A 288,358-nucleotide genomic window follows, 5' to 3' on the forward strand; every position below is an offset into this window, starting at 1 on the left:
ACACAAAAATAGCCACTAAAACACACTGTCTGTTATTTGAATTATTTTTCTGCCTCCTCTTGTTAAATAGTCTTCCAGATGTGCACACATTGAATTAATACTTGGCTCCTAGAACACAATGAGAAAATATTTTAGAGTATGATCTAGTTGGAATTACATATATTCAAAGCTTTTAATCTTGTGCTATGAATTTATCTCAGGTTTATGGACTGCATTTTTAAATGCTTAATCTTCTGTGAGGATACATATATTTCCAGGGTTTTTTTAAAAGTGGTTCTGATGTTCGAATTTCCTTGATCTTTCATTAAACATTTTAGTTTGGTCTGACATATATTTAAATAATTTACAGTAATCACAGGAACAAGTGCACAGTTATGACATAAGAATAGTTGCATAAATATCCAATATATTCCAATAGCCTGAATATTTCATACTCTTATTATTAGTATAATATTTCCTTCATAGCAATGACCATGTGCAACTTTTATTATATAATGTATTTAAAGACATTTTAATATACACTGGTTTCCTTTGTGTTAGACCTTGGACTCAGACTTACAATAAGATAGCTTTAATAATTACTGATTTGAATATTTAATACTGGAATGGACTCTCGAGCTCAACAGAGATAATTTCAATTCATTCCTTAGAGTAAATATTTAAGTTTTATTTATTTATGGTACCATTAATGCCAGAGTATTGCCTTGCTGTGCAAAGGTCAAGGTATAATGAGGAGCACATCAGTCTCACTGCCCCAGAGATCTCCAGAGCCAAAAGGACCGGGGGGCAGCTGCCTTCCCCGTGGGCCAAGGCCAGGAAGAGCTGAGCCCAAAGCAGATTTGAGCTCAGTCTAAGGTTGGAGCTTGTTTAATAGTTCCTGCTGCCCCTCAATAATTTCTATTTTCATTTCTGCGCCGTCACTGAACTAAAAATGAGAGCACAGAAGCCACAGCGCTGCTTTCCTTCCCCCCTGCCCAGCTGCAACCAAAAGCACCAGGAATGTCCCAAGGAAACCCAGTTTCCCTGGGATTGCTGGCCTGGGGTGTGAGCAGAGCAGGTCTGACAGCTCCAGTGGGCTCCAAAACACAGCCCCACGTTCTGTAACTCGTGTGAACGGGGCAGCAGCTCCAACCCTGCAGAGATTCTCACACTGTGCCTGCAAAGGGAGGAACAGGAGCCAGGTAGCAAATGAAATGATCACCACGTTGAGTCTAAAAAGCATCTTTAATACTGTGGTTTAGCTGCTCTTCATTGGGGTTTGGGATCTGTTTTAATGTCACAAGAGAACTGTGCAGATTTCTGGGGTAAACAGGAAGGTGAGATGTGATTGTACAGCATTTATGTTACACTGAGTTGGGCACTTCAGAGTGGATACATTCCCATACTGGATTGAAGTTCCTTTTCAGTTTGGCACATTTCATTGAAGAAACCAATCAATCAGTAGTCATTTTTTCACTGGAAAAAGGCTGAAAGGACAATTCTCATACATGTACAACTAACTGTATATATAACAGTGGTCAATCTTTCTACAACAGAGAATATAGAAGAGTCAGAGATCATTTATCACTTTAATAAATATTTTCAAATTCCCAGTCCTGGAAGTGATTACAAATAAAACACTGGGTATCACTTTGTATAATTAAGTGGGAGTTTGTATCTCTAGGCTAAATATAAATATTCTAAAATAGCGTCCAGGATATAGAAACACCAGGATTTACCAGATTTGCTCTTAAACCTCACAGCTCAGTATTATCAGGATTCACTGCTCACACCATGACCTGGCAGTGAGGGATAGACCAAATACTTGGGGGTGTTTTAAAACAGTCGTACCCAAGCACTGACTATCAGCTTTCCTACATTTCCACAAAAATTGTTCTTTCATTCTTTTCAGCCATAAAAGCCCTCAGATTCCCGAGCAGGCTGACACTCCATCAGATGCAATCCATTCTGCTGGAGCTGTTTGCTTGTCAGATTTATTTGTGGCAGTTTCTCACAGCAGACACCTCGTGCAACTGCAGTTCCTGACAGGGACATTTCAGGAGAGGATGATGAGTCTTCATGGCCATTTCTATGGATCCAGACGCTGAGGATTTGCACAGTATGAGAGGCAAAATAGTTTTTCACGGGAACACCTTTTAAGAGTATAACCTGTGTATTGTTTCACTGGAGGATTTGAGGTGGTTTCTATTTTTCTTTTGTATTGTGGTTTCTTATCATAAAGTTAGGGAATCCTGAACTTGTTCTCAATCAAACTGGAATTCAGGTTTCTGGATTTGAAACATAATTTATTACTGGAGATTTTGGATGCTAAAATTGATAAAAATGTAAATTTTAGCAAAGCATACTTTGTATCACTGGATTTTTAAGGTGATGAGCACTGCTGGAAATCTGAGGCAAAGTATTTTCTCCTGAAGCACTTGCAGGCTGCATTTGAAAAACAGCCCATTTATAAATTACTTCTAGTGTAACATCCAACATTTCATCCTTTGCCTGAACTAATCAAGGATACTTCATACACCTCTATCCACGTGGAGAATTTTATCTTTATCACCAGTTTTTAGACATGAAGAGATTTGAGTACATAAAGTACATGGATTTTTATTTGTATTCCACAGTTAGTTACCTCAAAAACTACAGCCTTTGCCTTTCCTAATCTCCCCTGTCTGTGCATTCCCTGAGAGCTGGGCATGACTGCAGGGATGTTGTGTCTCAGGAATGTTTGTCTGTGCACTACTGAGACTGCTGAACTAATTCATGACAGTGGTTAACACAAAAACTGAAGCACAAACCTGTGTTCCCTGCATTGCCCACTCTAAGATTATGTGGAACTGTGTAGGATTTGACAATCCTGTGCAAAGCATTTCTGTCTTGCAGTTCTCCAAATTAACTCAAATACCAGACACGTGGTACTTGATGGAGGCTTTGATAAGACAAATTAGCTGGCTCCTGACACCCTGCTGCCTTCACCCACTGCTTCTGGAGCTACACCAGAGCGTTCTGCAGGGCACAGGCGTGTTCATAGCCCAATAAAATCAGCTGTGCCAGGGTCTTGCACGAGATGGTGGCTCTGGGTGCACAAGGCAGGTTATAACAAACCATCATTAGCTCAGCAATGAACCTCCTTTCAGTTCAAACGGGCAGCACCTGCCCTGACCTCTGGCTCCGTGTTCCAGGATCGCTGGGACTGAGTGATACCAGCAGTGCCCAGATCACTGAGGGTCAGTCAGTTCTGCTGAGTGCTGCCCAGCCAGTTTATCAACACTTCTTTGCCAGGTTGGGACACCGCAGACACTTTTCTCCTATTTTTTCCCTAACAAAAACCATTTTAACTTGAATCCTGAATACAAAAAATGCTGAAAATTATTCACATCCATTACATACAATACCTTCCAAAATAGTCCCTAGACAGACCCTTGTAATGTGATTTCAACTCTGCCCAGCAATTCTACTAAGATATGGTGCAAGAAGGAAACCAGATTAATTAAAACTATTTCTAAGTAAGATAGGAGTGGGAAGTAGATAAGGCATATTATGAATAATAGAATTGCTGTTTCCTACCCTACAAGGAGCACCAATACACATCATTAACATGGACTGGCAGGGCCTGTGTGTTGCATTTTATAACTTTGCTTTTTTTTTTCCTGCATACACAGGCTACCCCATGGCATATTAATGACAGTTCTGATCTTACCTCTTTTGGGAATCTCTGAGATATTGAGAGAAAAAAATAACGTGGTCATTACATTCCATCAGATTGTACTCTAACTTCAGTCTTTCTAAGACTGTCAACAATTTTCTTCTTCAAGGAGCAGCCAGTGGGTGGTTTAAAAAAATGCAGTTGGAACACTTGAGAGGATTGCTGAAGTGCCCAAAGGTGTTGGATCCAACGTTGAGAACCCAGGAGCAATTCTGACCTTTCTACCTGGAAATGGGTATTTCTTCAGTAATGGATTTTCCCCCTACTGTTCTGCTTGGGTTTTTATAATAAAGGGAATTCTTTGGTCACACTGGCAAACATTAGTTGCTATAGAAATGTGTAACTGTTTACAGGTGTGAGATTGAATTGTGCTCCCTTCCTGGGACTGCTGGGTGAGCTGTGTGTGTGTGTTATGGACAAAGTAGCCCAAAGCAGAGAGGGGAGCAGGGGCACAGGAGTTAGAGGGGGCAGGATGCCTTGAAGCCATTCCTGTGCCTTTGGCTTTGAAGAGCAGACCTTTCCAGCTGCAGAGCCTCATAAAATTCCTTGTGAAACCTTGGCTGTGAGCTCTCCTGCAATGCAAGCAATGCACTCATTGATCTGTAGGTGTGAAGGAAGGAGCACAAAGCTTTCTAATACAGGTGTTTGAATGTGTTCCCCAAGAGTAAACAGTTCATGGCACCTGAGATGTGTTCATACAGAACCATGTTCTTCCATGTGAGCACACACTGTTCAGACAGATCTTGCCAACATATTAATCCAAACTTTGTTATAACAGTGCTCAAAACATATTTAATAGCATGGTAGAGCTACATTTTAGTACCCAACAATCTGTTCCTGAGGTTTCAGGGATCCACATTTGATGCTGAAATGCGGTTGTTTTCCAACAAGGACACAAGATAAGAGGCACAGAAGAATCACCTGTTACTTGTGTCTGCCAGAAGACACACATTTCTTTCCTATACCTGCCTACTCCATGATTCATTTCAGCTCTAGTGACAGTAGCTTACAGTCAAATAAAAAATTACCTTTTTATACAATCATTCTTCCAAGTTCTTTGGGCAACAAACATCATTGACTGACAAAGCCATCACTTTTAAAACACCATATCTGTTTAATGTCTTAGCTATATGTTACAAATTATGCAAACCAATCGTGTATCATTCTAGTATAGTGATTTTATAGCCAAATTTGTAATAATTTTATTATAACCAAATTTGTATTAACTTTAGTTTCATAAAACTTTGAATTAATCTCTCTACTGCACAGGAGCTATTTCTTTAAAATAGTATGAGCTGAGGTTCTGGTCCTGCAGAGCAGTTAATCAGGTATTTAATTTTTGTACACTGAGTTGTAACAAAGAGCTGTTCTCAGTCTGTAAATGCTCCTTTAAATCATATTTAGGAAAAAATAAGAGTATGTGAGCAGGAAAAAGTGTGTCTTCCAAGGATTTCAGTACTCCAGTGGATTTCTATGCTTGACTTGGCTGTACAAGGTCACCTCATCCCTGAATTCCTTTTTAAATATAAGCCTACAATGGTACATTTCATTTAAAGAAAGCTGTTGAAATAACTGTACCTGCTCAGGCAGCTTGGCTGAGTTGAGACAGTTGCACTGATCAATTCATGCCCACAATTCATCTCTTTGACTTGGCAAATGAACTCAGCTCTCCCAAGGTAACCACCAGACAAGCCTCAAGGTCAGATGTTGCCTTCCCACCAAACAGAGAAAAGCAAAGATTTCTCCTGACCCGCTCGGGGTGTTTGCTCTGTCACTTTTATTCATGCAAGCCACGAGGCAGAGGGGTGAGCCTTGGGTGAGCCTTCCTCTTTCTGAGGGAGCACTTTGGGTTTGGGAACACCCCCCACCATTGTTACCATCTCCTGGTTTCTGCCTCTGGCACTTTTCCTTGTCACAGTCCTGTGAGGGACATCAGGGAATGAGGAGGGAACACTCTGGGAACACCTCCACCCACCTGTCTTAGGGAGAGGCCTCTGCTTTGTAAACAGCAGAGTTTCCCACTTTGGAAAACTGGGCGGCTCCCACAGCAAGAATCTGAACTGTTAAGTTTGGGATCCAGGGATTTTAAGAGCGGAGATGTGAAGTTTTGATTCCTCATGGCTTTACATTTGTCAGTCAGACACTAAATGACACCCCCAAGGTGGGAAACTGCAGCTCCTGGTGTTCCTCGGTGGCTCACACTTAGGGTGCTCAGTTGGTGTTGCTCCCAGAATGTAACACTTACATGTCCACTCCCACACAGGCATAAAAATAAAATGGAATGTCTAAAGCAGTAGAACAAATGTAACGGGAGTCTTGGTATTTAAATTCGTCTTTCTAAGTTAGTTTTTTTCATATAAAAACTAAGGTAGTTATTTGAAGAAGTTCAGTTTTCAAAGACCAAAATGCCATAATTTATTACACAGACAAATAGAATCTTTTCCCTTTTTCTTGATTTAAGGAGACTAACAGAGTTATCTGAGTTTGACAGAAAAAAAAGGTGAGGGAATTTTGATCTTTGGGAACAACTTAACATTAAAAATACTGTAACATGACAGTTCATGCATAGATTGATTTGCTTTTTCCCCCAGTCAGGACTTTTCCATTGCCAAACTGCCAGTAATGACAGAAATGCAACAGTGCCATCTCTAGGACAGACAATCTGTTCCTTGTGGGATATGTCAGGGAAGTTCAGGAACATGATACAGGATACAAGTGAATTCACCCACAGACTCGTACAGAAACCCAAGATGATTGCAAAACAAAAAGGCTCATGTGATTCTTTTTTCTCCCCTTGTTCTGAAGTCTGACGAAAGTGTTCAGAGTCTCCTCGGGGTTTCTCTTCCCAGCCCCTCAGTCCGTGCGAGCCCCTCGCGTTCCCGGGGGCTTTCCAGTCAGTCAGAACAGACCTGCAGCTCTCAGAGCAAACCCTTCCAAGTGTTTCAGGGTGCAGCCATGGATGACAGGGAAAGGAAAGCCCAGGCTTATTTTTCACATTCAGACACAGCTGAACCACCACAAGTATTGTTGGACTGACATGATTATACAGCCTCGGGTTTCATTAAGTTTTCCACACCATCATTTCTGATTGTTCGATAAGAAAAGCAAAATATCTGCCTTACAACACCAAAGTATTTGCTCAGTTCTGGAAGAAATTTTTCAGTTCACTTTCTTCTAATATTTTTTTAACTTTCCTTGCTATTGGTAAACCGTGTCATAAAAAAAAATATGTTTTCTAAAAAAAAAAGAAACAGTGAACTGCAAATGTTCTATGGGATATCTTAATGTATAGAAAAAGATGCTTCTGGATCACTACCACTTTCCTTTCAAATACTGCCAAAGCAACATTTGCTGCCTGTCCTGTTTACACAAAACTCTGCTAATTTGTTTGAGGAGTAAATATTTTTAAAAATTAAATACGTTTTTTTATATAAGACTTGAAAATTTGAGGGCCTAGAGCCTTCCTATTTAAAAGAAAATGCTACCATAATCTATCTGCCTTCATTTTAAACACTTTTTATTTTTAAAGAGAAAAGATCTTGATCATTTCAGCTCATCAGTTCATAATAGTAATTCCCCAGTTAAACAGGGCACTCTGCAAGAACTATAGAATATTCTTGTAGCCTTTCTTCCCTTGAAAATAAGAAAAGAAGGATTTATTTGTGCATCACCCAACTTTTTCCAGCCTTTTCCTGCCCTTTTCTCCTACATTTTCCTTTAGAAACTACAGCATATCATTTTCTCCTCAAAAGTTTCTGTTTCTCTTTTCTTCTTTTATTAACACTCTTTTCAGACTTTTTATTTTCTCCCATCAGGTGGGTCAAGGACTACTTTCCTCTTCATTTAATATCTTTCACACTGAGCCTTGGGGTCACAGTCTCTTCTCTTTTCTTTCTATCTTTTTTTTCCCCATACAATCCTAAGGGGATACAATTTGTTCCTGATCATTTCCAACAACAGGTTGTTGGATCAGAGAGTTAATTCTTCTCTGACACCACATGTGTTCTGTCTAGTTCTGCCCTCATCTCACCACCAAGAGTTGCCCCTCGTTGACTCATCTCTTATTTAAAAACCTCTCAAGTGAAAGAAGAGGCAGAAAAGAAATACAGTCTTTAATCTTGTATCTTCTGCCTGATCTTGAGGAGGTAGGGAAAGATAATTCAGTATTATTTTGTTGTATGGAGTCCTGGTTTCTGGTGTGTTGACTTCTGACCACAGCTACGTGGGACAGCTTGAGACACATCCAGTGTTGTGCCTTTAGCCAAACCTCGATACAGGTGCCACAGTTTATTGTGGAAATACAGAACTTGGAGGACTTCAACCATTAGAAAAGGACAATGCTGATATCCCCTGTCTGAAGGATTACATTAATATCCTCTGCCAGCAGCAGATTAAAGTGTTGGGGATACAGATGTGCTGTAACGAGCTCAATAAAACAGAGCTATTCTGTGCTGCGTTAATATATTAGAACACTCCTAACTACCACCCTAATGGTGCTCAGGCTGTGTGCTGACAAGGCTTCTCCCCAGAATGGATGAGTTAATTGTTCCTTCTAATTGTTTTATTTCTGAACTGGAGTTCCTCTCAGACTTGTTCATTCTTTCACGACTTTCTCCGTTTCCCCAGCCTTTCCTGCTGACCGCCGGGTGTCCGTGGCAGTCTCGTGGCTGATCTCTGTCTATAATCTCACATCTTTCCGAGCTGACAGTTCTGTTTCCACTGTGACACTTTGTCCATTTATTTAAACTGTTTTTGCACAACATCCGTCCCCGTTTTCTCCTTCATCTTTTACTCCAGACTGTCTAAGAGCTCATTTGTCACTTGGTTACGTGCCATGTTTTCATATGCACCGCAGTGATTAGTGGTGCAGACAGAGGCAGGAGCAGTCAAGCTGTAGCTGAGGAAAACATTTGTACTTGCTATTGACAGTAAAATGTTATTTGGACAGGTCTCCAAACACATGTGAGCTTAATTGCCACGTGAATTGTGGTTTTGGTGTCAATTGACACCAGAGGAGCTGGTCAGGGTGATGAAGTCACCCCAGGTTAGGAGCTGCTGAAATAAGGGGGTCCATGGCCATGCACAGGGGTTCAGGTTGTGAACTTGGCACATTCCACCCCTTCTCCTTGCCTGGAGCCCCACTGGAACGTGAGGTTTGCCCACATGGAAATCTGTAGTGCAGGTGCAGTGTGGAGCAGGCTCTTCCTGGAGCAGCTGCAGTGACTGGACCAACAAACAAGGACTTTTAAATGCTTTTGGCATCCATAAAATCTTGAAGCCTCGGGGAAAGAGATGGTGACTGTGACATGTCTCTATAGCCTCTGTGGGGTGATCTTTTTCAAATATATATTTTCATTACCTCTCTCCTCTCTGAGGCTTCCAGGAATTAGTTTGAAGGACAGTACACCAATTTAAGCATCTAAATAGTGCTGTGTGACAGTTAACTAAAAGTTAGCTGTAAATGTTAAGCAGAACACGAAGGGAATTTGGTGAACCGTGTTCACCTCTCATCGAGGCACCTGTGTAATATTTTCAGTACAATATTTGCAAAGTCCATGTAGTGCTTATCACTCTGCTATGTCCCTTCAGTCTCCTCTAGACATGAATTTCTAGCTTTTTTTAGTGCTTTAAAACGTTTCTTCAGTATCAGGCTGTTCTGCTGACGTACTGTTGATACTTTGAGATGAAATACTCATGTTCTGTTAGTAATCTGAAAGTATAAAAGAAATTGAATTGGTTTGGTTTTATCTTCATTTGATTGTGGTTTTGTTTGTTACAATAATAGAGGGGTATTCAACCATCTGTGGACCCAAACTTCCTACACTGAAGATTTTAAATGATAGTTTTGGATGTCATTCTACAGATGAGGAATGTAAAGAACACTTGATTGACAGGTGGATTGGAGTCAGAAATAGATCCCAGGTCTCATGCACCTTTATCCAGGACATCACCCACCAGACCACACTTTCAGACCTTAAAACTGAACTTGATCCTTACAGGTATTAAGAATTTTACGTAATGTAGAAAATGTTCCAGCTTTGTTGTTGCTGGTAGAAGTTGCCTTTGCTGAGTAGTGGATGGAGCTGATCTTTAACTGGACATAACAGAGAAAGAAATGTTAAAATTTTTTAAAAAAATGTGAATATGCAAAAAAGTGATTTATGAAGGCCATGAATTTCATAATCAGTCTCAGCAAGGATCTGCAGGTTTACAAGACTTCTGCTGTTCCACAGAACACCCTCAGTCCCAAGCTGTTGTGCAGCTTGGAGAATCAGGCCCTTCAATGTGTATCCACAAGGCAGGAGCAGTTTCCCAGTACCAAACAATTTAATCTCCACTGCATGGTGACACCTCCTTCAGGGCTGATACCCATGCTGGTGGAAGAAAATTCATCCTCTTCTGGTTTATCCAGCACCTTAATTACACAGGGTGGGTGTAAACCTCTCGTGCACCTCAATAGCCCTGATTTGCATCTGATTTGTAATAATGAACAAACACAAGGGAGCAGCGAAGGGAGCAGCCCTCAGCTTTGAAATCATCAATTTGACATCCTGCACAGTGTCCACACTTTTGCCCTCCTTGTCAACCAACCTGTTGTTGAATGATGAGTCACCAAATTCCCAGAAAAGGCAACAAGCATCTCTAACCCATCCCTTTATTCTCAGTCCCCCTAAGCCTGTGTAGCAGACATAATTCACAGCATTTCGTACAATCTGTGCAGATTAAGAAGAGGAATCTCCATAATTATATAGGCTTGCTGTTATTTAAATATTTACCAACATTAAACACCAAAGGGGCTGTGCAAATGATCCAGGGGATTCAGATTGTTCTAAGCTAATATCTGTTGTACGATATTATGCAAATTGCATAAACTTTATTTTGTTGCTTCTGCTCTGAGCTGTGTATCCCAAGGCAGCCATTCACTAACTTGAAACAGATAAAGTTTTAATAATAAATAGTGATGATGAATAAGTTAGAAAGTTTGTGCAATGCTAATGCACTTGTTGGCCCCAGGGTAGTTTATTAGATAAACAAGTAGCATTTTATAAGTTGCATGCACAGAAGTGGCTTTTGTTTTCCAGGAAATGTGTATGTGATGAATTATTTTGAAACATTATGTGTTAATGAACAAATTGTGCTCACTTCCAATCTGCCACCACTTTCCTGAGATTTAAGATTCAAGCACCAAAGTTCTACATTTGTTTCGCTTCATGCAAATGACACTAACATGAGAAATTCAACTTCACTGTGGGATGAGGGACATGCAGTTTTCCTAAGCCAAGGGATAGAGCTGTAGATCTTTCCACGAGTAATCAGGGCGTTTTCAGGACTTGGGATCTTAGAAACAGGAAAAATTGGATAAACCAGTTCAAAGAACACGGGAATCCCAGTATGCCCGTGTTATACTTCTGGCTGCTTGACAGTACTGAGCTGGGATAGATCAGCTGAAAGTATTTGTATAAGTGGGAAAGAATTCCTGCTAAACCAAAAGGGAATGAAGCATAAACAGGCTTGTTTAACCAGCACACTGCAATGAAAAACCAGCCAAATCTCTTAATGATTCTTCCCTCTCCAGGCAGTGCATTCCTGACCCATATAGTGCTCTCTTTTCCTAAAGTACATTTTGAGCATCTGCACTGGAGTTATGCTCAAAATCCCCCTGATGATACATCAGCTCTTAATAAACTCAAATCACCATAATTTAGATCTTTGCTGGTTTTTTTAAATGTAAATAACAAAACAGTTTCCTATCCTTTGCAGGGAAAGAACAGATGGTGCACTGGTGAGAAGGGTCTCTCTTTCCATTTCCTTGGATTTTGCAGCCCTGGGCTCTGCTCTGTGCAGTTATTGCTGGACTGGTGTGAATCAGCCATGGAAACATTTCTGACGTGGCACATGGCTGCAAGATTTTTGGGAAAAGCCTGTTTCTCTGTGTGTGTGCTACCTTGGTTGACAGCATCCATCACAAATCCCTTTGTTTCTCCCTCTGAATCTGAATCCCTGCACAACTGTCAGGACTTTAAAGTCTACGAAATGAATCAGAAAAACAAACAGGTTTAATGGGTAGAATTTTGCACTACAGGAGAGAAGTTTCTCATTTCTGCCTCTGGTAGTTTCTTAACACTAGTAAAGTCACTTGAGTGCTGGTGGATTCAAATAATTGGGGGTATTTTTAGAGAAATTTGTGGCAGAAATCACATTTTAATTTTAAAGGAAATAGTTTTAGACTCATAGATGAGAAGTAACACAAAAAAATCCTTCTTTTGTCTGTACATCAGCACATCTATGCTCAAATTTATTGCAGAATGAAACATAAAGATATGCAAAAAAAAACAAAGAAAAAACACAGATCAAGGTTTTAACACACAGGAACTTTCAGCTTCATAGAGTTTGGGCATAGTTTTGAGAACAGTGGAAAGGACAGAGGAGATTTTTACTCACTATCTTCTCTCTATTCCCCCAAATCAATTTGATCATCGAGCTATTTGGCTCGTGGATGATGGATGGAGCCAACATGCAGCCTGCTCTCCAACTATGGGAAACCTCTTTTCTCACACCCTTGTTCTGCACTGAAGTCAAATTCCTGGTGTTCAGATTCTTGCTGTTCATAGAGTGATGTTTGCCTTAAAACTTAGCCACGAGATCTCTGCAAAAGGAGGAGCAGAAATTGGGTTTTGAACTGGGTTTTTTTAGAAAAGAACTTAAAACAGTTGAGGAACTTCCTATAAGGACTTCTCGAATATCACTCCAGTGCTTGTCAAGTGTCTTTCTGCTGTTTGAATTTTCCACATTAATGGTTGTTGCTATGATACATCAAACCCACTGGTAGCAGCACAAACACGATTCATTTCATGGGCAGGAGATCCGGTGGCAAAGACTTATCGGAGCGGGAAATGAGAAAGATGCTGCTCCTGCAAGCCATTAACATGAGAATGCACTTAAACACAATTTGAAATAATTTACCCTTTGAAGAAAATAGAAACATTTCTGTGAGAGAAAAGCAGAAACCGTCTTTCACCATATTTGAGCATTAAAAAATTTCTTTTGAAAAGGTCACACCCCCAAATTGTTTTAGTTCAGACCTTCTGGAAGCTCAGGATCTGCTCTGATGAAAACCAACACTAACTATGCACTTCCCCCTCCATTCTTTCTTTAGTCTTTGTTGGTAACAGACATATCACTTTCATTCATTCATCTTCCCCACCCTCCCAAACACATTGAAATACTCAATTAAAGTCCTTTATTCCTAGAGGGAAAGGTCCATTCGTTTGCAAATTTCTGCAGAACAGCTGAGCACACTAACTTTTGTTTTGACAGCTGAGAAAAAGATGTTCTTCAGGAGATACTGAAGCAGATCCTCAACAGATATGTGTCAAAATAACAGTTTGGCATGAGAGCAAAAGAGATGGAGGGGATGGCTGTTAAAGTGGGGGAAACAGCATTTGTAATGAAATTAAAATGCAATTTAAAAGGTTAAACAGAAACCGAATAATGAGCTTGTAGTGGAACTAGGGAAAGATTACTCAAGAGGTGGCCACCCCTGGCATCTGAATGGGTGCTGTCTGAGCTAAATCTTCACCTCAGAACTGCTACATTTTACAGAAGTTCTGGCAGATTTGGTCCCAATGGTTAATTTGTGGTTTACAACCTCTATCCTCTTGTTAGGTCACCAGTAACCCTGTGTGGATTGAGTTCATCCAACATTGCAGTTCTAGAAAACACTTTATTTGGTAACATCTAGCAAGGAGTTGAGTCATTCCTGAGTTAAACCGTAATTCTTATGGTTTAGGAAGGTTATAATTTACCAAAAATAACATTATTATATAAAGTAAACATGTGTTCATGTTTATATAGACTTACACAGCCATGACCAGTGTGCTGAGAGACACAGGAGGAGGATGACAAAAAAACTGCAGTTCTTTTTGATAACATCCCTATTAATTCCACCTCCTTCCTGCAAACAATAAAGCCTTTTTTTTTTTTTTTAATGTAAAATATGCCAGTCTCTCCATGGCCTCAGTGATAGGAGGTTATTTAGATACATTATCTGAGTGCTGGTTTGTACAAGCCTGCTGAACTCCACCAGGAGAAAAGGGACTTTACAACCCTCTTCAGAGGATTCACTCAGAACTCCAGATTTGGGATTAGAACTCACATTGTTCCCACCAGTGAGATGCACTCTCAGAATAGCTGACAACATGTGAGTTAATGCTGTGCGAGCTGTGGTGTATAAATTGAATAAATCCCTTACATAATTGCTCCTTTCTTTCAAACCAAAGGAAACATGTACAACCCCCCACACCCTGATGGGAGCCTTAAGGCTCTGCTTTAACAGCTTGCCTGCAATTTGCATTTAGCAGGAATCAGCTATGGCAGTTTTTGCATTTGGAAATACCACAAGACAAGTGCACTGGATAAAAGATCCGAGAGAAGTTAGCACGTCTCGCCAGTGAGGCTGCAATCAAAGCTGCAGTGTGGCACTGCCCTAGTGCAGCACCAGAATTTAAAGCCATTTTGTCAGGTATTCTCAAGAGAGATGCTTGACTTACAGGCCAAATCCTCGTTTCCTAGAGTTTGTACATGTAAAGCAAAGGAACAGGTCAGACTGAGGAACTGCTCACCACATTTCAAAATGGTGAGTGGGGAATGAAAGTGGTGTTGATCTGCTTTACAATCTCCATAAATTTAATTATCACAGCTCCTTTCATAGAGCCCCTGCTGCAGAAAAAGGTGTTCTGCAATTTTTCACTGGAATATCTCATAAAATACACTGGCCTCTCCAAACATGCCTGTGCACTCCTGGAAGGGGAAATTCAGAAGGCAATCTTTTGAAAGAGAACATGCTGAACTTGTGCATGGAAAGATTGAAGAGGAAGAAATAATTTATATTTGGTAACAGTACATTGGTCTCAGCATATACTGGATAAAATATTGGTCATGTATCTTTTACGAGTGTTTCATTACAGTGCCTTATCTTCAAATTATTCTGTTTCTTTAAAAGACTCCTTTTTTTCCCCATTGGAAGGTATATGTGAATTATTCCTCTTCCAGTATTCATCCCTCTGCCAGCGTGGTTTGCATGAAAACAACGTTCTGGGCCTTCTGAGTGCTCTTGTGATGGCTCAGAAAAGCCCAGAAGGGCCTGACAGTTGGATTTGCCACCAACAGACCATCCATGAGCAGGTTAAGATGAAAATCAGTTCATTACAAAATTCATGGTGAAGACAACATCCCTTCCTGCTCAATAAGGGTGAGCATATGTCTGCTGTGGAAACTGCGGCCCACGGCCCAGCCCTGCCGAAATCTGGGCTGCATTTTAACCACCCCCCTGCCTCCTCCTGGGCTGCCTGTAAATAAATCATCACAGAATTAGCCTTCAAAAAATCCGACTTGAGAGAAGGGAAAATAAAGGCAGCGTAATGCTGACACACAAACATTACAAAAGGCTTTTGGCTCAACTCAGATGCAGCTTTTTTGCTATTAAACCAAAATAACTCAGAAAAAGATCGTTAGTGGAGCACTGGTCCCTGGTGGCCACACAAGGCTCTTAGGGTTCACTGAATAATTGATTTTTTTTTTTTGGTTCAGCTACCAAACTGAGGGAAAAATAAATTCTGCTTGAACTGAGCCTAAATAAAACTTTTCTTGTGGCTGTTAACATGGAATACTGAAAAGAAAAAAAAGGTTTTTATTTCCACCTGTGAATGTTTGTTCATAACTGCTTGGGTCCAGATTTTGAGGACTTCAGTCTCTGCTCTGCCTCCAGAGCTGAGCATGGGGCAGGACACCAACAAGGGGACAAAAAGGGGGATAAATACCATGTGAAGAGGATGTTGGAATGGTGAGATATGTGAGTCTGAGGTGAATGGGAGCAGGTGACCTGTGAGACTGCACACAGGGTCAGACTGAGCTGCACAGAGGAGCAGCACTGCAGTTAATATTTTGTACTTTGTTATCTTCTGGAGAGTGTGAGTTACCTCCAAAAGAGGCTGTTTTGTATTTAGATGGGGTAGCAGTCTGTTATCTATATTAACTTACTAAAGCTGCTGGATTGATCCTGGGCCTGAGCTGATCCCAGGCCTGACACACCAGCCCCTGCGCTCTTGTGGTGGCCAAAAGTGATGTGGGTTTGTGTACTCAGAGCTATAGGCACTTATTGCAACCTGAAAACATCAATGCAACACTGGTGTGGAAAAGAGGACAGCAATCAAGTCATTGAATAATTTTCAATACAATTTTGAAGCCAATTCTGAATAGACTTTACTCAGTTCATTATCTCAGGTAGAAACTATGACAGGAATATCGAATGGGTTTAGATGTGATTGATTTCTGAAAGCTCCTCTATCAACACACCAGGTGACCCATCACAATGGCAAATTGATTTGCCATTGTGTCTAAGGAGCAGCAATGATGGCATTAGCAGGATATCTCCATCTACTGCAACTGCTTCATGATATAAAATTTGCTCCCAGACAGATTCTTTTAAGCAGGTGATCAGAAATCTGTGGCCTTTGGTGTAGATTGTGAGAATGGCAATAGCCATAATCAGCTCTATCAGAGCACTGCAGGGCCACGAGGCCACATTGTCATTTTGATGGTACTGGAACAAAGCAGAAGTCAAGACAGAAAGGTCAGCAGAGGGAAGTTAAAGGAGCACTGGTTTGGGGCCAGCACAGGGAGGCTCTGATTGATCAGAACCACGTTGCAGCTTCTACCTGCAAGGCTCTTCTTCCCCAGAAGAGAGAAAACCTCTTTATCCTTCAAAGTGTCGCTCTTCTGAAAAAGTGACTCTGTAGGGGAAACTCTACCTTCTTGTTGGAGGAGTTCTGAACTTAGCTGAAAGGCAAAACATTGATGTCCTTCCTTTTTAATACCAGGTTTAAGAGAATATTAGATGGAAAAATGCACATTTTTGAGCCAGAAAACAGAGCAAGCCAGATTATCAAGCTGGCCTGGTTTGATCTGAGTCATAAAAATGACAGTTGAGAATGACTTGCTGTTCACTGCCTGGCAGTGTTTACCTAATAATATTTGCATGGTTAGGGATTTATGAATTAATATCAAGCCTATTATGGGATTTTACAGTACAGTCCTCCCTTCCTCTCCCCCTCCCTACCTCCCACTATTGCTCTTGCAGTCCTGATAACTTCCAAGACACTCCTCCTCCCTCCAGATAAACGAAGGTCCCCGGTATTGTTCCCAAACTTCAGGAACATCCCTTTGTGTGCCTGGATGATTCATGTCTGTTTCCCAACATCATGTTCTTCCTTCCCTCCCCACTTTTACCTCCCTCTTTTGTATAGAGGAACAAGTAAATAAGGAAAAACACAGCACTTAGTTTTGCTTAAGACAAATCTTTGTACTTTGTTGGCTTGTTCCAGACCTCTTACAAAAAAAAAAGGTCTTTTTAGAAGTTATAAACCCACCCCTTTTTCTTCTCTTACAGGATTTCACATGAGCAAGTGAACTAGAACTAAGTGTAACATTTAGTTACAGAAAAGCAAAAGAAAATGGAGGGAAAGATGTATCTGAAAATGAAAATAGAAGCTGAAAATTTAGACCAGTTTAAGTTTGTAAACTGTTGTCCTTTTTTTCCCTACTGGCTCAAAGTAAATGTTTCAGTATTCATGTGGCTGCCAAAGAAAAGCAAATTTCAGGAGAGAGTGGAGGGGAGAGAGAGGCAAACCCAGGCTATTTAGATTACAAACTCCTTGCACTCACACAACAGGCAGTGTGACAATTTTGGAGCTCACTGAAATGTCCCAGCACAGCACAGATTGTTCAGCAATATTTGCATCAAAATTTTTACCCCATGTAGGAATCTCTTTCCACTTCCTTGAAACCCAAATTTTCCTTTGCACTTCTCAGGCTGCAACATCCACAGCAGGAACTGAGCATCAGTCCTAATTTCTGAATTTACTCTTCAGTCAGCTGATACAAAGTTTTGCATGGTGGCCTTTCCATGTCATAAATATTAAATGTTAATGTGTAAACTCCATCTGGAAGGCTCTTCATTCTTAAATTCTCAGTTCTGTTTCCTCACATAACAACCAATACCAGAGATCATTAAATTAGAAGATTTTTACTTAGGAACACTGTGAATGCAACGTAGAGCAGGAGCAATATGCAAAAAATTAAGGACTAATGTTTTATTGACCAATTTTTCTTTATTGCTGCTTATCTATGAAGAAATGAGAAGGTGAAATCATAGTAAAACAATTACCATACCAAGTTTGTTGCTGCAACAGAATACTTTTGAAGAAAATGGAACTAAACACAGGCACATGTTGTTGTGGTAACTGTTCTGTTGTGGCATCTAATCCTATCATCAATTGCCTTTTTAATCCATGTATTTTTCATTTTTATTGCATTTAAAAGCAGAAACAACTTCCCCCCCCCCCCCCCCATTGTTTTAAGTCCTTCTCCTCGCATGCACAGAAATAAAAGCAAACAGGAAGCACGTCCTGCTGGTTTTCCAGAGGACAGACGAGGAATTTTTCCTGCTGATTTTCCCTGTAATTCCCTGGCCCAGCTGTTGCCTTTACCACACCTCCCAATTCCATTAAACATGACACAGAACTGTTGCAGAGCACAGTGCACCCCTCAGGCTGATGTTTACCTGAAGGCCTGGGAATAGATTTTGTCAAGATCAAAAGTAATTACTTTGTAAAGTTCATCTCCCACCCTGCTGAATAAATATTGCAGGAGGATGAAATATGGACGGGCTGTTTGTATCCATCACTTTTAAATATTAGCACTGAGCTCGTACAGCTCTTTGTTGTGTAAAAATCATTTGGATACATTATTCCAAGTTGAATAACAGAGCATTTCAGATTAAGAACTAAAGGAAGACTCTTTTTGTCATCTTGTATTGAATAAAGCAAAGGGAAGGGACTATTAATTTTAGGGCTAATATATCTTCCCTCTAAATGGCTACACCTTGTAAACATTTTTTGCTAACAAATATTATTAAAGTGCATATCTGATTCAAGCACTATTATGCTTTATTAAAGTAAATATACTAAATTACCTACAAGATAAATAATAACCCATCATTTTATTCAAGTAATAGACATTTTTAAATTACATTCATCTTACATTTAAAGGCTACTTGGCACAGCAGTTTTCCTCCAAATTTTTGGGGGTGATTTCATTCTCGAAGGTGCACAAAGGCATCACTGAGCAGTCTCTGGTGGAGTTTTCTTTGTGCCATGCCATGGAAAAGTAGAGAGGGAGGATTGGGGAAGTTTAACTCCAGCCAGTTTTTAACCATCTTTTTGAAATTTAAGTCAAGTGGAAAAGTGTCTCAAGAGGAGTCACAACATGATCAGCAACTACATGGTAGAAAAATTTTCTCCCAAAACACTGAAAGGTGCTTCAACTTCATTGTGCTGTTGTTTTCTCTCCTCTAACTACTCTTGTTCTAATAAGTTTGGAGTTGTTTTACTCTCTTCATGGAGTAGTATTTCTATGTATTTGTAAAAGAAAGGTGACGTATCTGCTTTATTTTTTTCCATGCAGAATTCCAGCCTGATTTTCCATTTTTTTTTCACCTTAACTAAGATCTAGATGAACCTACCACGGCAAAACTAATCCTACAGAGTTTGTAAGGGCTTGTCCTTTTTTCCTTCCCTCCAAGTTAGACATTGGTGTCGAAGGTACAAACAAAAATGCCACTGAGTGAGGGCCAGGAGGACATTTTATGTGTGAACTTGCTTCATAAACAGTTTCAGAGAGACTTTCAAAAAACCCAAATCAGGAAGGATTTTGCACGTGTTCTGTCTTGTAACAAAAGGTTCATCCAGAACATTTGTTAACCTGGGTTGGTGTGACAAATTGAAAGTGTTAGAAAATCTCTCAGGACAGTTCTTTAAAGTGTGTTTTGCTCTCGTTTTCATTAAAGAACAAGGCTGTGTTTGAAGATGAATCCTCAGCTGGAAAGTTGATTTTAGTTTTAAATGGAGAATTGACAGATTTTCTTCAATTAGGTTTTGGCTGCAATCCATCCTTGTCTATCAACCTTTCCAGAACTCCAGTTGCCTCATCTCTGATCCCTTTCTTTTTGAAGACCAGGGTTTTAAATTAAATAAATAACTTGTGACATTCAGGGAAAGGCAGACTAATGTAAATTCTGCAGCAAAGAGGGGGTGGAATTTTTTAATTGGAGAGTGAAGAGTGCTGAGGAATGGTCTGTCAGAGCACTTTGTGATTCCAGGATCTAAATATCCTTAGGGAAATTTGAAACCTTGCCATGTTAGATATCCATATCCAGAAATACAATTTTGTTTGCACAAGCATTAATCAGCAATTTGGAGAATGCTTTCAACAAGGCCAAGGATAGACTGGAACACTGAATTTATCCCTTCCCATCAAGTGCTCTGTCTGGGGAAAGAAAACACAATATATACACTCTTTACTGAGTAGGACAGGAGCCCAAAAAAATTATAGTCTTCATTGAACCTCCAATTGGATCTGGTAGGTTGTGGTGGAACTTTCCAAGAAAATAGATTGTGGGCAACAAACTTCCAAGCTCCTAGGAATTCAGTTCTAAATTCCTTAGCCCTTTCTTGCAGCTGAAGGTGTGGACACAACAGTTGTTAAATCGCCGGGAAAATCTGAGTCTTTGTTCAGCAAATTCTTTGTCCTTCATTGTCTTTGTCTCTCAGGTGCAGTGAGCTCAAACTGCCAGCTCCCTGCAATTCCCTCCTTTGTCCTTAAACAATCCTGGAGCTTCTTGGATCTGCAGTTCTGACTGAACCTCATCCAGAGAGTTCCTTGTCTCAGCTGCCCCCTCACTGTACATTCATCCCTCCCCTGCTTTGTTTTCTGCTGACACATTCATCTGTCCAGCCTGAAGTGGAATGGTTTCTCTTTAGTCATTGCATGAATTCTTATGGCAATAACATTCAGAGGAGGCTTTTACTGGGAAATAAAATGCAGGCTAAAATGTCACAGAACTTTATTAGACAATCTAAACTTAATTGCAGATGAGTTGATGCACTCATAAAAGATGATGCAATGTTTCTATTAACTCCAACATATGGTAACTATTCATGGGAGGACAGCAATAGAGATATCACTAAATGTTACTCTAAAATGATCAAATTAGGAACATGGCTATTTTTTTTTTTAAATAGCAACTTCTAATGTGTTAATTACTTGTGAGAGTTTACCTAACATCAGAAGTATTCAGAGGACACTGCTTATATAAAACTATGATAGGAATTTGATTATTCCTGTGAAGGCATCCAGTTATTTAGAATATTTTCCCATGCTCTGGGATGGAAATAGGCAAAGAGCTCTATTTCCCTGAAGAGCTGCAGGTCTTGAACACCTTTCTCTCCTTTCACTGAGGTTCATGTGAGGTTTATTTAGTTAATTAATTCTGCAGTAAATGACACTTGCTGGTAGAAGATATTGCGGATAGCGTAGTTTAATTATTTGTGCCATTATCTTTAGAAATTCTAGTGATAAGCTCTAACAATGAAATGAACTGTATTAATTACAGTGCAAACTTTATTCCACCTCTTTCTCATGCTGACAAGTTCTGTACCATCCCTCTTTGCCTTGATGAACAGTTTAAATGTGCCCTGGTGATGGGTTCACTTAAAAGCAGCTCTGAGTTAGTCCCATGTTGCTGAGCCCACTGCACACAGACAAGTCCTGTGCTGGCAGTTCTAACCAAGCACACACAATTTGTGTTTGCCTCAGCTTTATTGACTGAATAAAGGGGGAGAGCTAAAGCCAGCTCCAAAGGCTGCAATCACTAGATGGTTAAGTAATTTCAGGTTTTTTCCTCTCGTTGCCAAAAATCAGATGGCTTCTGAAGACATTTGAAGTCTATAAAGACTTGGCTAAATTACAGTTGTTCTGCAGCAAATGTACTGTATAAGGGAGGGCTGGAAGGGAGCCAGGGAGTTTGTCTTCACACCAAAGCTCCTCTAGAGGAGATGAAATCATCCTGGAAGGGCAGTGTGCCCTGGAGGATCAGACACCCTGGTGTGAGTTCATCCCTGACTCTGGGATCAGTTTGATGCTGTAGAATATTTACATGGCCACCTCTTAGGAGTTCTGATTAAAGCTCCCAAATTATATCATGGATTTATTCAGCACAGCTGAATATCCCCAGCCTGAACAGATTGTGACCATGACACACTTGCAGTTCTCTCTTTGCTTACCCAAGTAGCCAAAGGACACCTTTAAAAGGTTTAATAGAGCACACCAATAATGTCACTATGGAAACATAATGTTTTAGAAACTGCTGCTTTAGCAAAGCACCACCTTCCCTCACACAGAGTCAGAGTTTACAAGTCTTGGGTGGAAATTCCCTGTAGTGTCAGTGAAAAGTGGAGACTTGGAGCTGTCACAACCTTACAGAGAAGGACAAGCTCCAGAAACAAGATATCAATGAAAAATAGTGCTTAAGAGTGTTGTTTCTACTGAATTACCAAGTTGGTTATAATTTTAAAGAAGAAAAAAAAAAAAAGGTAGTTTGCTAATCATATGGGGGGATGATACAAACCAACCAGTTAAAAAGGGAAAAAAAATATGAGTTAATGGATGGTGCAGGAGGAATATCTTGAGTACTTATGCTGAGAAAGAGGATTGGAATCCCTCAGGCAGATGGTCAGCACAGAGGACAAAGGGCCTGCAGCAGTTGCTCCCTGAAAGATTTATGCCTCTTGCTCCACAGGTTGTCACACTGTCTGCCAGGGGCCAAAAATCCAATATGCACTTCCAAAGCATGTTTGTGTTGTCCCATTTTGTTCTATTTATACTATTTATCATGTTAGGTAGATCCATGTTTCTGCCATACTTCAACATTGTATTTGGAAAGGTTTTGTAGCTCTTGAGAAGCACTTCCTGGACTAATTTTTTTTTTTTAATTAGTACAAATAAAACCCCTTGATAATCTATGTCTCTATGAAAGAGATTAGAATTTTGAAGCCACTTTTTAAAAGTATTATCTTTGGATATAAACCAATGTCTTCCGTGTAATGCGTGATCAAATCTTAAGTGACCTGGAATATAAAGTTTGGAGATTCTACTTCTATTCACACATTCTGCTTGTATCCAATCAGTGTAAGTCAAAAACACCCAGGCTTAGGCACGTTGTGTTAGTTGGGAACCAAATAAGGAGCTTTAGGTGTTATAATTCCAGTTAACTTAGCACTGGAGACAAACTCCAGGCAGGACCCCTCTATATAAAGCTCAGGAATAGCAAGAAAAGCCACTTGAGACTGACTTATATGAATAACAAGCAATTTTCCTTGTGGTGCAGCTGCATCTCTTCCAAGCAGTTGTTGTTTCTTATCTCATGTGCTCCTGGGAGATGAAACTGTGCATCACTCTCCCTCAGAGCACATCAGGTTATGCTGTTGCCCCAAATTCTCAAACAAGTACCTGCAAAAATCTGGCTTGAAACAGGGAGTTCAGCTGTTCAGAAAGAAAACAGCGACACAAATACAACTTGGTGACAAGTGATTAAAATCAGTGAAGCAGAGGAAAGGAAAAAAAAAATCAAGCTGTTACTTATTAATTTAAAGTGGCTTCAAAAAGCAGTTGCTAAACCTCTAGTGATTTTTCTGATACCTGTCCAGGCTACAGGTGGTTGGTAAATGCTTAATAAAGCATCTGCACAGCAATGCAGTTTCTCAGGATTTCAGCTAAAAAAAAAAATTATGGCGATAATTTAAAAAGAGCAACTTATTTTTTAAAATGTTGTCCTGGTTTCTGCTGGGATAGAGTTAATTTTCTCCCCAGTAGCTCTTACAGTGCTGTATTTTGGATTTGGGATGAGAATAATGTTGATAATGATGGTTTAGTTATTGCTGAGCAGTGGCCAAGGACTTTTCAGCCTCTCGTGCTGCCCTGCCAGTGAGGAGGGTGGGGGACACAAGAAACTGGGAGGGGACACAAGAGGTTGGGAAGGGACACAACCAGGGCAGCTGATCCCAACAGACCAAAGGGATATTCCAGACCAAAGGGCATCATGCTCAGCATATAAATAGATATAAATCTGGCCCGGGGGTGCTGGGAACTGGTCAGTGTGTGGTGAGCAATTGCATTGTGCATCACTTGGTTTTGTATTATTATTATTATTATTATTATTATTATTATTATTATTATTATTATTATTATTATTATTATTATTATCCTTTTCTGTCCTGTTCAACTGTTTCCATCTCAGCCCATCAATTTTACCTTTTTTCCCCCAGTTCTCTCCCCCTCTCACTGGGACAGGAGGACAGTAAGTGTCTGTGTAAAGCTGCCTGTCAGGTTAAACCACTGTAAGTGACCTACCAGATATTTCTGTACCGTGATGCCCAACAGCACAGAAACTATAATGGGTAAATTTCCATAGTTTTCAACTGTATTAATAATTGATCCATCATTATAGACATGGGTACTGTGAGTAAACAAATAAAATAATGGATCTGGATCTTCCACTGAGAGACACAGGTCCCACGTTGTCTCTGCTTAATATGCAAAATAATGCCAGCAGGATGAACACCTAGAGAAGTGGCTCATTAATATTAAAAAAATATATAATTAGAGTTGGTTCATTTATTTCAGGGGAAAAAATGTTGCTTGTAACAAAAACATACATTGCAGAAACATTTTTTGTCAGATGTTGCAATTAGCAAAGCTCCTCAGGCACTTCCCATGTTTGCTTCCTTTCCACTGAGAAAATGGGTAAACAAGCTTTTGGAATCAACAGTTTTCATATCATTTTTTAAAACAATGTAAAGTTTCAAATGAAACAAAATTGTGATTGTTTGAAAGAAAATTGCAGAGGAAAGAAATTCCAGAATTTTTTCTCATTATTAGTGCAAGTCTGCCTCTGAAATAAACCTTTTCTGGTCCTGCTTTATATCCAAAGGGTAGAACACTCCAGGAGTCTCTGCTAGCTGGAGAACTGAGAGTTTCCTTTTTCCCCAGGAGAAAAGAAAGTGGAACAAATGATGACACATCCACTGTATTCTCCTTTTTTTCTCAGTACAGCCATCTACTTACTCCCCTATACTTTAGACTTGTTTGTATTTGTGCTGCAGGAGCTTGGAATTCCTTCCTAGGGGAGGGGTCCCATCCTCAGCTCAAGTTTAAATGTCGTTCATAAGTGGGAAGGGGATTTCACTGAAATGGTAGTAGGATGTGAGGAGGAGGGAAGTGCTGGTGAAAACAAGAGGAAACAGAGGTTAGGGAGTACCAACCATTACAGCTTTAATCCTATGCCAAGATAGGAAATTTTTGTCTGCATCACTATTTAAAAACTCAGCAAGTAGAGACAAATTAAGATGCCAGAGCTAAAGGCAGCAGTGAGAGCCACAATTATTACTATTATTGTCCTACTTGTCAGTCATGCCTGAGCCAAACTCACACTCAGTAGAGCAGCAGGAGGCATAACCTGGTGTGGATAAATAAATAAACTTGGAATGAGCAGAGGTGCACCTGGGGAGAATCCTCCAGAACTGTTTGTAAATGTTGCTAAGCAGTTGTGTGTAGTTGCCAAGTGTGCCCACTTTTGTTTAATCCTGTGTGTTCTTAAGACACTTTTATATCATTAAATCGATATTTCTTTTCTTTGAATTACAGGTAGAACATACCTTGTATGATTACATACAGCTGGGCAGATACTTTGTCACAGTTTCTGCCTAAACATGTCTTTCCCCCCCTTCTTCCAGAGTAAGCACCAAGGGGGGATCATTTCCCCACATTACTGATGTTGTTTAGGGAGTCAGTCCTAACGAAAGGCACCTAATGCACCTACATGGGGGGGGGTGTAAAATCAATTCATGACCCCCAGTAACTCTGAAGTCCATTGTCCCATTTCAGCAGAGAGTGACAGAGGAAAATGGTTGAGAATATCACCTGTTAGAAGTTCAGGTGAAGCACTGGGGAAGCATCTCTGTCCTGTTTTCTTACCCTCATCCTCAGTGTCCTCTTACTGCTCCCTGTGAGCACCCAGAGCCAGCTGAGTTTTGGGCTGGACTGGAGAGTTTGTATTGGAGAATCATTTGCAAATGCACTTGTCAGAGTGTGAGCAGAGGTTCGGAGTTTCAGCATTACCCATTTTTGCTGGTGTCTGATTGTGAATTGGGTATTTTCTAACTAGAGTTAAAATGCAGCCTCACATCCCAGTTGAACACACAGCACAATGATCAAAAGGCAACAAAGTGTATTTGAAGGTTTCAGGTAAGTGAACATTTAGGAGGAGAAGATGAGTTAGAGCCTTGAGGTCCTGGTGGTTTGTTATGTAGCTCCACCAACATCTTGTACCTTGGTTCCTTCTCCTGTAAAATGAAGTGTCTGTCTTGTCATCTTTTATTAAGGCTTTAGAGATCTATGCCATTTTTATTTGCTATTGCTCTTCTGCCCTTCACTTCTGTTATCTTTTCTTGTAGTTTAAAAGCAGGAACATTAGACCTGTGCTGCTCAAATAACTGCAGCTCCTGAAGCGTCCTTTACTCACTATTGATAACAAGTGAAGCAGGGGATATTTTGATTCTGTTCTGTCTTGATAAGGTGGCTGTGATGGGTGAGTTAATAGAAAATAAGTAGAGCAGATGTAGTAATAAATTACTATCTTGACAGATCTGACATATCTCCACCCATGTACTGAAGCTGAGTTGAGAGATGTGTGTATGATTAACGTTGCTTAGATGGGTGGTGTCTGAATTAGCATATTGTGCTGTAGGCACTGGAAGCTTCTATATTTTGTGGCAATACCGAGCAATTAAATTGCACTTTACATCCTCAAAGTACTTGAACATGAGAGATTATGTTCCATTAAAGACTGGGATAGATCTTCCCTACCTGGGAGACAGAGGAATGCACATTGCTGACCGTGAGCATGGGAGTGTTCGTGGCATTTGCCATAAAGACACTGCAGTTCAATACTTTATAGCAAGATATTTTTGATAACAAATGCTGTTACACAAGAGTTGCCTGGTTGAGAACTTGAATGTGCTGTAGGAAGAGCTGCTGCTTCTCTCCAGTTTGAGAACTCGTTCCTGCAAACTTTGAGGTGTGTACTTGGCTCAGCTTTGAGCAGAGGACTGCTTCCATCTGATTCCCACAAATATGAGCATGGATCAGGGAGAGAGAGAAACATGGGCTTTCTTTTTCCTTGATATGTGCACCAAATGTGACAGGTGCCAGTAGCCAGCGTGCCCTAACAGAGACAGAGAGTTTGGTAATACTTTTCCCCTTCATATCAGGTTTTTTTTAAGAGGTTGTTTGAATCTTTTGGGAGTTTTGGTTGTTGGTTGGTTTTTGTGATAAATGAACCAGTGGACAAACCTGGAGTGATTCTAAGTATTTCCTCAGCATCAGCAGCTCTCAGTGCACAGCAGCACTGCAGGAGCCCAGCTCTTCATTAGGTTTGAGATCAGCTGCCTTTAATCCAGGCCTATTTCTGACACAGTTTTAACAGCAGCAGTTACTCTAATAGATGAATGTGTTGCATTCTTTTTTCTTAACCATTGTTTCCTATTTTTTTCTTCAAAGAAACCTTTTTTTTTTTACATTTACAAGAGAGAAACTGAAGTCCTTTGATCTCTACAATGTATGTACTATTTATACCAGAGATGGGGAAACTGCTTTTGTCTAATTATTTTTGACATCTTGCAAATATTTGCAAAATTCTTCGTGGGGATTAAAAAGATCCACAGAGTTCAATCTCTCTGTGACAAAGAAATGGTGTTTTCAAAAGGCAAAACAATTGTTTGTTTGTTTTCTCTTAGAGAGATCCCAGACAATTATCTTCCAACATGGCACATTTTATCTGAGATAGCTCATGAGCACATCACATTCTTAGAATATCAGTAAGTTTCCATAAATAGAACTGTACCTTACAAGATCAAATAAAATAGAGATAAAATGGAGTTCATTTGGAAAGCATCAATTCCAGCTTTTTGAAATGTTTGACTCTTGCTTTGTAGGAACTGTTCTCTGCAAAAGCTCCCCTTTTAATGTCCAGTATCTTTGAGCTTCTAAGTTACTTGTTAGAACAAAGTTTGTGAGGTTGTCAGTGCTGTGTTCCCTTCCACTGCCTTACAGAACATTTATTCATTTACATGGATTTACTTATTATGCAAAATAAGTACAGTGTGAGTAATTACTTCCATTTAAAAGAATAGCCAGGGTTAGCAACTCTCACTAAGACTGAGACTCCTCATTTTGTTTCTGGGGGTTTTATAGTCTCGAGTGAGTCAAGTGAATATGAGTCAAGTTCTGTGTGAGTCAAGTGAATTTGGAGTTTATCAGTTTCCACCGAAAAAATTAAATCTATTCTAGTCTTCACGGTTCCAGAATCTTGAGAATATTGTTCATATGGTCACAAAATGAGAAGCTGAAGTTTGTTATTTAAAGCTCATTGTTTTTTGCCTCCTCATGGAATATGTAACACTTGGGATAGGCAAACTGGGCAGGAGGTTTGGGGAGCAGAGGGAAGGAATCAAATGTGTGCTCCCAGTCAGGAAACACCACCAAAGCCAGGCAGAATTACCTTGGTTAACAGTAATTCAATATTTTGAACACTTCTGGACACTTTCTTTAGTGAAAATGGATAATTTCCATTTTCAACTTTGCTTTTTGCTGAATTTTCTGAGTTTTTATCCACTTATACAAGTGTGCACTGACAGATCAGAATAAAATAATAATATGCAGCTTCCCATGGGTTACCAAAACTGTCCTTTTTAAACTAATGTACAAAATGGGGAAAAATTGAGTCATAAGTGGTTTCATACTGCAGAGTAGATATTTTTCTACCTTCTTTAAAATGTTTGCATTTTGTCCATGGAATTGAGAGCAGCACTATAAAATTGAGATACGTAATGTCTTTAAGAATACACATATAGACATTATTTCCTTAGTAAATCTTTCTGGTCTCTTAGAGAAGTTGTATTTCTTAGACCTGACATGAGTCAGACAGCACGAGCTGCAGCAAATCCCAGGCAATCCATTAAGAATGTCACAGCGTGTTCCTCATTCCATGTCCTTCCCAAGGTGAACAGAAGTGTCATCAGCAAGTGGTTTGTGAAGGTGTCTGTGAGTGCTGGCAGGTAAATAATTTTTTTAAACCAAAGTTAACAGTCCATGTAATCATGTGCATCAATCTGATTTCTGGAGAGGCAGCTGTGCTGCTCAGTCTGCTCTGGTGAGGAGCCCAAAATGTGCAAGACAAATGGGAGCATGAGGCTGGCAAAGGAGCACGGGGAGAGCGGCCTGTGGAGCAGCAAGGAGGGGTTATAAACCCCAAAACTGGGAGAGACAGGGGCTAGGCCAGAGCTGTGCAGAAGGAATGGATGTTAGCAGAGGCCTCACAGGTTTGTAGGTGGCTGTTCAGGTACTTCTGAGAATGCCAGAAGAGTGATAATGCTCCTTTCAGAGAGGGGAAAATAACAAAATATCCAAGAGGCCAAGGCTGTGTACAAGAAATCCATGTGCTGCAAATGCCTTTCACCCTTCTGGTATCAGCTGGTTCACTGGAGCCTGGAGAGGTTTTTACTGATGTTGTTGGGCAACTAGAGCCTGATCCTGCAGAACAACCTCAGCTCTTGTCTGTTTGGAGGGGTTCCTTTAGGCCTGACTGACTTTTATAAGTGCCAGTCATTAAAGGAGAATCTTCCTTGATGTTTGCAAAGGGCAGCACAACCCACCCAGCAGACCCTGGCATTTCTGTCACAGTGACATCTTGGGTCACATCTTTCTAACAAAGACCAGCTTGAAAACACTTCCAACACCACGACAAGAGGTTCCTTCAGCACCAGGCAGTGCTCAATGCTGTTTGCCATGATCAGATAGGTCCTAATGGCAGCCCATGGCTATGGATAAGTTCATTAGGTCTTCCAGTGCGTCTTTACAATAAATACTATTAAAAAAATACTATTTCCTATCTCCTACTGAATCATATAATACATTGCATTAAGGATCTCTGTACTTGAGTTGACTTTTGGCTGCTTTTTCCCCAGCTGAACTGCAGTGCTTCCATCTCCTCTCAGCCCCTCAGAGCTGCAGCTTGTGTGGCTTTTGCAAGCGAGTGATGGCCCAGTGCTGTCACTCTGAGGATGTATTACTCACTCAGGGTATTTACATCTTGAGCTGGACTGACAAGAAGATGAAAAGGAGGCTTGGTTGCTTGGCCAGCTTTTGTTTTATAATTTAAAACAGTTTTTGTATTCATGCATTGCATCCCTGTCGCAGAGTGTCTCTATTTCATCCAGGAGCTGAAAAAAGTTATAGTTCCCAGATCTCACATTTCCTTGAAAATATTGTGTAATAATCACAAACAGGGCACTGATAAAGAAGAATTAAAAATCTATTTCTTATTAACCATTTGTGGTTTAAAACTCTGTATTTCAATAGCAGGATAAAGCAGGCACGTAGAAAATATAAGATAAATTAACTTTGCCACTTTGACTGCAAGCCTTCTTGGTCAAATATTTCACAGGATGTCAGAAGTTAGTAGTAATTTTCACAAATGTTTCCATTTCCTACTTGGAAGAGAGGTACCTAAAACCAGTCTGGATTCATGCTTTGTGGAAACCCAGTGACTCCAGACAGTGTTTGTCATACCTCCCACTTGTGAACCATCAAGAGCCTGGAGATCATCGAGGCTGTTTTGCAAGGCATTGGTTTAGTTTTCAAGAATCAGTGAAGAAAACCCCACTGTCAGTCATTCCTTGTCCTGCAGGAGCACTCCAAGTGCCTTTGATCTTTTCCCCAACCAAAAGCATGTTGTGGTTTGGTTTTGTTTTATTTTTTTCCTTCTCTTGCCATCCTATCCTCAGCCACAAATGAATTCTGCAGAATTTCTGCCCTGCATGGTTTTCAGCAGCCATGAGCCATTTGAAATCTGGCAAGGCTGAACATCTTCCTTCGTTTATACACCAACTATTTACAGGAATTTTTCATTCTTCAAGTCGTGTCTCATGGCTCTGAATATTAACACAAGACCTCAAACACCTCATCAACCTCCTGTAACTGAGTAGCAGAGCTAATTTTAATTTAATCCTTTAAAAATTAGGCAGATATTTGGAATGTAGAAATTTTGTTCTCATGAATTAATATGGATGCTGTGCCAGATCATCAGCTGACCAACGTTCATATATAGGTCTTGCTAACACAAATATACTTTGCTGTGTACTGAAAACCTTCAAGTACTTACACAAAAACATATGTCTCGTGGTATGCTTTGGGTGTGCCATCTGTCCTGCTACCTTGTTAGCAAATACAAAGATGCAATATCTGCTGCAAAACATTCACCATCTGAAGTGAATAAAGAAATTATGGTGGTAATGTGGAAGGAAAGCTTGTCCACACAGAAGGGAAATCGTGTTGGGAGCACAGGGAATGACAATGTTTCTCCTGCATCCCTCTCTTCCCACAGTGAGGGCGACCTGTCTGCCCGTGTCTCTGTAATGAACTCAGAGACAATAACAGGGATTAAGCCCAGCATTGATGTTTGTGTTTAAAATGAGCTGGGGCAGAGGTTTTTAAAGCCTGGTGGTATTATTTTACTTTGTTTCTGTGCATTCGTGTTTGTCATGGCAATGAAGAGACAATTCTTCAACTGAAACAACTGGATTTAAGAGGTACCTTTTTGGCTGCTTTTAAGCATCTGCTGTAATTGCCAGAGAGATCTGAATAGTGTCTTCCCAAGAGGAAGGCAAAATGGAGTCCATGCTGGGATAAAGAAAGAAATAAGTGGTCCATCAGAAGGTTTCTAGTAAGAACTGAGGCATAGGATGAAAAATGTGACAGCACCCAGGATGGAAAGGAAGATGACGTTCCAGATGACAGGGCACGCAAATAAGTCTCTCATGCTTGTAGACACCACAGTAATTCTCATTTTTTAATCCAAAAAGAATAGTCACTCACATCATTTCCTTCCACAGCAAAGAGCTGCCTTGATACCACGACCTTGTGCTACCGCTCAGGGTCACAGATTCACGCAGGCATGTCCTTGCGCTCTCGTTGAGCCCTCGTGCCTTGCCCTTTCCCCACAGCAGGGAGGCCAGGTCGCTTTACAAGTCCCTGCCCTTTCCTAGAGCTGCCCAGGAGCCGTGGTCTGCTGCTCCTGTTCCACCCAATTAGTGCCTCTCCGTGCAGCATCTCCTGTCACTCACTGCCGTGCCAGTGGTGACGCTCCCAGCAATGCCAGTTCAACAAAGGGGAGACAAACACTTTAATGGTTGCCAGCAGCTGAAGTGAGGCTGAGGCAGAAAAACCCTTTCAAGTATTTTAGGCACTGCTGAAATATTCACATATACAAGAACAAATGTACATGTACATGTGCATGAACGGCAAAGTGACATCTGAGCTCCCTCGTTGGTACCAGCTGTAGTTCCTCCCTGTTGCCAGAGGCAGGGATGTTCTCTGATTGAATGGGAAGCTTCAGGACTTGGCTGTCCATCCTCTGCTACTGGGAAACCAGGCAGCCAAGCACATTCCCATTGCTCTGCCTTCCACATCTCCTCAGGTCAGCAGGAGGGTGTTCCGGACCAGGAGCAAACGCTGCCAGTGCGGCCCACAGACACTGCAGTCCCTGACCTCTGCCACCGTGTCACTACAACACAGGAGCAGCAGCTTTTTACATTGAAGAGGCAGAAATTAATCATTCTTGTGAGGGAAGAAAAATAAAAGTGTCTCTGAACGAGCCCACCTGCAGACATTAGTAAGTGCTTCACACCGGTTCTCACTCCAGCAGCCTCCCATCCTCTCTCTCCATCCCCACGTGCTGCAGCTCCACGGTGCTCTTTAACTTGTCAACTCACAGCTGCAGCAGAACTTTGGATTTCATTTTCTCACAAGTTTCAACTGAAAAAAAAAAAGTGTCTCCTACCTTACCAAGACTGACTTTGACTCCCTAACCTGATATTTAAGGGCTGACACGTTCGCTTCTTCCTACGCTGTTTAGAGTTTCCTGCTCACAGACTCCTCTAACTAGAACATAAATTCTGGAGCTGGGGTGGTGGTGTCGTACATCACACACTGTTTAACACTGACATGAAATCCTTCATCTCCAGCCATGCAAATTTCCTGCAGATATATGATCCAGTTTATGTGTGTGCATACTAAAACCACAGGAAAGAGTTGAGTCATTGCTTCAAAAAACCATTCAAAAAAGTTTAAAAAATTAATCCCCATTGCCAGTTTCTCATCCTAATAAAAAAATTCTGATTCCTAACATTCATTTAACCTGTGTTATAGTACACTGCAATATATGTTAAACTGCATTCCAGTATATAATGTTATAGCAGTATCAAGTCCTCTAACCATGAAAAAAATCTTTGCATTAAAGGACATCAAAAGCCCTCTTTGCTCTGGGATTCCACATTCCTTTAAGCCACCTGTGGTGGCCTTGCAGGTTACAGGTGTGTGACTGTTATCTAGTCCATTCTCCTCTCCTGATGTTCAGGTGTGTTTTGACCATTCTTACAGGCAATTTGTTTCCATACTAACATTAGAAAACTGACCCTTTTCATTTTCCCTTAATGAAGGTGAAATGATGCACTTGTCTCTCCATAGACAGGGACAACAATTCAGTGCAACATATTGGAAAAATCTGGTTGTCCTCGTCTCTCCCTCAGTTTTCTCTTTACTTCAGCAAAGCAGTGCAGGTTTTTTGGTCCCCTCTGCTGTCATTTTAGTCCCTCTCCTATGACTTCTCTTCATTTTATCAACAGCTTTCCCAAAGCATGAATTTCAGATCCAGAGACAATTTACTTCAGCTGAAGCAAATACTTACTACCTGTATTTTAACAAGATTGCATTTGTTTTTTATTTTTCTGTAATAACATGGCCTTATTGACTGCTACAGAATTTATGGTCCACTATAACTCCCACAAACCTTCTGCATTATGATATGTTATATACTTTTCTGACTACAGTACTTAGCAATTATTTGATTGGATTTCATCCTGTGTTTGTCTTGTACCTGGCTTGCCAATTATTCATGGAAAACCTGAGCCTCATGATGAAAAGATGTAGGATGTCTAATACTTCACATGATCAAGTTTGCTAAGGAGAGGAAATGGTTCTGTAATGCTGCACCTGACATCAAAGGCTTTGGATTTGCTTTCCAGACCTATTAATAATTTCCTATTAATACAAAACTTTAAACAAAGAAAATAAGTGCTAAATGCCAGTCGAAAGTGCTGCAAATTATTTGGTGTAATGTGGCTCATAGACCAGGTTAGATTTATAGCAATGTCAATATAGGAGGGATTTTTAAGCATCATTATATACTGTGTTCCTGTTGACGCTTCTCCACTTATTGCTGTGGTAATACATTTGGCACAAGGGACATATATAATGCTAACATTTCTATGATATACATATCCAATAAAAGCTTTTTCAATTTCATTATTTCGACAGGCAGATTCCATTAATACATCCACAGCAATAATGTTCCTTTTCTTCAGGATCTAAGAGAAGAGGATTATTAAAAATTACAGACAAGACCCCCATACACTTAATCTCTCCAAATTCACTTTACGGTTGCTGTCAACATCAATAATATCAGACAGTATAATCAGGTTTGTATAAAACATCAGAACCATATATTTTCCAAATGGGATTTGTTTCCCCACCTAACAGTGCAATTGTTTGGGTTTTTGCCTTTTTTTTGTGTGTCAGAAACTGGTGATCCCACGTGCCTGTGGAGAACAGATGTGCTATGTGACAGCCAGGCTGCAGCTCCTTCATCTCACCCCATTCTCCACATTGTAACCTTGGTCCAGCTTTCCTCTGAATCTTTGGAAATCCCCATTTTCATTAAGACATTCTAAAAAAAACCCTCATATTATTTTCATATGCATTACTTCTAAATCAAACCATGCCTGGTGATTTAATCTTTCTTTTTATTGATATTATCTTTTCAATATCACTATCCACTCTCATTCTGACCAGCCTTGTATGGAACATTTATAAAATCAGTTTCTGTCATGCCATTGAAAAAATAACTGTGTGCACCCCCTTTCATACCAGATTTACCAGGTAATCTATCAAACAAAATACAATTTATTTCTTCCATGATGTTCCTGAAAAGTCAAGCTAGGTGTGAGAAACTGGAGTTTGGTACTGGACTCTGATATGCTTTTCCAACAGTTCTATGAGTTGTCAGGCAAAGATTACAAAGATACAGGGACATTTGTGTCTTAAATCTAGAGTGGTTAAAACTGGGAAGTGACTTAGACACTGCTAAATGTTGTCTGTACAACTGGTTTGCAACAGTGTGTTGGTGAGTAGGGGTTGCTCATTGACACTTTGAATTGAAGAAAGGGCTTTTATTCTTTTATATTCTGGGGTTGCCTACCTTTATTGCAAATATCTCTGACAGAGGAGACAACAGAGAATGGCTCTGGTGTTTGAGCAATAACACGTCAATAGCCCATGTGTTCAATAAGTGTCACAGGAATTCTGGTCCCTGATCCCAGCACAGCCAGGGCTGCAGTCACACATCCTGAACCCTCTTTTCCTGATGCCCAGTTTGTAAACCCTGAGATAGATCTGTCAGATATGTGCCTATGGACACAGCTCAGAGGGGGGAGTGCACAGGCTGACAGGGCACTAATTGAACTGATCCACAGTCAGTGAGCCCCTCCTCTGAGGGGGGAATTCTGCACGTGGGGAGAGGGGCTGCCTTCTTTTCTCTGGTTAAACAGGCACCAAGCCTGTCTCTGCTCCAGACAGTGAGTGCCACCTGCTGTGCCTCCACTGCCTGGGAGCTGCCAGGAATTCACAACTCAACCTGGGTACACCTGAACAAAGAGAATCCTCTGCAGCTGCACAAAAAAGTGCCGCTGCACCAGAACCAGTGTCTTAGTTCTGACCTAAAATCTGTAAAACTTCCATAGGATAGATGGAAAATAGACTGAAATTTCTATACAAATGTATGGAAATATGGTTAAGTAGTGGTTCTTCCATGGTCATGCAAGTCTTTTAAGAATTAGAGGTTCAGGGAATCTAAAAGGCCCTGGGTTTTTTTGCTGAAAGCTCCATAGATAGGCTGTGGTCAAACCTTGATTAAGAACAGAAAATATAAATAGTGAAGAAGTTGACAGTACTGATATTTACCAAATAAAACCTGTTTACATTTCTGATAGTCATCTCAGCAATGCAAAGCAAGAAAAAGGGGTTATTAAGGCACCTCTCGAAATTTTCTTACCAAGAGAAACTTCATGAGTAATTCTCAGAAAACGTGCTTTGTGTGGGTGCAACAAACCCTTAAGTGACTGTGAGAAGACAAATACTAGGAGAACACAGGAGAAGCTGGATTTATTAATGCATTTAATATTCTGTAATATGCCAGACAGAGCTATCATTTTGCATCCTTGGAAACAGCACTGTGCTCTCAGGGAGACAGAGAACAATACAGAAATAACAGTGAGAGGGTTCCTTGACAAACTCTTACCAAAGAGGTTATGCAAATGCACAGTGTTCTGCATGGAGTTCCTTTTTCCCAGCAAAAAGGCATTTCCGTGCCAAAAGAAGACAGGCATGACCTCTCTGATGGGTGGGACAGGACAAAGGGATTCCAATCAGAAGCCAGAAATGCTGGAGCTTGACTAAAATCAAAACCAGTTGAAGAAAGGAATTCTAGTCAGTCCATTGTCCTTTGAATTTCACTCCAGCGGGAGATTAGAGCCTGGAAATGCACTTCAAGTGACTGCACAGGAAACTTTGCAGCTGTTCTACAAGAAGGATTTGCCTGTAAGCAAAAAGATCCAGGTTTGCCTGCCTTGCTTAGAGTCTGAGCCAGTGACCATAGAATTAATAATATGATTTTTCTTACTTCAGAGAGCTTCCATCCAGACAGTCCCTAACGAAAAATGAAACACGTGAAATTAAAAGGAAAAACAGTTCAAGGTCAAAAGATTTTACAAGTGATGAGCTAACACACTGGGACTATGTATACTTAATACATATTGATCAGCACCTCATGAACGAAGGATTTAGGATGAATCCATACTTTATTGCAAACCTTTCTTCCAAACTATTAGATTTTTGTGTTTATAGACCAGATTTGTAATTTAAGGGAAGGATTTAGGAGCCTAAAGGATGTAAGCACTCAGCTGTTTATGAAGTTCAATGGCATTTGAGTGTCTGGGTCCCTCAGGCTCCAGTCTGAATTCCAACTGTAACTTATTGACAATAGTCTTTCAGTTCAGAAAGCACAAAATGGTTGCCCTTTACAGTAACAGAATATTTGCTTCATAGGCATAACAATAATCTAGTCTGTCTTCCAGGGACTATTTTGTGGTCACAATCAGGACAACTAACACAATTTAACTCAATGGAAAATGCAGCTCTGTGCATGTGGGAGTGCTGACTCTACTGTAGGTTTAGAGTCACAAGTTCCTGCCTAAAAGACAATATAACCTGCTCCTTCTTCTCATACCCCAAAAACCTTTTCACTCTTGCCTGCTCCCTGACCACATCTATTCAGCAGACCTTCAACCCAGGCCAGAAATGCTTCCTCAGCATCTCTAACCTGAGCCTGATCCAAGGCTTTATTCCCAGCTCCTTTTCCCCAGGAACTGATCTGATTCCAGAAAACACCCCAGTCCATCATCTCAGTGCTGCTGTCCAGCTGTCAGAGTCTAAATTACATCTTAGGACATAAACCCCCGAGTGAGGTGTGATGGAGATGGATCTGCAGTGGTGGGTAAACATCCAGTTTGTCCTGTGGTCTTTACAGGTAGATTTTGCAGGAGTAAATTCTGATAAATACCTACATATGCACAACAATATCTGCATGTAGCTCCCCCTGCAAGGGAGCTACACTTGGTGTGGGGTCTGGAGAACGGAGCAAACAGGGCTTAGAGACACATCCTGGTGTCCTGAGAGCTGGGCTGCCCATGGGGAGGGACCAAATGCCTGCTTTGTGATTCTTCATGTCAGAGAGAGGATATTAAAGTTCATAGCTGTCATTGCATAACATTCCTTGACTACCAAAATGTCTCTTAAAAAGTGCAAAGAGACAGCAGGGAAATAGGATGCCTTTGCAATGGGGCCAAAATAAGGCTGGAGGTAGCTCTGATAGGAATATTTAATGTCTCTGAGTTGCTCTGGCAGCTCAGCACATCCCTTTGACACAATGCTACAAACAGTGATTACTGCTTGTCTGAGGGTGTAGGGAGGGAAATTCTGAGGCAAAGTTAATTTATATCTTAAAATAGTTTCCTTTTTAAAAGCACACCATGGTAACAAAATTTCAGGATTGTAATGATTAATGTCACCACACTGCACTGACTCCACTGCCTTGTAATTAAATAGAAGATAGTCAGTTGTATAGTGCTTGAATATGATAATGGTTTATGTATTAACTCATTCACCTTGCAATTTCTTGACCTATTTTTCATTTTTAGAGGCCATAATGATGGAATGTGTACAGTAGCAGAGACTCTAAGAGCAGTCCCTGAGTCATCCTGGGGGAAGGAGAGGCACTGTTGCTACTGGCTTTGTTTCAGCCTTTCTGATAAACTGAAATTACAATCTAGAAGTACATTTTCTGAGGGCTTTCTAAGCACTCCAATCTAAGTAAGGGACTGGATACTTCATTCCCAAACTGTGGTTGTAACAATTTGCCATGAACCAAACAGCAGCTGAAAAGTGGGAGCTCTGCTATTCCTTTTGTTGTGAGTTACCACTTGGTGATTATAGAGTTTGAAACAGAGAAAACACTTAAACTCCTGTTCAAACACACATTCCACCCCTTCCCTGCTAATCCAGAAAGGATAGAGAATATAGTCTGCATTTTGAGCATTAAAACAGAATACCCAATAATGGGTACATTGAAAGGTCTTGGGATTTTGAATCAGCAGACGTGTGTGTTTGGGTTTTCCACCTGTTCCTGTGAACGTCTCACTCTGATGTTTGCCAAGTATCTTGCACAAACTATTTGTTAACCATGGAAGTTCAAGATGCTGAAATAAATCTCGGTCTTTCAGAGGTGTTGAACTCCCCATTCAAGTCAAGCACAGGATTGTTTCACCCTCATTATGGCCTTGTTAGCAAATATCCAGCAACCTCATGGCAGGGTGTCCCTTTTCCTCCTCATTTCTCATGTAACTGGCTTCTCTACATGAAAGCACAGACTATAAATAATATTGGATCTTTAGCTTAAAAAATGCATATCCTGATGAATACCCTGATGAATATTTATTCAGCACATTAGAAACATCACCCACGCCTGGCTTTCATTTGGCTAATAAACCTGAATACTGAAAAAAACTTAAAGACAATATTTATTCAGCTCATCAGCAAAGCATCAGCTGAGGAAACTTCATATTTCTGTTTGGGATAAGTACACACATCCTATTGCTGTCCTCTGGAAACACTTCATAATCTTTGGAGGTATTTCTTTGGCACAGATAGGACTGCTCCCACTTCACAGCTGGAGAGGTGTAGTAGACAGATTTATGGCATTTAATTTCCACTAACTCCAATGGAGGTAGATGCTGAATAGTTTAGTAAAATCTGACTGCAAGTACCTTGCCCAGGGTCACAGAGGAATCCCCTGAAGTGGGATTTTCAGAGTTATGGATCAGCATTCCTGATTTTCCCCTCCTGCTGAGGATACTTTATTTTGAGTACCATGACTGGGTGTACACAGCAGTATTACCCTGGGTTTTCAGTTCAGTCTTGAGCCAAACCTTCCCCATTATCCATCACACTGTGGTGGTATTTGCCCTCTGGCTCTGCTTTGGAGTCACCTGGATCTTCAAGCAAGAAAACTGAAATAATTTCTTAATTATTGACCTTGGCAGTGCTTCCCAGCTGCCATGATGGATGTGTGCTCCCCTTAGCTTTTCCTGTTCGCTTGGACCAAGATGTAAACACGAACTGTCTCCTCCATCTGAGGTCCTGAGTTTCTTGGGAAGAGACACTGCTGTGTCTGGAGAGGGATTTTGCAGTTTGAGCCTCTTCCATGCACGGAGTTCCTCTGGAGACACAGCCCCTCCCTGGTGCAGGGATGTCCATGTTTGCTCACTCTCTGCCCAGGACAGTTCTCTGCTAACAAACAACATTAGGCCTTTTTAGCTTTAGTGTTTAGTCCCTCCAGAATCCTTGATTTTGTTTATTCCCATTTGGATTTGAAGAGATAATCCTTTATACTGTGATTTCTAAGCATATCTGAATAAGTTGCTCATATTCTACAGTCCAGACTCTCTCATCTTTTGACATCTTTGGAAAAGTTGAGCTTGTTTTTTCCCAAACTCCATGTGTTTGTCTCCTATAAATAAATACTTCTCAAAACATGCTCTCCTCAACAAGACCTGGTTCCTACTGTGTCCTGCTGGCATCTGTAACTAGAATGTCCTGGTCACAGTCATGGATGCTCTGAGCAAGAAATGTGTAAAGCCCCATCCCCTCCATTTGCTCCATTTGATCACACCAGTTTCGCCAGAATCATCCCTGATTTTCTCTAAAACAGCAAAAAGAAAAATCAGCCATTGGAGTGGGAAATTCTTTCCACTGTAGATGGAAATAGGAATTCACTTGTCACTACTGCTTTCAAATGAATTTCTAAATGAAAAACCCTTTTATACTGTCAGTACTCTGACATGGAGATGACAGGTTCTGTTGGTTTTCCATCAGTTACAGCCTGTGTCAGCAGCTTTTCAGGATCCAGGATACACTCCAGTTTCTACACTAAAAGCCATTTCTTTTTGTTGTCTCTTTGCTAGGAGCAACTGTGAGTGTTGGTGCTTTGTAATATGTTTATAATATTTTACATATAAAATTCTGCATCATGTTCTTCAGAAGATTTGTTGGTGCAGCTTTCACAATCATCTTGTATTCTTTCCCACACCTCTTCTAAATGTAATTCAATTAAATAGGTTGATGGTGTTTGTATTAATCTAAGTAGCATTTTTGGCAATATGACAAGCTGAACTGGACTGAGTTTTTGTGGTTTTATGATAGTGCTGGCTATAGCTGATGTTTCTTAAACAAAATGTTTGAAAGCAAAAAACATGGATGTTTTTAAATGTGAGATTCCCATCTCTGGCTATGTGGAAGCTATTCCAGGCAGGAGGCAAATATTACAGGATAAAAATACCCTTCCACAGATATCCTGAAAAATAAGATGAAAAAAAATTCCAAAGCACAAGTAGCAGTTCTGTGTCTAACTATTAATGCTTTTCTTGTGGAAGCACCTTGAAGCCCTAATTAAGGACTAAAATTTCTTCTTTCAGGCTCTATCAAGGACTGAAAGATGCCCATACAATACATAGATAAGATTCACTGATGCTTGATGGACATCAGGAAGGATGGTGAAGTGATCATCTCCAGTTCTGAAATAGGTAAGTTTAATTTTTCTACTTTTATATTAACATGTTTATGTCCCCTAATCTTGGAGATTTTTCCTTTATCACTTCCTTGGAATTAATTCAGAACTTAGAAATGTGGTGCTTGTCTTGCCAGCTATTTACAAATCTCCCTCCACAACTGAACTCCTGCATCCCAGAGCAGATTTGCAATAACTCTCCTAACTCAGCTCTTGGCCTTTCTGAAGGGGAGGCTTCAACTCTGACATTCTGTGGCACCTTGCAAATGCCTAGGAAAAAAAAACGGGAATGCAGAGTCTTTCAGCATCTGCATAATCAGGATTTGACCCAAGAGCCAAAGAAGTGTTTCTTGTTTAATTGCATTTCTCCATGGTTTCATTTCTGGACAATAACCTGAGTGTGACAGGCAGCAGATTTCAAGTTAGGAAATTTATACTAATCCCAAGTACTTCTATAGTATCAAAAACTACAACATTATCAAATGTCTCCCTAAGCCTTGATTTGGGCATTTTGAGACACTGAATGAAGAGAGGGAAACAGATCTCCCCAAATTTTTGTTTCTTCTTTGAAGTATCCATTCTGCTTATGGGATTTACAGGTTTGAATAGAGAATTCTGTCGATGGGATTTGTAAGTTTGAAGAGTGAAAATATATCTCAGAATATGTAAAATGCTCAAATAGAAACTTCCCTATTGAAATGCTCATATTGAAGGCCAGTTGCAAACATAAATTCCTTTTCTGTGCTCAGAGGAGTTCACCTTGCTGGTGTAAATGGATTCTACCATATGCCCTATACTTTAAGAAATTCTTGGAATAAAACCCTTTGGAAAAGCAAACAGGCTGAAATGAGCTGACAAAGTCCAATACAGATACAGACATAGAGATATATTTCTTATCAGTCATTGTTGCTATCTCTTCATTGGAAAAAAACAGTGGACAAAAAGAAAGATTTCTATATAGTGGACACAGGTAAGTGGAAAAAATCAGAATATCTGCTTAAGATTTTTATCTTGGCCTTGTCACATTCCTTTTCCTCAGCAAGTGGTACTTTCCTTGCATGATGCTAATGAGGCAAGGCCTTTGTCTTGAGAAAGAAAACCCCTCTCCACTGACTATATCAAAATACACATTTTTGTAAGTAGCTTTGTTTTCAAGTAGGGTATTTGTAATCCTTCCTTAGTTTTACTTCTTGGTACCGGCTGGTCAATAACTGGTCTACTTATGCCATCTCCTGGGTAATTACAGAATTGTCTTCACACAGGAAAAGCCTCTATCAAGAAGCATTAACAATTATCAGTGCCTTGGAATAATTTGCTAATTGAATCTCTGAAGTAATTTTCTTTCTTATTTTATAGAATTTAGAACAATTCAAAAACTACTGAATTATTAATAATGTACCATATTCAGCTATTATGAATAATCAGGAGATTGTAGGAAAAGGATCTTTGTAATTGTGTTCCCAACAACATTGATATATTTTGTGAAGTTGTGTTTTACAAAAAAAAATACTTTTTTATACTGCTATTTTGCTAATGAGAGCCCTGTTTTCTCAAAAGAGTGGGTTTTAATCTCTCGGGGATGATCAGAAAGAAGGAACAGATGTTGGCTGTGTTGCATAATGTTACTGGAGATACCTGTGCTGTGTGACACTTCATTTCTGATGTAAATGGTAGAAGAACCTACAAAGAGCAGATGATGTTATTTGATCTTCTGGTCATTTTAGCTTTGCTTTCCATTCATTCAATCACTCTTACCAAATCTCACACTGGGTAATTACACCTGTCTAGGATACATGGGAAAGGCTGAAGGGCCTCCACTGGCTCCTGTAGCCTCATTTTGCTTCATTTTCCATGGTATAGAACGGTTTTCTTGCAAACTGGGGTTGGCTGCAGGATCCTCAGTGGGACAGGTGGCACAGACAAAGCAGAGGAAATCTAGAGGTTTTTCCTCAGAGCAAAAAATGTTTGGTGAACCTGAGTTTCAGTTCACACCTCATAGGGGTAACTGGAAATTGTAGATTCCTACCCCAAGTGTTAAGCGAAACAAAGTGGGCATCTGAAATACTAAATATTCATGTCTTTCAAGTCCCTTCTATTTACTGGTCCCTAAGAAATGTGCATTCAGGATAGAATTAAGTGATTACAGTAGACATTGTGAATCACGTTCTTCTGGGCATCCAGAAAGTACCTGCTCAGCCCCAAGTCAAGGTGTTGTGTTTCACTAACAGGGTTAACACAAGATGTTTCCATTGTGAAGGCTTCTCATCACTTTTGAAAAGTAGGAAATAATGAGAGCGTGAAGAGCAGGAACAGCACAAGGAAGATGCACAGCATCTTCTCACCTCTGCTTTGAGTGTGCCTTCCCTCCATTTTCCCTAATCACCAGTTTTCCATCCAAGTGCTATTACAGGCTAAAATAGAAAGCCACACTGGAATGGTATAAATCTCTGATTTTTCTCAGTCTTCAGCATCAGCACATGTTAAGAAAGGAAAAGCCTATTTCAGGTTTTTTGAAGGTGACTGTGGCCTTTGAACTCAGTTGGGAAAGTTTGCCACCACCACACGTGCTACAATGTCTGTTCCCTGCTTGCTCTCAGAAAACCTTCAGAAAAGCCTCCAGCTTGGCCCATGAGTTTTTTAAAACACGAATCCAACACTGCTACTAAGTGTTTAATTATTAGGATTGTGAAATACAACACCACCTAAGGTATTAAGAGAAGGAACTAATTATAACCCTCTCAGTATGTGGTTTCCCCTTCACTGATAGAATCTCTTGTCATTTATTTGTCCTTTAAACGACTTCTTCTGATACCTTAATCAGGATAAATGGATCCTTCAGAGTGGAGAAAATGACCCCAAACTGGCACAGAAAGATTTGATTAAAACTTATACTCCTCCTGTGGCAGCCCAAATATCCCAGGGGATCCCATTGCTCAGCAGAGTAGAGGAAATAGCAGAGAGGGAAAAGCTTTCTGTCTGAGAAAAAAAAGACTTTATCACTGATGTGCTGCCATCCCCTCTCCATAGGACCAGCCTGTGATCAGTGCCTCTTGTTTCCTTTAAAACTCAGTGTCAGAAGTTTGGTTCCAGCGTGATTAATTTCCCCTTCCCTGATTGTGTGTCATTTGCTTTTAAGTAAGATCTTTATAAATGAGGCAAAACAAAGACAGAGATGAAGACTGTGCGGAGATAAACATTTGTGCTGCTGGGACTCCCACTGCCTCGGGCCCAGCAGGGGTCACAGGTAATGGGGATTCACAGGCCTCTGATTAGACCTCTCACTGTGAACAGGTAATTGAAACACTAGAGCCCATCACCAGCAGTTAGGGAACAGCAAGCCATGGAGGTACTTAGTTTAGATCCTGAACAAACCAGAGGCTTCACACACTCCCTGTGCCTCTGACTGAACAAAGCCCGAGCCGAGGCCGTGGATAATCCAGGTTGTGTTTGCACAGAGAGCACCAGCCAGCCCTCAGCAGGGGCTGCTGCTCAGCCATTCTGGGGCACCAGCCACAGGCAGTGGAGCCTTGGGAACATTTGTGGCCAATTGCCTGGACTGAAGGTCATTCCCTCAGCCCAGGTTTGCTGCGAGGCACCGGTGGAAAAGGGTGTGTGTCCAGCAGGGACATCGCATCAAGCTCCGTGTGAACCTTTGGAAGCTCCCTCAGTGACTGGGAGTCTGATGGTTCCCTCTCTGCCCCAGTGGAGACAGGGCAAGAGCAGCTTTGAGCCCCAAACCTGCTTAGGGTATCACGTCATGACGGTCCACAACATCTTCCTGAGGGGAAGAAGAGGGGCAGGCCCTGATCTCTGCTCTCTGTGACCAGGGACAGGACCCAGGGAATGGCCTGAAGTTGTGTCAGGGCATGTTGAGGTTGGATATTAGAAAAAGGTTCTTCCCCCAGAGGCTGGTCGGGCACTGCCCAGGCTCCCCAGGGCCGTGGGCACAGCACCAAGGCTGCCAGAGCTCAAGGAGCATTTGGATGATCCTCTGGGGCACAGGGTGTGGCTCTTGGGGATGGGCCTGTGCAGGGCCAGGGGTCGGACTCGATGATCTTCGTGGGTCCCTTCCAACTCAGCATGTTCTGTGATTCTGGGATAATATTCAGCGTGATCTGTGGCACAAGTCAACCTGCTGCCTCTAACACTCACCTCTTGGTCTGTCTCCTAATGGAAACCTCAGCCTCCCACAGTTATGAGCCATTCACTGGCCAGGTCCCCTGAATAATGTCTTTAAAGGTGTGATTGACACAAATGTGTGATGCAGGGAAGAAATGTGCTGATTTATACCTCATTTTCACTTCTTAGTAATCATTGTATCTCTTGAAAGCCTCTGGCATTAGCAACTGTGGGTCTGATCACACGTAACCTTTGGTGACTGCACACATGGTGTGCTTCAAACCCAACACAAGTTTACATGAACAACAAACACACAGAATATTTTCATTATTATTTTTAATCTTGCATAATTTTCAGAATAAATAGCAAAACACAGCATAATTCTAATTTTAGCAATATGGTTATCATTTCCAATAAAAACATCACCGCAGTTATAAGCAGTGCTGCCAAATCATTGACCTGACTTGAAGTGTTCCACTTGGAATTATAGGTTAAGGCCAGTATATCACAGGAGTGATTTATTGTGCAAACAAATCTTGCTGCTGGCATTTAGGAAAACGTAGCTGCCTGCCAGTCAGCCAGATTCTTTTATCACACTTGACTGAAGTTTCCAGCCCTGAATTATTAGTTAATAATATCTGAGCAAAAGCATAATGCATTGTTTAAGTAAACTTTGAAACAGAAAACCAGTGTCTTAGCTACCAGACTTAGTGCTTGCCTTAGGCAAAGCATTTTTCTTTCAGCATAGAATTATAGTAGAACAGAAGTAAGATTTGTGACTGATCCACCACTTACTGCATGTATAACTCACCTAAAGGCAGAATACTCTGTCCTGAGCTATTCCCCCTCATCCCTGTAGTGTAACACAACAGCCCTGGTGCCATAACCAAGCATTGGTCAATCACAGTCAGACATGTCCAAACCTCAAAATTTAAAAGTAACACACCTGTGGTTTCCTAATAGGGAAGTTTGATACTGTCCCTTATTTATCATTTCCCCTGTTTAATTAGTGATGCTTGAGGAAACCCATGGATTTCCTCCTCACAGTCACCTGTGGCTCATTTGGAGCAGGTAGTTATTTCACCGAGAGGAATAATCAGATCTTGTCTGCCAACATTTTCTTAGCGAGTGTTTACAGCACTGCCATAATCCCAACCACCAGCAGATGCCAGCACAACACACGAGGACCAAAAGTGCCTTTTCCTGCTCGACGGAAGGATGTGCAGACCTCTCCTGTCCGTGTGTGGGTACAGCCACACAAGAGCAGAAGTTCCTTCTCCTCCATGTTTCAGTGTCATATAGATAGAAAAGTCAAGTCAGATCCGCATGGCACTGTGCAAAAGTTAATCTTGGATTTGAAAGAGAACACTTACTGGAGAAAGGACTATATTACTGCCCCAACAGGTAATTGCCTTCTCTGTTCAAAACTGGCTTATTTCCATATGGGACTTTGGCTGGAATTTCAAACCTAGTAGATCTGTTTTTTTTTTCCTTTGCATACTAAATTGAGGATCCTTAATATCAGTTCTTCTATTTGTGCAAGTCTGCACAAATATGCCAAAATCCTTCCATCATCTCTGCAGAGTAGAGTGAACCCTCCAGACACGTCATGTTCTTGGCTGCCCTTGTGCAGACAGTGCAGGCAGGAGGAATAAAAGGCCAGGTCCTCGTGGTGCAAACACACTGCAAAGCTTTTCAAGGACAGATGGTTCTTTTTTCTGAAATTGTCAGTGCTCCTGCCAGAAGCCTTTGCAACACCATAAAGTAGTCACATTATTCTGAAATTAATTGAATTATGTAGATCTCTCCTGGCAGATTTCTTCCAGAGTAGAAAACCCTGGTCCCAGAGTGTTCAAAAAATCAACAGGCAAGTCTTCACTGCCAATGGAGAGAGAGCAGGGGGAGTCACTTTGCTCTAGTTCTCCTTCCTCAGAGTATCTGCAAGGTTCATCAATGTCCCTGGAATCTTCTAGTGTGGTTTGGTAATACAGTTTCTAAAGAAGGGAACAAACAAAGCAAGTCATCACAGAAGATCCTACTGCCCTTTTAAAAATTAAAGGAATTCATGGCATGCAAATCAGACAGGTGAGCCAGGAAGTTACAGGGAAGAGTATGACCCTTCCTCTGACAAGGAAAAGCTTTACAAAACTCTCAGCTGAATAAGCTCCAGAGCCTGAACTTCCCCCAGGGTACAAACGAGGCAGAAAAGGGCATTGGATCTGCCCTGCACCAGAGAGCTGCCGAGGGAACCTGACTGCTGTGGCATGGAGGCAGGAAGGGCAGGTCTGTGAGCATGCAGGGCTCACACAGGGCATGGCAAGAGGAATTAGAATTTCCCTGATGGCACAGAAGTGCAAGAGCAGGCAACCAAACTTTAACCCTGCCAGAGAAAGCATTTTAGCCCCACTTCTCCATCCTAAAGAGCTTTTAAAGGTGATGGATCCCAGCCTTGCAGTAACTGCTGGTGACCAGCCAGAAGGAGCCAGAAGTCTGAGACACAAGATATTTTCAACAAGGAAGAGCCTTGAATGTTTTCCCATCAAATACATCCCTTGCTTTCGATGCTTCTGAGGTGTGGGCTGAGAGCAGCTGAAGCCAGGGCAGCTGTCCAGGTTAGAAAGCCTTTTCTCCTGTGCTTAAAAGCCAACCTGACACAGGAGGAGTTCAACATTCATTTCTTACCCAACCCAGTGTTTTTTCCACTCTCTGTATGAGGTAACCCAGGTGTCTTGCTTGGAATATCTCGTAATCAGTGAAAAGGCAGTTCTGGAAGACAGACACAGGATCTGAGGTTTGATCTGCATAAAATCACCTCCTAATATTTTTTTCAGATGCAAATAAGTTCAATTATCTTTCTCTCTGCTGCACCTCTTGTGCTGCCTTCTTCAGTTAAATTGCAGCTTATTCTGTTCAGGAACTGTTTCTCCTTGTGAATACATTCTCCATGCATACATGGAGTCACCAACTGTCAGCATTCTTCATCATCTGCAGTAATTAAACCTCTTTCTCCCTCTAAATTTATAATTTCCTTTTCCTTAATGGCACCAAACATCACCTCAAATCACATGGGGAATCCTAGCTCCTAACTATGATCTGAAGGATTGAGGAATTGGGTTCTCACATATATAAAAAAGACTATTTTACATTTTCTTTGCCTGCTGTAAGACACAGATTGTTCTTAGAGTCTCTTTGTGATCCCTATGTACTTACAAACAAAACACATGGCAATCACCTACTGATGTAGACCATAATTTTCTTTCTGGTATTCTTTACAATAAAAAGATAATATAATACAAAAATCCACAGTAAAAAACTCAGAAGTCTTCAAACCCCAGAAGTACATCTTACAGTCACAAAAATACTCATAAATCCTGCCCACACTTTTACAGTATGTTAGGTAGAAGTTGTTGACCAGCATGTTTTTGACAGAATAAAATTTTGTGCATATCAATTCAGGTACTGTGACAAAAATTTTGGAAGAAATTACACTTCTTTATTTTCTAATTGAATGACATTGTATTACTCTTCCTACTGTTAATAATACCAGACCTCTTTCTTGGGATACCAATGTCTGTGGTATAAAAAAGGGCATTTACATCAGGAACCAGGCAGTTACCTCAGCAATCCCTTCTTTTCCAGCCTCCACAGACACAGGTGTTGGAGCAGCATGTTGTGCAATATCCAGCTTAGCCTGCACACAGGGAGAGGGCTGGTGTTAATAAGGAACTGAACTGGGCTGGCAAGGATCACACTTTTGCAGACTATTCCATTTTTCACTCCCATTTAGTCCCTCGTTGAACACACTGCTCTGTGTGTGTTAGTGTGACAAGAGATACTGTGCTTCCCATCTACTGGATTCACCAGCAGGATGAGGCACCTGGGAAGGTCCTGCTGATACTGAAAAAAGGCAGGAGTGGTAATAAGTCTGTCCCCAGAGTGGCATTATCCAGTCCATGTAGAACACCACTCCCCAGATATGCTTAGTGGCAAAACCCCTTTATTTTGCTCAATTCCAAAACCAGAGGAAACATAATTTCAGAGATGATTAGTTGCAGGTTCAGCCACACAGCACTGGTGGGGTAATGTGAATATATGCTTTTTCACTTACCTCAGAAAAAGAACTTCTTCTCTCTTCATTATAGCTGATTAAAGTCTGTTCACCTTCCTGAGGTGGAACAACAGCTTTGCTTTTAGCCCCTGACCCGAGACACCAGCAAAGCAGAATGTTGGAAACTGTGTAAACAAGGAAGGGAAAGGAAATGGGCATTGTGGGCAGATGGGTATGGCTCAACACATGGATTGGTGAGGGACACAGCCCAGTGCCAAAGGAGCTCCCTCAGGAATCTCCAGCAGAGCAGCTGTGCAGAGGGAATGCTTGGCTGGAGCAGGGAGCCTCTACAAACAGGCAAGCTGCTGTTTGCACAGAGCACTGCCCTGAGCAGCAGAGAGAATAGGTCACCCAGGTAACCAGAGCAATAGTGCTCAGATAATCCATTCATTTGCCTTCATAAAGAATCCATAGTTCATCTCTCCAGCATTAACCAATATGAGCTGCTACAGCTCTAGAACAAGTGTAACCCCATGAGAGGAATTCATTAATTCCAGTTTGGCAGTACACAGTTAATGTCAAAAAAGTCAAGTATTGAATTTTATTCAATGCAAACAAGACTATTTACTTTGTTGCACTATAGAGTTCAGCTTAATGACAATTTGCATTTTCCAGTCACCATCTAGACAATCTATAATCATAATTGTAGTAGATTTTAGTTCATGAGCTGCAATTGCATGAGACCCAATGGGCAGATGACAGATAATCTGCACACATAAGTTACTTACCCACTATTAATAAGAAAGCCATCATTATTATTGCAATGGCACTGCCTCCAAGCCCCACCACTGCTTGTGGATCTGGTGAATCTTTACATGTATGTCCATCTGGACAAAAGCAGAGCCTAATGTGCTGCTTCTGCCTTGTAGAAAACCCTTGCCTGTCCTGAATAATGATGGGCACCAAGTAGCTGCCTTGTGGGAGGCTTCTTAACATCAAAAGTTCAACTGACTGCCCTAAAAAGAAGACAAGCAAATTATTTCAAGACTCATAGAAAGAAGTCTGATATTCTACAGTCCCTTCTGTCGATAATCAAAGGGAAACTCATTCACACCCCAACTTAAGATACTTTATCACCTCACTGACCCTTCTGGGCAGAGAACTGTCCCAGCCTTGCTGCATTCTGGCACAGCTGCCCTGATAACCTCAGAATTCATTAGGTAATTAATCAAATGCAGTAGTTCCTCAGCTTCCTACCCCCCTTTCTGCTCATTGCTTCTGGTCCTGTCCTCAGCAGAGAGAAAGACTAATGTAATTTTTTTCAAATTGTTGCAACTTCATATTTTGAAAGCTGCTCTTCCACATCCTTTCAGTCTCATTGAAACTCATCAGTGACAAACTATAAAAGTAAGAGGCAGTGAAGTAATAGAGGGTACACAACTGGCAACAGACTTCTCATGAGGGACATGAAAGGAAGAACTTACCAAAGTTCCTTCCTAAAGTCCAGTTACGCTTCACATCTTCCAAGTCCTCATCCAGCTCAAATGTAAATGGCCCCCAATGTGCATGGACCAGAGCAGGTTTAGCCTGTACAATGAGAGGTGTCCCTTTTTCTTTGTCACACACATCCAAAGAGGGAGCCAGTAACGATGGCATACGGTCGTTAATGTCAGACAAGTAAAGCAGGATTGTGCCAGTGCCAGTCTGTGGTGGAAAGCCTGGACAGGAGCAAAGGAAACAGAAAACCCCTCACAACTGGGCACTGACAAACACCATTCATTGGCAGGGTCTCTCTGGTTTATCCAGCTAGTCACACATAACACAAGTTTTAAACATCAGGGTGTTCTATTATCCAAATGCTGCTGGGCTGTTTTCTGACCGGCTGCTTACCCTGAGCAGTAGCTTGAACAATAATGGTGTACAGGCTGTTGTTCACAAAAGGGGATCCTTCATCAAAGTCTTTTGCCACAGTAAGAACTCCAGAATTCTCATCCACACTCAGCCAACTATCTGGGTCATGGATTAGTTCATATCTGAACAGGAAAGGGGAAAATTACAAGTTTTGATTTTCAATGGATTTTGGGTACTAAACTTGAAAACCTCTTTAAATTCCTAAACTTTTTCTTATTCTGAGAATTAGAACATCTCCACTTACTTTATCTTAGTTGGCACATCATCTGGATATGTGGCAGAATACTTTCTAAATACCCTCCCAGGCTTCATTGAATCTTCTTTTTGGACAATAAGTAGAGGAGGATGGAACTTAGGAGCACGTTGTGACTGTATGACCTTGATGTTCACCGTTGTGTTGGTGGATTCCAGGTTTGAGGTCATCACAATGCCATTTTTACACATGAAGAAAGGTTCTTCATTTGCTACAGAAATGACAAGTCTCATCTCAGAGTCGCTTTCATAGTTGAGAGGCTGAAAACCACAGACAAAAGTGTGATTAGCATTTCTCACCTTTGGCTCAGCACTCACTGCAGGTTACCTGGAACTCAGAGGTGAGGCTCAGCTAAAACACTGAGTTACTGCTCTCATAATCAGACTGGCCACACAACATGTTGCCATGTCACTGCTCCTTACCTTGATAATACTCAAAATGCCCTCATTTGTGTCTGGATCTGTCTCAATGGCAAACTGTTCCTTCTCATTGCCCTTTGCTACTCTATATTTTGCTCTCCAAGCTGGAGTGTTGGGAGAGTCTTTGTCTTGCACTTGGAGCCGTAATACAGCTGGATGTTCTTGTCCTGCTGAAACCTGTAGCTGATACTGGGAGGAAAACAAGAAAATATGGATATTTATTTACTTATTTTGGGTAATCTCTTCACAATGGCTTAAGCTTTTGATGGTGCAATGTTGCCACCAGCTTGCCTAACTAGGACTCCAAAGACAGGCTGAGAAATGCCAATGAAATCACCTAAGGAGTTATGAGATCGTAACAAAATGTGATTTGTTCATCTTTATTTCTTAATATAAATTGGTCACTGGTTGAGAGCTGAAAGTTCAGACTGTGAGAAGGCCCAGAATTTTACTAGACTGGAGTTAATGCTGATGAAGCACAGACTTCTTGGTTTTGCAGATTATTTAATTTTGTTCCCTCAGCTCTTCCAAACAGCACTCTGAGGGTAGGAGACCTACTATGGTAACAAGCCGATGAACACATTTTTGCTTTTGTAGGTGACTCTGTACACACTGTTGTAACCTGGTATCCATTCTTACCATCTACAACTCCAAATATTTACACATTCCAGGGCTTGCCATGACTCAGCACTCTGCATGCAAGGGCTGGTTTTGGCTGGGATAGTTAATTTAGTGGATTGTAAAATAGAGTAGATTGTAATTATAGAATGGTTTGAGTTGAAAGGGACCTTAAATGCCATCTAGTTCCCATCCCTGGCCATGGGCAGGGACACCTTCCACTAGACCAGGTTGTTCAAAGCCCCAGCCTGGTCTTGAGCACTTCCAGAGATGGGGAATCCACCACTTCTCTGGACAACCAGCACCTTACCTTCCCAGATGTTAGACTAAGCTAGTCTGTCACCTTCCTTCTGCTACCAGTGAGACAAAACCTTCTGGTGCCACACACAGAAAACTGGAAGTTTGTACTGCCCACATTTTAAGCGATATTTCTTCTGACACATAAATCTTATTTGCACATGTTTTGGCCTAATGCTGCAAGTGTCTGAGAGTTCCCATTTCCACTGCTGAGTGCATTTAGCAGTTTGAAGGACTGAAATGTATTTAGAAAGGCTCAGTGAAGGAGTGATGTTTTTCCTTACCCTGTCACTAGTAAACACGGGGAGGTGGTTGTTTGCATCTTCAACAGCTACATTCACTGTTGCACTAGATGAGAGCTGGGGACTTCCCTGGTCACTGGCTTTAACCAAAAGTTTGAAAGAGCTGGCAGTCTGAAAAACAGAAACAAGGAGATTCCAAAATCAGTGCAGAAGCAGTTCCCACATTTTGCCAGTCACAGCTACAAAGCTGGATGTGACTTCTCCTTATACCTGGTACCCGTGTAATGAACACATATCATGCATTAAATTATGAGAAACTGCCAAATATACATCACCTGATAATCCAGGCATCCTGACAGAAGTATTGATCCTGTGCTAGGATCAATACTAAATGTGAATCCATCTGGAGTGGGCATTTGCATACTTATAGAATAGGACACCTGGGAATTTGCAGTGCCGACTTCATCTTTGTCCAAGGCTGTGACTTGGAAAACTGGCTCATCTAGGAAGAAAAATCCAGATATTAAAAAAGTCTTTAATCTCAGCATGGAGTTTTTCAGGCCTGTGTGCAGGCTCTTAAACACACAAGTCCTAGGACAACCTGTAACTTCTCCTGTGGCTGTGGTTATCCCTGAAAAGACTCTGGCCCCTACTATTTCATTTGGGTGGCAAATCCACCTCAAACACTTAGTGCCACACTCCTGATTTTATTTTATAAAAAAAATAATTAGTTTTATTATGCCAACTTCTGAGGATTTGACACCATGCCCACTACACACCCAAAGTCTTTGTATTTCTTAACAGTGTCTGACCACCTTCTGTGAGGCAAAGGGCATGTGCAGGTTCCAGATCCACAGTTCAGATCAACCTGCCAACATCTTGGCTTGTAGATAAGAAGAAATACCTTGGGAGTTTTTCCAGAATGTCTCCAACATTATGCTAATGTACACTGAGGTTAATCAGACACGAGGGTAAAACATAGAGGTAGTCCCTAAATCCAGGAGTGTTTAAATAAAAATAGGGAGAAGAACAGATTTAGTAAGAAAGGGATAAAAACGATGAAGGAATTAAGAAGGGAGCAGTACCCCTTGTTTGGAAAGCACTTACCTTTCCTGTGGTCCTCTCCTATTGTAATGCTATATTCCTCCTTGGAAAACTCAGGTGCATTGTCATTAATATCTTCGATGTTTATCTTGAAAAATAAAGGGCGGTCCAATGGCTCCCCAGTCTCTCTGTCCTCAATATCGAAACGTATCTACAGGTGCAGCAACCCAGATATCAGAATGGGCTGAACAGCACCGTTCAGATATCAAACAGAACAAAAGACTTGCAATTTTGAAGCTGCTTCAGTCAAATTTTGGGCTTTCAGGCACATGCTTAAGTCATTATTTCACCTTACAAAGATAGCAGATTCATAATGATCATCCTGGGCATCAAAGAATACTTTTTAAAGTAAAAGAAGAGGAGCAGAATCTGGATTATTGAAAATGCCTGCCTAATATAAAATACATAAATATCCTCGGGGCCAGACAGAAGAAGGTTTTCACCTTTGCTTCCCAGTTCTGCAGTATTTATTTAAGGAGTGCATTCGGTTTTCTTCTGCTGCATTTCTAGGATATTTTGGCTCCATATCCATGGATGTGCAGGGGATTCAACTCTGAAGACTGAATCCTCCTTTGCTAAACTTAGTTCTGCTTTAAAACCCAGCCCTGGAACAGTCTTGTGCAGTGAGGGGGATTACAAAGCTCTCCAGAATTTATCTTTTCATTATGAAAGGTAAGACCTTGCACTGAAAACTACATGAAAAGCTATGATTTGGGTACAGTTAATGCACAGAGACACCAATAGGGATCACCACAGAATAAACATAAGGAGATCACAACTGAAAAATTTCTTTGCAAGAGGAAAACAAACCCACACTCACATATTTCATTCATCACACTACCACATTTCTTTCATTACAGTTACTGCTTATGAACACTTTTCTGCTTTTCAAGGAGAAACATATGCTTCCTCTTATGTAAAGTTACAGCAATACATCTTTGCAGCTCCTCCAGGATTATTTAGATTTTTTTTGTTTGCATCCTCCTGACCAGGAGGTTCTGTGTTTAAAACTCAGTGTTCTGGCCATATAGCTGTAACATACTTTGAATTTCAGGACAGCCTCTAAAGTTTTAGGTTATGATCAAGGGTCATACCAAAAAGAAAACAGAAAAGAAGTGTATGGATATTCATGTATGTTCAAAAAAAGAGATTTAGAATCATGAGTGATGAGGAGGTTACTGGTCTCTGCTGAGCCAATCAATTTAGCACTTATTTATAGGTTCAAGATAAGAAAAGGAGGTTATAAAAACACACAATATTAACACAGGTGTGTCTTATACTTGTGAAGGATTTAATCATGAAAAATCAATTAACCTTTGCAAACAGTTTAAAGTGCATTACCAGAAAAGTTGGGGTCTTCTCCCTGTCGATGGTGCGATGCACATACACGTGTCCATTCACATCATCTTCTATGGAAAACAATCCAACCTCTGGGGGTTCATCTACCCCAGGTCCACTGATTAAATATTTTAGTGATGTATTAAATGATTTTTTATTGAACAGCTTTTGAAAAGAGAAGTAGAACAACACAATGTGAGCAGGGAAGATGGAACAGAAATATAAAATACTTAGGCCCGGTCCTCTTTGTGCCCACCTTCTCTTTGCAGATGGGCCTTGCTTGCAGGCTTGGTCTCACCCAGCCCAACAGCTTTCTGGGCTGCAGCACCACCACTCTGCACAGCTCTGGGCCATGATCCTCTCACCCCTCCCTTTCCATAATGTTCTTTCCCCTGAGTGTCCCTGCAGCTTCCCATGGGAAGGAGCAGTACACCCCTGCCACCTCCCAGTTCTACCCAACTCGGTGCAAATAAGACAACTTTGAACAAGGCAGCTTTTGAAAAAGTTGCCATTTAATGCACAATTCTTGCCCTCTGCTCCCTGTGGTATTTTATTATACAACCTGTGCTGAGTAAGTAATGACTATTCAAGAAGAATTTTTCCTAAGAGGTTGTACCTGTCCAGCATATTTGGGGAATGGTCCTTTGTCCTCCTCTTGAACATCAATGGTGGTGATAACCCAGGTCCTTTTTGTGCGCTGGAGAGGACGCAGACTGTCCAGCTCATAAGAAACCACCCACTGTTGGATAAAGAAATGTGTTCAGTGCCCCTGTTCACCCATCAGCCATTGTGTGGCTGTTATTATATAATATTGACCACAAACCTGAATGCTCTTCCCTTGGGTGGCCTGTCCTAAACTGGAATTTTCAATTTCATGAGAAAAACTGTTGGCAGCAGTAACCTTGTGAGAAAAGTGATTGTGAGAAACACTGATACGTTGTGTAGGAGGAGTTTGCCTTCACAGAAACATATTGATCCAGTTTTGACAGTACTGTATTGAATTGTATCTAACCCTGGAAACTCCACAAATGTCATCTATCCCATTCCAAATGAATCACATGAGAGCTGGGATGTAATTCCTCTGGTCAGGTGAGGCCAGTGCCAGAAACATAAAATCACTTCATCCATGCAGACACCAGTCCATGGCATCATCTCTATGGCTTTTCTCAAACCAAGTATCTCTACTCTTTAATAACCCTGTCTCTGTGTCTTGGGCTCCTTTAGAAGTTATCTGGTATTGACAGGACTTAAACCTACTTCTGGAAAAAAGAGTTAAGTCTGGGGAGTATTTCAGGGTCTCAGATGTGACTCAAGGTGTTCCAACCAGCTGATTTACCAGAAGGTGAACACTGCACAGAAGTCTCTGATCCAGATGAGTAAAATAAATTAGTGAGAATGGCGATTACACCCACATCAGCAGGATTTGCCCTTTCATAAGCACAAGCTTCCTGCACCAGCTTCAAACACTTTATCCTGGCAGTCTTTCACCTCAAAGGACCATGACCATGCTCAAATTACACTAATGCCCTTAGCTCACAGGTAACTCAGACACTTCTCTTTTTCTTCAGAACTCTTGGGGTTTATGACTTATCCCATCAATTGTTTCCAAAAATGGAACAGGTCTCTGCCTGCCCAGACTTGGGTGAAGATCAGGCCTTTACCCCATGACTTATTTCTGAAGAAACAAAATACTTCTAAACTTGCCATGGTTATACACCTGCCAAGAAGCAGGGATCACCAGTAATGCCTTGGAGTTACTCAGAAGCTGTTGTATATCCAGGGAAAAGCTCTGTGATGTAAAAACAGCAGGCAAGGCTTCAACTCAGCACTTGCAAGTCATCTTTATTAGCTTTGCTCCCGGTTCAGCTCTGCTGGAACCCCTGAAGAAGCTGTTTTACCCTTTGGGTACATGCAGCACTTTTAAATATTTTGGAAGTTTTAAGTGTGTATTTTATGGCCTCTCCCCCTCCTCTGTGTGCTCCTGCACAGCAACGGCTCAGGGCAGTGCTTTATCCACTCCAGCCACAGGCACTGCTAGAAAGGAACAACCCAGGACAGGACCACAAAACCCACAGAAAGACTCATGGAAATGCCACTGAATTACTGGAGGGATGATTAACACAGCAGGGTCACCACTGGGCACCAGTGTGCTCAGCCAGCTGTGAGTGCTCTGGTAGCCAAAGCAGGAGGAGCAGAGGGTCCCCACCCCTGGAAACCCCCTCCCTGGAGACCCGAACCCAGTTCCTGGGACAGAGCAGCCGCCTGTCTTGGAGGCACCACATGAGGACAAACAGAATCCCAATCACACAGAGTGGTTAAGGTTGGAAGGAACCACTGGAGGTCATCTAGTTCAGCCTCCTTGCTCAAGCAGGTCCCCTCAAGCACATTCAAGGAATCACAGAATATGCTGAGTTGGAAGGGACCCACAAGGACCATCGAGTCCAACTCTTATCCCTGCAAAGGACCATCCTCAAGAATCACACCACGTGCCTGAGAGTATTGTCCAAATGCTTCTGGAACTCTGTCAGGCTTGCTGCTTACTCAGGATTGTGTCCAGAGTATCTCCAGGAAAGGAGACTCCATCACCTCTCTGGGCAGCCTGTTCCAATGCTCAGTCACCCACACAGTAAAGTCCTGCCTCATTATTATGTGGAATGTTCAGTGTCCATTTTCTGCCCTGACAAGATCCTGGCTCCATCCTCGCTCCATACCCGCCATGCAACCAGATCCCTCCCCACACTCCCACCCCCACCCACCTGCAGGAGCAGCAGGATGAGGAGCAGCTCCATGGGGAGCAGTGGGACCACGGGGAGCCTGGGAAGGTCGTGCTGTGGGAGGTGGGAGCACCCAGGTCCAGCAGAGCCGGGTCTGTGGAACGTTGTGTGACGGCTCCCACAGCCCAAAGCTTTTAAACCAGCCCTGGGAGCTGCCCCAGAGGCCTGGGAGCGTTTCCGCCTCGTCCCACAAGGTGAAAGAAGATGAATTGTTGTTTCTGTAAGACTGGACCAAAAGAAAAGCTCAACCCTCCCGTGGTGTTGGTTCCCTTCAGTCAGTTTGCAGCTGCCACTTCCACACCCAGTAAATGGGCCACGGCTGCAGTAAAGGTAAACATGTGTCTTGTTTTGCCATTTCCTAAGAACTTCTCAGTTATCTGCAGAGAGTAAACAGGAGCTTTACATTCAATGGAAGCTGGTTTTATCTGCCACGCCCAGGAGTTTCTGTGACCTCAGATTTTGAAACAAGAGCAGCTTATTTGAAAGCTGAGATAACCACCACCAGTGTCCTGTTGTGCTGAAAAGCCATCACACCAGGGTGAAGCTGTGTACCTGAGGCTGAACTTCCCACCCAGGGGGTGAAAAATACCTTCCACATAAAACTACATAAAGAAGCAGGAAATTAAAAATTAAGTCTTGTAAAATCACGTAGAAAGAAGACAGAGAGTGGCAGAGAGTATGGGGAAGGTCCTGGCTTTGGAAATAGCTCTTACAGCATTTTCTATTCTCCTGTGTTGCTTTTACTGGGCATATTGTGTATTCTCTTTTAGAACTGGAAAAATATAATATTCTGGAAGGCGTGAAAGGAAGACTTAAAAAAGAACTGATCTGCTGTTCAGGCAAGAAAAAATACGTGTCAAATAAGCCCCAGTGTTTTGAGCAGCAGTGAGTGTGGGGAGGAAGGCAGGCAGGGATCTTCTGAGACTCACAGATACCTGTAACAGGCTTAACCAGCAGTGCAGGACTGGATGGGTCAGACATCAGGAAAATCTCAAATAGCAAGACTGTTGTGCTTGTACAATTCTTGTGTGGTATGTCACAGTGGGGTTTTGTAAAGCTTAATATAAAGATGACAGGAACAGCAATGCAAAGGGATTTTTGAGCAACAGGTAATGCCATTTTCCCCCCTTTCAGTCTCTCTCCCTTCATTTTCCTCTTGATGAATCTCAACTGAACACATGAACAGTGTGTGAAATTAAGTTATACATATCCATGGATATTAGAAATATCAGAATGTGATTCTCTGCATGAATCCACCCACGGCTTTGCTGCTCTTTGGATCATGTTCTGTGTCCTGCAGATTGTAACAGAAAATGTTAAACTTACTCATTAGTGCATTTAAAAAAAGGTATGGATGTGATGAAGTAAGTTTTTCCTATTATTTGCACCTTAACACAGCCAAGACAGAAGTGACTGCCAGGTGGAGTAGAAATACTTGTATTTTTATGACCTCACTTGGTCATCAGAGCGAGAGCTGAGATGTGCTGAGCTCCAGCTCCATCCTGCAGGACAGGAATTCTCTCAAAGAATGATCCTGAGATGCCACCTCGAGGATGATGGAAAAAATACAACTCAGTACCAAACAGGCAGTATCTCACTTTTAATGTAGCAAATATACAGGAACTTTGAATTACAAGATCACCTCCCAATGAAATTGCTAGCAAAAATATTCACAAAAAGTTCAAATAAATAACAATACATGATTATCAACATCAAAAGCTGGGCTGCAAACACTCAGTTAATCGAGTTCAGTCCTTCCAGAGTGGTCTGTTTATTTTTCAGATGAAAAACAACCAATGCAATGGGAGCAACAAAGGCTCAATACCTTTAAAATAAGGCAAAAAATAGTACATTCTAGGCAATTCCATTCTGCAGAAATTTCAACTATAATATCAGCTCCAAGAAAGGGTGTCACAGACTGACTGAAAAAACTGCCAAAATTCTCTCAAACTTCTACCAAGATCCTTTAAATAGCAAATTCAAGATAAAATTACCTCAAACAATAAATGAAACACAGAAAGGATATGAGCAGTAATGGGATTATTGTGCAGAGGAGGTAAAACTTTTAACTGACCACAGTATGAGATGCAAGTAATGCAGAAGAAAGAAATGTGTCAAGAGAAACACAGTATTGCTTTACATTTCTTTGTGTGATACATTAAAAATACAGTTTAGCATTACTAAGGAAAGCAGTTTATACATATTGGAGTAAAACTCTGTTCACACCTTTGTAACAGGGTAATTTCATTGAAAACATCTGAGCTGTTCAGAGTTTACAGTTGTGCAACTGAAGGACAATCTGGCTGTTTAACTAAAATGCAACCTGAGCATATTTATTCTGTAGGTAACACTGCAGAACATTAAACCCTGGCATCCTCTAGCAAAAAAAATAAATCTCTCTGTTTAAATATCTCACATCACAGCAACTTGTTCTTCAAGAAGCATCACCAATGCCAGGCTTAGACACACAGATAGCAAAAAAAATATAATAGCCACACACTATGCTATGGATGTATCTTAATTAAATAATTTTAAACTGAAGGTATTTGATGGAATAAAATCTTCTGCTATATTCAGAAGTACTTCTAAAGACAATATACATCAATACAAAATGAAGGAAGCATAAATCATATTCCTCTTCACAAAAAGAGCTCTGTTTATTTGTAGACCCAGAAAGAACACAGTCAAGTTAAAATGGAAACAGGATAAAGCCTAACCCTTACAGGTCTGCTCAGGCCAAGAGCTGTTTGTTGAGGCAAACACAGAATTTCTATTTCTGTGTGTGAACAAAGACAACTATAGAAGTATCAAATCAGTGAACAGAAATTAGATTGATGTGATTGTCATGTGAGACAAACTGACTTGGCCAGATCACACCCAGCTGGATGATGAGCAAGTATTCAGACTTATTTGAAGTGGCCTCACCATCTCCACCTGCTTCACTTTTTATCTCCAACAACAGCCTGATGTCCACCAGATCACAAGCACTACATTAAAACAAAACTTTCCTACCTCTGTGATAACAAGCTTTTCTCAGTGCCAATCACCTTTCATCTGGTTTCTGATTGAAATGTTGCTTATTTATTCTTTAAACAGTGATCATGCAAAATGTGCCTGTATCTACATGCCCTCCTTAGAACCCAGGAAAGCATCAATACACAGTAAGGTTTCATAGGAAAATTTAGCATACACTAATATTCAGTGCTGTAACAACATGCTAAATTAATGACCGCACCTAACAGAATTTGTTTAAAAACCTGCTATTCTGATTATTGCCTGGATCCTGCTCGGGTTTTGTGCTTAGAACAGTGGCCTAGAACAGTGCACTGAACTTGCTCACTGGCAAGAGCAGCTCGACCTTTCACTGCTGTGAATGTGAACCAGGAAAACTTGACTAAGGCAGGCTTGCAAAACTTGGCCAGAGCTTGAAATAGAAGCACTGGATGCAGGAACTTTTCATCTAAAAAAGCTGAAATAAGTGATGAGGCTGGGCCAAAACAAAGGGGTGAAACAGTGACAATGGGATGTGCTGGTCCTCCGTAGCTGCTGGTGTTCAGTTCTGCCCTCTGAGTCCACCCCACCTCTGAGACAGCCAATTTATTTGATCTTTGAGCATGTCGGATTAAGTGTCACTTGAATTGCATAGAGCTCAATGTACATGCAACTACAATTCATTTTAACTGTAATTTCACAAATACTGAATCTGGAAACGTGATACCATTACATTTGTTTCCTTTATCAATTTAAAATTTCACATTTGGTCTCCAGCAGACTAAGAAAAAAACCACTAAAAATATTTCTTAAGACTATTCCTGAGCAATGTTTTTATGTACTGTAAAATACTTTAGTTTATTACTACATTTATTAAGATTCTCACATTTTAAACTACCTATATATAAATCCATGCTTTGAAATTTTACAAAGCTGAAGATCTGGTAGGCACAATGAAGAATAGAAACAGCTAAGCATCTTAAAACCAAGATGAGCTCACCAAGAGAAGTGCAATTTAGCTATATACATGATGTACTCTTTAGTATTTGCTACTTTTTCCATTTTCTATCACAATGTGAAGGATCCACCTGTAGGATCTGGTCCATCAGACCTCAGCTCACTGCTCATGAACACTGTAACTGGGTGGCTGAGGGTGAATTTAATGCTGACCAGGACTGCATTTTTAAATGAAAATACAAAACATCCTCTAGAATTTAATTTAAATAAGATCATGTCCCCAGCTGCTGTGACTGAGTTGGAACTGTAACAGATGAATGGACACATGAATATTGTCTGAACTGTCCTTTGTATTCTCTTGTATCTCACAGACACAAGAGAAGACAGAGGGTCCAAGGACAGGACCCAATCCTGGTTGTACAACTTTCTTCTGTAGGATATTTCCCCATGTCACCTCACTAAACCTTGAAACAAGAATCCAAGCTAGACTGGACCATGGGATAAATAACAGTCATATTGGGTGACTGAAAATAGGTATCTTCTGTATCAAAATGTATCTTTACTTGAACTTACAATACCCTTTAAATTCTTCCCCTAAGAGTTTATTTTTTAGATTTTGAGAGGTCACCAGTTCTGCAAATTAGGCCACACAGTCTCTGGTAATATCCTCACTTTGCATGACTCAAATATATCCATGTGCAATTTGAAATCTGGTCATTTCCTCTAAAGACAAAAAGCATCAAGACTTAAAAATGAACTTCCAGGACAGCCTCTGTAAACACAGTGAAGATTCCAGGTACAAAAATACACATTCCATTTTCTTAATCTGTAACTATTGAAGCTGTCTGCTCCCTAATATTTTGTCTTAAAAAGATCCTTTCTGCATTAAAATATTTCAAAACATTATCTCCATTCTTCTTCTTCTCAAAAAAATAACATCTATTTCATCAAAAAAATCCAATTCATCATCTTCTGTGAAGAATTAGAGTTGGCTTTGCATAGATAGCAGGCTCCATTATTTAACATAAAATAGCTGAGCCCTTTCCATCAGAAAACACCACCATCAAACCTGCCCCATAAAACAGCAAGAAAAAAAGAGCATGGACCCTATTCCCTCAAAAACACCATGGTAAGCACAAGGAACTCCACAGCCTTCAATAGACTGGTGCAAATATGTATCTCTCTAAACTTCACCCTGTGCCATTGTTATTTTCATTGAGCAACTGTAAATATTTTGGAGGAAAGACCAATGGAAGACACTTGCCTTCAGGGAAAAAATTTCCTGCTGGCCTTGCTGGCTTAAGATCAAATGTACAGAAATGAAGAGTGCTGACTCGGAATTGAGAACGTATTTTCTCAGGATCTTCCTAGGAAGAAAACCCTCCCACATCGGCCAAAAGCAGCAACGTTTCCTAATGAATTTCCCTTCACTTGAATTTGTGTGACGTTTGCTGGGTGCCATTTGTTTTGATTTTCCTGTCCCCCGCTGGTTTTTTAGGAGGGACACAACCGTTGGCGCTGCCGTTTTTCTTTGGGTTTGTGCACGTGTATGTTTTGAAGCCTTTGATGGGAGCAGCTGCCCCGTGGAACGCCGGGCTTTGCTTGGGGGGTCTGATATTACCAACACTTTGGATTTTAGAGCCGTTCTCGGAGGGCTGCGGGTTGAGCAGCTGTTGCTTTGCAGCTGGTTTCTTTTTCAGTTCGCTCCTTGCGTCACCAGCCTGTCTCTGAGAAGGTGCTGCACATCCCGCTCTCTCCGCCGGCCTCAAGTGACCTGGGTGAGAATGTAACTGGCGACTTCCCTCCCAGTGGGGATCCCCCCTGTGACCCAAACAGCTCCTGGGCAGCTTGGCAACACTATCCTGGGGCACCACTTGCCTGTTGGGCACAGGGCTGAGCAATGCCTTGCCTTTGCCAGGGCTCTTCAGGGCACGGGTGGAGCTGGGAGCAGTCTGGGGCCGGCCCTTGGCTGCCTTTCCCCTCTCGTTCTGCACCGTCTGCATCTGCAGCCACTCCAGCTGCACCAGGCGCTCCAGGTATTTCTCCAGAAATCCCGTCGGCTTCGGCCGGAAATCGGTTTTCCCTTCCACGTGGACAAAGATGGCCAGCTGCTTCAAGTCCCAGGAGTTGAAAGGGGGTGGGAGGAAGTCTGGGTAGTAATATTCTGATTCTTTAAAACCCATTTCAGGGACGTGTTCCAAACAATCCGGATCGATTTCTTCAGCTCGGAGAATGAGTTCCGGTGGAGTGCAGGGAGAGGGGGGAATGGGAATCCTTTCTGAATCAGAGAGGTCACTGGCACTATCATCTTCAGCATCTTCTTTAATAATTTGTACTGATTCAAAATCAAGAAACATTTCACTTACAGATGCTTCTTGCCATTTAGAAGGGCCTGGACTGGCTCCAGCAACATGTTCTTCGTGATTCTTTTCCAACTGTTCTTTTTTACTGCAGTAAAAATGTTGCACTGGGACATCTTTAACCCTACAGAAGTTTCCTTGTGTGCTGCCCTTTGTGCTTGGAGGGATCCTGTGCAGCAAAGATTCATTCTGCCTTCTTTCTGGGAGACTCCTCTTTGGTCCTTGCACACTGTGCAGTGATGGGCAAACACTCGGGATCCTGAATGAGAAGAATGATCATGTCCTGTCAGAATGGTTAATTCTTTGAACATCAGTTTGCAAAGGTCTTGCTACCCCCTTCAAGGACAGGGATTTACACGACTGAAGCTAAAACTGGCACAGAAACTCAAGGCAAAATTAATATTTGCTGGTAGAGATAACACTGCCTACTACTGATTTATTTTATTTTATTCACTAAGGCAGGACAGTAAGTTTCCATATTGATAACTTAGATTTATTGTCCTCATAAATGCTGAACTCTGGGGCCAGTGAAGTCAAAAACACAACACAGCAGCCATGATTTAATCACAAGCATTTAATAACCCAGTCTGAAATGACCACAAATTAAAGAGACAATCTGAACATAAAACTACCTTTTGGACTGAGTGTTGCTGTCCAGCTGGTTTCTTCCCTTCTTAAGAACATTTGGTTGGTTACCATCTTGAGTGTCAGGGGAAATCTGAAGAGATATGAGAGTATGTGATGTTATTAAGAAGCTGACTTAATCTAGGTACTCTTCTTATGTTAAAAAAAGGGATTCTTTACCTTTTCAATGGCACTTGATGCATTTTTGCCCAATCTTCCAGGAGAAGATTTCACATAAGAAATTGGTTTATTTAGTCCTTTGGTGCTCAGATGGCTTTTTCCATTGCTGTAACTAGGAAGGATTAAACAGAATATCACTTACAAATAGCAACATATATGACCATCAGAAAGGAAATACAATAAAAGCTTAGAATGCAATTGAGTTTAGAAAAGAGAATTGATTGCAACTATTCTTAAAGTTCACCAGAACTCTGCCATGGTCACTTTTTACTTTTATACTATTAATGCTGTACTGTATTTTTAATACTATTAATGCAATAGTGAATAATTCTGTCAGATGATATAACAATAGAATGTAGCCCTTATATAGAATCCTCTGCCAGAGTATCTCAAAATTACTTTTGGGATAATAAAGAATAGATATTAGAGATCAGATATTTAACTACTGATTTCTATAATACCTGAAACTGCAATTTAACCAAAGTTATTATAAAGTACAATATAAAGGTAACTGCAAGTCAAATTTTGCTTGTCTTCCTCCTTTGCATACTGGAAACAAAACTTAAAGGATTATTCCTTTGAAGTTAAGGAGTGGAAGTAAGCAGGGAGCACAATGTCTATTCTCCTACCAATACAAACTGTTTTACAAAAGGCACAAACAAAACTCCCTATTTCATGTTATAATGGGGTCGTGACAATATTAGCAGGAGAAAAAACTCACATGTGAGCAAAGGGAATGGCATTACTGATCTGGGTAGCTTAAAACTAAAACATGTAGTTCCTCAATTAAACCAGATACATTCCTGTGTAAGCACACAGAATAAATAAATCAATGTATTCTGTAAGAATCAGAAAACAGTGTCTGTTCTACAAACAAGAAATATTGCTGATTTTAAAAAGAGAAGCTTTAAAATACCATTTCAAAACGGGAATAAACAAAGTGTGCCCTCCCAGTCTAATCTAGCATGGCTGCAGTTCAGTTAATTTGCCAGGATGTACATCTTGTTTTCACAGTTTTTATGCCAGTATAGTTAAATTTTGTTTTTTAAAAGATCTGATTTCATAAATTCAAGAGTTTATAAAAGAATTAAACTACGTCCCGTGCCTCCAGCATTGTTGCAGTCACCTCTGTGACTTTGTGACCTGCGTGATCATCCTGCACAATCATTCCTGCTGCTGTGGATCAGGGCAGAGGATGACAATCTCAACAGTACAGCCAGGCACTTATTAACTCATCTACAGTATTTTGACAGTTCTGTAACTAGAAAGAGAGAAATTAATTTCCTTACTTTACCATTCCTTTGTGGTTTTCATTGGTGTGGCTGTGGCTTCCCTTCTGCTGTGTCTCTCTGTGCAGCAATAAGGGATATTCTTGAATGCCTGGTCCCATTATTCCTCTCTTTCAAGGGTGTCTGCACCTTTATTTTTACATAATCTTCAAACGGCTCCAGTCTTTTGGGTTTGCAAGACACAGCGGATCAAACACAGACATCGCCACGTCCTGGAGCTGCTGGAAACAAACCAAACCTTCCCAATGTGATTCTATTTTTAAAGCAGGAACATAAACATAACCAGCTCCTGGTAAACACTGTCCCCTCCTCCAGCACGCGCTTAACGGGAACCAGTATCATTCATTACTATTCCCAGTCCAGGGAATCACCTGGGAGTCGGCAGCGTGACCAGAGCTCCCGTGCGGTGTCATGTGCTCACCATCCTCACCATTCCCAACATCGCTCCGCCTGCGCACTTGGATTGACTTGGATCGCCTGGAGCCGGGCGTCACAGCCCACCCGGGCGGGTGTTCCTGCTCCCAATTTACCGGGAGCAGATGCTCATCCCCCTGCGTTCTGTGCGTGCCGAGCTGTCCTTCTCGTGTCACAAAAAACGCGCTCTTGCAATATTCATGTATGCAAATTCTGAACCAGATACTTAATTATTTTTTCCTTTTTCCAAAACAAATGCCTCATCAATTCCTACCGAAAACACTCAGAGCGGGATCTGTGGCATTCTTTTATTTCCCATTCTTTTATTACCCCGTTCCAGGGTACCGCATTGGGGTGCACAGACACGGCGTGCAAATGTGACAGGCGACCAACAGCTCTGCTGACCCACCTTTACAGTCACTGCACTGCTGTTTATGCATTGCTTATGCACGCTAATGCAAAATAAATGGAAAATAATTTACATTTGACCTCGTCCTCTGCCACACGCCTTCCCCCATCCTGTCCCCGGCCAAGGAGGAGCGCGGGGAGAAAAAGGGGGCCCCGGAGCGCCGGGACGAGGCAGATCAGTGGCCGCGAAGAGGCAGCACCGGGACGGCAGTACCTGGGATGGAAGGCAGTGCCCAGGATGGATGGCAGCAGTGCCCGGGATGGATGGCAGTACCTAGGATGGAAGGCAGTGCCCAGGATGGATGGCAGCAGTGCCCGGGATGGATGGCAGTACCTGGGATGGAAGGCAGTGCCCAGGATGGATGGCAGCAGTGCCCGGGATGGATGGCAGTACCTGGGATGGAAGGCAGTGCCCAGGATGGATGGCGGCAGTGCCCGGGACAGATGGCAGTGCCCGGCATGGATGGCAGTGCCCGGCATGGATGGCAGTGCCCAGGACAGATGGCAGTGCCCGGCATGGCTGACAGGCTGTGCCCGCAGCAGCCGCCGATGCGGGCCCCGCTCCGCTCCCTCCCGGGCTGCCCCAGCGGTGCCCGCCGCGGTGCCCGCGCTCCGCAAGGACAGCGCCCGCGGAGGTCCCGAACCCGCCGCCCCCTCCACCTCCCGCCGGTCTCGCCCCCATCCCCGCGCCACGGCCGGGCCTCTCCCGGTCCCTGCCTTGCCTTTGCCTTCGGCCCCGCGTCCTTCGCCGCCGAGGGCGGTCCCGGGCAGCGCAGAGCGAGGGGCGGGCCGGGGCGGGGACAGGGCCCGGCGCCTGCGCTGCGGGAGCGGAGCGGGGCCCGCCCGGGCCGGGCCGGGCTCCGCGGGGCTGTACCGTCCATGGGCGCTGTGGCGGCCCCGGGCGCGGATCGTCCCCCCGGGCCCAGCGCCGCGGCCCCGCCCGACAGCCCCCGCCGGGACAGCCCCCGCGCCCCCTCCAGCCTCTGCAGCAGCCCCGGGCTCGGCTCCGGCTCGCTGGCGCCCGACAGCCTGCAAGCCTTCCCCGGGCTCGACTCGCCCAGCATCCAGTGTGACAGCCTGGAGTGTCCGCCCTGCTCGTCCTGCTGCTGCTGCCGCGGCAGTGCAGGCTCGGTGGGGGTTAGTGAGGACAGTCTGCAGGCCCCTCTCGCCCGGTGCTCCGGCCGAGGGTGCCTCGGGGCGCACCCGGCATCCAGCGACCTCTCCGACAGCCTGGAGTCGCTTATCCAGCACGACAGCCTCCAGTCGCTCTCCAGCCTGTGCGTGAGCTCCTCCAGTATCAGCGGTGATAGCCTTGAATCCCTCTCCAGCCTGAGCCTCGGGGGCACCAGCCAGCACAGCGATCTCGAGTTTGTCGGCCCCTGAGACTGCTTTCATCTCGCCTTCATCTCTACACAGACCGCCCTCGCCGCTGGATCCTTCCAGCTGCTCTGAGAGCTTCCACGTTTGTGCCCTTCATTCACAAGGTGACATTCAAGTTGATCCTTCTTCCCGCACCCAGTGCAATAACCTCAGACCTTATTGTCCGTGGCTGCCATTCCCAAATTAAGTGCTTCAGAAGGGCAGTGTTCACTATTGCCTGGTTCTTTGCCATCAGTTAAGAATGGAAGTGCGTGTTCCTCGGAGGAATCCCAGCTATCTCTCTGATCTCTATGAGAACATGTTAAGGGCTGAAGGAGCAGCACGACGAGGACAACAGCAGCCCCCAGCAGTCCATACAAGTAGCAGCCTGACTTCTCAGAGCAGCACTCCAGCCAAGAAGAGCCCCCAGCCAAACCACCCTCAGAGCAGCACATCCTCCAGCTGTGACCCAGCACTGCGGCCCATCATACGCCGCCGAGCCAGGTCTTTGCCCACATCACCCGAAAGGAGAAGAGCAGTGCACTGTCAGCTTCCTGAGTGCCAGAGTCGTATGAACCGGGTGAGGTTTGCTGATGCTTTGGGTTTGGAGCTCACCGAGGTGAAAGTCTTCCAGACTGGCGAGGATCCATCCATCCCCTTGCATGTCCTTTCCAGGCTCTCCATAAACTCAGACCTCTGGTACAGCAACTCAGACTTGGAGTTTACTATGCAATGCTTGGTCCCAGACTTCCAGCAGCCTGCAGACTGTGTGGATTTCTCCTCCCGACTTCAGGAGCAGCAGGTGTGTCTCGAGCGGGTGACCAGCTCCGATTTGGGGCTCAGTGGCACCATCCAGGTTCGCAATGTGGCGTTTGAGAAGCGGGTGTCTGTGCGCTACACCTTCGACCAGTGGCAGAGCCTCCACGAAGTGTGTGCTCGCTGGCACCACAGCATCCCCGAGAAAAACGGGCAGGATCAGGCCGATGTTTTCACTTTCTTTCTTCCTGTGCCTCCTTTCCTCCTCCAGCTGTGCTCTCTCGTCCAGTTTGCAGCAAGGTACCAAGTCAATGGCCAGGAGTACTGGGATAACAACAGAGGCCAAAACTACACCCTCACCTGTCGGACCCACCCCCTTAAGATGCCGAGGGAGTGTCAGGAGAGCTGGATCCACTTCATCTGAACAAAGGAAGTGGGGGCAGAGCAGCTTGTCAGTAGTCTTGGTGGCACTCTGTTCCTTGGCATGGCTCTCTGCTCCTATGGCAACAGTCTTCTTGGTAAAACCTGCCAAATCTGGCGAAGTGTCCCAGGGCTGGGGAGCAGCCAGTGACCCTGACAAACTGTTCCAAACTTCTCAGAAAGCTAAAAGGGCCAAAATCTTTACTGAGATACACTTGTGGAAAGCCCGTGTCATTTATTGTAATGTGTGAGCAGAATGGTTTCAAGGAATGCTGTCAGACTACCAGAGGGTAAAGCAGCACATTTCTGTTTCCTAGTAATACTCTGGGTTGCACAGAATGTTTTTAACTGATCTCATTTTGTACTATTTGTTTACTAAACCGCTTTACTAGTTTTGTTTCTAATTTTGTTTGTATTATCTCACCAAGTCTGGGCACTATTCCATTTATGCATAATTTGGATGGCAGGCACTGTAGGGAGTACTTGTATTTATATATATCGTATTAAGGCTGTAACCACGTTAAATATTCCCATTAATATTTGGGTTGGGAATTAAATGTTACTACAAGCAGAACATACATGGAAATATGCCATCAGCCCCTCTCTTTCCCTTAAAAAATACCCAAAAAGGTGCCTTTTCTTATCTCCAGTGTTTGCAGCAGGAGTGATTGTTATTAAAATGTGTGTAAGGCAGACCTTCCTGGGGAAATTCTCATCTTTTTCAGGTGGTGCCCAAATAGGTTTTTCTCTTGTCCTTTCCTGGTGCACCTGTATTTACTAAGGGAAACTAGAGCAATTTTGGACTTGTGTTGCAGTTGAAGATCTCAAAACATTCTATGAATGCTCATGATTTTACCAGTGTCTCTGGTAAAATTATAAATCAAGAAATGGATATGAGATAGATATATAGATATGTATAAGGAAAAAAATAGCACAGGGAGCAGGTTACAGAGCCTTGGATCCTGAATCCTGGCTCCCTGTTCCCAAGTGTCCCAGTACTACTGCAGCAGGACCTTTGAATTCTTTATTTAACTACTTCTCATTATAAAACTCCAAGACTGCAGCCTTTGCAGCACAAGCAGGAACTTCAAAGCAAAATTATGATTTTACTAGTAAACTAATACACAAAACCATAAACAGAATCCCTTCTGCTGCAGGGAGAGCACAGGAACACTGTTACACACCGTCTTCCCATGATTCTTGCACTACTACTTTCATTCTGTGGTTTTAGTGTGGTTTAGGATTGACAACAGGCTTGGATCTATTGAGCAAAATATTGTCCATAATTGTTTTCATACATATGGACATTGTTTTCATAACTGCATGGAAAGCTTAACTTTATATGGTAGCATGAATTTACAGAGCTGGCTGGCTGGAGGTATTAGAAAAGCTGCTTTTTAGGATTGTACTGTGACAATCAGGCCACTTATTTGGGCATCTTATTTTGGATTGGTGCTTATTTATTGAAATCACAAGTAGGTTTTAAAATCACAATTTTAAGGAACCCATGACCAATTCTATATTAGCCCAAAACGTCTCCTGAGTAATTCTGGAAGTGCAGAAACCCCAAGAAAATTAATTTGTCTGGCAACTTAATGTTGCTCCTTTTTGTGGTACCCATTTAGCAAAGCTGGGATTTCAAGTGAGGAAGCTGCCTCATTCCAATTAGGCTTTGGCTTTCAGAGGAGCCAAAGTCATGAATGAAGATTCATGAGCTGCTGAGCACCTCCTGCAGAGTATTCAGAAAATTCAGTCCTATTTGGAACTATTGAGTATTGACTGTGTTGGTTGCTTTGCTGGAGCACTGTGAGGCTGAACATTTAGGTGGAAATTGTTTTGAAGGAGGAGGTGAGGCTGAGGTGGGATTGTCAGAGGGGAAAGTGCTGCCTGCACCCAGTGTCCCTGGGTTAGAGCAGTGACCATTACCAATCTGGCAGCACCTTCTTGCCTGGAACTGTAAGTCCTGTCTTCCTCATATGGCACAAAAGATGAGAACTCTGTAAGAAGGGGCATTGTCTAATTGTAAAGAATTTTGCCTCCTATGCTGGCCCTCCTGTGACTAAGTGACAAGACAGTATAGGACATACAATATCTGCACTAGTCAATCTATATTCTCCCTAGAAATGGAGATGTTCTCCCTGTAGTTGATTGCCTGTGGTGTGACAAACTGTATCACCTCTGCTGAGGGTGAAGAGAACACTGTGGGACTAGTGCTGCCACTCTGCAGCTCAGCATTAGTGCAGGTTGTGCCAAATCATGCCAGAGTGAGTAGGTGTCGAGTGAGGTGAGCTGGAACACACCTTCCCTGACTGCAGAAGAATCTTTAGTGGCAGGAATTGAACTTGTGTACACTTACTTAGATGAAACTTGCTGACTTAGGGAATTCCATTAAAGTTTATCCACTATTGGTAAGTCCCTGGAGGCAAAGTTATGTACTTGTCAGTAAAGTAAGAAGGAAGTGGACATGCACACACACAGGAGCAGCTGTGCTGCATAAAAGGCACTATTTTAAAGTATTGTTCCCCTGTCCTTTTCCCTCCCAGATTACTGTATTTCTTCCCTCAGCAAACCCAGCAGATCCTGAAAGTCCCTCTGGTATTTGACAGGAGCTCAGAGCAATCCTTGGCTTCCTGGCAGAAAGATGCTGTTGCCATCTTCTGGGAGAGACTGTCATGTGCCAGCAACTGTCAAATCTGAGTATTATCTCAGACAAGGACAGATTATATAAAGCTGAGGCTCTCAGTATAAAGGGTAATGCCAGATGTACCACAGTGCAGAGGGGTAGGAAATGAATGTCTCAGCAGTCTGAGTTGGGCTTGTATTGTCTTCCTTCCACCACCTCTCCGGGTATTGGCATGTGCAAAATCTTGAATACTAAATACTAAAGCATTATTCCAAGATTCCCTTTGCTCTCCTTGCTTGCCTTGCACTGCTGGAGAAGCACTGGCAGTAGCAGTTCCTGGCAGTGCAGCTCTCTGGCACTGCTGGCTGTCAGTGGAGCAGCTGAGCTGAGAGTGATCTCCGGGTTAAGCTGTTAAACGTTCACACCAGTGCTGGCACCTGTCACATCAAAGAGGAAACAGGCACTTAGGTTTTCTTGTCACATTCAGCAGTGAGCATCAAAAGGCTTCTGGTTAACAAAAATGAGATTAAGCCATTAAGTAGTGGTAATATGCACTTCATGAAGGTAAACTTATGACCACCTCTGTATCTTCTCAGGACAACTTGACTGCTTGCACTGTGTTTAAACCAAGCACTTCCCTTATCATGAAGATTTTGTACAAGTGAATTCTTCACAAGGGTTATTGCCATATAATGCACTTTTTAAAAACATATTTATTATTGTCATACAATAAACGAATGTCTGGTAGCCCACAGTTTCAAGGTTCTTCCGAGCACGTTTTTTAAAGAAACATATGAAATCCTTGTAAATGAAAAGGGGGTTGTCTTCTGTGATTAAATGTCTTGTCCAGAATAAAGTACATTACACAGGATATCAATAAAGCACATATGCTGGACAAAGAGTCTAGCAGTTGTAAAATTGCAAAGTTTTTAGTTCATTTTAAAAAGCAATAATAAAACTATGGCTATTGTAATACAAGAGATTGAAATAAAAGCTTTTCACAATTTTATGTTGTTTCTGTCAGTGGTACTCCTTTTAAGAAAACTCCTGAGTTGTCACTTACAGAGCATCATACTCAGGGAGGTCAGGGGGCTTTGAGTTCCTAAACAGTGAACAGCACCTGAGGCACATGGTGATAGTCTGTGCAGCTGCAAAGATGGTCAGGCTGCCACTTTGAACATGGAATTTGTTGTCCTTTCACCTCAGAGTTCTATGCATGCAGCACCTGCAGAATAAAGATCTAATGTGGAAAAAGGCACGCTGACTGTTGATTCTGATAGACCTTCATGGAAGAGAAAGGGATTTTCCTCTCATTGCACTTTCCAAAGCTGTGCTAGACTCACCATGTGCATTTCTGAGCCTCACAGTTGTTAGTTATTATTCTGTTCTTTCAGTTCTCAGTGCTGCAGTCTGTCCTCTCAAATCAGGTCCTTCTCACTCACAGTTTCTTGAAAATATATCTACGTGTGGTATATTAAGAGCATGTCCAGTTCTGCAGGAACTGATTTATCCTTGATAGGAAATGCATCTCCATCGGGGTCAAGCATTTACTTGATACAGTTCCAGGTTTGAATAATCTGTTGCCAGGTTTCTCCTAAAGCAAAATGGAGACATTTAACTAGAAGACATAATTAATAAGGACAGATATTGCCCATTACTTTTTAATTGGTGTTAATAACTTCAACACTTCAGAGTTGCTTGGGGGAAAGATTATTATTGCAAATCACTGTTAAAATACATAGGAATGCCTATATTAAGTTGTTTAAGAATGTTAATATCTCTTTTTATTACAAAGTATACAGATTGTTATAAATATATGTGTGTAGATGCATAAAGGAGCGTGATTTCAGGAGACATGATATTATAATATCTTGTCTTTATGACTCTTGTTTTCCATTATCCTATACTACTGATCTGAATCAGAGCTAGCAATACCACCTTATTTTTAATAATCTTACCCACTAAAATAGAGTATTAAGCATCACCTGGAAATAAATATGATGGCCAGAGCGCAGACTAGCCAGGAGACCACCAAAGGATAAAGGTTTTATTGTTTGATTTTAATAAAACACTTGAAAACAATGTGAATTTGTGTTAGGTTCAAGGGTGGGGATTTGTGCAAGATTATTTAAGAGGACTGTTTTTTTTCTGAAAACATCTGACCATCAGGTTTATCCTACAGGTTGTTAGTGCTATTTTTAATATAGGTGTTATTTTTAAATTTCATTTCAAATTCATAGTTTCTTATATTTGTTTTACAAAGAAAAAAATTAAATTCTAACCTGTAAAGATAGCTATATGCATACAGAGTCAGTTGTAACTACAGCACTTAATGTAGTGTATTATCAGTGCTCACTACAATGTTCTATGTACCTTGCAGCTGATAAAGACTCAGAACAGCAAGTCTAAGTGATTACATGAGTGTAATGTTAGTACTGCCTTCTCTCCTGACTTGGCCTTCTCCTTGTGATCTCAGATGTGCAAGAATCTCAGCTGACACTTGATATTAAAGCTGTTGGCATCAACACTCCTGACCCTTGAGCTCTACGTGAACTGGCAGCTGTGCTAAAGATTGAATACCTTGGCCAGAACAATGTTTTCTGCTAACTGTAATAAGGATAAACATTTCTGGTGCTGTAGTAAAGAAAGGTCCCTGTACACAGTGCTACCCTCCCCTAAACAGTTTTGCTTCCATTTTCTCAGGAGTTTTTAAGTGCAGTTTCCATGCCTGTGGCCCAAATAATTTCACTGTTCTGGTCTGTTTGATGGATAACTTACTGAAACTTCTGCTCTCTGCTGACTTCCCTTCTGCTAAAGCAAACAAAATAGACTGATATTACAGAACAAGAAATGAACTGAAGTAGTCTCAGTGTACCTATTGCAGGAGGGAAAGTGTAGGATCCACTTCTGAACTCTGCCTCACTTCTCTTTTGCTATAGAACAAGTAAGGCTGGACAGTCTCATCCTCTGTGTTTGCTCATGGGACTGGTAAAGGGAAAGCATCGAATGTAACTTGGCTTTTATTACTTTTGCTTCATATGATGGAAGCAAACTTCAGGATTCAGCTTTTACAGAAAACTAGTGATGCTCCAAGTTCCTCATGTAAAATTTTGTCCCTAGTGGGTTTCTCAGTAAAGCTGTATTACCGATCTGCTTCAGATCACCCACCACCAACAGTAAATATGAGGGCAGTTAATGCTGCAGTGAATTGCTGTAGCAGGACATTCCTCCTGCAAAATGCCCAGCGCTGCTCACTCCCAACTCCTCAGCGCAGATACTCCAATTCTCACACCACTTGTCATTTTCTTGAATTACAGTGACATCTGGTGGTATTTTAAATACCTCGTGTACAGGGTTTTTTTGCCTTTTATAGTATTGAGATTTTATTTTCCTTATTTTAGGAAGTCAGCAGTGCTATTTTATTTACAGTTGCTGCAGGTTTTCCTGCTGTGAAAGGTGTTTTTTCTCCTGGATGCTCCACTACTGCTGCTTATTCTAGGTATGAGTGGAGACGATTCTTGCTATTCCACTGGAGTATGTGAGATTCGTGATAAATATTATCAGCCGCGTTTGGGCGATATATAGATACACCAGTATCACACCAGTACAGGTAAAGCCCCACCTTGGCACTGTTGGATTCCATTTAAGCACATTATGAAGTGCCCTGCTGGATTCCATTTAAGCACATTATGCAGTGCACTGCTGGATTCCATTAAAGCATATTATCCAGTTCCTTCTGGATAATAAAGACCACAAGCGTCAGTCGACGCCCTTTACCCACAGCAGGTAAACGCGCACCTGAGGGTGTGTTTATACCTACTCGGGCACTTTATGGCAGTGAAAACGTTTTGAATTAAGCACATGAATGACTTATACTGGTTTAGCAAACTGACGCCCACTAACTCCCGTCTGGGCGCTGAAATCAGTGCTCTAAAAGCCAATTTGTAACGCAGAGGGAGCGGTCGCGGCTCTGAGGGCGCTCCCGTCACCCGCGCTGAGGGCGCGCAGAGCCCGCCCCCCGCTCCGCGCCATTGGCCCGCGCGCCGCGCTGCCGGGCGCTGATTGGCTGGCGGCCGGCGGCGCCGGCAGCGATTGGCCGGCGGGAGGGGCGCTCGTGGCGCGCGGGCTGTGAGGGGGGCCCGGGATGAGGGGAGCGGGGCCCAGGGTGAGGGTGCTCGGGCTGTGCGCTCGCAGTGCCAGAACTCCTGAGGGACATTCCAGACTCCTGAGGGATATTCCAGCGGATACGCGTGTTTTGGGGGTCGAGGTCTTCTCTGTGGAGAAGAGGGTTCTGTTTCATCCTCTGCCCTGTCTGACCCGCCCGAAGACTCGAGAGCTGTGAGGTGCCAGCACAGGCCTCAGCGGAGGCTCTTGTTTTATCTTTTGTTGGAAAAAGGAATTTAAAATCTCCCTGTATGTGTTGTTTCTGTGTTGCTTAGCAGTACATAAAAGGTTAGCCCGTGCTCGCAGCTGCTGCTCTGCAGAAGTCATTCCCTGTCTTTAGTAACTGTTTCCCTTTGCTTTGTCTGTGCAATTTCTGGGATGGGGAGACTAAAACTGCCCATTGTTGACTATCCACGGATTGGTTGGTGTAGATTAATTCGTACAAAGCATGAACAAGTTTGTTGGTTTTTTTAGATGTTACAGAAAACACTTTGCCTGCTGTTGAATACTTAGACACTTGTTTTCATAAAACTTACTGAGACCTTTTGCTGGTGACGGTCACCTTGGAGCCCATCACTGTGTGTATAATTCAGAAGGCTTTTTTGCTGTGTCATTTACCATATTTTTGTTAAATTATTTAATCTGGCATTTTATAGCAGGGCCCTTATGGAGTTCTGCTGTTTCTTATATCCCCAGTTAGTTTAAATTCTTAAATAGCATTTATATAGCATTTACCCTAGTGACAAACTTTGGAATTTGTAATGTGTTTTGTAATGCATTACTGATGTGTTTGTGAAACCTGTTTGAAGCCTAAGTGATGATTGTTCCCGTTGTTACACAGCTGAGTTGGTGAATTGCAGAAATGACAGCCAGGAGTGAGATGCAGGTATGTGCTGATGGACCAGAACATGAGTATTGATTGTTTTAATTACTGCCTTAAAGCACTCCTTCAGGTACTCAATTGCAAGTCAAATCTGCAGTGCAGTGGGGTAGGAAGAAACTTTCCTTTGCCATAGGTTAGTGTGAAATAGGTGGGTGGAAAGCAAGAGGAACTGGAGATTGTTATTGATAAAAATAAATCATGTGCATTTGACATAGATGAATCAATGAGGTGATACTTAAGATCAAAATGCTGACACCTGGGTATAATTGATTTAGAAAGAATAGGGGGGCAAAATAGTTGAAGTTACTTGGTAAAGTAAAATGTTAAATTTACTAAGGAAGGGCAATTAATACAATGAACACTTATGTAGGAATTTAGTTGCAATAGCAGGAAAGAAAAGCCAGTTGAGGAAAACTGGGAAATAATTAAAATCCCAGTGTAGAAGTATTTGCATGATTAATGTATTAGATATGATGTTCTGTTCTTTAGGTTTTACATTTAATTATTTTGTGATTCGGGATATTTGCTTGGAATGGAGCAGGTGAATGCAGAAAACCTGCATGAAATCCTGTTAAATCTGTATCACTGCTAAGCACACAGTAATACAGCTGCTTTGTTTTATTGTTGACAGTTGGAAAAGTTAATTGATGAAGCTGCAAGAAAAAAAGATTCCCAATTATTAGAGAAATTTCTGGCCACAGAAGACTCTGAAAATGTCTCTTACAAAAGCAGCAAACAGTTTGTGAACAAATTAGACAAGCTTCTGTGTCGGGTAATGTAACCATTGCATCCCAATCTGCACTGGCATTGCAACACTCTGAAATATTTCATTTGCCTTGCTTTATACCAGCAGTTGATTTGAAAGCCTGAAATAAAGTTTAAGACTGAAATCTCTCCTTCAAGCTGCAATTAAGGTGGCTTTCCAGAACAAAAAAGGCATCTGCTTAATTATCTAGTTCTTCTGGAACTGTCCATTAAAGCTTCTGTTGTAATTTCGATTTCAGGAACTTGACAAACAAGAAGTGAAAAGCGTTTCTACTTTACTAAATGTCATCCAGAAATGTGGGGAAAAAATCAGCATAGCAGGAGAGGATGGGCTCCCAGCACTGATGAAATACGGGCTTGTTGGAAGGATAAGTAAAACCATAAAACATATATGAACTTCTCAAGAAATACATAAAAATTAACCAAGTGCATAAGTGATGCTCCTGTGCTGACCTGCTCAGTGTTTGATTTGGTCCTTGGTTGTTTCAGAATTAAGAATTTCCCATAACTTTGCAACAAACATCACATTTGAATGTGCTTTGTCAAGTGACCCCTTATAAAGATGCTGCTCTATCACAGTGAGGGTTTTGCAAATTATGCAATATAGAATTAATTTAGATATGCTTACAGCAATTACAACAGCATTACATATTTTTATATGAGTTTGCTGGACTGCTTTGAAGTCTGAGGCTGACATATGCTCAGCAGACTGGTAATGCTGCTGTTGTTTTAATCTTTGTATAGTTTTCCTGAAGTATAATACAAACTATTGTCCTTTTCCAGGTTATTAAAATAGTTTCACTTTTATTTTTCCTTTACATGGTCAACTGGTTTGAAAAGTTAAAAGGAATTTTGATCCTCAGAGGAAATGAAAGGAATGAAATGCTTACAAGTCTGGCTGAAGATTTCTTCAATGTGCTACTGGTAAAAATATATTGATAATAAAATTTGTCATGATAGTTGTTACTAGTTTAGCAACAAAAGAACTTTCAAGTGTGTTTCTATTTAATATCTCTCTAAAGTTCGTGTTATAGTGATTTTTGAAATAGATTATAAGTCTTTGGGGATAAACAGTTTGCTGTATTTATACTTGTTTGCTGTTCATGGTTGGCATCATGAAATTACCTTTAAAAAATCCACAACATTAAGTGTTCAATGAACAAAAAAAAATTTCCTCTTGATCAAGTTTTGATTACATAAGTTATCAGTTTGCTAATCCAGGGCCCCAAGTTCATTAGATCTGTGAGTTGCTTCTTTTCATAAAAATTTTTGTCATTGGTGAAATAATTTCAGTAAATTTAACTGAAATAAAATTTCAGGAAACCACACGTGGTAGTAGAAATCATTTCTTATATTCTTTGTTAAGGATGAAATCATTTCAAAGTCCTAAATTCTTTTTGATTACTTCCTTCAGGTACATTTTGCCTGATTTTTCTGCTGTAATATTTGCTGTATCAAAATGATGTCTTGTTTTGTTTCTCACTGCAGGCTGTGTGTGAGAGCAGACCTGAAGGTGAGCTTCAAAAACATGTGCACTACATGTGAGGGTTTAAAATGCCTCTTTCAGGACACTTTATCAGTGTTAAAATCATTTGTACTCGTGGAGGCAGCTTTAGGCAAGTGTTTCTGAGGAGAACATGTGCAACGAGGGTGGTACCAGTTTCTTGATCTAATACAAATATAGCACCAGATCTAAATGTTTCAGCTGATAACCTGTGCCCAGAGGAGCACATTCCACATGGGAAATGTCAGCCCTAACATGGAGTGTTCAGTTTGAGGTTTCTCTGCTGACAGGTTTCCTTGGAACTTGCTGGTGTCAGTAATAAAAAAGCAGGATGCTCTCAGAAATGGCAACTGCAACGGGTTTGTCCTAAAACAAGTTGTTTCTAAGCTGCTGTCACAGCTCAGCACAGCACAGTGATCCTTCTGGGCTGACCTTGGCAGCAGGAATATCACACCCTTCCAGCGTGGAAGGTCACTCCAGACCCTTAGGGTGTCGTGATCAAAGTGAAAGATTTATTTCCTTGTCTCTGGGAAGACAAATCCCAGCACCTGAATTGTATCTCAGAGAGCTAAGTTAGAGGATTGACCAAGTATATTTTAAAATTCATGTTCTCATGCTCAGGGGGGTTGTGCAGTGATGCACAGCAGCAGAAACCTCACAAAGAGCCATATTTACTATAAATTGAATATTCTGTCTTACATTTAACCATGATGCTGAAGATACTTATCCTCAAATATCAGTAATCTTGTATGGAAAGAAAGACATACAGTATTTTATTTCCAAATGAAAATGAATCTTGTCCCAAATGTTTATGAAGGGGCAACTTTCTAATTTATTCTTTTCAACTCTCTAATTTATTCTTTTCCTGTTTGTTAGGTAAAATGCAAATACTGGAAAACTTTGTTCTGAGAACATGTTCCCTCATCACTGATGTAAGAATTAGTATTTATGTTCAGCAGGAGGTAAACATTCTTCTTTCTAAGCAACAGTTTTCTGGTCACTGTGTTAACAGACTTTGTGAAGACAGTTATTTAACTGTACAGATGCTACAAAAACAGTCAGGGGTTTTTTTCCATCTAAAGATAAAGGGAAAGTCACAAAAAAGTCTTCTGTCAAGGCTGCATCCCCAAAGGAAAGGCTTTTTAATGCTAATTTAAGGGACATTTTAGCTCAGCAATCAACTGCAGACAGAACTCCAGCTTAGAAAGATTTTTTTTCTATATTTAAACCTGCAAATAAGAAACATAACCCTTTAAGAACTAATGTTCACGTTAAAACTAATGTGATTTACTGAAATTGAGGTGGTTATATTAAGATAAATACCCTTTCATGTCAGATAGAACTCATTGTTATTTAAGCATTTTGCATTTTGCTTTCTTCAGTGTTCTCAAATATATTACAATGGCCCAAAATAAGAATAACAAATTTACTTTATATTTCCTCTTACTCCCTTTTTTCCCCTCTTCTTAGGTAGTAAGAAAACTGAATTTAATGCTTGACAACATACCCCGAGAGGCCAAGAAAAAGTTATTTTCTACAAAGGAGATGTTACTGGTCATGTAAATAATCTTCAGTATCATTTTTATATCATTCCATCATTTGCAGAGCTGGGAGGGCAGTTTTTACTGAGCCTGTTTACAGTTTGTGCAGATTGGTCCCTGTTTAATTTGAGTTGCATTTGCTATGGAGTTGTCCAAGATAGTGGCTGTGGGCAGGTATTGTCATGGGTTATTCTTCATGAATTTTCTTCTTTTCCAATCTAGGTCAGGCTTTTTCTCATCCCAGTGTTCATAAAACAATTAAACTCTTTCCTATAAGAATGTGTGTAAAGCACAGGGAATCAGTCCCTGAAAGACAGGCTGGTTCACACTGGGAAATTGGTTTGCAGCACTTCAAAAAACAAACAGAATAAAAATTGTATCTATAAGGTGATTTTCCCCAGTAGTCCTTCCACATCCTCAGACTTACCCCTTTTTAAGTCTTACAGGCTGCTGGAATCAGAGTTTTCTCTCATACATTGAAAATTTATAATTAAAGCTTTCTGTGCTCTGTGTTGCTCTCATCTTCTGATGAAACGTTTCTTTGTTTGGCAGGAGCGAAATGGGGAGGAGAATTTTGGATGCTGGAGGTGAGCATGGGACTTAATGTAGTATTAGGGTTCCTAAAAATCAGATGCAGAGCTTTTAAAAAACCAGAGAAGATATTCAGAAGCTGCAGAACGTGGTGATTGAGCCATCTGAAAAGTACAAATACTGCCTGAAAACAATCTGCAGACTGGAATGTTTCAGTGTGTTCAGTGCATGGGTAACTCACTGAAGGGTTCAGTTCTTCTCTAGAATCTAAGTTTTAAAATAGCAAAAGATGATGAGGAAGTCAAGCTTTGAGTACTGTAACTTCTCTAAGGATCCTTTTGGTAGCCAACAATTTCCCAGGTCAGACAGGGGAAAGCTGAAAACATCTTTCCTTGGCTTCTGCACCCCGTGGGGGGGCTCTGGCAGTCCTGCAAGGTTTGGGTGAAATTTCCTTTGGAAAAATAAGTTTGGTCATCATTATTCCTGTACTTTTTTATCCACTTATCCTTTGGGGGTTACATATTTGGATAGAATATGATTTAGAATATGAAATGTTCAGCGCTGCTTATCCCACTTTCCTCATAATATTTTTTCACCTCAGTAGTGTCTTTAAATCTCCTTTTCCTGCAGACTATGACATGCAAGTGGCCATCACAGAAGCTTTGTGCAGAATGATCTCAGAGAAGCAAAGAGCAGAACTGGCCTCCCAGTGGTTTTCCATGGAGTTTGTGTCCAATGCATTTAAAGGAATTAAAGATTCTGAGTTTGAAACAGTGAGTCATATGAAAAATATTCCCGGGGGGGTAAACTTCCATTTTCCAATTCTTTAAGAAATTTCCGTGTTTTATAGGATTGCAGGAAGTTTCTTAACCAGGTGAATGGCATGCTTGGAGACAAAAGAAGGTAAAACTGATTTTTTTTTTTAGAGCTAATGAAGTTTCTTTCTTGGGGAAAAAGTGGTTTTTGATTGCTGGGATCTCTTAGTCTCTAAGGCACACAAGTTTGTGAACACACAACCCTGTTGCTACGTTCACATATGCAAAGTTTGTTTACAGCATTGTAGAATACTTGAAAAAATATCCTTTTCTTACAGGGTTTTTACATATCCGTGTTTATCAGCAGCTCTTGATAAATATGAGGTAAGTTCCTCTGCCTTCTAGTTAATAAAAAATAGGGATAAGGTAAGAAAATTATTTTTTTTCAGAAGGATTCAGACAGGCATGTGCTGAAAGCTTGTGAGACCAACACAAAGCTTGTAAGCTGGTGTAAATCAGTGCTCTCTGCTCTTATTATTTTATCTTTTTCTTTTAGCTCCAGTTCCCACTGGATGAAAATCTGGAGGAATTCTGGATTGATTTCAACGTTGGTAGCAAAAGTATCTCTTTCTACGTGGCAGCAGATGATGCAGTAAGTGATTTTTGTCTCTCAGACTGAGGCAGTAGATCCAGATTCTTTCAAGTGTATCAGATTTGTTTCCCCACATCAACATGTTGAACTTATTCCAGTGTGGAGGGGGGAAAAAAATCCAGATTTGCTGTACATATTTAGATCAAAGAATTTCAAAGTGATGATTTTCTAATGCTGTTTGGAAATAGTTTAACATATGCAGTGGTGAAGCATTTGTTCCATGTCACTCTTCCTGACAGAGATTTAAAAAGCTGAAAATTTGTCCTCACTGAATGACTTTCTGATCACTGCATTTCATTTAGTTGTAATATCAGAATTTTCTATCTTTAAAAATGTGTTTTTCATGTAAGGGTCAGCAGTGGGAAACAGTGATCATACCAGAAGAAGAGGTGAACATGTACAGCCTTGAAGGTATTTGCACTCAAAAATGGGACCTTTTGGGACATGCTAACTTGGATTTTCAAAGCAATTAATCCTGAATTACTGGCTCAGTTCTCAGCAAAGCAAAATTCTCATTTAAAATAATGTAGAAACTGGTTTTATCTAAGATAAAATTGCATTGCAGTCACATTTGCATTTGGGATATGCAGGTGTGATTTTATGAAAATAATTTAAAAATAATGTCTTCTAGTTATTTCAATACAAAATAAGGCAAAAGGCAATGACAGGAACTAATATTCCTTTTAACTAATTAGAATAGTAAATACCTATAATTGGTCTGCAGCTATAGTAAATAACCCTCAAAGAAAATTCTGTGGAATAATATAAAGAATAATTATTCTTAAAAGATGGAATCTTGAATTGTTTCACTAATAAAATTTATTGTAGAGTGAATTAAAATATACATCTTAGTAGCTGTACTGAAGAATAAGTGTCATGTGTGTACAAACATTATATGAGATGTTGCTAAATTGTAATAAAGGAACTTTTCAAATTTTGTTTTTGTCCAGAAAAAGACTCAAAGAAATTATTAACAATAGATCTCAAAAGCCCCATGAATGTGGGTAATCTAGAAGGAGAGAAATTTTCTTTGTATTTTAATTCCATCTTGGAAATCAAAGACGTAACCAGAAAGATTTATGGATTTAGTAAATGTAAGGTAAGATTGAAACACCTTTTTGAATAGTTTTTAATTAATTCAAAATAAATATGCTTAATGCACTTAAAGCCACACTCTCCTCCTTCTAACAACTACTTTGTCCTGAAGTCTGACTGAGGAATTCCTGAGGAATGGAACTGCTTTATAGCATCTCTTTGCCTCTATAATCTGATTTCAGACACTTAGGATCTTTCACTTCAATATTTTCTGTTCCTCGTTTAACCCAAGAGTGAAGTGTCTGTTTTGACGTGGGTGGTTCCTCCCTTTGTAGGATGGGAGTAAGAAGCAAAGTGCCTCAGTTGCCAAAACAGCTGTCCATGTCCTCTTTGATGAAAGTGGATCACAGGTATTTTATTTCGTGGGTTTGTATATTTAGTCTGATTATTTGCTAATTTACAATCTGTCATGGTAGAAACAAGGACTTTGAAAATATCTCGAAGTATAGATAAGTCTAAAGCCAGCAAGTGATGGCTACTGTGTATATATTGTATTTTTGGGGAGATACTATTATCCCAATCAAAGAATAAACCAGACAAATATATTCTTTTATGTGAATTGTGACTCGATAACCCATCCTTGTTAGAGAAAATAGCAATTAGGGTGGAGGCTTTTCAAACTGAAAGTCTGTAACCTCTGAAGTTTATCAAAATCTACAGTGAGGAGTGTGTTATTTAGGGTAAAGAAGTTGCCCTGTGTGTTTGTGTAAATATAAAACATAAAATCCAAATATTGTATGCAATTAAATAAAATGAAAATATTATATAGGTTATGGTACCAGAAAGCCAGTTGTCACCAGGTTTGAAAGAAAAATCTGAACAGGAGGAGAAACTCAGTAAGAAGAAAACTCAGCAACTTCCTGAAAGTTTGAGGACTCAGAATAAAAATAACAGTCAAGAAAAATGCAGAGGGGATTCCTCCAAGGTGAGTAGGATTGTGAAAACAAAAAGACTAGAGAAGAAATACAAGTCAATTTAAATATTTATAACATTTAATAACATAAACCTCTGCTTATTTGACATTTGAAATATAGTTAATTAAGGGTTTGATTGGGACTTGACATAGCTGTAAAAATCCTTTGGCAAAAAACTTTCTCATTGGTACTTTGGAACTCTTAATAATGTGACCAAAGTAAAAAGGAATTGTTAATGTTCTTTAGGCCATTATGCTCTAAAGAGAAATGTTTTCAAGATGTGCTCGGATCTCCTGGTTTGCAGAAGTCAAGGATGGCCTCTGGAGAATCCTGGGCCAGGGGAAAAGATGGAACAGTGTCTTCCTGGTGTGACAGGGTGTGCCTTGCCAGCAGTGCTGTAGCAAACCTGTTCCTCTTTGGTTTGGAGCTTTAGTGACACCTTTGTGGAGTCTCCAGGGAACCTCTTTGTGAACAAATAAATTCATTGAATTAATTTAGAAAACAGCAATCAGTGACCTCAGTTTGAAAATGTTCAGTTTAAGCATTATACCATTCAGGTGTTTCAGGGAACTTTCTTCAAAAAGGGAACTGCCTAAAAATCCCATGGCATTGATATCTGCAGCAACAGCAACTGCCATTTCAGGAATGGATAGTGTCAAGAGGCTCTTGGAAAAAGATTTTCTAAAGTCTTATGCTGTCATCCTTAAATCAGTGTATGATGGTCAAGTTCTTTCTGTTCCTCCAGATCACTCCCTCTCGGACAAGGAAAATGTCTGAAGCCTCTCTGATTGTTCCTGGAACTACAAGAACTTCCACAAGGAGTCCGCTGACCTTTGTTAGCACATGTGAGTTCACAAGTGCCTCCGGGGTAAAAATATACTCTAGGTTGTCTTTGAAACACAAGCATGGACTGTGCTCCCTGGCAGAGCTGGAAATGAAAAGGAGACTTTGTAAAATCTCCTGAGCAGATGCTTTAAACCTGCAATTTTTAAACTCGAAATTTTTGAAGGAGGCCACTTGTCCTGGTGCAGAGATGTGCTATGGGACAGTGGCTGCCCAGGGGTTCCCTGGAACTGGGGGGCACCTGCCATTTGTCCTGCAGCTCTCAGGCAGCTGTTCAGCAAAGATAGCTGACTGGGAAATCTTTAAAGAGTGACCAACTATTTTCTACTGGAGCCAGCCTGTAAAAGCTTTGCTTTGCCTCTGGACACCCACAGTCTGTGGGCTCTTAATCTCCACATAACAGAGTTGAAATCAAGAGAAATATTAAGGGGTTGTAATGGATTGTTATCAATACTAACCAACTTTTGGTGTGATCATGGGCAAAAACTCTTCCTACTGATGTCCCAGACAGCCCAGTAATTGTAATGAAAGCAGTGGTGGAATTCCTACATGTCTCTGCTTTGTTCCAGCCACTCCTTTTAAAGGGAGATTTAAATTGCCTCTGGAAATGACCAGCTCCACTAAGAGGTCTGACAGCAGTGCAACAAATGAGACCAGAACAAAGATTTCCTATCAGGACTCTACTGGAGTATGCATGTCATCTGTAGCTAAGTCTTTTACTTACAATAACATTCATTTCTCTTCTAATTTGTTCCTAATTCATATTTTAAAGAGCTAGACTCGGCAACTGTCTTGTAGAAAATATTGTGTTTTACTTTACTGCATAATGTTTTCTTGTCCTCTGGATTTCAGGTTTGATATGTCCAAAGTCAGAATGAACTCTTAATTAGCTAAAATTTGCATTCACTCATCAGTTTGAACTCCAGAATTAACCTGCTTTTACTAGCCCCTCAGTTCTTCCTTTGTGTGTAGTATGAGAAAGGTGCATGCACAGAATCTGACATGGATTCTGCAGGATTGAAGTACTCATAAAACATAGAATACATTCAGCTGCAGCTGTGAAATGTGAATGGCCTCAGGTTATGGCATTTATAGCATTGGGTTTAGTGCATTTTTGGTCAGGCATTCACTGCTATCACAAAAAACTGTAGAGGTGTCACTGAACTGCAGTGTAAGTATGTTTTTATTTTTGGTTCTGTTCCAGTTGAACAATGACTACAAAGTAACACTTTGATTTTATTTCTGGTTCTAAATGTCTGTCTTGGTCAGATTCAGGTCAAGCCCCAGATTATGGGATTCTGAAGCATTTTTGGATACAGCCATGCTTTAGAGGAAGGCTTTAAGTTATAGAATGTTTTGTTTAGAATATTTCAAGTGTCCATTTCTAGGAGAATTTTGCTTCTTTGTCTTTTATGGACTGTAATTGTCAGTGTTACTGTCCTTTTTAGAGATGGCAAAGATTGACACTGGATGATGAATTCTTTGAAACAGAACAGATCAGGAGGTTAAACACCAGAAATGAGGCAAAAGCACATGAAAAGGTACTGGAGCAGCACTTCCATGAACTAAAACAAAAAGGAATTTCATATTTTCTTAGGTAAAGTACAGGTTTATGAGGTTATACTGCTTATGGTCCTATGCTAATATTTCCTTTTGGGTGTTATTCCACTGTAGCAAAAATGTGCTGAAGAAGTTTTAAAATTTATACAAGAGGCTGCAGAAGAGCAAACTTTAGGCAAGTAATTTTACAAGCATTGCTAATCCTTACTTTTAATATCATTTTCATTTTGTCCATTCTTTTGGCCATAATAATTGACACCAAGTTAATGTCTCATAGATGAAGTATTTGATATCGTTCCTGATTCTCAGCCAGTTGGGAAAAGCAACAAACCCTTGTAAGTATTAGAAAAGAATTCACTGTTGGCACTCACTTTGAAGGGAGTATTTTCAAGTATTACCAGAACTGAAATTATGTTGCCATGTAAAATACTTTGATATGTGTAAGATTCCATTATTTTCCTATTTTATGACCCATGTTTATTGTCATTAAAAGTCACTTTCTGCAATTCACTGACAGTAAGGTGGTGTTGTCTTTAGGCTGCCTGGACTTATGGAGAGTTCTTTTGATAAAACTGAAACATGGAAAAAAAGAACATCCCCTCTTCCTGAGAAAAGTGGGACCACTGGGGACAAGCAAAAGCCAAATCCAGCAGTGGCACGTCCATCCCATCCAGGTAATGTTCACACATGGTTAACTGTTCAAAATAGATCAGAGAAACTGTCACCTGGCAGCTGTGCTTTTCTGTCCTGTTTTCCTCTCTATTGTTAGTGAAAGAGCTGTGAAACAAACAGCATTTATTTATTTATTCACTCTTTGAAGTACCTCTCCAGATAAACAAAGTAAATAAAGAGAAGAGAAGCAAGAAAATGAAATAGAGACCATACCAAGTGGGCAGTCAGAGTGTTAATTCTTTGGAACAGAAACTGTTAAGTACAGAAGGGAAAAATGTTGAAACTACTGCTGAAACATGGTTTAAAACCTTTCTTTCAGCCAGAGTGGCCGACACATCTTTGCATTCTGAGCTTCCAAAAGAGGAACTCGAAGTTCTCCTCAGAAAAGAGCCTGCAAATCCAAAACCATCAAAGCCCGTGAGAATTTCTTACCTGCCTTTCTTTGATTTGCAATTAAGAGAATTGTCAAATTTTCAGTGTTCCAAAATTTGGGGTTTTACTGTCATATAGTCACAAACTTACTTTTAATTGATTTTCCACAAATACCAAATGAAGAAATAATATCACCTTCACTTTTTACTTCTTTCAGTGACGTGTTTAGGATTAGTTTACTCTGAATTTCTTTGTCAAAATTATTCTTAAATAACACCGACTTGTGCTTCTCATGCACTTCCTTGCTCACTTTTGAATGTTACAGTTCCCAAACCCACATTATTTAAAAGCAAACACTGCTAAACTCATGTTTCCTTGCACACTCTCTGGGCAATGCAGGGGGAAATGGTTTGCAAGGAAATGTGATTTACTACATCTAGAAGACATTTAATGCAGTTTAGGGGTTTTTTTAGGAACCTGAAGTTCTATTTACAGCTTTGTTCTTCTGTTGGATGAATTCAAAATTAAGTCTTCAACTGTTTTTACAGAAACCAAAGTCTAAAGAAATCTCAGATGCAGCCAAATCACTGATCAGTAAAATCAGTGACAGGTACAAAGACAAGAGTGATGAGAAGAGCAAAGCAAGAGACTCCTTGGGTTTGAACAGGTAGGATGGGAACTGTCCCTGCTGGGCTGATTCCTTGGGGCTTGGTCTGTGATGGGGGATGGATGACATGAGTGAAAGGGGCTGAGCTCTTTCAATCCTTTGAATCTTTTAATTGATGTTGTATTTAAACACATGAATAGGTTTGCTGGCTTTGAGAAGGCTTTTACTGATACAGGCAGTATTGTAATGCATATATTGCAATTAGCATTTAACAGAATGTGTCTTTATTTTTAGGCCATATTTAAATAAATCCTGGAACTCCAAGGTAACATATTATTGCTTTTGTTAGAATTGCTTTTCATGGCAGCTGTGTGTACAAATATGGTGGGAATCAGTAGGTGTAAAGGGACATGTCACAAACACCAGTGAATGTTAAGTATGTTAATTTTGTATTGACTGCATAAATTTAAAATACCCATGTGGAACGGTAGTTTTTACTGGCAACTGTCATCTAGTGAAACCCAAATTAATTTCTGTTGGCATATTGTATATTTAATCTCTGCCTTTTATACGTGTCTATGCTAAATATTTAGAATAAAAATAATATCAAAAATAAAATTATGGAATCCTTAAAGTAGATAGAGCCAGGACACAGAAATGAGTCATAATGTTTGGGGGGCAAAAAAATTCTGAGGTTGTGTTGATATCCTTAAAAGATAAAGATGTAGTTCCTCCCCTTTGTTGCTAATCAACATGATTATCTTCATGATGAACTTGCTTTTGAGATGACAGAGTTTCTGAATGCATAGTCCAAATTTGCCATGTGAGCCAACTTTTCATTTCTGTATAGGAAGAAGTTCAGGACAGAATCCTGAAAACCACTTCTTTTCTTAATATAACTGCTGGTCATATCATGTAAGTAGTTAGAACATTTTCAAGCACAATTTCTGATTGCCCACACCTGACTCTGGGAAATGTTCATTTATTCAGCCACAAAATTGCTCTCTGTGTCTGTTTGCAGGGATGATGTCTACAACTTTAAACTCAGTGGGTTTGATGAGCCTACAATAAAGCTTGGAGTAAGAATATAACTGAATCCTGTATTTTATGATTAGAATATAAAGGAAATCAGTCAAATTTTGTTTGCTGAAAGGATAGTTAAGATCTGAACATTCAAATTATATCAGCGAGCTAAGTGGGGAAAGAAGTTTGCCATGTAAATACCTCCAGCACTCTCAAATGTATAATGTGTAGATGTATAACTGTCCTAAGGTTCTGGCCACTTTGAGCTGTTATGAAGTTTTTCCTGAATTAAGAATTAAACAGTTTGCATGGGGGTATCATTATTTTAAAATATTCTATATTCTATTATCCTAAAAATGTTATTGCCATCCTTCCAATCCCCGTTTAAAGAACATCTTTGTGCAGATGTTTGAGTAAAAAGAGAATCTAATGATGATAAAAACAGAAGACAACAAAAGATAGTTTTGCTTCTTAAGCTCAGAGGAGCCTTCTGAATTGGGGAAGGTGGTGAAGCAAGTGGGGGGATTGGTTTGAGACACTGAAAGCTTTGCTCAGTTCCAGCTGGTTTAAACTATCAGCTCTGCTAAATGAATTCTAAGATAGAAATTAATGACCATTAATTACTTAGTGTAATAACTGAGGAAAAGGAGCCTTTAGCTGTTGAATTTTGTTCAGATTGTATAACAAATGAAAACCTTGGTTTTTTCTTTATTTATTTCTATTTTTAGGTCCAAGAATTGCATGTTACTGAACTGAGTGTTCATACAGAGACAACCAAAAAAGGGTAGGATGTTCTGTTGCATCCTGGTCTGCTGATTATCAATAGTGCTGTCTGCACTCTCCAGCATCCTGTTACAGAATTCCAGGGAATGTGTTCCATGGGGAGAACAGTTCTCAGGGAATACTACAGGGATAGAAACTCCTGATTAGAGGGGGTGGTTTTTTGTTCATGTTCAGCCTGCCCAGGGCTGTGTTGTTACTGTGTGCTCTCACTGATCCTTGGGAAATAAGCCCATCCTTTAGAGTTTAAGGTGAAGAGGTATTTCCAAAACAATGTGAAAACAAAAGTAAGTGCATTTGTTTAACCCTTAATCCACATATCACCTGAATAGCAGAAAGCTTTACAGCAAATATTTTTAAATGTATTGTTAAAGGTGGTTTTTATTTTTCTACTTAAGGAATGCAGTCGTCAGTAAATCCAGCACTGAAGTGAAAGGAACAAAACAAGTAAGGTTCAGATTTTTGGGGCTCAGTATAGCTTGTCTGCCTGCCTTTAAATACCAGTTATGGAAGAAGAATGTATATAAAAATAAATCAATAACTGGAGAACTGTTTTGGGTTTTGTAGGCTAGAAACAATCAAGACAAGAAGCACCTCTTTAGTGACTCAGACACAGAGAACAGAGGGGATGACAGCAAGACAGAGATCAGTTGGCTGCAGGAATCCAAGAGGAAACCTAAACCCCAGATAGTTGGTTACAGTAGAAATAAAAAAGTAGGGAAACCAATAAGCACAGACAAAAGTAAGAAACTTTTTTCATATTTCTGAAGAGTGCTGCAAGAAGTTTGTCCTTAGGTACTGACTGCACAGCATGTCATGGGCTCTGTTGCAGATATCAGGTGTTTCTGTTGTCTTGTTTCCAAGGAATTTTCAAATCACTTCTAATCATTTATAGAGGTTGATTTACATAAAGTCTGTATTTTAATGTGGAAAAGGTTTGGAGGATGGGACAGGTGGAAGTTGTTGTCAACTAAAAAAAAAGGCTCTTTAAAATAATGGGCCGGAAGCAGTTACTGAGTCAGTAAGTTTGTGGGCATGAAAGTGCTGCTGTTATTTACAGCTAAACCTAATGGCAAACATTTGAGCATTAAATTGATTTTTTCAGGCTATGTTGTAACACCAGATGAATCCCCTGAACCTGCTTTCCACATGGAGAAACCTAAAGGCAAAAATGCAAAGAAGAAAAAGGTAGATGTAAGTTTGCACCTAGAATTGTAATGTATATTCAAAATCTCTTCACTACCCACAGAAACTGTTTTAAAGTAACTGTTCATAAATATGTGACATTTCTTCACGCTTATTTTCAAATAATTTGTTAAATACTGTGTATTCTTTTCAGGTACTGTTTTCTTTTTATGTAGTATTTAGTTGGTATTTCAGGCATAATACTGTGAGTTAGAATGACTATTATACATTGATGCTTTTGTTAGTAGACTGATGGTTAAACTCTCTGAGCTTTGGTAAAGTTAAACTTTTTTAGCTGTTTTGAAATAACTTGGTTTAATTACTTGAAATCCAGTATCTACCTTTTTTCTTGTGTATTGATTTATTAATCATTCTTATAAACTGAAGGTGGTTTTGTTCTTCCAAAGGTAAACAAATGTAAAAAACAGAACTCAAGAACTGCTGAAATGACAGAACAAACCTCCAGGAAGAAACTACCTCGAAGAGCAGCAGCAGCAAAAAATTACAAAGAGCCTTCCAGTTGTGAGTCAGAGAGTGAGGGGGAAATTCCACCATGCACCTCCAAGGAGGAGAAATCAAAAATGCAGGTATACAGTTGCACTGCATTATTAAAAATCCACTTCTGCCATATTTTTCAAAATTAACTCTGCTCTGTTTGTGTACTTGATACTCCTGAATTTTAAGTGCTCAACCTGAGCAAGTTGAAATTAATAGAAATGCATGTGTCCAGATGAACAAATTCAATGTTTATTGATATTAGAACACCTGATATCCTTATGGATTTAAGTCCTGCTAATAATTTTCCTTCTGTTTGTTCTTAGAGATAACATGCTCTTTGTCTCCTTTTGTGTACACTTCCCCATGTTTGCAAAAATGTTTCTATAACATTTGTATTGTAATAGAAACCTATGAATGGGGCAATCAAGGATTATAAGCAGCAAAAAGCACCCCAGGTTTTATCTGTGGAGCCAAAGAGAGGAGAGAACTGTGTGCAGAAACCACCTGAGAAATCCAAGAATCCTGCAGAACAGAAGGAAATGGAGGTGCCTTCAGCTGAGAGTCCTGCATCTCTGGAGACAATGAGATGTAGGTATTTGGCCTTGGAATTTCCAGCAATACAGAGTCAAAAGTTGGAGGTTAATTGAGGATTAGCACAGCAGTACAATTTTACATTTATTTCATGCTTTTAACATAAGAGAGATCTCCCAACTCAGGGTGTTCCACGTAACTTAAGGAAGTGTGTTAATGTGGCACTGACACTTTTATAGGTCGGTGCAGTTCTTTGTCACCAGCCTAACCTAGAAAAGCAACGTGTAAGTGTTGGAATGAATCTGGTAACTGCTGAAACAGTGGGAGAGTGCAAAGAGGGAAGGGTGGCGAGTCCTGTGCCAGCACTTGAAGTAAAATTGCACACATCTGAGACTTGGAGACACCTAGAGCTGGAACAGTGAGCAGTTTGGACCTTTGGCTTGCCTTTTTTAACTTCCATTCCTCATGCTGACAGTGAAGGAATTGTTTTCTAGGTGCTGAAGGGCTCTCAGAAGGAAATGTCACTCCAGAGCACACTTCCAGTGAAAGATCTCTTGGTCTTCAGGAGTCATCCCCAGAAAACAGGGAGATGTTAAATTCCGAGAAAGGAATCACTCCCAATAATTTCTGTCCCCAAAATAAGAATATTCACAGTATATGTGTCAATCAGTCCCCTGAGGCAACAGCTACCAAGTCAACATTTGGAAAGAAAAGTTTCTCCCCAGTGTTGACAGAAGCATCTTTGGTAAGAATGGTAACATTTCTCTCAGTCCTTTTAGCTGAAGTTGTTCCATTCCGCTGCCAGCTGGCTTGTGCTTCTCTACATCTCCCTTCAATAATGGTTTTGGGGGTTTTTTTCTTAATGTGTAGCTCAGCCTAACAACATATAAAACTGTCAGTGGGAAAAATTCCAAGGGAGCTGGATTGGAAACCTGTAACAGTAACGAAGGGTCAAGTTTCCAGCGTTGCTTTTCGGACACAATTCCTGTTAAAGGAAAACCGAAAGATACCACTAAAGCTGTCACCAAAAGCAAAGAAGAGGTATGCTACTAAATTCTTTGCTTTTTGTCTGTTTGATCTACTTTCCAGCTGGTGATTTTTAAGAGCCATCTCTCAATAATGATTTTTTTTGGTTACTGTGTAGCTCAGCTTAACAACATATAAACCTGACAGCGGAAAACATGCAAAGGGAGCTGTGGCAGAGACAAGGAGTAATAATGAAGATCCAAGTTTCCAGTTTTGCTTTTCAGACACACTTCCTGTTAAAGGAAAACTACAAGATCCCACTAAAGCTGTCACTAAAAGTAAAGAGGTAAGTTAATGCATTCTTTGCTCTGCAGAAGTGAGCTCCAGCTTACCCATTTCACCTCCTTTACAGTGGGGGGCTTTAAGGGCAATGCATCTCTCAATATTAAACACTGTATAATGTCTACTTGGGGCCTGCTTGGAAAATTCTAGTAGTTATTTTTTTTTTATATTTGAGATAAATATCATATTTTTATGATTTATCATGGATACAATTTGTTGTTTATCTTATGGGCATAATGAAAAAATTGTATCCCAACAAGATCAGTTGCAATTCATATTTAAAGAAATGATAGGGAGTGACTTTTGAAAAAAATAAATTTTTCACCACATAAATGTGCATTTTTGATGGAGACTTCTAAAAGTGGTGTAATTTGGAAGCTAATGAATCAGTGGCTTTTCTTTAGGGTTGTGAACCACCATCTCCACTGTCTGCTTCCAGTGGGAGTAAAGCACAGTCTTCAACTGAAGAACCTTATGACCCTGTAAATGAGTCAGGTACAAACATTTAATTAAAGCAAAATACTTTCTGTATGTCTCAATAAAGGTTAAGAAAAATATTTTATTTGGCATAAAAATATGGCCAAATTGTTATATTTTATATATTTTCAGCCCTTTTCTAATTTTCTCTCATTTAGTTATCCCCAAACAAAGCTGAAAATTAGGCTCCAAAATGCAGCTCCAGTGAAAAATTAGTTGTGCTCCCAAGAAACAGTTAGAGGCATTCCCACTGATACTGGGGAAAAAAACTGGGGATAATGGTATTGTCAGGAAATGATACCAGACTTGCTTATTAGTCAGAGTTCTGTGTTCCATAGAAATCTTCTTGTTTTATATCATTCTCATATTTTAAAGCCAAGACACATATTCCAAGAGTTTGGATCCATCAGGTGAATAAAATCCTCTTTATCCTCCCATCTCGTTGTTTTAAATAAAGCTAAAATTAAGCCTTGTTCTCATGTTGGTTAAAGGCCCAGCTGTGCAGACCTTCCTGAAACGAAGATACCACAGTGACACAGAGAGCAGCTCTGATGAGGCACGGACCAGCAAAGAGGAGGAAAACACAGGAAGGAGAAGAATCAGTTTAAAGCCCAAAAAGTTATTTAAAACAAATGATGCTGCTACTTACAGAGGTTGGTCATGGAGTGACAGTTGAATACAGTTGTGCAAGAGTTTAAAATAACATGACAAAGCTTTAACAAGGAAATGTAATATCCTAGGAAAAGCATTGTACGTGTCAAAGAAAAGAAATTAAAATGCTGAATGTTTAGAGATTGTAGCCATATAAAAGACAGAAAATGTATATGAAAATAGAAAGTGGTTTCAGCCATCTGATTGGTGAAATGAATTGACATGTAACAGAAGCTGCCCTAGGCCCTGTGCTAACTCTGGGTAGGTGCTTTGTCCTCCTGAATTTGACATTATCCTTTTGTGCCTCCCTGCAGTGTCTGAGAGCATCTCCACTCGATCCCTCAATGAGCTCTCTGCTTTGGATGGGCAATTCTGGGAACCTGGCTGTTCAACTCTCAGCATATGTCAGAAGCTCCAAAAAGAATTTACCAAGAAGATTGAGGCAAGAGCCTTCCTGTGCAGTGTCAGCTGGGAGTACATGTGCATGTGGGGGATGGCTTGGCTTCCACCACAGAGTTGGGTTTTCATGTCCCTTTAAGCCAAGTGCACAGAATGTCAGGAGAGGACAGAATTCACATTTCCTTTTAAGCCTCTTTCAATTCCTTTATGTACTAAACTCTCCAATGACCTTCTCTCCCATGTCTGTTTTATTTTTCATTCTATGTGTACTTTCTCTATTTTGAAGGGGTATACTTTCCAAATAATGCACCTTTACTTATATTAGGTAGAATTTCATCAAAAGCATAACCTCAAATGTATTTACATGTCACTAAGAGAAAGCTTTTCCCCAAAGGACAGGGGGACCATTTTAAAAAATGTGATATTAAGCAATTAGAGTACTAAACATATCACAGTTTTTTCCCTGAAGTGAAAATAATCTGAATTTCATGTTCAAACACCCTCACAGAACCGCTCCCGGAAAATGGATCATTTTAATAAGCAAACATTAAAAGCTGCCCATCAGCATCTGACAACCATGAGTTACCAACTCCATGAATGCAGGTCAGTAATGACAGATGGACTTTAAAACATCCTTCAGATGCAAGGAATGCCTTCTAAAAGTAACCTGGTTTGTTTTGGTAGGATCAGGCAGCTGGACAAATTTCATTTTACTCTCGTTGAGGAACTGGAGAATTTTGAAAAGGATTCTCAGTCCCTGAAAAACATGGAAAAAGAATTCTCGGTTTGTATTGAAACGGCTGGATCGTGGGGAAAAGTGAATTCTTATGGGATCCATAGGTTGTTCATGTCATCCTTAACTTTAGATTATTAATTTTGATTTTAAAAGCCTTTATCATTTTGCTTCAAGTTGAGTGAAATGTCAAACAGTGAATTTGAGGTGTTGGGATTGGCCAATGCTCTGAGAATTCCTTGGTCTCTACATGTTTTTCCTATATATATTCACTATATGAATTCCTATATGTTTTTCCTCCTAGGATAAACTGTTACTAATACTTTATTGGGCTGGTTTTCCAGCTTCTGTGGGGACTGTGTAAATCCTGTGTAACTGCTGAGTCTGTGGTTGTGAGTTAGTTTGTTCATATGAGATATTGGTCAGTTTGGGCTTGGAAAATCAGTTCCTATTGATCAGCACCTGTTAATATTCTATCTTTCCAGACCTTTTGGAAAAAACAGACAAGTACTTTGAGTACTTACATGAAAAATGAGCAGCAGAGGTTAGTGGGCTCTGTCAGTTCTGGGATGAGGTTTGTGGGCTGTTCATTTGAGGTACAAGTCAGGCCAACTGATATTCCTTGGGCAGTTTCTTCCATTAAATAGAGATGGTAGATGAGATGAGACAATCAGATTAAAATATTACATTACAGGAAAAATGTAATGATTCTCCATCTAAATTTCTCCACACGCCTGAGGGACTGTTCCAGCAATGATGATGATATTTATCCACACTTTAAAGTACAAATAGATTACAAATAATGGGGCCTGTTTGTGGTCTGTGTGGGAAGTTTATACCTAGCAAAACTGTTTGAACTGTGTTTTGTTTCTTTAGAATTCAGGTTCTTAAAACTTCATTTGAAAAGAATATCTACCATTCTGTTGACTATGAAGAACGTATTTTTACTTCAGAGGTAGGAGGAACTTCTGTTTTGTATGAGGAGCTTTTGTTTCTCTCTTGGTTTAATAATTCTCCAATTGCACCAACAGATACCAGTACTGACTTTTTCTTCTGAAGAAAGACTTTATCCTTAGCATTGTATTGATGATACTTTTTTTTAGGTTTTAGTTCTCATAAAATGCCCTTCATTTAACAATATTCACTGTTTTAGGCCAGGATTTCACCCATTAGAAGACGTGTGCAGTTAACCAAGATTTATTCTGGATTCCATGGCTTTGTTTATTTTGTTTATGAATATTTATGTTCTTCATCCCAGAAAGAACAAATTTAAAACACACATCCCTTTCCATAGGCAGGTGGATGCATGTGCATCTCTGTCTCTTGGTTATAAAACATTTAGGGATGTAATTGTTTGCTTGAAAATGTGTCACCAGTTATGAGCAGAGGAGATGCATTCAGGATCTTTTTTGCAGATGCATCTGATGAAAGAAGACATAAAAGGAATCCAAGAGAAACTTCTAAAAGAAATGGTAAATGAAGTCATCTTGCACTCATTTTTATTTATTTTTTGCTGTTTGAACACTAAATTACTAAGATTTTAAATCCAAGTATCACTGACATGTTGCACTTCAGACCTTACCCGGGTGATAAAAGCCACAGGTAGACGTGAATGTACTGGTTTGGTTCTGAGTCTTAACCTGTGGAAAAGTATCCTATTTGATCTGTTAAAAGCAGCATATTCTGTGCACCAGGAGTACAACATGTTAAATAAAACCTTCCTTTTTTCAAAAGCATGTGATAAGTGTGATGTTTTTTGCCCAGCAAGAAGAGGAGCTGTGCAATGTTCGCAGAGGATTGCAGACCCTGTTTCGATCAAAGACTGAATTCTGAAGGGATGTTTTTCAGATTCCTTCCTGAACTTCAAGGTGAATATAAACACTCTTTTACAATGGAAAATTTGACTTTTTTTTTTTTTTTGCACTCAAGGAAACTGGTGTAATGAAACCATATTTTCCTTAATAATATTAAAATCTTTGCAGACAAAACTTCTCCACTTATCTGTGAGATTTGGGATTATTTTACTGAATCTGCTAAAAAGTAATATGTAATTTTATTTTAGCACGTGCTACTTTTAAACATGTCTTTAACAATTTGTGTAGGTTATTTAAATGACTGCCAGAGAAGTCACATTGAATTTCACTTTGAATCTTTGTTTGGGGTCTGTATGTACAGAAGACCCACTTTGTCTGATCCTGAATGGAGTCAGAAATTATTTAGGGATCGAGTCACCTGGTTTGATCTCACTCTTGTTTGTGGTATTAGACTTCAGCAGGAGTTTCTGAGAGAAAACAACACTCTAAACACTTGTGTTTGAACTATGTTGCAAAGAGTTGTATTAAGTCCAGAAAAGTATATATTGTCTGTCTTTTTTTTCCCCCACCATGATGTCATTGCTGTTTTGCTTCAAATCAATAATATGCATTGGCACATCAGTCAGATAAAGCTGCTGCACAAATATTTTGTGTAAGAATTTTAAAAACACAAGGCTGTGTTGTGTCTGGAAATCATTATACTGAAATTGCCAGTAAATAATTGGGTCCGCTCATCCCACCTATGTAAGTGTACTAATGCTTTGCTCGTCTTTCTGAGCCTCAGTTTTGTGTGGTTTGGGGTTTTTTTGGCCTGTACTCAGTGTGTTCTCCACTAGATGGACCTCCTGAGCTGGTAAACTTTCCTTTCCACTGGTCTAATTGTATTTCATCTGCATGAAACAGGAGTTTTCTCTGAATTGTACAAGGTTTTTAAAAGTGCACTGGAAGGTCCAAATTATCTCTTACAATGAGGGTACGTTGGAAAAATAATACAAATGCCTTATTTTTAGTTAGGGACAGGAATTGGGCACTGCAGGCCTGTTTGCCTTTTCTGTTGGGAAGGAGCTGCACAAGGAGGGCCTCCCTGAGCCACACCTGCCTTCCATGGTGCCATCCTAGTTCCCAAGCCATGGCCCAGGGAGTGCAGGCAGTGTCCAAACATCCCCACAGACCTGCCAGCAGCAAGCAGAGTGTCATCAGGAGATCAGTGGGCTCAAGTGTGACTCTGGAATTGTGTCTCCACAGGAGCAGAGCAAAGGCTGGGCTGGTTGTGCTGGGAGGACGTGCTGGAAGGACAGCAGAGAGCAGGGGAAGGAAAGAAGCTGTCCCTGCACAGCTCCAACATGGTTGAGTTGCATCAGTGACAAAGCTCACAGGCACTGTTTGGCATTTAAACAGCTGCTCTAAGTTACCCTTATAATATTTTTATCCTTATTTTATTTTCCAACATCATTTGAATGTGTTTTATACAGCATTTATTAGCAATGGAAGAATGGATTGTTACTTTCGTGGACTATAAGCCAAGTTTAGTTTGTAGTTAACAGTGGCTCATCTGCTGTTCTCACACTAAAAATGCCTCTGCTGAAGAAACTTTTCTCTCCTTTCTTTTCAACCTTCTTGTATATTGCATCTGAACTCTCACTATGTTGTTCTTAAGAATTAATACTATTGTATTAATAATCAAATTAAAATGATGGATAAATATAGTAGTAAGTTAAAAAGCTAGTTAATGATGCATATTTCTGTGAAAATCCAGCAAGTTAAAAAATTGCACTAAAGAAGAAAAAATACATCTTTGGATCAAGTAGTTGGGTCAGTCAGGTCTTCAAATGACAGTCAGACAGGTCAAACATGAAAATGTTGGACAAAGCAACAGCCAGCTCCAGCAAAGCCAGCCAGTGTCCCCCATCCTGGCCAGCACCTCTGCCAGGAGTCCTCAGTTCCCTCTCGTTGCCTTGGGGACACACAGGGAAGTGTTGCTGTGCTCTGACCTGCCCTTCTCCAGGAGCAGGACTGTGAGAGTCCATCCCCACCCTGAGCACACAGCCCTGGCTCTGTGTGCTGACTGTGCCCCACCTGCAGCAACTCAGTCGTAGTCTGTGCCAGCCATTGGAAACACTGATTTTATTGTTGTCACACTCCATGGAGATCAGCTCAGGGAAGCAACGAGACCAGGAATGCCTTTCTCAAGTTTTTAACACTGAAAGACTCCCTAAAGTTATAGCACTGAAGAGTTTTGCAGAGAAATGTTTGGGAGTGTATTCACCATTTTGTTCTTGTCTCAGGTGTGTTTTCCAGCTGTCTGTGTTTTATTTTTTAGTAGTAATTTGAGTAAATTCTCAGATGCTCCTCCATGTCAGGCATTATTAGAATGTCTGGCTTTACATTTTTCTCAGCCAGTTCTATCTGCTTTGTTATTAGCACTTAGTAGCTTTTTTCTTCTTACTGTCAAGAAAGCATTAAAATCATTTGTTTGCTAAATATCAAAGTACATTGTTACATTTCTACCTGTGCTTGTCCAATTTAGTCATTTTGAATGAGAATAACAGTGAACTTAATTGTCATTCTTTAGAGGGTCAGAGCCTCAAGTAGTGGAGGATGACAATCAGGTTCTGCTATTCCATGAGATGGAAAAACCTTAGTTGGGATCTTCTTTTTGCAGACTTCATGTTGATGAAGAAGTGCAATGGTCTGGTGCAGAATAATTATAATCTCTTCCCTTCCCAACTGTCCCTGGGAAAAAAAGAGCTTTAGGAAACATATTCATTTCCTGCAATAAGTAGTCATTTAATTAAAGAACAAAAGTAACAGGAATCAAAAATGCTTGCAGCTGTGATTCTGTTAGACATTATATAAAAAAGAATGAAATTATAATACATTAAATTAGTTTTTAGAACATGAACTGAAGTGTTTTACAAACTAATTGTGGCAAGTTCAAAATGTCTCGTCAACATAATACTGGATGACAGTGTGTCATGTCCGTTTATGTCAGAGGCCTTGGAATGGTAAAGCCTGTACATGCACAACATCTCCTCTTCCAAGACAGGCTGCAAAACAGTTCCAAACAAGTGTGAGAGTAGGAGGCTCTTCCAAGGAGCTTTGCTTCAGTCTTTGTCAGCAGCTCATCCCAATCCCAGGCCATGGCTCTCCTGCCTCCAGAGCGAGGGGCAGCCCTGGGCTCTCTGTCCATGAGTGCTGCAGAGACCTCAGCTCAGAGTCCTTCCTTCACACAAACACCAAGGGATCCTGCTCTGAACTTGAGGGAAAGACTCAGATATTCCCTGATGCGTGTTCAGCAGCAATATCAAAAAGTAAAGACAGATTCTTCTCAGAAGAAAATTTCTATGGCCTGTGAAATCTGGGAGAGATGAGAGACATTCATCAAACCACTTTGAAACAGAAAACAAAAGGTAATTCAGTTCTCTGGTAAATTAACAAAAATTTTAAAAGCCCACAAAACTATTCACTCTGTTTAAAGGTACAGTAACAGTGTTGAAGAATATCAGCACCTCTAAGTCTTCATTTTCCCCATGTGCCAGGACTGTAGTGCAGGGACGATCCTCAGGGCCCAGTTTAACCAGTTACAGCAATTTGGGAGTGCAAATGCAAATACAGGTGTGGGGTTGATTTGAGGTTCTTTTCTTTTAGCAAATGAAGCCACAGGTTGTCATTGGTGGCAATATTCTTTATTGTGTGGTGATTTTGTTCTTTTGTAAGAGCTAACAGTGTTGATGTTTCATAAAATCTGAGGAGCTACTGTTGGTGGAATGTGTGATTATGAGTCTGGAATAAATATCCTCTTGCTCTGTAGGCTTGTTCTTTAGGCTGAGATACACAATTAAAGTTCCAGTCATTTGAAATGCCTTAGCACTAACTGTAAATTGTAAGCTTGTTTATTCCTAGTATCCTGAACAAATTTCCAAATCTATCCTTATCATCTACCTAAACATCCCAGGTGGCTTCAGCTGGAGAATGTAGGTGGCACTCTGAGACTGACACTGCAGCCATCCCCTTTTCCCCTCCCATGTTTCATTCCATCAGTGCAGTGATGATTTTTGCCCTAAATACTGAGTCTGAGTCCTGTCATGTTAAAAGGGCCTTAAATTGCAGGAGCAGTCTGGAATTCTATAAATATCACATTGGATGTTGCATTTACAGCTGAAGTGTGTTTGCCTGGACCATCTGTTCATTGACCAGCCCGAGCTCAGTTAAGCTGGAATTCATTGTGAGTTCAGGAATAAGCCTGGGAATGTGACAGTGACAATACTCCAAACTTGTTCCCTCTCCTGACCTGCTCCAGTCCTCACCTGACTGTCAAGAAGTTCCCTGGGGGGTTGCACTCCTTCCAAGAGCAAGTGGCCTGACAGGGGATCCTGAAATCCCCAGGCTGAATCCATTAGAACAAATCCAATTAGAACAAGTGCATTACCCAGGGGCATTAGGTGTGTTTGTTACTGCAGGTAGAGTTTTATATTTCTTAGCAGCCAAGCTGCAGTGTTTGTGATAATGTTGCAGACTAAAGTATATTTGATTCAAAGACCTTTATAAAGTATATTAAGTTGTTCTTCTGCTTCAAAAAAACTCATATTGCTTTGTACATTTTACCCTACATTTAATTTTTTGTCCTATCTTTTGGATCTTTGGTGCAAGGAATGCTGGCTGAGGGGTGCTCTGGAGAAGGTCTGCTGGGTACATGCTATTAAAAGCCCCAACAAAATCAGAAAATCCAGATTCTGAACAGGAACAGAAATACTTCCACTGTCTTTTAAAACAAAGCTCCCTTTGCATATTCTTCTCCCACATCATGTAAGAATAAAATGTACAGATTCAAGACCCAAGAGACTGTTTTTAGCAGGCAGTGGAAGTAAATAGGTGGAAAACTGACCTTGTCAAATGTTTGCTGGATGCATGTACCTCCATTTCATTGCTTTTGTACTCATTCAGCTCTTTCCGAATTGCTGCCTGGGGATTGAAAATAGAAAAACAAAGAATTATATAGTAAAAGTAATTTTATATTTGTGAGCATTGCAAAATGCCAGACTTGCAGAACAGTTTTCTACAGTAGAAATTGCAGGTATTGGGTATAGCAGAGCCCACTGTGCTGCCAGAGACACAGAATATTTAGGTTCTATGGATTGGTGACACAACCCTTCTCATTCATTATTGATTGCTGACAGGGCCACTGCTGTCTAGAAGCACTTCTGACAGAATAACACCCCAGGGCTTATTGTCTCACATTTAATAAGATTCCAGTTAAAATTTATTAAAGACTAACAGGAGTTGCCAAGCAATTGATCCTTTTCCAGCCCAGCTCCTGACCCTGACTCCCCGATGGGAGCCACCAGCACATGCAGTTGAACTGTCATTTGGGTTTTGCTTATCAACCCGCCTTGTTAGCAATAATTGAAACTAGGAAAAGCCTAATTTTAATAAAAGCTGAGTACCTGCAAGGAAAATACAAAATCATTATTTATTGATTACTCTAGAATATTCACCATTTTGCTCAGGAGAAGAGCTGCTGGAGGAGAAATGCTCTGTTCCTTTTCCATGAGTCCTCTGAATCCATTTGTTTTTTTTTACTGAGGATGGAGACTGAAGGGTTTGAGCTCCACATCTCAGACCAAAACCACAAGTAACAGTCCTGTGTTTGCCATTTTGCCAGTACATCTCAGGTCCCTGCTCCTCCTGCTTCCTGCAGCCCTGAAACCTCCCAACTTATCCAGCAGCACTCCCAGCTGGAATCTAGAGCTGAGCTGCTCTTACTGCTCCAGGACCTCAATGTGACAGTTCGACTGGGATGGAAACCAGTGAGTGGCAGGTATGTGACACAAACTGAGTGTTTGTTTGTGCTCCTGAGAATGTGGGTCAAGTGACTCCTTGAGCATTCATAGGGAAGAGGAGAGGAAATCTTTGCATGTTTAGAAACATAGCGGAGAATATTTGCGTGTCTGGGACAAAACTTCCAGTCTGAGAAGAAATGTTAATGTTATATTGGCTGAAAATGCCCAGTGATTGTATCCACCTTTTTGGGTGGGCTGGGTAGAAGCCCTTCCAGCACTAAATAGGCATTTTTATAAATAGCATTTTTCCTGACAGGATGCATTGGTCAGTGTGATCTCAGCATAGAAAATAATGGTGAACTGTACAGAGATTAAATGTCCCAGTGGTTAAATGTCGTTGCAGAATGTGATGTATCATTCCAGACAAAGCAAGGAGAAAGCAGTTGTGTGTGATTTTAGCTCTGGCAGTACCTTGTCTGCTGCTGAGAGTCGTGTCCATGGTTTGTCTGCTCTCCTGTCGTAGTCCTGTGCCTTTGCCACTTCCACATAATCACTGAATCGAATCAGGATTTTTCTGTCTCTCAGTTCATCGACTGTAGGTCTCTGGTTAAGCTGTATTCAGTCATTTTGAAAAATAAAACCAGGGTTAATAACAAAGGTATCAGTAAAATATGCGATTTTTCTGCTTCTTACCCTAACATGCATTTATGGGGAGGGAAAACCACCCAATCCTTGGAAATTTCAGGGAATATTAATCATTTGGAGGACCTTTAGCAGAGTAGTAATGGTTTAAATGGGCTGCAGCACAGTGCCTTTAGAATGGACAAAAGAAAATATTTTAACCTGGCTACCAATCAAATACACTTGCAAAATGTAAAGGAATCCTGGTGGATTTGGTAAGTTCTCTGGCTGACAGTGGATCCTGTTGGGGTGTTCTACAGGCAGAGGCAGATTGTCTGGGTGAGATTCTCATGGCTGGATCCACTGTAAGAATTTCAGTTTGGCTTTAGCGAGTTATCAGCGTGTTTGGTTTCCAATTCCCATAGGGATTCCCAGGAACAGAACAACAACAACTAGTTCTGGGAATACTTCAAACACAAAGAGGAATGTTCCACTGGAGCACACCTGGGGCTCAGCAGGGACTCAGCTCTGCCAGCTATTGCTCCAATGAATGAAAATGTCCTTTTCTAGCAATATATACCCATTTTCTGACTTACAGTTTATATGTAAGTATTCTACTAAGTCTCATGGAGCTGAGAAAAGGTAGGGATTTTTATAATCCCTATTACTAAACACTGTGAGACACTGCTGAGGAGGCTGCATATTAAGGGAGGTTCTGTGTAATAATGACTGGTTGATGTTGCAGTAGCTTTGCTAATTTCTAGAATTTCTGTTAGGTAATTTCTAAAAGCTAATAGCAGGTATTGCAAGTTTTTACCTTTCTTGTCAGTCTCTGTTTGATTTCCCTTCTTTCTTCCTGCTCCGTCTGATCATTTCGTTCTGCAGAGAATATAAAAAAAAAGATGACTTTCCTCATGAGGGAATTTGGTGTTTTCCCAAGTTCCAGGCAATAATGAGCACAGAAAAACGAGGAGCTGGTTCTTGGTTGTGTTAAGTCAGTTCATCTCTGTGTCATGTATCAGAACATGGAGCTACCTCTCTGGGAGGACAAGGCATTGCTTCCAATGGCAGCTTCCCTGTGCTCTGAACTCCAGCTCCAAGCAGATTTAATAAAACAGCAGCCACACCAACTCTCCACTTGTATAAACTTGAGCAGGAAAATCAAAGTATCCCATAGCTGGTTAATGATCATATTTTACTCTCCATATTGCTGGAGCCATTCACTGCTCTTGGATGCTGAGGAGCCTCATTGCAGCAACTCCAGGCAAAGTATGTTCTGTCCTCTCTCCTGCTTTTCTCAGGCTACATGGTGGCAGTGCTGCAGTGCTGGGCTGTGACCTGCACGTTTTGCTTTCCCTGCTCCTCCTGCCATGAGAAGCTCTTTATCCTCCCGGGGTTCCTTTGCAGTGCTCTGTCCTACCCCAGCCAGCCCGGCTTTGTGTGTTGTGCCTATTAACATTCAAGCCGTGAGAACTCCTCCACACTGGCTCTAAAAATAGCCTGGAGTACTGTAACACTGCTGAAATCCATCCCCTGCCTTAGGAAACAAGTTAATGGCGTTTCTATTTCCAGTACTATCTGTTACTAAATCAGGAGTGAGCCCATGACCTGAACAAAGCTGCAGAGAAAGGTTTAACCATTGTGGGATTCTCGGGATGCTCCTGTGGAGCCTATTACACCACTTGCATGAGGTATTTCCAGTGTTAAACACACATGTGATTTCTAACGTGCCTCAAAAAACCACCAACAGTGCAAATGAGTTTCCAAAAAGCTATTTTTAATAATGAAGTGTTCTCCCTGATTTTTTTGCTCATTAGACTACGCTGAAATGCAATCATAAGTGTCTATTTAAAGTAGTGTAGTAGTGCAGAGCTACAACTGGCTGTAGTAGAAATGTAAATCAGAGAATTTAAAATGCTGTAATGTGCTTTATTACAGTTCAGTGGCAAGGCACGAAATGTAAAGAGAACAGGTCAGCTAAAATTAGTGCTGTGTCAGGGATGAGCAGCTATTTCAGTGGGGAATGTTTAAAAAGAGAACAGGCTTTAAAAAGCAGAGGGTATTCTTAGATGTAGAGATACCTGCAAGAGGTTATTCATTCAGCTTTAATTCACCCCTTTTGGAGTAGATATTTCTATATGTATTTTTTATTAAAAAAAGAGAATTTTCCACAGCATGGTGCCTTTCTAAGACATGGTGTGATATGCAGTGAGAGAATTGCCCAGAGGAGCTGTGGCTGCCCCTGGATCCCTGGAAGTGTTCCAGGCCAGGTTGGACAGGGCTTGGAGCAACCTGGGCTGGTGGAAGGTGTCCCTGCCCATGGCAGGGCATGGAACAAGATGAACTTTAAGGTCCCTTCCAACCAATCCATTCCATGATTCAATGATTCTAATTCCTAAAGGAAAGCCAAAAATACACATTTCTGTTAAAAAAATGCTTTTCCAAGTATACTCAACATGCAGTGACCCATTTCTATTTGACATTCACTCGGGTTCAGTGCTTATTCCCAGCTCCAAGAAATAAAAGAAATAGTCCTTAAAAAAAAAAAAAAAAAAAAGGAAGATTTGATAGGAAATGCTGGCAAGGGCATTTTAGAACTCAGGCATTATTACTGAGACAATCCAGAGAGGCTTTTCCCACCCCCATCACTCTGCCCACACAGAGCCATTCATTACTGAGGGCTGGGTTTATAAGTCTCAGCAGAGATGCTCCCAATCCTGAGGGGGCCTGGGCAGTGCTATAATTCATTCTGCTGCTCTGCCAGTTCTTCAGGGAACCCTCAGCTCTGCACGACACTAAAACAATTGCTTGAGCTAAGAATGAAATAAGAATTGTACACAGTGGTTCAAGAGATGCCTCCTTGAATGTGAAATTCAGCTCTTTGTTGAGGACAGAGGACACATCTGACACCTGGGTTGTGATTTTAGTTCAAGCTTTTCATGCTTGGTGGGAAACCAGCAGTGTTTCTATAGATAAAGGACTTGGAAGATGAACAAAATTATAAGAAAGTGTTGGCTTTCAGTTTGCTTTTTATGTGTTGATCTCAGAAACATCTCCCTAAGGGAGATAAGAAATCACTTTTTGAAATCTTGCTGAGATTCGCTTTAAAATAACAGGAGTTGCACTTAGGCTTGTGCAATATGCTTCTCTTTTTGCCAGTTGTACAAATGTGACTTGTAGGTCCTTAAGAGAGCTTTGGGGGTAGCATTGCTTCTGTCAGCAGTATAAACTATGAACATCCAAGGGGCTGAGAAGTTCAAAGTTTAAAGCCATGCAACCCTTTGTACCTGGAGGAGGTTGTGGTGATTTCACTGAAGGGCATCTGTGCTCTACAGCTCTGCATGTCACACCCAATCCATGGAGGGGTTTTATAAAATCCATAACAAGAAGGCTATTGAAGTCTATTTTAAAAGCTATTTTAAAGTCCATAACAAAAATTTCTATTAATAAAAGGAACCTTTACTAATTTCTGAGTTCACCCAAAACCGAGAGTGGAGTTTTTGCACCTGTCCAGCAGTTGAAGTTTATACCTGGCACAGCTCTGTGGTGACTGTAGCTCTTCACAGGATACTCAGCTTTTTATATAATGGCAGAGGTAAATAAAATGGAAGTGGTTCTGAACCTGTATAAAGCCTGAGCAACTCAACAGAAGTCAATAAATTTGCTCCATGCTGGAAGCTCTTTAAATGAGATACAAATCCAGCCCAGTATGTTTAGCTGGAATTCAGGAACTATCTTTAATTCTGCTTTATCTTCTTTCTGCTTTATCTCTCTCTAAGCTCATTATATGAATGTATTCAAACTTTTTTATTATTGAAGCTGGTCAGTTTAACCCAGATTAAGGATGTAACCAGCACACTTCAAAAAGTAAACATAAAAAACCAGATTTTTCAGTAGAGATCAGCTCTTCCTTAGCCAGGAAAAAACCCAAAGAAACAGATTTTCAGAGATCTTGGTTATTGACTCTTGAACAGATTTTCAGAGATGTTGGTTATTGACTCTTGAAAATCTGGCCCAACCTATTTCAGAATCTTGGGTTACTGCTTTTTCTTGCCTCTTGTGGTGGATGACAGGTGAAGTTTGGCCAAGTTCATCCCTCACATTTCAAGGGGGGTATCCTTTTCTCATGGAGCTATACAAATGGTAAATACAGTTAGTTTTACTGGGTGTGATCTGTGCATTGGAACAGTACAGAAAATACTGGTAAATATATGTTGAATATGGAATTTCTTTGTGTTAAAACTGAAATGAAATCCCGGTAACTTCCATGGCAAGAGCACAAGGGGTTTTTTTTAGAAACCACTAAGAAAGTCCTGAGACATTAAATTTTAGGTAACACAATGTAGGTAACTTTTTTAGTAGCAAATTACAAGCCTGTGATTAAATATAAATTAAATTGCATAGGCAGCATTGCTTGTATGACAAATTTATGCTTGTTTAGTGAGAAATTATAGTTCAAATTATTCTGGGTTCTGTCTTTCAACACTAGCTAGACCATGAAAATAAAAGAAGCAATAAACTTTTCCTTTAAGCAGATAGATTCCCCCTCTCTTATGTCTGAGACAATTTCAAATCTCCCTCTCACCTTCCCCTAGCTTAGAGGGTTCCCAGTAAGGAAAGGGTTTATGTTCATCACTTGTTTGATCCCCTGCTCCGAACACCAACCTTTAGGAAAAGAGTGGCAAGTTTTGCTTTGAGAATTTGAGGGATGCTGAGAACATTCCCCTGTGGCAGCATCTGTAACAGTCCTGGGACTGTCCCTCTGATAGCTCTGACATCTCAGAATGATCTTTGACTTGTCTTTGGGAAGATCTCCAGTGGCATAACAAATGAATTTTAGGAGAACCACCCCTCTGTAAGGATGTTCCCCCCTTCCACTGCAGCCTCCATGTGTGGTTTGCCTTGACAATCCATGTCTTGAGAAATGTCACTCCCATTCTCATGGCACTGAGGGAATTGTATTCCCCTCTTGGACAGCCATAACAGTGTAATCAGAATGAAAATTATTTTCGAAAGCCTGAATCTGAACAGTTCTTGTCTGTCCTAAATTGCATGTCTTTGTGAAAAATTAAAACTTTTCGGTACAGAAAATAATCCCAGTGAATGAATTCGTCTATTTAAGAATAATAGGTTCTGGAAATGCAATCACAGGTTCCAACAAACGCATATAAAATAGTTTAGGGAAAAAAAAATACTCACGTTTAAGGATATTCCTTCTTTCCAGCTCCTCAACAGCGGGTCTTTGGCTGAGTCGCCTGCGGAAAAACACCAAAATCACATTTTGTACCATGCCTGTTCTTGGGAAAGTCTGCAGGATTCTGAGTTCTGGTTGGTGTTTTCCTCAGGAGGGAACTACAAAATCTCTCTCTAGGACTAGTGAGGAAGAAACTAAAAAAGAATACTGGCAGCAGAATTCTTTCTTGTATTATTTTTCCCAAATGCCAGCAATGCAGGTGAAAGTTCTCCTCTAGTTTGCTCTGCTGCCAGTGAAAGGCTTCCTCATAACATGCATCCTTTCCATCCCACTTTCCAGACAGTCAGTTGGAACCAGTTCTCTCCAAGGGTAGAATTCGCTCCCGAGGGGGTGTTCAAGGTGGTTATCAAAGGAGTTTCACAGTGATCTTCTGTAGCCCTCACTGCCTTTCCCTTTAATCACGCGGAGCAGCGGATTTCCTTTGCTCCAGTAACACCAGTGGTGCACCCTGACAAAATGCAGACTGGCCAGAAATGAAGCTTTCCTGTGGTTTCCTGACCACACGTTGCCCAGCCCAGTCCAGCAGCTCTGCTCTGCTCTGCCTGCTGGATGCAGCTCGTGTGCTGCTCGCAGCCTCACGCTGTCTGAACAGAATGTCTTGGTTTCACCTCCCCTTTTCAGTAGTGCTGCCTCAGGATTGAGTCTTCAGATCATATGATCGGTGCCACAGTGATTTTATTCCGCATACTAAATGAGAGTTCCCCACGAGACACTGCTCATATCTGCAGAGGATCTCAGGTACAGGGACCCTCCCCTAGGCAGGCACACACACAGGCTGCATCTGCTGGCTTTCAGGGAATAATCCAGCCAGCAGACAGGGAAGAGTTTCGGATGCTCTCTGGGCTGTGTTCTGGCAGCGTTGAGGATTCTCACTGCCTGCTCTCAGCAGATGTTGCCAAGCCAGAGATGAAGTTACAGAGACAAAGAAACACTCAGAGCAGGGACCACACTGCAAACTACTGCGGCAGTTATTCCTCTACTGTGCATGGAAAATGAATGAATGATTATAAAGTCATGCTGTAACAAGATCTACATCTTATCAAACACACAAGAGATGGAAAAATGAAGTAACTGTTAATAGACCATAAAAGAACCGGTAAGAGTAACTGATTCCAGTTTCTCCTTGTTTTGTAAGCCTTATCCAATATACCTTTACAACCAACTCTGCAGTCTTGTGTTATCAGACCAACAACTCCTTACCCTTTTTTAATTAATTTCCCTGAGATCACTGGAAAAACTCTCATCTTTGGCAACAGGAGGGTACCACAACTACTACACAGATTCCCACAGAAAATTTAGATTACATGAGCTCTTGTGCTTAGGAAACACCTACAGCCTAACTCTCATTTTTTCTATGTAACACTCTGTATCCCCTAAACTTCTTCTCCCAGCCTCCAGGTTCTGTTGAGTAATAAGCCAGATATTCCAGCAGCAGAAGCTGCAATAATCCAAACTGGAATTACGCTGAAATGCCCTAGTAAAGAATTAAACATGTATTTTTAGTTCCTGTTACCCTTGGACTTTTCCATCCTCACTCATTTGCCTGTATGTCTCAGAAATGACACAACTCTGAATAGGTTTTGTTTGAAACAGATTAAAGTGCATTTTATAATATAAATCAGGGAAGAATAACTTACTCTGAGAGCTCGTCTGCAAATGAAAGGTCTACCCAACCTGCTGCTCACACACCTCTCACTTAACCATTCTTAATTACAGCCCTGCCATGCAAGATTGATAGATTCTCCTGAATCTGTACATTAGATTCCAGAAGCCTCTTGTACACTGAGGGATTAAAAGCCTAACAGAAGTGATTAAAGCAGTATGAGAATGCAAATGTATACGAATGCTCTGTATTTATATATATATATGTAGTTATAATATGTACAATGGTTGATTATTTAAAACCCTGTGTCCCCTTTTGGCTTTGATAAATACAAACTAAGTGCCCATATTTCTGTGCATACCCTCACTTTACACACAGCAAAGGAAAAGGTGCAGACGTGTGTACATGGGGGCATGTGTACATGGGGGCATTACAGGTTTTTTCCTGAGTTTTTCAGAGCTATGGACCACACTTCCAAACTTTGTGTCACAGCCACAAAACTAGACGTGGATTTTCCTTCAAAATAAAATTCTAACAGGATTTCAGGAAACGAGATGGAGTGAAAACACCAAATAAAGCAAGAGTCATGATCAAATGAGAAGTGGTAAAAACCCACTGACACTGTTGCTACCAAAGCACAGGGACATTTTGTGTCTATGTGTTATTTTTTCTGTTCAGGAGAAGCCTCTCTCTGCCCAGACAAAACTTTCACTTCCGTTCTCAGCTGCTGTGGGGTGGCTTGGGATGAAGGGGATATGAGGGAGTTGGTGAAGGTGAAGGACTCCAGATCTTCCACAAGGGCTGGAACAGGGGGCAGTGGCTGCGAGCACAGCCCGGGGGGACACACATATCCTCCCTGAGCTGTGCTGGAGGGAATCAGGGCACGAGAGATCCTTTCTGCAGGGGCTTTCCTGCACCCGGGAGGAGCGTGGCCGCTTGTAGAGTGAACTCACTGCCTTGACTGGTCATCCCTCAGAGCAAGAAACGCATGGCTGCTGTGGGTGTGAGCAGAGCCTGTCCTGCCTGAACTGCTCTGATGGTCTGGGAGGATAGAGGAGGGGACTTCACCCTTCTAAGCCACACTTTGTTTCCTCAGGAGGGGACTCGGCCCTCATAACTCGCTGACTTCCCTCAGAACGAGCCTGCAGTCAGGCTCAGAGCAAGAGAACAAACACGTTCCTGAGGGCTCCTGGCGGGGCAGAGGCTCAGCAGAGCAGGGGGAACCCCTGTGAAAAATGCACATCCCTCCTGAAGGGAGCTTTAACGTAAGAAACCGTTTCAGATGAGTTTGTGTTTCTGCTCGGGTGAGCTGTTCTCCGGGCACTGTGGGGCTCCGAGCAACAAGTGCTCTACTTTGGATATTTATTCCACATTTTCTCCAAAGCTGTTACAGTGTTAAATCCTGCCTCTGGTAGAACCAGAAACACACCCTGCACACTGAGCTGGACGTGTTTCCCTGGAAGGGACTGTCCATCCCTACGGACAGCCAGCACCGTGGCCTTGGAAACCTCAGGGACGCCTGGCCCGGGAAAATGGCTGCCGGCTCCCCTCATGCCATGGCCAGGGAGCGCGGGCCAGGAACCAGGCACTGAGAGGCTGAGGGTCTGGAGAGGGGATGCTCAAATCCTGCTCAATGAAAATAAACTGCAGCTGAATAACAGTTATCACCAGAGCAGGGGAGCCAGTGTGTGGAGCAGGCACCTGCCATGATGGAGGAGTTGTGAAGGCTAAAAACTGACCCCTCCGTGACTCTGGATGGTCTCCAGAGGCTTTGCAAAGAGAGGGGTTTGTAGCAGACAGGTGCAGGCCATTTTCAATCAGAGTCCTGGCTCATTTCCTGTGGGTCCAGCAAAGTCCCTGCACCTGAGTGTGGGTGGTTGCAGGGCTCATCCTGCTCTCAGCCTGGCTGTGGTGCTGCTCGGCAGCTCTGTAGGAGCCATCGGAAGGTCTGAGGTGGGCACAAGGCTCCAGCACTGCTGCAACACAGACGTGGCCATGGCTGGGTAAGTCCTGTGCTTTCCATTTCTGTTGTTTTTTCACTCAGGGACTCGCAGCCCCACATGGACTCACCTAAGTGAGGTGACTGTAAGCTCTGCAGGGAGGACTCATGTAATCCACCACTCCTGTTGTGTCACAGTAATGATTTCCTTTCGGTTGATTTAGATACCTGTTTCTTGTTTCTGGGAAAAATATCCAATTAATGCTGTTGTGTTCCTGGATGTTATTAAAACCTAGGTTTAAGTATTTTAGTACTGCCTGCTGAGGCAGGAGTGCTCCTTTAGCACACCTCTGCAGGGCCAGCCGTTGTTGGGGAGGTCTTGAAACTTTCTTGAAAGCTCTCAAGTAACACACAGGAAAGTCCTACCTCTGTCCAGATCTCACACAGTGTCATTGGTATTGCCATGGTCTCATGTTAAGAGTATCCAGTCCAGGAATTTGCTTCCTTGTTAGCTTAAAGCGAGGGATGCCAAGAGCAGCAGTAAGTGGAGCTGAACTGGCAGCTCCTCAGAGGCAACTGCAGCTGCCTTGGGGAAACTGGGCAGAACTGGAGGCACCAGTGTTGCTTTTCTGTAAATGGTGTTTGGACACAGTTCAGAGTTTGCTGTACGTGTGTCAGTGATGCTCAAAGTTTGGATAGACGCCGCAATCTGAATAGTTCCTCATAATGCTAAAGTAGTCACCGTAAGAGTGTGGGGATAGAAGGGGACGGGCACACAGCACTACATGTGCAGCTATTTCTTAAGGTCAGAAAGGTTACAAAGGTTCTGCATTATTGTTGTTTTGTGCAAAGCAAGCGAAAACCTCCAAGCACCAAGTGTTCTTCAGCTGTTTAACCTTGCGGAGTGTTCTGGGTGTATTTTCAGTCTACCTTTAGAATGTTTTCTCGAGGAATTTGAGGCCAGAAAGACAACTGGATACATATATATATTGCCATCTCAGAAGCCAAAGACTTTCCTTGCTCCCATGTCCTCTCCACTGTTATTCCTGTGGGTGAGAGGAGCAGGTCAGTGCAGGTGTAGCTCAGTCACCTGCTTGGCCCCAAGAACACCACACAGGTACAGCCATGTGCACTGTGGGTCTCAAAGCACCTCCGGTGCTGGGAGTTTGCACATGGCCTCGAGGTGTTTGTTTTCTCCGTGCAATGTGCACATGGGAGCCCTGTGACATCGGTGAGGGCTCCACGCTGGCTCCCTGAGGGGCAGTAAATCCATCATGTCTGGCTGTTCCCCTTGATGAACACGTGTGGTGTATAATTGCAGCAAAACAGGCTGCCCAGGGGGAGAGCAGGAGAGTGCTGCCCTACCAGCCCCGTGCGTAGGAGGTTTGGTGGAGTGGGCTGCAGCCCTTCACCATGAGAGTCCAGGGGGATGTCCCTCTAACAATCGTGTTTGACACGTGCTGGCATCAGAGTCAAGGGGAAAACCACAAACTGCTCGTCCCCTCTGGAGCAAGGTCACATGTCTGTGAGCCCAATGTGAGCACATGTGCCTGGGACTGCTGATCAGTAGATCAATATTTACTTCACACAGCCAGACTGACTCCTTCACATTTAAGGGAATGGGACCAGCATTACAGCAAGGTTGACAATATTGGACTGTTACAGGTGACTGAATCCTCAGCAGTCTGTGAATCTGCATGTATCAGGGTCTGCTGTCAGATAGGCAATGCATCAATATGTCCTATGAACAGGAGACACTGTCAAGTTCTCTGTCCTCAGAGTGACCCTCTGCCTTGTCTGTGTTGGAATTGCATCCCAGCAAAGCCACAGCAAGCTGTGGGCTTGCAGTTATGGGCACAGAATAGCTGATGAGGTACAGCCCACCTGTGTGCATATGGGGCTATGCTGACTTGCCACACCTCAGACAGTCCTTCTTTTCTAGCTCTTCTTACTGGTCTGCACTCCCCTGCCTAGCAAACATTCAGCAGAATCCAGTGAAAACAGCTCAGGTTCTTGGTTTGTGTGGTTTCTTTTCTGTCCCCAAAATATGTTCCTCTGTTGTCCGAAAATATTTTTGCACTATATCTGTTGCACAGTATCTGGGTGTATGACTGTCACAAAACTGAATTTCCTTCGGATTTGTCGCTGAAGCCAGAAGACATAGTTTGGAATCCTGTTGCTGTTCCTAGTTAGATCCATGTGATTCCCATAATCTTCTCCAAAGGGAGCAGTAAACTGGGAGACTTGGACACGTGCATGTGCCTGTGGACCCTGGACTGACAAGTGAGCAATCAATCCAGCCATCAGTAAATGAGCTGTAGCCAGAGGCAATTGCATTGATTTTTTTTGTGTCAGGTGGTTTTGCAGACGAGTTGGGAAGGGGAGGATCCCTCTCACAGGAGAGCTCCAGTGCAGCCAAAGGGAGGAGAAATGGGAGTGCCCTGTACTTGCTTCTCATAAAGCTGCTTGTGTCTGCTGCCCATCAGGAGGCCAAGGCTCTGCCTCTTAAATTGGCATCTCTGTTACCAGAACATCATGTTCAATTCATCAAGCAGTTTATTTTCATCCTCCCTATAAGTAGCTGTGAAGAGGATGTGTGCCAGGGCTTTGAGTCACCCACGCGCTGCACTGTGGCAGTGCAGAACTGCTGGCAATGTACAATTATGGGTAGTAGTAAATCTGTAGTGGGAGGGACTTCTCTTTTACTGTCTGTACAAAATTAGAAGGCAGACAGAGACACAACTTGTTTTCACCCCAAGGTAATTCTGGCATGAGCTCAGTGATGTGCCAGGATTTGCCATAACAGGAAAATCATACAATAATTTGAGTTGGCAGGGAACTTTAAAGATTCGTCTAGTTCAACCCCCCTACAATGAATAGGGACATCTTCAAATAGATCAGGTTACTCAGAGCCCTGTCCAGCCTGACTTTGAATGTTTCCAGGAATGGGACATCCACCATCTCTCTGAGTAACTTGTTCCATTGTTTTACCACCCTCACTGTAAAAAATCCTCATTCTTATATCTAATCGAACACAATCTTCCTTCAGTTTAAAACTGTTCCCCTTTCAATAATTACTCTCTGACTGTGTAAAAGGTCATTCTCCCTCTTTTTTTATAAGCTCCCTTTAAGTACTGATAGGTCACAATAATGTATCCCCAGAGCCTTCTCCTCCCCAGGCTGAACATCCCCAATTTTCTCAGCCTGTCTCCATAGCAGAGGTGCTCCAGCCCTTGGAGCATCTAAGAGTATCATCCTATGAGTAGTTGGTGCCATTCTGTGAATGGAGCTCAGAGCAGTATGAAAAGGGTGAGTTGGTATGGTAGATACTGTGAGTTGCATGCTTTAAAATTGCCCAATATTTGTGTCTATGTTCCTTCCTGAACTATTTTTTGCATCCAAATAAGAAAACTGTGGATAAACACAGGGGCTGTATATGTTGCCTTAATTACATATGTTACTTATTTGTTTGGCCTTTAGTTCTCTCTGCATTTTCAAGGCTGCGAATCAGCACGAGTTCAGTTAATTATGTTGTCTCTCGTCTCCCAGGCAATTACAGTTGTCCATCACTATAATTTCTGTGATATAAGGCCTGCAATGAGGAGTTCAGATTTCAGTTGGAATCAAACCCACATACTTGCCCAGCGTGACCCCTGTATCACAACCCACCGTCCCCGAGCGACCCACACCCTGTGACAGGTCTGCTCTTGCACAGTGCTGCTTAGTGATAAGCACTGTGTGGGCTGAGATGCACCAACAGGGCCAGATCTAATTATGGCAGAGGATTCAGATGGAGAAGGCTTTACCTAATCACTGTTTTCACCCCCTGTGAAAGCCTTGCTGCATTTGACCTTTGGGTCCCTGGTTTTCTCAATGTATGAGGGAGAAAGGCCAGGTACAGCAGGGGAGCAGAGCCAGCCTCTGTTCAAAGGCCTGCTGCAAAGCTCAGTGCAGATGCTGAGCATCCTTCCATCCCCTTCAGGGATGCTTTCATACCTCTCCCAACACACAGATGAGGACTCTTGGAGGATGTTATGGCACACTGCAGGACTGACATCACAGAATGATTTTAATTTACTACACAAGAACTAATGCTCTGACATTGGGGTGTGAATGTAAAACAGGAGTTCTCTCCCTTCCATCTGCTTCCCCACTCTGTGGTTTAACAGAGCTGCTACATACTGGATCTGTCCTGTTTGTAATAGAATTACAATATTTAGTCACTAGGGTGACCGAAGTACAACTGATTATTCAGACAGAGACATGTTCTGAGTCTGTAGTTTGATGAGTGCTTTGTTCAGTAGCAATGTCAGTGTGAGCAGCACCACTGCTTGTTCTTACTTCTGCTTTGCCTTGCAGCTGGGCAAAGAGCTGGTTTGGGGAATACAGTCAAGCTAAAAATAGCTCAGCAAAAAAGAGTGCTCAAAGAACAAGCTCTTGAAATAACAGTGCGAGTGCTGCAGCCTCCCAGTGCCCCTCCTCTGCTGAAGGCTGATCAGGGCTTAGGGCTCTGTACTAAAATGCATATTGAAGAGTGTTCCAATGGAAACCACATGGTGGTTATGACCTGGGTCACACTATGCAGGTCACTGAAAATGGTTAATAATATTTCATTGGAAGGCAATAGGTTTTCTTTTCTTTCTTTTTTTTTTTTCCCTCTCTGAAACAGGAGTACAACTCTGGAGCCCTGTGTTCCCACAGAATGAAAGGGAAAAAAGCAATGCTACATATTTCAAGTTTGGGCAAATTGAGAACATTGTGGGTTTGATGCTTCAGGACAGGCAAATAAAATGAATCATAAAAATCCCAGTTCTATCCCACTATGTATGTATTACCATTATATTATTTTAAATAAAGACATCTGCCACTGCTGAAGCGATACCAAAATCAACTCTGATAGCAACTGCTTGAGCAGCAGTAGGGAGTCTGCAAGTGAATCATCAGTAGACCAGAAACAAATCTCAGCTCAGTGGTGGGGACTGTCACTGTCCTGAAACTTTCCCATCTCCTACTGAAACAGTTCCATGCTCCTGGGTGCTTGCTGGGTAATGATATGTACCAAAAAAAAAAAAAAAAAAGGAAGAAAAAGGAAGTTAAGCTTTATATCAAATAAAATTCAGTGTCTGAGGGCTCATGGCTCAACTTCCTGGGCAGCCAAGAATGCAATGCCAGCCACTGCAGGGCGAGGGAACAGGGGCAGGATGACAGAAAGACATGTCAGTTTGGACTGTAGCACTAGCTGTGTTCCAGAGTGTATGAAATACATACAGTACATGGATGGAAGTGCCCCAAAATGTCCTGGATTCAGCTGGATGCTCACTGCTGCACAGCCAGCAGTAAGATCCTGCAATGCTGTCCATTTAACCTATAAACAGTTGCCCCTACCAACAGATGCCACTGCAATGTGCAACTGTGGGATTTGGGTCACTGGAAGAAACCACAGCTGGATTTGCAGAGAGCAGACAAAGAAATCTTGGCATGTGTGGCCTGTCAGCCTGTCCCTGCAGTGTGTGTGTCAGTCCTCTTCCTCCCCCTCATTTAATGCAGAATGGTTTGGGAATGGCCACTCTCACCATGGATACTGAGCTGCTGAGAATTCCCCATGCAGTGGGAGTTCTGTTCCCTGTAAGCTGCAGTAGCACATAAAGAACCCTTTGGCAATCTGCAAAGTCTGTGCAGTGACAAATAAAAGTCTGCAGGTGTATTTGCCACTGCAAGGTGTTGCATAAAGCAGCAGCAAGGATTTCCCCTGGAGCTGGGGGTCTCAAGCTGTGTGAACCTGGGAGGGATGGACACTGGGGGCACTTTCAAACCCCTTGTAATGTCAGTCCTCATGCCAAGGGATGGTTTTCTTGATTACTGAAGTAAATCAAGGAAGATGCAGTACTTTCCAAGCACTTTATGTAATCCCTAAAGAAAAAAACCCTAAATTATAGGGATTCCTAAGGTTGCAAATGCTGCTGGGATAGAGAGCTGCACACCTGCTCCCAACGGCAGGAATCTCTCTGGGAACATCCCCCCTGGCAAGGCAAGTACTTTCTAGTTCTCGCCTGTCACTCACCCACACAGCATCTCCAAAAGGATGGGATATCCCTGCCTTCAGACAGCATTCCACCATCTGTTGCACTATTTTTTGTCTGTCTCGTGCACGCTATTGTTGGCCCGGTGTTTTTCAGGACAGACTTAGACCAACAGCCTGCCCTTACACTGTCGTTGGCCTTGGCTGGCCAGAGCCACACACAGCCTTTGCCCATAGCAGGCTCTGAACCCTGCTTCTTTTTTTCTATTTTATTTATTTGATTTTAATATCTTGCTTTTTCTCAGAATTTCTCTTGAGACTGTCTTGATTTTCAGTGCAAAGTGTTCCCGTTATGAGAAGTTCCACTGACAGCTCAAAGCAGCCCAAACACTCTGTAAAGTGCAAGTGCCCTGGTCTCAACAATCCCCTGGTTTGTAGTCCTTTCCCCAGCAGCTCTCCCAGTGCTCTGTAAGGCTGGTCTACGTGGTTATCTCTGTGGTACAGAACAGGAAAGTGTGGCAAAGGGTCTTGTCTGGAAAACCAGATTTGCAGACCCTCTGGGGATTTATTCACTTCCCTCTGCAAATGGTATTTCAGTAATTCTGCTTTCCTTTGTTTTTAAATTGGACTGGGTGAGTAGTATGACTTGTCACTTGATGCCACTGTGTGTGACACTGAGCATTGCAGACAGGCTAACTTACAGGGAAATGCAGAGAGGGTCTGAATTTTAGAATGTCATCCTCATTTTCTGTCTGCTCTTCCCCAAAGCTTTTTGGGACCCTCCTTAGCTTTGTTTAGGATCCTGTGTTTGCTCATGACCATGTAAATCCAAACAGAATTTGCTGGCAAATTTCAGGTAGAACAGAATATTCCGAGCTTTTGAAACCTGGGTTCTTCAATTGAATAATATGTAAGAATTTAATTATGTAACATTCCCTATTGACCTGAGCATTTATTCTTGACAGTACAGCTATGATTTGTTATGGTACAACATGCACTGTCTCTTACTGTCAAAGCACAAGGCTGTGAGGAAAACATCTGTGAGTTCTCCGTGTTCTGGTTCTGTTTTCCCACCTCCGTGTCTCCTCAGAGCTGTTCCCTGCCTGTGGAGTGACTGCTGGGATGGGGTGAGCTCAGCAGAGTGGGGTGAGCTGGCAGTGCCCTCTCAGAGCTGGAAGAGGCCTTAACTGTGCAAACACTCTCCATCATGCCCTGCTTTTCTAGGCTTTTGGAGCATGCTTTTCATTGCAGCTGATGCACAGCGAGTCACAGCATTTGAGAGCTGGGCCCCTGGTCCACCCAAAATCCTGCTGCCCCTGAGCTTCCTGCTCTCATCACCCCTGCACACCTGAGCTTGCCATTCCCACATGCCATAACATTCCCAGTTATCATTTTCTGCTAAAGGGATTTCTTTAAGCTTAATTGCATGATGCCTATAAATATAACTTTCCTTACTCCATTAGCCCTGGTTTGTTTAACTTTCCTTGAGAAGGAGGATTTTGCCCCAGTTGAGTGGTATTTGGAAGTGCTGTAGCCACTCCCAGTGATCATTATAACAGGGTGCAGTGCAGCCTGGCCACAATATGGCTTTTGCAGACACCCTCAAATTAGCCTGATCTCTTTGCACCAGGCCAGCTGCTCTCTGCAGACACTGCTAGGAGAGCCTGGCTTTATTATTATTATTATTTTAAACATGATTTCTGAGAAATTAATGATGTACTAATTCATTCAGAATTTAATTTGCTTAATGAATATGATCATCTCAAAAAAATGACACTAGTGGTTTGTCTGTGTGCTGTGCAGTCTTGATTTTGAGGGCTCTTTTTCAACAGTGAGGCACTCATGGTTTTATTCTGCTGTTTGCCTCTTGACCGAGTAGTATTTTGTATAATATTAAAAACCCAAATAACTGACACATCTTTGCACAGCAATGGACTAACTACATATAAGTTCCTTTTTCTAATGTGATTTAAGACTCAGATTTTGCCATCTTGATGGTTCTTGTTTCCTAGTTGTCTTGATACAGTCCTCTGCATAAGTGGATTTTCAACAAAAGCAGGTTCTCAACCTCCAAAGGTGTCACCTTTTCCTTATTAACTACACTGGGTAAATACTTGAGCAAGGAGTGATAAATCTGGGAGTTCTTTTCTTTTGTCTTTTGGTATGTTATGTGTCACAGCTAAAGAAAAAGATAAGAAAATAAGAGTGCTTCTCAGGGGAGAAAAATACTTTCCAGAGTCTGAAAAGGTCAAGGAAGTGTGCAGGCCATTTGGATGAGTTAATTATCCTCAAAAACAGATACTGAAGGAAACTTGTAGTGCTCTGTTTGACACAAGTAGCTCCCAAACTACAGGAAAAACTCCACAAGATCAGATTGTAGAGCTGCAACTTGCCAGGTGGGCACAGGCAATGGAATCAAAAAGATTTAGCTAGAACTGTGTTTTAATTGATACAACTGTACAATATCTATTGAGCAGTGGTTGATTGAAATCAATGACCTTCTGTTCTGACCTGTTTTCTCTCCCTACCCCCTCCCTATTTTCTAAATATTTATTTCCTTCATTTTTCATCTGCCTTGCCTCCTCTGAAGTTCTCTCAGAAAGGTAAAAACTGTGCCAGACTGACCCAGTTTTCTATATGAAAGCAGCAAGCCTGATTCCTGGAGGAATTAAGATCCTGAATGAACCAGGCTACACAAGTTGTGCTCAGAGCCACAGGAGGAGGAAACTGTAGTAACTCTCACAGTATTTGGAGAGGCAGCAACTGCTCTATATGAATTAATTTCCTTGCCTCACATGTGCTGAGACAGTTCTTGGAAGAGAATCCAAAAATACGCCCGAGTTGTTCATGCGAAGGTGCAGATGATTCATCTGCCAACACTGCCCGTAAATCAGTGCTAACTCTGCTGTGGTACAGCCATGTGCCTTCCAGGTATGGGGTGTGCAGAGCTGACACCACACAGTAAGGAAGTTTTGTCTGTTTTCCCTTCTCCAAACTAAAAGCCACGCTTCAAATTTAGTGGGAGAAGTTTCTCTCCACTTAGGTATTCTGCAGGCAACTCACAGCAACACTGATGGGGACACTCATTTATATCCAGTCTGCATTTAAATTTGGTTGGTTTAAAGGGCAAGTGGCAGGAGAACCAACACAACAGCAAAACTTCCCCTCTCTCTCTCTTTTGTTCTTACATGCTTTCAAGTGGCACATCTGAAATGGATATGTTAAAACTGAAAAAACCATGCAGGTAAACCCCTTTCTAGCTGAGATTTTACTTGTGCCAGTTCATAGTCTCTCAGATACACACTGTCCTTCCTATCTGGCTTCTGTTCCAACTACAGTGAAGTAAGTGCTTGGCTTTAAGTGCATAAAACATTTTTCCTGAATTTCATTAATGGAAAACGAACAAAAAAACCCTAATCCTAAATAATCTCAGTAACACAGTGACCATCCCCACAAAGAGGATGAATGAATGAATGAATGTCTGAATCCCTCCCTGCTCAACCCTTGGGTTATCAGGAGCTCACAACTGTTTCAGCACCTTGTTCTGGTCAGGTTTGCACAAATCACTGTGACAACCAGAGCAGCTCACTTTGGTCTCTATCGATTAAGCTCTGCAAATTAAATTTAAGTAATTTCTTTCTGTAATTACTTGTGCTGCAGACTCCAACTAGCTCAAGGACCTGAATCATAATCCAGTGAAAGGTGAAGCATTACAGAGTGTTATTTGCTTTCTCTGCATTTCCATTTTGGTTTATGACTGCTTGTCACTGCACAGGGTTCGAGCCCAGATCTCCAGGCCTGTGTAGGTGCCCAGTTTCTGAGGAAGGATGTGAGCCTGAACACATGCTCCCATTTGTAGGCGGTTTGGCAAAGCAAGTGCACTCTTTTCTTCCCTAAAATGTTTTTTTCCTTATTTGCTTACACTTGCTTTAGCAGTTTTCCCGTAAGTTTATTTACGTAATTATGCTCCCCTGTGATATTTTACAGCTTTCCGAACTCTGATTTTTATATTTCTAGTTTCACATGTGCCACTTATGCCAGAAGATCTATTTGAGGAATTGACTCTGTGTCCCAGAAAAGGCCCTGTATATTCCTATCTATGTTTACACCTGCTGCTCCTCTCTTCCCTTGCCTGCTGTGCTTTGACCTGCTGCCCTTGCCTTCACTGTGCTGTGGAAAACATGTTTGATTATGAATTCCCAGCACTGCCAGAGAAGTAGAACAGAGCAGTGTGAGGAGATAGTGTCTTCCCAGAAGACAATCTTTCATCAGCTGTGCCCTGGGAATTTGGAACTTAATTTTGTCCCCTGGCAGAAGTTCCTGTCTCTGCAGTGACACTGCCCCCTGTTTGCACAAACAGCCACCATTTTCAGCAGGAGGTGTGTGCTGAATCCTTAGCACAACACACCTGCCCCGAGAGCAGCTCTGGGTCCTGTGCATGTGTTCAAATCAAAAAAATAACACAGGATTAAGTCCTCCCTGTTTTAACCCTTTATAAATGAATTGGTGTGTTCAAAAATCCTTGCCAGACAAGCTGTGGGCTGGTCTGAGACAGCAAATTGCTCTTTGTGGTTCAGCTGCAGATCACGGCTCTTGCCCAGAGCTGCCAGGGTGCTCCATAATTAATTGTGCAAGCACTGCTTCATTGCTGAAGCGAGCAAGTGCCTCTGATTAAAGAGCCTCTATCCAGAGGGCCTGGTATGATCCCGTACTTGGGGTCAGGTTTATTTGCTGACCAGAGATTCGTGTTTGTGAAGATCATTCTATTTTTGTGGGTGTAATACCTGAAAGGGAACAAACCTTTCTCAAGAGCTCTTCAGCCCTAAAGACAAGGGGACAGTGTAGCCAAGGTACAGCATGTACAGATGTACTTGAAGCTCCTCTAATGCTCCCTTGGACATGAAAAGCCCTGTAAACAGGAGGCTGAACTCACTCACTGCTTAGAGATGATAAAAACACTTGAGGCTTCTCCCTTTCCTTCTGATCTTTATCACTGAAGGCTGTCTCAGTACCTCTGGCAGCACACACAAAACCTCAGCCCACTGGACCAGACCAGTGCTGTCTGTCACTGTGTTCACAGCAGGGATTTTAGGTGTGTGCCACTGCCTGACACCAAGGAAGGGCAGAGGGAATATTAATGCCTGTGGGATCCGGACATCTAAATCCTGGAGGCAGCGCAAAAAAAATCTCACCATCACTTGCACCTTCTCCCTTCCCCACAGTATTTTTCTTTCTATAACCTGAAAAGCAGAGGCCATAACTGAAAAGGGACAAAACATTTAAAAAAAACCCCAAATCTTCACACAGCACTCAGGCACTGTGGAAGCTCTTAATAAAATCCTGCAGCACGTACTGACAGCAGCCCCCAGCTGGTCCCCCACCACCGTCACGTTCTTCTGTCTGGTGCAGAGGAGACAGGAGACTCCCTGGGCTTCCACACACGCCCCCAGAATTAAACTGGCTCTATAAATAGCTCGTGTCTCATGTGAGGAGCTGAGGCTGCACAGCCGCCCACGCTGTGCTCGGGGTTATTTTTAGCATCAGGGAGATGTTACCTGGCTCATTGCTGCCAAATGAGAAGGAAAAGCATTAAACTGTACATAGCTAATTAGTGCTGACAGCTGAGCTGTTCTTCGTGCCTGCCCTTGCCTTTCTGTCTCTGCAATGAATCTGTGTCAAGTCTTCCCAGCCTTCTGAAATCAGAGCACTTCCCTGATTTTTAGTGCAGTGACTGGGAGTTGGAGTTTCATCAAAAAACATTGCTAAGCTCCAGGTGAATTTAGGTGAGTCTCTAAACTGGGCTCAGTTCAGTAGCTACTTAACTTCTTCTTTAGGGCTACTAGTGGTTTGGGCACACATGCCCCCTTTTTGGTCAAAGTAAAAAAAATATTCCCCTAAATTCTGGGGATTCGGTTTCCTGCTGAACCTCTCAATCTGGAGGGCTGATGCCTTTGCAGTGAGCAAAGCTGCACTGAGACATTTCTGTGAGGAAGTGGCACTGGTCATGCCATCCTTGGGAAACAGGACAGCTTTTGTGTCATCAGTAGGTAACATTTCCTTTGTGATGGCTCTGTGCTGAACTGTCGGGCTGTATTTTAGGCTGCAGATCTGAAGTGTTCTTAGCCTGGTATTGTTCTGTCTCAAGCAGCACTGCAAACTTCACATTGTTACCTGAGGCTGAGGTACAAACCAGGCTCTAATCTGAGTGTGCTTTTAGCTACAGCTGCAGTTTCTGGGCAAGTCAACTTGAAAATGCCCCTCCAAGAACCTCAGGGCAGCACTAGAACTACAGATCCCAGATGTGGTAAAGTACTGAATAAAGATACCTGCTTTTCACTTTGCTTTGCCAAGAAGCCTTGCCCCAGCATGATCCACTTACCCAGGCCAAGATTTTCAATGTGGTAAAGATCAGTTTTAGGTGCTCAAGTTTTGGTTCTGCTCTGTGTCCACAAACCCATCGTTCCTCCCATTTCCGTATGTGAATTCGTGTTTCCATAATCTCTGAAGTGCCACTTAACACATCGTGTCTACTTATGCAAATACCCAAGGAGGTGAAAGAGAACATGAAGTATAATCTTTTCCAGGAATTCATGTATTCATTGAATATTAAGGAATACTGGAGCATCTTTAACTGTGGTTATATAAGGCATTCTTGAAAAGCGCCAGCGACCCAGGCAGCTCAAACATCAACTTTCTAAACAGTCAGAGATCAAATTTAATTAAGCAATCTTTTCCTGCATCACTCTTCAGTCTGGCAACTATTTTACTCCCCCAGGTTTCAGCTTAAACACCCTCTAGAACAACATGAGCCTGTCAGACAGAAAGTAGATATTGCAAATAATTGTACTTGCAAATGTCTTTTCTGCCTCGTGACACAAAGAGCTCCAAATTCACTGAATTCCATCGAGGGCTTATTATCTGTACTCCAAGCACATACTAATGGGAACCAAGACCTGCTGGGAGCCCTGTTGCCTAATGCACAGTAGAATATTGCAAGTGTGCACCATGGTTTGGGGCACTGGAGATGCATGAATTACTAAGAGAAGCACTACAGCATAGGGAAATCTGGGAAAAATGGAATCTTGCCATCTTGGATGGAGGAGCAGGGAGAAGTGCATGTTTCCACGGCAACAAGTGGGAGATTAAATTGGCTGGGAGCACGAAATACAGGAAATACACTTTCCAAAAGCAGCAATGCACATAAATGACTCCTGGAATCCTCATGCTGCTGTCAGTCAATAAGTCTGAAGTCAGTGGATTTGCACTGCTGTAAAAGTAGAATTTGGCTCAAAAGATAGAACTCCTCAGTCTCTCTTTTGAGATGAAGAAAAAAAGGGATTTTAGCTTTGACTTCATAAACACTCATCAGAGTGATAGCAGAGAGCTGATTTTCTCAGCAGGCTCACAGCTACTGTTGAAATGTGTTACAACCAAAACCGTTTAAAAATACAGTGGTTTTGAGAAGATGTTATTCTTTTGTCTCCCCATTTCTGAAGTTACATAAACACTATTATTTGATGTATTTTGCACATTAGGTATGTCAGCACAGCTTTTCCTCCAGAGCACAGGGCTAGGCTGTGTTAGCTGTGGGACTGAGGCAATTTGCTAGACAGCTACAGACTATCAAATCCTACAACTGTGCTGAAAAATATTGATCTTGTTTTCTTGCTCTTCTTATGCTGACAACTATTGAATAACTACTCGCTAATCTGCCCATACATTATTTTTTTGTGCTAAAGAACAGATTTATAACCTGATGGGACACGTGGATTCACGATTTGCTGTTATCAAGTGTTACCACTATGGCAGCAGGAACATGCTCTCACTTGCACAGGTAGTGGCAAAACCCTACAGAGAGCAGACATTCCTACTGGATCCCATTTCCTGCTCTGTACTTCCCACCTCAGCACTCAGCAGTAAGTTCCTTAGCTATAAACTTCCAAGTTGTCACAAAGAGATTATGCTGCACAAGTACCAGTGAAATGAATGAATGTAAAGACCTCAAAATCTCATCCAAGAATTTCACTCTTCCCAGCGCGGTTCCATTTCCACGCTGCTGCCAGACTGTGCTGAGTGGGGGCTCTGGGGTGGTCTGGGGTTTGTGGGGTGAGTCCTAGTCAGAAGTTCCAGAGGGATATCTCTGGGCTTTAACTCTCTGGCCTTTACCAATACCCATTTTTACTTGGTTGGTTGGTGGTTGGGTATTTTTGAACACCTACTTGCTTTTCCTGGTGTAAATATTTTCCTGATGCATCCACCACCTGAGCTTGTCTGCATGCTCATGTCTATTCTGGTGGATGAGTTAAGAGCTGAGCTGAGCTCTGCCAGCCCACATATGTGCTGGAAGTTGTGTGGGAGAGGGCTTCCAATCTGTTTTGCCATTCCTGGCTATTCCAGCAATCTCTGTACCGTCTGTTCCCCGAAATGCGCTCAGTATTCCACATTCCTGGAAGAAGGAGCTAAATGAAGGCATGTTTTCCAGCACTTGGAACAAAGATGGCTTTTAGCCAACCTCTAGACATCACCAATGAGATCAATGGGCTGCACCCACAGATTGTTCCACAAAACCAGAGCAGACAGCATGGGGGGTCCCTTCACTGCATTCCCCTATAGACACCTCCTGGTCATGACCAGCCCTTGCCTTCACCTGCCCAGCAATTTCCTTTTGAATTCCTTGACATTTGACTTCAGCCATGAACCCTTGAAAGGAATTCCTTAGGCATATTATTAAGCAAGCTAAATGATTAATGAAAAGAAAGGGATGAAGCCTGTAGTTATACCACCTGCAGCTGCAATTCCATTAGACCTTTCACACTAACAGAAGTCAGGCTGGACTGAAAGGAGATGGGACCTTCTAGGCACTTCAGCAGTGTGAGCTGTGGCTGGATGTGACATAACCTTCTCATTCAGTGAATACTTTGTGACGGGTGAACTTGGTTTTAGGGATGCACTGGGGCAGAAACCATTTTTTTGTGTATTTTAGAGCAATCAAACTGGGCTCCTGACCTGTGAAGAGGTTTTATGAGCAATTGACTGGCCATAATACTGGAATTAGCAATATTGCAGTGCAGCTTAAATATTCCCCTGCAACGAATACACAGGCTTGCAGGATCCAGATGGTCCAGGGCCGTGATGCTTTCCTTCCGATGGTTATTAATGGGACATGTCTGTGATTTGCTCTGCCTGTAATTTTTGGAACTTAAAGCAGATTGTAATAGGATCTTTCCTACTTGTATGGGATGGACATGTTTTTTGTGACAGGGTCTGGCATCTGCACTGCCTTGTGCAGTCACTGGCACGAGGCACCATTTTCCTTTGGGAGCAAAGTGCTGTCACGCAATCACTGAGATTGGAGGAAGGCAGTGACTCCATCAGGGGCAGGGGCACCCTGAAGGGCACCCAAAATCTCATCTCTGTTCACTGAACAGCACGTTCCTCAGCTGAGGGCAAGCGTGGTGCTGCCAGGGATGTTTTCCTGCACAAACTCTGGTCCCTCAGGACTTGTGCTCTGATCCATGTGTGTGCTTCTCACTCCCTGTCCCCTGAGGTAAAGTTTAATCAAAAGCACACACACATGAATGAGCTAGTCTAAATATCAATAAATGTTTCTTTCAGGAGAGGCCTGAGATATTTAATATTTAATAAGCCTTGAAAATGAACTTCTATTCATGTTTCTCAATTTGATTCCAAGCATTTTGGCGGCGAGCAGCGCTCACTGTCCCAGTGTGGGCAGACAGAGCACAGATTATTTAACAATCCACTTTGTCTCATCTAAAATATTCATGTTTGCAGATATCCAAATGGAACTCTCAAAAAAAACAGACATACACAAACCAAATGGTGCAGTCTGAGCCTCAGAGTCATCTTAAATCTTTGCTTTAGGCTACAAGCCACAGTGATGCTTTTTCTCTCACAGCACTACCCTGTTGCCCTGGTTACTGATGAAAACCAGACCATCCTGCTGTGCCTGCAGCTGGACTGACACAGGTACCTTCCCCAGGTGAGGGCAATGCTGCCTCTTCCTTAAAGCACCAATGCAGCCACCAATACAGCAGCTTTCCCCTGGGCAAGTAGCTGTAATGATTGCCTTTATCCTCAAATTCAGCTAGTGCTGACAAAGCCAAATCAGGTTAATAAATAATTATATTACTCTTTTTGTTAAAGCAGGACCTCAAAATCTTGATTACATCAGTGGGGCTGCAGGTAGATTTGGCAGAATTTTGTCTCCCACACTGACTTCTGTCTTGGTTTCTATTGGAATTAAGGCAATCCCGACTGAAGAGTTAAGATTTATTTTTTTCCTGTGGCTGATTGACAGCTGAAAATGTGCTGTATCAGTTTGTGCATGGACTTGGGGGTGGGTCACAGTGTCTCATCCGACAGGACTCAGAGGACACTCCCTTGCAAAGGGAGGTTCCTCCCTGTTCTCATTCCCAACACTTACTTTGAGAGTTTCATTTCAATTTGCTGCCGGATTTCCTGTCTTTCCTCATCTGTCCTCCTCGGGAAAATATTCCTGTCTTCCAGCTCCTGCTTACTTGGTCTGTTCCGTAGCTTTACTGCCAGCAGTTCTTTCTTGCATTTTCTTGGCAAAGTACCTGGGACATGCATTGAAAAGAAAGTTATTAGAAAGACAGATCCTGGGAATGAAACAGGAATGTTTGAAGAGCAGGAATATCAGAGTGACAGTGATGTGTATGTCAGTGTGCAAGGAGCAGTTGTACACACTAATGTAAGTAAGGAGCACTACAGCTGAGCAGGGCTCAGACACATCACCCTACAAATGCAGAAGGATCATATTCCTCTGTTATCTTTGTTATCCATGATAACCAGGCAGAGCTCTCCAGTGAAAATTATTCGCAGCTGAGATGTGATTCATGTCACTAGTTCAGAAGTCAAAGACTCTGCATCTTGCCACAGTACTCTGAGCATCTCTGTAACCCTGAGCAATCCCTCTTTTCTGAACCACAGAGTTGTTCCTTTGCAAAAGAACTGGATTGCTCCGTGGCAGGAGTGGCTGGGACATGTACATTTTCCTCTTTGAGTCACCAGTATAGCCAGGAACAGATATTGGTGACTGAAACAGTGGAAGTTGTTGCTTGGCGTGTCTGTGTGTATATGTATAATGTATATAATATACATATATGTTAAATGTCATTCTGGTTTTCTGACATTAGAAATTAGAAAATATGAACTGTGATCAGATACTGTGTGTAACTGCAGCACTAAAAGTCAACCACTGTGTACATCTACATCCTGTCCAGTGTGACAGTGTGTCATAAGAGGATTTCATTTAGCAGTCAATACTACTCTATTGACATCAGGCCTTTTCCTCTGAAGACAGCAGGGGCAAATATTCCAAGGAATGAAAGAAAAGACCAGTTTTTATGATGATTTGCAGAATGGTGGCAACTTAATTGGACATTTGGGCAATAAGAGACACAAATACTTACTGTATGACCTGTTGTGCTTATTGTTAAAATATGAGACACTGTTTCCATCAAACCAGACAACCTAAACATTGCCATTACAAGGGAATTGTTGGTAGCAGAACATACAGCAACTGTTTTGAGTAGAGTGTGCTGAGTGTTGAGTCCTCTGACGACATTAAAACACCCTTTCACTCTCCTTTCGCTCTCATAAGAGGGAACTGTGTTTGAGTGTAGGTGTTTGTCTCTCTGGTGTAACTCTTTAGTCTTCAGAAGGCTTAAGAAATGAAAATTTCACTCCTGAGCCTATAAAGCCATTCTGCTGTGTGTTCAGAAGGGTCTGGGAAGTAGAAAGCCAGCTGTGTTTGCAAATGCACCCTGGAAGTGTGGGGTGATGCCCGTGTTTGATGAGGGGGAGCTTGTTTGTGATGGGGACAAAAGAAGAGGGAAGTGCTATTAAAACCAGTGAGCTGCTGGGTTGTACTGGTAGGGCTGCAGTCCTTCAGCAATTGTGTCTCAGGGGGGTTGTAGGCAAGTAAATTTACACCAGACCCCTCCCCACCTCTGCTGCTGTGCTGTCCAGGGCTTCAGCAGTGTGAACATTGTCCCTGCAGAGCAGCATCAGTCACACAGGGTTTGGTGCATTGTCAGGACCTACGGTTAAATCTTTGTCTTTGCTTCATCTTGGGAGCTTGGGGTGTAACAGGAGGTTAATTTGTTTTGGTCCCTTTTAACTTTACAGGGCTTTTTTTTTTTTTTAATTTAATGTTTCACCTTTTCTACAAAAGGTCACCTCCTTTTTAAAGAAAATGACATTTAATTGGTATTTTTGTTTGGCATTTGAGATAGGATTAAAGTCTATTTTTAAAGGATGCTCTGGAGGTCGGCAAGATTCTAAATCCTAAACAGATCCTCCTTCCCAAATACTGGGGGTTTGTTTGCTAGGGATATTGTTATTATCATACTGATCTCGAATTTCTTTATGCAGAGGGGAGGAGTTTATACAACCTCCTTCCCACACATACCTCTTGGGAAGGTGGGGCACAGTAGTTATGGTCTCCCTGTGTGAGCAGCAACAAGTCTCTTGATAGTTGCATTGATTTAAAACTAAACTTTTTAGAAACCATAATGAGCTCAAACCCCCTTTTAGAGTCTAAAAGCTGTGCCCTTGTTTAGCACCTTCCTTTGAATGCTTTCAAAGTCTGTTGGAAACATTAATTAAATTAAACCACACAGCCCTCTCTGAACTGGTACTTATCCCTTTAACAGATGGGTAAAGAAGTTAAATGATTTGGCTGATGCCATGAAGAGCCTTCTGCTGACTGAATTCTGACTCCATCAGAAACATTTGGCTCACAAAGCCACAGACTTGAAACTCTGTCAAGGTTTTCAAGCCTCAGCCTCCCTGGGAGTGGGTGCAGAGTGGGCGTTTGCAGTGCACAGGGACCACCAGAACTCCTTCTGAAGGACATTTGGAAAACTCCTGGGTATCCCTGAACATGTTTTCAGGTTTGACCGTTCCCAGGCTGCTCTGTTGCACACTAAGAGAGAGCCTACTACTTTGGGAAATTAAAAACACAAATCATATCTGAAAAATCTCAAGTTTAACCCAAATCCTGCTGTCCTATTTGAATGGTAGAGAGCATATAACCCACCCAGGATAAGCTGTGCTCCCTCCATCCAGATGTCAGCATTTCTAAAAGGCTCATGCCATGGCCACTCCCATGGGCCAAATGCACCGAGCACTGATTAATCTGGAGAGTGTTTCACCAAATAAAAATGCAAGAGATCTGGATCAGGCTGATCTGCCAGTCTAAGGAGCCATTCCCACTGCCTGACCAATTGGGTTCATTCCTGAAAAATAATGCCTGCCCAAGAAAGTGGAAAGAGGGAGATGATGTTCCCCCCCTGCAGGAACACATGCTCCGAAACTGTGCCATTCATGTGCCTTCATCCTGACCAGCCCACTTGACCAGGCCAGGTCTGTTATTCCACCCACTGCAGAAACCCAGAGCTGATGCTTCAGAATAAACAAATAAATAAAACTAAACCAGAGAATAAAAAGAAAATAAAGCCCCAAACTAGTTTTCCCCACATCCATTTTTAGCATCCTGAGGCAAACTCCTTCCTGATCCCTATCTCAGTAGAAAGTGAACCTGCAAATACCCTCATTTAAGTATTTTTTTCCTAAGGGTTATTTTTCCTGGGCAGTCATGCAGGTTCAATGCCAGTCTGCCCCATGACCAAGCTATCTCAGCCAGGATCATGGCTTGTTTCCTGATTTATGGCAGCTCAGCCAGGTCAACAAGGAATGTTTGGGCAATTCACACCCTTTTCATGTTTGGGCTGCAGGTTCCTGAAAAAAGTTCCTGTTTTAATTCAGTTGAATCATGACATTCAATTTCCTGCATCTGTACTGTCCTTTTTATCATACTTGCTGTTCTTTCTATCAAGTAAAAAACAAATCCTAACACTGCATGATGCTGCAAGGACCTTGATTACACCAGTTATCAGTTGTGGTCTAAATTCTAGTTACGTTGATATTTAAGCTCACGCACTAGACTGTCTTGCCTTGTGTTTTTAGATGTTTCAAATAATGAGTTATTGAGTAGGATGGTGATGGAAAGCCAAGGTAAGATTCCTCACCTGTCTGTACCAATCTTCGGTAGGCAGGGGGCTGTGGCACTGCTGCTCTGCCTCTGGTGGCAGTGGCAGAGAGTGGGTGACATGTTAAGGCAGTGCCCTGACTGCAAACAGCTCTGGATTAATGGATAGTTTTACTCCCTGACTTGGAAACCAACCCAGATTTTTTCAAACTAGAAGGAATCTGGAGATTGTTAGGGAGTTGTTCTGGCTCTGTCCCTGTCACTGCTGCACCTCTCCCTCCTCTCAGAAACGCCCAGGCTGCGTTTGAGTGAATGCTGGCACCAGCAGTGCCGCCCAGTGTCCAGCCCGGGAATGCCTTGGGAATGGCCCAGCTTGCACCGAGGAACTGAGAGTAAAGCACACTGTGTTCACACTGGGAATGCCTTGGGAATGGCCCAGCTTGCACCAAGGAACTGAGAGTAAAGCACACTGTGTTCACACTGGGAATGCCTTGGGAATGGCCCAGCTTGCACCGAGTAAAGCACACTGATGTCTTACCAGCACAACCCTAAACATCAGCTTAGTGTGCAGTACCTGGCAAGACAAACACGATCACAATCATTATGACTCAAATCTAACTTTAGCTTCTCACCAAGATTCCTTTAAACAGCTGCTGTGACAATAGAGGAACTGACACTGCTCTGTACTTTCTGTTCCTTGCTGCCTTGCTTAGAGCACTCTGTTAGGCTCTGGTAGTGTACCTTTAGAATAGAAGTGACTTTCCTTACCAGAAATAATGGAGTCATTCAAAACTTCCTCATCCTGATAAAAAACAGAGTCTTCCTTGAGCTCTGAGTTCATGATCATGTTTTCTTTGTTCTCATCTGACTCTTTAACTGAGTTCCTCTTGTTTTCTGAGTCGCTGCTGTAACTCAGGGAGTTCTCCTTCTCCTTGTTGCGCTCCATGCTGGATGTTCTGGATGGACGCACATCCACTCTTTTTTTTGGAGAGCCTTTGCTTTCTCTTCCATGGAAGCTGTGGGTGGAAGATGCACAGCCCAGATTTCACAAAGCCTGTTTTACTGCCACAGCAGAAACTTACTGTTATATGTGAATGAGCAGAATGTCCTGTAGCTCGTAAAGGGCAGGGCAGGGAGTTCAGCACAGGCCAACACAGGATGGCATTCTCAAGACTGTGCTGAGCATGGGTAATGTGGATCTACTTTGCTGTCTCTGCCATTTAAATAAGATATGGAAGGGTGGTGACTGGTGACTGATGTTTTTCTTTTGTATATAGTCACAAGATGTACTGTGACTAAAAAATCCACAACAGCACGTCCTTCTAATGTAAAACATACCTGGCATGAAATATTACCACTCTGATATTTTATGATTGTGACAAAGGTTCGACAGGACCTGGAAATAATGTTGTATGAGTCTGTTCCCCATGGCAACAGCCGCTATGGAAATAAGAAATTATACCAACTTAATTCCAAAGCTCGAGGAGGAAAAGGTTATCTCTTTCCTCCTCTAATATATAGGAGAGCTTATAATGAAAGCCACATAAAGTACCCAGTGTACTCCCACAAAAGCATTTGTGTTACAAATGGATATTGTATGTGCTGCCATGTAAGCCAAGAGACACAGCCTGGAATAGCAGCACTCCTCATGTGTGGGGTGCTGGGACTTAGAGCAAGATGTGCCTTCACTACTCTGACTTGGTGTCTCGTGGGGAGATTTTCCTTTGCAATAGGTCAAGGATCATCACATGATTCTATCTGTTTGAAAACCTACTTCCATGCCACAGTAGCCTCCTTATAAAGCAAGAGCACACTGTGAAGTAACTGCCAAATCAAGCACTTAAACCAGGGATGGATGTTCCAAGTAGTGCCATCGCAGGGAAGGCAAACCCAAGCTGCAGGAGCACTGAGAACACCAATAACAGGCTAGGATCACATCCCAGGTGAAATGATGTCATGCAATGACTGTCCTCATGCCCCCTGTGGCCACGAGGCTGTGGGTACCTGTCCTGGCGGTGTTTGGTGGCCAGAGCCCTGTGCAGCTCCTCGATGACTCTGCTGGGAGGCAGAGGCAGGTGAACAGCAGCCAGGTGGGGGGAACCCGTTGGTGTCGTCACCTGGCCCCTGCCGAGGGGGTCTGAGCTTTTCTGGCCAGAGGGGTGGAAGAGGGCAGCTTGTCCTGAGATTTGGGAGGAACCAACAATGACATAATTCTTCAGGATGGTGGAAGGAGGAGATTTCATGGCTGGGTCATCACCTTCACTCCCTGCAGTCAAAACACGAGAGGGCAAGAAGTTGACAAATGCTTTTGGTTTTTTGCACACAGACTCTGCACTGAAATGAGTTTGTCGTGTTGAACAGAGGAAAATGGTGGTGTTTTGCTCTTGCTATGAGGTAACTGCTCAGGCTGAGGAACTATTCGAGTCCAGAAGGCTCTTGCTACACAAATCCCTATCTTTGAACTAGCAAAATAAATACCTCCCCATTTCCCTTGTTTCTCACAGGATCATATTCTCCTTTTTCCCAGCCCACCAAGGCATTCTTGATTCCCCCTTGATCCTAACCACCAATGGCATGGACTGTGGTGGCTTTCCAATCCAGCACTTTCTCTGCTGGACTCTGGCAGACTGTATTAAAATTTATGCACTGTGGTTCTCAGTCTGGACAGAATGTCCCAGTGTCTATTATCTGCTCCTCTGTGATTGCTGCATAGCTCAGACCTCTGCCTTTCATATGCCAGTGGAGGAAATGCCAAAGTCATCGTAATATGAGCATAATGTTTGCATAACAAAATAACATCCAAATGAAAGATGTGCTATTGAGCATTAACAACAAAAAAGAAAGGTGGGAAAATGTAATCTCTTTTTACCCCCAGATTCAGCTGTTTTCTATGCAATGTAAGCATTTTGTTGAAATTTAGACTCTGATCTAAACATTTCTCTGTCTCAGTGGACATTTCACTGGTTGTAAATTCGGTAGTTTCACACCCTTAGGACAATTGAACATTTGGCCTGAAAAAGATGCTGATTAGTTTTTCTGGTCTGCAGTTCTCTTTCCCTTTCCCCTTTCCCTTATATCCATGTCCCAAGCCCGTGGTACACGGCGTTGTTTACACCAGCAGCTCAGCTGGGTGTAAAAAGCAGTGTGAGAGCCTCGTCCGAGAGTATTTCTTGTCTCTTGTTGCCACCTAGTGCCTTAAACAGGAATTTAAACTGACGCAGCTTGTACGGCTTTTGTACTAACTTGTTTTCACAGATAACTTTTACTTTTTTGCACTTCATTTTGAGATAAATCCTTCAATTCCTAGCTGGGAAAAACCTCTGCTCAGGCCAGGATTATTCTGGAATAGCCATGTAAAACAGGACTTGGCTCTTATTAGCAGGGAACCTACTAGAAAACTATAGAGGGAGAAGTTAGCTTTGAATATTAATTTCACTTATTAAATATTTCCTTATAAACAGTACAAGGAGGAAGAACAGCTCTTGTAGTCAAACACTGAAAATTTGAGAGTGAGAAGGCTAAAGCTGGTCTCTTTTTCACCTGTGTGGGGTGAGGAGGAGAGCATCCCTCAGTGAGGACAGTTGCATCCACAGTAAAATCTCTCTTGCTCTAAGAAAGCTCTAACATTTTTTTCATTTCTGGAGGGTGTTTTTGCACATTTCTGCCCCTCCAGTGCAGAACCCCAACCAACATCCAGAGCTTCATTTGTCTCTGTGCATACAGGAGACAGGGTTCAAGGCAGGCCAAAAGTTACCTGTTACCAAAAAGTCTGAAAGCACAGGGGCATTTCTGTAACTGTCTGTGCAATGTCTTGGCAAGGAGGCACTTCCCACCCCGGAGCTCCTCCTGCACTGATCAGGGTGGTTGTCATGGCCATGAGACAGCCAAGCTCTGCTGAGGAAAGGTGGTTTTGGGTACTCAGGGGCATTTTGGTGATGAGCTACTGTGGGGATGCACAGGGGACATTTATGATCAATCAAGACCTGAGGAGGTGAACAAAGCCACCTCCTGAGTCACTTTATCCTGCTGCACAGTGAAAGGGGGTGTCCATGTTTCCTCAGAGCAAGGGGTTCAGTTCAACCCTGGAGCAGGAAGGGAGGAGACCTTGTTTTGTCTTTATACCAGCCTGTTCCTGGAACAGGTCAAGGGCCTATCTCATCCTCATGGCAGCTTAGGACAATATTGAGAGTTTCCTTACATCACACTTTATTTGTCCTAATGACAGCTGTTCAGAGAATAATCTTGCAAAGTGATGTCTTGGCACCTTGCCCTGTCCCTCCTCTCTCTGATTAATTGGTGCTTGACTTACTCCTCTGCTAACAGCAACCCTAACATTGTTAAAAGGGAAAAAACTAAACACAAAAGAGCTTTTCAACCTCTTCATCTTCCTTTTCTTTCATAATCATAACCTTTCTCCCTACACTTTTGTCTTCCCTTTCACTCACTGACGGTATTTGTTTAATTTTAACTTAGCACTGCCTCCACATCCCCACAAAAATAAAACATGTATAATCACTACTGAAAAAGGGTCTACAGTTATTGGAGTCATTGAGAAAATTAAAAGTTGTTCCTTGTGGAAAACATAGATGAGAATGAAACACCAAAACTCAGAATATTTTGGATGCTACAAGAAATACTTTGCAGCAAAATATCTCAACTCGAAATGCTGTCAAGTGCCTGGTGGAGGTGTAATCTTACTACCCTCCAGGACAGGTTCCCAAATCCACCTGATGCCAAGTATGGCCTTCTCCTCAGCTGAGCAAAGTCACAGGAGGGCCTGGGTCTGCCTGTTCATCTTGCAGGGTGGAAGGGACAGGCTTCAGCCCGACCCAAACCACAGAAATGTGAAGCAACCTGAACAGCAGCTCCCAAGGAGCACTAAGATACCATTTTGAATCCAGCTCCCACTTAAATTCTTACAGCTTTTAAGCACGGACAAAGTATGGATAATTTCCATGGAAAACAAACACTTGTAATTCTCTTCAAAGAGACTGAAGAGCTCAGTATTTTCTGTGAGCCCCAGTGCTCAGGTCACAGTGCCCCTCTGCTGTTTGGTTTCCTGGTGACACTGAAAACCCTATTCATTGTGCCAGCAGATGAGTGTGGATGCAAATCAGAGCTGGGATAATGGCTGTCATTTCAAAGTCTAAATATCCAACAGGTCTGACATTTAGATGACAGGACTTGAGTTTAATTTGCAATAAGGCCCTTTTAACTGCTTTTACCATATGTAGGGGTCCTAAAATTGGAACCAACTAAAATCATATTCATTTTAACACCCTTTCTGCAGCGCCAGAATGTTGGAAAACGTAACAACATTGGCAATACATTAGAAAATCAGGCCCAGAGGAATTGCTTTTGGAATGTTCAATGGAGTCTGGCACAGAGGATTGAGTTGTGGGAGCCAGGTGTATCACTCCTGTGTGCTCTGTTAACTAGACCAGAATTCATAGCTCTGGTTTAGGCCCACCCTAGAGAGCAAACCCTTCAGACAGAAACCTCTGCAGAACCTTTCACTTGAGCTCCATCTTGGCTGTCGTTCTGCTGTCCAGTGGGAGTGTAGGTAATGAAAATATTTAAATCTTCCCCGTGTTTTATGGCATATCAATATGAGCATGTGATTCAGCAGATGATTGCAGTTGCTTTGGTTTGGTTTGTTTTATATGTGTTTGGTGCAATGGACACACAACCCTGAGAGACTCAGATAAATACGTGATACAAAGATCAGGGGGTTGTTATCAGGCAACTGGACATGAAATCATTGGTGTTCTGTTCACTCAGTGTAACTGGCCTGATTTATAGCACTTTGGGGCAAAATGGCCCTGAGAAAACAATTAGATACTGTGCTGTGCGGGTGAACAGCACACAAGGGATGGGAAAGTGCTTCCTGAGCAGCAATGACCGACCTGTGATGCTCTTTGTGATTTTGGAGATTGCCTTAGGGGGTGGAGCTGGGAGCAATGGAGGGCTGGGAAGCTGTGCTGGGTTTCTTTCCATCTGTTTCTGGGGGGAATCTGTGGATTCAGGTACAAGTAAGGCTTGTGGACTGTCTTCAGATGCTGGCAGGCTGGCATCTTCTGATTCTTCCGTGGGTGCTGAAGGTTTCTTGGCTAGGAGGAAGATGAGTAAAATTAATGGAACATGAAGTTAATAATGATAGGCCAGGGGACAATGCCAGGAACATTCAGAAAAACAGAACACATGGCACACAACTGAAGCAGTTCTTTTCCTTAGTGAAAGTAATTATTGTGTTAAATAGCCAACCAGACAAGGCAGGAGAAGAATAAAATGTATGAGGATATTGAAGTGTTAGTTTTGATGTTCCTGAAAAAAACTGCTGAGCTTCCCTTACTTCCCTAAAGCCTTTTCCCCTCTACTTTTTTATTTTAACAATGAAGAGAGCAAGGCAAAGCAGCTTTTGAGAACTGTAAGGAATTTTCTTACAGCACAGCTGCGATGGCAGTTCCTGAGTGAGTACCTTCTGTGCTAGGAACACACAGCCAAAGGGCAAAGAGTACCAAACCAATAATAGTTCATAAAAGCTGAATTTCCAATAGTTTGATGGACATGTTTATTTTCACAATATAATTTTTATCTTATTTAATACATGACTTCAACTTGCTTCCCAAGTCTTCTTTTACTGTACCTGACTCCAGAACTGTTGAGTGTTTCCTGAGGTTAATGTTGATAACCAAAAAGAACCTGCCATAAAAGAGATTTGCCCTTGGATCTCAGCAGCAAGTGGAACAGGGAATTGGTGAAGTACTTGAGAGAAAAAAATTGAATCTGCAAAGCCTTAATTTGAGATGGTGAAGCAGTGCTCATTTCAGGATTGTCTCCATAAAGATGGCAAAAGCACTTAAAGTTAGTGCAGGCTGAATCACTGAGCAATTCATCAAATTGACCAGGCTGTGATGAGGGCACAGGGGAATACATCCAGAAAGGCATGAAGCTGAAGCAGGACATAGGTGGAATTTCAGTCCAAAATTAGCATCCTTGAATTCTGCTCAGATACCAACTGGCTCTGGCAATGCTTAAACTCCCACAGCGCCTCACTGCTGGATTTCACACTCTGTTACACGGCCTGAGCTCTGCCTTGGCATATGTGGGGACCCCCACAGAGGCTCAAGGCTGAGTCTGAGCCAGGCCCCAGCCATGGCCAGGCTCTCTCCAAACTGCATTTCCAGCCATGACGTGCTCAGTAGTAACAAGAGGGTTATTGCTCCTACCCTGGCAGGTGAAGTACTGGGGGAGATGAGTGTAAGACTCTGCTTAGCACAGAATCACAGAACATTCTGAGTTGGAAGGGGGCTAGAAAGGACTCCAACCTCCCCTTCAATGAGCAGGGACATCTTCAACAAGATCAAGTCGCTCAGAGCTCTGTCCAATCTGACCTTGAGTGTTTCCAGGGATGAGGCATCTCCCACCTCTCTAGGCATTCTGTTCCAGCATTTTATCACCCTCATTGGAAAAAAATTCCTTCCTTCTGTCTAGTCTGAATCTGCCTTCTTTTAGTTTAAAAACATTACCCCTTTTCCTTGTTAACAGGTCCTGTTAAAAAGTTTGCCCCTATCTTCCTTATAAGCCCCCTTTAAGTACTGAAGTGTCTCCCTGCAGCCTTCTCTTCTCCATGCTGGATGACTCCAGCTCTCTCATTGTCTTTACAGGAGAAGTGTTCCATCCCTCTGATCTGTTTTGTGGCCCTGCTCCAACAGGTCCATGCCTTGCCTGTGCTGAGGACTCCAGAGCTGGATGCAGTACTCCAAGTGGGCTCTCAGAAAAGCAGAGCACGAGAGATGTCCAAACTACTTGGCAAATCCCACCCCTTTTAGCATTCCAGCTTGTCTAAACAGAGCACCTTTCCCTCCAAACCATTCCAGGGCATCTCCTAACATCTTGCTTCAGTGGGCACCCAGAGCACCCACAGCTGCAGCATCACAAATCTCTTCTTGGCTCAGTTTTCTGTCTCGTTGGGAACACAAACTCTGTATTAATGAACATTCAGCAGCCTCGTGCTCACAGTGCGTGGGGAGGCACCAAAGCACTTAGGCACTTGGAAACAATAGCACTGGCAAGATAATAGCATTTAATTTGTTGACAAACAGATTAATGAGTGTGCCTAGAGGAGGAGGAATGAGTATTTATCGCTCAAAAAAGACAGGAAAGTAGAATAAATACACATCGTTAACAGGAATTCTTGTGAAATTTGGCTTGATAGGAAAGCTGCCATATGTGGTAATTGTGTGAATTATAGAAAGAAATCATTTTCTTTTAAATGTACTTCTAGGGAAATGCCTTGTTCCTGGCTGACATCACTTCGTGTGTTCATGCCACTGCATAGAAGACAAAATGTGGAATAGAGGAAGAGAAGAAAAAAAGTCACTAATGGGTTACATTACAGAAAGATCAAGAGCCCCTGTAGATGTTGGGGGCTTGATGGGAAAATTAGTGAGATTGGAGTGCATTCCCCTGAGTGGAGCAATGCTGTCTCTGGCATTAACTTCCCTGAAATCAGTGGATCTCCCTGGGACATGAGGTGCTGCCTGGCACAGGTGATGAGAAGCAGCCACAGTGGGACCTTTGCTGTAGAGGAGGTGGATCTGACACACACTCAGCCTCAGTCAGACAGACTTCTTTGGTTCTGAACTCCATCCTGTTCTGAGAATCCTGAAGCAAACTGCCATTGTGTGCTGATGGCTAAAGAATGTCCACTTTACATTCCCTGCAAAGAACTCTTCACTTCCAGGTTAATTTGTGGTTGTTTCTGGTATCAACAGCACGTTTGGGTAGGTCTGAAGGCATGGACATGCTTGAAAGCAGCCAGGGGCTGGACCCCAGGGAAAGCAGGGCATGAGGACAGAGGGGCAGCCAGGGCAGATGGAGAAGGGTAAAGATTGACCAGAGGCCAGGAAGATCCATAATCACTCCATGGCAGGAGTGGCACAAACCAGGATAAAGCATTATCTCTGCAGCTTTGCAATTCTTGGTTCTCAGGAAGTGAATAGAAACCCTCCAGCTGCTGGGTTGTGCCAGGCTGCTCTAGTCCCAAGGAACTGCTGTCATGGATAAGCTCTGCCAGAGCAGAATTGCATGAAAGGAGCTTGGTTTAGCTTATCTGTGCTCCTGGTATTGAACTTCACTTGGATTTGCAGCATGTTGTGCCAGGGTGATGATATGGGCTCTGTGGGCTGTGTATTGACATTGTTCTCCCAAGCCAGGACAAACAATTTCAGCCTTGGCACAGAAGTTTAAGAAATGTTTTTAAGGGAAGCTTGTTTCATCTTCACAGCAGCCACTGCTAATACCAATGGGGCACCACGCCAGGACTGGATCACCTCATAATCCAACTAATCCCATCACACCAAGCTTTGGGTTGTCCCTGAGTTTGGCAGAAGTCTCAAAAATCACTGTTTTTAAGTACCAATTGCTAACCTAGAATGGGCTGAGCTGAACAAGGTGCTCTGATCCTTTAAAGCACTGACATATTTGACTCCTCACAAACCAGTTTGGCAGAAGCACTTTCATAAAATTTTACAGTTGTTTTAAAAACATTCTACATCCAATACCTGCATCTTCTTTCAGCTCCTCCAAATGCAGCTCCTCACCAAAGGAGGTCACATCAGTTGTGGCTGCTGTTGGACTCTCTTGCTGGTCCTCTTCTGGAGCCAGTGCCTGGCACACAGGGGCTGGAGGGTCACCCTGTGTCACTCTCGTGGCATCCTCACCAGTGCAGGCTTTGCCTTCGGTATCTAAAACAACAAATCATTTCATCTTAACTAAAGCACGAGCAGAGAAAGCTGACACTCCCTGCTATCCTCTTGAGAGGAGTGGGTCCCAAAGCTGCTGTGCTCAGGGGACTGAGGCTGCTCTTAGAGCAGCACCTGATCTCTGGCAGCGTTCACCATCTGCAGTGCAAACCCTGCGGACACCAGCCCATCTGGATACTAAAACCCACTCAGTTTTCTCAATGGGCACCTGTTTCTGTGGGCACCCAGCAGCCCCAGCAAGTGGCCACTGGCCTCTGGAAGCACCTGCCATGTGAGAGATGAGCAAAATCATGGGCAACCAGAGGTCTCTGGGAGAAGGCAATTCCTTGCATGAGCAGAGCTCCTGGTGCAGCACATTCCCAGGTTGGTCTGACATGTGTGAGCTGTGTCAGGCTCACAACATGCTGCCATCCAGCTGCCCCAGCAGGAATGCCAGAGCCTTGCCCAAGGAATATTCCCTACCGAGCTGTAGGTTTTGAGCACACTTTTAGTTACTCAGCTTTGAAAAGCGTGTCCTGTGTGATTGAGCTGATCAGAAATTCAAATCCCTCTTCATGCAGTCCTAGAAACTGCTCCCTTTGCTTACTCTGAGAGATTTTTGTGCCAGTGATCCCTGCAGCTGTACAAGGCTTGATGACTGAAGCTTTTCTACTCTTCTCCTATTCAGGCAAGAGTCCTTGGAATACAAACTATCCTTTTACTCTCTCAGAATCTACAAGATGTACATCACTGTTGCAAACCACAGAAAGCAATTACTTCCCACCCTGGGCAGTGTTCCATGCTGATGGACATGCCTGCTGTCCACCCCTCACCTCCCAGCTTGTATTTCTCAGCCCTGGACACTCCTTTCTGGAAGCTCCTGACAGGGCTGTTTTCTTGCAATGATATCATGACAAGTTTCTTGAACATTGATTTTAAATAGCAAGCATCTACAGCTACACCTTTTTAATGCTATCTGGACAATCTGCAGAGTAATTTCTTGTGCTTTTGGGTGAGGGTATCAGCTTTTGGCCCAAAGATGCTGTGGAAGGGATGCAGTATTTTCGCACACTGAGCTCACTCAATCTGCCTCATAATCACGTTTGGTGAAAAGTTACTGTTCTTAAAATAGCCCTTGCAGTAGCACAGTTGCTATGATACAGGGAAGGGGAGGGGGAAAAAGTTCATTGCCTATATTTCATCTCATTGTGAAGGCAGCCTATACATAATCACCGGTGTATTAACAGCTGCCCCCATTGCTTGACAGCAGCCCTCAGCCCTGGGGCCGTAAGCACAGATATACCTGATCTCCTTTGTGCTCACAGTGGGGAGAAATATCAGGGGAAGCTCCCAAAACTCTGCTTTGCACATTCCTCACATCCCAGGGAAAGGCAGGCTGCTGACAGCTGTGCCTCAGTGAAACTGCAGGCAGACACGAGTTCCTTCACATCCTGGACCATGGAAAGTGGAATGACTAATGAAGTAATGACAAACAGAAGACAGCCCTGCTGGAGAATTTCTGTTGAGGAGCATCTGAGATTCACAACCATGATGTTCTTGGGCAGGAATGATCAGCTAGTGCTTAGATGAAAGTGGGTATGCTGTGAGTAGCAGTGGGTCCCAAAACCATATTAGAGAGATCAGCTGGGGACAGGAGAAAGCACAGACCTTACATCCAGGGGTAAGGAAAAAACCAGCCTTGAGTATTCCAAAGAATCAGAAGTAGGGCTGTGATTTTGTTGGGAATTAATCCCACTGTATGCCAGACCCTGCACCATGTAACCTCTCCCAGAGTGCAGGCAGGTTGCTGGGAGTGCAGCTGTGTCCCAGGAGTTTTCAGGGGGCAGGTTGGCATCGCCCTGTGGGAGCAGAGCTGGAGAGCACAGAAGGACAGAAGGGGCCCAGGCAATGGCACAGCGTGTCTGGGCAGCAGCTTTGGGGTTGTGTGAGGAGACAGGGTGACATAACCTGGCAGGATGACTCATCACCAAAGCAAGGACGGGGCAGTTTCCCCCTGGGCTGCTCCCAGCCCACTGCAGATCCTGTGCCAGCCTCGTGGTGTGCCCTGAGCCAGCCAGAGCTGTGCTCCAGCCCTGAGTGACACACAGCTACTGGGAAAGCACGAGGCTTCTCAGGCTGCAGCATCAGCCCAGTTTGGCTATTTATGAAAGTGAGCGGGAATTAGGTCCCTGGAGGCGGAGTGAAGCCTGATGAAATAGAGGGATTTTAGGATTTACTGAGTCTTTTAGCACAGTGTTGCTGCTTTGACAATTGCAACTTACGGCATAAACGAGGACTTAGCCTTGAAACTGCTGCTGCTTCAGCTCAGTCCAAGTAGGGCACTAATCACTTACTGAGAATTATTTGGGTCAATTTTTTATTCCAGTTAATAAGCTGCTTCTCCTAATAATACAATACAATAACCCTGGAGATTCACAACACTCCGTAAAGAAAAATAACTTGCAGGCAGCTGCAGTGTCCTTCAGCTGCCTGTCAGCCATTGTCCCCTTGCTGGGCTCAGGGAGGTTCTGGGAATTTGTTTGATGTTTACAGGAGCTCTAGGCAACTTTTTTTGCAGACAGGTAAGCAGTCTGCTTGCAGCTGTCTAGTTAAAAGCACAGCTTGTCATCACTCCTCGCTGGACTATATGTATTTATTTCAGCTTTTCATCACTCCTCGCTGGACTATATGTATTTATTTAAACTATTTTAATTTTGTTAAAAGGATCTTGTAACTTGGCATCATCTGTTTTCCTCCCAACCAGTTCATTATGTGTGCAAGAGGTTTATTGATTCATCATTATTACCTTTTAATGTGCTCTACAGAAGGTTTATTTTACTGTTCTTTTGCAAAGCTCTAGATAAGCAAGTATTCAAAGTCATGGATTAAAGGGAACATTCTATTCCTAGCAGGAATAGGTTGTATTTTTCTATCCAGTAGTACTAATACACTAATAGGGCAACTAATTATCTAGAATTATGAGAGACACAATGAGTTCAATGGACAAGAACTAAAAATGAGCTTTCTAAGAACTTCCATTTTAGAATAAGCTGATGGTTTGACAGATTATTTTTTTTACTTGAACATAAACTCATCTTAAAATATATCAAATAAAATAACAGGAAAATTGCTTTACTGCAGTGAAAAAAAAAAAAGCCCTGTTTAAGATTCTTTTTTTCTGACTCTTCATTTGCTCGGTTACACTCCAGCATGGCATCACTGAGTATTGTCCCACAGGCTGTTCATAGACATGGCATTTGTTCTACACAAAGAAACTCAATTATCGTTTTTAAAGAACAGAACTTCTACCTCTGAGATTGGTCAAACTCAAAAGACCAGTCTTTCTTCAGGACTTTCTGCTATAAAGTTTTCAAAGTAAATACGGATTTATGGTTTTCATCTCGGTTTAGGTGGAAATGGCAATTGGGATGTTGTAACACTGGGAGCTCACTAGATCTCACAGAATAGTCACCCAGATCTCTCTCTCCCTTGAGCATCTGTCAGGGCTTTGGAGCAGGGCTGTACAAGAAGCACGGTCCTTTGTGCATGTTTCTCACACTTTATCATCTTTCCTTCCATGAATTCTGGTGGTTTGGACTCAGGGAAGCTTTAAAATGTCACTCCCAAAAGCTTCACTTTTCCAAGTGAATGAAAAGCAGGAGCAATAGTGACGTGTTTTGTCACAAACTTGGTTTACTGGGAAGACAGCTGAAAACATCAGATTAGTATCATTAGATGGGATTTGCACCCCTGGGTTGTACATGTTAGCTGACTGCATCTGTGTGTTGAAGTTTGTATTTATCCAGCTTTAGCTGGCTTTCTTGGCAGTAGGATTTAACTGGCTTAGAGCAATTACATAAAATATACGTACCAGCTCAGACTGCACCATGTATAAATCAAGTGAAGATGGAGCTGCACTCAAGATGGTAAAGCCTCAAAAATTAAACTACATGGATTGATTGCAGCAGGGAGGAGTTTGAAGAAAGAGAAGTCTTAATTCAGACACAGAGTTTTCCTCTCTGTTTGGATTGAAGGTTTTCCTTTTTATTCACTTGCTTGTTAGGTTTCTGCTTTTGCAATTATGTGTTTCCCATGTGTTCTGACAGAGCCTCTGACAAAAAAGGTTAAGAATTTTTCCTTACCTTGTTCCATCATCTCCAGAAGGCCTTTCTTAATGAGCTCATCCCGGCCCTGCCGTGCTGTCATCTTCTTCTCCAGCACTGCACAAAGTAATAGCACAACAGCTCCAGTTAAGAACAGAGTATTCATATAATGGAGTGAAAAAGATGCAATATGGGAATTCCCTCTAGTCTCAGCTACTGCGTGCTTGGAAAGAACTGCCAGGATTTTGTTTTGGGGAGCATGGACTGCTCAGCCTGTTTGTGCCTTTCCCTTTGTTCAACCAGCTGTAAAATGACCCCTGTGTAGAGCTGAGGTTTATGATGTGACCTGTTGTTGGATCACACTGAGTGCAGAGTAACAGGAATATCAGAGCCTTCATGCTGTTTAACACAGCACCTTAGAGCTGCCTCAGGAATATCCCACAGGATATCAGAGCAAGTGGAGGGAACTGCACCATCCTGTCTTAGGAAAAGGCAAGTGAGTTTGTCTCCTTACTGATCTCCTGGGACATCCCTGGAGACCAGCAGGCACATGCTGTGCTGTGTGCTGGGCTCCTTCCCCCCAGGGACAGCTGCTGGAGGGAAGGTTTTTCACATGCTCCCTCCTGTCACTTCTTATAATGTTACTGTGACCTATATAATCTTCACCCCAAATAAAAGGGGTGATGATACTTGGGGCCATAAATGTGTAGCCTATTTGGAGAAGGCAGAGCCCATGGAAAGCAGTCTGTGGCAAGCCTTGTGCTTCACTCTCCTGTTTCGACCTGTTCTTCTAAATTGTATTGTATTGTATTCTATTGTATCATATAGAAAGTCAGCACATATGGGCTCTTTGTAGCCCTACATGTTATTAACCTGTCGAATGCTGAAATCTCTGAATCGAGTTTAGATCAGTCACCTTTACCATGTCCTATGTAAGCAAGTTTCACCAGGCTAAGCTTTGCTCTGTGCACATCCCTCTCTTGTTCCCAACCTACCTGCAGACGTCTGCTTTAGCTTCTCATTTTTCTTTTTCCTCCACTTCCATGGTTTGAAGATCCTGCCCAGTGTTGCCAGTTTGCTGTTCCTCCTCACTGGTGGAGTTCGAATCCCTGAGACCAAGTAGTCCGAGCGCACTGCCGGGGATTGCTCCATCTCATCTGGGAGGGAAGAGGAGAGATGGCTGTTGGACACTGAGTTACCAAGGGCAGGCAGGTGGAACCTCACCAGATAAAAAGCAGAGTCTTGTCACCCAGATAAGCAGTGGAGCCAGTGGCCAGGCCGAGGGACACCAGCCAGAGGTGTCCAACCTCTCTGTGCCAGCCCAGGGCTTCCTACCAGCTGCTCTCTTCACCCTTGCACAGAATCTGTCTGGATACCAAATATCTCAGTATCTCCATTCCTGCCATCCCTCATAGGTTCATCAGGGCTACCAGCCCAGAAAGAGGGACATGTGCTGAATTTGTACACCTTATGCTTTTCCCATCCCTTCCCTCCCTTTGCCCGTGCCTGGTACCCACCAAGGCAATGGTGTCACTCTCCCCCCAGGAGCTGCATCACAGCCTTTGGAAACCTGGAGAGCTGAGAGCTCCCTGTGGCTTTAGTGGGAGCAGGAGGAATTTAACACATCTGTAAATCAGGCCCATGTGGCCTCCAGTTAATCAGAGAAATGGAATGTTCATTTACAAAAATGCAGACCTTTATGAAAAGCTGAGAGGAAGTGTGAGAAAGCTCAGGTCCCTTTGGAATTCCCAGCTTCCAGTTCTGTTCTCAGGCCACAGGATATTGCTGCCTTTTAAATGAACTCTTCACATAAACTAACACAGAACACACTGACTTTTGTGAGCTAATGCAAATCTTTTATATAAGAATAGTTTGTTTGATACGTGCTACAGAAGTAAAATCTTAGAACTTTGGTGAAAATTTATTCCTTGAGGAAGCTAAGGGAAAAATTCTTTCCCTTTGTCCAGCCAAGCCACAGCAATTTAGAGATAATGCTTCAGCTGGAAAATCAATTTAGGTATTTTTAATATTTTGTCTTGAAAATACACTGTAAGTTTTGCTTATAGACAAGCCTTGCATGAAACAATGCACACAGAGTATTCAGAGTTGTGTGCTAACCAGTACCATGGAGGAAACCAGCACAGCCCCATAAATGGGGTTATTGATGTCTGTACTGAGCACCAACACAGTAATTGTTAAAAGAGAAGCTCCCATCAGATAAATTACATGAGTAAAAACTAACAACAATTTGTATTTTCTTTTCAACAATCAGTTATGATTTAAATGAGCAACATGAAGCTGTGAACTTATGTACATTTCCAAGTAATTTTCCCCTGGAACATCAACACTTATCACAAATTGCTTTATGACTGCAAGAGAAAAACTCTACAGCATCTTCTAGGCTTTGCTTTTGAGTTAACAGGGTGAAAATGTCTAAATCACAGCATGGAGGTGGGGATTTCCAAGTAAACAGGAAACAATTTTTGGAAGATTATTAAACACAGCAGGGGAATGAACACATTCCTCCTCTTCCATTTAATTTTGAAAATACTGGTAATAGAGATGAATCATTCAGTGGAGACAAACTAAAATCTTGGCCACGTGAACTATGAGAGCAGAGAAAAGCTGTAACAATTCCCCCACACACATCGTGCCTGCCCAGTGAAATTCTCTTTTTTGTACTGAATTTAGAGCACCTTTTCTCTCATCCCACTGAGTTTATCTTGGGGTTTAATTTACGAAATATTGAAAACGTACATAAAAATACATTTTTGCCTTTGAAAGCACGGTGTCTACCCAAGGTGAGATTTATCATTTACAGCTGGGAGGTCACTATTAAGTTGAGAGCAGAAAATAGCCCAGAAGAAAGGCAGTAGCCTACAGAACACAGCTGGAGTGCCAAGATATCCTTCTCTCTTCCTAACAGCACATTCAAACATGAGAAGTATCACAGAAATAAGCTTTGAAGCAGTAGAGCTACTCTTGATTATGGCAATGAGAATGGAAAATGGCTGAGTAGATCTCCTATTAATATGCTATTATGATCACTTTAAAGCTGTGATAGAAGCCTCAGAAAATAGCATTTGGCCATTTCTTGTGACATGTCTTGAGTGGGAATAGAAATGTTCCCAGAATTAACTCATCTCAAAAGAGCTGTAGATCAGACTGGAAATCACAGCCTTGTCCCTGGAAGCTGCAGAGGAGCAGGACAGGCTCAGCTCAGCTCTCCCTGGTCCTTGCCTGTGAGACTGCCCTGCTGCTCCTCCATTCCAGGGGTTTCTCAAGCATGTAAGTGAAGATTAAATAAGAAGCTGATTTAAAGGAGTACCTTGGCAAGTTACAGCACTCTGTTCAGGATGTAGGTGTCTGCAAAGCGCTTCAGACATCATCCACACGTTTTGTTTAACACTGGCAGCATGAGATCATTTCACCTTTTTGCCAGATAGGGGATGTACAAAGACAAAGAAGTCCTTGAAACCCAAACCTGTGTGTCTTTAGCAATGCTTATCATCCCAGATATTCCCACAAAAATTAGAGAATGGGGAGAGATTGCAAAGACACCAAACATTTAAATATAAACTTCAACATATATGCCCTGTAGTGATCAGTCTTTCTTTGGTTTTTCCAGCCCTGCCAGTTGGGTTTCTTCCACCCCCTTCTGCCCTCTTGGTTGTGGAAATGTAAGGATTTTGTGCCTTAGACTTGGATAACAGAGGAAACACAGATAGAAATCAAATGTCTAAGAAGGAATAGAAGCTAAACCAAATGTTCCAATGGAGGTTTTTGTGGGCTTTTCAACTTTATTAATGCTTCTCTTATGGTACAAACAGTTCTTAAGCAAATGGATTTATCACCTGGTACATTCTCACCATATGCAGTTCCTATACTGTGCATTTGGAGAGATGGACACAAATATAAATAGATAGAGACACAGCAAGACAGATGTCCTGAAATCAGAAATAACAAGGAAATGGTCTCACTGGCAATAAGAATCACAAGAAAGCCTTGGAGCACCTCATTTCCAGTCAGTTCATCTTTTCCTGGTTGTGGGTTGGCTGCCTGGGAGATAAGAAGTTGACAGCACAAAAAGCAGTTCCCACGTACAGCAGTGAATGCTGAAGGAGAAGGAGTGCCTAAATATCAGCCAGCTCCTGCAGCCAACAAGCTGCCAAGGCTTGCCAACCCTCCAACCACTCTGTGAAATATTCAGCACATTTTTTTAATCTGCAGTCAATATTTTAATTATGCTAACTGTTCTGTGGAATAATGTGGTTATTCCTCCCAGAGCCTGAGAGCCTGGGGCCAGGCCATGCAATTACAGAGGATGTCTGCAAAATATAAACAGCCAAGAGCCAAACCCTGACTCTCCAAACCAGCAGGGGAAAGGAGCAACAGCTTAAGTCGTGTCTAATGGGGAAGGTTGAGGGGCAGTTGTTGTCAGGGGTAAGTGAGCACAAGATTAACCCCCAGCCCAGGGACCTGGCTGTCCTCACTGCCCTCAGTGTCCTCCCTGCCAAGGCAGACCAGTTGGTCCCACACACCATGGTCAGCCTTGTGGGGAGCTGAGTGCTCTGACTGAAGCTTATTGGCTGTTTACATCAAAATTACTTTAAATTCTCTGCTGTGCCCCACTGAGGGCAAAGGCTGCTGTGCTGGAGCTCCAGCTCCAAAACAAAGCCCTTGGATATCACACACTTGTCCTCTGCTCCGTGTGTGTCAAAGGGGTGCAAGTGAGTGTGGCTGTGCCCCTCTGATGATGCTGGGCAAGTGCTTCTCCCAGCTGGAGTGTTTCTAGAGCTCCTAACAGTGGCCAAGTGTGAATGATTTAATGTCTGAGACTCCCAAATCAGATGAGGGGAAAGGCTCCAAACTGACAGGTCCTGCTCTGCAGAGCAGCCCTGGGCTGCAGGATCAACCAGGCAACAGAGAAGAAGCAAACAAACCATAATATTAATTACATTTGGCTGCAGGGTCTGACCCCTCAGAAAGTCTGAGCAGCTTCTGTTCACATCAGCAGCAATTGTGGCAATTGGTGTTTCTGAAAAACACCCCCTTGCTTTCTTCTTTAAAATACCATAAATAGACCACTCTCCTGTTAGTCCTTTCCCTGTAGGAATTGTGTGATGGTTGTGAAGATTTTCTGCACATAGAAACTCTCCCATTTACACGTGTCAAATCCTGGCTCTTATTCCAGGAGTGGGGCAGGTTTGCTGTGAGTTCTCTGAGTTGTGTCCTGGGTGTGTGATGGAAAAGTGCCCTGTGCCTGCCCACAGCCCTCATTTGTACAGCAGCTGGGGCTGAGATGACATGGCAGTGCTGTTAAATTGAGCACTGGGTTCAGTGAGTTGAGTCCATCTTCTTGGGGTTTTCATGATGAGCCAAAGAGTCTGTAGCTTGATCCCTGGGTTGCTGATGACAGCAACTGCAGGCTGATGGATGGCAGTGGGAATATCAGGGATGCAGAGCTGAGTTCCACTGACCTTGGCCACAGAGGGAGGCTGTAAGAGGCATGGGATGTCCTCTTGTGACTATACAAATGCAGCAAGAACTTTGTGGGAAGATGAAGGATGCTGAATTTTAATGTGCTGGGAATTTTGCTAACTTTAATTCGTGGTAATGAAACTTGTGCCTTGCTAAATCCTGTGTGTACACTGGCAGGAGAAGGACCACTGAAAAATCTGCAACCTGCAGGCAGTTTAAAAATAACACAGCAGACAGGAGCTGCAGGCAAATTTGTAAGGCAGGCGTGCTCTGTTTGCTGATGAATTGGTTTGTGATGCAGCTCTGCATGTTTTCCCCTTTACTGTCATTGCATCTGCCTTTGCAACTCAGATACAGATGGAAAACAGGTTCCCCTTGGTCCATTGCAGAGGGTGGAGACAGGGAGTGGAATCAAAATGACCTTTTGGGGACTTTCAGTGCTGCCTAGAACTCATATCTGCCTCTATAAAGAGTGTGAGGGACCCAGACACGTGTGAGGGGTGATCCTTACAGAGAGTATTTGTTATCTAGTGAAAGAAACCTGCAGGGCAAAGAAGGCAGAAAGGTGGTCTTGGTTTCAGAGTAAGGACTATCCCGAGTTTTTTGAAGGAGAATTACCAGCAGGAACAATCCCCCTTTTCCTTAGTTTAGCATCCTAAAAGATAAAGAACTGATCTCAGTGATTGAATATGCAGGATAGGGGTAAATCACTTGTGTCTGGGAGCCTTTGAACACTTCTGTTATGTTCCAGAGAAGCAGAATTCAAACTAAGGAGTTTTTTTATTGCACTAGTTGGATGTTTCCTGTGATGGAGCTCTTCCTTGTTCTAAAAATGTTTTCTGTCACCTGCATTTCTGCAGACACTCTCTTTCTTGACTCTCTTTGAAAGAAAACTGCAGCAGAATGTTCCAGTTTGAAGTTTCCATTTCAGTTTTTTGAGCATAAGAGTATTTTCATTTTCCCAATTCTGAATGACTGTTAGAAATTAAGATCAGACAGGAGAAAAAAAGCTTTTTATGAACCTGAAATTTATTTAATTTTTGAAGGGATTTTGTATTTGAAGCCATGAATGTTTCAATATTGTTTTGGGTTGGTTTGGAAAAAATTTACACAGAATCCTTTGTAAAACAGAAAACCTACTTTCTAGCTGTTTAGTTATTTAGAAAAGGCAAGGTACCTGTAGTAGATTATTGAATGTAATTATAAGTTGATTTTGGATGCACAGCTGTTTACATGACTTGGATTTTTACTCTGACACATCATATTTGTTACACCAGAAAAATATTGAAACAAAGTAGGGAAATTACGGGATTGATGTGGAAACTCAGGCATTTATCTGTCCAAATTTTTGGAGTTTGTCTGGTCAGTGGTGTAGGCAAAAATGGCTTGAATTCTTATCTCTCATTGTAATCCTTTATGTTCTTGATTTCCCACCTTGGATTTCATCTCACCCAATAGTTTCACCTCCTAAGGAAGCAGATGGACAGTGGGCCAGGTTCATCCACATGGTAACTACAACACCCCTTGAGTTACCTGGGGGGAAATTTGGCACAGGAAATTTGTGCAGACTTCAGATTCATAGAGGTACTTGAAGGCGGGGGAAAATGCAAAGATAAATGGCAGAAAGGGGAAAACAGAAACAGCTCTGGGTTCAGCTTCCACTGAGTAAAGGCTGTTCTTGGGCTCAATCACTTTTCTTTTAGCTGGTGGGATGAATCCTGATTAGGTTGTTGTACTTCCCTGCATGAAAATGCAGGTTTACTGTGTGGTCTCCAGAGTCTGAGCTTCCATTTTCACTTCATACTCAAATGTTTGCCATTTGTCCTTGTTCTATAATTTCCACTGCTCTTTAGTGTGTTAAATTATGATTTAACATTCTTCTTTAATTGGAGGGGAAAAAAAACCCAAAACACAATTTGTGGGTGGTGGGAGGGGGCTGTGCTTCCAGGGAAGTTTATTTCCATTCTGTCATGCTGAGCCTCCCTTCAAAGTATTTGGATTTTAAAACCATCTTTCACTGAAAGGAACGGGGAAACAGATTATGCTTATCAAAGGAAAGAGGGCAGGGAAGTGGCAACTCCAGCTAAATCTCTTAGATAAAAATACTCCTTGTATGCTTGAAATCTGTGATTTCTTTCAGAAAACGTTCCTTTGGGAAGTTAACATATCACCTAACAGCATTACCACCAAGTGAGCCAAGGTGCAGGGACATTAATCAGAAACCTTTCAGGCTTTTGGATCATTGTGTCAGTCCCAGCACCACTTGCTGTGATTTACAATGCACGGTGTGACATTAGCAGTTCATTAACAGAATCAGTTTGTCAGTGTTTGCACAAAGGAACCCCCAACATGCTTTACCTCGGTAAGAAAGAGCTAAGTAACAATAAGAAAATGAGGCTAATGAAGGATTGCCGTGTAATCACCGTTAATTCGGTTACCTGAGCCTGTGCAAGATCTGCTTTTGAGGGGGGACCCTCGCCATTTGTATGCCCGTCACCCAGGGAGAGCTGGCTCAGGCAGCAGAGCAGCATCTCCTGAGAGTCACAAAAAATCCATTCAAATCAAATAAAAATCCATTGAAATGGGCACTGCCTCTGCAGAGGACCAGGAGCTGTGCCAAGCGTGTCCCTCCTGCAGCTGCAAGGGGGTTTGGACCACAGACACATCAGAAATTCCCAGTGCTGGGCAGTTTCCTCAAGCCTCTTGGAGAGATGCTGCTCTGCAGGACACAGGGAGCCAGAGCCGGGAAGCACAGGAAGGGCTTGGATCAGGCTTGCCATGTCCTCCTAGTAGTAAAGCTGTTGTCTGCACTGCAGGAGCAGCGTTTCATCACCTGCAGTTGTTTAATTAGCTGTAGCTTTGCTGCAAACCTGTTGCAAGGATGTTTTTTATAGCTTCCTCAGGGAGTCTGCAGACTGGAACACACCCTGTGCTGTCTCCAAGAGGCACCTTCAAATCCATGCACTGCAGCTCATCCCTGACAGCAGCTGCCTTTGGAGGGACTTAGGGAAGCCTTCGGTGTAAGAGCATCACCTTTGCTAACAGGGACCCATGCACTGCTTTCTTTCTGGGATTCATGGCCCCATGCATTGCTTTTTTTCTGGGATTCATGGCCCCATGCATTGCTTTTTTTCTGGGATTCATGGCCCCATGCATTGCTTTTTTTCTGGGATTCATGGCCCAGGACTGATCTGTTTTGAGTTTCTTCAGTTTATAGGAGTCTATGTCTCTCAGACATACAATCAGCTCTCACTTTATATCCATCCCAAACTTGTCTATTCGCGAAATAATCAAATTCTCATGTCTTGTGCACTTTTATGGCTTTGTAATTTAATGCATAATTTCCTTCTTCCCTCAAACACACCACAGCTCTGCTGGTGCTCTGTCACTGTTCAGTGCCACTGCTGCAGATGGAAAACACTCTTTCTGCTCTGTGAAATGCAAGAGCATCTGCCTTTTGTTTTGTTTTCTCCTTTCTCACTCCTGCTGCTTTGCACTTTCACTTTCCTTGCACCCACTGGCAACAAATACACATTATTCAACAGTCCCTGTGCATACTCCAGAATAGGACAGAGATTTGGAAGAAATCCTTAGACGACAAAAATATGACATAAACCAGAACAGCTACAGGGAAAGGCAGATAGAAAACAGGCACAGTGACTGAATTCAACTTTTGTCTAAGGTTATGCATCCAGTTTGGCTCCTTGTAAAACTTGTTTTAAAGCTACCAATGATTTACACACTTGATTGGTAGGTAAACTGTAATGAACCCCTTCTTGGGAGGTCATGTCACTAAGAATGAATGGTTAAATATTTTCTAGGGATGGTTTGCCCTGCTGCATGCAGCAGTCTGTAAATAAGAGACACATGTAGGAAATACTTTGAAGGGAGCTTTGTTTTTAAAAGATTCACTTATCCCATTGTCTACTGGTATTTTTAGGAAGCAATAATACCAAATACTCAACAGTTCTCAAAAGACAGCAAAGGTGCCACAACGCTCTGGTGCCCTCAGCACCTTTGTAAAGGCACATTTGGGCACACACAGAGTGCACAGTCACAGCTACCAAGTCCCCAAGGGCAATGGCACTTCTCACCTGTTCAATCCTGCACTGAAGTCAACATGAGCCTTAGCATGGGACCATCTCAAGGCTCAGTAAGGGCCTTACAACACTGATCTGACCAAACTGCAACATGCCTTCTAAAATGAAATTTCTCACTGGTCAAGGGCCAAGAGAAATAATTGCTTATCAGATTTACTGCAGTGATTATCACTGTTTGTCTGAACCAAGACCACAATCTATTCCTAATGGGAATGGCAGGCTCTCCAGGGCAAGAAAAAACATGGAAATTACTCAAAATACATGAAGCTGTCTCCTCTGCAGCTCTTGGAATGACTCCATTCCAGGTTGTTTCCTTCTTCTATTACAAGACTAGGAAAAACAAACTCCTGAGTTGTAATCCTTGCCCTGTGTAGAAGAATAGAGAGACAATATCCCAAATGGCAACAACAAAATGAGAATTTGGCAGGAGAACAACAGTGTCTGTCCATTAACTCTCCCTGTCACCCAGCAGCCAAGCAGGGGGAACAACCACGGAAGTAACTGCAACTTCTTTTGCTAATGTGATTTATTGGTGTGTCTGCATTAGCAAGAAAGGCAGGGGTAGAAGTGGGACTGTGAGCAGCTGGTGCTGAGGACTCAACACCTTCTGGTGCATTTGTTAAGTGGTGTGATCTTGTGACTCCAACTCAACAGAGAACGAGCTCTCTCCTTAAAAAGTGCAAAGGAAACAAGATTCTTCACTATAACAAAAATACCAACCAACCTAAACAATCATCCTTCCAAAACCAAATGAAGAATTCCCGTATTTTCTTTCCAGAGGAAGGATAAAGATCATTATTTCTCTTACTAATTTACAACATTCAAAAGCCCCTAATCCCACATGCAAATTCCTGTGAGTTGTTGGTAACCAAAGTCACTAACTTGCAGCAACACCTTCTCTTTTAAATTTCTGGTAAAGTCAAAGTGTTTTAGCCCATCCTAAAGCTTATTTGAAATGTCCTTATGTCTGTTATATATCCCTGTGTCCAGAATGGCTGATACCTTCCTAGAGCCTTTCAGCCACACATTTTAGCATCAATGAAAATGCTATGCATAAATTAACATATAATGGCAATTTCAAACTTGCTAGAATGATGCTGTGGTTGTGCCAGAACAGCCAATTTACTCTAACACACAGATGGATGAATTTCTTTCAGCTTCTTTCCTAGGGTTTATAGTACACTGAATTTAGTGGAGAAAGCTCTGCATTTAACCAGAGTTGTACTGGTTTCTTAGTTGGAGTGAGTTTTTATGTAGTTCAGTGCAAGAACTGAGTTTTGTATTCATTCTTTCGACACAAACTAGACAATTGTTGCTAAAAACAAGTCCAAAAATGCCCCATGATCAATTATTGAAATGGTTACATTTGAAAGAACAAGAGAGATATGTCTTAAAGCCCATTTTAATATTGATGGGCTAGTTAGGTTGTACTGCTTACAACAACTGCAAAGGTCAGAGAACAAACCTCAGCAATGTGTCTGCAGCTGGTTCCTGTCTCTAGGAATATTAGGCAACAGTATGAACAAGCAGGATGTTTAATGGCTGCAGTGCTTCCACCTTAAATGGAAATACAGGGAGGAGGAGGAGGTAGCACACAAACCCATTCAAAGCAGGTACAAAGAATGCCATGAGCTGAACTAAAATGTAAATCGTAACTGCTGAGAAATGGCTTTTTTTGATATTTTAAAAGCAGCATTTGCATTTAAAAGTCTACAGCATCATTGGTGAAAGTTCCCCACATATCTCATGAAGTGCTGGGATGTTTCCCCAAGTGTCACCACGTGGCAGATGCATCAGGAGTTATCCTGCCCCACCCTGGGCCAGCCTCTGGATCAAGAAGGGGGGGCTGGAGCAACTCTGAGTTGCACAAGATTTTCCTACTGATAGTTTTTCCCGTGGCTTTGTCCAGAAAACCCAGTGGTTGGGGCCAGCACGGTGCATGTGGAGCAACTTAGATTTGCCTTGGGACAACAAACCCTCTCTGCACTGTGTTTCACCTACATCCAGAAACTGCTGCTCAAAATCCTGAACAGGCAAGGTGAGACTGGTTCTACATTCACAGGCTTCAGTTTATAATGTAATGGTGTAAAAAAAACCCAGCTGATGAGATTCTACACTACTGAGTGTTCAGGGAGCACATGATTACACTTCTATTCTTCTGGCCAGGGCTTATGCAAAAGAACAAAAAATAGCTCCCCATTCCAAAGCTAAACCATGGCAGGGGGCTCTTTGCACAGACAAGCTTTGTTAATTTCACTGGCCACAAGTTTTAAATTCACATTTTTAAACTAACAACCCCTGGCAGTTCTTTGGTCTCCAGCTCTTGATTTTCATTCGGGACATGTTTTTGAGATGGAAACCTCTAATGAATGTTTTTCTAACATTTGCCTTTCATCAGCAAGAATATTTGACTTTCTCCTCTTGTTTTCTTAAGTTTTTAATTTTTAATTTATTATTTTTTACGCAAAGGGGATAACCAGATCTGTGACAAAACCATCATTTTAAAACCACCATAGAATATGAACTGAATTTCTATTTCAATGCATGAGCTTTTTATTAAACAAGTAAATCATAGTCTTGTTCACTTCAACCATATCCTGGGCCTGTTTTTCTAAGTCTCACAAAGCCCAAATAGCATGGAAGGAAAACCAGCATGGAATATTTTTACCCTGTCTGACCTAAATTTATGTATTTTTTAGTTCTTCCAAGAGAAAGAGAAGTGGAATAACTACTCCCTCTTCTCAGTTTCTTTTCAGCTCTCATATTTTAACTGTGTTCTCAGCTGCTTGCATGAGTCATAGAGAGCTGGAAACAAGAACCCCCCACAATATTATAATAACTGCTTCCCTAGGAGGGAGCCTATGTGTGTTTTGGGGTAGACCACTAAAAAGTCACAAAAATCTCCTGAAAGCTTCTTTGTGCCAGAAACCTCCATGGGAACTAATAGAGGAAGGGCCAATATCTCAGCTGCAAAAAGAGATTACTTGTGAGGGTAATAAAAATGAAGATATTTTAGGATTTCCATATCACTGTCTTGAAATTCATGTCATTGTTCGTCGGTGTTTGCCGAGATTTCAGACTGCTGTTGACTTTGGGGATTGTTGTGTGTAATGATGGTGTTGAATTTCACTGGTCTAGGCAGAATTTGGATTTGGTCCTGTGACGTTCCAAGAAACTTTAAAATCCACAGGCTTTTGTAAGAACTGGGTGTTCAGTGCTTGCCATGCTGATCCACACTATTCCAAGTTAATATGTTCATCCATTGCCTGTCCCTTCCTATACATCCAAACTGAATCTCGGCTTGAAGCTACCTATGAAATATTTAGAAACAGTGGGGGAAGCTCCTGCAGAAGCCCATCCTTCATTCTGAAATGCTGTAAGTTTGTTGAGAACAAGCCAGATCCCTCATACTTTGGCACATGTCTAGACTGAGCAGAGCAAACCAGGTCAAGGATCTTGTGCAGTAAGAGAGGAAACAGAAAGAAAGGTCAACTTCTTCGTCAACCAAACCCACTGGCAGGTCAAACGGATTCAGACAGCAAACACAAGAGGAAAAGAATGTTGTGGAACATACTGAGAGAGGGTGTTGGTATCAAATGTGCCTGTGAGCTCCATGGCATTTATAGGCAGGTATCATTCTGTCTTCCACTGCCCTGTTTCAGTCACGCCAGCTCAGGCTTATCTGTCTCTAACACGGAGCTTCAGTCCTAAATTCCTGCACAGCAGGTCAGACACTGAAATCACATCTCCCTATCAGAGACTATGCTCTTCCTCACTATCCCTTCTCAAGGCACAATCTGCTTTCACAGCCCTGTTTTTGCTGTCATTTTATCATTTGTACAGGTCTGACTTCTCATCTTTCCCTCCCTGCTTGGTGCAGTTTACTGAGCCTCTGCACAGGAACAGTCTGACTTTAATCAAGACTATGCAGGAAAAGCCTTTCTTCTCTGAGAAAGCTTTTAGACATTACAAGTCTTCAGGATTCATTTACAACATTGGGTAATGAAGCAGAGCTAAAAATACCATATGTTCCTTTGACATTGCCCATTCATTGCTATAAATGACTGGAATTTCTGTGACTGCAGAACAAAACATGTTTTATGTTTTTGCTTTTAAGTGAAGCTGTGTATAAAGCTCTTTGCCACTTGGAATATCTTAGTGTTTTACATAAGAGGATAACAAAGTTTATTTGGAAAAGGCGGTGAAGCCTACACAGCTTGTTTTCCTCTCATTTCCTTAAATGAATGAGGAGAGATGTTAGAATGTGAAATCACAGGAGTGGAACTGGCCAAATTTTCTCAGTTATGAGAAAATATAGTGAGGAGATTTGCTGAGACTGCCCTCCAGAACATCACCTCTTATTGGCAATTCTCTGCCCTGGATAAGCAGAAGGCTTTTCAATCAGCTCCAGGCCTCCTGTGCAATCTGTGTGAGGCTGTTTCAACAACGGAGATGAGATTATCAAAGCATGAGAAAGAACTGACACGCAGGGCCAGATTGTTTGAAGATGTTTATTTTAAGTCATTTCACATATTCTTATTCACTATTTTTATTTTTTGAACTCGGAGAATTTTTTTCTCCCTAGTAATTAAAACTCTGAAGGCGGATGCTCTTGCCTGCACAATAAAAGAACTTATAATATTTTTTAAAGTATTTAAAAAAAAACCCTATAAAAATCTCAACTAATTTCTTCCTTTCAAGTGCTGAAATGATCTAATGCTATTAATAGAAGATTCTTTCTCTGTGGAAAATTTATTCTTCTATTTAAAGCTACTGGGGAAAAGCTTGAAAGAACAGAAAAATATGATTCTGACATCTGGCTATCAGTGTAGCCTTTGGATGATGAGTTCAGATAGTGGCTCTGAAATGCATCCATTTATTTGGAGATAAGGCAGGATGATAGACAAGGCATCATCTGCCCACACAGTTGCATGTTGTCCCCACATCTTTGCTAGAAGCCCACCCAGCTTGTGCTGAGGGAAGCAAATTTGAGAATACTGGATTGACTGCCCCCAAAACCACAGGTCTGTCTTCCTGCCCAGGAACAAGCCCAGCTAAAGCAGCAGCAGAACCTCCCCAGCTGCTGAGCAGCAAAGCCTGACCCTGCCCCAAATCCCCCATGATCAGCAGAGCAGGTGTCACTCTGTCCCCAGGATCTTCCTGACGAGGGAGGACACTGATACTGGCTGGGGTGACATTTCGTGTGGGCACAGGACTGAGAACTCCTGTCACAATAAATCAGCAAACTCAACACCTCCCCAGGAGTTTACAGGGACATTTTATACTGAATAGCTCATATCCTGCTTCCAGGCACCTGATCCATGAGGCTTTACTTCCTTGATATGTGCTGGCACTTGGTGATTTCCTTCACATGTTGACCATGTGATTTCCTTCACATGTGACCATCAATGGCACCCGAGTGCCGTTCTAGGAATTCACTCCAGAGTGATGGGAGTTATGTGCATTCCTGGTGGGATCACCCAGAGATCATATTTGCAAAAACACATGGGTGTGTTGCCCAAAACATGTGTTTCACAATAAACCTTCTAAAATCCAAAATAGAATCCTTAAAACTGAAAATCAAAAGCATCTTATGATTTTGTTCTTTCTTCAATAAGGAAATGGAGACAAGATATTTGTAAAGTGAACGGGGACACTGTGCTAGAGATCTCTGAGTAACCCAAACCCAGTTCTGCAGCATTTGCATGGCTGTGAGCTCTAAAATGGAGAGCTGAGCAGCACTCTCCATCAGCAGGGTGCTGGATGGGAGGAGGTGTGTATTTCCATGATGCTTGCATGGCATGGAATTAGACACAGCAGCTCAATTCCCTGACACAACTTTTCTTCTACAAGGTAGATAAACCCTTAGAAGATACAGACACAAGTAGGCCTTGGTTTACAAAGTCTTGGGCTGGTATCCAATAAATCAAGTTTTAGGGCATTTAGTATCAGATCAAAAAGATCATGGTCCCAATGGTACAAAATGCAGATCCAGTAGAAATTCACTCTGCCTTCTCAAACGTGTTTAAAATACACTGATCAGTCAGCCTGGTTCCTGCAAGGTTTTTGTGGATCAGGTATCATTTTCCTGCACCAATTGCACATATCAGGCTTTGTCTGTCATCACACAGTTGGCATCGATCTGGCACAAAAGCACAGAGCTGGCACCAAATGTATCACAGCTCTGGCTGATTTGACAGGAATATGGTCATTTGCCCATGGGGGATGTGCAGGAAACCTGCACTGCTGGTACAGGCACTCGTGCACAGACCTGGTGTGAACAGCAGAGCCTGGCAGGGCCAGAAGGTGATGTGACACCAACACAACTCTGCCTGAGCCCCAGCTCACAGGTCTGGGTAGAAAGAACCAAAATGAGACATCACGTGGTGGCTCCAGCCTCTGAACACATCTCTTCTGCTCAGTGACCTCAGCTCTCAACAGCAGCTACTGCTACAAGAGCAGCAAGGAGAGGATTTGCACAGGGCAGGAGCCTGTGCTGTGCAGCCACAGCCAGTGAGGCTCGTGCAGAACAAACCCATTTTCAGAGCAAAACAGACCACCCTCTCCTCATGTTCGCTTTTCTTTGGGCTTTTGGCTTATGCACTAGAGCATGCATGCTCCACCCTCCCCAAATTCAGCAGATATTCTATACTCTGTATCTATGTATTGTATCTCTACTGTGTCTATGCAGTATTACATGCTCTATTACGTAACTACATGTCAAAATCCAAAAAAAAAAAGTCAAGGAGCCTGCTGGTAATATGGATTTGCATTATAAAATAGCTACTTCTCACGTAGGTCAGAGTGAGAGAGGGTTTGGGAGCTGGATTTTAGGGTAGCACTGTCGGCATCAGAGATCTCATAAAGCCAACAGAGCTCCCCAGCAGCCACAGCCCAGCAGAACCCAGTGCCTGGCTCAGCCAGGCTGTTCCTAACCCCTTCTCAATAACGCATCTAACTCATGCTGGGAGCATGTAAGTTGACTTTCAAAGAAAACAAGAGAAGGCACAAGTTAGAAGTTAAATTTTGGCATCTCTTTCAGTGCTGTCTTGAACCTTCATATTTCTAACGCTTGAGTGACCAAATGCACAGTGATAGGATTGTAAACAAGAGTTAACTTGTTCCCACTAAGGGTTCTTTAGCTCTCCTCACCTCTCTTGGTATTTTTTTCCCTCTGACTTTTTTTGTTTGCCCTCTTTTTTTTTCTTTATTTTTTTCCCCCGCCTTGCCCCCCCCCCCCATTAGGCAGAAGGGCAAGGGGAGAAGGGCAGTGCTACTTTGTATTTAGGCAACATTAAAAGTGAAAAGCTTTGACAGTTAAGCATCTCCTAAGCCAAAACTGGCAAAGCCAGCTGAAAAAAACACCCCACATGTTCCTGTTTAAATTGCAAACCTCTTTTATTTGTTGAAAACGTTCCAGGGTGGCCTCGGGATACACTGAGCCTGCCTAAAGGCAGGCTTAACTTATGTTTTGACCATTTAAGAAGGAAAACAACACTCTTCTTCCATGATGCTCTTTGGCACTCAGCAAATAAATTTTACCGTGGCAACTGAAAAGCCACTTTAGACACACAAACCCTTCAGTCAAGTGGTCCTCACCATCTTGTCCTACACATCAACCTGGATGCTCTGTGGTCATTAAGGGTTATCTAAAAAACCCCCATGAAATAGCTCAGTATCATGTATTTGTATCATGTTTGCCAGTTATTAATTTAACTGAACAGCCGAGTCTTACATAATACTGTTTTGTAATGATACACTCAAGTGCTTTACAGGGCAGGGAAGCTAAAGCAGTGTGACCTGTCTCAGGTTCATCCAGTGCTGGAAGGAGAACCTTCACCTCTGAATATTGATCCAGCACTCTGCCTTTAGGTTCTTTAGCTAAATCCTGGACCCAGCAAATTCTGGCTGTGGTCACAGGCTGAGGGAGTTCCGCAGAGCTGCCCAGTGACACAACACCTTATCTTGCTCTGAACATGATGGAGGTTGTGAGGTCTGGAGTGCAAGAGAGCTGAAGGTGCACAAACAGGTAACTGGGGTGTTTAACAAACGTGAATGGGGTGCAGAATGTCTGCAGTGACTGTCAGAAAAACATCTTCAATGACTGTAGTGTGGAGATGTACACGAGCACGTGCATATTTAGCCCAAATTTGAGCTCCAGTTGCCACAGCTGTAGGTATGAATCACATAATAGCTGCTCTTGGGCAGCTCTCACTACGTGTGGAACCGCTCAGCCACACCAGCAACACCAGCACTGCCAGTCCATGCCTTTGTGCAGGCTCAGTTAATCATCCTCCTTTGCCACTGTGGCCTTAAATTAGTGCAAACAGAAGGCCAGTTCCACGCTTCTCACAGTTTGCAGAATGAGACCTCGCTAAACAAGCATCATTTCTTGCCATGATTCTTCTCAAAATAGATTAATCTTTGCAGAAAAGGAGAGCAGGGGCTAATGAGGGTTGAGGCACAGATGGGATGGCACCAGCAGCTACTTCATACAAACACAGCAAAGTAATAGTTTCTAGCATGACATTTAATAAAATCAAGCCCTACTAGGATGCACAGCTACAGGGGAATTTAGTTTGAAGTCAAACATGCTGCTGCCTGGCTATCTTCAGTGCAAATACACGACACATGGCCTACCTTATCTTGCTTCTCAATTTAATCACACTTTTAATGAGCAGAAACATAAAAAGCAATCAGCTCCTTTCTCTTCTTACAATACTAATTTTCTTTCTATGGTGTTTACTTTGAATAACCAAAGTTCATTTTTAGATCCCTGTTCAACGTTTCATTCAAAGAATTTCATGAGCATCTTTCAAATGCTGTTTTGAATCTCCAGCAATGTCCAGTGCAAATTTCCTGGGATTTTCTGCCCTCTCAAACAGGGTTTTGTCTTTCAGGGTATGGGGAGGGCTGCTTCTTACTTTGCTTATGAATCCAACTCCATTCTCAACTGAGAGAAAAGTGAGAACTAGGTAGACCAGAACTATGTAGACTAGACCTTTGTAGACCAGAATACAAATGCAATGTGGGTAATTTATATATTACCCCCCCCCCCCCCCCATTTATAGATGGTCTCTAAAATCTAAATGTTATTCAGGGATGGAAACTAGTCCAAAAAAAAAAAAAAATAAAGTAGCTCAGTGGAACAAGCATCAAACTGTTTTTCAGTAGTTATGGAATGACAGATACGTATTTGTATCTGCATTGATAATGGTATTTTAAGTTGCTGTGCAATTGTATGCTCAGAAGAAAATAATATGGTCTGTCTTTTGGGATAAATTGCCTCCTCTGCATTTGCAGATTGTTGCAGTTGCTGGTTGGGGGTTTCAATGTGCCCAGGTATCTCACTTCTCACCTTCCAGATGATCCTTAAATGCTGTATTTCATTTCTTTCATCTTCCTGAGACAAATAAGAAAAGCTGGGAAAAGTTCTCATTATCTGGGGTAATGGGAGAGGTGAGAGGATCCTGCTGTTTTTCCCCACTCTGTGTAGTGTTTTTTGCTGACTCTCCATGGCAGTGCAGGGGTAACACCCAGATAAAATCTATTGGGCCACAAAAATAGGCCCAGCCTGATTTCTCTGGCACTGAAAAAAAAGGGAGAAGACTTTTGACTTGCAAACATGTAGAAAAAAACTCCTTTAGCTTTATCACCATTGCTAGATATCTGAATCGTAACATAATCTTGAAAATTCCAAGTATCCCCTTCCTTTTTTTTTTTTTACAGTGGAAAAAGGGCAAGGGACAGGGATGGATCTCCTTGGCTGTCTGGTTTTTGAACCCTTTGGTTGCACATGGATCAAATTTTCAAGGCTTATTCTCCAAAAGTAAAAAACAGAAATTCTGAAGGTTTCTGATACTTGAATATATTTGTTCATCTTTCCAAAGTGCTGCCAGGTAGTGGTGCCTGGTGATCATGTCTGGATAATCTTGCCATAGACTGAGATCTAATTTTGGCAAAAAAAATACAGTGCTGCAAAAATAACATTAGGGTCTGATAGCTCAGTTTGCTGTGAGTGACGGAGCTCATTTCTTCTGGAAGAACATTAATAGATTTTGCAAATAGACAATAGAAATTAATTAAATTTTCTGGCCCACATGGTTATTCAGCAGAGCTTGGTAAAGTGAGTCATAAAGGTTCAATAACCCCTGTTTTAATTTAAGTTACATGACTTCCAAGAAAACCTCAAGATTTTCTGGGCAGGGAGATGAACTTTCTGTAGAAAGAATTAAAGAACAGAGAAGGAGTAAATCTGAAGGACTCTGGTGCACAAATCTGGAGAAAGTTGGCACAAGCACCTCAAGGGAACACAGGATGGAGAGACCCATCCTTCCTATGAATTAACCCTGCCCTTTATTTTAGATTTAAAGCAATAGCTGGTAGCAAAGTTATACATAAATAGATTAAGCAGAAGCAGAAGGTAGAGAGGGGGCTGGCTGCATTAAATATTACAAGAACTGTCAGCTTACTCACACTTTCCTCTTCAACCACTGTGCAAGGGGTGAAGTTGAGCATTGGTTGTATATTTAACAAATCATGGGATATTCAAACAAATTAGTACTTTCATCAGGTCAAGCTTCCACCATTTCATCACATTACTTCTGAAATTGATTTTATACTGTAGGTCTATATATTCCCTGAAATACATCCCTCTGCACATGTGGAGCATGACAAATTAATCCATTAACAGGTATTCTTTAACTAGGTCTCCAGAGTGCTGTGAGCCTGAATTATGCTGCATTTTCCAGTATCTTTTTAATTTTGCATGTTCGAGATAAAAAACAGTTTCCTCTAAAAATCATTGCCCTCTTCTCTGTAATGGTGACAAGAGGGGAAGAGGATATTGAAAAGTTCCTCATCAGCATAAATAAATTAAAATCCCCACTTCATAGAAGCCAAGAGGAATGAGGCTCTATTAAATGTTTTAAGAGGAAGCTGGAGGCAGAGATGACCAAAATGAAGCTCCCCAGTCTAAATATATTAGCAACTCTCTCCACACTTTTATTTTTAAATGTCAGATAATCTATTAAAACTGGAACATCTCTGAAGGCAGGATGGCTGGAGAAAGGATTGTGGTATTTAAATAATGGGAGATCATGTTTGCAGTTTTCAAACCTGTATTTGCAGGTTAAAATTCATCTTTGTGTTAATAAGGCCAGTCTCATATTTCTGTCTCTATCCAGGCTTCTCCTCTCTTTGTCATCTCTTTCTGTGCTATCTGATGATGCCTCATTTTGCAGGATTTCAAAGAGCTGCAAAAATTTCCCAGCAGTAATCCTGTGTCATCCAGCAGGGGAGATCCATGGGCACTATTTATAAACTGATACAGTTCTACTCGCTGCATAACAGCAAACTGAGGTTTAATTAGATATTTTTTGGGTTTTGGTTACCCACTTTGCATAATGGTCCTAACTGTGCCCATGGGGCAGGTTCACATCTCAGACATGCACTGGATTGAGGTGTCTGCTTGCACAGCTTCTCTGGAACTTGGCAGCTGAGATGGAAAAGCAGGTATTCCAGACAGCCCTGACAGGGACAACAAAGCTTCACGTGCACCTTCCCTGCAGAATGAGAGCAAGAATCCCTCTGCTCTGGCCCTGCTGGGAGCTGAGTGACACTGAGGAGGAGAATGTCACTGAGATGCCAGGGCAAAGAGGGGCTTCCAGGAGCTGCTGTGGCACAAGGCACACGGTTCCCTTCCTCAGGCCTTCCTGGTTTTCCATCGCACCACAGGCAGAAAGGATGTGGTGGAACTGCCCACGACCTCTCAGTGACTTCTCATGGATTTATCAGGGAGTTAACAGGTTTTTCTTTGCTGGACATTGTTATACTATTAGCTTTGTGTTGTTTGGCTTCTGATAAGCAAAAGCCCTCTGACAAAGTTAATTCCCAGAGCATTCCAGGCTGGAAGCAGCTCCATTTGAGCCGACAGCTTGTGCACCCTCACCCAGGCTGGGTCACCTGCCGACCTGGGGAAATGATTCCAACAACTCCTCATTCTCAATTCCCAAACCTGACACTTCAAAGATGCATTATTTATTTGTAATGACATGTGGTAACACAGGTGTTGGTGTGGCTGAAAGAGCTCCATGGCAGAGCTGGCTTTGGTGGATGGAGCAGGGAAGGTGTTGCTAAGGGGCAGCTCACTTATTTTTCAGTAAATCCTTAGCAGAAAAATATTATTAATCTTCTAACACACACAGTGTTATCAGCTGTTCATCAAGACTGTCTTGTGCACGGGCCAAGAGATCCCAAACCTGGGAGAACTGCTGATTTTTTCTTTGTGTAGTCCTGCCACTGACTTGTCTGATGGCCTTGAGCAAACTTTCTCTTCCCTCTGGGCTTCATTTATCCTCTTGGAGTAAAAGGGATACAAGAAATTTAATTTACTTTGAAAGGTATGACTATCATCTGCAGTGTCCATTGGAGTCTTAAGACAATGGCTGGATGAGTGTTTAATAGAGAGGACATTCCTGGCAGTGCCTTTGGCAGGAGGCTCCTTCCCTGTCACAGGAGCTATTCAGCACCATTTCAGTGCTAGGGAAGGGGAAATGAGAAAGATGCACAGAGCTTCTACCTTCATTTTGGTAAACTTTAATTTTTCAGTACCAACCTTTTCCCTCCAGTATCTCCTTAACTTTCCCATTGCCATTCCTTGTGTTTTATGACAGCTCTATCCTGAGTTGTGGGCATATATTTCACCTGGGTTTCAAATACACTCTATTTTTATCAACTTAAAGGCATCTTGTAGGCATCTCACTTTTTGGACTGTCTATTTTAGGGTTTCCTTTTTTACCTAAAAACCTCATTTTAACATAGTTCCTTTTCTAGAAATTAAGCACAGGGATGCACTGGGCCTCCTATCCCCTTAAAATACAATTATGTTTTGGCTGTTACCCCCTAACACCCTTCTGAACCGAGCCCAGATGAAATTCAGGATTGTACCTTTTTTTGTGGGTTCTAAGGTTGCTGTTTGATAAAGCAGTCATTTACTGAGTCCAAAATTATTTATCCCTATGCTTTGTCCTGAAGACAGTGATCCAGGCTATATGAGGGGAACTGTAATATTCTACTAATGACAGCATCTGCAATTTACAGCTTTTCCCTGAAATGTTTTCTTTCACTGAAAACCGAAATTTCCAGAGTTACATTTAAGTCTGTTTTATTCACTTGACACATTTTTTCACCGAGATGGTTATGCAAATAGTAACAACCTCTGTAAACAAGACCAAACCACACAGGGGAAACTCCTCCTTAACCTGGTCCCTGAAGAGCCATTTGGAACAAATGGCTTTGCATAATACAGCTTTTTCCAATTAGCATCTCTGGCAATAAGCCACCGGGGTATATTTGATATGCTTTTATCTTAAGATTAAATTTACACTCGCTGCTAGGTAGCTCTGACATCTTCATTCTTGTTTTACATCTCTGTCATAACATGATTATTGTGTGATCACTACTCCCAGCAAACCAGCCCCTGTCTGGATGTGGCTCAGCCTTAACCACACTGATGGGCTCTACAGTGGTGCCAAGTAAGAAGGTTGGAGGTTTTTTTGCAATTTGCCTCTTAGAATTCAAAGAATATCGTTGTAAAAGCTGCAGGGCAAGTTTGGGGTATTTTTAGAGCCATATATTAACTCCAAGAAACAAGCTGGAAAAACAACCAAGGTAATAATTAATAAATAAGAATATTTTTTTCTGAAGAGATTGCAATTTAAATATTTTAAAAGAGGCTAGTCAAACTTTACAAAACAGACCGAGGCTCAGATTTTAATGATTTTTCCAAAGTTTTGAAGAACTGGATAGAGAACAGACCCTTTTCTTAGCCCAGTATTTTAACCACAAAACTTTTTCCTACCACAAACAACTAAGCACTTTCAAAAAGAATTTTCCAAGGGCAGATTCACTATCAGTGTTATAAATTGTTCCAGCTCTTATGAAATCAGTGGATCTATTACTGATTATATCTACTAAGGATCTGCCACAGGACTCTCCAGCACAAAGTAAGTTAAAAAATATACATCATATGAAAGTGCTTTCATAAACACAAACATAAGAAATACTAACAGTATTTCCTGTGCCATGAAAAATGCAAACAATTTTCAAAAATTTTATGTTAAAATACAATCTTTTTCTTCCAATTCTTGGAAACAATGAGAAGGTTTTCCCAGGGGGAAAAAGGGATGGAAAATATCCTGCCATTGCGAAGTTACCTCTCCTAGACATCACTTTTAGAGATTGGAAATAGCAAAAGCAAAGTGCAATGCTGAGGTAAAATGGCTGCTCCAAACCAAACTGCAAACCTAATTCAGTTCACCACACAGGCCTCTGGGATTCCCATCCTTCATGTGCTTAATCAGATTTCAGATGATGCCCATCCATTAAGAAAAACATTTTTATTTCCCCAGGTAAAGAGATTTCTCCCTCCCAACAGCTTCGTACTCCACTCTCTGCTTCACCACAACAGCCTGCCGAGTGTTTGGGTTGAAACCACAGAGCAGGAAAATACTCACACAAAACTGGAAATCTTTTACTTGTTCACCTCAAACAGCACCAGGAGAGTGAGGAAAAGTGTTCCAGTCACACAAGGCTGATGTTGTACTGGGCAATTTTAACTGTGACAAGGCCATGCTGAAGTAAATACTACAATGGGATTTATTTAGATAAACCCCATGAGGTTTACTATAAATCAGCTCCTTTTCAACCCTCCACAATTTATGTAAATCACATTCTATTTGCTCAGGGTTCCTTTGCAAAATAGTGTCAAATTTCCAGCAGAAACAAGGAGTTGGTGGTGGACAAGATATTTCCACACATTTGAGATCCATAAATTAATCAAGTATAATTTATCAACTCATAATATCAATAATAATAAGCATTCATAGCATGCTCTTATGTATAACACTTAATGCTTTCAGCATAGCCACTATAGATTATTAAGGTATAAAGACTGGCACTACTAGGAATTACAAGTTATAGATTCAATCTATTGACCAACACTATAAATCCAATGGCAAAAAAATATATTGTTCATTTAAAGGGAGATTAACATACTTTTTCCAGGCTTACTTTAAAAAGATGTTAACCCTTTAATGTGTATAATTCAGCTTCTTTTTCCAAGGGTCCTCTTAACCTGGGTTATTTCAATGCTACACTTCCCAACATTGCCTCAGAAACCATTCAGTGGGCAAAAATTGAGGACAAGCAGCTGAGTGCAGGATGATGAATTACAAGTGGGAATGGAAACAAACAGCTAAAGGCAGAACAACTTCTTAATTGGCTTTGCCTTCAAAGCACGTGTCCTAAAAGTCTGTCCCACACTTAGACTGAAGGGAAGAAAATTTGTGCCTTGGAATGGTGAAGTGTAGGATTAGAAATACAAGAGAGAGAGAGAAAGATCTGGAGCCAAAATTTCAAGAGAGACAAAACTCAGTTGGGGAGATTTAAATAGAATGAAAAAAATAGAACTCAAAACAGTGTCCTCCAGAACCCCAATGGAATCCAAGATTTCAGACACTATTCCTCTACTGGAAAATGCCTGATGGGTGCTGGGAAAGGTTTCCCCTTCATTCCCATGCTGGTTCAGTTGGTTACCCTGTTATTCTCTGCAGTAGATCTGACAAAACAGATGTTGATCTTTGTGGCAGAGGGTCTGGGGCTGCTTTAATTTATATTCTGAAGTCTTTACTAGAGCTCTCACATGCCTCTTGTGAGCTACATAATCTTAGTGCAGTGTTCTATAGGCATTCCCTGAGAAACTGTATAATGGCTTTGCTGCAGAAGTTGGGAATGGGGCAGGGAAGTGTGGAAAAAGGAAGATGGAGAAGGTCTTGGAGAACTGGGTTCTCTCTCCTTCCTCTGCCAGACTGCTTGGGGGGGGGAAAGAGTAAGTCACTTGAACAAGGTGCTCATCTTCAACCTACAGCTGAGATGTAAATCTTCAGGTAGTTAAGAACCCACAAGAGAATTCAGTGAGCCATTATTCTCCAAGCACATAAAGTACTGCCTTATCTAATGGCTCTGGAAAATCACAGTAAACACGTCTCAAGTGAGGCAACCAAAATCAGCATTTTTAAATCCCTCTCTGATCCTCTGCACACTCCTCAGATCTGGGGAGTGGACACCCCAGCCCCAACTGCCCAGAGCTTTAGTGGAGCAGGTCCTGCAGTGATGGGCACCACAGAAAAGCTTCAGAATGTATGAATAACTTCTGCCTTCACAGATTACTGGAGACAAGAGTGCGTGATGTGCACTTTAAGGCTGCAGCACAATGCACAAGGAAGCAAGGGAAGATTTCACAGACAACCATAATTCTGGTGTTTTTTAAGTGTTTAGTTCTTGCCTTTAAAATCTGAATAATGTGCTCTTAACATAATGGCTTTCTGGTATATATCTGAAAGCACCTATATATTTTCACAATATATGGAGAACATTTTGTTTTGTGCTTTAAAAGGATCCTGAAAATAATCGTTATTTAACTAAAACATCCTTGGCTTTCTTTTCACTTTGCTTTTGTGTGGAAGCCACAGAACAGCTTTTCACATACCAGATGAATAATGTGTAGGAAGAGTGAGAGAGGAAGGGAATTGATGGCTTCTTTTAAAGTATGTGAATTTAATTTCACCAGGCACTTTATTTTAATCATAATGCAGATCCAAATGTATAGAAAAAAAAGAACCTCCTGAAAGCTTCAGTATGTTGGTTTATACGTTACTGAAAAAGATCGCATTTTATAAAATAATACATTTCTTTTTTGATTTTTTAAACTGTAGGTTGAAAATTAATATACATCAATATCTAAGTACTAGGTAGCATAAAAACATCTGCATCTTCAAACTATATAGCAAACTGCAGTCACAGGCATGCTGGACAACTGTTAGATTATCTGACCAGATTTAAAGGTTTCATAGAAATAAACTTTCTTGCACTGCTGGATTTTTTTAGCAAAACTCTTTTTCTCAGCAGTGCCAGGAGGAAAAAGTCCAGCTATTCCACACACCCCTAAACTAAAATGCATTACGGCACTTGTAGTGGGAAAATTCTTTTTATTGCCCCCCAGCTTCTCTGCCACAGAACTGTAGAATAAATCTCTCTCCCTATTGGAAAAGTGTCTCTGTCAACACTGAAATGAAGCACATGTAACTGAATTGGGCAATTAATCTGCCAGCACCATCACTGATTCCTAGTTTGGGAGGAACATATTCATGGTTACGAAATGTATGATTTGCAGAGCACAGAGTATGAAAGAACAATCTACTTTCTCAGATGAAACAGAGCCAATGGATTTTTTTTTCTATATTCCAAAGGATCACAGAATAACACATTCTTGCATATTGTATCACATGCAAAACATCCTAAGAGTCCTAATTCCTTCATGTTAAAAGCAGCGTTCCCTCAGTACAGAATCACAGACATATTTTTAAAATACCCTAATGTTCACTCACCTCAGTTAAAACTCCAAGTAGATATGATGGATCAGTTTAACAAAATAAAGCATCCATGGCAGGAAGGAAGTATTTCTCCATGTCTCTATTCATTTCTTCTATTCCTTCTACTCACCTCTGAGTGCTGCTGCTGCTCGGAGCACACGAAATGCAGCAGCTCAATCCCAGAAGAAAAGGGTTATTTCCTTTCCCCTGTTCCTGCTCTCCCTTGAAACTCCTTCACTTTTTCAAGTTGCACAGGAATAGCAGGATGGACCCTTTGGGCTCTCTCCAGGGCTGTGTATCTTATGTAAAACAGATGAAGGCATTGCCTATTTTAACCCCGACAATCATGTCTCACTGACAGCGCCGGGCTCGTTAATTGTGCTCTGTGTGCAACTGGGAGAACCCACGGAATGCTCAGCCTTGGGCTCAGCTTTCTAAATGAAGAACCAGATGAAAATCTGCAAATCAACTTCTCTCTGCTGCAAAAGTTGCTCTTTTTCCTGTCCTGTAAAAGAAGCTGGGAGTCACTGTTTAATCAATGTCTCTCACTGAAATGCTGGAGGAGAGCTCTAGACTTGGTCTAACACCCGAAACAAACCAACCGGAGATGTTTTGGCCACTAGAATGCCTCGAACCCCGCTGTAACTTTTGGTCAGCTACCACATCAAACCTCTGATTCCTTCCTCCCAAGGCAATTTTGTCTTATAGCACTGTCAGCAAACTGCTTGAAAAGATTCCAGCCTAAATTACAGTAGTGAAAGCCTGTCCTGGCCTTTTTCCTTACTGTTTGTTTTTTTTATAGAATATTTAAATTTCATATTAGTCCTCACCCAGTCTTAGCCATACTTCCCAGAATGCAGGAAAACAGTCTTTCCTTCCTGCAATCCTAAATGCCTTCATTAGGGAGACTTAACATTGAAGTGTTTTGGAAAGGCAGATGCTCCAGATTTAAAAGAAACAAGAGAGGACTCTCAGTGAACAGCTGCATTGCTCTCAGCTCCGAGCGAGCCATATTTCAGAATGGTTTGGTACATTATTTTGTCACTGGGAACATATTATTACCATCTAAATTTAAAAACACTGGCTTTCTTGCACAAAGGCAAAAGCAGGCTTAAAACCACAATGACTGTTCTGTGCAAGTATTCCATGCCAATGATGCAGAAAATGAGATCAAAGTGAAAAACAATTCTTCTTTTCCAAGGTCTTTGCTTCCAAGGTGTCTGTACAGAACTGGCCAGGAACCACAGGTACAGGAATTCTTGTGCACTTCCAAATTAATCACTATTCACAGTTCTGTGTTGAAATTTCATTCCACAGATGCTTCAGCTCAGAAATACCTTGTCCCTGCTAATGAGCACTATTGTATTCCAGCTGCAGGAGACTGAAATGCTGGATATCAAACCCATGTTCCAAAGTTATTGTTTTTCAGTTCTAAAGGAAAATATTTTTAAAATAAACTGAGCACTGTCTGCTTCTGTAGATATTAAGTCATGTAACTCCTGAAAGAGTGTTCTGGCAAACAATTCCACTTCGGAGCACTGGGCACAGCTCCTGCTGGTGAACTGGCAAAATCCAGGGAGAAATTCTAAGTATATTTTCTATAAAATCTTACAAATTTAAAGTAAATCACAATCTCTTTTTTTGCCCCAGGAAATACATATTAACAGGTTTTTCTCTTATTGAGTCTTCTTATGCATCATCTACAACCACCCACGTGTGTTTTCCAGAATTGTTTAGTGGGTGACTAAAGGATCCATTGCAACTCAGGTAAACTGCTGCTTCTGGAAAAATGCACTAATCATATAGATAACAGAAAATTAATAATAGAAAAGTGTTTTAATTCAATGAACATATGTAAAACAGAGGCATGGGCTTTCAGTCATAAACAGGACTTCAGTGGATGGCCCATTGTTGATTCCCTGAGGGGTATTTTAAGGAAAAAATTTAATGAAGTACTGGTTTAGTGACTATTATCATTGGGAGACTTTTAATTAACATCAATGCCATAACCTGGGTCAATTCTGTATACACATATACTATATATATGTTTGTTTGTGTGTGTGTGTGTGTGTTCTAGGTAAGGACTTCCTTATATTTCCTGAGTTTGACTTTAGCATTTTGGAAGAATCAGATTCTCTCTAGAGGGAAATCCAGCCCAGAAAGTTGGGAAGTTTTTGATAAGTCTGAGTTTCCTGGTTGTTTTTATGTAATTCTGTCTATATTGTCATGAGAGATGAATATCCCACAGAACTAAATGCAGTGACAAGCTGAAAAAAACCCACTTTTTTAGTAGAAATTTGCTAGTGAGCCTTATCCTGACCCATCAATCAGCATCTGGCCATTAATCTAATTGTTATTCATTAAGTTCTTCCATTAGAATCTCTCAGGCATGTGCTGCAAAGTCTAATGATCTTTGTGTTGTATCATACGACAAAGGAGGTTGTTCAGTCATCTTGTCTCTTCATCTTGTTGTTGGCAACACTAACCTTTCCCTGAATTATTCCTGAATGGAGGAATCCTAAAATTGGACAGACAAATAACATAAAGTAGGGAAAAGTGGAAGATAAAGTCGAACAGAGAAAAGGACAAACATCCTCTTATCTAAAAGTGCTTCCTTGGTTGTGCTGAAGTCCTTAGTTAATTAAAAAAAAAAAGACAGTGACAATCTCACCATTCAGAATTCATCCCTTCTACTTACTGAAGTTCTGGAAAACACTATGGCAAACAAAGGCCCAACTTTCAAGTGTAAATAAAAAGTATTAGGCGAAATCTTTATTAAAAATTAAAGACTCTGACCCAGCAGAGTTCCCAAACATGTGTTTGAATTTAAGTGCTTAGTCTTAACAAGGTTAATAGGATTCATCTGTCGGGGAGATGCCTTATGTGCAAACAGGCTTTGGGTTCTAAAACCATGTTTGCTAAGCTTCTGAACACTTGGAATTTAGGCACTCAAGTTTGAAAATCTGGCAAAAGCTTCTTAAAGGTAAGAGAAAAATAAACAGATCTTTTCTGGTGCCAAAGTTGGTCTGAATCATTGGTTGTTAACCAGTGGAGGAGTTGTGTCACAGCCCCCCAGAAAATGCTGGAGGGTTTCTGAGGCTGCAGCAACCACTGCAAGTTTTTGATATAGGACTGAGCTATGAAATGAATAAACATACTGAGATAGTTGATGTCTTGTACTCTTGTTGATGGGCAAAATTCCCCAAAAGCTTAGAATGGCTTAACTTCAGATTCAGATTTTTCAATGCCATAAGTAAATAGAAGTTCTCCTCTCTAACAGGACCCAGACTTTAATCTTCCCTTTTTGCCTGAGACTCAGAACTCTCATTTTTATACTTCCATATATGAAGCACCTCTGGCTACTTACACTGCAGGAATAAATAATCTCTGCAGTGAATATATGCCTGTTTAAAATATCTGTTTAAGAATCTGAACCCCACTCAGAGTGTGTTTGTCTGGAGAACAAAGCTTTTGTTAAGCTTTTCTTAGCAAACATGTTTCAGGTATGTGAACTAAAGCATCCTGAATGTCTCATGTTGAATTCTGTGCATGTGGCAATAGTTTTGGATATAAGAGTCCACATTTCAGGTGCCAGTGTATTTCTGGTTTAGAAGATATTAATTTATCTATGAGATCATAGAACTTTGGATTATAGCTAAAAGATAAGTCTTTGCTGGTAATAAATGATGACTCCTTTCAGTGAAGCTGGGCAACTTTCCATCTTCTAGTGTTTTATTGTTTAAAAGTCTTCCAGTAAAAAGAGATTAAATTGTCAGAGTTACCAGGTAATGACTTGAGCAGTTGACATAGGATGAACTTGGCATCCAAAACATAGGTGGATACTGAAAAGCTTGTTTCCTTACTGGGGAAGGGGTTGGTGGGTGCACATTGGCTCTTATCTCTTGAAAATCCAAGGTGTTTTGCTTCTGATTCCCATTTTTCAGGGAAAAAAATGATCTTGAGGAAATTTATCTGTGTATCAGAATGCTGAGTGCTAATTTAGAACTCTTCAAATAGAATCAGAAGACTCTTTGAAACACACTGAAGAAAAATTGGCAATTGAGGAATCTTTCCTAACAGGTTTTAAATTAGGTGAAATTAGGACTATAACATTCAGTGTTTCTTAAATAGTCGTAAACTGTGCTTGGACTCAGTTTTGAGATTTTTTTTCTAACAGATTTAATGAATACCTGTACAAGAGGCACACTCATAAAATTGCAAACAACTACTCTTTAAACCAGAAACTTTAAGATTAGATTTAGAAATACTGCAGAAGGAAGCATTTGTTCTCTTGTTGTCATGAAGCTGAGGAATCTCTCTTGTTTTAAAGTATTTTTCATTTGAATACACTTAACATGCTTGGAGTACTTTGTTACTACTTCAGTAAATAACATTTGTAACCTTTGCTGATTTGGAATTAATGTTATATTTAGTAGAAAAAGAGAGAGCAGATATTCCTATATATTCCTGGAAGTATCTTTAAAACATCCTATGAATAATTTTCAAAAGCTAGAAAATTCATATACCATTATCCCTGTGTGTCTTGATCAGTCTTAATTAGGATATTTTAGGGTTTTAAATGTGGCAATAAGTTCCTTTTATTTTCTCAATAAGGCCTTTTTCAATTTTTATTTTTATCATCTGTCACAGAAATCTGTTGTATGTGTAAGCAATTTAATGGTTCACTGGAAGGTTGTTATGCAACTGAGTTGTATAAAATCCTGTCCAAACCCAGAAATTACTGTAAGGGGGAAACAGCGCAATGGGGAAAGGCTGGGAATTTAAATATGTTTCCTGTTGGTTTTAAATCTTTTCTCTGTGGTTTTGTAAAGCTCTCCCTGCTATACTGTGAGTGTAAGAGGGACGGGATTCCACACCTAACGTTGGGATGTCAGGAACAGAAAGCTCAGTACAGGCAGGACAACATAGCCAAAGGCTCTGAAGTGATTATTCCAACACAACCCCACTGCTTGCTCCATTTCATGGAGAGCTTTCCAAACAGAAGCCACTCAGTGTAAAGCTGAGCTATGATTAAAATCATTAAGCCTGGTTCAACAGTGGAGGTGAAGAATGATAAATGCAGTTCTGCTGCACAAATGTGAGAACCCGAGGGCTTTCCATCCACACCCATCATAGTCCTGTAAGTGGATACAGTGCATGGGCAATGTGATCCATTGGCAGAGCTTATTGCCCCTGGGACAGCACACACAGCTATTCCCAGCAGGATCAGGGGGCAGTTAATGCCAGGAGCAGGTTCTGCCAGCACTGATCACTCATGGCATCACATCCCACCTAGTCCTGTTGACCACTGCTGTGATTATCACACAGCCAAGCACTGCTCTGGGAATGAGGGCTGGGGAATCTGACTCTAAACTGATTATACATAAGTACTACTCCAAAGGCAGTGAAAGACCCAACATTGTTGTTTTTATTTCCCTGGCACTGATTTCCACAGGAATAAGAGCTCCTCTTAAGGTATGTGAGAGAATAGAGAATTATAATCATGTTGTGCACTTGTTTCTGCAAGACATAACTTCATGGTTCAGTTTATTTTCCAACCATAGCATCCTCTGAGAAACTAGAAACTCTTCCTTGCAAAGACCCTTTGTATTGGACCAGATGATCTTCTGTGATCCCTGACAACCCGAATCACTCTGTGATCCTATGAGCAGTTTATGTAACCCTTACAAACAAAATCCATGTCCACATCCATCAATTATTTACCTATATCTCTACAGATGTCCCAAATATATATGTGTTTGACCTTCAGGCAGAAACACTGAAACACAACAGAAAATTCCACTTGGCCAAAGGTAGAAAAGCTTAGAAGTCTATAAATTATCCACTCTTCTGGATTGCAAGAGTAACTTTGGTAAAACAAGAAATGGTAAATCACATTCATTTTAGCTCAGTACAAAAAGGAACCAGTTGTTGACAATAAACACCTGGTATTGTCTAACGTCTTGGGATGAATTTCTGTATTTGCAATTGAAATTATTAGTTTGAGCTCTAAAGAAATTTTTGAAGGAAGCTTTTCAGACATTACTTAATATCACACACAATGTGTATTTCCCTTCTCACTTGTTAAAATAAGATCCTTGTGACTTCTAACAGTCATCACTTGAAGTGTATCACTTGAAAGAGGGATGACCATTTTTTCACCAGCCAACATCAGAGAAAGTGAAAAGAGTGATGTCAAAAAGCAGGAACACTGAACTGTAATTCCCTTTAGGATTTTCTCTTATCTCTTCTCACATTATATCAGCCTTACTTCACAACTTCCCTTGCCTTTTCACTTGAAATTGTGATGGTCTTTCAAGAGAATAATCAATGAGAAGGCAATTTCTGCACTGTGTAAAAGTAGGAATTTTGATTGCAGTCAGTTCTGAAAACATGAGTTTCTGTCATCCCCGTATAGGATAAATCATTTAACAAGTTAAAATATAAGCATAGGGTACACGGCACAGGCCTTGAAACCATATTTCCATTGCTCTGAGGACTAAACTGGCTAATCTTTTCTTCCATAAAAATAGATCCAGATCAGCATGTCATGAATTGTTGACTTTACTGTCTAGTAACGCTTTTATGGACTGCTGTTCTGGGCCTCTCTTCATCAGCCTCCCTCAAAAACTGCCACAAGAATTTGAGGCTGGCTCTACATTAATCAGCTAATAAGAGTAAGGTACCCCAACGTGATCTCTATCCTCATAAACACACGTCTCTCCCCAACACTGGGAGTACCAGTGACGCTGGAATGCAGAGCAGGGAGCACCACGCCAGTGTTCAGCACCAAGGTCAGCTCAGGACTGGGCACAGCCCAGGAAAATAAAGGACCTGGATTCATCAAAAAGTCAAAGCTCCTGTCAAATACATAGAGAAATCTTGAATTCATAAAACACTTGTTGAAATAGAGAAGATTTTAAAAAATCTAAACCTTATATTTTATTCATTAACTGCATTCTTTACAGACCATTCTATGTGGAATATAATGCAAACAGTGAGATGTGAGACGGAGTCTGGAACATTATTTACTTTCAGTAATGCACAATGCAGCTGCAGTGGAAGAACAGGCAGATGAATTGTGCAGCACTCACATGTACTTTCCTTTGAACTCTCTATGTACAATATATGGGCTAAATCGTGCCTTTAGGCACAGTCTTGAACAAAGATCATAAATTGCACAATCTCCAAAGACATGATATTGTAGCACAACTCCCTCTTTGCTCCATGATAGGCCAGCCACAAATTGCCTTTTTCTGAAGCAGTTTACAGTGTGTGTGCAATGCCTCAGACCCACCCACCCACCAGGGCAGTGCAGAGGAACAGAAAAGCCTATTTCTCTTTCCATTTCTTGCCAGCTCCTCAGATACATCCCCCAGGGCATAGGAACCAGATTTCCTGTGTGCCCCCTTGTATGAGACTGAGACAGACACCCATTTTCAGTCCCTTACACAGATGTATGGATGTACCCAGAGATTCTTTTTGTGTAGGTTTAGCTGAGTCATATTCCCTCTGAGTGTGGACTTGAAACATGGAGGTGCATTGGGTAGATTGAGATTAATCTATTCCTGACCTTAAACTGGTCTAGAGGCATGTGAGATGCTCACTTAGAAAGCCTCTTCAGATATTTTAGACATGTAAAAAGGCAGATGAGGTCCTGCTGGATTTATTATGTATCAAGCCAATGATTGCTTTAAGATTTAGAGAAGGAATTGTCACAGGTTCTGAATAAGTCCTTTGGCCATCTACTAGTGACAACAAAGCCATGCTGACAGCTGGAAATTCCCCAAACTTCTAAGTGTTGTGGGTGCAGCAAGGTCAAAAAATCTTCCCAAATAAATAGCCTGTAGTGTAGCAGCACTAGAGAGAACACGGCAATAATATGGGAAATCCCAAAACAAAGAGAGAAGTCAGGCACTGCACGTTTACTGAAGTGACCAGACTGATACTGCTCACAAAGACATTTCAGCCTAGAAGTTGTCCTTTACATAAATCCCAAGAGCTTTTTGACATGGAAATGCTTACAGAATCTAATCCAAATTACCTAAGTGAGTGAGCTTGAAGTAGCTTAATTAAACCACACTAAATTTGCATGAACACTCTATCCTAGAATTAAAGTAATCTTAATTCAATTTAGGTTCATTTACTTTGGAACAGAATAATGCTAAATTAAATCAAGCTCACTTTAATTCTCAACACGAGTGTCCACACAGATTTTAATAGTTAATTAATCCATTGTACTTTCATAAGTGAAACTCCACAGAATTTCATAGCCCATGTTTATGTAAACAAGCTCTAAACACACTCTACTGTTATTTCAGGACTGTTCTATTTTCTATTACACTCCATATGGGCTAATTTAACAGTCACTAGGAGGAGCCAAGTATCAGCAGATTGTTCTTAACCAGGACTGTATTTTTCAGCACTGTATATAAAAGACAATTTTTTATATATTCTCTTAATTACAGTCCTTAATGTAGCCTTTTGGACCCTAAAATCTACTGATGATGAACAAAAGAAGCTAGGTATGATTTGATAGAAAAAAGAGTCTTGAAATTCCAAGTCTAAAAATTATGTGCCTAAAGATGTTCCTTTGCAAAATAGATTATAGCATAAGAATTGGATTTTCTAGATAACAGATGCACTAAAACCACAACTTGAAACAATTTTTGGACTCTGTCCCAGCACAAATCAATCTTATGGATTCTGAAAATGCTAAGACAGATCTTGAAATGGTAATTAATTTGATATAATTCTGATGTCAAAGAAGAAACTCTGATTTATAGCTGTTAAGGCTCTAACTCAACAATTATAAACAATGTTTTTCTAAGTTGCACTGTTTCCAAAGTTGTTGGGTCTCCTCATTAGTTTCAATTTTTAAAATGTTCTCCTGTTCCTGGGGTGAGAAACTATCTTTGGCTGCAGCTCCATTCAAATCACAGCTTGCTGGGCACGGCTCGTGTTAGCTGTGATTTCAGTTGGCAGGGCACTGGATTAGCTGTTGACATCAAGCCAACATTTAATTTTGTTTTCTTGAGTCATCTGTTGCCAGTTCCCATGACAACTGATCTCCTAGCCTTCAGATTTACTAGAGAAAGCCATTAAAATGGCCAGGAGTTCAGATAGAGACTCTTTGATGTGGATGGAAGTTCAACTGTTTTCTTCAATGGAAACGGAAAGATCTTTTCAGCTATTACTGCAGCAACACGGAACTTCTGCTCATGAAAACACAGATGTTCTTGTATTAGAAAAACAGACTGAAGAGTAGTTTTTAACAGGAACCTGTCAGCATCTTTCTACTACAGAATGAAGGTCTTTGTGCCTAAAAATCACGTGGTGCAGAGGAGAGGCAAAAATATTTTTCTATTCTTGTGCAGCAGTAACAAAAGATGAAATTTAAGATATGGATTCTTCTGATCTTCACTGAAGTTCCTGTACATTTCTACTTCTTGTTTCACGAATGTGTGACTTAGGCAAAGGAAGTACCTCAGGAAGACATCATTAGTGTGCCAAGTCAGCCCAGAGGTTGTGACAGATCAGAGCAAAAGGCCAATCCCAATGTTATGAGACCTCAAATCAAAAATACCTTTGGCTGAAAAGAGGAGTCAGCATATATAAAATATGAAATATTTTAAGAAAAAAACAGTAGAATGGATCACAAGCACTCCTTCTAGTAGAATGTTAATTCTTAGTGGTTATTTCTAAGACCCATCTCCTGTTGACTTGCACTGGTCCTTGCAAAGCCTGAATTCCACACTCCTCTTATACACTGGCTGTTCAAAACCTTGCAAAGCACTAAGTACCCTCAAATCCCTTTGAAATAAAAGGAAGCACAAATATAATAGACAAAGGTGCACAACTGGTTCAATCACTGTTAGAGACTTCAGAGAAAAGCCTGCATTTCTTCATTAGGTAAACACCTGCCTCCAGTACACGGGCAGAAAACAAGGAGCTGCACAACTCTGTGGTTTGATGTGGGTGTTCCCCACTGCCCAGGAGCCTGTTCTAACAAGCACTATTTGCAGGAAGATGTCCAATGACCCCAGACTTCCCCAGAAAGTGCAAGCAACGTTTGCAAGCTCAGCCGTGGATCCAGCACTCGTGTCTGTGTTCTAAGAATTAATGGCCCTCTGCTAAGGCAACACACTACAGGGTTTTCTGCACCCCATTTAGTTTATGTTTCACTGGATGACTTTTTCAGGCTGGTTCAACAGCAATTCAGGATTGCTTTCCTAAATGTTAGGATTCATAGGCCTATCATCTCAATTAAAACTGAGAGAACAAGGCAATTACTCTGACAAAAAGCTACCTTCTCTTCTCCTCCTCTGCTTGGCTGAAGCAGTTAAAACATTTTAAAGATAATGGGGGTGGATGTGGGAGAGAGTGAAAGAGAAGGAAAGAGAACACACCAGTTCCCCAGCCTGAGTTAACTCTCCTGATCCCACTGGAGACAGACATTTCCCACCAGCTGAAAATCCATCCCATCAGAGATCAGGGAGGTCAAGTATGTTTGGTACCAGTCACATTGCATGGACTGAGCGGCTTCCCCTTCCAGCTGTCCCCCAGTTTGAGTATAAAAGCACCAACACTAGATTATTGTGACTGGTAAAAATTGGTGTGAATTAATGACAAAACAAAGCACACGTGATTGTCCCAGTGCGACAACGGGGATTAAACAACCCCACTAAATCTGGCAGGTTTTGCTGCACAGGTTCAGGCTGTGGATCCAGGCTCTGTGGGATTGTTTTAGATGCAGTTGGCTCGTGGATGCCATTGATGCATTGATTCAAAATGCTGTGTTTCATGTTTTGCTTTTATCTTTAAATGTATTTGAGTAGGTTTTTCTCTCTTCCAAAACAGCTCACATAATAGGTAGAACTAAAAACGATCTAATAGCTCCAGTGCCTTGGAGCTACTGCCATGCATGAAATTCAAACTGTGACTATAAAAAGAAGCAGGGAGGACTTTCTCTCCAACTCACATTTTTAGCTGTTTCTGTATTTTCTGAGAAGGATAGAACTTGTTCACGTTTCAAGTCAGCATCAGTTAAATAAAATGCAATCTGAAAGTTATTACAGGTCATCTGGGGAACTGGAGGCAAAAGTCTGGGGGGTTTTTGCCTGGTTGAGAAGGTAGTAAGTTTAGCAAGATTAGGAGTTACTAATTAATGTGATAGCATGACCCAAATTTCATTTTACAGCCCATCCTGGTTTAGTCAGGTTCAATGCCATCCATTATAGCTGAGCAAGTAGTTCCTCATGGGTAATACTTTTGCACCTTCATACTTTCTGTCTGCATGTTGCCTTTGATTGTGTGTTTGAAATGTGCATTGTCTGAGTTCAGCAGCCAAATACAAGTGGCATTGCTCAGTCCTAGTCCAGTCCCTCATGTCAGTTCACTCTGTGACTGAGTGCAACTCTTAATTAAGTTTATTTGCATGTGTGCAAAACATATGCTTGCCTATTCAAACCTTGCTTTGCACAGATGTTGCCTAATTTTGTTAAATGGGAGAGACCACTATAATTTTTAGGAGAAATTACCCAAATTAGAATAGATTGAACCACTTGAGTGTGTTCCCAGACTAACGCGACCATTTGGTACCTTGTTTGTGACAATTTAAATGCTTTATCTATTTTCAAACGCTGTGAAATGAGAATTTGTGATTTTCATAAACACAGATTTTTATTGGGGTTTGCCACGTGCTTCATCCCAGCCCAGGCTGACTCGGGGAGTTCTGAGACATCAGCACACTGAGATGGCCTGGAGGGTGTGCATTGAGACACTCCTGGAGACTGATCTGAGGTGGAATCATAACCCTCCTGACTTTGGAGGAGCCCACTGAGGCTGCACACTGTGGGGAGCTGGTCTGTCCAGTGGAGCATGCTTTAATTATGTCATCAGAGCCCTGGGTCATACTGGAAAGAGGTAGACAATGTCATATCCCCTAAACGTGTTCTGACCGTTCAGGCATTTAATCAGAGACTGACATATTTATTACAGATAAAAGGAACAGGAGGATGCTAGGAATTGCTTTAAAGCGGCTTAATTGACAGTGCATTGGGTAATGAATAACTAATTAATAAAATGAAAGCAGAATATAATGGATTTGTACGTTGTTTGTACACAAAATGCATCATTAGGACTCTTCAACCATCATTAGCTCTGTCTCCTCTGCAGTGAGTCATTGTGCTCCCTGAAAGAAGTCTGGGGTGCATTACAGAACTGCCAAACCATACACTGATGGAGCTCAAGCCTTCTGGAATGTCCTCCTGTGCAAGCTGCTTCTCTGAATTTAGGGGATTCCTTCCCATTTCTTTTTTTCCATTTCATGGTGAAATGGGTTCTGCAGATTCCTCCAGGCTGATCTGATCAGAATTGCCCCAAAGTGAAGACATACAGAGAAAAACCCTCACTCTACCAAAGAAACAGCCACAGCAGCTGTGGGCTCGTGGGGGACTCTGCTTGGCTCACTCTGGAAAGGAACTGGCACATCTTAGGTGTGGAGAAACCAAGAGTAAGGGAAAGTGGATAAGCTTAATGACATGTAGTAGCATGACTTATTCAGTCTTCCAAAAATAAAAACAAAAAAGAAACACTGAAATAATGAAACAAAACCAAAGGAAGAAAAGCACTGGCAAATTCTGGCCTCTGTGCTATCAGCTCCAGTAAGTTCATTCTCAAGAAAGGCCCCAAAGACACATAAAGGGATTTTCTCAAAGTTCAGTTAAAATTTGTGTATTTCTAGTAAATAAGACAGCCCTTGATCTACCAGACAACTAGACAAAAGAATCAGCCTTTGATGAAGAAAAAAAAAAAAGCATTATTCATCCAATCTGGTTCAGCAGTTAGTCAGTCATAACATATATATCAGTGGGAACTGTGGGCTTGAATTCTTTGAATGTTTAGTATAAAATGCTGTGCAAAATGAAATAGGCAACAACATATAAGGGAGTTCCTTTACATACAATGAAGAAAATTTGTACAAGATATACAAATGATTTGTATGCACAAAAATCCCATGAGTGCCTATGCAAAGCACTTCATTATGCCTGTTAGTTACTGTAATTGCCATTAACGTGCAATTACTTGCTCTGCATCACAATTCCAGGTGAATGGTTAAATCAGCTGCAAAATTATGAGAGCTGAAAAATCCTGTTTCAAACCCCAGACCATTTCATTAATCTCTTATTGTAGAGTAAACAAAGTGCATTTCATGAGCTAACAGATTGCAAGCTGTATTATTTCCTGAAGGGACTGCAGTATTCCCAGAAGAACTGAGGTGGTTGTTTATGGAACAAGAGTTCCCCATGCAATAGCACTGAACTTGTCCTTCCAGTCCTTTCCATCAGGACTCAGTCACATCATCAGGAGGGGTTATTGGGCCTTGTCAAACCTGGGGTGTTCTAGGGCTGGTTTTTTATGCTGTCTGTGATCTGAGTATTTAAACACTTTCTGCATAAACCCATTAGTAAGAACTTAGTTACTTACATACATAATTGCCTGGCTTTTCTCTTTTTTGGGAGACCAAACTTGGGATGGGGTTGGGTTTTCTGGAGTCTTTTTCAGGGAGAGGAGGACTAGAATATTACAACTGTTAAAGTAATTTTTGGTGGGAAAAATTGGAAAATGAGGATGGTTATGTAGTATTTCTTAAGGACTATCAGACTAGATTTGCCCAAGCACTTCTACAAGAATGTTCCACAGTTAAATCCTCTTGAATCTAAAAGCTTTGTTCTCATCTCTTATGATGACCAAATGGCTTCATTCTTGGCTCTTCTAAATTGAGAGGAACAGCTCTTACAGCAGTACTTCATCAGCTGAAATTCAGTCCTAAATATAGCTGAAGTTTGAGCAACCTCTTCTATATGGATATTAGGGGTGAAATTGGTGCTCTAGGTTGCCCTCACAGAGGCTCACTCCGAGCTGCTTTGAGGATGTGACTGCAGGGATGACAGATTTATAGTGACAAGAGCCATGAAGGAAGAAAATGTCAGAAATCCAGACTGGGTTGTGCTTTTCACTTAATAAGTTGACAGGAAAACACACCAAATATAAAGGTAAACAGTGATAGCTGCCATCCCCTCCTTACCTCTCCTTTTCCCACCTCCCTCCACCAACAAAGGCTGCAATTATTATTTTTTTCAGCAACAATGGGGAAAAATGAAAAATTAATAAAACCCGATGGCGACTCTCTCTTATCCCATAGATTGCCCTAGAGCTTGCCCAGAGCTGCAGTGCAGAAAAATCCAGCCAAATACTTTTAAAATTTAGATTAAAGCAACAAGATCAACAACAGCAAAGCCCCAAACCCCACCCCCTTGCTCTCCCAGGACCTGGAGCACATGTAGACTGTAATTACCAGAGTTACTGCTGAGGAGAGAACATCCAGAATGCAATTATGCTATTAGGACAGGGTAATCAGAATAACTTGCTTATTAGAGAAAACCATATACTTGTTCTACGCCATTATCTTCACTTCTATAAAACAGCCTTCTTAGGAGATACTATAATTAAACAGTGATTATGGACATCAAATCAATTTTCAATGGATATGGATTATGTGATAGCACAAGACCTGAAAGGGAATCACAGTTTCATGTCCAGGCACTTAAATTGTGCAAAGAGTTTTCCAGTGATGCACTGGTTTACAGGTGCAACAGGGAGTTCCCATTAACCTCAAACAAAGTGATGGCCAGTGCTATCAATACAGATGTGAAATGCCCATTAGAAATGCATAGTTAGAACTGTTAAATTTCAGAGAAAACTCTAAAAAATATATAATTACTATTCAAACATCATGGATGTTGGAGCCACTTTGAATTCACTGATTTGCAGATAAATGGATAAGACCAAAGAAATCCACGTGATGCTCCCAAAGCTGCCCACAATTTATGAAAATACCACTATGTACATCCTTGGAATACAATTGCTGTGAATAACCCATCTGTCATGAGAAATAACCCTAAATAACAAGGCTGTCACCCCAAGCACACTTAGATGGCAGTGAGATAGATGGAGTTTTCTTTGCATCTCAGAAGGCAGAATGTGTTTTGGGCAGAACAACAAGGAAATAAAACAGCTGCTTAAAACCACTCCAGACATACTATTTTGGAAGAGTTGCTTTGAAGTCCCACCTCCTGAAAGCTCTCCTAATGACAAGATGAGAGCAGGAGCACTGGGTCAGTCCTGCTTGTTGCAATGGTAAAATGCCTACAAAGGAATCTCAGTGCCCTTTCTGAAGGTTACAAAACATGCAAGTTATCAATGCTTCTGGCTTTGCACAGATCTATGTTACACAGGAAATGAGGGAACAAAAAATTGGGCTTTAGAAGGTATAACAAAAATTTCACAGGAACAGTCATGAATTTAAAGTCTGGAACATGACTTGGATGTTTAGTGGCCCCTCTGAGATGGGACTATTGATTTCTGACATCGAGGGACCGTAATATCTGACCTGGAAGCTGTAAGGCAGGAAATACAGCACTGCCATCAGCAGCACATACGTGACAAATTTTGCAGATTTCAGCATGTAATATTTGTTATTCTCAGGGGAATCTCCTAGTACCAGTTTTTGACCTCTTCTACAGAACTTCCTTTAGCTGCAAGACCTGAGCATGCTTTAACTCTGGCTCTGTGCACCTTATCAGTGTCCCAGTGTGATCAGCTCTGACTCTGCAGGAGACATGAGCCCGTGGAGCAGTTACCCAACATTTCCATGGCTCAATACCAACACCTGTAGAGCCGTTAGAGGCTCCTTGGAAAAGTCTTTGAGAGCTGGATAATGGCAGAGCAGGATTTCTGTGCTAAAACAGCTCCCAAAAAGCTGCCGACCACAGCAATGTGAAGCAAAAAGGCAGCCACTTACTCCAGCTCCACAGACCTTGCCTGTAGCCTCTTTCAACAACTCATAGATGCAATTACACATCTATTCACCACCACTGCAGGTGCAAGATGAGCGACAGCACGTGTAGAAATGTGTGTGGGTGTGCAAATGCCTCATTATGTGATTTGTTAGCACAGTGAGTGAGGCTTTGTGTCCAATGAATGTGTAAATGAGGTGCTCAGCCTACTCGAGGGAAAAAACACTTAACTTTGCCTCCTTAGCCCATCCCTCTCAACACACATTGGAAAAGTAGTTTCATTCCTTGTCAAAGTAGCAGCTTCCATCTCAAACCTAATCCTGCTTCCTTGTGCTGTCCTTGGGTTTCTAACAATGAAGAGAAGTGAATCTTGAGGAATTAGTCGTGTTGAATCATATCTTAATCATATGCATGATATGCTCTTCTGTAGCATTAGAGTACGAGACGTCACATCTTGTGCTGTCATTTCTGGGACAGAGAACTGGGCCTGTTTGCTGGCTTTAAATCACTTCTGGCATTAACGAGATTCTGACCAGAGGCTTTATTTCATGTTCAGGAAATGTGCTGCATTATTTCCTATTATATCACAATATGTTGCAAAGGAACTGCTAAGTTACCAAGACTAATCCTTTAAGTCTTTCTTTCTTTACAATGTCAGACAAAATAAGACTATGCCATATTTCTGTAATCTCTGTTGTATTATGAGAATATTATGATCTATAACAACGACAAAATCTCTAAACTGCAGGATTCCCATTGGCTCTGATAGGCTTAGTTTCATCTCTTTCTGTCAGAAAAGATATTTCTAAGTCTGCATGATTTCATTTTAACAGGCACTATCTGGCTAAAAATCAGATTATTCATGTAAAAAGTTTTCTTCTGCTTAAAAATCAGTATTTCTGAAAAAACATGATGTAATACCCAAAGTTCTCTTTCTTCAAGAAACTACTTAAAATGAAAGTTAGTTTTGAAGAATCAGGGTATCTACTGCCACTTTTTTTCTTCTTGGATATGTGCATTTAGATTAATCTGTTCAAAAGTAGCTTTTGTTCTCAGACAACTTTACTTCAGCTACCAAGATCTAAAAAAGATTCCTTCAATGCTCTCCTGGCAAATTGCAGGGGGATTTCTTGAGGGAGAATGGGAATTTGAATTAAAAACTAATTAATTAAACCCACCAGAAGTAGACTTTCATTTCTTTTAATAGGATGAGAAAATAAATTAAAAAATATCTATAAAGGTGTATCCTCCTTCTGAGAGATCTGCTCTTTTGGACAGAGTGAAACCTTCATTCCACACATACCTATTCAGAAAGTTTGGGTGTATTTCTCTGCTGATATTTTATGATGTCTAAGTCACTAAAAGCATATTCAGTAGTTTATCTGTTTTATAATTCCTTCATTAAAGCCGCCAAACAAACCATGCTCTCAAAATGCAAAGCTCTTGGCAGTGTGGGTTTTGTTTGGGTTGGGGTGGTTGGGGGCCTGGTTGAGGTTTTTCTTGTTGATTTTTTAATAAGCTACCACAAAATGTGTTTAAAATCCTCAAAAAAACAGATGAATAGACAAATATTAAATCCCAGGATGGGAAGCAGAATAGATTTTCTGCAGGTGCAGGACACAAACTAGCTGATTATATAAAAATCTCCTCTCCCAAATAAGATAGATGAGTAATGCTTCAGGTCACAGTGCAGCTTTTTTAGAAGAGGTTGGTAGAACTAGAGACCTTTGATGTGTTGGAATAAAGCCTAAACACATCCTAGAAGTTGTGTGAGGAGAACAAGAGTGAGAAAAATATAAATGGAACAGCAAGTTACTGAAAACGGCTTCTTCTGATTTTTGCTCTCAGGTTCTTTCAGAAACAAGGTTTATTTAACCACTTTTCATCTCATGTCACCCACAATAACTTTGGAGCTTATTGGCAACTTCCAGCAAAGGATTTAGTTCATGAAAAATGACACTAGTGACCCTCATAAGTCTCACCTGTAGGAAAAGCCTCAGTGTGAGGTGAGTTTTGCTTATACACCAAAGCATCCACTCAGGAGAGATGCTGTGAGTGCCCTCAAGGGAAGAGAGTTCAGTCAGTCTGACACTTCATTAGACAGGAGAGGAGCCAATCTCAAGTCATAAGTCTCATAAATCTGATAAATGAGATTTTTAACAGTTTAAGATCTCATTGAGCACTGAAAACGCTGGAACTGTAGGAAGGCAGGCTTTGTTGGCTTCTCTGTTCTTACGGTAGTAACACCCATCCTACTTCCAAAAGAATCATTTGGGAGAAAGGCCTCTGGAGCAGGGACCTCCTGCATTTGCCAAGGCAGGAGAAAAGTGCAAGCTAATAGAGTGGACTCAGACTAGATCACAGGAAAGTGAAAAAAACTGTAGAGAAAACCCACTGAAAAGTAAAAAGAAGTAGCAACAAGTTCTACTGTCTCACAAGACAACAAGAGAATGTAGGGAGGCACCAGCTCAGTGAGGTAGGAGGAATGCCAGTTTTCCAGACCAACTTGTGTTGTCTTCAATGACACTTCCTTGGACTAAAGAAGAGAGATACAGGATAGATTTCTATTACGAGTTAGGGACACTTCTGAAAACATTTTCATTCACACACAATATTCTGGACTTTTGAAGGACATTTCTTTGTACTTTTACATATTACTTGGCTTCCTTTCAGTTTATTCTTCTGGTTGAATTACAGCAGAAAATGTACACCACAACACTACGAGATCCCTCTGCTATCCATCCTGACAGCTGCTGTTCACATTCCCTGGGTTTGCCTTAAGAAAATGTGGCTCTGATCATGTCATCTGTTAAGTTAACCACTACTGTGAGGGTCCAAGGCAACCAGCCTCAGGCCATGGCTGATATTTGCTCCTATGATTGAGGAGAATCACGGGTTTAGTCAGGATATACATTTTTTGGTATATTTTGGTTCATTTTCTTGAGCTAAACAAGAAATGAGGCTTTTAGAACTTATGGTGCACGAGTGGAGAATTTGTATGAGTGAAAGGCTCCATTTTCTGTTTTCTAGAGCTTTCTCTGCATAGTTAGGAGTCTAATATGAGTACTAATTCTCTGCTTCTAGGCATTGGAACATAGAGCAAAGTCAACTGTCAGGGAAGGAAACATTTAAGCTGAAGTTAAGTTGAACTGCTGTATCTGAAAATAGGATGCTTTTCTCCTTGAAACCCCTGCAATCCCAGAAAGCTGTTCCCAGTCTACATAGCTCCTAGAATTAAAAAAAAATATATATATAAAAATATATTTATATAAAAATATATTTATATTTTTTCTTTAATCATAAATGCAGAGCTTACAAAATTACCAAGTCCCATCTGCAAAGCACAAACTTCAGAGAAACCCAATTAAGTCAGTGTTGCATACACTATCATGTTTGCTCTAGTTAAATATTCCACACAGATTCATCTCATTCATGATGAAACAATTAAAAAGTACTCCCAGGAGCCAAGAAACTCTCTTGGAGACTGATTTCTACTCATGTTTTGTCTGAGCTCCCCTAAGAGGGCAGGACTGGTTCTAGATGCTGAGCAAACATGCCCATAGTGTCAGCACTTTTGTGTATTATTTGAAGGCAGACACAGAAGACTCACCCTGACCATTCCATTTGGAGTTCACGTGTGTTTATTCACCCACCTTTCATTTCCTTCCAGCCTGGCTCAAGCTTCCAGGCTGGGCAAGAACCCACTCCCTAAATAGCATCTTCTCCTGCCCTGTCAAGAACAGTCCTAGACCAGACCACAGCCCTGACCCAGCAGAGCATTTATGTTCTTATAAGGATAAAAGCCTAAGTTTGGTGCAGGCTGGTTAAGAGATAAGATGCAGATTTCTGGGAGCAGCTGAATGAGATGTGACAGCCATTCCAAACAGATCAATATGGGCAAGGCACAGGGAAGAGTGCATGGCCTGAGGGACGGAGCAGCCCTCAGAAAACGTTGAAGGCTTCACTGGTTTGATGTGATGCAGTGATCTATGTCTAGTTGCTGGTTATGCAGCAGCTGAACAATTTGAGGATGTTCAAAAAAAAATTAGATTAAGAAAGTTAACACATGAGCTGTCTCTCGATTATATGAAGAGTCATGAAGTGCTTCATGCCTTTCTTCAGTTCTAACCACAGGTCCACATTCCTGACCCACATGTGATTACACAATTAGTGTACTACAGAAAGCAGGGTAAGATCCCCTTTGATTCAGATCATCTTACTGAACTATTTATGCAGACTCAAGCGTGGAGCTATTGACCTGCATCAAGTAGGTATATGATGTTCTCTCTAGGGCATGTATAAATTGTGTATACATTAGACCATAAATCAACTTGAATTTCAAACAAAAGTATGGGATTTAATGGGCACAAAGAATCCATTGTATTACGTACGAAGTCCACCTCCATTTTGCAGCTAAATCAAGGTATCATATTTAGCTTTACTTACCCTTGGTATTTATAGATCTGACCTGCTTAGGGAAGCCACGGTAATTAATTCTACATATTAAGTTCTAAAAACAAAAAGCCACAAATTTGGTTAGAAAAACACCGTGTTATAAATAAATAAATGGTGGAGCCTGTTCATTACAGCACGAATTGGGCAGTCTTGAAACAGAGTTCCCAAACTACAGATTGTGAAAGATTAACGCTGTTATTTAACTATTCACTAAAATATACAGTTACATTTCCAGATAAATACCACTCCCAGCATTATGTAACTAATTCCATTTTCTAAGTGTGGTGCAAACATTAACTGAATGAATAATCTTGAACCATCTTCATTCATTGCTAAAGGGTGACGTTTCTTTATTATTTGACACACATGAGTTTATCTTATTTGCACAGAGAAGCAACTACTTGTGTGCACAAGTTCTTACGTGTGTAAATTAAGTCTGAGTAATTTGTACTTAAGGTATACAATCAAATTTGGGGTTTACTTTTGTTTTGAAATAAAGCCTGTATTAAAGAGACAAAGATAGACATAAAACAACACAAGGCATTTCTGATATGCTGACCTCACTCCCATAAATCCAGTCTAGGTTATGATGATGCATAATCAGTATTTCCACTTCTTGGATAAAGAGGTTTTAATGGTTTAAGTGTCTTTTCATCAATATTCAAACTACCTGCCAACTTGGGATTTAGGAGAAAAGACAACTGTAAAACTCTTTTTTCCCAATTAAAGGTCTGTATTTCCTTTACAGAACTCTAAGATTTGTCCAAATACAAATCTCCAAACACTGGGAACAGTCAAACCTTGGAAAAGCCTAAAACCAAGCCTCAACATGAGTAGCATACTTATTAACTGACCTCATTTAATTTCTGCAAAAGTAGCATTAAAATATAACTTCCTCAAGCTCTTTCTTGAATCTCAAAAAATAAACTAAGGAGAGTTTCAGCAAGTAAAAGGCTCAGGCAAGCAGCATAAAGCAGTTTGTGTTAAGTGTGCACAGTGTAATGATACCCCAGCACTGTCCCCAATCCAAGGGTGGGCAGGACCAAAATTATGCATTTGGAGTAACATAATCCACATCTCCCAAGTGCCACCTATGTAGGTTGTCCGAGTACACTGTGCCCATTCTCCTCTCCAGGAGGGGAGAGATTCCTCTCTCCCCTCCTGGAAAATGCTGGAGAAGAACTGCCAAGTGTATGAGATGAGTGATGGAGCAGGGAGGAGGGGTGCTGGGGTAACAGGAGATTCTCCACTGCAGGACAGAGAAAAAAAGGCAGTTCTGTGCTTCCAGTGAAGTTTCTCTGCATCACTTGGGGTCCAGTTAGATCAGACCAGCAAGGGGCTGGGAATTTGATGAGAAAGGAAAAGACCTTCTCAAGAGCACAGAGGACCATTTCCTAAAATATAACTCCCATTGTAGTACTTTGTAATAAGGTGATGATTTTTCAGGTGCTATATTATAAAAAACTCTACATTCAAACAAATAACAAATGTCTTGGGAAGCCTTACAGGACTTAAATTTGGATTTCAATGTAAAAGGAAATGGGCTATTAACTAATATCCTGCATGTTTCTTGTCTCTACCGAGTATTCCTGAGTATTCCTAAGTTTCTACAGGGAGCCCTTGGGTTGAATTTGAACAGGAACATTCTGACTTTGGGTGAGAGAACATCACAAAGTTTCACATACATTAAACACAGGGTTCAGTTATAAACTGGAGCAAAAGCACTGGCTAGCTTATTTAATTTTGTTCATAAATTAGTAGGGGAAAAGATGTAGAAGACCTGGGTACACTTCTTGTTTCAGAAGAAATATGATGCAGGCAAAACAAACTGTGTTAACAGAACAGACTTGTTGATACAGGAAAATGAAATGGAAACCAAATCTTTCTGGTGGAAAAAAAAAACCCTAACAACTTTTTATAGGTGGCCTGGCTCAAGTGTTGGGATCAAATTTGAAAATTTATGCAACTAAAGACATCACAGATAAGCCTTTAAGGCCCTGATTAAGCTGCAGTGATCCAAATGACTGCAAAAGGATGAGAGCACCAGCCAGCTGACAGGCAGGGCACCAACAGCATCTTTCTCTGTCCCTCTGCTATCAATTCCCTTGTCTTAAGCACATATTTGAAGTTCAGCACACACATTTAAAAGATTTTCTGAATTATGGGCCTGGAAGGAACAGATTTGCAGCAAAAAGATTCAGAAAGCTGGCACCAATCTGTCTGCACTCCAGTTGTACCCCTGTTCCTCTTTGCCCTCCCTTTGCTCCCTACAAGCATCCGCAGCCCAAACCTCCTATACTTCACTTTTAATAAGCTTTTGAGTTTCCAAACCTTCCCTGCCAGTAGCTTCCAAGATCTCTGAGATTTCCAGTACTCTGATGTTTAAGGAGGAAAAGCACAGCTTCCCAGTTGCTCCCAAGCTTCCTAACACTGCACAAGACTCAGACTGAGCAAACTTGTAGAAGGAACAAATATGTCAGTAACAAGAGTCAATCAAAATCTTTAGCAGTGTCAGTCAACCCCAAAAAGTTAAGAGAAAACAATGATAGGCATATGGAGTGGCACAGTCCATCCAGGGTAGGTTACAGCTTTAAAACAGAAGAAAGAAAAAGCTGTAGTAAAGAATATTCCTATATCTGCTGTTTATTGACTCAGGATTTTCCATGGGCATTACTTAGAGGGCTGAGTCCTTACACTGCCTGTGAGGCTCTGCTGGGTTCAGGTCAGCCTTCAGCCCAGAGAGAGATGATGTAAAAGGAACAAAACAATTCTCTTCTTAGCATCCTAGAAGAATACTTACAAGAATGTTTCCTGCTACAGAACTTTTGAATTATGATAACTAGAAACAGTGAGGAAGGAGCTTTAAGTCTTATGCAGTTTTCTCTTCTTGAGTTAATTCAGAGCACAGTGCTGCTGATCACACATGGTATCAATAGAAATAAAAGGGGAATTAGTGTCTGGCACAGACATAGCTGTACATCACTAGAACAACTATTCTGAAATAGCTTTAAGTTGTCTGAACTTGAAGCACATCACAGCAAATAATGCAGAGGCTGAGGAGTCCCCTCCATCAGCCTTCTCCAAGGAGAACAATAAGAAAAGATGATGACAGAGCTGTTAACAACATCTAACACTGCTAATTTCACCACAACAGCTCCTTGCCTTGGTACAGATCCTGCGCTGGAGGAGAAGGAACACACAGCAGACCACTGGCAAGGTCTGCTGGAGAACTCAGAAATGCCCATCCTGAAGAAGCATTCATTGATTGCATGGTGCCAGGAGGGAGAAGCAACATCACAGAGAGCAAAACATGATGGCACCAATGTACACTTAGACAAATCCAAATGGATTACCCCCAAATTAAGGAGGGGAGGGGTTGACGTTTTCACACGTTGTCATGGTTGTCTGTATCTCCTCAAGTAATACAGAGTTTTGACATGGTGTTCTTCTCCAGTCTGTGCAGCCCTCTCTTTTATGACTACAAATCAAATGAGATTGTCAATCTTTCCTATGGCCTGTGACTGCTGGAAGGATGTAATGAGAGCAATATTTTGGCTTTGTGCAACTGTCTCTCAATTAGATGGCGATACTGAAATCTGTTCTCTTCAGACTCTCCTTTCTCTCTTGATCCTTATCTGGAAAGATGGAGGAGGGGAAAGACATATGAGATGTAAGATATATATAAGGAAATTCTTGACATCCCTGGAAGTGTTTGAGGCCAGGTTGGATGGGGCTTAAATCAACCTGGTCTAGGGGAAGGTGGACCTGCCATGGGCAGGGGGAGAACAAGATGATCTGCAAGGTTTATTCCAACTCAAACCATTCCATGATTCTATGAATAAGAAAGATGAAATTCTCTTTTTAACAATGGATTGGTCTAGAGAGAGCCTGTAGCTAAGCAAGACATGAGTATTTTGATGTGTGCTTCTCAAACTGAGGACATATTCCTTTTTCAAGGCTTGCACTCAGTGTGACAGTGAGCTTAAACAGACTCAAACACGAAGTCTAGTCTTTGTTGTACTAATTCTCATAAAATACTGCTCAGTGGCCATAAAATAGTTCACTTAAATCCCAGGCTGAAATGCATGATTTTATCTCAAAAGGAGAAAATAACTGCTCCAATTAAAACAAAGAAACTTTTATTCCTTCTTATCTTTCTTATACTATTTCCAGTATTCTCCACACCACCAGTAGGAACCCTAGGCACCATTTATTACCACATTTTCTACCTCCATGTACTTTCCTCAGTAGGCACAGCCAAATGAATTGGTGCAGAATAATCCTTGACCACATCATGCACTCAAAAAAACATTGCAAAACAAGAGTGCATCTCCAGCAGGAATTTGGCATCGTTCAAATGCCACGTAAAAGTAGGAATGGTTTTTGCAGTGATCCGTATTTTGGTATTGGTTTATTTGTCTGTGTGATTTAAATGCATGGCTTAAATGTAAATAAAAATTAATTTAGTTTTTAAATTAAGAAAGAATCCTACATGTTCACAGGTACTTCTCTATACGGTTTGTCTGCCAGCAGGGTTGGGATGTAAACACAAACTTTGTCCATATCATTTCACACTCCTAAGTCTGTCTTTGGACTTGGAGTCCATGGATGGTTATGTTGGTATTGTAATGATAATGAAAACATTATTTTCCAGGCTAATAAAATAAGTAAAAATTACAATTATGTCATCTAGCATACATAATTCTTACAACAGTATAAATTTTATTCCACGCTATGAAATTGCTCATAATGATTACTCACAACACTGTAAATTTTATTTAAATTAAGTAATTTATGTTCACTTTTTATTATCATTTTGAGTCGTACAGATGTTCAATACTATTTGACAAACAAATTTAAAACATGAAAACCTCACCAAACATGCTAATTCTGCTACCTACCTGGACAAAAATCATATGTATTTATCACCCTTTGTTTCTCTCCACATATTGTCTGTATAACACAATACTATAAAAGACATCCTTTCTTGTATTTTAGTTTGGCTTCTGCAATGGGACACTGGCTTATTTCATGAAGTCTGTATTAGGGGAAAAAATGCTACTTGGCCTTGATAGTTCTTTCTCCTAACAAAAAGCATAATAATGTTTATATCTTTGTCTATTTGTCGGACATGTTGTGTAGTTTCTTTGTTGCCTTTCACGAAGGCCAAAATAATTAATTAGCAGAAAATAATATAGAGGAATTAAAGCTGAGATTGTATATGCCTGCCTTTCATTAGTCACTTCTGCTTCCAGAAATCAAATGGCAGAAACATACATTCCTCTTTCAGTCAAGATTGCCCCTTTGGGAGTGAGTCGAGCAGTTCATGTAAGAAGAGTCCTTTGTTCCCTTCACTTGTGGTATTGGAACAGTTGGTAATCAGAGATAAATCATCTACTGTTTGCCTTAATTTAATTTGTCTTTCACTCCAGAGCAAGGTGCTCAGAATTGCTTGATAAGACAAATAAATAGAAGAACGTAAAATAGATACAAATATTAATAACCTCATAGGCTCGGGAGGAAGCAATCGAGCAGGTGTGTGAATAGAGCCTGGAATATTTTATTTACTCAGTAATCCGAGAAAGGTCGGAATAAAGTTCAACCCGAAATTGCATTCAGGGACTGTCTCTTGCAGGCTCATAGTGCCTGACCCAAACCCCAAGATTCCAGGCTTAGAATTCGGTGTAGTGGGCAGTGATGATCAACACCCCATTCATTGTCTTTATGCTGTTTTGGTTACTCCTTTTCTCATAAACAAGCCTGGAGGTCTTGTGTGACCATCATCTATTCTGAGAAACTGAGAGCAAACTGGCTCTTACCCTTTGCTTCCAGCTTCTTGTTGTGCCTTCCCGTGCAATCACATCTCATCAAAGTGATGTAGCTGTTTGTTGGGGTTTTTTTCCTAAAGGTCTCATCATTGCTTAGATTCTGACAATCTGAAATTACTGAGTCACCACCAGCAGACATTTAGAATAACTCCTCAAAGTGAAGTTAAACTGAAAACACCATTAGCCATTGTTAAAGAAGAAAAAAATCTCATCACAATATTCTATTTATATCCTAACGATTGGGCTGGGTCCCCTCAGCACCACCCTCTGTGTCTCCATAAGGAGATTACGCTTCTCCCTATGAAGTGAAAATTACCTTCTTGTGGGCAGAAAGCGTTTAATTATGACTCTGCTTCCCTTGTCTCCATGGCGATCCCATGCAAACAGCCTGCTTTATTAGCCCTCATTTCCCCCACCCCCCCAAAGTCATAAATCATCCCTGCGGGGGCTCGAGCGTTCCCGGGGACCCCCGGCCGGGACCCGGCTCCGGCCGCGCCCCCCGCGCTCACTCGGCGAGCGGACACTGCGATCGCCGCGGGACACGCTCCGCTCTAATCCCGTTTGGAGCTAAGCGGCTGCATCATTTCAGCACTCACCGCAGGAAATATGTTCCCAATCCCTGCCCGGCGCGCTACAAATTGGCGGATGATCTCGGCGCTCCCCCGCCCGCCCCCCGAGCGCCGCCGGGGCCGTTACCTGTGCGCTCCCCGGGGTCGGTGAGGATGCTGGGGTCACTCTGCGACCTGCCTCGCGGGAGAAAGCAGCCGGTCCCTTCTTCCGATGCAGCCATGAGGTGGAGGGCGGGAAGCTCAGAGGAGGGGGGAGGAGGAGGCGCTCATGGAGCCGGAGGCGGCCGGGGGACAATGGGGACGGGGGTGCGGCGGCGGCGAAGGAGCGTCAGCCGGGCAGGACCAGCCGCGGCAGCATCTTCCCCGGCGCCGTCGGCAGGGCTGCGGCGGGCGCTCCGCCGGCACCGGGAGCTCAGGAGGCAGCTCCGGGCTCCTCACGGGGGTGGGCCATGCTGCCAGCCGGGGTGGGGAAGAGCAGGGGCGCGGGCCGCCGGCCCGGCCCCCCGCCGCCGCCGCCGCCGCCCCCTCCCGGGACGCCCCTTCCCGGGACGCCCCCTCCCCCGAGCGTCGCTCCCGGAGTCGCCTCAAGCAGCCGCGCCGCTGAGCGCATCCGTTGGAAAACATTGGGATTCTCCCATGGTGCCCCGCGAGCGGCCCTGTGACGTCACGGCGGGGGGGTGGGCGCCGCACCTGCACTGCACAAAGGCGGGGGCTCCGCAGGTGCGCGGGGTCCGCCCCGCCCGCGCCTCGGCAGGGGGGGCGTGGGGAGGGGCCGCCCCGCCCTCGGCGTGCGGGGGGAGCCCCCCGGGACCCCCCGAGCCCTCCCTGCCCCGACCCTCGGGGCGCTTCGCGGCGCGACCCTCCGGCACCGCGGGGCTCAGGGTCCGCTGCCGCCTCCACCTGCGGCTGGAGAAAGAGGAGGAGGAGGAAGAGGAGGAGGAGGAGGGTATCTTGGGAGGGTCAGAAAGCGCCGGTTCCCCGCGGCAGGACGCGCGGGGGTCGCACTGCCCGAATCCGTGCCCGTGTCCGCCCCGCCGGGACCCCGCGCAGCCCGGCGGGACCTTGTGCGGAGCCGGCGGGGCCGCGCTGGGGCGGGCGGGGGGCTCATGGCAAAGGAGGTGTCGCACGGAAACCCCGGGAAAACGGGGTGTTCCACCTCGACTGAGTAGCTCCGTTTGGGAATTTGTTTAAAGCGAGTATCTGGTTTCACGGGTTTTTATTTTAAACGCAAGGTCACTTCTCCCCGTCCTGCGCAACTCGGGGCTGCTTTGCTGTTCCCGGTGATGCGGGTCGTGTTTCCTTGGAGTTTTGACCTGTAAAAGCCAGGGATACTTTTTAATCGCTGTCTCAGTCCTGTAGAATGCTCAGACGGCACTTGGGATCGTGTAGGTTCTCCCCTCGTTTCTTACAGCGAGGCGGTGCTTTAAACGCTGCTTTTGTCTTTGCCCGGAACTGGTGCTAAGGAATGCACTCACCTACAAGCACATTTCTTTGGCTGACTTGAGCAGCGGTTGTATGTGAAGCTGAGCAAGCTCCTGGGGTTAGACAGATATAAGTTTGCAAAATTTTAGGGATGAAACTTTGTGTCAGAAAATTTTCCATTAACTCAGTCCCTCATTCACCTACAGAGTCACTGAATGAGTGACGTTGGAAGGGACCACAGTGAGTCATCTGGTCCAACCTCCCTGCTCAGGCAGGTCATCCCAGAGCACATGGCACAGGATTGCGTCCAGATGGTTCTGGAATATCTCCAGTGAGGGAGACTCCACAACCTCACCTGGACAGTAAAGAAGTTCTTCCTCATGTTCAGGTGGAATTTCCTGTGCACCAGTTTCTGCCCATTGCCTCTTATTCTATTACTTGGCACCACCGAGAAGAGCCTTGCTCTGCTTCTCCAGAAATACATGGAGAACATTTTGCTTATCTTATATGAAGAAAATATGCTTTAGCCATTTCTGAAAGCAGGTGCAAACAAAGCAGTTCTGTAGGGTCTCTGGGTGGATTTTACCCCGGGTACATCCCATCTGTGACATTGAGAAATGTGTTTGCCTTTTTTCTTTATCCACCTGCACACATCTTGTTTGTGAGTCACCTTTGGGCTGTGTGTCTCCTGAGGTTTGGTCAACTTAGTGGCCTTTTGGAGAAAGAAAAAAAGTCTGTGAGCCTACATTTAATGGTGGAGCTTGGTAAGAACATTCTTCCAAGACTCCATTTGAACAAGGGCTGAATGTGGCTCTTGGGGTAACCTCCACCCATGGCTGGGGCGAGGTGCTGCATCTAATGAGTGGGAATATTGCCATGAGAACAGAAATTGAACAAAAGATTTAAAGTAAAATATCAAAGAGTTTCTCTTTCAATGAGAACTGTCCCTTCTTGCTGTGTATAAGGCAGACCCTGAGGAAGAAGAAGCATGTGGTTGTGTAATCTAAGCTGTGCCATCATGCAATGGAATACATTAAGGTGCCAAGTGAGATAATGAGCCAAATCTGTTTTTAGTCCCAAAAAGAGAGGAAGTAGCAAGTTTTAAATGGTTTTTCTCCATATAGCTTTTGGGTCATGCTAGAAAATGTTGATGGTTTCCAGTGAATTCTGTGGAAGTCTGTTTACACTAATCAATAGAGCTGCCTTCTGAGATGAAGAACAATACTGATTTCTTGTTTAAAATGTAAGGTTGAAAAGCTCCATATCAGATTTAAAGATTTGTACAAGATTGAATGTACTAAAATATTTTTCAACCCAAGAAAATATCTCCAAGACAGCTTTAGTAGCTATAGAAGCACAGAAGATGAGATGGATGTATTTTTAACCAGCTGACACACTGGTTGCCTCTATAAAGGACACTTTACAGGGTTCCTTTGGATCAAAAATATTGTCTGGTAGAAAACAGTCAAACAAGACTGGAATCTGCCTTACTGTTTTCACTTTGATAAAGTGTTTCATTTTCTCACCCTCCTGCCAAACCAGGCACATCTGAGTGCCAAAATGAGTCTCTACTCATTCTGGGAATAAATCCCAGGTGGGTTCCTGCCAGCTGAGCGAGCTGCTCCTGGGCCACCTTGCTCTTCCCAAGTGAACCATCATCGTGTTTGGAAGAGGGGATACCAGAAATAAAAAGTGTTAAATTATTTAAAGCTATGGTGCTAACTAATCTTGTGTAAAAAGTATGATTATCTACATGTCTTTTACTTTCAAGTTGCATAGATGATGATGATGAAGAATCTATTTGCACTTTTCACTGCCTTACCTTAAAGCAGGCTCTGCATTCCTCCTGGGACAGAGCTTTGGAGAGGAAAAATCTGTGGGAGGCAAACTCTGGTCTTCATGCTGAAAGACCAAAATGAAAGGAGCATTTTCACAGACATAAATCAAAGCTGATGAAGGCAGGCACTAACCAATATATTCCAAGTATATTGATTTGTAAATCCCTCTGAAATTGGAATGAAACTAAGCCTGGTTCTTCCTGTGGGTACAAAGCACCTGACAAATTGTCCTCAAGTTTCCATTTACTACTTGATATGATTCTGTAAGTGTCACAAACAAAAATATTTGCAGGATCAGAACCCTATTAGTAGAAACATGACCCTCCTTTGATTTGGTTTATTTTCTCACTCTAGCAGTCTTGTGGTAAACAAGTTTGCAGCATTTTCCCAGAAAGTACAATGATCTGATATGTTTAGTTCTCTCTCAGAGGATTTCTAGCCTTTGATATTTATGATGAAAAGTTATGATGAAATTTTTCCAGCTTAGTAGCAGATATTTCTGCAACTGGCATCCATTCAGTTAGAGGAAAATACTTCTTAAAATGAAATATCCACACAAGGAACACAAGAGGGAAAATAAAATTTATGTAATTGTATTTATTTTGATGCATAGTCCACAAGCAGACCAATGCAGGTCCATTTGATACGACTTCCCTTGATAAAAACTTTTAAAATGCAGCTATATAAATGGTGTGCATGGTTTGATTAATTTGTTTTCTCTCAGACAGCTGAATGCCTGTTTTATGAGCTGGTTATATAAAGAGAAAACCAAACCTGTGTTATAAAGGAATGATCCCCTGAGGAGAAAGGAAAGAGGTGAGTCATGTCAGTGCTGTTTTTCTCGAATCAGCAGAATATTAAACAGCCTCATTTTCGTTAGTCTGAAGCTGCACGTGATCTCTGAGCAGAACTGATGTTTCTTTTCCTGTTGTTGTTTAGAAAAAAAGAATTCAGGGTACATTTGGATTGACAGTATCAGCTTTCATGTTCAAATTATTCTGATGGCCAAGGCACAAATAGCCCTGCTAGGAGCAGTTTCTTAGATGCAGCAGCAGAAAGCATTTGTTCTCTTGCTTGTGAGTCTTAACCTAGTTTTTGAGATTTTCCTGCCAGCCCGTTGTAGTTCAGCGTGCTCCCCGTAACAATAAAGAGGAGCATTCCCATGTTCAAAAGGCTCTTGTCTCTATTTAATTTGTGGGGGTTTTTTCCCCTCAGATGCTTCCTTTGTAAGGAGGACACGGGGCCTATTTTGAGCCTGCGTTTGTCGAGACGATCCGTGCGTGTCACTGAGAAGAGACAAAATGTCATCCAGCACTCACAACTTCGGCACTACAAAGACTTGAAACATCTCCTCCAAAGCACAGTGATGTTCTACTATGGCAAGCAAATAAAAAATGAATAAGCATCAGGGACTTGTTTATTGGTGGCCTCGTGTGCACACTCACAATGAACACCTCTGGTACTCCAGAGCTGTTCCAGGACTCGCTGGGTTCCACGTTGGCTTTGTTTCACAGCTCCAGGGCTCCTGCTGGCATTTTACACGGGAAGGAACAGGAGAGGAAGAGGTGGGGAAAAATGGAAAGGAAGACCATCAGAATCACAGAATATGCTGACTTGGAAGGGACTTAAAATGATCATCAAGTTCAACCCATCCCCAAGAGTCACACCCTGTGCCTGAGAGGATCATCCAGACACTTCCTGAGCTCAGCCTTGGTGCTGTGCCCACTGCCCTGGGGAGCCTGGTCAGTGCCCAGCCACCCTCTGGGGGAAGAACTTTTTTCTAATATCCAACCTAAGTTTGGATAGCTTGTACCCTTATCAGAGATGTCATTTCTCTTTATTATGTATTGCATGCAAACAGTACGTTCTGATTCAGATCTCATCTTGCTGCCAAATCTGGAATAATTGTGACATGTAATTTTTTCAAATTAATTCAAATAGTGAAGATCATTCAGTTGTCAGCAGAAGTGGAAAGAGAAAAGTGGTGTTCTGTGCTAATTGGATGAGAGCTGAGGAATCTTTGATGTGGAGCTGCAGGGCAAAATTCTGATTCAATTCATGTTGGTGTTTCAACATTTACTTCAATGGCATTTTGTTATCACCATCAGTTCCATTTCTTGGGTAACACAGGACTTCAGCTGGTGTTTCACACACTGACCACGATCCACAAGAAATTCGGCTGTTGGGGAGTTAAAATACTTTAGGGGTCAGTGAAACATGGAATGAGTGACCAAGGTTCCTTCAGTAGGTCACAGTTTGCAGTTCCTGAGGACCTGAAATCTAGTGAAGATCATAATATTCAGGATTTATGAGCATCTCACAGAAGGTACAACCTCATATAATTGGGAGCTACCTTGGGCTTCAGTTTGTGGAAGGAAATATAGGAAGTTTAGAGTTGATCAGCAGCTGAGGACAAGAAGATGAAAGACCACATTGATTAGAACTCACAATAAACAAGGTCCAGCTTAGAAGAGCAATATCTGTTTTGAGACTGAAGTCGTGTATCACGACTCCCCAAAAGTCATGGTTCCAGTTCCCATATTATTATTATTATTCTCTAATCAAACTATTATTTAGTTTTATATCCACCTGAGATAGAGTAATCTTTGGGATGGTTCCATCTATTCAACTTCCTGCTCACCAACTTCTGAAGCAAGACTTGAGAAGGGAAGCAGAATAGCTCCAAATTCAGGAATTTTTAGTTTCATCTTAAGGAAAACTAGGACTTAATAACATTCCTACACAGTAAAGTTACTGCTTTCTAAGAGATGAAGTCAGGATTTATGTAGTGCTTTACATCCTCATTTAGGCAAAATATGTATGTACAGTAAGATCACTGCTGTGGGAGTTGTGCTTCTGCTCTTTTGCAGATGCAGAGAGTCTTTTTGAGAAATTATTCTTCAGCAAAGACTGAGCTAACTTGTTTTTCTGTTGAAGTATAATTTCTTGGACAGTTGTGTCGTGACAGCTCCTCACCTGCTGTATTGCAGCTCAGTGTGCTGTTTATAATGGTGCCAATGCCATCTTGCTGCAGGCTTTGGAAGGTCAGGCTGCTCAGCAATTTAATCTCAATTCACCTGATGGACAGAGGCAGTGGTGGTTTCTCTGGGGTCAGTCCTACTGGTGAACTTTTAGCCTGAAAAGTGAGCCCAAGGCAGAATTGGATGGATCTCCTGTTCCATGACTCAAGGCTGGAGACTGACACTGTCATAAGCAAAGTCAGAACAGTTTCATCATGGAGATTTCTGTGCTATTGTAAAATACACTTTGCTTCCAAACAGCAGTAAACTGTAATCAGGAGAACACCTTCAGACTATGCAGCTGTGATCTCATGTATTTTGCAATCAAACCCTTTAACATCTTTATCCAACAAGTAAAATGCAGACTTGCCTGGCACACTCTTCCAGTGAGGTCAAAAGTCAGATGGTTTCTACAAAGAGTCCCACTGTTTCATTTGTGCTTCTTATTTTTATATAATTGTGTCCTTCTAGGGCTGGACACAAAAAAATGCGTTGGAAAGGAATTCCCAAGGTGAGTTTAACACCATCTGTGTACCACCCAGATATTTTAAGCCTCTCTCTCCTACAAATTACTTCTGCAGGGTAGTCTAAAAATGTTTTATTCTAACCTAATGGGAAATACAGAGACTTGGAACACAAATCTTTGCTAAATATGCCATTAATTATTTACAAGAATGAATCCTCAGTAATCTTGCTTGTCCTTTGTAAGCAGGTGTGTTGGAGGTGGATGTCCACACAGCTAAGGATTGTATGACCGTGGTATTTAGAATTAGGTAATCATACTATTGTTTAATAAATTGGCAAACAGGGTTTTTTTGCTGATGTTACCTTTTTCCCCCCTCCTAGAAAGAATAAACTGGAAATAAGTCCAATTAGATCAGTCAGGGGAGATGCCAGTAGGTTTGCTGCTTCAAAATCATTCAGAAGTCATGAATTATTTTAACATTTTGTCTTCTTTCTCCCTTGGCTTCATGGCTGTTACAAAAATTCTGTTTATTAATGCACCATGAACTGAAGCTGTCAAAATCAATCTCTTTCTCCATTTGTAAAGATGTTATATATGTGCATCTGAATGGTACAGTATGTACTTGTTAAATTTTCATGTGAGCTCTGACTGGATTTCCTGAAAAGGAGACCAGAGACACTGTAAAAATGCCACAGCTTGTGCATTCTGCCCAATGCCAATGTCACCTACACATTGTTTACAGAGGTACATCCAATTCTGTAAAACACAGTGCCTGGGACCAGCTTTGGGTCCATTTTATATTACTCTTGGGTTTTAACCTGCATTTTCCTATCCAGGGCAATGAGAAGCTCTGCTTAAGACCATAGGGAGCTCAAATTAATTATAATTGGCAGCCTGCAATCCTTTGTGCTGTCAAGGAAATCCTGGAGCTAATGGATGATGCTGCAGACCTTTAGTAGTGGTTTTACACTCAGCAATTTGTTCTTTATTTGGCTGAATAAATATCTGATGGAGCTGAGAGAATCCACTGAGGAAACACTGAGGAAATTCTTGCTGTGCCTACGAGAGAGCCACAGGAATTACTGAATTATTCTGAAGGGTAATTTTGCCATCCAGCCTTTATTTATGCATCTGAAGGAACAAATACCAATGTATAACTTCTCATTAGTAAGACATTTTACAAGAGACTAAATCTTTAGGCCTTGATCCCACAGAAATACCATGTTTAACATAATGTGAATAGTTCTTCTCCCTGCAGCTTGTGTTCTAGACTGGAATTTCTGTTTGGTTTTCCTTCAGGACTGATCCTTTAGTGCTATTCCAGCCAAGGGTGCAGTTCTTCCCAACGTTTTACACACAACTCTGGGGTTTGCAGTTTCACTTACGAGGTAGGTTTTGATGGATTATTTTTTTCCCTCTGCTTTGAAATATTTGTGTAGCTCTCCACACCACTCTTGGAAATCATACTGACGTGGTTCTTGATTTTATTATCTTCTTGGTCACAAGGTTAAGTTCAACACTACTGGTAGCAGAAATCCTGTGTTTTTAGGTTTTAGTGTTGTGCTACTCTAAAAATAAGGGTATTTTTTTTCAGAGTACATCTCCCTGCACTCCCACTCTGCCTTGGCACTGTCATGGAATGTGGGTCAGTTGTTGTCTGGGCTGCTTCATATTTCAGCACTATGGTTGGCTTGGATGCTCCCAGAATCTGCCTTTCCCTCAGGGCATTCTGACCTGTTGTACTTTTTGTACTCAATACAAATACCATGGAATTCTTAGAGACAAATATTTGCCCAATGAGTTTTGAAAATGTACCTCTCTTTTTTTTTTTTTTTTAAAGAATCCCCTCATAAGATAAAAATTGAAGTAAGAAATTTAACAGTCCCTTTTTGTCCTGCTTTTGGCTGGGGTGTGGAATGTGCAGGTTCCACACAGCTGCATTTGCTGGCTGTGTCCTGCTGAACTTCCTGGAGAGGGTCAGCCCAGTGAACCACAGCTCTCCAGGTGCATCATCCCTGTCCTCTGCCTCCCAGGACTCGGGATTTGCCCTGGGCTCTGCATTCTATTCATGTGATGCTCTGATGTGGGAAGCTCGGGGAAAGGGAGAAGCCTCAGGCCTGTTTTATGACCTGTGTTTTAAGCACAGTAAGACACTTTTAATAGCCCAAAATAGGCACCCATTTTGCAACGTGATAGTCCCAGCTGAGAAGTCCAGATGGAGCAGAAGGGAATGGTTTTCCCTTCACACCACCATTTGTAGGATGAGGAAGAAATCTGGCACAACTGGAGTTTGTTCAAGAGTCAAAGGGTCCCACGTTTTGATCCCAATTTGTGAGACACCTAATACACTTAATCATCATCAAGTGTGTTCAATTTGTTCTATATAATGTCAGGCACATCAATATTTGCATTTTTGTTATGGAATTCAGTCCTTAGGAAAGAACAAGCCTTGAGTCAGTGCAGAAGGCTGACACAAACACAAGTGCCTTCTCTCTCCCTAGACTTGATAATTTCTTAATGGATAATTTTACATACTCTGATACTAAATCTCTTCCTATCCACTGACCAGCTCATGTACCTGGAAAAGGCGATAAAGTTTGGTTTTGAAGCAGCTTCACAACAATTTATTAAATATGCAGGAATGTGATCACATTTACCAAGGGAAAAGAAGGAATGCAACTTACCTTTTCCTCTGCATCTGACTGTGCCTTAAGTCACTGTCTGCTCCTCTGTGAGCTGGTAAAGACGTCAGGTCAGCGGGTCTGGAGACAAAATAGAATCTGAATTTGTTCTCATTTAAACAGATTATTATTTTTTTTTTCACTTTCTATTCACATTCAAAACCTCAGCTCTGGTTAATTGTAACTAAAGGTGTTTCAAGCCCGTTTTTACAAGCTGTTGCAGAGGGGCTCCCCGTGCCCTGGGTTTGATCCCCTTTGTCAGAAGCACGGTTTTTTCAGGGAGTCATGGCTGACTACAGGGGCAACCGAATATTTTTGGTTATTTTGTGTATTTTTAAACTTGGGAGTACAGACTACAGAGGTTTTTTGACTGGCGGCCACTAGAGAGCACTCCGGGATTGTATCTTTTCCAAAGTAGGGTGTGGTGAACTACAGTGTGAAGTTAAATATGAAAGGCTTTTTTTCCCATTTCTAAAGAATCCTACTGTGTTTTGTACAAAATAGAGTACATTAAACCAAGATTTTAGCACTTCTGGCATTTCATTTTACACAATTATTGTTATTCTTGGTGATTTCTTTCATCAACATTTAATTCTTGCTCAGTTGAGTTTCACTGGGATCTGTAATGTAGCCAGGAAAAGTCCCCTATAGTAATTAATATATGGGCTGTTTTTACTGTAAGACTGAATGCTGATGCTTTTCTGCATTCTGTACAGATAACCTGGGGGGAATCTAGTTCTGGTTTAGCTTAGTCCTTAGAAAAACTTTTACCTCAAATCATTATGATTTGAGCAAAAAATGAAAGGAGTGGATCTATGTAAAATACATAAGCAAACTCTGAGAAATGGTGATTTAAAGGGAAAATGCTGCATGACTGAATGTGTTCATTTCCTTAGATGATGTTTCCTTATGTGATTGATGCTGTATTTTTCTAGATCTCATATGGCCCATCTTCCATATGCCCCCAGAAGAGAAAATTGCATCATTTTCTTTTGGAGTACCTGTACCTTGAGGTGGGTTTTTTCTCTCTTTTCCTACATCCTTTTGAAATCAGCTGTCAGAGACCTTGGTATGTTTGTGCTTAGTCCTTTTAAAGCTCCTGTGTGCTTTTGGGGAGGACTTTCTCAGCAACATTATTGGTATCTTCCAGCTTATTTTATGAGCAGAAGATGGAAAGGCTGTAGCTTAAAATGTGGCAGTGATTGGAGAAAAAAATATATCCTCAGAAGATAATGAGCAACCCAGAAGTCCAAAGTTTTCCTCATCTGCTGTTCTATTTACAGGGAGTGATTAGTGCAGCTGTGGTCAGCGAAGGGATTGTCTCAGAATGATGTTTCCTTACTTAATAAATTGGTGCTGAGAGGCAGAGTCACTTGTTGTACTGCAGTGAAATGTTACTGTCAGCATTGAGTCAGAGCAGCTGGAGGGGAGTGAACTGGATTTTGAGGAGATTAAATGTTGGGGCCAGCTGTGTAAATGGGATATGTGGGGATGTGACAGACCCTACTCATGACAATGGTATTCATCACATTAGAGCCTAAATAGACCAGGCTAAAAAAAACCCTACCCCGAGTTGCAGATCCCAAAATTAGTTCACCAGTCTGTTTATGTGAGCGTTAAACTTGAAATCCTAACCAGGGTTGGTTTGAAGTACTTGGTGATAAAGCCTACATTGCTTCTATGACAAAAATAACTCACAGGTGTCCCTGTACAATTGTTTGGGGTTTTCTGTAGCTCTTCTTCATGAGTAATGAAGAAACTTCATAAGAGAGACTCCATTTCTATTTACCTTTGCTCAGCTGGGAAGTGATTTGGCCACATGGAAACTGTTACTGGCTTTAAGTCAAGGGATGAAATGTAAAAAATACTCAATTTGTTTAAGCAAGTTGGAATAAACAACATTCAGGCTACAGTCTTTTTTGAAATTCTGACATCTGTAAACTTTTCCGGAATATCTAGAGTTTTCCAGGAGTTTTTCTGGACTTCCTGGATCAAGAGCCTTCCCAGGAAGACCTAGATTGAGACCTATGCTATGATTTACTTTATTGAGAAATTCTCAAAGAATTTCCTAGCACTTTCTTGGAATCACTTGATCTAGATCTTTTCTAGGAACTTCCCTGGCCTTTGCAGGTATTCCTGAATGTATAATCTTTCCAGGAATTCCTGGACTCAAATCCTTTCTAGATTTTACCAGACCTACACCCTTTCTTGAGATTTTCTCACTGTCATGGCGATTCCTGCATCTAGATCTTGAGGTACTTCCTATGCTGTTCTAGTAATTTCCCTTCCTAGGAATTTTCCCAGGTTTTCTAGGAAATCTTGGATCTAGTATCTTTCCAGGAATTGCCTTCAAAAGTCCTTACAGGAACTGCATAGTCCCTCACATCCCATATGCCCTGATTTTGCTTCAAGACCTAGAAATAGTTGTTACCATTTTTTTCTGTCAGGATAAGCTGCTGTCATATGCAGAGTTGAGTAGCTGTAGGCATTCTGTAAAAAAAAAAAAGTGCTCGAATTCCTGTTTTAAAATTAAGTACCACAAAAGGGATTTTTTTTTTCTCTCTCCTAAAATTCACCACAGTATCCATTCCTTCTAGGAGTGCTGATAAAACAGCTTGTGAGGGCTGCATTCCTTCCTTTGTCTGACCCCTTTGTCCCTCTCACAAAGCTGCTTCCCCACAACTTCTTCAGAGCAGCATTTTTACCAGAATTTTGAAAGAATTGTGATTTAAACCTGCATCCTGTCAGAAATAGTGCCCCTTCCTGCAGTGCAGTCCCCTCAGTCAGACCCTGGGCAGTGACTTTAGGATCTTGGGAGTCTGTCCCTCTTCTGCCAGCGAGAGAAAGTTGTGCCTCTGAGCAAAGCACATATTTCAAGTTACCTGACAATAAGAAGAATATATAACAGTGAGGTGTTAAAGCACAATAACACAGCAGGTAATACATCCCATGAGGACAAGTCTCAGCAGTAGGAAAGTATCAGCATGCCAAATTTACACACTAGAAAAATGACTCACATTGACCTTATTAGTTAATAAATGAACTCCTAATAGGTAATCCATGCAGAGGCAAGTTATAAAACGTTTACTCTTCTCCTTCTGCCAAACACTTGGAGCCAAAAGTGTTAATTGGACTTGAAAAATATGTTGACATTTATCCCTTTAGGGCACTAGAGTTTTAAAGTGGTGTCTGGCTGTTGTCCTCAATCCCCAGTTAACTTTTGTGGCCTAAGTGAGAGTCAGTCCAGTCTGCCCAGAATGGGCTGTTGCAGAGGGGATTATATTTTTCTGAGCAGGAGAACAATGCTCAGGACACAGGGACAGTGTGGGGGTGTCTGACCAATGCAATGTGTCAGAGCTACCTGAAAATTTTTCATCTTAATGGCTTTCTTTTGGCACAAAAAAGGTGAAAACCTGTGCATGCTTTTGCACAGGTCTCTTACCAAGCAAGGTGTGATCTACAGATACATGTGTTCTGCACCAGGAGGTGCTGGTCCCTTATGCAAGAAAGGCACTAAGCTTCTCTAAAGTATCCTTAAAATGGTATTTATTACAGTTAACATTATAAGGAAAGAGTAGTGTAGATAATCTTATGGCCCAAATGAGACAGGAACTGGGGTTTGAACCTATGTGGACCATAATGATAAAGGCTCCCACATCCACACTGTTGGTGTTTCAGAAATGTCACAGCACTTAAATGTTTCATGTACCTCATGGAATTAGTCTGTTGGCTTTTAGCTTAACATTCACTAAAAGTACTTTGTACCTACTGACAGTAAAATTGTCAGTGGATGATCATCAGCTGAGCTAAGGTACCTTTTCTCTGCCCAGAACAGACCAAAGCCTGACTTATGCCACCTTCTAGGAAAAAAATGAGACACTTGGGACTGCTGGATGGAGCAATGGCACCACCTGTCTTTGGGACTCTGGTAGTCAAATAACAGCTTGCTCAACTTTAACACCAGCTGGTGTTCAACACACCTGATACTTCCCAAAGCCACCGTTCAACTCAATTTCAGGGAGAAATTTCCTGGCATCGAGGTGTGTCACGCTGCAGAAATGCAAGTAAAATAACTTGCTTTAATCACTACAGAGAGTTAGAATGGAACTGCAAGACAGAATGCTATAAAAATACTCAGCAGAGGAAGACTCAGAGAATTGAGTGGGCTGCAGCTTGAGCATATAGGATTCAGGAACACAGTTAGAAGGTTGTAGTTTCTCCATTCCCTTCCTTCCTTTTCATGTCACTTTGTTTTACATCAGTTTAGGAAAACCAGCCAAAGCACCCATTGCTGTACCATCACTGAAACGAAGCAGGAACCATTTGTTATTTTGTCACTCTTGGAACAGAACTGTATTTTTGGAAATGATAGAGAACAGTCTACATGAGCCAGTTGTTAAAGCTTCACGCTGCTGTGAGTTCAGTTTATGACTCGAGCATGTTTCATAGTGTTGTGTTGAAATCACCTTCCTTCCCACTAAGCAGGAGTCATTCTTCTTGGTTAATTCTGATAATAAAAATACATATTGGAAGCCCTGTAGGATGAGAAATAACCATTGAGGTGCTGTAGGAATGAGGGAGTCAGCTGCCTGTGTGAAATACCCTTTGGAAACTACAAAATGCCTCTTTCATAATCATTGCACAACATTAGTAGCCAAAAAGCAGCATTTGAGAAGAGCTTGAACAGCAAAACTGGCATGACAAGTTAGAGAAGCCACTTTTTTGTGCCTGCCAGTGTAATGTTACATTGAATGGGTGTTATGTCAAGAGATTTACTACCATCAGAAACATGAAGAACTTAAAATTAAGAACTAAATGACACTGGCTTTGTAATGCTGTAAATGATGTTACTCAAGCTGGCTGGCTTTCATCAAAACTGGAGTTCATTTGGTCAAATTGCCAACACATATCTTTTCACAGCTTCTTTCAAGCCAGCTCTAATTATAACTTTAAAATAGCATCTTTACTGGCAAAAAACCCCCTAAATCTTCAGACAAGACATGTGAAAGCAATCTATTTCCCTTAGCTCAGATATCTTAATTTTTTTTTAATATTTCTTTTTCCCCAAGAAAAGCACATGTTTGCTAAGTAAATGTTTCAAGCAGGTGTTTCATCTGACTGAATTTTTTTGTAACTTCTTTGGCTAGATTAAGATTTAAAAGTTACATACATAAAAAATAGTTCTTTTTTTCCCCCTGTGTTTTATCATCTAGTGTTTTCTCTTTTACTCTCTGCAAGCAGGCAATATCTAGCAGCAAACTGGAAATTAAGATTCTAGAACTCTCATTCTTGCTTTACATGAGCTGTTTGGACATGTCATGAACTAAACAAATAAAACTAAAAGGCCAAGCAAACCTATATTTTGCCCATATATTATAAAGGCGGGAAATATTAAAATTGGATAGGTCTCTACTCTTTTTGATGTGGATTTTTTAACCAAACACTAATGGTGCTGGGAATTTCATATTGCAATTAACTGCTGCTGATCAGTCCAGCTGTTTTACTCAGCTCTGTAGTATCTGCTGTAACATCACCTTGCCTTGCAAGTGTTGAACTTTTCATCTTCAAAGCTAACACAGATGATTTCCATAATTTTCCATTTGTGCAAATACTCTTTGGGATGGAGCTTTTCACTTCTGAGCGACTAATGGCTCCATTTACATCTGCCCAGTACCTGGAACAGGGGGGTTTGCTGGGAGTTGCACTTCTGTTCCCTCTCAGGCATGAGGTGGTTGTGAACACCAAAACTGTGCTCAGAATGTTGTAGCTCAGTAGTTTCATATCTGAAACTGTACCAGTTACCTGCAAACCACTTATTGGTGTCTTCTGGCCTTAACTGAAGAGAGAATTTTTGATCTATTCTCATCATCTGCCTGCATTTTACTGCTTCGTGTTCTTTCAAAATGCACCTGAAAGCTGCAGAATGTCATTCTTGTAGGCCTGGGGGTGTTGGACTGAAGGCCTGTGGTGGCCTGGAGCCAGTGCTTAAAGAGTATTTCTCAGTCTTTGAATTCATGACACTGAGTACAATGTTTAGTCAGAAATGAGAAGAGGTTACACAAAGTTAAGAATTGAATGTGGTTACTGCTCCAGATTTGGTTTGGTCACAGTTTTTAGCATGTGGAGTGCATGGACTGTGAGATGTTTGTACCTGGCAAGGTTTTACAGCAGGTTTACTCAATGGGGAAGGAATCAAAGAGCATTGTTCAGGAAGGGTTAAAAGCTCTCGTGCTTAGTGGATTGACCTGAAGCTCTCAGAGGATGTGATGGTGTCTGTAGGAACACAAGGGACATGTAAAAAAGAAGGGTTATAATGACAATGAGAAAGCAAGTTTAAATAAAAACCTGAGCAGACACTTCATTTCTCTTTTAATGCCAGTATAGGATGTGTTTGCTGCAGTGAAAGGTGAAAACTTTATGACTAGGTCTTTTCTGGTCCTCTCTGGAGTAAGATGTAAACATGGAGGTTTAAACAGCTTGTGGAAAAAAAATCCAAAGAAACAGGTAGCTGTGACCTCAGGATTGAGTTTTGTTCCCAGTGTGGTAGCCAGGGCCTAATTTCTGCAGCAGAAGTTTTTGCCTTGTGAGGCAAAGGATACTAAAGTTCACACTTTTCTCATGACCTAAGACAACTTATCATGACTTTGGGCCAAAACCTCTATAAGTGCTCAGCTGTGTGGTAAGTGCTAGTTTAGACACTTGGTCTTTTAAGAGTTGAGGATGAAGCAATATCATTTAAACCTACTTTACACAGAGCTAAATTGTTTACTTTAGTACTCTTCATCCTCCTTTTCCATATTTCCCATTCTTTTCTCCATCCAGCTGTTGAAGCTACTGGAAAAGAGATCAAATACCTAAAGAGCAGAATTTTTTATATCATTTATGTTATTTCCTTTTTATAAGATCCTTATTTAAAAAGCTTTTTTTTGGCAGTAATAAAATAATAGACATGGGAATCATCTGATGGCAACTGAACTAAAGACCTGCAAAATTTTCTGTCCATCACAAATGTACAGTAAAGCAGTTGCCACATTCACTACACATCTGTGCTGGTCTGTCACATAAAGTATCTTTGGCATTTCAGTTTGTAGGTTTATATGTAAAATATAATTTTTTTAATTATGCATTAATTAGGAATTTCAATTAAGGCTAATCAGGCAACTTCTAAAAATAATTATTTCTGATTGCATTAAGATTTATATCACAAAAATGTTCGGTCGTATGAGTATGAACTACGTTGACTAAGGCTAAAGTGATGGAAATTTTACAGCCTCTTGGCAAACTTTCATTGTGCATAAAGTCTGTAAACAAAGTTTTAAAAACGGCCCCAGATAATGCCATAGGAAATGGTCTCCAGTGCGATGATGAGAGTTCTTGAAATGTCCTGAACAGAGGGTTAAAATTTCTTAAAGGTAAATGAAAACTAACTGGTGATGAAAACTAACTGGTGTTAGTTCCATTGTTTTCTGGGAAAGCTGCTAAAAAAGAAATTGTCAGGTAATACTGATGAACTCTGTATAATGCTTTTAAAATTAATATTTGGCCCAGTGTTGTGAGAAACATTCAGCAGAGCACAGGACAAAGGGCACATGTCATAGAATCACAGAATAGTTTGGGTTGGAAGTGACCATCCAGTTCCACCCTCCTGCCATGGGCAGGGACACCTTCCACTGGACCAAGTTACTCCAATCCCTGTCTTTTTAATAGTTCTGTTGAGTAGTGGTAGGAAATCTCCAGATAAAAGTGGAAGAGGTTTAATAATCCTTTTTTTACATATAAGATATAAATTATTTGTCAAAGGATTAGGAATCAGAACAGCACGCTAGGCTGGCTTGTTTCTAGTTTTGATTTGTTACAACTAAAGCTGTGGGAATAACTTTTTTTTCTGGTTCCTCAGTTGAATGGGAAGATCAGAAATCAAAAGTACATTGTTTCCAGTTCACTTAAATTAAAGGCCCTTATATTTTTTCCACAAATTGCTGTGGAAATTAACTCCTGAAAGTAATTTTTCTAGAAAAATAGTTTCAATATCAGTTTAAAAAATATTTTTTTCCTTTACATAATTTTCTCAAATGAATGCAGATTCTTCAATAATTCAGTGAACCTGACTTTATTTATTTCGTTCTATTCTATTTCAGAAGGTGAAGATTAGTCCTTTTGGCTGAAAGTTGGTGTTCAATAGATGTAGCAGCATCATGGAACTGCACCTTCATTTTCTCCATTTAGGAGAAAAAAATGCATTATTTAAAATCTGAGATTCCTTTTGTGAATCTTATTTGTAGACAGAATGTTTTTTGCTCATTCTAACCCAAGCACAGACTCTATTTAAAGGTAAGAAATTACAGATGTAAACTATGACCTGAGCAGTTGGGGTTCACCTCTTTATGTGTCTTCATTGATATTTGCTTTATTCATGTTCTCAGAGAGCCCTTGTTGGTTTGGTGCTGCCATTTGGGTGAATTCCTAGAGAAAATGTTAATGGAAGATCCTAGAAGTCACAGCTTTTATATCAAGGGAAAGGGATGGCTGGAATCCACTGCCCTTCAGTGCCCCTGGCCTTGAGCCTGACAGATCTGAGGGTGAGTAAGAGCAGGACCACTCCTATGTCTTCTCCATGGAAAGGAGTTGGTCTTTTGAGCACAAATTCCATGCCTGGCACTTTCGAAATTTGCTGCTACATTAAAATAACCCTCTGCAGTGAGTGCACATTGTGCACTTATTTAAATGAAGATAAAATGGAAAGTAAAGTAACTTGGTAATGTTTGGATACCACAGAAATTTATGGGCTGCACAGTCTCACCAGAAGCATGTTACCTTTTCCTCTGGGCAAAATAATGTGCTTAAGCTTCTAGTTAATAATTTTTAATCCCTTCAGTCTACACAGCAAGGGAGGAGAACATGTTTTTAGCAAGATAGAGCTGTTAACCAGCTCAGATTTCATGTTACACCTGACCACCAATTGCTTGGCAAAAGGAGCATGTGTAACATGTCTTAGCCTGCTGGGTCTATACAACTTTCTCCCTCTTCCCTGCATTTTCTAGGGAAAAGAAGATTATGTTGGTGAGGAGACCAGTGGAAGAGCCTGATCTGTTTTCTGAACTGATCTTAATTGGGTTTTTTTTTTTCACAAAAGGGAGAAGTCACTGAGCAGAAAATCAGTCAGTGGAAACTTCTGAGACATTTCTGAAAGTGTAAATCTTCCTTGACTGCCTGGCTTGGTTTTAGAGACATGTAAATTTTCAGCTTACCCAGGCATCTTACAGAAAACCTAGTTCCTGAAGACTCTTTTTTCTCCCAGTGTTTCCATCCACATCCTATTTGCAAAGTAGATTTAGTACTATCCTTCAAGAGCACTGTGGACAAACAGCGGTTTTGTTGTTTGTGCTCATTCTAGCGCAGTAACAAAGAAACCAATTTCACCTGTGCAGGCAGAAGTGAATTTTGCAATCCAAAGCCTGAGGGCACCTCTAATTACCCCTGGAGGGTGGGGCTGGCTGGGGCAGCAGGACTAAACTGGGCTGGTGAAAGAAAACCAGGTGGAAAAGGGGTTGCTTCTCTTTTTTTCTCCCTCCCATCCCCAGTCACTGCCCCCTGTACACTCAGACCCCTTCTTCAGTGACAAAAGCTGCCCTCCAGGTTCTGCAGGAATGGTGCAATGAAGTGGGGCACAGTCCCTTCCCAGGCCTGTTTTGGTGTCAGCAATCTGCTTTCTTAGCAGATACCGCTGACAGCCCTTCCTGGCAGGAGCCTCGTACCTACACTGTACGTGATGAGGAGCTGGCAAACCTAGGGCAGAAAAACAAGTTGGCAGGGAGAGGTTTTGCTGGAGCCTGCCATGGCAAGGCTGCTTCTAATTCTCAAGGCAAGGAGGGGGAGAACAAGCAATTCCTTAATAATACAGTTTTACAACAGTGATTCCACACCAAGCTGGCAACGTTTTCACGGTATAAAGGGTTTGGGATGATCCTTGTGAAAACAGAAGTATGAGTGCCATCATTTCATCTAAATGCCTCACCAAAAGCTAAAAGATTTTAAAATCTTAAATAGAAGGCAGAGTTGGGTTTACTTGTCACTGAGATTTTAAATGAGGATTCATCCCACTGCTTTTTAACTCCACCGTGAGTGTGACCAGCTGCATTTCATCCTGTGATTTGGTTCAAGTGGCACCTGGATCCAGCAATTAAGTCTTCATTCCATGCCCCTGGGCGTATGATACGTGTGTAAGGAAAACAGAGGAGGAGGAAATGAAAAGAGTGTCCTGCAAAGAGAGCTTGAAAATATAGTGAAAAGGAACTCTGGAAAGATCTAATGAAAAGCCTAAGACAAATATCTACCTGATAGAGAGTGTGAGGGCTCTGCTGACAGCAGGGCCTGAGTAGAGCAGGGCTTTTCCCAGGATGGTGTGGTGCCTGCCATCAAATATTCCCTTCCAGCTCAGCTTCAGGGGGAGTTGATGTGAGGGCCAACTAAACTGCACACAGACCTTGGAAAAGACTTCGAGGTATAGTCATTTTTTTTTAATACATTTTCTCTTCGCTGTGGTTGGTGTTTTTGCTCTTGTCTTTTGATTATGTGCATGATTAAGCATCTAAATGCTTGTTGTCTTTGTGGGGTTTTTTTTGTTCCGTTTGAAGTTTATTTTGTTTGCTTGGTCTGGTTTCCATTTGTGCCAAGTGAAAATTAATACTTATATGCTTGTAAATAACTCAGTTAAGATTTAAAACCAAAAAATGGAAGGGTTTTGTATCCGTGTCCAGCTCCTTTAGGAAACCTTGTTTTTATATTATAAATTCCCAGTGCTTTCTTGTAATTTGGAAGTTCAATACAGTAAAGTTGACTGCCCAGAAATCATGAAGCACAGTTTGGCAGAATCAGTCACTTCCAGTTACTGTTAAAAGGTGTATCTTTGCAGAAGAAACTGGTAATTGCTGTTAAATTTAAAAGAAAAAATAGGATGAACTGTGTAGTTTGTTTTTTTGTTTTAATCCAGCCTTATTATATTTGTTCCTGTCTATGTTTTCAAGTCTTCATTGCTGTGACTGAAAGAGTAACAGGAGCAGAAATCATGCCTAAATTGGATTGTCTTTCTAGGGCAACTAATAATTAAATCTCCTGCAGCCTGTGCTGTTTACAGGCATTGGAAGTAATTGTTAGGTTTGAAAGAAATACACTAATTTTGAAAATGTTTGCGAATGTCTCAGACATAATGGAGATAAAAGCCAGAAAGAGGTTATTGCTCTAGACAACATAACCCTGGCATTTCATTTAGCTCCACAAACTGTTTGGATTGTTATCTGAGGAAGGCTTCTGTTCATCGCTTTTAATTTGATTTCACTGTAACAGAACACTGGCATTTTAGATGGGTTTGTGGATTGTTATTGGCAAGGTTATGAACTTGGTTACCACCCTTATCTTAAATGGGAATTTTTTAGAAGAAATGTTTCTCAATGTTCTTCCTTCCCTTGGTGCCCAGAACTATTTGATATAAGGGGAATTTTTTCTTCTTTGTATTTTTTTCCTTAAGTCATATCTTCTGGCTTGTTCCATGAGTTTTCCTTACTCAGCTGGTGGTCTGGCTGTTCACAGTTCTTGTCTGTCTGTATCTGTTCTTCTGAAAACAATGAAATTCTCACTGTGAAAAGTTTCTATTTGAAGTGGGATGGCAGCATTCCTCTTCAGTGTCTGTTCTCTGTGTTCCAACATGGCTTGCCTCTGGCTGGAGTTCTGCATGTCTCCAAGGATATTACTAATCCACTTGGGAAAAGAATGGAAAATCTGTTTTACAACCGTTTTAAGTCTTTTAAACTGATTTTGTTCCAAAATGAGTCCAGTCCTTCCAAATTTAAATTCTTGTCTTGAAAGAAAATATTTTTGTTTTCTACTCTGATAGGAAAAAACTACAAATAAAAATCCCTATTAAGATTAACAGTGATGTTCTTAATTAGTTTTGAATGAAATAAGATTTTTTTTTTTTTTGCATAGTACTGGAATTAGTAGCAGGATTATTTTTTTCCCCACTTGGAAAAGAGAGATAAGTCAGTAACATTTTGTCTAGTACTTTAAATTTAGCAAAATTACAGTAAGTACTAAAGAATCTGTCCAAGTGGGTTATTTAACCTTGGTCTGGTTACCCAACCCTTTTGTCATTTATTATCCAGTTATATACTTGCAATGTTATTCTACTTCCTTCCAGCCCAGTCTAAGCCAACTTCATTACATCTCTTTTCAAAGCACATTTTTTGTATGTGTTCTAGTGTGACTACAATTTTTAGCTTTTTTTTCCTGTTTGGTTGAGGAACATTCTTCTTTTTTTTCTTCTTCTTTTTCTTTTTTTTTTTTTTTTTTTTTTTTCTTGGCTATGAAAGCCTTGTTGATTGGATCTTAACCCTGAAGGAAAATATTCCAGATCCATCTTCCCAAGTATACCTCTCACTGGTTTTGCTTTATCTTAGAAACAAATGCCTTGGAGGTTGAAAATGCATCAAAATAATTCTTGAATTGTGAAAGTACAGTGATCTGTATTGGCTAATGATCCATCCCCCAGTGTGTGGTAGGAATCTGCTCTTTCCCTTTCAATCTTGGAACATGGAACTCACTTTACTTTGGGGCAATTGCTGCAGTCTTTTATTTAAATGCACATATATAGGAGTGCCTTGACAAGTATTTCTGTTTCATAATATCAGTACTTAATTTTTTTGAAAGAATGTTCCCTCTTCACCTTTAGGTAGAGATAGAGATCTCTTTATTTACAATAACTTTCATTGATTGGTCTTAATTACTTTTTGAAATCATTCCCATGAATCACTGAGGTCTAGATTTTTGCAAAGTCTAGTCCAGCAGACTCTGTGCGTTTTTATTCCCTCTTTACACACACAAGTTCTTAGATGTTCTTCCCTCTAGTCTATATAGGGAATAAAATGGATAAAGATTCACATGAGTTGATAGGAGGCTGGGTTTCTTCTGCATGAATGAGGAAGTAGAGACTGAGCTACTGAAATGCTGGCCCTGCTGCAGTCCCTGGAGTTCACCCTGATTTCACCAGGGCAAGGGTTTCTCTCTGTCTTAAGGGAACTTTGCATGTTACACCCTGGGACATGTTCTGCAATGCTCAGTCTTTGTAGCTGAGTCTGGACACGTTGGCTGTCCCTAATTAGAGTAATCTAGGAAATTTAAGCAGCTGAGCTTAAAAGTTAGCCTTGAATGTGGATGTTGTATACAGATAATAAATCTCTTGTAATAGTTATTTAGATACTTGCCAAGAGTGATGCTGGCTGAAATTGTTTGAACAATATATTCTCTTAAGACCATAGAATTTCTTTGCTTTCTTTCTTTCTTTTTTTTTTTTTTTAATATTTTTCCCAAAATGGAAACTATGCCACATACTCTTCCATAAAGCAAACCTCTATCTCTTATCATTTTTATATCTCTCTTCAGGAAAGAGACATAAGATGGCAATCATTCTGCAGAATGGTCAGCATGTGGAGTAAAGAAAAATAACTCTTGCCTATATAAGAGAGAAAAATTACTTTTCTCTTTGTGAGACAATAGTAATAGTTCTGTCCTTTTGCCCTGAGTGGCAGAAGGTGACAGTGAAAGTGGAGTACTGTTCTAGTAATAACAGAACTTCTTTTTAGCCCAAGAAGTAAGGAGGGCTATGTGTCACATGTATTTTTTTTCTTCCAGGAGAGACAATCTTTTAGACAAACCTTTGTTTTTTCTTATTTTTATTACCATACATATTTCAGGGAAAGACTAGGGAAAATTCTGATGTATAGCTGCAGTTCAAGTTGTATTTGATTTCTGGATTAAATATCTAATTTACCATATAAAAAACATTAAGAATTTGAGTTTCACAGGAAACAAAAAGAAATGCCATGGTTTTCAGATCAGCATTCACTAGGTGACATAAAGGCACCTGAAGAACACAATGGAAATTTCATATTTAGAAAGTGCCTTGCCATGCTGGTGATGAAACCTGTGGTTTCAGTCCCTTGGTCCTTCAGTTACCATCCAAGAAGAATTGCTTGATGCCTGTTGACAAGTTTTACTTGTGTAACCTTCGTATTTTATGTTGAGCTGCTCACAAACTATTTTAATGTTATTTAACTCATCCTAATTATTCTCTTTTGGTGGTGGCAGTAACCTGTAGTCTCTTCTCTGTAATACTAACTTACTGAGAAAGTACACATCCAGCAGTAACAGAGCTACCACGCTTCCTTAATATTCCCCTGGCTATATTCCACTTTAAATCGTGAGAGTTCAGGAAATTCTTATCCCTTCCCAAGGTGAATGTGCACTGTGCAATGCTTGGTTCATACTCTGGAGATCTGGGTCCTATCCTGCTCTGTGTCACTGCAGTTGTGTAAATGTGGATAAGCCCTTTGCCTCCCTCAGTTTTTGCACTGTTTGGCTGGGCAGTCTGAACCAAGGGTTACTATTTAACGTGTGGCTTTGCAGGCTGTGTGCATAGACCTCCTTCAGTCTTGAAGGAGCAGATTAAGTCCCATTTATTTAGAAAAAAAGTTCAAGAATGCACTTTATGCCGTTAGTATGGTTGGAGCAGCTGGGGTGTGTGCAGGGTGTTAACTGAGGTGATGTGTTCACTTCAGCTTGGAAGGCCAAGACTTACCCTTCAGCCAGTCCTTCCAACTGAATCAAGAACTTTCCATGGGAGATCAAGCTCTGCACACCAGGCATTTGCTGGCTATAGGGATGGCTGAAGATTGTGTTTGCAAATTGCAGCCCAAGACAGGGTAGAAAATGTGGCAAAGAACTGATGCTATTGTTTATCTTGCTTAGTGATAATGGAGAAAATAATCTAAAATCTGTGGTTAAAAAAAAGAGCAGTAACAGCATTATTTTTTCACTCTTGAATGTGCTATATTCTACAGTACAGAAAGCAATTAATATTTCATAACAGTGTGGAATTGGATCGTGCAGGTGTCATCAAATGCAATAATTAAACCTCAGCAAAGTAGTTCAAACATGCTGTTACTGGTGTGACCAGTTAGTGCTGAGACAGATGGAGGAGAGAGGCTGACTGGGGAGCCCGTAGGCAACTGGGGTTAAAAGACCAATGTCAGCAGCATCTTAACTAGCTGGGGAAAGGCTTTGTGCCCAACATGCTGCTTCTTGTGCTTTAATAACTACTCATCACCTGAGACGTCTCCTTTTGACAACCAAGTGTGTGTAAAGGTGATAAAAATATGAGCTCTGAATACCATACTTCAGCCACAGTTTGGGAGGCTTCTCCTCATGTTTTAAGAGACTGTTTGTACAATAATAGCCAGATCATGTGAGTTCCAGAGGAACAGTATGGACCCCTTGTGCAAGAACCTTGGGTTTATAAGAAATAGTTTGACTTTCATTCCCCTCTGATTGGGAATATCCAAGAACAGTTATTCTAGAAAGCCAGACAACGAATTCAAAAGATTAAAAACCCAAATAAGACAAAACTCAGCTTTATTAGAGTCTGTCTTATCTTAAAATCAGTGGCAACATTTGCATCTGAAGAGAGTATGTGTGATTGCTGAGCTGTGATTCTGGACTTTGGATATAGGAGACAGGCAAAGATAATATTGGAACACTTAAGATTCAAATGATACTGAGTATCAGGGACTCACTTTAAGAATTGCTCAACCATCAGCCCTAGACATGAAGGACTTACTTCTACTCTCTAAAGACTTATTTAATTTTAATTTTATTGTATACAGTCTTCCAGGATGACCCTTTAAATGAATTCTTATTAATTTGGCTAGAAAGTGGAAAAATAAAAGCAAAGAAACACCCTCAAAACAAAAAAATCTCAAAATTAAGTGGCTGCTGGGTAGGGGATGGTAAAACAAAAAGATTGCTTCTAAATTGGCAAGGGAATTTCTATGTTATGCCAGATATTTGTATCTGCTCTGGTGAGATGAGTTATGATTAGGAGAGTGGAAGATGAGAGCCTTAGGACAGACTGGAATATGGAGAGCAAGGCAGCTGGGAATTTTGGAGGATTTCTGTTCCAGGTGGAAGGTGTTGTCTCTAACAGGCAAGTGAAGACTCCCAGGTGAGGGAGGTAGCAAACCTCTGGGAGAGCCTTGCACTCCAAATGGGCAGAGTTAGAGACCAGGCTCAAGGTGGCCACTGGCAAGTTCCTCTGAGCCTCTGCAGAATTGCTGTTCCCTTATGTGACAAAATGCCATCACCTCTTTTGTGACACCAGGAGAAAATCCTTCCTGCATGTAAGTAACGATTGGATTTAGATCTGTAATGTGTGAATGCATCAGTGTTGTTTCTTTGGAAAATACCTGGGCCAGTTGAGCTCTCACTGGAGATGCAGTTCAGGGAGAGCTGATGTGAAACTGCAAAAACATTGCTGTGGAAGAACTGGAATCAAAGATACTTGTGATACAGAACAATTTGGATTATGATATTTTAAGTAGCTTGAAAATGTTTAAATCAAATACTTGGATTTTTTATTTTTTTTTTTTTGAAAAATACTGGCTTGGTAAAGCAAAAATTATACCAATTCCAGTTCACTTTCACTAATGATCAGTTGTGTATCTGTCAGAAATTTGATTGTCTTATAGGGTGCTAAAAATCATAGATTTTTCAGTATTTGTGACTTCTTGGCCAGAATACTGTAAATATTCCATAATCCTCTTTCTGAAATGGAAATGAAAGAGCCAATAACCCCTGTTAAGTGAAGGCCCACGGGACCTGCTGGTTCCCTGCCGTGCAGTTCAAGGGCTGATAAAGGTGCTAGGCCTGGCACCTTTAGGATGAAGTGAGGATGTTGGGATTTTGTGCTCCCTGATAACACTTGCCCTGCCTTTAAGAGGATTTTATGGAATATCCTTATCTTTTCTGGAGCAGCTGAGGCTGTTGTCAGAATTGGGACCAGCACATGCAGTTCCTTTGAGTCAGACCAATTGTCTGTCTAGTTTTATTTTGGAAATAAAGGTACTATTTAAAATACTTCCATTTTTTTAAGCTGTATTTCTCAGCTGGATTTTTTTACTTGAATGTGTGTCGATGATGTTGCTTGTGTAGATTTTTTTTTTCATAATGAAATTTACTCAGCATTCCTGGCTACTAAGATAGTATTTTGCTTCTAAAGCTAATGGGATTTCCTCAAGGCACCAACCAACCAATGCCACCTTCTAGTGCTTCTTATTCTCAAGACAAAATAAAAGAGACAAAGTATAGATATTCTGGCACAAGTGCAAAAATATTGCTAGATAGATCCCAGTAAAACTTGCTTTATGTTATGGCAGCAACCTAGTGCACGACTTGCTGTGACTACTGAAGCTTCACAAGAACAGTGTGTGCTCTTACCTGTTTTATTAATTATGACGTTTTCCAGCTGCTGCTTTTGACCTGTTTAAAGTATCTCTTAATCATCTGCAACACTGCTCCTTTTTATGAAGTAACAAAACCCTATGAGCTGTTCTTTGGATGAAATTTAGCCATGTTACATGTGTAGCTGACAGGCCAAGACCTCAGCCTGGAATACATCAATAAACATCTTTTCCTTGCATCACTTTCTCATAAACCCTCTCCTTGTGTAAGTACATGTTTCAGTTGGGACAATTATCTTCATAAGTAACGTTGGTTTCACGTGACAGTCACGGGATCTAAAGAAGCAGACAGACAGGTTTTTTGGGTTCAGGTCCCTTAGAACTGAAATATAGGGGGGTCAACTTTAAACCATGAAATTAAACAACTATTTTCCATTTGTGGTGCTGTATACAACTGAGTCATGAGTAGTTAATTCAATGACTTCTGGAAAAATCACAGTACAACAGTATTTTGGCTCTGCAAATGTAATTATGTAGGTGTAACATGTTGTGGGGTTTTTTCCTGGTTCTTGCCATGAATGTTAGTCTGTGTTATACTTCGGGCTAGGCTGCTGGCTTTATATGTGGTTGGTTCACGCTTTCTTTACTGTACATAATATGTAATTCAGTATTTATTAAGGTTTTATGTGCTATGGCATCTTTCCATACTCCAAGCTTCGCTTGTGGTAGTTGTTAAGGATAAAATATAATTGTACAGTAAAATAATTGTGATTTGAGACAGAAATGCTGCTAGGAAAGAAATGCCAACATCCACTGACCCATCCAATTTCTCTTCCCTCTTAAAAGTATCTAAGACAGGAGAAACCAAAGGCCAAACTGTCCCCACGCCAGTTGCATTACAGGCTGACAAAATATTTAGAAAAAGTTGTTCCTAAGTAAATACACACGCTGGGAAATTAGATGAATGTTTGATGGATCTGATAATGAATACAAATTAAGGCCCCAAATTGCTGAAGGCAGCCAACCAACCCTCCAGCCAAACGAGCTGCAGCACGACTGGAGACATGGATTGGGATGGTCTGGTGGCTTTTCTGGGATGGTAACCATTCAAGCTGCTGGGACCATTTGTCCATTCCTTGCAAATCCAACTTCTCTGTGTATTTGCTGCTGTTATCACTCATGGCAAAGGAATTCTTCTTGTTTCTACCTTAATATTGCTTTGCCTTTTAGAGCTTTTACACTTGTCCCTTAGCAATAAGTGAGGATGCCAACTATCCTGTTTTCTCACATCTCCTTTGTGAGGTGATTTTTTTTCCATATGCACAGAGAAATAAAGCAACACACCAGCTTCAAAAAGGAAGTTTATCCATGTGGAGTCTTATTCAAGTGTTCTCATTGCCATCAATGTAAGAATTTCCAAGCTCATTTTCTTCACTGGTAAAATGCCATTTACTTTCTTCTGGAAAGACAAAGGTGAATGACAGAAGTGAATCAGAGGAGGTAGAGATGAGAAATAGGATTAAAAACAATAAAGCAAGGGGCAGTATGTGGCTAGAATTATCTTGGGTTTAACGCTGTGACTCAGTGATACAATGTGAGTTGACTATTGCTCTCCCTCTAGAACTGAGGACAAAGATCAAAGAAGACCCCCTACATGTACACAGAAAAGCCCAGAGGGCTTACAGGGTATTGCCAAGGTGAATCCTCCAGGGAGTAATGAAGTTGGAATTGCTTTAGCCACAGTTGAAAGGTTAATGTATTTGTGATTAATGATACGACAGCATACAAATTACTCTGGTCATTTCTCAGTGTTGGGTGTTTCATTGTCTAAATTGGCCAACCAGCACAATTTCTTTTTGTTTACTGACAAATGCAGAACTGTCTGGATCCCTGTTGACAGTGCTTAGGCCTGGCCTTGGTGTGTGTTTAAAAAAAAAACAAACAACAAAATACCAAACACAAAAAAACCCAAACAAACAAAACCAACCCACAAATCGCAGAACTGTGTAATGAAAAGCAGGAAAATACTAATGTCTTACCTAATTTTGAAAGGGTAAAATTTAATTTACTGGGATATGCACAGGGTAATCTGTGTTAAAGGGAGAACAGTTAAAGGCAATAAACTGGCTTTGTAAAACAGATTTTATTTGCTAAAGTTGCATTCTAAGATCTGGAAGCTCTTATCAGTCAGTGACTCATTTCTCTAGCAGGTCACTAATTCTGTGTGTTAGACCTCCTGCCTGTAGAACTGATTTTCTTTGTTCTGGTGGCACTTACCCAGTTTGCAGCCCCAATCCCAACAGGGTGAACACAGCAGTGAACTGCTCCCAAACCAGCAGGATGAGCACAGGCCAGCATCTTGTTGAGTTTTACTCCCACCGTTTCCACACTGACTGCATTATTGGCATTACCCAGATCTCTGGCCTCTCATTATCCAGTGCTTTTCACTTCATTGACCAAAACCCCTCCTGTTTTCTTTGCTCACCCACAGATTTTCCCCACTGTATCCACAAATCCCTCTGAGTTCCCAAACCAGCAAGTGGGCAAGAAGCACTAGCTGCTCTGCTCCATTCCCTGCACATACTGAAGTATTCTCCTTCACACAAAAACCACACCCATTTCTGGCACCTATGCTCATAAATTGGTTTCTGCATCTTGAAGTTGGCCAAAAAATCCAAGGTTGTTTGTGGGTGGCACATATGGACAGCAGGACTGGGTATACATTTTGAAGAGCAGCCTCAAGTTTATTTCATTCTTTTATATATAAACTTTACAACAGTGGCTGGGAATGAGTTGCCTTTAAAAAAGAATGTTATCAGTGTTGTGGTTGTTTTGAGTTCACAATGTGGTGTTTCACCATTTGCCTTCCCTGTGTTCCATCCTCAGCTCTGAGATTCCCTGCTATGTTCTCTACCATTATCTGTTTATTCCCTTCTTTACTCACATAAAGGAATATCCCCAATTTGTTAGGCCTGCCAGGAGGGTTGTGCAAACTGATGAGGCATCTGAGAGGTGGCAGTGGCTTTGTGAAGTGCATTTCACTGTGGCTTTGTGTGCTGTTCATTGTTTCCATCTGGGAAGTAAGAAAGGAGTCCCAGGAATAAACTGATAGTAAAGTTTAGCATAAGTGACTCTCTCAAAGCACGGGACCCTTAGCTGTGTTTATATATCATGGAGAGAAGTTATCTGGAGTAGTTTATCTGCCAAGCTAAGTTAAAAGATTTTTTTAATAGAAGTTTTTGTTTTGCTTTAGTGTTTTGGTGCTGATGAGCCATACAGAAAGTTTCCAGTAATATGTGTGTGCAACACCATAGTGCTAAATTACCCTGGTACTGTCATGTCCCAGAATGAAGAAACATTTGTATTAGCAGTGCTTTTAGCAGTGTTTTTTGGCACAGTAACCATCTAAATCTTACTAATTTCCTGTGTTACATACCAGCACTAACCCTTTAAGTTCTGATTACCTAACCACAGCTACTTACTTCATGCAGAGCAAACACTGTTAGTTTAGGAACCAAAGTGTAATAAAAACAAACCTGTTAAACTAATGACTTTTCTGTAGATTGGTCTCAGCAAGTCACTGACCTGATGAATATAAACATTTTAAATGGACTGATGAGTAAAGAGTTTGGCTTTTAGACGAGTTAAGAATTTGGAAACAGCAGCACGTTAGCATGTTAGTAAAGAAATCCTCCAAATTTGTTATCAGAAAGTGAACTTGAGTAATTTTTATTTATGAAGTAATCTAACACACCTATGGTTTCTGCTTTCATGCAGCACCTTTCTCTACTTATTCATTGTGCCCTTTTGCCCTGGAAACTCAGATAAAAGGGTCAAGAAAAGAAAAAAATGCTCTACAGGTTTTCTGTGTGTGATTGCAATCAAATTTTTCCATTGTTAGTGCAAAAGAAAAGAGGGAGAGTGAATCCACAATACAATTTTCATCCCTGGTGTGTGCCATAACCCTATCCTCATTATAAGAAATGGAATATACCATTCTCTCTATGCCCAGATTATAAATCACTACTTGCATATGGCCAAGGACATCTGTGTTTGTCCATCCTGGCAGACCCTTCTGCTAAAACAATGTTCTTACCTGTACATGGAACTGCAGGAACATCCTCCATCTCTAAAAGGACAATAAGCCACTGCTTTTAAAAAAATAGCATCTGTTATGTAAAGGAAAGGTTAAGAGGTGATCTGTCATTTCTTATTCTTAAAATAGTTGAATACCCTGTGTTTTGAAAGAATTTTGGTGATTATTTACCTATAAAGAACTATGCTTGGGCAGTCTAAGGTCTCATGCAGTGAAGGGCTCCATGTTTTAGTTGGCTCTCATTGGTTCTCTGAAATGCAAAAGCAGCAATGTTATGATTGTGTTTCGAGGATCTCTTGTATATATTTTCTTTTATTTAAATCTAATCCCTCTTTAGAAATCACAGAACCCTAAAAACATTTAGGCTGGAAGGGATTTGTGGAGGTTATCCAGGCCTTGATCTTCCTGCTCAAAGCAGGGCCATCTTGTAAGTTAAATTGGGTTACTTGGGACCATGTCCAGTCGTGTTTCAAAAATCTCTGAGGGTGGAGATTCCAGTCCCTCCGAGCAACTTTAATCGGTTTAATTCTGATTTTTTTTCCGTTTAGCCAATCAAAATTTCCCTTACTGCAACCTTTATCATATCCTTTCCCCATGGACCTCTAAAGAAGAGTTCAGCTCCAGCTTCCCTGTATCCACCCACTTTAGGCACTGAAGGCTGGTGGTTTCTCCTCAGCCTTGTTTCCCAGGCTGACCAGAGTCACTTCTTTGGCCTTTTTACACCGTGTGCTCCAGTCCCCTCACTGTGTTAGTGGCCTCTGCTACACTGGTTTGTTCATCTTTGTCTTGTAATGAGTGTTCCAAGACTGGACACGCTATTCCAGGACCAGATGCAGCCTCACTTGTGCCAAGCAGAGGGGAACAGTCATTTCCCAAGAGTTGCAACTCTGTGTGTCCCACTGCAGTTATCCTTTGCCACTGTGCCAGGGTTCCCTGCTGCCTCCTGCTCCTCTGGGATCCAAAAATCCTCCTCAGAGCTGCTACTCAGTTCGCTGTAGACATCTTTACAGTTATGTCTTTTCCTCAAATATGGGCAAAGAGGCTTTTTGTAGTTGAGATGGGGTTTGTGGGGGGTTTAGTGCCAAGGGCACATAGATTAGCATGAGTTTAGTTTTTCTTAATTCTATGTGCTGTACTATGAGTATAAAAGCACCAGTAATAATAGTAAAATAGAAGCAAATGTTATTAATACCCTATTACATTTTACAAATGAAAATATAGTCTTTTTATTAACAAACGGGGGCCAGACTCTGTGCATTAAGTATTTTAAAAGCAGTTTGACACTTAAACAGCAAGCAGATCACTGCAAAAAATACACACAAGAAATGAGGGCTTCAAGAATGACTTATGTGATAAATAGCTTTTCAGCCTGATACACAGCTAGTGTATCTTCAATCCATCCTTAGCTAATTAACAAATAAAAGTACCCACCAATTAGGAGTTATACCCTACATAGGTCTCAGTGTTTTGTCATTTGTCATATCAGCATTCCCATTTTGGCTGGAATAACTCTGGTCCAGCAGTGTGAAATAACCTTCCCAAGGTTTTCCAGCAGCCCAGTGGTAGAAGTTTGTTGCCACAGGATGGGACAATGTAGAGTTTGAGCTTCTGCTGTACAATTAAATAATGATTATGCAATGTACAGTCCTGAGTGTTGTGATGTAGTTGATGTTAAAGGCATAAAATTGCCAAGTGTCGATTGCATTCACTCTTCATCTCTTTAGAAATTAACATAAACTAATCCCTCTGAAGCAATTAGTATCCTAATGTAAGAACCTCAAAATATCATGAAAAAAATACTGATTTTTAAATATAAGCCAGCAGAATATTTGAAGAAGCTGAAGAGTGGGTGAAATCCTCTGACCATATTTTTCATTATTTAAAACCAAATAAAAAACCCAAGCACCAAACACAAAACCCTACAAAGGAAAGCCCCTCTGATTTTTCCATTTACTCCTAAAATGCAGTTCTCTGTCTGGTAAGAAGTTCAGTTTTCAGCAAAAATCCTTTGCTGGTTTTGGACCGAGTTTATTTATATTTGTTTTATACATGTTTATCCTTGGGGTGGGCCCATGAGGGATGAGAATTCCAGACTTTGTGGAACAAAATGCATTTCATAACTGGACAAAGCAAGGCCAGGGAGAGAAGGCGCTGCTCACATGGGATTTTAAGTGTCCCAGTACACATTTGTCCAAAGCCCTCATGATTTTAATGCATTTATCATCTTTAATGTTGAACCCTCCATTCTGAGGCCATAAAGATGTGTGTAAGTGAAATGAGTACGTTGAGTTATTCAGGGGATTTGACCACTATGGGCTTCCTGCCTAAAAGGGGAGATGACTTTGTGTATTCGTTAGCCCACATGAAATTCTTTCAGCAGAATAATTTTGGTAAACTACGGGTGCATTTTATGCAATATTCATGGTGAAATCCTTTAGAATCAATGAGAGATAGTGAATAGTCACTGGTTTTATATGTGAATTACTATATATGGGTGCCAAGAATGTTGTATTGCACAATTTCCACAGGGCTCAGCACATAAGCCATTCAGTCACTACACTTAGTGAAGTAGAAATCCATTTAGAAAAAGGGGGTGGTGTTACATTTTGCCTTAGCTTTTAAGGAGGTTAAACACTTGAAATCCTACACATTAATTTGTAATCATTCCACATCCATCCTGCACATTATGTCTGCATTTTGAAGCATTCTGAAAGGTCTATTTTTTGGTTGAAATTGTGAGCAGCAGCTCTGCTTTTCCAGCTTGTAGGTGTACAGAGTGTGAACTGTTCAGTTCTGTTTTCAGGCCTCATTATAGACAAACTATTTGATGACTGACTGTTACATACAGGAAGATTTAGACCTGGGATGTTGTTTTTTCAGTGCACTGTGTCAGTAATGAGCAACTTCAGAATTTGTGTCAACAACTTTCCTGCCTTACAGTGGTAAAATGGTGGAATGGTGAGGAATTAGGAAGGACAGGACAGTTATGCAAGTCTAGTAGGTTCCCTATTAAACAGGTATCTAGGAGTGATTTAAAAAGTCTACATGTAGAGAATGAAGGGTTGCATTCAGAAAAGTGGAGAAAAAAAGTCTAAGATTTGTTTGATTAGATGTTTTAAGTACCTTTTGGTCTTGAAGACTGTGAATAAAGGAAATTGGTTAGCAAACATTCTTGTCTGGAACATTCAGCTTCTCCTCAAGCTTGCAGAAGTCTTTAGTGTGTTAAGACACAGTTCCAGGAATGCTGAAAAATAAGGATCAGTGGTGGCCTTTTGGTGAAGAGGTCAGCAATTACAGTCTGTAAAGCAGACAGAGGAGAAAGCAAGTCTAAGCCAAAGGAGGTCTATCAGCTGTTATTATTGGCATTAAATTGTTGAAGGCTTAACTGAGAGTGCTCAAAATACTTCTTGGTTCAGTATGTTTCCAAATTAATCCAAACCTTGGTAATCAATGTAATGGCTAGGGAAGGGATTTATTACAGGTGTTTCTCCCCCCCCTTTTTTCCCCTCCCTCTTCTTTTTACAATCTGAATAATATTTCATATAGAATTTACTTACAGAGCTGAAAAGCTATCAGTAGCTAGCAAGGTGTTCTGCTGCTTTTTGAGGTTTGGGTTGAAAATGGAGTGTTGAGGGAGAGCTGAGAATTCAGGAAAGGGGTTTAGAGCTCCAAAATATAAATATACACATTATACTGCTGTCAGATTTTATCATTTTCTTTTTCCATTCATTTTATATCACCTTCATTTCAAGAGGCCCAGAAAGCTCCCTTGTCTCTGTCCATTCTGGCTGGCTGAAGGGATGAAAAACTACCCAGGGGCCAAATGATACAATTTAAAATCTCTTCCTGCATTCAGTAGGAGAACACAACAGGACTGGACGTGTCCTTGGTGCTAAAGCAATGCAAAGTGTCTCAAGAGCCCTCAGTTTGGTTTCCAGTTTGGGCTCCAAGCAAGTAGATCACTTCTTCACTGTGCCACAGTTCTGTATGTGTATAAGGAGTATTTACAGTCTAGAGACAGGCAATGGCAACAAAGGCAAGACAGGTCTTTTATGAATTTATAATACTCCTTAGAATGCAGCTTCAGTCCCCTCTGTGGTAGCTGAGCAATGATGGCAGAAGGTAATAACCATGTAAATGGTTGGTTTTGCTGGCTCACATATCATGGATTTGCAGGGCAAAAATTATGGGCTTTCAGCATCTGATGCCAAATTTAATATTTCTTCTTGTCTGTGTCCCCACAGAGGGGCTCAGTGTGGGCCTGGAGCATAGAGGTGTGTTAGGACTGGAATTCCCTGACCTTCCTGTGACTTCCCAGGGAGAGAAACAGCTGCCTTTCCCTTCCCTACTGCTGTACTTGGCCAGCTGCTAATGCTGCCTAATTGGAACAACTGCTTGCTAGATTTAATTAACCTAGGAAAACAAGGATAGGCAGGCCAGTGAAAGTAAAAGCTGAGAAATGGCATTTACTTCTTTTCTCTCTCTTAACCAGCCATGGACGCTACAGATATCATTGCATCCTTCTGAAAGGGAGTTTGGGGTTGTGAAATAGTACAAGTCAAACTCAAATGTCAAACCTGTGTGGCATTAGTACAGCACAGTGGCTCAGAAAGTAAAGGGATGTGTGAATAAGATGCAGGAACCAAATCATTACAAATAAGTTACTGGGTACAGTGGTCTCTATAGTTACTGTCTGTTTGATGACTTTCCCCACGGTATCATGATAAAAATGTGACTCAAAGTAGTTGGGTTTTTTTTCTTTGGGAAGGAAAGAGTAAGTGACCTTGCAGTGCTGCAGAGCTGCTGATATGCAGTGCTGTGCTTTTTGTGTTAGACTACATGATAAATTTGTCATTTTGTATTAGAATTTTACTATGCCAAAAATACAGCCTAGGCAGAAAACTGCGTGTTTCAAATCTGGCTTTGTGATCTTATTTACATTAACTTGTGCTTATGAGTAATCTCTCTGAAGTCAATGGTATGAATCCAGTCATAATGAAATTATTTGTTGTTTATTTTTCTCATCTGGTAATTATACTTTGCTATCTGATTCTGTTATGACCCTTCAAGCAAAAGACTCAAGAACAGAAATAAATTCTTTTTAGCTTCTGCACTGGAGCCAGTTCTGAAGAAATGAAAAGTTCTTGTATCCTGTCCTTAAAAGCAACACACAGCGTGGCAAGGAGTGTTCATGTGGTGTTATGAAGGTTGCACAATGAGGAGGGAACGATTCCTGATCTCCTGGTTTCAATCAGTAGAGGTTTTTTGCTCAGCAGCAGATACAGACTTGTCCATACAGCTCCAAACGGCTTCTGTGGGAATTGCACGCTCTTATCTGAATGGAAAACGAGGTTTTCTTTCTTCAGTGCGCTCACCCCATGGGAGTGGCCGCTGTCCCTTTCCTGACCCCTCTGGAATTGTCCCCTCGGGGGGTTGCGGGTGCCGGTCGGGGGAGGCCGCGAGGTGGCGCTGCGGGGTCGCGTTATCCCTGGATTAGGCGCGGGAATGGGTCGGGATCAGAGAGTGGGGATGGATTAAACAACAAACTGTTGTCTTGTTTACGTGCAGGTTCTCTTTCATAAATAGATTTCTTTTCTGCCGTTCCAGTACTGACCATTGCACCCCGTCTTGGGGGACATCTTTCTTTTATCAGCTCTGCTGATTTACCGCGCGTGTTCTGATCGCTCGGGTCCAGCAGAGCTGCCTCTTTGTTTGAGGTCATGTCACCTTAGACGGCAAGGTCACCCTAGATGTTGAAAAGGGTGGAACCTCTGTGAAAGCTAAACCTAGATTATAAAAAGCTGTGCTGAGCTGACATGTAAATCTTGGTCTAAACTCTTGTGAAGTCACGCGTTGATTTAACTGAGTTTGGGTAGTTCCTTGATCGTGTGGCAGCTGTTGGTGTGTGTGCTTACAAAAGGAAAAAAAAACTCCAAAACCTTGGCTTTGGAGTTTGGCTTTACCAGCCCTGGATATTTCCAGGGCTTGCCTCCCATACATTTTTGCCTGCTAAAATACAGAGTTGTCACAGTGTGTTCTCCCAGAAAGCTCTAGTTCTGTTTTGCATTAAGTTTTGTTTTTCTTTTCTATGAGTTTGTCAACTTTGATCAATATTGATGGTGATGTTAAAACTGAGAGAACTGTTGCTGCAAGTGCACTTCTATTTTTAATCACACTTGACTTCTGCCTCAGTGCACCTTCCTGGCAAGCAGGGGGTCATTTTCAGGAGACACTGATGGTTTACCCGGGAGTCCTTCCCACAGCCATGGAGCAGCAGCTGAAAACTGCTCTGTTCCAGAGCACTGGAGGGAATTGCTCGGTGACAGGCAGAGTTTAACATGTTCAAACTGCCTGAAGGGATGAGCTGACTCTAAAGAACTGCAAAAGTCCCAAAACTCAATAAGCAAACAGGGCCTGGCCCCAAGCCTACTTTGCAGAGAGGCTGCGTGACCTGTCGAGGATGGGTGTGCAAGGATGCAGCCTGGGAATTCCTGTTTGGTACAAAAGGACAAAATCAGGAAGGCACACATCCAACGGGGATAGCCAGAGGGCACACACATATTGCAAAAACTCTAGGTAACATCATGAAAATATGGGAAAAAACCAATTGGCTGCTTTCCTGGACACCTGGCAGCCAGCTATTCTGGAAGGCGGGAACTCCTTTAGTGAATATTGGATTTTGTGTGTGTTAAAAGGACTCCATTGGAGGAGGATTTGTCAGTGGCCACTTGCAAGTTTTGTTTGCCACAGAGGCTGCTCGGTGCTCTGCACATCCAGACCCTGTGACATGGCCACGTTCATTTGCTGTAGAAATCCATCAGAGAGAGAAGAATATTCCAGGGAAAAACTAGGCCTGAAAAAAGTAAGCAAGAGGGTTTGTTACGAAAATGAAGGGAGGGGGATTTAAAAATAATATCAGAATGCTCTGGAAACACATTTCCCAGAGCAACAACTTCCTCAAGGGCCTGCCCCCACCTACTGTTTCTGGGATGCATAGCCAGGCTTCTCTAGGTACTTGTTACAGGTATGGATTGCCAAAGGGAAAACAGTGGGAATATTCCCAGCACTGGCATCATGAGAGCATTTACCTTCAAAGAAAATATTTTATTCAGTTGTCAGAAATCTCATGACCTGAGCAGAATGAAAAAAAAAAAAAAGGCGGGAAAAAAAATTTCAGGCAAATAAACTGTGAATATTTCATTAGTGAAGAACTTCTCTTGAAAGAGGACTTTTTAAAGAAAAAAGTGAGGAAAAATCAGAATATAAAGATAATGCAGTTAACAGGCTTGGACAAAAGAAGGCTGAATTAAAGATAATAAGCTTGTAGAAAATTCCTATTCCAGACCTGCCCCACCACAAAAAAAGAGTATCTTTTCTAAAAGCCAGATATGAGACCCAAGAATGGAGAAGCAACTGTTAGGACTTGGTTGGAATTATAGCTGATTTTTTTTATGTTTATAATTGCTATCCTTACAAAAGGTTGAGGCACAGATTAAAAAAAAAAAATTGATTTAAGCTAAACACAATTAAAGCCAACTAATTTTCCACTTCCTCTCTACCACTAAATTCTACTGAAGAATCTATAGAAGCACAATCTGATTTCATATTCTCAAAATACTTTTGTGGCTTCTCCAGTTCGTGGATGATGGTCCAGAAGGTTGAGAAAATTCTGATGGATGCTGTATAGACAGTACTACATTTTTGGTTGAGGTGAGGCGAGTCTGTTCAGGGCTTCTCAGAGACATTGAACTGCTTGAATTATCTAGCACCGATTCTGACTTTTTACAGTTTTAATCAAATTTCCCTGCTAAGATGTTTCTCCTTGAATCTGTATGTCATTGTGTCCATAATTCATAAATATTCACACAACATAAAATAAACCTATTTTCTCTAAATGCAAAGAAGGCCCTGGATTTCATTATGTAACAAATGTTGCCTTAGGTTATGTGTAGTCTTTGAAAGTGACTGTAACATATTCCAAGCTTTTAATATTCCTGTGTAATGTTTCTTTTTATTATTATACTCTTTTTTGTTTGTCTGAAGTGGGAGAGATTATCTGTACTCTAACATAAGCCTCCAGAATATCCAAGTCTACAAAGGTTATGGGACTGAGCCCTATTTTTTCCACAGAATAAATAACTTTTGAACAAAAGGCTTCACTATGTTGTTAGGCAGATTCTCTTCCTTTCCTTTCTCTGCCATTAAGCTGAAATGGATAATGTTACCTTCAGTAGTCAGAGAGAGGCAGCAGCTCGAGATGTAGCCAAAAGTATCAGAATTAAGAAAATAGGAATTCTGCAGTTAGCCAAGGAAATTATTTTCCCGTAGCAATGGGAATAGCAGCTCTCACAGAGAAACTGCTCCCAAACCTTTGGCAAAATGAGGATTCTGAAAGCAGTTACAGAGCACTTTCCAACAGCAACATGACTCAGGGTTTCTGTAAGGATGGAAGGGCTGTTTGAATGCGGCAGCCTGATAAAAGGGCTTTTTGGGTTTGATCTCCCAATAAATTTAGTGGTAAACTCCTTGAGTGCTTGTTGAGGTCTATCGGTAAAAATAATTGGGATGGAGCCTACAGGACAGTGTTCCTTTTATTGTTCTATAATAATTTTCTGACCCTAATTTCCTGCTTGCTCATTTGGTTTGAATTGGACCAGTTAATGAGAAAAGCCTTCCCCATAAGGCATGAATTCTGTGTGTGGGAGAATTCTTTGTAGATATTTGTTCTGTGAATTGGAATAATAAGGCTCCTATGGATTTGAAAGCTACTTTGTCCAATGGCTGCAAGTTTGAAACTTTTCTTTCGTTATTGTCCATTTTTCAGTTAATCCCACTGTGCAATTTCAGCTCATCTATCTGCTCTTTTTCCTTTGGCAAAATGCAAAAGCTGTCTTGCCCACCAAGTGCACACACCCACCATGGACTCATGTTACTGGCATGTGTGGACTTTAATTGAAGCTCTAAATGAATGGTTTTACAGCACGCCATGAATGTTTTTGACATGTTTCATAAATGTATTTAGAGATCACAGCACGGATGATTCTTGGTCTTGAATCAATGAGCTGTAGAACGTCCTGTTCTTCACAGATGTCCTCACTTCTTGACACTCCCAGTTACATAAACTGTGTTTTTTGAATGATTAGATATTGTATATATTAAAAACAACCAGTTCTACCTGCAGCTGCTTTTGGGGCACAGCAGGTTTTTAAGGCTCCCTTCAGAGGCTCTGCTGGGGAACCTCAATTCACTGCCTTATTTATGATGTTAATGTTGTAGTAACGTTGGCTTCATGGTAGGGACTTTTCACAGCTTCTAGCTGCTTAACAGCACAAGGAATTTGTGCTCCCAGGTTCTTTAGCTGCTTTTGAATATCCCATCACATGTGTGAAGCATAGATACTTGCTTGGGCCATCATTTGGATTAAATGGACATCTTAGTGCAGAAGAAGACAAAAAACGCAGACAATTTCTGGAATTGAATTACATTAAAAACATTTACTAAGATCTGGTAATATAGATGGATATCTCAAGTGGAAAAGATTTTTGGACCTGAGTAAAGATTGCTCAGTAAAAATTGTTATTGAACTATGAATTTTCTCAAAGAGAATTTAGTTTTCAGATTCTGATCTGAAGCCCATTGAAACAAAAGGAATTTGGACTCAGCAGGGTCTAATGCTTGGGGTAGTTTCTGAGAACCTTCCTTTCAATGAGTAACACAGGTAGTCCCAATAAGGTCTGTAAAATTAGTCATTTAGTGCCTCTAGGGCTACAGTAATGAAAAACATCCTGACAAAGTAAACTAAATGTTCTTCTTCGTGGTGCCAAATAATAAGACAAGAAGCAACAGGCAGAAATTGATGCCCAGGAAGTTCCACCTGGATATGAGGAACAACTTCTTTACTGTGCCCTGGAAGAGATTGCCCAGAGAGGCCGTGGAGTCTCCATCACTGGGGATATTCCAGAGCTGTCTGGACACAATCCTGTGCCACGTGCTCTGGGATTGACCCTGCTTGAGCAGGGAGATGGGACCAACCTCACCCATTCTGTAAATAAAATAATAATTGTATCTTTGTGGTTAATGAAGCGTATGCTTGGATATAATCTTCTGGAGGGAATTTTCTAAAACATCTGTTTCTGCAAAATTAGTCACAGCCAGTCAAAACACTTCAGAACCAAATACTGGAAAATAAGGTTTATTTTGCATTCATCCACACATGAGTGCTTTTCTCAGTGCATGTGTTTGTCGGTGATTCTCAGTAGACTAATTTGAAGTCAGTACCCAAGTATGAAAGAGCAAGACCTTGCATTTTGCATATTCTGCAACATCAGGCGTTGGAAAAGTAACAAAACTCTTTTCAAGAGAGTTGTAAAATTGTTATATAAATTGGTACTTTTCTGTCATTACACTGTATTGTATCTAATCTATTGTAAGTGTTCTTGCTGCTTGCTTTTTTAATGAATGCACTTTGCAGTTCGAGCCAGGGTTAATCTTCGGATTTTAGGAGGGGCAGGGATTGTTACAAACACAGGTCGTTTTGGTTCATAAGTGTTGGCAGCTGCATCTACCATTTTATATATATTTAAATACATTTTCTGGTGAGAGTTGTTTGTCTAGATATAAGGGTGGGAAGTGCATCTATACCTTGTAACCTTATCAGCCTTTAGAGTTCAGTGGAAATCAAGTCCTGGAATTCTCATTCCACGTTCTGATGAGGACAAAGCTGTTGAGGGGTTCTCCTGTGTCCTGTTATGATGGCTTGGAATTGATACAATGCCAATACCTGTGACCAGTCTGTAAATTCTTATGGATTTGGTTATAATGCTTTGTAGGTTTTCCATAAAACTGCTCCTCGTGGCCGTGCAGGGCAGTCCCGGTGCCGTGGCAGAGGAGTGTTTACAAGTGTTATACTTGAGAGACTTTGAATTGCCAAACTGGTGGGGAGTCTGCTCTACCCCCTGACAAACACTGATGAACAGTGTGACAATTCCTAAACTAATTGGCTCACTGACCCTGCTCATGGTCACCCTCAGGGTGCCCTATTTCAGCCTCCAGCCATCCCCTTTCCCGGTGTAGCGTTCCACAGCACACTCATTCCTACCCCAGGCCTTAGGCACTGACCCTCTGCTCATTGCCATCTCCTTCACCAGGTCAGGTCAACACCTGCAGCATTAGAGTGCACATCTTGCTTTGTAAAACAATGTATTATTTAAAATGAAACACTTCAGAGAAAGCAATATTGAAAAGAGCCCTCACTCTGACATGTCTCCACATCCACCTTTCTCGAGTCACTCTTCTCCCTGGGTAAATTTAAAGTCCTGTGCAGTGTCAGGTGTTCTGAACAAAGTTAAATCCCTCCTTCAACTCTCCTGATTGGGAGTGAAATACTGAAATACTCATCTCCTCTTTTGTTGGTATCACCATGCTTTTCATATCTCAAATGTCTTGGTTTCCTGAAGAAGTCTGTCTTTAACTGTTTGGGAAACAAATACAAATACAATACATGTTCCTGTAAGGTTCTTAGAAACTTCTTGTCCCTGAGGGGAGGGATGTGGCTCTAAGGTCTTCCTGTGCTCTCCAATTTAATTTATTTTATGCAGATATCAAGAAGATACTTCTTTATTCAAGATGCTAATCCATTCATATGTTTAAAAAAATTTAAAAGAGAGAGAAAATATAATAGCAAAAAATCAATAGACTCTGCATCACTAATTTCTTTGGAGTTTTATGAGGTTTATCCCTCTCTAGCATAAATTTTGAATTAATGTCTTCCAACATGTAGGAATCAACAGACAATATGACCTGTTGATTGGTTCTAAAAGTGTCTTGACAAATTGCAGTCTCATAAATATTTTCTGTTTAACTGAAAGCTTATTCTGACCACTGTTCCTTCTGTTACCCCTTTTCAAAATCTTGCATTTATTTTTTAAGTGGTTAAGTGGTTCGTTTGTTTGCAACAAGACATGTTACAGGGCTGTGCTTGACTGTCCTTTGTTATGCCTTTAAAAATTGATATGAACACTGATGTGAGTTAATATACTTGATAATTTCTCTGGATTTAAAAAAAGATTACATGGTATAAGAACAAAATACTATAGCTGTAACCTGAGGTTTTCTTTAAACAACTTTTTAAGTGCTTGCCACTTTATGATCTTTATGGTACCCCTTCTTTTTTCCTGAAAAAGTACATGATGATGCTTCTGAAAATAAGCAACCTTCCAGTGGGTTTGGGGGGGGGGGGGGGGGGAATTAAGAATATCTCCTAAATATAAATGCAGATTGCATTTATCAGTTTTCAATCTCTTTTCAAGATGAAAGGTGAAACAGTCTGACTTGACACAAAGAAATAAACCCCATCTTGCCTTTGAACTGTTTGCCAAGGAAGTAATGGGCTTATGGGTTTACCTGTGCAATACTGAATTTTGCTGAGAACAGCAGCTTTTCATGAAGCTTACAAAAATCTGTGAAATTCAGTTTTATCTTGGCGTGGGGGGGGAGAGAAAGGATTTTTGTTTGAACAAACTGCAATTCTGAAATGTGTTCTGCAAACACGTCGTTGTGGTGCACAGCAAACACCGCCCCGTTATTCCAGGTGTCCCTTCAGGCACTCGGGGTGTCCTTGTCTGTCCCCCACAGGTAGACTGAGCACTGTCTGGCTCCTTCCTAAACCATCTTACTTTCTTGTTATGGAAGGCTATTGAGATGTCTTAAAAAGCTTAGTATTTTAAATGCTCCTAGACTGGGATGCTCCGTGATTAACAAACCTGCTGTGATTAGCCCAAGTCTGAAATCTTTGTTCCTTTCCCATTTATGAACTGAAAGGCTTCATGCCAGAGGAAAGCACAACAATATGGATTTATTCAGTTTCCCAAATACATTTCAGAAATCCTATGAATAAAAAAAACTGTCTGTAAACTCTTGGGGTGTGAGAAGCATTCTAACATGTGGTGGCCACATTAGTTTTTCAGACTCAGAAGCAGCACAGTGCAGATTGAAGCTGTACCAAAAGAGCATTTATTAAAGCCTCCTTGTGATTCTCTTGTCTTCATTGTCCCAAGACTCATCTTTCTTGCTCACTTGTTATTGGCATTGAGGTTTATGAGAAGAAAGAAGCCTTGAAACAATATTTGACATGAATAATATTTGTTGTAATTTAAGACTATTCTAGTAGCCAACAGAAAAAACAATTACTGCCTTTCTTTTAGATGTAGCTGAAAACTTGTTCTTTGCACTAACCCAGCTTTTCTCTCCCTGCAGACAGTTTGTGAAATAATTGTGCAGACAGTAGTTTTTTTAACTGTGCATGCACATATTCATGCAAGCAAAGCAGACAGGAACAAGTAGTATTAATTACACTTAAATTAATTAAAGGATAGTCTAATGTTTATTTGATTGAAAGTGGAGACTAGTATGGGAACATTGCACAATAAGTCCAAGAAACTCTGCATAAGGACTGGAAAATGTGGAAAAGCATGGGCAGAACACCTTCAAATTTTGATGTTTGACCATCTTCATTGTTCTTCTGGGCTCTTGCTTTATTTGCTGAGCATTCTTTTTAGACACAGTACTGCAGAAAAGGAAGGATTACTTCCTGCATCTTTCAAGCAATACTGTTATCCAAATTATCCATGCTATGGTTCCTGTTGTGGTGCAAGTGTGGTGGTGTCTGTGCCAGGTTCACTTTGTGAGCAGGTCCAGTCCCAGACTCTACATTGTAACGTGCCAACATGCCCGCTTTTTTCCCACCTTGTGAGGTGGCAGTAACATAAAGAACTGCAGAAATCCATTCTATCCCTTCTCTAGTGTCTTTGTATCCCTAGGGAAAAACCCACCCCCTTTTGGGGAGGTAGGATTTGTGGTAAAGCGAAGACTGATGGTTCATTTTGACACATTTTGATCAAAGCAGTTAAGAAGTACTTCTTTTGCTTTGATGCATCTTGTTCTGAGTTAAAGGCATTTGTGCAGATAAGCCCCAGGGTGTGCAGGACCTGGACCTAGAGAGGATCCAAGTGAACACTGGGTAAAGGCAGGAAAGATTCTGTTCTTTTTCAGTAAGTTTTGAATTAAATCTCAGTGGGAACTTATAAATCCTAGGCATCCCTACACTGGATTTCACTGCTCCTTCGTTTCTGTCAGGGGAGCTGAAGGCTGCCTGCATGGAGAAAGCTGCCAGGGGGCCAAGGAAGTGGTTGTAGCCTGTATTCACTTGTGAGATCACGTTTTGGGGCTTGGGGGGGAGCCAAGCTCCAGAAAGATACTGATGAACTCCTACAGAGTGTCAGCTACTGCTTGGAGCCCTGAGATCCTGAACATTCCCAAGCCAGAGCCTGGGAGCCCTGCGTTTGTCCAGTGCTGTGTCACTGTCCCAGTGACCTCAGGGGGGGTTGTGCAGGCAATGGTGGCTCTTGGGGGCACCAGCAACAGACACAGGTTACAGCAGGGAAAATTCTGAATAGGTAGAAGGAGAAAATTCTTCCAGTGTTCAGTCACTGGACTAGAGCCTGAGAGAAGCTGTGGACATTTTGATTTTCACTTGAATTCTCAAAATTCAGCTGGACAAGGTCCTGAACAACCTGATCTCAACTTGAAATTTTCTCTAACTTTCAAGTTAGCTGTGAAATTGGACTAGATGATTTTCAGAAGTTTCCTCTAAAATATTTCTTATTTTATCGTTCTGCAATGAACAATGAATGATAAAGCATCTTTAGAAAAGCTTTTTCCTTCTGCTGATCCAGGTCACCATGTGGTGACCTTATACAAATAGCTGTATAAGCACAGATTTAGGTACAGTAACTGTGGCATGAAAAACACTAGTCAGGATGAAAAGAGGGAAAAGTAGTGATCAAAGGAAGCCTCCCAGATAGGCTGTGATGCTGGACACATCAAAAGTGGGAGTGTGATACCAGGCACTGCTGGCATTTGTCCTTGACTTTTGCTTTGTGCCAAGAGCACCACTACACCACTAACAGTTTGGGGATAACTTTTAATAGACACCATGTGGGAATGGGAGGTCAAACTAAGATCATCCCGTGCAGTACTAATTGCTTAAATCTGCTTAAGCAGCAAGGGACTGAGAGCTCTGTATGGGAAGTCAAGACTGGTGTAACAGATCAGTGCCATGTACAGAGATCAGGGTGATCAGCATCAAAACTCTGAGCTTTGGTCCAAAAAAATCAAAATCTTAATCCTGACTTCTAATAAATGTTTCCTTGTCACGGTTCTATCATTCACACCAGTACTTGAATCTTAATTAAAGCACAGCAGTGTGTAATCCTATAGCTCTGTATTTGAAAGACAGACAGAAAAAGTATTGCAGTAATCACATTTGGGAAGGGAAGAAAGCACATATGGAATGCACATGTAGGTAACTGTTTGGGGAGGCATCTTGAGATTCGTGCAGAAATAAGGAAATAACTGAAAAAACTGTTGTAAATACTAAAAGCTATCAATTCCCAATATGAATCTTAATTATTTTTTTAAAAGGTAATAAATCAAGAGGGTGTGTTCAATCTTCGGGTCGTTCTTGAACTTTAATAAGGTTCAATGCAGGACATGTGGAGTCTTCTTGTAAGTAATAATAGGACTCATTAAAAAGCCTCCACAGTGACTGAAAATCATAGTTTCTGAACTATTCTGTTCCAGATGTCTTTACTGGTATGCCCATGAGCATACCAGTGCTGGGATTTTTGCCTACCTGTGCTTTTGTCTGTTATGGGAACAAATGTTTGCATCTGGACAAAGCTCCACTGGTGTATCTCAGAAAGAAAAGCAGGATTGCTCCTAGCCTTGCTAAAAAAAAAAAAATACTTTTTCCTTAATTGAAACAGTTTATAATAATTTTTAAGTGCATGATGGACACTTTTTTTCTTCCTTTTCCCCATTTTTCTCATCCCTCCCGTCTTCAGAGTTAAAGAAAGGTCAAGAAGAGGGTGGTTTAGAAGAGCAGATGAAGTAGCTGTTTCCTGAGGGTTTTTTGGAATACTGGCAGTGTCAGGCCTGGGAGCATTACACTTTGGGGTGGAACAGCTACGTTATTGCACTGGGACAGAACTGCTGTGGATTGACAGCTCTTCCTATCATCTGTGCTTTTGGGGTTTGACGTTGCCCCTAAAATTAGCAATACCAAGGATGATGCTTTGCAGAATTACAGCTGAAAAATGCAACTAAATGATTATTTATATCCACGTGCTGTCAAAAGTTGATAATTTCTTCTTCCTCCCCCAAACCAGACGGGAAGAAAATGAGTCGGTAGAAACAGGACTGACAGAAAGGCAGAGGATGAGAAGTGCATATCCTCCTCTGTTCCCACTTACAGTCTGTCACCCCTGCACAGCACAGCCACTGAAGTCCCTGGTGCTTTAAGAGAGCACAGCCAGGGTTGGGTGGCTGAAGGAGGAGGTGATGTCCGTAGTAAGTCACGGGATCCAAACACAGTTTGCTCTTGGCCGTGGTGGTTTCGTTTCCGGTAATTCAGGCCGTGCTCTCGTGGGCAGGCCCAGCCCTCCCATGTGCGTCCGCCAGGCTTTCCTGCTCACGTCTTGTTTATTGGATAGTAAACACCAAAGATTGTCTCAGAGTACGTGTGTGTGTGTGAGTTGGGAGCAGCCTGGATGCTCTTGTAAGTGTCATTCCATATGGGATGATGTGCTTTCTTCCCCTTTCCCAGTCCTGTGTTAGTAGCTAACCCATTGCTCTCTTTTTTTTGGATATAAAACTGAAATAGAAATGCTGACTTCCTTTGCCATTCCTTAAAAAGTAAAACTTGTGGATAACCATACTATATAAAAACCGATTTTTGTATTCTCCCAGCTTCTTAGATAGAGAAAGGGGAGAAAACTGAAGGATTTAGGCTTTGGTGATGTACTTTTTGGGAAATGCATGATTTACAGATCTTGCCAGGGCATGGATTTTTTTTTTTTCTACTTTATCTTCGTTTGTTTTGCTTGGTAATTTCCAAGTCTGCACTGAGCTTGAACACAGATTTTGGTACTCAATGTGTAAAGGGTGTAAGCAATTTCAACTACTTCATTTCAGGGGAATTCTTTCAGAAGGGTCATCTCACTCCTCCTGAATGACAGATACGTATTTGTTTTATCAAGAGTGCTTATAAACACAGGCCCTCCCTTCCAGTTAGGGTTACTCAGGAAATAAGTTAATTAGTGATGTCTAAATCTTACTACATTCAGTGAAAACACTGGAAGGGTCTGTGTCTGGCCTTAGAAATCATTATTTAAGATTTAGGGAACTACTTATGGTAGGTACAGGCTGGTATTTCCTGTAGTGGGAAAGATTGTTTCATGGAAATCACCAATAATTGCCTAAACAGCAGGAATAGAAGTTATTGATGGCACTAACACTGACAAGACAAATTACTGTTATGCTCAAGTTCTCTCTTTCTGCTGAGCTCCTCTGTGTAACCCCAGTCCCTGAGGAAGTGCTGCCAGTACAGTGCCACACTTGCTGCGTTCCTGAGGAACATTTGCAGGCAGAAGGTTCTGCTCTGGAAGCTAAAGAAGCTGTTCAGAACAGCTACTTCCCTTTGTCTTTGTGCACTGCTTTTGCAGATGACTAATTACATGCTCTTGTTTATCCTTCTGAACATGCACTTCTTGAGAGCAGCGTTTTTCCCAGGCCATGTAGTATTTGTGGAGTGTGGCCTTTCCTAACCGCATCCAAGAGAGGCTCTATAAACACCCAAGTATTGCAAGCTGAACTTGAATTCTGCAAGATATTACCGAATAAAAATCTGGTAGCAAGATGGGTCTGATCCCCAGAAGGCAGCGAGAGCCTCACAGATAGAGATGAACAGCGTATGGGGGAAGGGTTTGGTTTCCAGTTGAACTTGGGGGAGGCATTCCCTGTTTACAGCCTTGGTTTGTTGTTGGTGAAGCAGAAATGATGATTATTGACTGCTGTGAATTGCTTTGAGAGCTGTGGATAAACTGTGGGATGTAGGAGTGAGATAATACTGTTCTCCCAGCCTGTGCAGTAGACTCTGCAGTTCCCAAGGGAGCTGACCAGGTTCACTCCTGGCAGCATTTCAAAAGTAAACAGCCGTTTCTGCTTCCCTCTGTATATCCTTGTCTGCTAGAAAAGATATTTAACATCAGGTACTGGAGTAGTGCCATTGTTTCCAATAGATGTTGTGATTAGCTTGGAGTATTTTGAGGGGAAGGTGTGCTACAAAAACTACTGAGTGAAGACTTAAAGGTTGGCTATGAATAACTGAAGATAATTGCCCTTGATGGAAAAATTAAATACAGTCATCATTTTTGTCCTGTTCTATAGACCAATCTAAGACAAAAAACTCTAAGTTGACAAAAACATTTTAATTAAATACTGATGATAAGGGTGATTTTGGTATTTAACATCCCCTTCCAGCTTTCCAAATTTGTGCTTAAAACTTCAAGAATTACTACAAAAACTGGATTAAAAAAAAAAAAAAAAAAGTCACACATTTTATATTCGTTTCCTTAGGTGAAAAAGATACAGTTGTGGAAGGCAACACAGCCAGGAATTTCAGCATACCAAAACCTTGTGATATAAAATCAAGATGTAAAATTCCTGAGAAGCTGTTATTACTAGACAGCTACAGACCGTGACCTGCCTAGCAGGTATTATAGCTTAAATCTAACTCATTTTTTATGGTCTTCAGTGCTCTTTGAGGTTTCTTTACATGCAAAAAATGTAACAGAAGGTGTGAAGTGGTATGTAACGATTTGTGAAAGTAAGTTGCACAAGCATTTGGATAGCTCTGCTTTGGGCCAACCTCTAAATCAATTAAAGTCCAGATCAGATCATTCATGAATCAGGAATCATTTCCATATGAGAACTTTTCCGTGAGTCCGATAAATAAATCTCCATAATCAAAACCGGGACTGCCACTTGCCTGCAGTGGTGGTGACAGAAGGAAGGGACAATTGAGAGAAATTCGATTGTATTCACATGAAATGTTCTTTCAGATGAAACACTTTGGAACAGCAAAGACAGCCTGCAGTATTTCTGCTGTTGCTGCCACATAGAGGGATTTTTGTTGTCACACAGAAACTTCATTTAACCCTGCGAGGGGACTTTGTCTTGCAATAATGAAAATACCCCAGTGTAGGTGCTTTAGATGTAGGAAGGTATAGAGTGAAAATGCCAAGACACTGATGGTCAAACAGTGACAGTGGCATGTTGTATTTATGGGCAATTAAAAGAGTGAGGTCTGGAAAATTGCTGCTTCAACAGAGTTACAGAAAAAAACCTGGCTTGGCTATTTTTTACAGTGTGTCTCCATCATAAATTCCTCCTTTATGTCAACAGAGCTGCTATTTTCTGTGAAATCCTAACTGGAATAGATGTATTTGATTACAGTTTTGAGATGGACTTACTATTTTTAGGAGGGAAGGACTGCATAAAGAGCTGTTTAATTAGGTAATATGTTATACTTTTAGTTTGGCACATTTCTGAAATTCCAAGGATTTTTGGCTTCCTGTAGAAAGCAAACTTCTGCCTTTTAGGCAAATGCTGTGAGTGTTTGAACCTTTCACGCTTTCTTCTGCTTATGACCACTTTTGACAGATTGCTGGATGAGTTAATAATCTTAGATATCCTTAAATGCCTCCTTCAGTGTAAGCAGGTCAGCGGGCAACAGAAAGTTCATTTACAAGTTTGTCCTAATGACCCATCCACCAATGTTTGTAATCATTCAAGGCAGCTTGCCTCTTTCTGCCAAAATCCTCTGAAAGACCGGGGTTTTCTAGGGTAGGAAAGGAAAGAATTGTGTAAATATGAGAGGAATTAACAGGGAAAAAAATGGGTACAGTTTGATTTAAAAGTTTATTTAAAAGAATTAAAATATATAGTCAGACTTCTTTTGATCTGTTTTCATAGAATTAATGTTTTAGTGTTCCTATTGCTGTAATACATAAACTTTGAGAGGTGTCATATAGTATTTCCTCTCCTTAATCATATATAAGGCACTTTTTTAGTGATGTTTAGCCTGTATTTGAGCAAGGTCTCTCTTTGTCTCTATAGAAGAGATACAGCAATGGGCAGCAGAATTGGGTTTGTCTGTATAGTTCCAAAAACAAGGTTTTGTATTTGAGAAACTGGAACAAAGAGTGGACAATTGCAATACTATTCATATGATGCTGGTAACAGAAAACGTGAATAAATAGTAGGAATAATGTCTTTCTAATGGGTTTACATCTACAACAGCTGATGATTTAAAAGCACACTTCAAGTGCAAACAACGCTTCAGGTGAGGTTGGTAATTGTTTAATCATGAGGGATTGGGCTAATATGCACATTTGACAGAGAAATTGAAAATTTCCAGAGGAATTTTTCAAGAAATATATGTTTTGTACAACATGAAATGTCCCTGTGGCTCTTAAGTGAAAAAAACACACTTGATAAACATCTGAAGGCTGCTTTCCAGAGATGAAATCTGCAAACAGTGGAATCTGCAGTAGGAGAGACAGACGAAGCACAAAAAGTGGTGTGCAATCTCTTTACTATTTACCAACAGAAGAACACTTGAAAAATAAAAGCTGACTAACTTAGGAACTTTCTGGATGGCTGATGTCCCAATTCATACTGTTAGACAACCCCTTTATAAAAGTGATATTAAAGATTTTAAAAAAGAAAAAAAAGCCATGTCTTATTCAGGCCAGCTGAGGAGAGACACTCCTATAAAGAATGCTGGCAGCTGTGCAAAAAAGGAGTTGTTGCAAGATTGTAGTGCAGTTCCTTTTGCTGCAGCAGAGGTGACAGATGCTGGAGGCCTCTCAGTTCAGACACTGTAGCTGTGCCATGTCCTTTCTTCACCAGCATTTCTTGAATATTAGGAACAGGGAGTGTGAAGCTCATGTTTCTTCCAACAGGCAGTGTTTGTTTTGAAACTGGTGTTTTTCACACAGTGAGACAGGCACAGTAGAAGGAGTTTGGCAACAGGCATTGCCTTTTGAAATAAATGATAGTGCAGCATGTGTGGAAATAAAGGCTTTGAGACCTGTTTATGAAGACAGTGCATGTGACTGGGAAAACGTGTGTACTGGGTTTGCTCTGTGGTGTTTGGGAGAAGACATTTGGAACATCAGTGAAATAAATGAGCCTCACAGTAAAATGCCCTTCTCAGGAACCCTTTGCTCCTGGTATTTCATGTCCTGAGACAGAGGGCCCAGTGCCCACACTGTCTTCTCTGGAAGGCACATGGTGGAACAGCTTGGCTGGGGCTTCGGGGTGTGCTGCTCTGAAGGACACGTATAAGATCCTACACAAATTTGTACCTCAGGATTTGGACACAAGCAACTGGGATGTGCATGTCAATATTACTGCTACTGGCAGCGGGTGCAATACTGAGGCATTTCTGAGCAGCTCAGCACAGTGAACTCTATGTACATTAGTTTCCTTTCTAGGATTCTTGCAGGGAATGTACATTACCAGTGAGTTGCTTCATGCCCCTTGCTTAGTGTTCTCTGGGTTTTCCCCTAAGACTGCAGTTCCTCAGTTTAGACTAATGGTAATAACATGTCAGTGTTCTTCTAACCCTTCTGGTTGAAAACATGTGGGGGGACTGGAACCAACCAGCCAAAGCAACACTTACCTTGTTTCAGGACAACCAATGTGTGCCTGGATGCACAGGCAGCCATAACCAAAGAAAACAGCTTTTCAGACCTTTTGTATGCCCCAGTTCTGTCCTGAATCACCACTAGAACCACTCAGTTCCATGTGTGCCTGCTCCTCTATGTAGTGTTGTGTAGACTTCTTGTTTCACTTAGGGAATAGCTGACCAATTCTTTGCAAATGTTCAGAGAGGTACAGTGGCAGTTCCACCACAAGGCATTGATCCTTCACATGTTCTCTAGGATGACCAGAAGCACTTATAAGTAAAAATGTTACTTAGAGAGAAAATTGCTTAGACCTGGGTCCATAGGGATCTTAACATGGACATTGGCTTTGGTCTTGCCCTTGTGTTAGTGTTTGTAATAAGAGCAATTTGCCCAAGGTCCCATAATGAGGTAGCAGAATCAGAATTCTGATTCAGGGGTTATTGAACTCTAATGCAGGGTTTCCTCCCCTTAAGTCTTCTTTTTTTTCTTCTGTGCTTCTCCAAATACAGAGTGTTCAATCTCTTTGGAACTTTGCTTAAAGAAAGAACGTTAATCAAAGACAAACCTCAGGATCTGGCACAGGTGTTTTGAACGTATTAATTCATGATCAGATTTGTGTAAAGAAAGGTTTTACACTGAAGAATTCAAATGCTTAGGTTCAATCTGGATCTTAGTTCCAGTGTCTTAAATAAAACACTGAAAACGTGCCCCTGAGCTGACCCGTGACTATCCAAATTGACACCAGAAGGGGATGTAAACTGACTTCATTGTGAAACCAATGGATTCCTCCTCTGTGATAGATACAGGGAAACAAGGTACAGAATTAAAAAAACATTCCTTTGGGAACTGCATCTTAATGGTATCACAGTTGCATAAGCATATGCATAGTTCCAGGAATCTAATGGAGCCTCTGGGCTTTGATTTTGCATTTGCTTTTCTCTGGTTATGTGGTTCACCTCATGCACTAGCCATTCAATATATCTTTTATATTGCTACAATAGTTTGCACATTTATTTTTTAATGACAAAAGGCTCCAACCCTCTTCACATCTGCATGGAAAGTATTTGCATAGCCAAGGACTCACCCCAAAGGCAGCTCACCTCCAGAGCCATATGGATTGCCAGGCCTGGAACACCAAAGGGGAGCACTGGGACACTGAAGCATTTCCACATTTAGTCAATTCTTTGAGGGGGGAGGGTGAGAGGAATAATTATAAAAACAAGACAGCTAAATCAAAATGAACTATGAAAATAAAAATTACCATTATTTAACTGATTGCAGTAGAACAAATAATTCCTGGACAGGTATGGCAAAAGTACAATTAATGAAACACATAAATAGTCACTAACTCAAGGGAGAGCTGGTTGACACTCTGTGAAACAGCTTTAGCAGAAATTATTCGTTAATAAATGGGACTTGTTGTCTAATGGAATTTCCATTATAAGCAGTAAAAAGGAAACTCACATTCTGTAAGAGTATTTCACTGTTTAACATACTGGCCCTTTAGTGTCTAAATTACCTTGTCCATATAGGGTTTTTACAAAAATATTTAAAGGAAAAATGGAGTCTGAATGTCAAAGACTTGTAATCAAGTTGTTGTTAAGGGACTTGAACTTCAACCAATTCCATTTATGTTGCTGGAGACATTTGCAGGAAGTGTGAGCCAAGGTATCCATTTACCAGTGCCTGATGATAGCTCATGGTAAAGGTGTTTAGATACCTAAAGTAACCCAGAGGTGCAGCAGGAGTTTGCAGACCTACACATCTCCCTAACTTCTGAAAGTGGCACATTCAGGAAATGACCAGCACTCTGGTCTGTTCTAAAATGGACAAGGATCATACTGAAATAAAACAAGAGAACTAACCTAGATCTGGGGAGGGGTGTTCCATGTGGACACTGGGGCCATTCTGGGCTAAAACCCACTAAGAGCCCAAAGGCTTCAGGGAGGTGTTTCCTGTGGCAGAACAGGAGCCGAGACTTGAACCTCAGCCCAAACCCCTGCTGAAGCTCAGTTGTGCTACCAACTATCAGCATGGATCTGCAGAGATACCTTTGAAGTGCACATCAAGGCACATCTGCCTTCTAAAGCACTGCTGAAAATCTTGGAAGTCAAACTACTCTTTAAAATGTGCTTTTAAGCAAAGTTTGGAAAGGTACCACTGCAAGGCAAACAGAGAGTGCAATATGCTCTGTTTAACTTGCTTAGCATTTGAAATCTCTCAATCCTGACATTTCTTTGTAGCATAAAGCTCTCCAGATCAGGTTATATCTTATGCATTGTAAAACTCCAGTAGTGAAAACAAACATTGTTTCCAGAGTCATCTGTTTGCAATTTTGCTTGATTACTCTTCCAATAGATTTCAAGCTGAGGATTGAAAGGTTTAATGTTCATATGGACAGAATTTGTTCCTTTTCTAATGATTAGTTTTAGCTGCATTATTCAGCCTTACTTATGTTAGCCTGCATTTTGCTTTTATCAAGACACATGATTTTGTCTTCTTAAATCACCTTACATCAAACTACCATGATTGTCCTCACCAATCTGTCACAGCAGAGTTATTTTTGTCCAGCTCTTCTGAAAGCCAGCTCCTAAAAACAGCATCTGAGTACGTGTGAGATGCCAGATGCTGCCAATGGGGGATCAATATAGGGATGACATAACAGGATAAGGATCTACAGAAGAACTCAGCTCCCAGGTTTTGCAAGCATTTTCTGTGTGGGGAGCAGCAGAAGCCATAGAGTGGTGTCCCCAAAAGCAGGCACAGGAACAAGGAGCTAGTTATTTTAATGCCCAGGAAACAAGATGAGCTCTGGAGGAGGACAGGGCCCCTTCCACACTCATGTCAAAGCCTGGGGCTTTCATGAGGCACAGCCTAAGAGGTGGAGGTGGTGGTGGAGACCTTTGTCTTCATGGCACTCACCCACTCGTGCTGATAAGTTTGCCTGAAGGGCTTTGCTGTAACATAAATCCTGTACTTCCTTCTGGGAACACAGGGAAAAAAACAGGGCTCTCCTCTCTCTCTCTCAGCCCTTTGCATCTGACAACTGTCTTCACATCTCCTCTCCTTTGAGGCTAAATGTCTTAAATTCTTCCAAGGCTCCCTTCCACATTGTTTTCTAGGCCTTTGGTCATTTATTGTTCTTATTGCTATTAACAATTTAAAAATGAACTTTTGTTACTGGGAAATAGAATGAGAGCTATGGAACCCTGACAGAATTAGAGCACATTTGCACATATATGGTTTTACATTGAATAGAGTAAGAGCTGGAACTAATTTGTTCTCTTACAAAAGTAAATACAAATGTCCTGAAAATAATATCCCAGACCAAGAATAATTCTGCAGTGCACCTCACTGTGCTAATGTTATATGTTGAAAGAGCATTTAATTCTAACTTCTGCAAATAATCCTTTTATGATTTATCACCTTTTAAGAGTTCTTAGTTCAAAACACTTATTGGTTATATATGAAATTAATTCTGTGGATAATTTTTAAGAACTGTATTTCAAATTAGCTTAACACCTTCTAGTTAAAAATTAAAAATCAGTAAACTGAGTCACTGAGAGCTGAGGAATATTAATGCTGACATTTTCTATAAACATATGAAATTAGGTAAAAAGTATCTCATGGTTGTTAACTGTTCCCAGATGGAATAATGGTAGTTCAGTGTCAGAATCCAGCACATAGAACTTTCAGGTATATGCTGTGGCTTAGGGATTTATTTGGAAATATCTACAGTAAACTTTAAGTTTTCCCCCTTTTGAGTCTGATAGTTTGATATAACATTATTTCTCATTTTCATTCTTTTGGTGTATTCACATTGGACTGATTTTTACATTAACTGTTAGTTGTACATTGACACGATATTTTCAGCTGCTGTGCAGAGTCCTAAACCAAACCACTTGACAGTGGATTTCCTGTAGAAAAAGATTGGATTTTTCTTTCTTGAGGAAAAAGCAGCAGTAGCACCTGTAGCCCACTGCTCGAGGGCTAAATCTACCTGCATGTCAAAGGAAGAGCCCAGTTTGTTTGTGGGGTTTATCCCAGGATTAGGCCAGTTGGTGGTTACATTTAGAGCAAAAGGGACACAAAATTGTAGTGTCACTTTTTATACACGGTTATTATCATGGAATGTTTTTATACTTCCATAATTCTCAGAGTGCTGTAGGAGAACTCTCAGTGTCTTGAAGAAGGCAAGTTGTTGTGTGACGTGGATGTATGAATTCTGAGGGGAAAAAGTTTCCAGTTTGTGGTCATAAAGCAACATCAGGAGCATTATGTATTCTTCACAACAGAGCCTGATTATTTTTTTAAAAATCCCCAAAACTATACAGTGTCTTTAAAAAAAATACGGGAAAATAGTATGTGAAGTGGTTTTATAAAATAAATAATCTATTTTCTATAAACGTACAAAATCAGTTATACAGCAAGTAAGAAACTGATACAAATGCAATAACTGAAAGATATATTTAATTTTATAACTGTAATAATTTATTTATGAAATATATCCACATATATATAAAATATATCATATGTTTTGGCAAAGAGCTCCCTTTCTTGTTTCAAAGAAAATCTATTACCACTGGTTTAAGCCCTATATAAACATTTGTACTGTTGATTTCTTTTCACTTTTCTTTTGGTCTCCATCTTTCTTCTTATAAAATATAATTTATTGTCATGGGGTTATAGTTTAACCTATGTGCCCTGGGGAAAGTCTGCATGAAGGTCAGTCAACCCAAAAAAATTTTGTCACAAGTAAGGGATTTCCTCTCTTCTTAAATAATATAGAACAGGGTTTGCAAAAGTTACTCTTTTTTCCTTGCTTACTCTTGCATCCTCGTAGCAAAAAGAAGTCCATAATTTCTGAAGACATCATTTACATTGAAAAATGTCCAGGGTTGGATTTAATCCTTATTGCCAAGTTTTCAAGTTATTCACTGATGATGTTTCAATGAAGATAAACATGTGATTTGTAGTACTAACAGAGACAAATGTATGTGCCATGGATGGTAACGTGGGCAGGGGCTTAGAACAGCAAATCTGAGTTACTCTGATTGTATGAAGCTTCATTTGAAGTTCCACAGTCCTACCTTTGCAGCTTTAGGAAAATTCTTGGGGCTGAATAATTAAAGTTCTGTTCACCAACTACAGTGCATCCTTAAATAATCACTGTGTTTTTGAATGGAACTTTGAAGTGCAGGAATAATTTGTGCCTAAATTAGGTAATCTATTGAATACTCAATGCATACTCTTAACTTGCTATAGTTTATAATAATATTTATATTAGCCATTCATATTTATTCTGCATAGATACTGTCATTTAAACATCTGCCACGAAGTTACAATATGATGATTCAGGCTTGCATACATTAACAAGAGAAATATTTTGCATCTGTTTATTCTGAATGAGAACTCATGTAGAGGCAATCTCTCTCTAGCTCACCACATTCTCCAATTACAGTTGCCTGCATAAAGCTGTGGATGGATTCCTCAGACACAAAGTGGAACAGTATGTTTCTATTGTACTCTTTGAAATCACAAAATGCTCCCTGAAACTTTGCATTGCTGAAGTTTGGATCTGCCTTTGAAGTTTTCTTCAATAGTGATACATTCCCTGCCAGTTCCATGATAAAGATTATCCTTTACTGAGACTCTCACGAGGGGAACACGGGACAAAGCTTCCTCATGCAGGTTCACGTGCCCTCAGAGTGGCACTGCTGAAATGGAAGTGGTGCATCGCTCAGTTCTCCACTGGCATCACACTGAAGCATCAACTTTGTCCATCTCAAGGGAGAGTTGTAGTTTAAGTTCTTGTTTCTGAGCTCCAGCAAATAAATGTTAAAGCTTTAAAAAAAAAACAAACACAACAACCAAACTGCTTAATATTCAGCACTAACTGCCTGTTACCTGATAGAAAAGGGTTTATCTCCTTGATTACATGTACCCAGAGTGAACGCTGCACAGTTGTCTGATTAGCTCTGCTCAGATAATCATAGCAATAAATCCAGCTTGAGGACTCCTAATCCAAGTGCTTTCCTTCATAGCAAAAAACTTTGGGTCATAGTGCGACTTATTTCGAAGTGGAAATATTTGAAACTGGCTGCTAGGTCCCAGTAATCTCTTTGTATCTGTTATCGAAAGCAGATTTATTTTTCCCCTCAGATGCTTTTTCCACAAGGTTCTTTTCTGTTTCTTTACCTTGACAATTCTAGTTTTACTGAAGCACTGCACTGGGACGTGTAGCTTAAGTTGCTGCAGTGCTAAATGAGCAAAAACATGATAGACAGGAACAGCCCTTGCCCTAAAAAAAAAAAAAAGGCAAAAATATGTATTGGCTTATAGCCAAAGAATCCAACTTTTGAAGGAGTTAGTTAGCACAAGGGAGGTTGTAGTAGTTCTGTGCATAGTAAAGGTTATTTTAAAAATTACATATGGAAAAAACCCAAACAAACAACTCATGGGCCAAATTCTGCCCTTATTTATAACATTCAATTAAAAGAGTTAAGGGTGCTGCAAATACAAAGAACATTTGTGGAAAATCACTATTTGTTTTAAATATTAAACATCTGCACCATACCTGATTGTTCAGAATCCTCCAGACTCTCTGTGCTACTGAATGAAGTTGTGTTCCTCTTCCCTGCATTGGTCTTTCTCCTCTGTCTTTTTCATTGATCCATGATTTCTGGAGAAGAGAGATTTTCCAAGTTTGTAAATGTGCTCTCATCAAGTCCCCTTATGGAGCCATTCATAAAAAGACAATGTGATGCTCTTTGTCAGACTAGATAAAACATTCTAGAATAGTGCAATATTCAGCATGCTCCTAACTGGGCAGATCTGGTGTTCTCAAAAACACCACATCATAGAAAGGAACAGCAAAATGAAAATTCCAAGCAGTACTGGCTGCCTCTGGCCTCTTTCCTTCACCTACTAAACTCTGAGGTGACAGACGAGTTCTCTCACTTTAGTTCTTTCTGTTCACTCCCCCATCCCACTGGGGGGGAAGTGAACAAGCACCTCTGTAAGTGCTTGGCTGCTGGCCAGGGCTAACCCACCACACTGGAGAGGGGAATTTTAGTTAAAATCAATGTGTTTTTTACTCAGTTCCATTTGATAATTGCACCTTGGTTAATTTATCTCTGCAAAATAGTCAAATCGTGTAGACAGGTGGCAGCATTCAAGTACTCACCTTCTTCTGTCTTGCACTCTTCTGCAAAACTGCAAACACTGTTCATCCTGAGCATCCAAACAGGAACAGCGAAATGAAGACTGGGAAGTACTTTGACTCTGGCCTGTAGACCTTTTGCCTCTAAAGCTGCCTCTGTAGTTAGACAGTCCATATGGCACAGTCCTCCTGTTGTGAGTCACACATATCGTGTATTTTAGAAGCCAATTAAAATGATATTCCATCTCCTTTCTGTTTTAGTAAAGAGATCTATTGATGCAAAGCAATAAATACTGGCACAAAAATCAAAACATACTCATATAAATAAGCAGTTCTGCCTATAAAAGATTGTAACTACTGCCCAATTAGCTCTGGCTTTTGGGAAGTTATAAAGTAGCAGACAATCAGCTCTACTGGGAGAATTAATTGGCAACTACACAGTCTAAAAAAAGATTGGAATACCTAACAGCTGATACAATTACAAGCAAGGTTATTGCTTATTTTACTCCTAATTCCTGTGTTGTGTTGCTCACCCTCCCCCAGCGTACAATATTTGTTATGTCCCGTGCCATGGCTGGTGTGAAGTGACAAATGAGCTGTGCTGATTTCACCAGACGAGTAACATCATGTAGTTGTGTCATCTTCATGATTCTGAGCCTGATTTGCCATTAATTTAATCACTGAGAAATGGAGACAACTGTCAGCATGATTAGTTCACTACATCATGTTTGGAACATGATCCTTGGAGTTACAGAGGTGAGAAACTGCTGGATAATCTTCCCTGTATGTATCTATTAATACCTTTCTACAGGAGATGGTATTCTGTACTCCAGCACACCAAGAAATAGGATGAGGCAGCTCTCTGTATTTCCCTGCAGTCTGGCAAGCTTTGCTCTTTAATGGGTTATAGTCAATCAATTCCTGCTGACATCCCCAAAAGGAGTTGGATGGTTTGGACTGATGTCATAAATTATTCTCCTTCAAGTTGTTAAAGAATCTCAAGTGACAGCAGCTGTCCACCACATGAAACTTCTGGAGACCCATAAAAGCTCCTGTGGACTTGAGGGATGGGCTAAGCAACCCACAACTCCACAAACACTAAAAATATGAAGGGAATCTCATGTTCACGAGCAAGAAAGAGGAGTGAAGAGAGTGGAAAAAAAAAAAAAAGGCAGGGAAGAGGAAGAGTAAATCTAGAAGGGTTACAGAAAGGTTACAGAACAAAGCCTGAATAATCAGTTTGCAACCACTACCTTCACGTAGTTCTTCTTACATTTGCTTTCATAAAAACATCATTAGGCTATTAATGGGAAAGCTGCAAATTTTCCATTTTCCCACACACATGGTGGGCTGAAAGGTTCAGAAATATTATTTTGGTGTAACATCAGTACAGTTGATGCAAATCATTTATTCAAGCCTCTGCACTTACAGTACGTATGAGCTTGTGCATCTTGTCTTTCACAACCTGAGCCAGAGCACACCTGTCAGTTAGATTTATGATAAAATCATACTGAAAGATAGAAAATCACAAGCAATATTTCTGTGTTAAGAGCCCAGGAAATGGTCTTTCTCCAGCAGATGCTGCTCTGCCTCACCTACATGCAGAAACTGTTGCATATTTTCCCTTTACTCCTATGCCCAGACATTGGGGGAGTCAAGAATATCCATATTTGTCTCAAAACACTTTAGGACTTGATTTTGGCCTCCCTTCTCTAACAGCCATTTAAAAAGCTTTTTGTTGTCTTTAGGATTAGGAGCGAGTCCCATTTTATAACTGAAGAGTATTAATGGTTCCATACTGCCATCTGCTTTAGAATGATGAATGTTGAATGGCTAATGTAGGTAACTTCTGGTATAAATAATTGCTGTATGGTTGTATTTTTTATACAAATACTTTTTTTTTTCTTTTTAATTAAGTAATAGCTAGTATTTAGAGACAGGAACAGGAGGAAGTTACTTTATTTTTAACAAATCCTCTATGAAAACTCTCTGGTAAAATTCTATTATTCAACTTCCTGCTCAAATTGATACTGAAATAGAAAGATTAATTTGGTGTGTGGTAGCCAAATATGAAAGCCCTGTTTCATGACAGATAGTTTGCCAAGGGATAAAGAAGCTACTTGCAGCTTTTGCAGATGTCATCCCACATTATGCTAACAAGACATAAATACTGCAGTATGTTATTATTTAAAGTGGTTCCTTGTTAAAAAGACCACTCTTCCAAAATACAGTACTGGTTTTTTTCACTCTAATTCTCTAACCCAGAATTTCTGTGGGACTGAGCTGCAGTTTGCCCTGTGTCAGAGGTTCTGCCTGAATAGCTGGAGAGGAAGAAGGGAATGTGTTTTATTCTTAATTGCTGCAGTTTGCAAATTAATGGACCAACTAGAATTGCCATCAACTTTCAATTTCACTTTAATACATCAGTGTGTGAATTACAGTGACTGAGGAACGGGCCCATTACCAGTCTGCTGTCTTTTCTAAGAAACAGTAAATTCCGGCAAACAGGGAGGGGTAGAGAATATAAATTAATTACAAGTGATAAGAGCCACAAATCACAGCCCGAAGCAAAGGAGGAAATTGGTATTTTAGATGCTGTTTCTGATCTTTCTAATGAAAGATTAGAGGTACTTCATGCTCTGTGAAACACAGAATGCTTATAGGAGTGTGGTTCATAGCTTAGGAAATGTATTCAAGACCCCTTTGTTTTCAGTGGCCCAGAAATACCTGCTAGTGCTCTGACAAGTGTAAGAATTACCTGGAACATCCAAGGGAAGTTTATATGTAAGCTAATGTGCAGATTTGCCCATCAGAGATAGAAATGTAATAATGCTCCCAATATGCTTGGTTTTCATTTCTAACCCAAAAATTCAAACCCAAACCAGAGATACTTCTACAGCAACCCAGTCTTTGCAACAGTGTTCAAAAAGAACCAAAAAATAGAGATGTTTTCTTGCCTGTCAGTTACTCTGATACAACTCATAAATCACAACGTTTAAGCAAATGTTAGTGTGTGTATGGTTATCATTCCAGCAGCTGAAAATGTTCGTGTTTCAAGTTAGTTCATGCCTCTTTCTCAGCACTTCAGAGGTGAGAGGAGATGCTGAAGAGATTCAGTTGAACAGGTATCAGAAGCATTTGCCTGGCAGCTTCTTAATCTTAGATTGTTACATGTGATTAACAGATGCTGCTCTTTTTTATTATTTTTGTGGTGTTGCAAGGCTCAGGTGCAAAATGAAGTAGAATCACAATTTCTGCACATTGAATGGGAATTATTGTCAGCATGTGATTGTCACCAAGCACTTGTCTGGCAAAAAGTCTCTGCTTTCTGTTTGAGGTGAGGCATCTGTTTTCTTTAGTCAAAGCTTGAGGACTTTAGTATACCCAGAGCAGTTTGTGTCTTCTCAGTGAAGGTGAAGATGAGGATCAGTTGGAGTAGGGCAGAGGCAGATTTGTTGGCTGGCTACCTGCTCCAGGCTTCTGGAGATCCTGAACAACCAGTTCCCTTACACTGTGTTCCTCATGCTTATTACCCAGTCCCTGGCCAAAGCACCAGCTAAGAGCCATTTCCAAACTTTTTGGAAAAAAAAAAAAAAAAAAGATAAAATTTGAATTTCTGACCTTTAACTAAGTAGGCAACATTTCTTCCTTTAGGAGAACAAGCTTCTCCTGAAGCAGTGAAATGGGTTTGCACTATTTAAGGGCTGTGTGTCCTTTATCCCTTTCTTCTCTACAAAGTGGAGAACAAGCAAACCTGTGCAGTTCTGGATCAGCCTTTCTGTCATGCTTTGAACTGGTATCTGATTGGCAACACACAGACTTGTGATTTCCATGGAACTACTCTCTTTTGTGGAGTTAAGGATCATTACTGCAGCAAGTGAGGGGGTGCATAAAAGTCTGCACACTCAGTTTTAAAGCACTTTCTAGATTAGAGAAGGTCTGAGTTCAAGGAAGTAATTTCTTCTTGAATATAAGCTATTTGTTCTTTATTCTGTAAAAAATGCTAACACAACTCTCCAGTACTTGTAATTATTCCATGAGATGTAATTATGATTAGTCAGTGCAACAGATCTGTTAACTGAAGATAATTCCATGTATAACAGAGCAGCACAAAACTAATCAAAGCACAGTGTGCTCTTGTCACCTGAAACACTTTGGATTTCTGCAGTGGAAGGGAATACACAGTAAATGTTCCTTCTAGAATTATAAAAGAAAAAAAAAAGTATAGATCTGAAGATTGGATAACAGATGCTGAAATAACCTAGATTATTTCTGTGCTTTGTGCCCACAAAACACAATCATAAAAGCTGTCCTCTGAAAGCCAGCTAGCTCTTGAAGCAAGATTTGGCCATTAAATTAACAGAAGTAGGGATTTTTTTTTGTTGAAAAAGGCAAAATTACTGTCTAATAGTGGAACAGCCATTCTGAACCAGGGATATCAGGGAAAATTTCCCACAGAAGCAAACTGCCCATTGAATGATTACTGCCTTCAGGTCGAATTGGGAAGCATGATTTGCCTAAGTTCTGCTGTCCCTCACTTATAGTGAATTCAGGCAGACAAGTCTAATTGGTTTATTTTAATTTTTATAACATGTGGCTGAGTTTCTCATGCTATGTTATAATTGACCTATGAGCTACTATTATTTTCTACTTTCCCAGCCACTTAAACACAGTAGATACCTCCAGGGCACTGGAGAGTTTCAGCCAAAACAAAGGGATGAGGGGGTTGCAGCAATCATCTTAGATGCTGTGATTTCAGTATTCAGCAATATATTTTCTGGCCTGCATCCAGGCCAGCGAGGCTCCCAACAGTCTCCAGTGTTTCCAGACAATCCTAAAATGTATGAGATCCCTGTAAGGACCACTGAGAACAAAGAACACAGAAAGGAAGCAAAATTTACCATCCTCCAAGTGAAACAAAATGTCTACGGAATGAAAGATGCTTGGGGGAAATAACAGATATTTCTATGTATGCTTTCATATAAAGCCACTGCAGTAATATTGTGTAGCTCTATAGATGAAGAGATCATTGGCTGTTCTGAAAGTTGGCTCCAACTCTTTCTGTAACAGACATATTTTTTAAGAGTGTTCACAATCAATGTGCCTCCCCTATTAACCCTTCCTTAGCATCATTCTTTAAGTAGTAAAACACCTTCTTCAAAGAAGTGCCTGCCTTGTTGGTTTTGTCAGCCTAACCACATGCTACATTCTCAGAAGCTGGACTTTTTCTGAGTAGCTTTTTGTCCCTAAAGTAAATTTTCAGAGGAAACAAACCTTTATCCTTTATAGCCACACCCTTCTTTTCCACATCCTCAGTGTAGTAGTAGCCAGTGTTCCTTGATACCAAACAGGCTGCTGGATGCAAATTAGCTTTAGTTCATTAGTTACAGCTAACTTAGTTAATAAGCCAAGGATTACACACATCTGCTTCATTGTCCAGTTTCACTGACCCCGTGAGTTCTTTGATTTCCCTCCCACTGGGGATTTCATGGTACCCAAGTCAAGTACTGTGAGAATCTGGAGGCTTTTTATCACTATCCATCCTCCTCCTGTAGCTGTCAAAATGGCGTTACGTGTTTTCTTTTCGAAACATGATCAGAACAATATCTGAGTTGCTGAGCTAAAAGCTGGGGTACATTTCTTGAGGGAAGCAATATGAAGCAAAAATTGGGGTGAGGGGTGTCCATTAACACCCCAAACCCTCAGAGGGGCTGGGTAGAGCTCAATAAACTGAGCCGCTGTTTCACAGAAATACCTCTCTCAAAACAACTCTCAGCATATCCTTCAGTACTTCATACCAGTCCTAATCTGATCCCAGTTCTGTGGCAGGATATATGATTTTTGGTTTAAGTAATTAAATAAACTTTGGTGCATAATTTTCTGTCTGTCAGGCCCAAACTCCCTTTATTCCTTTTCTCCCTCTGACTGGCAGGGAATGTCATTAGTAAGTGGTTCTAACACAAAACCACTGAGGTAAATGCCAAAAGGCAGAACTGCAGGGAAATAGGGATTAAAGGAATCAAATGAAATGTCAAATGGTAGCTTTTCAACCTAAAATTCAGAGTACTTACTGCTGAAGCCACTCCAGTAGTGCACACAAAGAACACACACTAATTGATGTTTCTACCACTCTCTACAGCCTGTTTAGTTCAAAATCCACCACAGGTTTAAAAACAAATAAAACAAAAACCTGGGGAAAAATAAACACGTGGTGTTAAAATATAAGGCTGATGAAAGTGAGTGTGGTTTGACAGCCCTCGAGACTGTTTATCCTTAGAATTAGACCAACAGGAGCAGCAGTGGGGAAATCTCAAGGCAGTGACCATCAGTGTCTCATCCCTCACCCTGTGTTCTGCAGGGCCAGCTCCTGCAGGGATGTGGGATTTTTAACTGCAGAGCCAAATAATTTTAAGTCTTTCTGGATACTGCTGTAAAAGGTCCATACTGTGTAAATAAGCTTTACAGGAAGACTAGGAGGATAGATTCTTCTTCTAGACTGAGGAGGGCACACAAGCTGTGCACATTTCAGACAGTAAGACACTGAAAGTGGGAAGTCAGTACACAGTCTAAACAAGAATAACTCTTTGAATAAACTGGCCTAAAAGTCAGATCAGTTTGTCCATGATAAAATACAGCAATTACAGCAGAAGCCTGTTACTATGTTCAGTATATCTATTTGAAGTTTATTTTGTGCAAGACAAATAGATTTCAGTGAATATGTGGGTAGTAAAGATTGCAAAATCAGGGCAAATTTCATTCAGAAAAATAAAATCAACTCAACAGAAGATTTATCACTTTTGGCACTTGGTTCTGATGGTTAACCATGTGCACTGTTTAGCTTCCTTGTTTCAGCTGCCTGGCTTGCAGCCACTGTTTTATCATCATGCCTTTGGCTACCAGGTATTTCCAATCTGATCTAAAGTTTATAACCACCTGCTTAATTGTTTTACTGAACAAGAAATCTTTAGCCGTGTACTTTTATTTCCAGTAGAATACAGGACATCATCTATACATATTTAACGATGATTATCCAGAATTGAGGTAATTATAATACTCTGGAATATCACTTAATGCCCATGAGAATGAAGTGCAGTCACCAGTGAGGTGCAGGTAACAAAAAGCTGTTGTGAAGGAGAAGTCAGGCAGCAGAGCAGCAGTTAGAGCAGGAGCAACCAATGGGTTGCCTGAAGTCTTTTTTTTGTAACAGCATCCCAAGAAATCACTACATGTGAGTAAAACTGTGAGTGAAGCCATGATAGGGCACAAATTGTTCCCATTCTAAGATGACTTTCTGATGGCGACCTAAGTCAGTAATGAGCAGAGATCGTTGACTTTTAGCTGTTGCAGAGCTGACTGCCTGTGCAATCAGCTGGTGTCTGTTCAGCTTCTGACAAGTTGTTAACAAACCCATCCGTCATCACCTCCAGGAGAGACCAAAACAATTCAAGTGTACGAAAAGCCTTTCTCACCCCAACCAATAGTCTCCTTAGGTCAGGAAAACACATTTCTATTGGGAGCTGTCTGGAGCCAACCTAGTGCTAAAGGGTATCTGACCTTCATATGTTACAGAAACAAATTTATTAAGTGACGAAACATCAGGTCCTTTCAGGTCACCATGTACTCACACCCCATGGAACACTCACCAGATCCTCTCCAATTTATCCCACACAGAAAAGCAACAGATACAAGTCAGCCCCTGCCCTTGTCCTTCCAAAGGAAATAGAACATGTGTTTAAGTACAGAGGATCAGAGCAGCAAAAAGAGTGTTAGATCAAACTCTTCCTTTCACTTTGTCCATCCATCCAATTTTCCTGATGCAGAAATTCATGTAATTGGCAGACAGAACTCTTAGATCAGCATGTAAGCTGGTCTTTACAACGTGGTCACAGGATTTCATTCAGTTACTCCTCTCTTGAACGTAATAGCAAATACAGAAAAAAGACATCTAGAAAAAAACTCACTTTTGCTTTGATTTAAACCCTTCGAAAGAACTATTCTTATTTTTGGTGCTTAGTTTGAGTGAGGAATTGTCCTTTGAAAATTGTCTGGATTATTGCCATAAATTTTCATTGTAGTTTTATTTTAGAATTGAAGACCACTTGAGCATCTGATACTGTGCCCTCATGATAGCACCGCTTTCTTAGGAGTTGTCACCTTTTAATCTTTTACTAATCACTGTGAGCATCCCTGATGCTTCACACAACAACATTAATGTTAATTGAACTACACGTTGCTGTCACATACACAAATTCAGTTCATACTGAAATATAGAAGCCCTTTGAAGAAGTGCAGATCTAAATGTAGTCTTGTCTACATTTTCTTCTTTAACTTACAGAATTAAGCATCAAGTTCTGTCTGTATTACATCAGTGGGTACTGTTTAAAAAAACAATTCTTCTTTAGAACGTGTCTGTAGCTATAGATCAAGATAAGCACTTGACAAAAAAAATACATTGCAAACTAATTCCTGACTAATCAATCTTATCAGTGAGAACAGTTTACCAGCTTTTAATTATTTAATTATCTTTGTTATGCAAGCTTTGTCTACACCACATAATTGCATGATTCTGTTCTGACTTACCTGCCTTTCTTTAGGACATCTTCTTTTCCACTTAAGGCTCCCACTGTTCCCAGCATAAAAGACTCACTATGTCAATATAACACACTGATGCTCTTAGTGGTCTGGCCTAACAGCAGTGGTTCATGCACAAGTATAAAGCAATACTCAAAACATGTGCGCAGAGATAATTTCTCTCTTAATTGGCTCCAAACCCTGCAGTTTTGTGCTTTTCTACAACTGTGCCCCTGCTTGATCTAAGTGGTTTCTCAGCAGGGATAGAATAGACCATCCATCATCACTTTGCCTCCAACAGTTTCACTAAAAACTTTAACTGCTTTTCCAGAAAAGGAGGAGTGGCCATGACTAAGATTTGTTTTGAATGTATTACAACAATGCTTAACAGCATCTCCTGTCAGGAAAAGCAGAAGAAACCAGAGGAGGAAGTAAAGTTTGTCCTTGAAGTACGGAGGCAAGAGTAATGTTGAGAAAATATTAAGGAATTTTTGTGGGGAATAAGAAATGATAAAGTGAAAGAAATAAATCGGCAGGGAAAAAAAGGGAAAAAATAATAAGCAATTATAGTACTTGACGTAGGAAATAAAACAAAACAAAAAGGCAAGTATATAAGCAAGAAAAATAGCAGAATCAACAGATGTCAGGAAAACTTCTCCAAACTTTAACACCGTCTTTCTGGTGTCTCACTGTGTGTTTGATCCTCAAAGTTGCATTGGAGCCAAGCTTTTAGTAAATATAAGAACTTCCAACAATGTGTGTACAAGAGCAACATAAAAGCCCCGTTTACAAATAAGTCACCAGGGGTTATTTCCAGTTAAAGGCAGTGGTGTAACCTGCTTGCACAAGCAGGCCTGGTTTCACACATTCACATCCAGAAGTACCTTTTGACTTGCTGAGACATTACTCCAGGTAGGACACCAGGGCAGAATTAGTGCCTGTTCATTCAGACATGTGATATGAAATCTTAATGCTGCTTCTGTTGCACTGAAATGCTCCAAAATGTCTAACACACTTATTTCAGTGACCTCCTCTGCCCTCATACATAAAAGCATTCCTGTTTCAGCCTAAAGGGAGATTTGGACAAGTACATGGCCTGCACACAGAGCTGCTCCTTTCACTGCTCACCTTCCTGGCTCAGGACAGAAACAGCACAGGGAGCAGGACAGCAAAGCTGCCCACTTCAGACACTGACACACTCCAGGAAACTCAGTCCCTACTGGCCTAATTCCCTACTTTCCATCATCATCCACCCACTCTTTACCAACCCCAGAGGGCTCCCAGCATCCCGATTCACCCAGTTCCAACAGTGTCATTAGGTTATACAAGTTCATGTCTTTGGAGCACAGTAGTTAACATGTATATTCTATGTGAATATTTAGTATTGACATTGAATGTATTCATTCCATAGTTTGCATAGAAATGTCCAGTCACATAAAGGTTATAAAAAAAGAATTTCCTAGTACTCATATCAAAATATTACAGGCTACTCTATACCCAGTGGGGGTGGACTTGACAGAGCTGAGATTTGCTGCTATTTATGTACAACTGACTTCAGTTAAGCAAGCAGAGGCTTAGAGCCCCAAGTGTTTAATATTTGGATTATTATACATACTTCATTGCTAATGCTATAGGTATCACTAAAACATTAGATACCTCTGTGCTCTTTTTTTTCTTTTTTTCTTTTTTTTTTTTTTTTTGTTGTTCTTTGTTTTGTGATGTTTGCACAAAACTTTCAGGTAGGAAAAAATTCTCCACATCACTGAATTAATGCACACTAAATACTTTTCCCACTGGAATGAAAATTGTAATTCCTGTAGAGTTAAAACAGGATATCCTAAAGAAAAAAAAAAAAAGAAAGAAAGAAAGGAAAGAAAAAGAGGAGTGTATGTTTAAAATTAGCAGTGGTCTATTTATTCAGTGCGTAGGGGAAAAGGAATGTCATTCCCCCGTTTTCACTGGTGAGCTCTGACTTAAATTTACTGAGTCATAAATATTTGGCTAAAATAACTTTATGTAATCCTGGGGTGGATTAGTGCAGGTATGGAACTCAAAGAACTGAATGACTTGTGTGAATACGTGATACTTACAGGTTGGTAGAAGTTCAAAAGACATCATCAGACATGGCCTCTGGCCAGGACACACATGTGAATTTACAAATTAAGTGCCCTAAACCCCATTTGACTTAACCTATTTTACTGCTATTTTCTGGTGGGTTTTTTTACTCCTTTTGTTATTTTAATCTGATTAAAAGCTTTGCAATTGATTCAAAGGCAGATCTGGATTAGTGCAACTGTTCCCAAACTTCAGTCACTGAGGTACTTGATGTCGTGTGTAGAAGTTCACAGTCATACAGCCTGAAGAACTTGAATTCCTAAAGTAATTTGGTTTGGGGTTCATCTGATCTCCTGATTATTTTTTTACTGAACTGATCACTGTGGTTGCTACAGGACTGAAACCTAATAGCCTGTGAGAATCTACAAATCCTTAAGTCTTAGTTACTCAACAAGACAGGATACATACAATGGCGTAGAGAAAGGAGGCCTCAAACCTTTGGGATGTAGGCAAAGTGTCACCTTTCCTGATGATTTCTTTCCATTAAACACTGTCAGTACCAGACCCTGCTTTTCTGCACGTGTGCTCCACCCCCAGTACCCTGTGTGGGGCTCCCAACTTCCAATCCATGAGAAATGTCTTCAAAAACTGTTTTTATTATGACTTGAAGCATAATGATGACTTAAGTTTGCCATTCCACAAAGCATAATTGCAAAAGGCTTTCTCTAGTATATTGAATTTAAAAAAAAAAAAAAAAAAAAAAAAAAAAAAAGAAAATCATTATCATTATTTTAACGTACCGGTATTTTTCCATTTTCATTTTTATCCAAACCAGTACAGTTGCACAGACAATCACACACTGTTCTTCCCTTCCTAATGAGTGGGTTATTAGGAACAGATTTCTCCTGGAAAATACCCGCTGTTCCCTTATTTCACTCAGGCTGTGCCCAGCACACGGATGGTACCTGGACCGCGGGAGGGGAGGTCACCGCTCCGGGCGCTGGCGGCACCCCCTGTGCCCCCTCCCGGCAGGTGCCGAGGTCATCACGCTCCCGGGGGCTTGGGGGGCTGCCCGGGCTCCCGGGGCAGCGCTCGGGCTCCCTCGTCCCGCCCTGACCCCGCCGGGGGCGGCTCCGCCTCCGGCTCCCCCCGCCCGGGCGGTCCCCGCGGGGTCCCCCGGGGGCCGGGCAGGGATCCCCCGCCCGCTCCCTCCCGCCGTCCCGCTGCCCCCGCCCGCCATTTCCGCCGCACTCACTCGGGGGTGTTGATCCAGATGATGTCGAGGTGGCAGTAGTACACGCACTCCTTGTCCTTGTAGGTGTAGCAAGTGCAGCGCCGGGCCCGCGGCCGCAGCCCCCCGCCGTCCGCCCTGGCGCGCCCGCCGCCCGCCGCCGCCGCCCCGCTCGCGTCCCGCTCCCGGTGTGCCGGGTCCCCGCCCGCGGGGAGCGCCGAGCGGGGCCGGGGCAGCGCGGACCCTGCGGGGAGGCAACAGCAGCGCTCAGCTCCCGGAGACCCCCTTTGTGACAGCACCCGACCCACCCCGGCTCCCCCAGGAGTTTCGGGGCGCTTAAAGCACCGTTATGTTTTCGCTGCCCCACAGGGATGCATCGCTAAGGCAGCGCTTTTGTTTCAAACCTACGTACGGCCAAATGATGTCTTTTTGGAGTCTGGTTCTTTACCACGCACTCCCGGAGTGGGCTGTTGCTTCACAGCCTTTTGGAAGGAGGAAAAAGAAAAAAAAAAACAACAACAAAAAAAAACACAAACCCACCCAGCCTTTCTTTGTGTGCATGCGTGGAAGTGGCAAAGAAAGAAAGAAATTCGAGTTACCTGCAGTCGACGTAATCGTAAGTCCAAAGAGGAACAATAAACCCAGCTCCATTAAACCCAAATTGCACGCTGGTTAACTGCAGGCAAAGGTGAACTGCAGGGGCGACTGAACCGTTCCAGGAGGAATCACTTCAGGTTGGAGGCAGGGAATATCCTGGGGCTGGCGGCACACGCTGCTCCCCGGAGTTAGTTCCCACACGGAGGTGTGATTAGCAGTTCTCCCTTGCAGTTATTTTCCTCCAGCGCAGGCTTAGTCCTGAAGGGGGGAGAGCGTTGTCAAAAGAAGGGAAGATCCATCGCTTGGCTTTCCCACACACACCTCCCACCCCACCCCCAAATCCGATCAGAAAGCGGAGCTGCTGTTTTCCAGCTGCAGACGCCTCCCACCCGGACAGCTGCCGGCCTCCCCCGGGGCCGGGGGGCGGGCACGGCCCCCGCTCCCGCCCCCGCCGCCCCCCGCTCCCCACCCGCCAGGTACAAGCAGGGGTAGAGCAGCACATCCTCCCGGAACAGCCCAGCCGAGTTGCTAACGCTGCTCCTGGTTCCTCGCTTGTCAATGATCCGATCCTCTTGCTCCATGTCTAATTCCAGGAGGAATCGCTTGTGCGATGAAAACGCAGCGTTTTGACTCAAAGCTGGGCTATGTCTTTTGGAATTGTTTGGGGCTTGTTTTCTCCCCAAGACTCTGCCAGTGATTCCCCAGGCAAAATTAAGTCAGCAATTAATTAATACTTTCATTTCTCTAGTTACTTATGAGCACCTGTTTGTGGACAAACCTACCTAGAGTGTAACACTAAAGGCAAAAGGGGATTTCATATTGTGTGAAATACCTGATAGTTGGGCCTAGAAAAACACTCCTGCGTGTGGCCCCATTTTCTATTGTAATATCAGCTCTTAGGTGATAATAGGTAAGGGTTTAAGGGAATTGGCTCTATCTTTTCTTACAGTAGTATGTGTAGTATATCCTGTTATAGGAAACATATGTTGTAGACAGCACATGGAAAAATGTCACAAATTTAATTGTGGATATTTTAAATCAGAACACAATGTTTCATTTAAGAATATTTCAGTCCTAAGAGAAAGAACTCAGCCAAAATTTCTTTCATGTATCACACCAATTTGACATATTCACTAAAATGTGGGTTGTGTGTAGAAAAGTAGTTGCAGGATCACCCAGGTTACGTTATCCCTGTTCTCTACTGCCTCACATTCTTCTCCAGCCCTGCCCCCAATTCCAGCTTCTGGTGTGGACTATCCAGTAACACTTGCAAAAAAAAAAAAGCCTCATTAAGATGCCATGTTTTGTCAGTTATCAAACCTTGCCTTCTGTCAATCTCTGAAGATTGAGAGTTTTGTGTGAGAGCTGTAGTTACCCAGCTAACAACAAGAGCACGATGATCATCAGACAGGGTAATAGCTAGCAAGTTCCATTTTCTCAAGTTTTGCTGAGACCACAGTTCTCTGTGGAAACCTAAATTGCTTTTGTTTCACACAATTTGTGCAAATTACAAGATTTTGGAATATAAAATCGAAATACCAGAAGTATTAATTATGCCCTACCTCTAAAACCCAGGTAGAAAACACAAGATTTAAGGTTTGTACCCTCTGCAGTGAGTGCAGCTCATGAGGACACACGAGTTTGCTCAGGTACTGACAGCATTGAAGCACTGAAATGGAACTGTGAAAGCACCTTAGGAGATTTTAGTTCTGCTAATTTTAAATAGTTTCACTGCAGTTGCTAATTTGAGGGAAAATAGAGCCCATGTAAATTAGTGAAGTCAGCATTATAGTGAAGTTCATGCTGGAGCTCGGAAAGTAAGTGCTTACTTACCTTTGAGGAAGAGTAGCTGCAGTGACCTGAATGTTTGTACCGTTTGCTTTGCTGGATTGTGAGTTTGTGTAAGTTCAAGTCATGCTCTCCAAGCATCAGCAGTTACAGTTTGGCTTCGCAGTTGTATAGGTGCTCTACTTTAAAAAATATTGTGACAAAACATCCCTGAGAAAAAAAAATTGATTTGAAGTTGTTTGCATTTCTTATACGACTAGAAAAATTAATTTCTCCAGATCAGGAAGTTCTAGATATCGTACTCTTGTGCTGTTGGATTGATTTTGACAAATGATTGCATTTTAACTTATCTGGAAAAAAAAAAAAGAGATTTATTGTGCTGTTACTGTGTAACAGAACTCTCTGCAGTGAGTAGGAAGTACTGATTACATGTTGTGGGTGTGACAAGTAATAATGACATGAGTAAATTCTGATTCATGGATTTGATTTTCTTCATTGCAACAGGGTGTCTTTTTTAACACTAATACAAAATTATCATAGAAATTAGTCATATGTAACTATATCATACATATAGGTGCGTTATAGCAAAAAACCAGTCTCGTTGTGTGTGAATTGATTTAACCACGTTTTCCTAAAAATTACTGGTTTATATTTTAAACAAGATTGTGAAGGCCTCTTCTACATTGCTTTGCTTTTTCTTCCATATGCTGTTTAATCTCTGAAGAGCCAGGGGAGACCATATCAGCACTGATACCGAGTCCTGTGCAAACAAAAGAAGTAATAAAATATATTCTGAAATTATCTATCAGGGTTCAGAAATTAAGGGCAAGGGTTTGATCAAATGACCTTATATAAGCTTTAGATGAGGATAAGACATAGATTGTACAGAAAGAAAGACTGTCATCAAAGGAATTAATTCTCCTGGATACTGTAGGTCTGATTCACGTTTGCATTGATTAGCAAGTTATTTGTGTCACACATTACCTAATGACTTGAGAACTTTTTGTTTCATAAATGCAGCAGTCTCAAAACAAGAACACTGGTTAAGCAAATAGCAACAAATAAATTTTAAAATTTATTTGTTTGGGTAGTAATAAAATATGTCTGGGTATCAGTGTCAGTGATACTCGCATGTGATGCAAAATGGTTTTGTAAATCTAAGGGTTATGTTTTCATTTAGTTAAAGAGTAGCAGCCATTGAAGTAGCGGGCAGAGATTGGAAGCCAAGAGACCTAATTCATAGTATTTTTCAGCTTTTCCTTTAAAATTGTTTTAACTTCACAGGTTCCATTTTCTATTTCAGTTTCAGGGTCTTTACTGTGGATGGGTACTTTGCATAAATCTTGAGAGCCCTGGACAAATGGGTGGAGTTAATCCTTCTCCTTTTGCCTTCTAATCTTCCCAGCTCTGACCTACTCCTTGTCCTTGTGCAGGAGCAGCCTGGCAGTGCTGTGAGACCCAGCTCTACTCTCCACAGACAATGGGAATTCCCCACTCCTGGGACACTTCCTCATTCTTAGGGCCACCCAGGCAGCTGAAGGAAGACAATCAGCAGATCTGCCCTGTTGCTGGGTGTAAATATTGTATATTTGAGAACTTCTAATTGACTGGAGGGAGAATATATCTTAGGGATGAGGTCAAGGCTGAAGGAGTCCTGGAATGTGGAGCAGCTGAAATAGATGATGTTAAGGAAAGTAAGCTCGGATTCCAGATTTTATATGCGAAAACTCCAGACTGCCATTTCAATTAGGAACATAATCTTGGTTTTGTTTAGTGCTTCTCTGCCCCTTGTATCTCTACTTTATACATACCCTCATGTGATTGTGGAGTAATCAGAGACCCCAGCAGTAATTCCACAGCATTTAACCTTCGTGGTACAGGTGACTACACAAAGCAGTCAGGAGTTATAAAGAAGTTCCAGATGTGTTTAAATAAGGTTGGTTACTGAGAGAAACCACTTTAAAAGCCAGCCTTCTAGGATGTATTTACACTAGTAATAAAGCCTGTATTTAAAAGGTAGTGTAGGGTTTCAGCAGCAGTGGAGAATTTTTTGGCACTGATATCTATTCTTACAGCCTCAAGCAGGCCGAGAGGAAAGCCTGATCAATACAGATGGGGTAGTAAATAAAGAACACCAATCTATTGGTTTATAAACTATTCATATCTCTTTTCTCACCCTCTTACTTCCTTCTTAATCACAGTGTTCTTTAGTGTTATTGAAAGAAAAGATCATCTTAAGCTGCAAACACTGTGTTTAGTAACACACCCTGCATCACTCTCACAAAGCAACTTCACAGTGGTGGCTGATGTTTGAAAAATGTGCTGAGATCAGGAGGTTCTCCAGAAAACCTTATCTTCTGATTATTATTTGTTACTTTTTGCTAGAGTTCTATAGCCAGAAAGCTGAAGTTAATCTTGTCTACTCTCCTGTTACAGACAGCCCTTTTCAGAGCCCTTTGATGTTAGTGCAAAGAATCCCATTTTTAGTGGCCTTTGAACCAGATGTAGTAAAAGGGCAACTGAGCATTTGTAGGGGTTGCAATTGGGTAACTTGCTTGAAGGAGGAGAATTCTGATACCCATTTCTGCTTTCTCATTCTTTTTATTTCCTTTAATATTTATATACTGTTAAGAGTAATATAGATACTTGGTAAACAGTGAAGAGAACAAATGCCTCTGTTCTGACCATATTCCACTTTATTTAGATAAAAGCAAAATAAAGAAGGAGCTCTGTGGCTGTTTTTCAGCCACAGTAATTTAATGATTCCTGCTTGTTACAACTATTGTGAAATTTAGGAAGGAGTTTGCATAAGATAACATATCCTGCTGTTGTAATATACTGGAGACAGAGCTCAGATCTCTGGATAAGGAATGCTGCAAAAATTCTAAGTGTTATTATCACTACACACCACTCTCCCCAGGATCTGAACCTGACCTCCCTTCCTTGATCCAAACAATCTCTGTCTTTGTAAAAATAACAGAATTTTACAGAAGGAGAATTGTCTATAATTATTACTTGAAACAGTTCTTTTCCTTGACATTTATTCAGGTTTGGGCACGCTACTGAACAAAGAGAATTCCATATCAAAATATGATCAATCTGAACACTTCTTGTGTTTGTAAAGAATGGATAGAGGTCTGCCAGCAAATAAGCTGGAGGCAAAAAACTCAGGTGACTGTGTTGCCAGAACTTTAAACGTTTAAAAATGAGCAAGGCAGAGAGGCAGAGCCCTGGGAGGGACAGCTGGTTTCTGGAGGTGCACTGGCAGGAGGAGGAAGACACGAATACCAAAACAAATCAATTTGGACAGAAGCCAGTCTGGAGGGTGATGTGAAGAGGGAGGGAGTGGTGTGCATGTGTAAGGATCTGGGTGCTGGCCTGGTTTTCCTCCCTCAGCAGACTGGTAGGAAACTTGTGGTCACTTGGTCGAAGTGTGACTGGCTGGGGAAGTCTGTAGTGCTGGGAGGAAAGGGAGGTGTAAAGATAAGCTGGAGGAAGGAGGCTGGAGACTAGGTATGGCCTGAAGACTAAGGCTGACCCTCAGGCTATTATATAAAAGGTGGAATTCATGTGCTTCTCTGACAGCACTTCCTTGGCAGCTCCCCTTCTTGGAGAGCACTGAGCTCAAGCCTGTCTGGATGCTTTTGAAGAGACATTTTTTGCATTTGTTGGGAAACCAGAAGACCAGAAACCCTGAATGGACTGTCCTGTCTGGAGCAGAACCTGCAGGGAGGGGCACACTGGGCTGCTGGAGAGGTGAGTGTCTGCCAGTGCCACTGCTGTGCTCCAGGAGCTGGATGGGGCAGCAGCCTGAAGTGTCCTGGGGCACTGACACGGTGCCGTTTTTCACGGCTCCCTTTGTGCAGAGATGCAGCAGCTTGTGTGGAATAAAAACCTGAAGCTTGTGCTGCAAATCATGTGGTTCATAGCCCTGCTGGCTGTGAAGGGAGCTCTACAACATCTGCTGGGTTTTAATTAAGAGCATGGCTTTTGCAGAGATGGTTGGCCTCTTTGTGCAGTGACAGTTCCTGTTTGCCTGGTTAAGCAGTTTCAGGGATTTTTTTTCTCCTTGTGGTTTTGTGGTGTGACATGCAGGTGACTGCAGAAGTTTAAAATACCTTGTGTTGGACCACTCATAGACAGGAACATCTATTTACAAATCCATAGGTGAGACAGGTGTCTTCCAACAGTCTTGTTACACAGCAAGGGCAGCCTGGAACAAAGCTTAATAAAATGTGCAGTAGCAAAAATGTGCACGTTGATAACAAATTTGTTGTGTGTGATGTGCCCAGGTGGACAACACTGTTAATGGACATGCAGCAGTGAGAATACTGTGTGGTAATAATTTATTCAACTATATAACAACCAAAGAGGCTGGTCATAACTACCTGAGTTCTGTGACAAATCTCCTGTTCAAATTTGTACTTAACATTAGTAAGGGATTAATGTTTCTGGTGCTGCCTTGTAGGATAGTATAAAGAAAAGTTCTGCTGAAGTTACCAGCTACTAATGAAGTTCATGTCTCCCTATTGCAACTTCTTGGTAAATCCAATTTTAAAGTCAAATACAGGTGGTACCATTTCTTTTTTTTTTGGGAGAATCTACAGCTGAGACTCATCAGTCCAGCAACAACCTTGACACCATGTTTGAATATATAACCTTTCCTCTCTCCACGTAACTTATCTCTTCCTAAGAAAAGACTTTCAGAGAGAAATAAACAAGTGTCTGCCTGTATGAACTAGTAAAGGGAAAATAAAATGAAAAATGAACTTGTATTATTTAAACAGTGTGACATGATAAACTGCGAGTGCTGCTCACACCCAGCCCTCTGAGAGCAGCCTGCTTTGTTCCTAAGCTTTGGTTGAACCTGAACCTAGTTTTGTGAACATATTATATTTTGCGATGGCATGAGATTACAATCCTTCAGATTTTCTTCAGGCCCCTTGTTGGGATGAAGTCACACAAATGCCTGAACACAAAGACAAGGCCAAGTTGGGCATCAGAGTTGTGAGTGATCTGTGAGTCCCCCAGGAGTGTTCCGGTGTGGTGCAGAGGCTGAGTAGGTTAAATCATTCTAGTCCCTAGAAAGACTCTGTCTGTGGGGATCAGGGGACTGCAGCACAAAATCTGGGGTGACAGCTGCACAAAATCTGTGCAGGCTGCATGGTCTGGGGTTTAACTAGTGCAGGTTTAACTAAAAGAGATTAAGGGAGGTCATGCATTGCTGAGGTGTAAGTGCTGTGTCTGAGCCCTTTCTGCAGTGAATAGATGGTGCACAGCTACTTTTGTGCATTCTGAACATCCAGTTAGGTGTGCATGCCAGCCCTAGCTTGTCTTATGGCAGGGACATAAATGCCATTCAGATCCAGGCTACGAAGTCGCTTTCAGCTTGAGATGCTGTTGGTCAGTAACAGATGGCACAGATATCCAAAGCAATCGTAGTTATGAAATTCGTGTCCGTGGCAATGTTGTGTTTAGTCTGTTTTGGTGGAAGCAGAAGGGTTGACAGCATCCTCCTCGATGGCTCAAAAGGCACAGCTCTTTCCAGAAGAGGCAGAGGGCTGCAAAGTAAACAGAGGGAGTTGCAAGATGAACACAAACCTAATCTAACGTGGGAATTCTGGATCTATTTATCTGTTCTCATTGACATGGCTGCACTTATTCTGGAGGGTCTTGACCTCCCATTCAGTTTAATAACATAAGCCTGGGAATAATATCAGTGCAGTACTTTAGACATGGCAGGAGTTCTGTACATTTAGTACCTTTAAGTACATACATGTGCATTCTGTGTGGCTGAATAGGAATAGGAATCAGGATAGGAAGAGAGGTAGGGGAAGAGTAAGTCACCATACAACCTGCATGGAAGTTCTGAATGCAGCTGATGGAGCTTTTCCTTTCTCACATTTACCACAACTGCATCTCACCCTTCCTTATCAGGGTTGGTAAAGCAAGTTAGTAAATCAGATTATAAGGAAAGAGTGGGTGCCAAAAGAATGTTCTCCCCTGGCTGCTAGGGGGGAATACTGGAGGATTAGCCAAAATAGGACAGGGAAGGTAACAGTGCTTGGTGGGCAAATAGGAAAGGTAATGAGGAAAAACAATAGGCAAAGGAAGGGGAAAAGAGAAAGTCAATTAGCTCACTTTTCACAGAAGTATCTTTTCTGTTATAAAGACAATAAAAGGAAAAAGGAGGAGGAATAAAAAAAAATAAGAGTAAAAAAATAGATACGATAGGAGACTTAATGGGGGAAGTAGGGAAGAGGAATAAAGAAACAGGGTAAAGGAAGAAAAAGAGATGTTAATCTCTTGCCAAGGGTCAAGTATATCCCTCTAACAGCATGGCTGGGATTTGACTTCTTTTTTTTTGCCTCTTGAGTGCTTCCTTAAAGGCACCAGGCTGCTTGGTGGAGTTGACTGTCATTTGAGCTTCCCAGGTATTGTGCTTCAGCTGCAAACATTTTCAGTCCATGATTGTGCTGTTCCAGGCATGGATAAAGAGACAATCTGGGATATATTCTTACTACAGTGTTACTTTTCATATGTTTTGGAAGACACATTGTGGCAAGCATTGAAAAGAAAAGTGAGGCAAACTAATAAAATAAGGCAAGTTCAAAGAGCTATTTCATTGCTTGAAGGAGTGGAATTTGTACAGCTCTGACAGTCTGGCTGCATTCCTTTGTCAGTGTTTTTATTGACTTTCACTTCCAAAGAAACAGTGGTGCTCCAAGCTGTTCTCTGAAGCCTTGGATATACCTTGCTGACCCAACGAGACAGACAGAAGGCACCACAGCTGTTAGCAAGGGTCATGTGTGTGTGTTCGTGTTTGTACTGGAACAAAAGAGTTGTGGTCATACTTCTCTCACTCTGGAGTGCAATTGTTTCCATGCCTTTCCAGTTTTGAGTAACAGCATTTCACACATAGAAGGGCCCTCGTGTAATTTATTATCCCTGGCTCTGAAGTAATTTATTGTTGTTTTGACATTTTTTCCTTTTACTGTTTTATCTTTTCTCGGTCTAGGAATGGAGAGCAAGGGGTCAGACTTTCTGCTTTTGATATTTGCAATTTTGCCAGCAAAGTTTAGCCTAATCTGTAAACTAGTTAAAGTCAGACTGGTAGTGACTATCTGTCACAGTGATATATATGAAGAGGACTCGTGTTCATTTTGTGATGGGTCAGAATCTAAGGGCGAGGATTTTATATGTCCAGCATTGCCATAACAGGGATGGTCAGAAAATCACTGTCTTACTAGAGGGTAGCTGCAAAAATGATGATGAGAGTTATTATAGGCTCAATAATATCAATCAAGTATCGATTATCCATTTTGACTGAACAGTTTTTCACTAAATCCAAGAAGTGTTTGACCAGCTGGAGTGTCATTGAGATACCTTTATTTGCTTGGTAAAAAGTTGCATGAATTGCTAATAACTGTAACTAGCTGTTGCTTTAATGTATTTGCTTCAAATATGTCAGGCTCTGAAAATGCACTGGGGCCTAAAATTTGCAGAATATAATAAAAAATGCTAAAAAGGGTGGCACTGAGAACAAGGAGATGTGAGCAAGTAAAGATTGTTCTACTGCTGGAAACTGGCCACCCAAGAAGTTCTGGCAGAGAAAGTAAAGTATTAATAGCATTATTAATCTGAGTTTTACTGCCAGTAAAATAAGTAGGGAAAGGAAGATCAAGGAGGAGAAGTTATGAGGCAGCAACACAAATAATACAGCAAATTTACAGTTCTCAGGGGTATTATGTTTGTGGTTCCTGTTACCAAACTGTGAGTGTACACAAGGACAGCAGCTGTGCCAGGCGTTCAGATAGTGCAGTTCACAGTGGGATAAAGGGCATAACATTGTTTAAGCTCAGTGTGCTTCTCATATGGAGAAAATCCTCCATAATTATTTACTACCAAAGCCATTTTTCATGGGTTTGGGGGGAGGGGTTTGAATGCTGAGTTAATTAATGCATTTCTCCTACTCTGGCTCTACACAGTTCTGGCTCCATAGCACAGGGCCACTGTTGCTTCTTGTCTGGTTTTCCAAAAATTGTTTTCCTGATATTCTGGCAAGGGTTTTTTTTTCTTTTCAGGCAAACAGTTCCTGTAATTTCAGACTGTCTCAACCCATTAAGACTGTCATTCATGAAAAGCTTGGGTCACAGGTCAAACTGTTTCTAAAGAACTGCTTCTTTCCAGTCCAGCCCCACTCAAGGCAATGCCACAACAGGCACTGGGAGCCTCCACTGTGCTTTTTGCTTGTGTTCACAGCAATGCCTTGGCAGGAACATGTTAAGATTTAATTAAAATGGCATGGTTTATTTCTATGAAGAAGAGTCTGCTCTAAGTTGGAGGTTTTCTATATAAGGTTCAGACTTAGTTGCCAGTTTTCAGTGAAAACTTTTATTCACTGTTTTATTTTGCTGTTCTTACTATCCTGGCAGTCACCATGACTTCACATCATGATTCTATGATAACTTTTTTAGTATATGCTCTTTGGAATTAAAGGACAGACTGTAAGAGCATGTGGATACATAGGCCTTCCTGAAAAAATGAGATGAAGCTATTTTTTTTTTAATTTTATTTTAATGTTAGGTTTGTAGCATAAACTTAAAGGGCCAAAACAGAAGGATATGATTGTTTGATCCATGTGCATAAGGAGTTCCTACTCCCTCCATTCTAGTTGTTTCTGGTCAAGACAGTTCTACACAGTTGGAAAGCTGAAGGCAGTGATAGGTCAGATGATTAGAAAAGATTGGCTAAACCAGGAAAATACTGTGAAACACTTTTGCCTGACATCAGATAAAATAAATACCTGACAGTAGCTTCTTTTTATACAGAACATGTTCAATATGAGCAGTCTCTAGCAGCCCCTCTTTATTACACAAAACATGCTGAAACCAAGTGCAATTAAATCCAGAAACTAATCTATCCTCTAAAAAATACAGCCCATCCAGGATATGGCCCAGGCTGTTCCATGTTATGTGGCCTAGGAGAGGAGGGAGAAAAAACCCCAACACATTGGTGGTTTCAGATCCTACTAAAGATACATTAGGGCTCCTAAGGATGGATTAAGAATGGATGCAGATTTCAGGCTAAAGGCCCAAGTAAATACAATATCTGGGACAATAACTTCAACACATAAGAGTAATTAAAAAAATCATATCTGGGGGGAAAAAAACCACATGAGACCTATCAGCAAAGTCTCATGTAGCTGTAATTTCCTAGAAATATGAAAGGCAGAATAGGAAAAATTATTTGGAAAAAGAGAATAAAACAGATCATCAGGAAAAAAGAAACTTAGTACATCAGCTGTGGGAGAACCATCATTCACTTGTAGATTCCTCAGAAGCAGAGGAGGACACAGAGCTTTCCTCTGTTGTTTCAACTTCTTTCCTCTTAGGAAAAATCTGTTGTTTAGTTTGAAAATTCACATCTGTTGTATACAAACTACATGAGTATTTTAAACTTCAGCTATAAATGCTGCTCAGAGAGCGTTTGCTGCTCACGGGATGGTTTGTGATCGGGATCACGTACTCCCTTCTCGAATCAGGAAATTAAGCCAGAATTCCCTATCTTGATAATTATCTCCAAAATCAGTGACAAACTGAGTCTCATCATCTGTGAGCTGGGCTCTGCCAAGGCTTCCAGGCTGGTGGTCATTCCCAGTCACTACATTAGTTCAGGAAGAATAGGAATTTACTGAGAATCCAAAGGTACCAGCCTCTAGACACAGGGAGAGCTTTGGGATTATAGGTTTATTTTTTTAACTTGTCTATTTGTAAGTAATTTGTTTGTTTTCAAAATCTTCCTGCTTCCCTTTCCCCAAACTAACTTAAACCCAAGCAAGCATCCTGTTTAAAAGTAAATAAATAAACAAAAAATCTAGCTATGTAATCAAATCTCAAGTATGTTGCTTATGTAAGTGATCTGAACTAAGTCAGCATGAAAAATCCAGAGTTTGGGGATTTTATCCCCTGAAGTTCTGGGTCTTGGTTTTAAAAAGGGCTTTTTTTTGGTTGGTTGTTTCAGACACCTCTGAAAAACAGTTGCTGTACAGCTATAGTACCTTTTGAGGTATTTTCTGAACTTCCTCCAGTCCTGCAGGCCCCTGTCTTTGGGGATTTGCTTTCTTCTCTTTCTTTCTCTTGGGGTTATTCTTAATCTCTTGGGTCCATAAAGCATGTCCAGGTTGCTTTACCATTAAAAACTGCAGATACAGCAATATAGGAAGCTGAACCAAACCCTTTAGGTTTGATCCTGATATTTTTCATGGTGATGTAGGAAGTCTCCATCTCTTTCCAGCTCTGATTCATAACTGCCACTGGAGAGATGCTGATAAATAAAGTCTTGAGGAACTTAAGTAATCCAAAAAAGTTGGAAAAAGCTGCATCTTGCATAAGCTTAGTGCTCTGCTTCAGTGATACTTTGAAAAATGAATGTTTTGTTTGAGATGGATGTTTGGAGTTAAAACTCAGTGGTCTTACAGAATAAAAGCTCCGTATTTGGGGCATTTGAAATGTGTGGTTGGTTTTATTTTCCTCTTAATTTTTGTATGCTGGCTGTATTTACATTTTATGCCCAGATGGTTTTCTTTAACATCTTAGTATAACTTACATGTAACATCTTGCAAAAGCTTTGTTTTCTTGATTTATGCCTTTGTGTTTGAATAGTTTGAAAAGTTTGTTAGGGCACCTAATGGGGAAACTGCTTTTTTAGCACTGTGGATGGCTGTTCTCTGTCAACAGAAAACTGGAAACTCATGGTTTGTGTGTGTGTTGTTGGACAGTATTATATCATGTCATGCTGGGTTTTTATATTTTATGCTCCAAACAAGCTTAAAACCTTTGCCTCCAATTGAAGGAACATTCCCTCTTAGCATATTGATAGCTCTGAAATTAAGTATTAAGTAATCAATTTATATTCTTCAGAAGGGAACATATTCCTCCCATGTTATAAAAAGCCAGGGAAGATGCCAAGGCCTGTATGACAAAGATCAAATTTATGAGCTGGTATGTGTGACATGAACTATTCATGAAAGGAAAATCCTGCATTACAAGATTACTAGAAATTCTCATTGAGTAGATAAAAAGTCTGTAAATACTACTGGCTATATTCTGGACACAGCATTATCTGAAAGAAAATATTATGCAGTAAAGAAATATTTATATTAAATTTTAAAATTTTTCTGCAATCTGCTGTGCAAGTCAGACATTCTGCATTGTAACAGCTAATTTTGTTCCATGAGTAAAAGTACCTGCTTTGCAAGGGCAGCCTAAAAAATTAGGATGGATAAAAATCCATCATGTGTTAAATTGAACCAGCAGTTGAGGGTATTCTCAAAACAGAATAGCACAGGCTTCCTTCTTTCTGCATCTGGGAAGGGCCTGAGGGCTTTTGAGATTACTTAAAAGATGAAGTGTAACTGTGAATGAAATTATGCAGCTGGCACAAGGAATTGATTTCTTATCAGTTTTGACTAGGCCAGTTATAAAGTGGTTTAGGTGCAGTGACTAATGAGTATTTCTGTTCCAACAGTAAACCAAATGAACTACTAATATTCACCAATGGTGGAGTTCACGCTTTCTCTCAAAATGTGCTGTTGCCAGTTCCGTTTCATCCCCTTTTAGGGGAAAGAAGGGTAGAAAAGCATCTCATTTTTGTATAATATGAATGTAATAGAAATTAGCCAGAGTACATAAAAGTTAGTGTAAATGTGCCCCCTAAACTGGTGAAGTTTGAGTTACATTGGTGGGGTGAAGATATTTGGCAGTTACTCCTCACCAACCCACCGACACCTCTGCAGGGAGGCAGGACTTCTGTGCAGTCCCAAGGAGATGAGACCCGTTACCTACTTTCTGTCTGAAAATATTTCATTTGTTTGCACCTCATACCCCTTCAGACAGTGCTTAGAGGAAAATATAATGCTAAATTCACGTAATTAGAAAAGTTGAAAACAGCAGTTTTCCCTAAATCAGGATTTACAAGTATCAGTTTTGGAAACCTGTGCTCTACATTCATCTAAAACATCCTAGCACAGATCAACACTACATGGATGGGATCCAGGATGGATTCTGTAGCTTTGAGTGGAAGAGAAAGTCTTATTTTCGTTGACCACAACACTTGTGTTTGCCAGGGTCATATAATCCCGCAGACCATCACTTGTAAAGTGTAAATTTTTCTGGATTAATTTTATGACTGATTGATTTCATAGGAGAATTTGAATGCTTTTAGTCTGATAAAAGACTATTAGGCTTTCATTGATTTTAAGACTTCGTTATATTTCTGCTTTTTTGCAGAATAGCTGGTGTTCTCCCACAGAAAAAGAATAAAATAAAAAAAAAACCAAACCAACTCCTAGGCTTAGGATCCCTTGGAGCCATTTGGTGCTTTCTGTATTATTTTTTATTTCGGAGCTGAGGGTGCTTAATCCAGACTTGTGGTCTATTTTAAGTTGTGCTGTACTATGAAGCCTTTGTCTCCCAAATGATGTTAACTTTCCCTGCCTTGCATAATTGGGATTTCTCACTTGCTGGAGGAAGGGAGAGTACCTGCAAACACATCCCAGTTCTGTCAGGCTCCTCTTAGGAACGCTGCTGGAACCCTAGCCCTGAGCCTTCCCAGAAGAATGTAGGATGAATTTAACTTTTCAGGGGGCAAAGATATTTAAAGCAATACAAGCTATGTGAAGAGCTTAGGGATAGTCAACTAAATAGTTTTCTGTTGACTCAAGCACTCTTTTCTTATTGTCACGCAGCATGGGACCAAGGGGGGGAACTCTGCGTGTGAGGACGTGTGAAGAAATGGCTCTCCCTCTTTGTATATCTTAGTGGCTTTTTTAGGCTTGGCCCTGCTGCAACATAGTTACTGTTGCTACAGTCCAATGTGGAATCTTTCCATCAGAAATGCTATTTTGATCACTGACTTCTAAATGGTTCACAGCTCATTGTTCTGAAATTTGTCACATCTAGAGCTT

The 288,358-nt window shown here is 41.3% G+C and overlaps 6 protein-coding genes across 10 annotated transcripts; 2 read left to right on the plus strand and 4 right to left on the minus strand.

Moving 5' to 3' along the window:
* Nucleotides 1–46,903: 46,903 nt before the first annotated feature.
* CDH26 (cadherin 26) lies at nt 46,904–57,015 on the minus strand. Its single transcript, XM_064674483.1, is given in 15 exon segments — nt 46,904–47,113; nt 47,802–47,885; nt 49,228–49,352; nt 49,956–50,183; nt 50,652–50,885; nt 51,058–51,200; nt 51,323–51,591; nt 51,754–51,939; nt 52,950–53,078; nt 53,243–53,409; nt 54,015–54,162; nt 55,353–55,514; nt 55,966–56,088; nt 56,173–56,305; nt 57,011–57,015. Coding segments are annotated over 15 exon segments (2,346 nt in total).
* Nucleotides 57,016–59,708: 2,693 nt separating this feature from the next.
* FAM217B (family with sequence similarity 217 member B) lies at nt 59,709–68,154 on the minus strand. Of its 2 annotated transcripts, none has more exons than XM_064674096.1 (5): nt 68,069–68,154; nt 66,530–66,742; nt 65,236–65,347; nt 65,064–65,149; nt 59,709–64,690 (listed from the first exon to the last, which is right to left on the minus strand). In XM_064674096.1, the coding sequence occupies exons 2-5, from the start codon at nt 66,547–66,549 to the stop codon at nt 63,499–63,501; spliced, it is 1,410 nt and encodes a 469-aa protein (XP_064530166.1). In that variant the 5' UTR covers nt 66,550–66,742; nt 68,069–68,154; the 3' UTR covers nt 59,709–63,498. The 2 variants fall into 2 exon arrangements, with proteins under 2 accessions (XP_064530166.1, XP_064530165.1); XM_064674095.1 differs by having other exon boundaries at nt 66,525–66,742.
* A 583-nt stretch (nt 68,155–68,737) lies between these two features.
* On the plus strand, nt 68,738–73,513 carry PPP1R3D (protein phosphatase 1 regulatory subunit 3D). Its single transcript, XM_064674098.1, has one exon. The coding sequence runs from the start codon at nt 68,968–68,970 to the stop codon at nt 69,883–69,885; it is 918 nt and encodes a 305-aa protein (XP_064530168.1). The 5' UTR covers nt 68,738–68,967; the 3' UTR covers nt 69,886–73,513.
* A 3,132-nt stretch (nt 73,514–76,645) lies between these two features.
* On the plus strand, nt 76,646–102,635 carry SYCP2 (synaptonemal complex protein 2). Its single transcript, XM_064674118.1, has 47 exons — nt 76,646–76,917; nt 77,510–77,554; nt 78,183–78,323; nt 78,556–78,684; nt 79,136–79,240; nt 79,805–79,829; nt 80,697–80,782; nt 81,291–81,379; nt 81,914–81,948; nt 82,523–82,665; nt 82,743–82,795; nt 82,986–83,031; nt 83,204–83,299; nt 83,650–83,710; nt 84,250–84,398; nt 84,670–84,744; nt 85,164–85,319; nt 86,054–86,153; nt 86,721–86,839; nt 87,600–87,692; nt 87,826–87,886; nt 87,989–88,046; nt 88,249–88,385; nt 88,703–88,800; nt 89,304–89,422; nt 89,657–89,687; nt 90,213–90,277; nt 90,384–90,441; nt 91,114–91,169; nt 91,564–91,612; nt 91,733–91,907; nt 92,271–92,359; nt 92,758–92,937; nt 93,253–93,436; nt 93,874–94,124; nt 94,250–94,420; nt 94,524–94,691; nt 95,092–95,182; nt 95,656–95,817; nt 96,130–96,257; nt 96,723–96,817; nt 96,899–96,998; nt 97,433–97,491; nt 97,824–97,902; nt 98,363–98,419; nt 98,716–98,815; nt 100,007–102,635. Exons 2-47 carry the CDS (start codon nt 77,531–77,533, stop codon nt 100,123–100,125), a joined length of 4,665 nt encoding a protein of 1,554 aa, XP_064530188.1. The 5' UTR covers nt 76,646–76,917; nt 77,510–77,530; the 3' UTR covers nt 100,126–102,635.
* On the minus strand, nt 101,524–202,195 carry PHACTR3 (phosphatase and actin regulator 3). Of its 3 annotated transcripts, none has more exons than XM_064674106.1 (13): nt 201,714–202,195; nt 148,857–149,018; nt 147,901–147,978; nt 143,579–143,761; nt 139,919–140,122; nt 136,017–136,278; nt 134,781–135,028; nt 130,422–130,575; nt 110,362–110,417; nt 105,980–106,041; nt 105,013–105,153; nt 103,647–103,723; nt 101,524–102,119 (listed from the first exon to the last, which is right to left on the minus strand). In XM_064674106.1, exons 1-13 carry the CDS (start codon nt 201,805–201,807, stop codon nt 102,104–102,106), a joined length of 1,737 nt encoding a protein of 578 aa, XP_064530176.1. In that variant the 5' UTR covers nt 201,808–202,195; the 3' UTR covers nt 101,524–102,103. The 3 variants fall into 3 exon arrangements, with proteins under 3 accessions (XP_064530176.1, XP_064530177.1, XP_064530178.1); XM_064674107.1 differs by lacking the exon at nt 201,714–202,195 and adding an exon at nt 174,890–175,258; XM_064674108.1 differs by lacking the exon at nt 201,714–202,195 and adding an exon at nt 175,005–175,252.
* Nucleotides 202,196–258,440: 56,245 nt separating this feature from the next.
* Nucleotides 258,441–275,681, minus strand: EDN3 (endothelin 3). 2 transcript variants are annotated; one of them, XM_064674099.1, is made up of 6 exons: nt 275,437–275,681; nt 273,606–273,861; nt 273,031–273,250; nt 261,174–261,338; nt 260,565–260,669; nt 258,441–259,831 (listed from the first exon to the last, which is right to left on the minus strand). In XM_064674099.1, exons 2-5 carry the CDS (start codon nt 273,655–273,657, stop codon nt 260,597–260,599), a joined length of 510 nt encoding a protein of 169 aa, XP_064530169.1. In that variant the 5' UTR covers nt 273,658–273,861; nt 275,437–275,681; the 3' UTR covers nt 258,441–259,831; nt 260,565–260,596. The 2 variants fall into 2 exon arrangements, with proteins under 2 accessions (XP_064530169.1, XP_064530170.1); XM_064674100.1 differs by lacking the exons at nt 258,441–259,831; nt 275,437–275,681 and adding an exon at nt 259,864–260,288 and having other exon boundaries at nt 273,606–274,002.
* Nucleotides 275,682–288,358: the final 12,677 nt, after the last annotated feature.

The sequence above is a fragment of the Pseudopipra pipra genome, chromosome 17, assembly GCF_036250125.1.
Source record: "Pseudopipra pipra isolate bDixPip1 chromosome 17, bDixPip1.hap1, whole genome shotgun sequence".
NCBI classification, from domain to species: domain Eukaryota; kingdom Metazoa; phylum Chordata; class Aves; order Passeriformes; family Pipridae; genus Pseudopipra; species Pseudopipra pipra.

What these genes read in the sequence shown, in the direction of transcription:
- FAM217B (XM_064674095.1), bottom strand. Translation starts at nt 66,625, where the DNA reads ATGGGACCAGGCATTCAAGAATATCCCTTATTGCTGCACAGAGAGACA. An exon ending in AACCACAAAGGAATGGTAAA is followed by an intron (nt 65,348 to 66,524) that starts GTAAGGAAATTA and finishes AATCCTTCCTAG; the next exon opens with TTACAGCAATGGAAAAAGCC. An exon ending in AGCAACACTCAGTCCAAAAG is followed by an intron (nt 64,691 to 65,063) that starts GTAGTTTTATGT and finishes CTTCTCATTCAG; the next exon opens with GATCCCGAGTGTTTGCCCAT.
- PPP1R3D (XM_064674098.1), top strand. Translation starts at nt 68,968, where the DNA reads ATGGAAGTGCGTGTTCCTCGGAGGAATCCCAGCTATCTCTCTGATCTC.
- SYCP2 (XM_064674118.1), top strand. Translation starts at nt 77,531, where the DNA reads ATGACAGCCAGGAGTGAGATGCAG. An exon ending in ATAAATCCTGGAACTCCAAG is followed by an intron (nt 89,688 to 90,212) that starts GTAACATATTAT and finishes ATTTCTGTATAG; the next exon opens with GAAGAAGTTCAGGACAGAAT. An exon ending in AGGAGAAATCAAAAATGCAG is followed by an intron (nt 92,938 to 93,252) that starts GTATACAGTTGC and finishes GTATTGTAATAG; the next exon opens with AAACCTATGAATGGGGCAAT.
- PHACTR3 (XM_064674106.1), bottom strand. Translation starts at nt 201,807, where the DNA reads ATGGCTGCATCGGAAGAAGGGACCGGCTGCTTTCTCCCGCGAGGCAGG. An exon ending in AAGAAGGAATATCCTTAAAC is followed by an intron (nt 106,042 to 110,361) that starts GTGAGTATTTTT and finishes TATTCTCTGCAG; the next exon opens with AACGAAATGATCAGACGGAG. An exon ending in GACTCTCAGCAGCAGACAAG is followed by an intron (nt 103,724 to 105,012) that starts GTACTGCCAGAG and finishes TTCAATCCCCAG; the next exon opens with GCAGCAATTCGGAAAGAGCT.
- EDN3 (XM_064674099.1), bottom strand. Translation starts at nt 273,657, where the DNA reads ATGGAGCTGGGTTTATTGTTCCTCTTTGGACTTACGATTACGTCGACT. An exon ending in ATCTGGATCAACACCCCCGA is followed by an intron (nt 261,339 to 273,030) that starts GTGAGTGCGGCG and finishes GACTCACAACAG; the next exon opens with GAGGACTGTGCCATATGGAC. An exon ending in AGAGTGCAAGACAGAAGAAG is followed by an intron (nt 260,670 to 261,173) that starts GTGAGTACTTGA and finishes TCTCTTCTCCAG; the next exon opens with AAATCATGGATCAATGAAAA.